We start from the raw sequence: 288,358 nt of genomic DNA on the forward strand, positions 1-288,358 counted from the left end.
CAACAAACCCCCAAAATTGAAAACTCAATTTCAGATTGTAATATTTCCCTATGTACAGCAAACTATATCCTCAATGGACTAAGGCCAAGGCAAACTGTTTTGAACAATTCCCCCACACCATTTTTGAAAAAAATCTATAAATACCTTTAATAAATGACATAATATATCATTTGTTGGTGCAGCTCAAACATAAGGGAAAAAAGCTTCTTTCCTTCAGTCATCACTCATCATCCACTCTGGCTAAGTTTAGTACCTTTGAAGAGCAAGCCGATTCGTTTAATAATGAAGATAAAAAGCAGAAATGTAGACAGGGCAAAGTTGAGCTGCCTTGATGTCTACAGCAAAATTTACTTTTGTGCCTTTGCTCACCTCCTCTGCCCCATCCTGTTCTATGCAGAGAGGTGTTTTGATTTTCCATGGTCTTCCAATTGCAGTCTCTCCACTCCCACCCAATTGTATTGGGACTTTCCCCCTCATTCCATAAAATGAGAAAGGGGGGGGGGCACTGCACTCAAGAAAACTAAGGGCACAGCTGTCTCCAAACCTTTGACCATATTGTTGCAGAAGCCCAATTACTATAGAGGATTTTCTCAATTAGCCTGAAGTAGCTACAGTTCCAGCTATACCTTATAGGTTTATCTGACCGTGCAGAGGCAAGGGTTAAGAGACCGCCTGTTCTGGCCAAGTACAGTAGAACCCTTCAGGGGGCAGGGCAGGGTTTATCTGCACCAGCACGAATGCACCTAACAGAAGAACCCCCATGACAAACTGCCAGCTCTCTCTCCAAAACAAAGCTCTCTGGGAATCAAAATAGCTAAAAGGCAGCTGGAAACAACCATGGAAGTATACAGACATGCTTGTAAACACATCAAGCTACTCAGTCAAGCACAAAAATTCTATTTGGGTGCAGAAAATATGCAAATACACTGTGCGAAAAGATGAGCGGAGGCACATATCTGCGCAAGCTGCAAGGCCAAAGTTTTACAGACCTCAAGTTGTTTGAACTTAGGAGGCAATTACGATCATACCACGCATGTACCAAGCTGATGGGGGCTCACATTTCTAGTCCTTATGGCAACAGGGTTGGAAGCATTTTGCAACTGTTTAGTTAAACTAAAGGGATTAAAAAGTGTTCCCAGCAATCACAGCACTCAATAGCCATTTGCTTCTTCCACAGCTAGAAGCAAAATTATGCAAAAAAGTGAACATGGACTATAGAATTTGCAAAATCCCAGTTCTTGAAGCAGAATGTTGCTGATTGAAACTCCCTAGTACATACAGCCATCTATAACAACCAACCACCTGTTCAGGACTCGCGTTTCTGGAGTCCAAAGGGCAGTGCTGTGCTGAAAGTATTATCATCAGATCCAGGCCATGAACTTGCAACATGGAGCTAAATTAAAATTCTCTGTGGAAATACACTTCTCTCCCCACTCCAGCTGACTAAACACCTACAGCAGCAAAGCTCGTAAAATGGGAGATCTGGCGGCATTTATTTCAATATAAGGTTCTGGGAGTCACACAGCTCAAGTTGTTCGAGTATGTGGCAGGAGATCAAGATGGCAATTCTACTTAGTACGATTACAAGAGGAGGGTAGGAGGTATCAAGGCAGAGAAGTTGGGTGTGAATTTCATCACGTGTCCTTCAAGCGTGAATTCCCCATGTAAGGAGGAAAGGAAGGGGATGAGGTAGAAAGTTCTGTGTCATCCATCATGAACTCCAAGGCTCACATCATCGTAAGACATCTTCAGCTGGTGGAATGGGGCCTGCAAACAGATGAATGAGTCGCAACCAGAGACCCACCACCACCCTTTTTTGTGGTTTAACCTCAAAAGGATTTCCTGCAGCCTTGACCCAAAAGAACGGCCAACAGAATAGTGCTAATTCCAGGGTCAGCCCTTCAGAGAATCAGAGTAAGTGCTGTGTAGTTATGCAGGAAGGGACAAGGCTCCGGAAAGCTAGTAGCGGGTTCTTCAGTTACTTATTGCTGCTATGCTCTCCTAAAGGGCCACTGAGACCACACATCCCACAGACCCCAACCAAATCACGTCTGCATCGACTGCCATAAACTCTTTGGACGATGCTGAGTTCTCAATAAAACCAAACCACCAGCTATTAAACTCAATTTAATAGATGATATACAAGGAAAAGGTTGAGCAGTTAGTTAACTATACAGAAGTTTGGAATATACAGTTTATATATATATATATATATGCATATGAATATGAAGCTTACCATTTACCAGCAATAGTGAAAATCTGAATTTCAGCATCACTTGAAAGCCAGATTGTACACACAATAAAATGTTTCTTTTATGCAGACAACCCAAGATACCATCGTCCCTGATCTGAAAGATTCACATTGCAAACTCGTGGAGTTCTGGAAGGAGGCACAGACTGGAAAGGCAGAATGCCTTCAAAAGAACAAAGAACCAAACACCCCAATGCTGCGACCAGCTCTTTCAAGTAGAGCCCAAAGGCACTCTGAATGGGCTGCTTTTCAACAGCTTGTACTGAAGAGCACAGGGTTTTCAAATGTGCAGATGACATATAAGCACCCAATCATCCAACACACTAACAATTATAAAGCACTATTAGTTATCAGTGAAAATATTCTAAAGAGCAATTCTGCGAGGATTTTAAAAGCATCTTGATTAATAGGATGCACAAAACCAGTTTGTAGAGATGGTTTATGGGCAAAGATTCAACTAAAGCCACAGGTGAAATGAAACCAAACATGTTTCACAAGTCGCTTTGTAAAACTCCGGTTCAGACAGCTCCTGAGTTTGTAATGTGAAGGCAAAATAGTAAGACCGTGTTTTTTTACTACTTACAATATAGAACCTCTAAAAGGTCATAACTACTGAGAGAAGAATGTGTATTATCATCTTTTCACTGCAATCTGAACAGCAGGAAAATTTATCTTGATAAGAAACTACCAATATAACCTTAATTTTAGAAAACTGTTATCCTCTGTGGAAAGCTATTGACACAAGAATATTCATTGTGTTGGACTGTACAACTTCCTTCTGCAAAACTGGAGCCTATGAATCCCTTCTGCTGCAGTCTTTGGATGGATAAACATTTTTACCAACAGAGAACAGCTTTCTGATGCAGAAAGACTTCTTGTGATGGGAAGACTCTCTCCGAGGAAGGAAGACTTGGCAGAAGGGAGCTGTAGGACTCAACCCACTGCTTTTGGGTAAGTGCTGCTTTTTTCATCTTTTTGGCATACATCTTCTCTGTAAAATTGTTATAATACATACCAAGCAATTCACTGGTTGCAAAAGATACTACACTCAGTGTAATTTAAAGAATAAACACATTCCAACAGGAATCAAAATCTCTTTATATCTCTGCCTACTTGCAGCCTTACTTACATGAAGTAGTGAATCGCTGTACGCCCTCTTATTTTGATGTCCTTCTATACAATTCACCGAACCTCTGGAATAATTTAGCCTATGGAGACAGTTGCATGTTGGACTTTAGCTGCTGAATGCAGAGGAGATTTCTTTTTATCTGATTCTTGGCCACCTGAAAGTTCAAGTTGGTATCCTATCTTGTTCCAGTAGAACAGATAGCTGCAGTAACAGGCTACCATTTGCCTGGGTAATAAGCAGCTAGTTAGTTAGCCACCGGTGCAGGCCCTTCTGGTAACAGGGACACAAAGAATGCCTTGAAGAACAGGCAGGCTGTGCTCATAAATGAAGGTGCTGCTGGTTCGTTCTCTGGTACAGCTTCAAGAGCGTCCACTTCATCTTGACCATCAACGTTTTCTTCCTGCTAATATAAAGAAAAAGATTTAAAATAATCCAGGAAGTTCTCCAACATCAATTATGAGTTTTCTCCACATTACCTAGTTGTACATTATAGTTTGCCCTGAATTTTGTCTTAAACTGTTTGCAGCTTTCTTCTCTTTTCCCATTAAAATGCAACAATACATAATAAAAACCAGTACTGAGAGCAAACAGCATGCCAGGGTCAAAAGTTAAAACCAAATGAAGGAAGAGAATGTACAGTTAAAGCTATTCCATTTTTTACCATTCATTTCTAACAGTATAACCATTTTTTTAAAATACAGCCAACTGTTGCCAATTCTGAGCCCTTGGGCTGGGCAGCATCTGTTTCGTGTCTGTCCACTGTCCTGTCTCGCCTCTTCTGAGGATACCCTGCGGCCTTGGAATTGAAGTGCGAGGCAGAGTTGCATCACCTGAGGCCCTTTACAGCCCCCAAGAGGACAACGCTTCCCTCGTGCTCTCTTTTGACTTGAACTGCTGCTCCTCTGTGTTTCTCCTGCCCAGCTGGTGTTTTATGCCCTCTCTTACCCCCAGCCCCACCTCCCTACCCCTGCCCCCAGGGCTGGAGCCAACTCTGCAGCCAGGGTCGCAGCACCCTCCGAGGGACTGGCTCCCCCCAGCTCTGCCTCTGCCAGCTCCCAGCTGGGGATACCTCCAGCAGAGCCTGATTGGAAGCTGAGGCTTGCAGAGTATGCTCTGAGGCTGTGCTGACAGGGAGGATAGCTGCTGCCCCAATGCAGTTGGTGTTTCCTGTGCCTGCCGTGAGAAGTTCAGGGCCTGAGCAGCTCTGTCCCCCGAACTCTGTGGGGGTCTCATACTATAGGTTGCCATCTGAGTTGCTTCGGGGCTGGTTCCCAAGACAGCCAGAGCACACATGACTGCCAGCTTCTCTGGAGGAAACCAGAGGTGACGGAGGCTCCTTTCTCCAGGACTTGGGGGTGAGTTGGGCTCTCCGGGAGCTGGCAGCGGACTCCGAGGAGGAGGGTCAAGTCTGGGGGCCACTCCAGAGCCAGCTGCAGACACCAATTTTTTTCATCCAAAATATATTATTATAATTTTGAATTCCTAATTTTGCCAGTTAATGTCAGGTGTTTCCAATAATGTGCAATGTATTTGCAACTTTTATTGACGTCAAATGACTTAAATGAGATTCTCCCACACGGTCATATATACTGCATAAGGAAATCATTTTGCACCAAGAGCAATCTGGCTGCTTTCATAAAACGGCTGAGAGTGTAAATCTTTAAAAATCTATAGTGCTACCAAGCCCACAGAATCCAATACTAGTACTGTGACAATGGCCAGAAAGTTTGGTTTTTGTCTATTCTTGGCAAGAGCTTTCTTTAGAGGTTTTGAAAAATCTCCATTTATGCAATATCAGATCTGTTGAAGAAATCTCTCCCGCTGTTTCCCATCCACAGCAAGCAGTTGATACAAGATGTGCATATGCCCTGAACTTGTCACACCAAGCAGCTTATATGATATTAATGTTAAACTACTCCAGGTAATTCTAAGAGCAGAATAGATATTTTTTAGAAAAAAGTGAGACAGCTCCTGATCAGACTCAAAAAGTAAGTTCAGCTAAACGCAGTGTGACTTAATTCTTGATGAAGCTTGCAATGATTGATCTGTGACGTTACTTTCAGCCCTGAACATCTGAAAGAGGAAGCTTTGAAGATGCAATGGCTGAACGAGTATCAGGTCAGGGTCTTACCTGTAAGTTATTGTTTTGGTCTTGGTTAACAGCTGCTTGGGGAGGGATATTGTTTTGAGCAGGCTGAGCTGGCCTCCGCCTAAAAGGGAACCATCCGATTTGGTGCCTGAGAAGAGCAGGAACTCATATTAGTTTCATGCTTTAAAAGAAATTCTTGTCAACTGCGTATTTTTTTAGTTATGGAGAAATTCAAACAAGTAATCGATTGAAATAGCATGAAAAAGCCTCCTCAAATCCCCCAGCAGTATCTTCCACTTGGGATCTGTCAGGAACATATAGCCAGCATTCAAAAACTGCTGAGGAAACTGCCTTATGTTGAATGTGACCACGGATTCATCCTGCTCAGTGCTGTCTATTCTGACTGGAAAGCAAAGCTCTCCAAAACAGAGCAATGTCTTTGAGATCCCTAAGATACATTAACTGGAATTCCTGGGACTGAACCTAGTCTTCTATCTGCATGCACAGCTCTACCACTGAGATACAGCCCCCTCCCCTCCAACTGGTCCATCCAGACTCAGCGGTGTCCAATCAGAGTGGCAGCAGATTTTCAAGGGCTCAGGGGAAACCTCTCTGCGCTAACTGAAATACCTGGGATAGTCCACATGCAAAGCAAATGCCTTACCTCTCCGCAATGGACCCTTCCTCCCACCATGATGTGCCTAACCGTGTGCTTTGCAAGCCCTTTAAATTGTTCCATACAAGGTAACTGAGATTGCTGGATATTGCATGGTATCTGTCAAGTGGCTTTTTTTTTTTAGAGGAATGCCCAAATGGGACTGTAACAAAGCTTAATAATTTGCTCTGTGTTCATCTGTTTTTCTATACTCTTGAAGGGTACTAGTGAAACTGACAATGTGCAAAAGTTAACAGAGAAATTAATTAATTAATAATTCATTTACCTATATAACAGTGAAATGGTTGTTTTGGACAGCAAGCTTCAAGACAGACACTTTTGATCTTTGAAGTCTATTACAGCCAGTTCTCTCATTCGGTACCAGTAAACCTTTCCAACAACTCAATTAGAAGGTGATATCATTCAGGTCTGCCATTAAATTCAATTACTAGTCTGTTCTCTCATTGTTAAATGACACGATCCGGTGTGGCAGGCAGTGTCAGATTATGAACTGAGAGCCCCCAGTTCAAATCCCGGCTCTGCCATGAAAGCTTGCTGAGTATCCCTGGGCCAATCACACACACTCAGACTGACTTGCTTTGCACAGTAGTTATAAGGATAAAATGGGGGAGAGGAGAACAACGTAAGCCACTTTGAGTCCCTGCTAGGGAGAAAGGTGGGGTACAAATGAAATAAAAATAAGTAGTATGAAGAAAAATGAGATTTGGATACCACTTATCAAAACAAATCCACCGCCCTACACCCCTCAAACACAGCGAGACTGCTCTGCCTGTACTTACAAGTACATCAGAAGGGTGCCCACCATCACCATAAGGAGCCGGCTCATGCTGGAGTAGAAGTAAACGATGTTGACAAAGACGTAAAAGAGAGTTGCTGAATACAGCCAGTCCAGCCAGTCGCGGTTGCCTTCTTCATCCTCTTCCATCAAAGGACCTCCCTGGGCATTCATGCGGAGATTCTGATTGACGCCAGGGTTCACCTGAGGTGGAGCGTTCTGATTTCCAGGTTGGTTTTCGGCAGGAAATGCACCAGGGAGAGGAGCTGGGGCAGCAACTGGGGCCACAGGGATTTCTTGTGTACTTCGCGGAGGGGATAATTCACTCGAAGCGGCACTGGCAGCCATGCTGAATGGAAGACAGGAGGTCATGAATGCGCTTCTTTTAAAAGCAAGGAATTTGCTGACTCTCAGTTCACTTAAAAAAATATCCTGCCATATGGCAGTTCAGGTGGTTAGCAAAGCAAGGGCAGTCAAAATGTGCTTCAGTAAGCTTTGTTAGCTCTAAGGTACATTATGCAATCATTCAGGACTGAACTCAGTTCATTGGGCCACCAAACAATGTGGCTTTTAGCTAACAAACAGAAATGTTAGGGCCAGTTTGGTGTAGTGGTTAGGAGCAGCAGGACACTAATCTGGAGACCTGGGTTTGATTCCTCACTCCTCCGCTTGAAGCCAGCTGGGTGACCTTGGGTCAGTCACAGCACTTCCAAAGCTCTCTCAGCCCCACCCACCTCACAGGGTGATTATTGTGAGGATAACAACAACACACTTTATAAACTGCTCTGAGTGGGTGTTAAGTTGTCCTGAATGTCAGTATATAAATCAATTATCATCATCATTATTTTGGAGCCACATGATGCTAGCAATTTCATCAAAAGAGACTTGGAGTCACCTTGATTCAATTCCTAGGAAGGATAAACCAAAAAAGAGAAGAGAAAGACTTACTACTGCATGTAGTACTGCCGTGCATAAATCTGCTGGAACCAGAACTGCAACATGCGGTACGTGGTATACGAATGGTAGCCAGGATTCATGCCATGAAAGGGATGCTGAGCCAGATGAGGCCTTATACAGAAGAGACAAGGTATGTGATTAAGAGAGGTACTATTTCTCTGGCATCACCCCCCTCCCCCCCATCCCCAAAGAGATACAAGCAAAGATTTTTGAAAGGCTGCAAATTAATCACTACATATCTCATTGTTACTTCCTATGCTGTAAGAAGTAGAAGAATTTAACTGTGCTTCAGTCAGGATTTCTTGGGAGAAAGCTGCCTGAACTTTCATAACAAAGTGCATGCACGGCCAGGTGTAAATATTTAAGGACCAAAATAACTGCAGCATCCTCACAAGGCCGCCTGTCTCTGTACTAGACATACCTATTAGCACCTTCCTCTGTTGCTGAAGGCTGGTTGCCGGAATTCTCCCTTTGACTCCCAACGTGAGCTGATGGAAGTACAGATGGACCTTGGCTACATGTTGCTGGCTCTTTCTTGGCCTCAGTAACCTAAACAAGCAGATACTTTTAGTGTGCGGTGCCCCATTCTTAAACAGAAAGGATGGAAAACAGAACTGTAACTGCGGAGTGGTGGTTTGCCATACCAACATGAATTTATCACCTAATGTGGACAATGCCTCCAGCACTCAGGCTGTGCTTCGCAGGGCCAGTCGCACAATAAGAGCTGGCTGACGTAGGATGCAATTTAATACTGAAGCACTATTAAGGAATCAACTACCTGTGCAGGCCTCTGACTAAATAACTGTAGAACCAATATGGTCCAGTTTCCAAAATTATCATCCCCTACCCTCTAGCTACAAAGGCACTTCAGCATTTTATTTGGAAAACCTTACAGACTGGTCAACACAGATGCTAAAATGTGATTGCTCCAATGCTGCACGCAAATGTTTTGCTATTTACCATAATTGCCCCAAACAGAACATACAGTTTCTAAACAAATAAATAAAACAAACAGGACCGGTCTATCAATGGCTATTTAGCCATGGTTGTTAGTTCAAAGGTGACATATAATGGGAACTACATGGAACTGTAGCTTTCCAGGGCACTAGTACAGATGTATGTTTGACTGGATAAACCTTTGGTTTATCTAGCAAGATCATTCTCTTGTTTTTGAGAGTCTATACCCAACACTCTGCAAGGTCAGTAGATACGCTGCAGATGCCCTATTTCCTTCAACATTCAAAGTATTAATTTCAAACAGTAAAGGGCAGGCTAGAAATATAAAGGAGACAACCTTACTTACCTTTTCATCCATTCCTGGTACATGTGGCATGTTCTTTGAGTTGCACACCAGGTGGACAGCATGCACCATCTCATGCTGAAACACAAGACCAGCAAACGTGATGAAAAATTTGCTAACGAAAGCCGTATCCACAGATCATGGCACATCAGCAATCATTCACAACTAGATTTTCATGTGCAGACAAACCAACCCAGTACAACATCCCTTGATATGTGAACACAGCCTACATTTATTTGACATGATGTGTATGTTAGCACACCTATCAGATGCAGCATTACCGTGTCATAATAAGTACCTTGGCAAGCACCTCTTGCAAGCAGAGATCATCAGGCAGCAGCTTCCCAGAATAAATCAACCGCTGAGAGTCCTCCGGCTTTAAAAAAAGAGAGAGGGAGAGATCACAGTGGTCAAGTCCCATTCTAAACATGCACATTTGAATATTTCCTCTTAAAGATTACGTTACCTTTATCCCCCCAAAGTAATTGTGTTTGGGGAGCACTTATTTATTGGATGCTTTTGTGCTCCATTCTTCCTCCCTCCACTCTGAGGTGTTTAAGGGCAGCTATACATAAGATTTTAAGAAGAAGGCCAGATAGGTGCTGATGTGGTCACCAAGATATTGTCTTTAGTCCACTTCTAAGATGTGAAATGGCTCCCACTCAAAGGAAGGTGCAGTTTCAGATGTTTCCTTTCTAGGGAACCTGAGGTTGTGAAAGTGTCATGGGAGAAAGAGTTAACTCCTTCCCCTCATCCAAACATGAGTACTCATTCGGCTATTAAAAATCCACTGATGATTCAATTTCCGGATCAGAAAACTTCTAATCTAGCTTGACTTAGAGGAATAGCTGAAAATGAAACTTTCATTAAGGAAGACCAGATGAAAACCTAAAAGATGGCTCAAGCCCAGGACAACAGTGTAAATGGACAACACAACTGACAACAACTTAACAACAAGACATGCAATTCTTTTTTTGGACACAGGCTGTTGTGTACTACAGAGGTAATTTGTGAAGCAGTCCCACACCCAGACATGAAAAACAATTCCTGCTTATTCTTGGCCATTATGGATCTCCAAAAACAGAAAACCATTCGACAAACCCTAGACGTCAACTTTGTCTCCACATATACTGAGGCAACATAACTAACAACATCAACCCCATCATCTTGGGCTCATCCACTTCCTCATCCTCCAATTGGACAAACAGGGCAATTCCCACAGAAAAGAATAAATGGACAAAAATCTGACACTGAAAACCACCATGTTCACAAATGCATAAGGAATGTTTTAATCTTCCAAGGCACATTGTTATTGGTCTAAATGTTACTGCTGCCCTTCTAAAAACCTTCACATCATAAAAGTTCTGGATTCAAATTCTTTAACAGATTCACGACAATGTACCCCACCTCCAGCTCAACAGGGACCCTACATTCCTAATTCATTATAGATGTTCTTAAGTGTTTTTACCGTTGTAGATGTTAATTTGATCCACTAGCTCATTTCACTCTGCATTAGATATGATGTTTATTCTAAAGGAAAAGTGTGCCATCAAGTTGAAACTGCCTCCTGGCGACTCCAAGAAGTTACACCTCAAGAGGTTCCAAGGCAAAGAGATGAGCAGAGGTGGCTTGCCACTGCCTTCTTCTGCACAGCTGCTCCAGTCTCCCTTCCCATCCAAGTGCTCTCTCAGCTTAGCTTCCAAGCTCTGATGAGATCAGGCTAGTCTGGGCTATTAGGGCTGCTATCTAACTTTGCTGTTATTGGTTGGGAGTCTCACACACCCACTCTGGGTGGATCTTGTTTTACACGAGCCTTTTTTTGTAACAATCCCCAACACAAAAATTCAATTGGGTATTTAGCAAGGCCTAATAGACATACTCTGCATCTGAGAAAGTAAGCTTGCATCTGAGAAAGTAAGCTTGGACTCACAAAAGCTCATGCTGAAATAAACATTAGTCTTTAAGATATTACAGGTCCCCTGTGTAATTCTGATGCAACGCGGGCTACCCTTTTGGCATAAATATCTACAATGGAATCTTTACTATTTCAAGTATTCACTTTAAAACCTTCATCAATCACAGGATTTCCAGCTATTCACAGCATAATATAATGCAACCATTTTACACCAATCACATTACATTTACTCTGCTACCACCCAAGTTAGCATTCTGTGCTCCATTTGGACACCATAGGATTATTCACAAACTGTACATAGAAAAAAATGAAGAATTAAAGTTGTTCTCAGAGCAGAAATGAGAAAAATAATAGAATACCTAACTGCTGATGGAAATACACCAAGATCTATAAAACAAGCATGACAGAACACTATTACATCACTCCATTTGGCAAGCCCTGCCCAAAACAGCTTAAATTCTTAGAACAGGATGGCCAGCTAGTGGGAGGGTGCCTATGTTCTGACGGATTACGTAACATTGCTTACTGATACAGAGAGTGCTTCTTCCTCACATCTCTTGCAAGAGATAAAGTGCTGAAGAATCACTAAATACAAGCAGCAATCCATTACATCAGCTCGCTTGCAAATAATTAATGAGGAAGAGACAGGCATGAACTGAGCTCAGAAGAAGGACTTTATTCCAAATTCATCCACAGTTCCAAATATGCAATTTTACATATGTACACGCATGGGAGAGCTCCAAGTACTACTGATGGTGAAAAGTGCCACCAAATCGCAGCCAACTAATGGAAACTCTTCAAGGGGTTTTCAAGGTCAGAAACTTCCTCTGTGCAGCAACTCTGGCCTTCCTTGGTTGACTGCCATCTAAGTACTAACCAGGGCCAATCGTGCTTAGCTTCTGAGATGTGCCAGGATCCAGTTAGCATTCAGGTCAGGGCGCAAACTCTATTACCAGCAGCCTAACCCTTCAAAAAGAAACAGCAGATTTACAGCCACCTCTTAGCAAACTTGTATTTAGAGATAAACTTTTTAGAGAATGAAGGGCAAGGGAAAAGGAAGAGGAGCCTAAAACATGCAGGAATGAACCGATGGCTCATCAGATTCCTGCTTATTTGGATGCTCATGTGAAGATCCTACAATCCCTGCTTGAGAGATTCTCCATTTACCCTCCCTTGGATATCACTAAGAAGTTTTTATCTGACCCAATTCCTCAGCTCTCACTGGCTCGTGCCAGATTTTTTGCTGTAGTTTATAGAATTTGCAAGGAACCATTACAAAAGGAATTAGATACACGAAATAGGAGTTCTATATTGTATTGCTTATTTCTGAGTCTTGTTTTTAAATCTGTAATGTTTGAATATAAATTTTTGTAAAGTTCACTATTTGTTTAATCCACAGGTGCTGGTTATGAACCATAATAATAATAAATGAAATGAGAAATAATTTCTGCTCGTTTTAAATCTTTGCAAATCTGCATTCAAGTGCCCTACTACATTGTTTATTGAAATGTCCCTGAAGTGGATTGCGCTAACTCACACTGTGTTATCCCTCTTGAGTCTCAGTGAGAAAGACAGACTATAAACAACCTAAATAAGCAAATAAATAAATGTAATAGATATCGAGCGACCTCCAGGCAGCCACCCCCCCTCACCTAGCTCACAGGTAGGAGAAGCTGCCATGCCCCCACCTGTGCCACCCTGGGACCACCCCAGCCCCAAGCCCCGCCCCTGAAGCCACAGCAGCAGCCAGCGCCGTGGCCAATCACCAAGCCCCATCCCCATTAGGCCCCGCCCCTCACTTGCCACGATTTCTTCCTGGAAAAGGGAGGGAGGGGAGAAGTCGGGGCCCCGGCAACGCTCAACCTGAGCACCCCGGAGCCCATGCAAAGCACCGAGGCGGCAGCGAAAGCCGCAGCGACCTCCCCTCCCCTCAAACCGCAGTGGCCTCAAAGGGGGACCCAAGATAGACTGCTCCCGGAAAGGGATGCTCTCTTATTTCCTAATGTGGGAAACATTCAGGGCGAGAAGGGGAAGGGGTCTCGGCTCACCGGCCCGTCCGGGTGGAGGCGCCGAAGCTCCGCCTTGAGGCGCCGGACGCTCCAGAAGCGCTGAGCGGGCAGGAGCAGATCCGGGTGCCGCTGCGCGGGGCTCTTGACGACGAGGGTGACGCCGGCGGCCTCCGCCGCCTCGCCCGGGTCCCGAGCAGGGCCTTCCTCCGCCACAACCATCTCGCCCCCCTCCCGGACAGACTGTTGCGAGCGCCGCGCCTCAGGCGACGCCTCCTTTTATAGATTCGCCGGCGCCTCTTCCTCCGCGAGACGTCGCTGTGGCTTCCGCTGATTGGCTGCCGGGAGGAGCCCGTGTCCCGACGTGGGCTTATCGCGGTGAGCCTGCTGGAAGAGGGGCGGCGCTCCGCTGGGGCGGGGCCGAGGGAGCTGTCAGTCTGGTGGAGGAAACAGCTGGGCGCGGCGGAGTTGCAAAAGGCAGCGGGAGTTCGGAGCGCTGCTGGGAAGCTGCGAGGGAGAGGAATGGCCCGAAGCCGGGAAGCCCGGCGTCATGCACGTCCCCGTCTATGGGGCTGACTTGCAAAGAGTCGCCCAGCCAGATAGCTAAGCCCCTACATTTCTACCTGCTTACTCCAGAAATCCCTCAAAAATCAGATAAAATACCCCCATTAGGTTCCAGTTCTGTGGGCCACACCGATTAGTGAGCTGTGACTCACCAAATCTCATACCCTACCACAAATTTTTGTAAGTCTTATAGGAGCTACTGGACCCTTGCTCTTTTCCACTGCTGCAGACAGACTAACTTGGCTACCCATATTGAGCTATCACCATTCACTGAGCTTGCATCTCAGTTTTATTTATTTATTTTCAATGTGTATGCTGCCCACCCCACATTTCCAGCAGGCTCAGGGTGGATTACAGGCACAGTTAAAATATATAAAACAATTATTACAAATTAGCAACCATAAAACATCAAAAAATATTACACGATTTAAAATACGTATAAAAACCTGAACATAGCAGCACAACTGACCAGCCTAAGTCATCTTCAGAGCATCTTCGTAGTAAAAAGATGATTTAAATGGGGAGTATTTGTGTGGTGAGGAGAGCCCAATCCACCATCCACCGCCTAGCACTGCCCATATGCCTGGTGGAACAGCTCCATCTTACAGGCCCAGCAAAAGGATAACAAGTCTTGCCGGGCCTTGGTCTCATCAGACAGAGTGTTCCACCAGGCTGGGGCCAGGACCGAAAAGGCCCTGGCTCAGGTCGATGCCAGGCGGGCCTCCCTGGGGCCAGGGACCTTTAGCAGATGTTTGTCACTGGAATGAAGAGTCCTCTGGGGTTCGTATGGGGAGAGGCAGTCCGCAGTTTGTTCTGTCAGAGGACGAATGGCCTTTTGCTTTGAAAAGGGTTATGAAACTCACGCATGTTTAAAACAGAACTAAGAGTTCCATCAACAAAGCCTCCCCATCAGGCCCATAGGTGGGAGCAGATTAGGTTAAACCACCCGGCTCCACCTCATCTTGTTTTTCTGAACTGAAACAGCTCTATAAAGCTGTTTTTTTGCCACATTGGAATACTGCTGGGAATCAATGCAACAGTTCAGTCATTCAGTAAGATAATTACAAAATATAACATCAATCAACCAGTGAGTGGATTATAAAATGTGATTAAAATGTCTGAATGTATCAGCGAATATTTCAAGTAAGAAATACACAGAATTTTTCCAGGGAGAGACTGCTGGATGGAAGGAAAGGTGCAGATAGAGAGATAAATGCAAGTTGGTTGATATGTGGGAAAGAGAGAAGGAATCAGGAAAAAAGGAGAAGCTGTAGGGGATTTCAGGAAATGGCAAGAGGAAACTGGGAGAAGAAAACAACATGCCCGTTGCATAGATCTGAAATGGGGAAATTCCAAAAAAGAGGCCTGACATGAGAGGCCTCAAAAGTAATTTGGAAAAAAGTGCAAATGCAGAGTTAATTAAAGGCAAAATCAGACTGCAGAAGCCAAATAAGAATTTCAGCCTCTGTTACTGTCTTTGGTGACATCTGGGACTCTTTTGTCATCTGCCTGACTGAACAAACAGGATGTGGCCACAAGTGGCTTCAGTGGGGCTTACCCCCAACCTCTCTGGGGCACAGAAAGCTGTTCCAATTCTGGAAGAGAGAAGATGAAAGTAGGGGGACAAGTGCTTTGAAAATGCTCATGTGGAAGAAGTGACTCAACAGTTCAGAAAGAGTACAATAAAACAACCTTTTCTGTCCAGAAGTGTATCACGCAGTATGCAAGTTCTTATTAATAGAGTTGAATTTTTAATCTTATGGCAATACAGATTTTGTTGAGATAGAGGGAAAGGCAAGAAGCTCTTGCAGTCCAGAAGAATGCTACCTGTTGGGATATAATAAATGCCATATTAACATTGATGGAATCCACAGTGGGGAGTGATGGTCCCGGAGACCATTACCAGGCCCACCATCAGTCTGTGCCACTGTCTTCCTGCTTGCTTGAGTGCACATAAAAATTCTTATCTTCCTTCCATTCCAGTAGTAGGAAATTTACCTAACAACAGCAATAGCCAGACCACATTTTATCAAATTGTCAACAAGAATATCATGTGGAACCTTAATCAAAAAGCCTTGCTGAAATCAAGATAAACTGTGTCCGCAACATTCCCCTGATTCAACAAAGCAATAGCTCTATCAAAATGGGAGATAAAGTTAATCTGATTTGACTTGTTCTTGAGGAATCCATGCTGGCTCTTAGTCTTTATATGTCTCCTGTCATGGCAGGAGAGACGCTGTAATCACTAACCTGATATGGAGCTAACAAGTGATACAAGATATGTTACAGAGAGCGACAATGTAACTGAGGTGCCTCAGTGATCTCCATCAAAGAGAGTTAAATTTAGTTGAAATAGATCAGTGGGCAGCAATATCCATACACAACTTGTGAAGTATGCTTAAAATTAGGGGATCAACAGTTTTAGTGCCTTTGCTTCCCCCCTCCTTAAATTTACACAATTCAAGGGAAGTCTAGGCTATATTGCCTGTTTTTTTTTACAAATATTATTCCAATACAAAACATTTCCACATGAAGCTTTAAATATAACATTTAAACCACACTTAATTAATATTTTTCCTGATCAAATATTTCTGTTAAAGTACTTGTTATTGGAACATAACATTAACTTTTAAATTTTTATTTACTAAATATATGTCAAAATTAAAGAAATCAATTCAGATTACACTGAATTGTTTAGGGCAGGGGTTCCCAACATGGTGCCAGTGGGTGCCATCGCACCTACCAATTGTTTTTAAAAGTGGGCAGAGCCACTGTGGCTTTTGTCCAGCACAGCTGTGCAGATTCTTTTAAATTGCTTTTTGGCAGAAACTTCCACTTCAGCACAAGGATCTTTACTGTGTGTGGTTGAAAGTAAGTTGTGTGTACGTGAGAAAATATTTTTAAACAGTATGTTCATTTTAAAAGGCATCCTGTTCAACAAGAGTTTCTGCCTGAAATGTTGAAATGTTACTATTAGATTTATACAGGATCTTACTCTGTGCCATTTTGTGGTTGACTCCGCCTCCTGCAGCAGCCATTTTGTGGTTGACTCCGCCTCCAACAGCAGCCATTTTGTGGTTGACTCCGCCTCCTGCAGCAGCCATTTTGTGGCTACCCCCACCAATCTGTGTCAGAATTCCAAAGCTGCTCACAGGCTTGAGAAAGTTGGGGTCCCCTATTGAATAGTCTATATGTTTCTGAAAATGAATGGTGAACAATGTCTGCATGCCATAACATATATCTCCTGATAATCTACATCACTAATCCTTTCTGGTACCAATCTGTTTATTTTTGTTTTATTTCATTTATACCTCACCTTTCTCCCCAATGGGTACCCAAAGCTGCTTACATCATTCCCCTCTCCTCCATTTTTTCCTCACAACAACCCTGTCAGGTAGGTAAGGCTGAGCGTATGTGACTGGCCCAAGATCACCCATGCAAGCTCCCATGGCAGAGTGGGGAATCAAACTTGAGTCGCCCGTCACTCTAGCTCTCTAATGCCTGGGCCTTCTCCAAATTGTAACCTCTTACAGAGCCTGTGGTGTTTTCTAGACAGGGACAGGATTTTGTGGCTTCCCCATAGCTGGTATGGCTGCAGATTAAGTGCAACAGCAATGGGGCTTCCACCTGGCAGGTTTCCACACAGTTTCCATATCCCAAGTCCCTAGAAATCGTCATCCCCACCTGGGCCAACAGGGCTTTTGCAATTTAAAAAAATCAGCAGATTATTGTTATATTGATATACTGTTTTAAAAATAGACGCAGCAGATTCTCTGAATTCCCAGCTTTCATGTTTTAAAACAGTATGTCTTTAGTCCCTTCCCATGCAAAGCTGTGCCTTTTTCTTTTATCTCTGTGGGATAGAGGCCTTCTTCAAAGATTGGCTGTCCGGGATAGGTGAAGGACAAAACTAATACTGGCAAATGGGAATTGTAGTAGGATATAACACAGAGGGAGAGGACGGAGGACCTTAAGCCCTGAGGAAACAAACAGTGAGGCTTTTATTTTCAGCTAGCATTCTAAGGTGGTTACATATGATCTGTTCCTAAATCTAAATCTATAACTATGTTACACTGCATTAAAGAACTGTATGTGTTTTACAGGGTAGTGAAAGGAGGAAAGGTCATTTCGGCATACCTTACAGGTTTGTAAATAACTTTCAGGATTGCATCAGCCATTTAACCTGAAAAAAGCACTTCCTTTCTTGAGCAATGTGAAACAAACACCTGTTTCAAAATTCATGAATAGCTGTACGTATTTCAGAGGGCATATTGATTTGGTGATTGCTAGTAACAGGCTATGATTTCATATACATAAAAGCATATCTAACCTTATCACCCAACTGTACCTTTTTAATAGGCAGAATAAGGGCTTTTTTCTGGGAAAAGAGGTGGTGGAACTCAGTGGGTTGCCAGCACAGGGGGCAACTCTTGGCGGGAGGTGGTGCCCCTGGTACCACATGAGTGCGTGCAAAGTGCACGCATGGTCCCAGGGCCAATGATGTCACTTTGAATCAGCTGGAACAGGAGGGAGTTTTTAAAATTTTAAATCCCCCTCGGTGAAAATAGTCACTTGGCTGGGGGCCCCGCCCCCTGATCTCCAGACAGAGGGGAGTTTAGATTGAGCAGCGCGGAGGGCAATCTAAACTCCCCTCTGTCTGGAGATCAGGGGGCGGGGCCACCAGCCATGTGACCATTTTCAAGCGGTTCCAGAACGCCATTCCACCGCATTTCAGCTGAAAAAAAGCCCTGGGCGTAGTAGCTATTCTCCTTACTGGGAGAAAATGCAGTCATGATCCCACAACCAGACTACATAATCTCACAAAATGCTAGCATTGGTGGCCAGTCCTTGGTTTTCAGCACTTTTCCATGGCTGGCTGAGAATTTGAGGCCAGCAGTTTAGACTATCCCCCCATTTTTACTATGGGCATGTTGGCAGAGCAAAGACCTTATTAGACAGTGCCGGAGCAAATATTCCCATGCTTGGCTGTCACCATTCTGAACAGCCAAAAGCTCTTCACAATGTATTTTTTTTTTACTACCTCTCACCTTCCTGTAAACTACGTGCCTAGGACAGGATACAAACAGAGAAGCAGATATAAGGGGACATCCTCTTTCACTCTGAGGAGTACCTGACATGCAAATGGTCTCTCATATGCATCTGCTGAAATCTGACTCAGAAAACTTATGTTGGAATAAACTTTGTTATTCTTAAAAGTGTCAGATGGGGCCTAGAGATCTCCTGGAATTACCAGGCGATGGAGATCAGTTCCCCTGGAGGAAATAGCTGCTTTGGAGGGTGGACCCTATGGCACTATATCCTGATGTCCCTCCCCTCTGCAAATCCCACCTCTCACCCCCCCCATCTCCTGTAATTTCCCACTCCGGAGGGGAACTGTGGTTGATATCTGTTTTACTTTTCTCCTAGGCTATTCAGCAACATTTGATTGAAGATGAAAAGGGTGGTCTCAATGTCTTAGTGGTGAAAGGCACTTAGTGGTGAAAGGCATTAGAGTTTATTGCCTGTCTTGTAATCCAGAGATCCGTAACCTTGTTGAGCCTGTGGGCATTACTGGAATGTCGAGAACAGTTCATAGGCCCTACCACAAAAATGGCTGTCATGGAGGCAAGTTACCATGGAGAAGGTTCCAGTGATGCCTTGTTGAAATCTCAGCAGCCAGCGATTGAACGAACAATGATTGAACAACATCTCAAGGTGAACAAAATGTGGAACACCAACTGAAAATCACAAAAGCTCACACAACTGCCCACTTGAAGGAGCATCAAATGTGAGGTCTGATTTCTGCATCTGGCTTATTAATGGTGGAGAAGGAGACGCACAGCAAGTATTCCATTATGTGTTGAGAGGTCCTCTCTCACTCTAGATTGTCTTCCAGATTGAGCATGCTGGCCAAGGACAGCATTTGAAGGACAGTGGTAGGTGAAGTGAGCTGTCCACTGAGGGGAAGAGGACTTTGTTTTCCATGATGCTAACTCTCAGGGCTGCAGGGAAGCCGAGACGAAGGAGCATGAGGAGAGAAAATCTGAAAATCTTTTACAATGAAAAAAGTGTCCTTGAATGGAGCTGCTGTCTAGCTGCAGGGGGAAATAAGCCAAACCTGATCCATTAAACATCACGTACATTGCCTGGGCCCTAGCTTGAGAGCCAGTTTGGTGTAGTGGTTAAGAGCGGGGGACTCTAATCTGGAGAGCCGGGTTTGATTCCCCACTCCTCCACTTGAAGCCAGCAGGGGGGCCTTGGGCTAGTCACAGCTCTCTGGAGCTCTCTCAGCCCCACCCACCTCACAGGGTGTTTTGTTGTGGGGATAATAGTAGCATACTTTGTAAACCGCTTGTTGTTGTTGTTATTACAGCTAGTTTGCTTGGGTAGCTAAGTGTTAGGTGAAATAGTAGTTGTACCTCTGAGCTGCTGCACTTTGAAATGGCTGTCAGGAGGCTAATCAGGATAGGTGAAAACTAGAACTGTTTGTGAAGAGTTCCCAGTGGATCTTCCCAAACTAGCAAGTGGGCAACAACTTGGCAAATCAAGGTAAAGGTCCCCTGTGCAAGCACCGAGTCATTAATACTGACCCATGAGGGGACGTCACATTGCGACGTTTTCTTGGCAGAAAGTAAAGTGATATGCAATGAGGCAAAAAAATTCTTAATTTTACATATGAATTGAATTGAAGGGGTCTGGTGGTGACTGACCAGGAAGTAGATTTTGAGGTTACGGTAGATAGCGTAATGAAACAGTCAATGCAGAACATGGCAGCAGTGAAAAAAAGACATTCTGAATTAGGGAATATTAAGGGACTGAAAACAAAACAGAGCATCAGAATTTATTGCAAAGCGACCTCCTTTTCAGTGGATGGAGAGAGTCCAGAGTAGGTTAATATTTTCACTTTGCCACAGGCAGTATTATGCTAATTAGTCAACCAAGCCTTTAATTAATCCAGCAGGGTAACATCCCAGTTTTGTGAGGTAATACACCAAGCCGTATGTGACATTTCTCCTAAAGGTGATCAAAAACAACAGCAGGAGGTCTGGGTGATGGGTGGCCCATTCCAGGGCTTTTTAGATGACTGCTTTATGTAAAATGTCCGCTATTGGGAATATAAGGACTACTGGATTTTATCCTAACAGTTTTCCTGCTTCATCTCTTCTGCCCATGCAGTATTTGTCTACAGTGGGTCACACCATCCTCAGCAAAGGTCATGCAGTGACCCCTTTTTACTAGTGGCAAAGGTGTTGGGCATTTTTCTTTTCTTTGTGGCCTTTAAGGCTTTAAGGAACCTAGGTGTTCCATTTGCTGTCAGAGTGACTTGTGATTAGCTACTAGTTTTTATCATTTTGATTGCATGGCTTTCATGTTTTGCTCCTGCGCCCCAGAATGCCATGCCTCCACTGAAGTCAGCGGAGCATTCTACCTAAGATGCAGACAAATGGACCTTAACATCGTGGCATGGACTATCCCCCTCCAGGGATGCCAGCCTCTCCCAGCGGGGGCAGGGGATCCTCCGCCTCACCTTTCGCTCCCCAGCTCCACTCACCTGGGCAGTAAGGGGGAAAGGAAGGAGGAAGCAGACTGCGAGTCCCTGAGCCTGTGGCGAAATGGCATGTGGTGCTCTGGAGGTCCTCTGGTGATGTCACTTCTGTTGGAATATATGTGTGTAATGTGTTTACCTACCATGCTATTGTTTAGATTGACCTGGAAAGGGAACCTGGCACAGAGCCAATAATCTGCAAGCCTGGGAAACTGAAGTGTGTTTGTAAACTGTTATTGGTTAACAGGTCAGGTGACTTTTTTTCTAGGGTCAAGAAGACGGAGGAAGAAGAAGATTCTCCATTCAGTTATCCCAGCTCTTTGTTTGTAACAAGTAGTAAGAATGTAGCTCTAGGAGTTTATTTTGTAGCAATCCTGTGACCCTTTTCCCTTTAGAAGTAAATGATTTTAAAAGCTAAACTCGTGTGCTGACTCTCTATTGATTCAAGATCCATTGCACTTCTGATTTTAAGCTATTTTTAACCCTTTTTCCCAACAACTTCTGCTTAAAACTGGAAACAATGGGTTCTCTTTGGGGCCAAATTGGTCCGAAATATAGTGAAAACGCTGTGTTTGGGGCCAGTTTTGCCCAGAAGAGACACCATCATTTCCCGTTTCAACCAGAAGTGATGTCATTGGTGGGCCTCCAGAGTGTGCGTGCATGATGAGATGCATAGATTGGGGTCTCCTACCCATTGCCCCTCACACCCAAGATTCCAGGTAAGGGGAGCTGGCAACTTTAATCCACCCTCCCCAGTTTTGCTTGTTTTTTGAACATCCAGCCTGATGAAGGGTTCTAGAGAACTTGAACGCGAGCATGCTACATGGTGTTATTTTAGTTGGTCTTAATAAAAACTATTAAATGGATTTTATTTTTGGATTTTGCCATGGGTTTTGTCTACTTTGGAAATAACATGATATTCTGGTAGATCTTCTTTTGTAAAGGTTCTCCCCTCCATTTAAAACTCTGTTGGTTAGGCCAAGTCTCAAATAATGCTGCAGGCTGCTCTTCTGTGACCTGTATCCCCTTAGAGAAGGGTATTGTCCAGTACTAGTCTTTTATTGGATGCTTCCAGGAGCTGAAACACAACCCCTGTATGAAGATCAGTCCAATGACAGGATCCGACTCAGTCCAAACATGTTTTCATCTTGATCCAACGCTCGATTCTTGCTTCTCCAAGAATTATTGGCAGTAAAATGTCAAGACGTTTTCCTGATTGCCTCGGGCCAAGATGACAGGAGGTCTCAGATCTTGCGACAGGGTTTCCAGCCAGGCCATATAGAGGCTACTGGGACATTTCCCCTTTCTGCCTATCGGCAGGGTTCTGTAAAGGAGAAAAAGGGTGGAATAAGGAGTATGATTTGTATTTATCAATTAAGATTCTGGGGAAAGAGAGAGTTGTTGCAGTGGTAAATGCTTTGCTTTGTATCTTTCCTTCATAAATGAAAAGCTGCAGTTTTCTTGTTGGGCCACTAGGCTTCGTAAGACTACACACTATAGGTATAACCCAACTGTTAACAAATTTAGCATGGAATGATAGCTGCAAGTGTGGCAATGAACAATAGTTATTTCATTGCTCCCTCCTGTGGCTGGATCAGCTTTCAGGGTGGCATGTTTTTTTAAAAATCTTATTCCACAATGAACATCAGCCTGACCATGTTCAGTTCATTGTGTTACTAAATGCATAGAATTAAGCTATGAACTTTTCAGCAAGGACCGTCATTCTATTTAATAATAATGTGGCTTGGTTTACTAACCTTCAAGTGATGCCTGGAGAATTCCTGGAATTATAATTGATCTCCACATTACCAAGATAAGTTCCCACAGGAGTCCTTTTCCTTCTCAAACTCCACTTTCCCAAGGCTCTAACCCTACATCTCCAGGAATTTCCAACCTGGAGTTGGCAAACCTAAAAGGTGGTTGGCCCACAATGCTGGTCAATAAGTGGCACAACTAGGCCATCTATGGACAAGTTAAGGATTCCCAGGGATGCATAAAGACTGAGCTTTGCAAATTTACCAAAGAAAAAGACCCCTACCCTAAGAAAAGGGAGCCGAAGACAACCGAATAAGCTCCAGGATAGAATGTCAAGAGCAGTAAGGTGCGGGGTGTGACCTATTGAAGCCTCTGAGAAAGAATCCTGGAGTGCCAGATTTTTTGGCAGGGTTTTCTGGGAAGTGATGTCATTACGCAGGTGCGGGGGTGGGGGTACGGGCCGATTTTGGCCTCAAAAGGGCCAAAATGAGTATGGTTGGGGCAAAAATCAGCCCACAGTGAAGTGCAGGAGTGCTGTTGGGGCATTGTGATGATGTCACTCCTGGGAGTGACGTCATCGTGCCGGCTCTGGAGCATGCCCAGAAGGCCCGTTCCCACACCTGGCCGTTCCTGCTGGCCAGGTGAGTGGTAGTGGGGGGTGGAGGATGAAAACGGGGGATCCCCTGCCCCCACCAGGGGAATGAGATCCCTGCCTGCCACACTGGCAGCCCCCCCCCCGCCACCTGTGGTAACCCCCATCCCCAGGAGATTGGTAAACACGCTGTTTCTATTGCCCAACTGGGGCTGCAGAAGCAGGAGAAATCCTGCAAAGCTCCTAACGTGGCTGGTTCCTTTTGGCACGGTGGGTCACAAGTTATACAGAGGTGAGCCAAGCAATACATTTCCAACACAGGCGTCTCCTTGAAGGCTGACAAAATCACCCTGAAAGATAGTGTGAAGCTTGGGTTGATTAAAATAAATAGGAGATTGCACCTGAAGGTGTGGGCTCTAGTCTGAAAAAACTGGGGCTGGAGTCCTGTTCTCTTTGGTGCTGCTAGGCCCCTGCTTATTTTTGCTGTAACAGATTCACATGGCTACCAACCTGGTATTATTGACACGGAAGGCGCTGTAGTTAGTTGTAAATTCTTGTACTCACATGAATACGAGGGCTGCATCCCGTGAGTAATCCAGCAAGATTTCATTCATTCGCACTTGCCGAAGTGACTGAGGGAAGGAAAGAGAGCAGAAACTACTGGAAAAATGTCAGATCCATATGTGCAGATGTCTGGAAAGACTATAAAGGTTTCGAGGTTAGGCTAGGGCTTTGCCTGGACACCTGTATTTTTAGTTGGGCTAGGTTGGCTCCTCATTTTTTGGCTGCTAAGGCCCAGCACAACGGCAAGGTGGGGTACAGCAAGGCAACATACTGTACACAGTAGGGCTGCCAGGTCCCATGGTGGGGGCTTCACTGTTCACGTGAGCTCCCCACCTGTGCGATGATGTCATTTCCAGGAAGTGAAGTCATCGCACAGCCCATGGGCCACCCTGGGAGTGCTCCCACGCTCCACTGGTGCCCAAATCAGACACAATCTGGGCCAAATTGGCCCTGAATCAAGCCACCGTGGAGCACGGGAGTGCTGCTGCGCTCCACAGAGGCCCAATCCGGGTCAAAACCGGCCCAATTCATGCTGATTCAGCCTGGATCGGGCCTCTGCATAGCGCAGCAGCACTCCCATGCTCTGCAGTGACCTTCTTCAGGCTGATTTGGCCCAGGATCAGGCTTCTGCGGCATGCAGTAGTATGCCACGCAGCCCAGGAGCACACCGGGAGGCACCTCCTCCCCCCACCATCCAGGTAAGCGGGGGCGGGGGGTGGAGGGTGGGAGTGGGGGATCCCCTGTTCCCAGCAGGGGATTGGCAACCCTAATGACATGACAACATCACTTGCAGGAGTGACATCATCACACAGGCCCCAGAAGCACTCCCATGATTCACAATGGGCTAATTTTGGCCCAGTTTGGGCCTCGATTTAGGTCCCAAATTGGCCTGGTACGAAGCATGGGAGCACTCTTGGGGCCTGTGCAATGACGACATCACCACGCCAGGAGATTGTGCATGCTTTGAGCAAGGAGAGAAAAAAGGAGGGCAAGGGGTCTTGGCAACCCTACCACAGAGGTTAGAAGGACAAAGACTTTGGGGCGGGCCTGAATAGGCACACAAGGGCCCATGATCCAGGCTGTGGCCTGGAATCAAACCTACAATCTGCCTCCCTCGCCTGTTCTTTGCTGTTGTCTGCTCTTGGCCCAGGAGAGTCAAGGCCAAGCCACCTCAAGGCCAGGGGTCCCCAGAATGGTGCCCTTGGGAGCAATGGCACCCGTCGTCACCTTTCTTGGCACGCACCAAGTGTTTTTAGAAAGTGGGTGGGGCCAGGTTGAGCTCTTGCCCAGCAGAGCTTCTGATTTGCCACTGTGGATCTTATTGGCTATGCAATTAAAAATAAGATTGTTTCAGTGACAGCTGTCACATAGGGTTGCCAACTTCCAGGTGGAGGCTGGAAATCTTTTGAAATTGCAACTTATCTCTAGGTCATGGCTTTCTGTTTCCCTTGAGAAATTGGCAGCTTTGGAGACCTCTGCTCTCTACCCTCACCAAACTACACCCTCTCCAGGCTCCACTCCCCAAATCTCCAGGAATTTCCCAACCTGGAGCTGACAACCCTAGCTACCATCATTTGCTTTTATTCTCAATCCTCTTTCCCAGTGTATTTTTAATTATCCCTCTTCTTCCCTGAAACTTGGGTTTCCTCTGCGTGGGTCCGCCTCCTTCAGCAGTCATTTTGTGGTTGGCTCCACCTCCTGTGGCAGCCATTTTAGGGTTGTGCCCACCACCTCATGTCAGAATTCCAAAGGTGGCCACAGCCACAAAAAGGTCGGGGACCCCTGAACTAAACAGCCTAAACTGCGCACTGTTTCATGTGCTTTGCCTACCACCGGTTTAGCATATTGGCTGTTCAGGATGTCAGAATTTCTTTTAGAAACATGGGGGCCCTGGGACCATTTGAAAGGTGGCAACCCTCATCTTCTGAGTTCCTGTGGCAGCAATAATCTGAAATCCATGACAGCACTGTTCCCAAACCTTAGCTTTGTTTTTGGTGACCTCTTCATCCGAAATCTTCCATGGACAGTCGTGCTTCATCTCATTCACTGCTGCTTCATCTTTGAAGCCATCATGAAGTCTGAATGGGGCGATTAAGTCATCAAATCTCTTCACGCTGTGAACAAAGCCATTGAGTCCTTGGGAGCGACCGTATCTACTTGGTAATAAAGAGCCTCCCAGAGTTATTCCTTCCCCAAGCAATTCCTATATTTACTATAAAGTTGGACTCTAATCCCCTTTGGATCTCAGTCAGCTATAAGAACCAACTCCCTGGGCCTTAAATCGTTAACCGAGGCCCTGAATTTCAATTCTGCCTTTTGCTCTTGTTAAGATGCTTTCAGCCAGGATCACTCCAGTTGTCATGTCAACATGTTACAACAGTTCCTGAGCAAATTTATGATGACCCCGTATGGTCTGATTTCCGTTGGGAATTAATCGGGAATTAATTAATTGCATTTGTTTCAGCCATCAATTCATTGGGTGATTTTGATCTAATCACAAAAAGCATCCTAACTTATGAGATTTTTGTAAGGACAGAACAGGATTAGAATAACCCCACCTTGCATACCATCCCGAGCAACTTGGAGCAAGAGCAGAACAGAAATCAAATATATTTGTCTGCTCAAGAACCGAAGATGGCTCTTGTCTGGTTAAGACTTGCAAGCTTCCTTGGCACAATCTGCTTGCCCACATGACACCCACACTCCTAGAAAAGCCCTAGAAAAAACTCCTCTGCTTTAGGCCACAATTGTACTTCACCATACAATGCACATACAGGAGCCTAGAGACTGAAATGAGTGAGCAAAAAAGCAATCGTAGTCATATTTACTGTTCAGGTCGAGGCTTCTGGTTGATATCTGGAAGGATGTGCACCTCATGGAATCCGAGTCGGAACTTGTTTAGCAAGGAAATTATCCTGTAAATGAGGGGGAGGGTGTGGGTAAAGAAGAATTTCCCATGTTTAATAACATAATTATATATATATATATATATATATATATATATATATATATATATATATATATATATATATATATATATATATATATATATAATAAAAAACACCAGGCTAACAAAATACTCTACACCCTATAATAGCCCTGCAGAGAAGGTTAGCATATCAAGCACCAATCCATATGCAAAAGAAACTCCTCAGGATACAGTGAAGCCTCCCTCCATTAGCATTCCACACCCGGGGAAACTCTTACAGGATGACTCAGCCCAAACCCACCTTCCTGAGTAGATATAAATTACCTGCCAATCTCCACACTGTGGCACTGAGAGATCTCTGTCTTTTGGTGCTACACCTCTGAAGATGCCAGCCACAGCTGCTGGCAAAACATCAGGAACTACAATGCCAAGACCACGGCTATACGGCCCGGAAAATCCACAACAACCATCGTTCTCCGGCTGTGAAAGCCTTCGACAATACATTTAATAATATAATTTTTCTGTCTGAATGTCCACTCTCCACATGAGGAAGGTGAAAAATCTTTCTTCACGTAAGAGGTTGGCTGAGAATTGTGACTCTGGGAGGTTACTCAAAGGCCACCTAGTCTCTTACCCCCTAATGGCTGGGTCACTTATGCTATGCATTTTCACGCTGTCTCCTGGGAATCCCGGTATTCCTTTGAAACTTTTGAGCAGTTCCCACCTTAGATGCCTAGAGCTATTAGTGAAGAACCCTAACATCTCAGATCTTGCAGAGAACTCCCTCCCTAAACACTTTCCAAATTATATTTTCATCTATATCTATATTGCTATAAGATGTCATCTTTGGTTGAGAAACGGGTAGCCAATGAGAAAATATGGAAGACGTTGAGGACGCCTACCAATGGGCTACAGTAACAATTCTCAAACTGGGGACTTGTGGATAACTTCTTTTTTAAAAAGAAAACATTCCAAACAGCCACAAGACCGAATGTTGGGGAAACAAATCCAACTGCATGAGCACATTTTGAATTTTTGCACGCAAATCCAAATTGGGTTAAGATGTTTTTTTTCCAAAATGTATTACAGCCAGGGCTTTTTTTCAGCGGAATACAGTGGAACAGAGTTCCGGCACCTCTTGAAAATGGTAACATGGCCGGTGGCCCCGCCCCCTGATCTCCAGACAGAGGGGAGTTGAGATTGCCCTCCATGCCGCTGAGCTGAGAGACATGGAGGGCAATCTAAACTCCCCTCTGTCTGGAGATCGGGGGCCGGGCCACTGGCCATGTGACCATTTTGCAGAGGGCAATTTAAACTTTAAAAAACTCCCTCCTTGTTCCAGCTGACCCAAAGTGATGTCATTGTGTGGTCTTGAGTTCCACCACTGAGTTCCACCACCTCTTTTCCCAGAAAAAAGCCCTGATTACAGCAGTGAGCTTTCCCCCATGATCTAGTGACCCTTTCTTTTATGTAGATGGAGTGAGCTATTTAAAACACTTGAGAGGTTGTGAGTTGTCCCCAGAAGCGTCTACCGGCTCAAGTCTATATTGGATCTTGAACTGCTAAACTGAGCCCAATCAGGCAACAATTTCAGCTGGTATGTCACTGCACATCTCTGGCAAACAGAAGAAAATGCAGGGGGAGTAACAAAATCAAAGAAATCTCTATACACTATAAAAGCTTCTGGACTGAGCTTGTTTGCCGGACTGAACAACTAAAAGAAACACTTTTGCCGAATATAGATTATCTTCATCTCATTCCACCTTCAGTTTGCCATGAGCTTGGTGTCCTAGTTCCTCAGCAAATGCCATGTGCTTTCTTAGGTATCTTGCACATACTGATCTGGGACCTTGGATATTTTTTATCTGTCCCAAAGCTCTCTGAAAATCTTTGAATCATCCTAAAATTCTAGCTGTGTCATTTAGAAGATCTGACAAAAAAACCTTACGCCTTCCTCTCATCGTCCATCCTGTTGATTTGCCCACCGACGAACACCCGGATCTTGCATTTCCCCCACCTCTTCTTGCGGCCAATGAGGTATGGGATCAAGAGCGTCAAACCTGCCAAACGGGAGAGCATGGGGTGGTTCTTATAATTTTAAAAAATCTGAATAACTAGGAAAAGTCTGAAAAGGACTCAATCGTCTGCAAGACTCTCCCTAGAAACAAGGGCAAGAACGATCGAAAGCAAATGATTAAAAGCAGCATTCCTTTGCTGATGGACCACTTGATAGGAGCAGCAGAATTAAGGACAAAAGCGTGAAAATACCAAACTTCAATTCCTCCCTGTCAGCAATACACTCTATTTCTATTCTTCTGTAAGTTCTACACAGTAGAATACATTAATCTATATATTAACAGGGAAAATACTGGGTTTGCATGGACTTGGGGTGCTTGAATGAAGCCCTAGAAGTGAAAAGGTTCCCGGTATTTATCAGTACCCAGTTTCCTGCAGGTAAAGTGTAGATGACTGGGGAAGGCAATGGCAAACCACCCCGTAACAAAAAAAAATCTGCCAAGAGAACGTCGTGATGCGACGTCCCCCCATGGGTCAGTAATGCTTGCACAGGGGACTACCTTTACCTTTATTTATCAGGAACCAAAATTACCTCCGTCATCAAATAGCCAGTAGATGTCGATGGTTTTCTTGCCCTGCTCCACCTGGAAAATAGTGCTTGCCTGTTGTTCTGCTACCAGAGCATCAGGATCCACTAGAAAGATGAAGAAGAACTTGCTGCATGATAAAGGGACTGTGCTCAAGATTTTAAATGCAACCCACACAGTGAAATTACAAGCCGTTTCACCAAGGAAATCGGTCTATTGGCTATGCTCTGGTCTGTTGCTCCATACATTTCAAAATACCGACACAACTGGTATATAATAAAGCCATTTGTAATAGAGATATGTCTTTAGAAGGAAGTTGGCAGTTTTACCAATAAGAGAATGAACCAGATCTCTCATGTTAATTCCAAAGAAAGCCCAGTTTCAAAGACTGTGCACCTTGGGACAAAATATTGCAACGCCGAGAGGTCAAGTGACACATCAATATAATAAATCGACAATGGGCTTTTTCAATGGTAGAAGCAATGCTGAGGGGCCCTGATTCAGACTGGATTGTGGGAAATTAACCCTTCTTCCCATGCCATTTTCCCAATTTAAATTCCCCTACCCCAGAGAACTACTATTTGCTCCATGGGGGCATATAAAAATATAAAGTTGTCTTACCTACACATGCACCTACACATGAAGCTATCTTATACTGAATCTGACCTTTGGTCCATCAAGGTCACTATTATCTACTCCGATTGGTAGCATCTCTCCAGAGTCTTTGGTAGAGGCCTTTGACATCACCTACCATCTGACTCTTTCAACTGGAGATGCCGGGGATTGAACCTGGGACCTTTTGCATGCCAAGCAGATACTCTGTCACTGAGCCACACCCCTATCAGTCCATCTGGTGACTCTATACCTGATGTCATCATTACCAAGTGCCAGCACTGCAGAGATAATTCATCTCTGCTTTCTCTAGGTCCATTTTAACATCCCAATCTGTCCCTGTACAGCAGCTCTCTGGGGTCTCAGGCAGAGGTTGGTCTTCCCAAGGACCTGCCTCCTGAGATCCTTTAACTGCAGATATGAATGGACTAAATATAGCAGACATAACATGTATTCTGTGGCCAAGCCATGGACCTTGCCCTACTATACAAGCACCTGTATGTTTCCTGCCACAGAGCAAATAGTAGAGTGTATGTAGTGGAGGTGGTGGGTACAGTTTAAATCACAAAGTGGTGCAGGGGAAAGGTTAACTCCACCCGTGACCTCCATCTGGTTTCACCAGCCACCACAGCTCTCTCATGCCACCCTCAATCGGCTGCTCCACTGAGGAGACTCTGCTAATTGCACAGTTAATTGGAAGATGAACATTTGCGCTCTACAAAGAAGAACCTGCTTAGAACTGACATGTGCTTATCGCTGCAGGGCCATCACCATTCTTCTGGGGATCTTCTGGGTCAAAAACTGGGTTAACTGGAGAAGGGGAAAAGATAAATACATGTGAAAGAGAAATACAGCCCTTTGCAATTAATAAGCAAACTGATTTCCCCATCCCACAAGGGACCTATTTATACTTAGCTACCTTGAGAGGGGGGGGGGGGGGAATGACAGCTTATTGAATCTGTGTTTTTGTTTGTGCCTCCATGCTAAGCAATATTAAATACAAGGGTTTTATACAGCCATGTTACATCCTGTCAGACCAGCGGTCCATCTGTCCCAGTACCCTCTCATTGGCAGAAGCCTTTCCCATTCCAGCTATTCTAGCTTTGTAGCAAACATTTGTACCACTGAGCTACCAGATAAACAGAATCACCTTCTCAAAATTCTTCGGATGGGCCTCTGGCAGCCCTCTCCAGGAATGGATGCAAACTGTATACAAATAAAAGTGCCTCTTTCTATTGCTCCATGAGCTGCTTGTCCCCACAGCATTGTTTCTTTGTTGTGAAACCATGGCTGCTTGTGAAAATTGACCATTTCTTAATCTGGATGCAATCAGAGCCCTGCCCCAGGAGAAACAGGTCACAAAAAGAACGTACTGTGAGCTTGCATCAAAGTGGAAATATTTAGCCCTTCTTTCATCCTCACTATGCACACGCCGTACTTGAAGTCTAAGGCATCACTGGAAAGAGAACGGGGAGACAACAAAGTGTAATCAGATAGATCCTTGGATCTTGAGAATGTTCCAGAATAAAGGTGGGCTTGGACCAGAAAATGGACCAAAATTTTGCACAAACCGGGCTGGTTAGGCATTCGTGGACCGGTGGGTCGTGGGACGCCCATCTTCCATAGACCAACAGACTTTTTCACCGGTCTGTTGGTCCGTGGTCCGTTAAAGCCTCCCAGTGCCACTGGCAAGTGGCGCCGGGAGCACTTTAACATTTAAATCCCCTCCCTTGCTCCAGCTGACTAGAGGCCTGCCAGTCAGCTGGAGCAGGGTGGGGGTTAGAGTGCTCCCGGTGGCCCAGACCGATGAACCAGTCATTTCGTGAACTGGGGCTGGATGGTGAAATGCTACGGACCCATGGCCTGTTGGTTTTTCCCAGTCCATGCCCACCTCTAGTCCAGAAGCAAGACAGCATACTAGTTTTAGACAAGAAGAAAGGTGAAATTTGGTGTCTGCCAAATCCTGAGCCCCTAAACCCACTCAACTACCCCCATGTATGGTTGACCATAGCACCCAACATTTTCTCTCCTTCACAGTAGATGCTAAAAGCTTTGTTTCCAACTGATTCACTTTGTTTAAAGAAAAGAAACATAGCCAAGTTATTACATAAGAGGGAATTTGGTTATTAGGATGTTACTTATTAGGATGTCACATAAGAAATTTGTAAACTTTTATTGCATGTGCCTATTTTTGTATTTGTTATATTGTATGTGATAAATTTTAATAATAATAAAAAAGAATGATCATTCCTCCCGTTTTTTTGTCTCTTCCTGTTTACTACCATTAGAGGAGATACTAATGTCACAGAATGTTTATGAACATTCCAGTTGCTCAGAATGTTGGAAATTAGTGTTGTGTTAATGTAAGGGAAGAACAAGGTGAAAAGGGCTGGGGAATTTTTTTTGCCACCAGTAATCCAGGGACAGGTTAACCCCGTCTGCCATGAAGCTCATGAGATGATCTTGGGCCAGTCAAACCTTTTCAGGTTAACCTACCTCAGAAGAATAGTGTAAGGATAAAAGGGAGAAGAGAAAACAATCTGTGCTGCCCTGAGCAACCCAGAGGAGCAATGTGATAAAAATGCACTGGATAGATGGATGGATGGATAGTGTCCAGCAATGCCGTCCTTCTGCCTACCCTGCCCTTACCAAAACCATCTCCAGGCCCTGCAATGCAGTCTCTGGCAGTACCTCAGCTGCAGGAGCCTCTACGGTCCCCCAAGCCTCCCTCACCCTTAGGCCAGCAGCAGCCGATGCCCAGGCAAAACCTAAGGGAACATCCTACAGCCACTCTGCAGACTCACCCTTCTCCAACAGTTGCCCAGACAGCTCCACCTCATCCAGGCCCACAGGAGATTGCCAGGCAGGCACAGGCCCCAAGCTGCCAAGGGAGCCTCTTGGAAGGGACCAGAAGCCGCAGGGGCAAGCCAGGCAGAGACCCTCGCCCTGAGCAGGGATGGAGTGGCTGGGGCCAGGAAACTGCTAAGTCTACCCAGCCCTCCTATCAGATAGGCTGGGAGCAGGGAGTCTAGGTGAAGACTGGGAGCAGAGCCAGGGAGGTGGGGCAAGGAGAGGCCTTTAAATTCTGGTTCCTATGAAGGATGAGGAGGAATTGCAGGGAGAGGCAGCTGGAGCAAGCTGTCCTTCCCAGGGCAGGAGAAGGAAAAAGGTGGTGCAACCCCTTTCCCTGCCCACCTGAGGCTGGAGGACACCTGCCTAGAAAGCTGGCCAGATGGCAAGCTGTCAGGTGGGGCGCCAGTGAGGGAGGAGCCTCACAGACAGACAGACGTCCCTACTAGAAAAATACACGAGCTGGTATAATGGGGCAGAAGGACTAAGAAAGATGGAGTGAGGCTAGGAAAGCAACTTGCAAGTAAATGAATGAACTTACCATGTAATAACAAGATTAATGAATGGCCTGGGACTTAGAATGCAGCAAAGGAACACGTGATGCATGCCATGTAACAGCAGCCTTCACAATAATCTCTTCCTAGTTCTCATCCCATATCTAGACTGTATCACTTTGGACCATAGATAGGAACTCACATGACTGAAAACTCCTCTTTACAAAAGCACCCTCTGCTTAGACAACTAGCATGTCAAGGAGCGACATTCTAACTGAGCCTCCTTCCTGACATCTGTTTTCTAAGTGCAGGGATTTTAAAAAATTCTATATGTCGTGGCGCACCAACAGCCTGACATGATACAGCTGAGAACCTGACTCAAGACATGCAAAACTGCAGGTTCACTCAAACAGATTCTATATAAGAATCGCTTAGCTAACTTACTGCAGAATCCCAATGTAGTCCTCCAAGGTCCGCGGATGAGCCACCTGCCAATTTTTCTTGTATCCCATCACTAAGACATTGGGTTTCATTCTCCCAAGACCGCTGGCCTTTATCAAGAAAACAAAAACATCTTTACACCCATTATCTGGATTATTTTTGTTACTTCTGAGCAAGGGATTGTATAAAGCCACCACTCATGTGAGGAGGATAAAGGGCTTTATATGAGCACTTGAGGAAGATATCCTTTGAATATCAATTAGTTCACTGGAGCGGTACGATGAAGACCAAGTATCCTACTGACTACTAGTTGGTGTAGCGTAGGGCTTTAGGACAGGAGCTGTGAGTTAGGCTGCCCCTAGTTCATCTGAGCAATGAATTCACCTGGGCCACAGCTCAGTGGCAGAGCCCTTGACTGGCCCAGGTTGGGTTCAGTCTCTACCATCTCCAGTTTATAAGCAAGCACTGGCAAAGATTACTCCTGAGCCTGAAACCCTGGAATTCCTGCTATTAGACAAAGCAGAAAATACTGAGCTAAACAAACCAGCAACCTGACTGTATATATCTTCTGTCTCGTCCTTATAATGGGGGAACATCCCTTTTGCTGTAAAAATATTGATTTTATGTGAGCTGGATATAATGTCATTTTTGGAACTAAGCCTAGGCCAGTCACTTGATATACGTAAGTGTCCCTGGCCCTAGGGAGGCCCGCCTGGTGTCGACTAGGGCCAGGGCCTTTTCAGTCCTGGCCCCGGCCTGGTGGAATGCTCTGTCTTGCGAGACAAGGGCCCGGCAAGATTTGCTTGCATTTCGCCGGGCCTGTAAGACAGAGCTATTCCGCCAGGCATATGGCTGATGCCGGGCGGTGCCCCCCCCATGGAGGGGGGGGGGGTTAAACCATCGCCCCTATGCAAACACAGAGGCATGTATGAACTACTATGCAGTATGAACTGTAATATTTAATGCTTTTAAATGTTTTTAATGTATTATTTAATGCTTTTAAATGTTTTTAATGGTTGGGTGATGTTTGTATTTGTTATCCGCCCTGAGCCTGCGAAAGTGAGGAGGGCGGAATATAAATATAATAAATTAAATTAAATTAAATTAAATCCAAGATCTGACTCCTATATAGCTGTCTAACAGTGATATCCTAAGTAGAGTTACTCCAGTCTAAGCCCATTGAAATCATTGGGCTTAGAGTGGCATAACTCTGTTTAGGATTTCACTGTAAATAGACCAGTGACTCCCCAGTGCAGTGTCTATGGTCACCATGATGCTCACCAGTGGGTGACTTTCCCCCACCTCACTGGGCAAGGAAAACCCAGAAACTCTTAGCTTTGTACAAAACTCCAGAAGAGCTGGGCCCATAAAAATCCTTCTGGACTATTTATTTATTAGCAAGATTTTTACCCCGCATTTCTGCCTTAACAGGGACACCAAGGGGACTAACAAATTAAAATATACAGATTAAAATCATCTTAAAAATCATTAAAACCAGTACATAAATGCATCATTAAAGCGATTAGAAAACCAGAGCTTAAAATAATTACAAAAGATAAAAACAACAATTTAAACATTGCAAAGGGAGGAAGGATCACTGAAAAAATGCCAAGCGGAACAATTTCATATCCCTCCCTTTCTGATTGGTTAAAGGCAGGGCTTTTTTTCAGTGGGAACGCAGTGGAACGGAGTTCCGGCCCCTCATAAAAATGGTCACATGGCCGGTGGCCCCGCCCTCTCATCTCTAGACAGAGGGGCATTTAGATTGCTCTCCACACTGCCAAGTGGCACGGAGGGCAATCTAAACTCTCCTCTGTCTGGAGATCAGGGGGCGGGGCCACCAGCCATGTGACCATTTTCGCTAAGGGCGATTTAAACTTTAAAAAACTCCCCCCTTGTTCCAGCTGACCCAAAGTGATGTCATTGTGCGGTCTTGAGTTCCACCACTGAGTTCCACCACCTCTTTTCCCAGAAAAAAAGCCCTGGTTAAAGGTAAACCCCTTCCTTCCCATGGAACCTTTGAAATATGGTCTAGCAAGTAGTGGACCTTTGGGTCAGTTTCTGCCTGCCTTGTCAGCTTTCTTCCTTACAATGTCTGGCTAGTCTCACAACAAGACAGACGTAATCCCCCCCCCCCGAAAATCCATGTAATTTTAAAATTAGCTAGAAATTAGATTTTTACTTTGTCTCTGTGCTCTAGATTGCAACTAGATTGGCTTGTCCATACAGGAAAATCCACTTGCAAACTATTGCTATTTCACAATGATAATGTGATATCTAATATGAATGCAGTCCAGAACGACTACTGTGAACTTCCACTCAAAATCACAGTTACCCCCCCCCCCTTCACCAGCATCCAGATATAATCGTCTCCAGTGAGAATGCTGAACATTTGCAAGAAGCATTTCAGGATCCCTCAAAGCAGTAGTTGCAGATGTAGGCCTCCTGCATGCGTTTGGCATTACAGTGTCCCCTTTTGTTATTTTACCTGCATGAGCGTCTGTGCCCCCGTTCTCAAATCCTCAGCTAAGACATCAGTATAGAAAGCCTTGATCTTTCTCTTGGTGAGCCATTTTGTATGGCCCCTTGATGTCAGTCTGAGCTCAGACAACTTCTGTTTCCACGGTCCCTGGGATAAAGCAGGAAGAAGGTGCAAGAGCATGGCTGTGACACTGAGCTTTTTAAAATTCACATCTCTCTCAAATTATCCAGCTTGTTCCTGCTCACATAAAGTGGAATTAAGAATGCGGATCACATTGAGGATTCCATATTTTGTGTGTCCCACCACCATCACCCCAAAAAATTCCAGCCACTTTTACACAGGGGCACAGGCTGTAGTTTATGACACTGTTGATTGCCTTTTTTAAAAAAATTACTGCATTGTTTCCTAATTTCTGCAATTTTTATGTCATGTCTGATACTGATTTTATTGCATTGTTTTCTGACTTTGTAATCCAAACATACCAACAGAACACAACGGAAGCTATCAGACTGTAACTTGTTTAATTCACTGCTATCGAAGTTAGTTCTTTGTTGTTTTTCTCCTCCCTGTTCCAACCTGCTTTTCTTTCTTTTCCCTTCCCTCTGTCAACTCCTGCAGAGCTCTAATCTTAGATTCCATCCCCGCAGGTAAATTGCCCATTTAGGAAACTATCCACAAGCACTCCAAAACATGCAATGTTCTTACATCAGGTCCCTGACCACTCATTCACACTGATCGACCAGACTCACCACATCATGCTCCACAACTGCTGGGAGAAGGAAAGTACTTGGAGGCAATTGGCAAACATCCCCCCTATCAAGCTCAAGTTCAATGGAATTGGTGGCCAGGGAGCACATCAAAAGCTACTAGGCCAGCCAAAGCTTCAGTTCAGCAAATGCAGAAGCATGCTTCCAAGGGCTGTCCTCCTTTATTGTCAAATAACACATTTTTAAAAAGTTTTGGTTTTAGCAAAGGTCTAAGAATATCTCCCCCTGACCTGGATAGCCCAGGTGAGCCTGATCTCATCAGATCTTAGAAGCTAAGCAAAATCAGCCTTAGTTAGTAATTGGATGGGAGACCTCCAACAAAGACCAGGGTTGCAGAGGCAGGCAATGGCAAACCACCTCTGTTAGTCTCCTGCCATGAAAACCCCACCAGGGGTCGCCATAAGTCAGCTATGACATCAGGGCACTCTCCACCTTTCCAAGAGTATCACCAGGATGAAAACGGATGCATCATATGAACCAAGATTCTCTGATTTTGTCCTGTGAGGGCTCTGAGGATGTGATCCGGATGCTTGGACTGATGCAGAGCCAAACATCAACATGACTTTTCCATTCTCTGAGCTAGTCTTACAGCTAAGTTGATGACAAGGTTTGGCAAGACCGTTTCAGTCATATGGCTAAACCCTAGGAGACATAAATACTGCATAGATGGAAACATCCTTCCTGCATGCTAGAGTAATCTCAAACAGTCTACTGCTCACATCTGCAAAGAGGCCTTCCACTTCATCATCACATCCAGGTGAAAACCCATACAAGATGTCAGGGTTTCAGCTAGGGTTGCCAGCCTCCAGGTAGTGGCTGGGGATCTCCTGGAATTACAACTGGTTTCCAGGCCACAGAAATCAGTTCACCTGGAGAAAATGGCTACTTTGGGGGGTGGACTCTATGGAATTATGCCATGCCAAGGTCCTTTCCCTCCCCAAACCCCACTTTCTCCAGGTTTCTCCAGGTTTCACCCTCCAGATCTCCAGGAATTTCCCAACTTGGAGCTGGCAACCCTAGTTTCAGCCAACACTGGAAACTCTATGGTAATACCATGGAACAGCCAGCTTGCTCCTAAATTAGCATTCGATATCATGAATAGGCATTGCTGCATTGTTAGATGGGCAACAAATACTCACAACTAACACATTCCCACAAATCATCAGGCTCAGGTTTTTGGTGAAGGTGCCCACGAAATCCACAAGTGCAGGCCGGAAACTGGGAGGGCCAGTGAGGACCAAGCATTGAGGCCTGTGAAGAAACAATGAGCAACCATCGAGCCGGCCCTACCATGGGGCAAGCCAAAGCAGCCACAAGAGGTGGCACATTCGGGGCAACTGAAGATAGGGGTTGCCTTGCCCACGCTCCTCCTTGCAGGGTAAAGTTGGGCTTAGGCTGGCATGTCAAAGTCAGTCAGGTGCCATCTTGCTCCTCCTTATGCTGACCCCACCAGTGTGGGAGGAGCCTAGGGCAGTGGCCCACTAGGATTATTTTTCCCAATCTGCCCCAATTTGCAGTTATGGTTGCCAACCTCCAGGTGGGGCCTCAAACTCTCCTAGAACGACACCTGATCTTCCGATGACAACGATCAGTTCCTCTGAAGAAAATGGCAGGCCTGAAGGATGGATTCTATGGAATTAGACCCTGCTTGGGCCTATCCCCTTCCACAAACCCTGCCCTCCCCAGGATCCACCTACAAAATCTTCAGAGATTTCCTAGCCCAGATTTGGCAACCCAGTTTGCACTGGTGTTGCTGACATGCCTCCTTGATCAAGTCAGCAGTTTCTTCGGTCTGGCAGGTGCCATGGCAGCGTAGGCACTGGACCCGACACCGCCCCCCCCCCAGCAGAGTTCCTGGTTCAGAGACTGTCAGCGCCTTACATTACCTGTAATTTTTAATGTGTTCATCCACCTCGTTGAGTCCCACAGAATAGTTGAGGGCCATGTTGTAGGAACCTGCTTGGACTGAGGACCCCCAGTTCACTTCTGCAGAAAGACACATCATTGGGATCCTTTCCACTGTTTTGTCTTAACAGGAGTCGAAGTAGCGCTAACTGTAAACGTGAATCGATTTGGTGGGGTATGATGCTCTACCGCTGCGCTACAGCCCTTCCCCTCGGTTATGTGGATGAAATTCCTCCAGAACACTTTCCAAGTAATGGAATCCTAACTAATCAATGGAGCCATCTCTTTGCTCAGAACGTTTATTTTAGCCTCAACCTTTCACTTTAAAACCAGTCCCTTAACAACAACAACATTCGATTTCTATACCGCCCTTCAGGACAACTTAATGCCCACTCAGAGCAGTTTACAAAGTATCTTATTATTATCCCCACCACAATCACCCTGCGAGGTGGCTCCAAGAAGCTGTGACTGACCCAAGGTCACCCAGCTGGCTTCAAGCAGAGGAATGGGGAATCAAACCCAGTTCTCCATATTAGAGTCTTGCCATTCTTAACCACTACACCAAACCGGCTCCCATTTCTGCCATATTGGAACAGTGTTCTCCCCCATCAGCTCTTGTGACATTGGAAGGAATCCACCCACCACTCTTGGGCAGCGTTTTCCATCCCAAATCAAATATGTGAGCTGCTGGTGCCAGTTACATACCAGGCTTCTTGTAGAGAACATATCCTAGCAAGAAGACCACAATTCCAATGGCAATGAGGGCTGCCCACCAGGTCAGCAGAAACATGATGACTACAGACACAACGGCACCAAAAAGAGCCGCCCACTTGCTGTAATACCTAAATGAGGGCCTCCATCCTGTATGGACAAAGCAGGAGAGAAGAAGAGAAGGAGGAGGAGAAAGAGAAGGAGGAATATGAGAAAGAGGAAGAGACATTTTAGAGTTCTCTAAAGAGTTGTCATAGAGTTCTGAAAGCTTTTTTACATAAATTAGCTTGTAAAACACTGCTGTAGGGTACGTCAATATTAATAACTGTAAAACAGCAATGTTTTACAAGATAAAGTCTCTCTGATCTATCTATAGATCAGTGAGACTTTGATACTTACACTGTTTTGGAGAAAACAAGGGAACTGTTTATTTGCCAGTGGGTAATGATGTAAAAGATTATGAGGGTCATTAAACAGTTGTTCTCTTAACCTAAAACATCTGCCTATAATGGTTTAGATCCAACCAGTTTTTTCGCTGTGAAAACAAGTGATCTCCTTTGACCACACACACACAAAAAGGCTATGCTGGAGGGATCTGGGACCAGCACAGGCAAAAGCCATATGGGATGGGAGCTGCAGTAAAGAGAATTTGGTGAGCTGGAGCAAAACACACTGGCTGGATCCAGTACAATGCAACCTTTGATTACAATATTCATTTACACTTATGACAAATTTGGGTCAGCATTTGCAAGCCATTTTTATTTTACACACATAAATGATCCCTACATCATGGAAAGGTGGCTGGAGCAAGGGGAAAGCTGACAAGATAGTTGAGGAAAATAGTGTGAAGAAAATTCCATGTATGCAGGAAACATTCCATTTGGAGTTGGGCGATAGTGTCATTATCAAGGGACGCCAAGAAGATAACTAGGTCTTGTACCAGCTGGAAGCCTCTTTCTCAGGGGGCTTGATACATGGCATTGGATCCAAAACAAAATTTCAATTTGCACTAGAGCGCTTGCGCAAGTGGAAATGCAAAAAAAGATTATAGTAGCGGCTATGTCACTATGTCAAACTTTTTATATCCCTACTTGTGTTTCTGCTTGCACAGAATCTTGTGCTACTGGGCACTGCAATATATAGGTAGGAAAGCACTACATGTTGCACAAAATCTTATGCGAGCAGAACTATGCTAAGTCTTTGTTTCTGACTGTACATCCCTGAATCCATGCCATGGCCCACAAGCCACGTTAGCTAGGTATTTTCTGGCTTTGTGAAACCAAGACCCTTGAAACTGCTCTGTGACTAACCTGATGAGTTAAACATGGCTGCTAAGCACAGAGATGCAAGACCTCACCTGGTGAGTTTGTAATGGAGGCGTGGAAACAGCTGAAGTTAATGAGAGCATAGGAACACAAGAAGAAATTGGAGATGATGGGGGCAATGGCATTCAGTTCCGCTGCAGGGATTAGGAAGAGAGAGAAGACTAGTTAATCTGCTTGAGTTATTCAAAGCACAGAATAAAAATGAATTTCAGGATCACAGGACTGGGGATCTTTTTTTGATTGCAGAATTTAAAACTCTCCCCCAATCAAATGCCAATCAAACACAGTACTCTTTATCCCTAAGAACTTACCAATGAGAATAAAGCCAATTGCAATAATGTAAGTCAGCATGTAGCCCCTGATAGGCTCATTGTTTTTCCCATACCCTTTCCCGAAAAAGCCAATGACAGGATAGAGCTGATCCTTGCATAGGCACTGTTGGAGAGAAGAACATTTTGTTACCAGAGCTGTCTGAACTCTGCTCAAGGATTCCAAGGGAAGGCAAACATGGTAGTAGGAGCTTATATCTTTTAAAGAATGCGTGGCTCTGCTAAGATCTGAAGAACAGTCCCCAAGGTACAAATTCAGTCTCTTGTGCACTGGAGTGCTAAGACTGCCTGACATTTGCTGAGAGAGACAAATTGGAGAGACCAAAACAATTGTGTAACAATCTCACCTGGAAGACTTTGGGTGCTGAAACAAGGCAGGCCAAAGCTGATGAGAGGGTGGCCCCGAAGATTCCAGCAGTGATCAGAGGTGCAAAGCCAGACACCATGCTCATGGTCTATGGGGGGAAAAGCAACCAACAGGTCACATCTGCAGCATGCACAATGTGCATAGAGATGCATTAGAACACATATGCCATGTGCATTGTTATTGATGGAGGCCAGGACACCCGGTCTCAGAAGACAGGAAAGTTTTGCTTCCATCACAATAGGCTCTCTCATTGCAGGACTATTTTCTTCTCCATAGGAATAGATGACAGGCATGTGCTTATAGGGAAATGTTTGGTTATGGCTACTGAAGAAGATCCCAGGCTCAGCCCTTGGCATCTCCAATCAAAAGGATCTCTGGAAGAAGGACTGGAAAGATCTTGGAGAGCTGCTGCTTGTTTGAGTCGACAATACTAGATCATTAGTCTGAGTCAATTTAAGGCAATTTCCTGTATATATATCAGAGAAAAAAATTAACCAGATACTCAGTTGGGTAGAAAGACTATACTAGTCCTCTTTTTTTGGCCTTACAGGGGTCTGGTTTTGCCCTCCCGATTCCTTTCTGAATATTGTCATTCTCTGAGATGACAGAGGATCAACTGGCAGCCGTGAATCCAAAAAGTGTGTATGATTCTGCATGGATTCCCAGCCAAATCTGGTAGGTGCGGATCTTTGGCTACAGTTATTTTAACTAGGAAGGACACTAACGTTGTCCCTCGACTCCCCAAGTCCACAGCTTCCAACAGACAACGGCAAATACGAGCTGCTGTTCTTCTCCAATCCCATCAGGTTGATACCTGGTAATAATTAATGAGGCCATAGCGACAGCTGTGGCTTTGGGCACACTCTGTGAAGTTCCAACCGTAGTCACAAGCAAGTCCTTCGCAGCCCACAGAGCCAACGGTAAAGGTATCGTTCACATTTCCAGATGCATCCCGGACCACACAAGCACCTAGGAAAGAACAGTCTGAGATTATTTCCTTCTTCTTTCTAGCTCATCCGATGCTCTGTGTTTTCAAACAAGCCCTTGGGAATACCAAAACATAACAAAACAAAATAGCACGCAATACCTTTTACTGGGACAAACAACCAAAAAAATCTCAGAACATTCTGTAAGCTGTTGAATTTTCTAGAACTCTTCATCAGTTTGGATGAGCATTATTTTAAAAAACCTGAAAACCATGTGCTTGTGTAGAAGAGAAGGTGTTGTCTTAGAGCATGGTGGCAAAGCTCCAAGTCTGAGGGCCAAGCTACAAGTGACAAATGACACTTGAACAGCAAGTGGATTGAGTGGAGGGCAAGTGAACAGGGAGAAATACACTTGCTGTTCAAGTGTCATTTGTCACTTGTAGCTTCGCCCTGAGTGGCGGTCTTACAATGGCATGCAGGATATGCTGCAGGTGAAATGGGATTGGAAATTGGATTGCAAAGCGAGTTTTCGGTTGGGGCAAAAGTGCCTTATCTCTGTGTGAATTAGTGGTAGCAGATAGTCTAATCAGCACCGGAAAAGGCACCCAAATAAATCCGGTGCTTTCATTAACAAAGTTGTAGATTAATCTGAATGGACCGAACGGAAGTCAAATAGAGTAATGTTACCTAGTAGATGGAGGGAAAGCAACACCCCCCCCCCATAAGCAAAGTCCCATTTGTGTCAATTTTCTTCCACTTGAAGTATCCTTCTCTTTTGATTTTTCAAAAATTGCAAGTATCTGGGTTTCCTACAGACAGATTCCAAAACAAAAACTGTGTGCAATACCTTTTATTTGAACCAACAGAAATTTCCCCAAAATAGAACTTTAAAAAACTCAAAAACTTGCACCATCATTTTGTGATATTTTGGGGTGGTTCTAATAAAAGGTACAGCACACAGCTTTTGTGCTTGGGATTTGTCTGTGAGGCAGTGTGGCCACTTGCAATTTTAAATACTTTTGAATAACTCCCCAATACAGCTGTAAATACTTTCTAGCCTTTTAAGTTATTGGCTGTGCACAGCATGCATTATCTCCTGCTGAATGAATGTGTGTGCAAAATGGAAGCAGGATTCTGCCTGCAACCCTCATCCCCCAAATGCCACAAATTCATCCAAAGGCTGGAACAGAACCTGTGTAAGTACAACTTCTATGTGCATAGATGACATACATGCAGCCAGATACTCTCCAATGCAAAGTCTCCAATAGTATGGTTGCCCGTGTGGTGCAGTGGTTAAGACATTGAACACCTGGGTTTAAATGCCCACTCAGGCAGACCTGGATAGCCGAGGCAATTCTGGTCTCACCAGATCTCAGAAGCTAAGTAGAGTCGGCCTTGGTTAGTAATTGAATGGGAGACCTCCAGCAAAGACCAGGGTTGCAGAGGCAGGCAATGGCAAACCACCTCTGTTAGTCTCTTGCCATGAAAACCCTACCAGGGGTCGCCACGAGTCAGCTATGACTTGAGAGCACTCTCCACCACCAGGCAAAAAAATTTAATGTGTGCCCTGAGACCAGTCCATGTTTCTCTGTTTAACCTACCTCACAAGGATGTTGTGAGGAGAAAACGAAGAGGGAACAATTCGTGCTGTGTGTGTTCTTTCAAGGAATGACAGAATTAAAATTAAATACGTTAAAAATATACACAGCATACATAAACGTCCTTAGAGAAACGTAAGTGTTCAGCACCAAAGACAGCACCCTACAGAACACACCGTGATATACGGTTATCTATACCAAGCAAAGCAGCGCAGGGGTTGTTTTTTCCAGCAAGAAAATGGTGGGGTAGGAAAGGGTTAAAGTATCCTCCACACCACTCTTCTCCTTAAAAAGCAACCTCAACAAGTGCATTTTCAAAAGAAAACAAATTTCATTACCAAAACCAAAAAAATGTAACGCTCACTTTGATCCTCGGTACCAAACTAACCTGCCTAGGAAATGATCCACATTTCTTTCTCTGTGTGTCCATCCATTCATGTCTAAATTGGGGGTCTATTTTTGTTAAATAATCTTTTGGGGAGGGAAAAGAAGCAGCTACCTCTGTAACCTAACACACACACCCCAAATAAATCCATCCAGCCCTTAGCCTCTGCCACAGTCTCTGTAAAGAAGCTGTTTGCTGTGGTGCTACCATTCTCAAAGCAGCTATTCCTAGAACCAACAAGAAATGGCTGCTGTGAAAACATGGATCCAAAACACACGAGAAGAAACACCTAGGTTCAGCACGTGTTCTCTTACCTCAAGGTTTGCCGGGATCTGTAGGCGTCCTGGAAGCTTAAAGTTTAGCATTTACAGAGCAGCAGGAAGGGAAATACAGGCACCTGAATTTCCCTTCCCCTTCCTGCTGCTCTGTAAATGCTAAACTTTAAGCTGCCAAGACACCTACACTTCCCAACAAACCTTGAGGTAAGAGAACAAGTTTAGCATTTACAGAGCAGCAGGAAGGGGAAGGGAAATTCAGGCGCCTGTATTTCCCTTCCTGCTGCTCTGTAAATGTTAAACTTTAAGCTGCCAAGACACCTACACTTCCCAACAAACCTTGAGGTAAGAGAACAAGTTTAGCATTTACAGAGCAGCAGGAAGGGGAAGGGAAATTCAGGCACCTGTATTTCCCTTCCTGCTGCTCTGTAAATGCTAAACTTTAAGCTTCCAGGATGCCTACAGATCCCGGCAAACCTTGAGGTAAGAGAACACGTGCTGAACCTAGGTATTTCTTCTCGTGTGTTTTGGCTCATGGAGTGAGCTGTGGGCTGGATTAAAATCTCACCTCTGCCACAAACTCCTCTCCCTGAGTTTTAACCCACATGAACATGTGAAGCCTTATTGATCCATCAAGGTCAGTACTGTGTCTACTCAGGGCATTTAGCCAATCAAAACACTGGCTCCTTTACTCTACGGACATGCATTAACCCAAATGTGCATCCGTTACTTACCAATTGTGGCAGAAATAACCAGATATGATATTGTCGTCCAGAAAATTGCCGTGAGGGTACCTTTAGGAATAGCAATAGCAGGATCCTACCCAAGGGAATAAGTAAGGTTTAGAAAGATGCAGTATTCAGACATCAGAGTATATAGTCCTCATTAACTGGCCACTTGAGATGAGGAGGAATCAGATGCATTTAGGTACTCCCCAATTAGCCCCCAGATTTGGTACACACGAAGTCTAAGGTGCTTCAGTACTGAAAAATCTGAAAATGGAACAGATTCCATTCAAATTAGGGGACTCAAAATGTAACTCCAAATGGGCTGATTCCGCACTAGTTGGATAATACACTTTATCAATCGTTTGAGGTGGATTTTTTGTTCCGCACACAAAAAAAAACCCATTCCAAATGATCTATAAAGAGGATTTGAAGTGCATTATCCAATGTGTGCGGAATCACTCCATGTGTAGGGACTTCCAGGGCACCTAGAAAGCCAAAAACATTAAGCTACAGCCAATTTCCTCCATGCACTTTAGGCAGGCTATGGGCTGGCAAGGCTGTACAGGCCTCAGCCCCTGTGGAGTTGGAAGTATGAGGCATTTTTTTTCTTTAGAAAGAAATGAAGCATGGTTTGCATACTCATCTCAGACCTTCGGCCTCTGTAGTGTGCTGGGCGCTTCAAGCAAAAAGGCTTTCGTAGCAAGGGTCCGTACAGCTGCATTCCGATTGGCCGTGTTGTTGAGCCAGCCAATCAGGGGTCCCCTACAGACTAATGAACTAGCGAATAGGGTTTCTGGATACCAGGTGTTTGCTATTGGTTGAGTTTAATTGTGGGCATGTTCTGGAGGGGGAGTTGAGTGTTCTATAAACTGCTGTTTTGATGTTTGTGCTTAGAGTGGTGATGTTCCTGTTAATAAAAGTTATTGGAAATCCCTTGAACTGTTGTACCCACTACATAAGACTCTCCGTGAACATTAGGGTTGCCAGGTCCCCCTACCCTCCAGGCGGGAGGTGGGAGGCCCGTCATTTACCTGCTTTTCACTGGTCACGTGAGTACTCCTGGCATGCACGATGACATCACTTCTGGGAGTGCTCCCGTGCTCAGCAGGGGCCCAAATCGGGCCAATTTGGTCCCAGTATGGGCTGATTCGGCCCCAATTTGGTCCAATTTGGCTTGGAGTGGGCTGCTGCAGAGCCTGGGAGTGCTGCTGTGCTCTGCAGTGGCCCAATCTGGGCTGATTCAGGCTGATATGGCCCTGATTCAGGTCCGGATCAGGCTGCTGCAGCACGCAGGAAAGCGCCACATGGCCCAGGAGTGCACTTCAAGAGGTACATTCTCCCCCACTGGCCAGGTAAGTGGGGGCAGGGAGTGGAGGGTGGGAGCGAGGATTCCCCCACCCCCAGTGGGGGACTGGCAACCGTACTGAGCATACACATACATAGATCTACTTTGAAAATTCAGAGGAACTCACATACACATGCCCAACACAAATACAGCGTTGTTGCACACATTTTATTTACATTAGTTTTATATTATTATACAAAAGTCAGTGGAGTTTAGTAGTTAGTTTCAGACAAGGATCTGGGATACCCAGGTTCAAATCACTACTCTGCCATGGACATCTGTTGGGTAACCTTGGGTCATTTACACGTCCTCAGAGCAACTTACCTTATTGGGTTGTTGTGAGGATAAAATGCAGGCGAGAAGAATGATGTGAGTAGCTTTGGGTCCCCATTGTGGAGAAAGGTGGGATATAAATGAAGTGAATAAAATAATAAATATAGCTGAAGATGGGAGGGTAAAAAGTAGATTGTGGGTGGGTGGGGATAAGCAGTGGCGTAGTGTGGGAGTGGCAAGAAGGGCAGTTTCCCTGGGCGCATAATTTTGGGGAGGTGTCATGGGGCACCGTGTTGAGGATGGCATGTGCTCTGCGGGAGGCCATCCATGGCGTCCTGGCCACTTGCCGCGCCAACAGGGCAGCTGTCCTGCAGCTGAGGAATGTGCTGAGCTGGCGACAGCAGCGCAGGTGGCTCCCATGGAGGTCTACCTGTTGGGGGTGGGGAGGCAAGCGACCCAAATTGCAGGAGTGCTCCCACACCTTGTGCAATGACGTCACTTCCAGTGATGTCTTCTCGCAGCCCCGGGAGCGCATGTGGGCTTTGTGCGCGCATGTGTGGAACACAGGAATTGCCCCAGGCACTCCAAACCCATGCTACGCTGCTGGGGAGAAGGAAGCAGGGAAAGGTGAGGATAAGGGGGCTGCCAGGAGGAAGGAAAGAGGGAATAGTGTGGGGAAGGGGATACGGGGGAAATTAGGTGATCCCTGTAAGTCCTTATAGGTTCCCCACTGTGCAAGTGGGCCTGGCCCAACAGTGGAACTGCACAACTGGGCCATAGTTTTCCCAGGGAGAGGCTACAGTGGGGGTGGGGCGGGAGCTGAAACGGGCACAAATAAATGTAGGTTGATGACTAATAGGTGGGAACAAGAGAAGAAGAGTTTAATCAGGAGCCTCTTAGTGGGATCGAAAACAGCAATTGCTCTAAAACGGAAGTCACAATCTGCTCTGACTATACCCACAGGTATTTGAAAGTATGTGATCATCTGATAATGGAAAAGAAGTCCAGTTCATTGAGAAATGGTTCGCTTTTCTTGAGCACCTTACCAAAGAAGATATCCAACCCCAAAACCCAGTCTGCCTGAAACTCTTATATCCAGGGGCGGCGGGCCTATTGAGGCCAGGTAGGCGGTGGCCGCAGGCGTGGGGTGCCGGAGGGAGCCCTGGAGGAGGTGCGGTGCATGGGAGCGCGCGCCACAAAGCACCAGCCTCCTATCCCTCCCACTCTGCGCCGCTGCCGCCGCCAGCACAAGCCCCCGGCCAGGCGCAGCCACCGCGGGCAGGCATCTGCGGCGGCGCAGGCAACCGAGCGGGAGAGCTCGGCGGCCGCCCGCTGCAGCAATCGGGCCAGCGGCGGCGCGTGCGCTCCCGTGATGACATCACGCATGACATCATCACGCAGGCTGGTGCGCGCGCGCAGGGGCGCCTGGCCAGCCGGCCGGCAGCGAGCGTGGTAAACCCTTGCACCGCCCCTGCTTATATCTATAAAATTTAGCCACCTTAATGGTATATCCAAGTTTACTCTCTGTTGTGTGCAATGTTAAGCTGTGAAGTACATACTGATATCATTAATAGAATGTTATTGCTCATATGTCTCTCATTTGCAACTTGTTGTCCTAGCTTAAACTCGGTGTGCTTAATTGGCTCTGATAATATGACCTATTATATGTAATTTGTTCTCAGATATGTTGTAATTCAAATGAAATGTCAATATGTTATGTTGTAAATGTTAGAATCAACCGTAAAATTTGAGGGGAGGGGGAAGAGAAGAAGAGTTGTCCTGAAGGGCAGTATATAAATAGATTACTATTACTATTACTATTACTGTTACTATTACTATTACTATTATAGAAGGAAGCAGGAAAAGGGGAGAGGCTATAGGGTCTTCCAGGGAAGGGAACGATGAAATAGTGGGAGAAGAGAAATGAATGTCCCTGCAGGTCTCCCACTTGTAAATAGATATATTTAACAAACAATGAGTGGAATCCATGTCCATGAAGGTCCAGCTATGCACGCCAGAAATAGCTGACACACAGCACATTTGAACCTTCTTTGCTTCCCTGGTTCGCCACGTGCATGACTATAGTGAGTGCTTTCAGTGGGAGGCCCAGATCTTTGTACACCACCCCACTTTCCCTTTGGGGCCCCAGGCAGCAACTCCTACCTTCAAATCACCTGAAATGTTGGCTCCTGCCAAGATGCCAGTAGCAGATGGGAAAAAGATGGAAAACAAACCAAAAAAGCTTCCATCAGGCCCACGCCAGTGCGGCACAAAGTTCTGAGCAAATATTTCCGCTGCAGCAGAAGAAAGAGGGTTTTTTTTGTAGCAAATTCAAGCGAACGAATGTATTTTTCATGGGATCTTCCTCAATGTATCAGAAAGGCTAAAATAGCACTGAAATCTACCTTCTTTCCAAGATACTTCACCACCACCACCCTTTCTCTTTAAACTCAGCAAACAGGTTTGGGATTGGCTCTGTCCCAGAACCCTCTAGGACTTTCAGGAGAGGACCACCACCCCAGGTTGAAGGGAAGGAGAAAACAAGTGTCTTTATGTGAACAGCAGTAGTTTAGATTTTGGTAAACAGAGAAGAAGAGACAGTTGGTATTTTAGGGCACAGTCTCTCTTTCTCTCAGGGTTGCCAACTGTGCATTGGGAAATTCCTGGAGATTTGTGGGGAAGATTCTGGATAGAGTTAGGGTTTGGGTAGGGAAGGGAAGGGACCTCAGAGGAGTATAATGTAGGGTTGCCAGCTCCAAGTTGGGAAATTCCTGGAGATCTGGGGGGTGAAACCTGGAGAAATCTGGAGAAAGTGGGGTTTGGGGAGGGAAAGGACCTTGGCATGGCATAATTCCATAGAGCCCACCCCCCAAAGTAGCCATTTTCTCCAGGTGAACTGATCTCTGTGGCCTGGAGACCAGTTATAATTCCGGGAGATCTCCAGCCACTACGTGGAGGCTGGCAAGCCTAGTATAATGCCAAAGAGGCCACCCTGCAAAGCAGCCATTTTCACCAGGAGACAATACCTCCATTGGAGATCAGTTGTAATTCTGGGATATCTCCGGGACCCACCTGCACTCTAGGGTGAAATATAAAACCGCCATTCTGTGAGAAGAACATGCCTTTGCCATGAAGGACAATTTGGATCCAACTTTTTAGAAAAATATTAGTAGGGGGAGCATAATGGAGACTTACAGCATTGAATTCTGGTGTGTAAAAAAAGGACAAGGGGACATTTTTTTCTCCCTTTTCATAATATTAGAAATTGGGGTCAGCCAATGAGAGCAATTAGCCATAAATTCAGGATAGCCAAAAAAAGATGGTACTTCATACAACACATAATTAACTAGTGCAACTCATTGCCAGAGGATATAGAAATGGCTTCTGTGCTTAGATGACTTTAACAGGAAATAGGCAAATGCGTGGAAGAGGACAGCTATTGTGAAGACAATAAGGCTAGCAATTAAATGAGCTCTGAGGGCCAAATGGAACCTCCAAGATTAAAGAAAGTAGATTTCAGAACACCGATTGCTTGGGAAGAAATTGCAAGGGACTATTGTGTCATGTCCTTTTGTGGGCTTCCCAGAAACATCAATTGCAAAGAGAATGCCGGCCAAGAACTCTTAGCAGAACTCTTGTTTTGTTCTTAGAATTTGGTGAATAGAGTTGTGGTGGAGAATTTAAATTATTTGTTGTTACTGTTGCTTAAAGAGGTAAAGGTAGTCCCCCTGTGCAAGCACCAAGTCATTACTAACCCATGGGGGGATGTCGCATTACGACGTTTTCTTGGTAGACTTGTTACGGGGTGGTTTTCCATTGCTTTCCCCAATCATCTATTCTTTACCTCCGGGAAATTGGTTACTCATTTTACCGACCTCGGAAGGATGAAAGGCTGAGTCAACCTTGAGCCGGCTTCTGCCAGGATCGAACTCAGGTTGTGAGCAGAGCTTGAGCTGCAGTACTGCAGCTTACCACTCTGCTCCACGGGGCACTGTTGCTTAAAGAGAAATATTTCCTTTAACTTGTTGACTTGATAATCTCATCAACTACCTCAGCCTTTTGGGGCCTTTGAGTTTCTCTTGCTTATTTGTCATGTCCTTTTTTGGCCTGCAATTCACAGAAATTCCTTTCTGTACCAGGCATTCATGCTAGCAGCTGCTTACCTCTGTAACTGAAGAATCCTTTTGCTTGTTTCTCCACACTTGCTGGGATAATTGTCCCCACAACATAATTTATGAAGGAGATCATGATGACTATGAAGAAGAGAACCTGGGCCTGCAAAACCAAGCAAATACTGTGTGACAACTGGATTGGTCCAGGGGAAGGCCTACAGCTCCCTAGAGTGTCTGCTTTGCAATCATATGGTCCCAGGTTCAGTCCCTGGCATCTCGAAGGAAAAGGGTGTAGGTGATGTGAAAGACCTGAAATTCAGACCTGGACAGCTGCCAGTTGGTACAGACCTTGATAGTCCAATGCCATAGGTGTGGACTAGAGGTGGGCACAAACCAGGAAAATGACAGTTCGTTGCTGTTCACGGTTCATCGCATTTCATGAACCACGAACCAGCATGAAATTTCCCGGTTCGCGAACCGGTTCATTTGGTTTGTGAATACGTCACTTCCGGGGCAGCAGAAGGTCTGCAGAAAGCCCATCCCCTCCATTTCCTAGGAAACCGATTGATTGGCACCAGGCTGTCTGCAGTGACAAACTGAAAAATGAACCAAACGAAACAACCTAAAAATCATAGAGGTTCAGTGCGGTTTGTCAGAAATGCCCTCCGATGAACCACCGGTTCACGAACCAAAAAACGGCCCAGTTCCTGACAAACTTTGGTTCGTATTTTGGTTCATGTCCATCTCTAGTGTGGACAATATGAAAAGCAGTGCATGATGGACTCATGAGCACATGAGGGATAGTGTGCTTACATGGTGTTGGATGCACAATAGAGGCAACACAATAACATTAACCTACTTTTATTTTGAGGAGTATAATAAAAAGGATGATGATGGTGATGATGATGATTTAGCACCCCTCAACATTAGTGTGCACTCTAAGTAGGCCACTCCACACCAATGACATCTACCTCCAAAACACCAAAACTTTCTTTTGAAATTCTGGTCCAGCAGGCATTGCAGTAATCCAGCACAAATTTGAAGAAAGAGAAGGGCCAGCACCAATAAATCCACCCTAATCTGATTCAGGAAGGTTAACCAGAACTGGACCTAAAGCAAGTCAAGTCTGTATCACTCAGGTAAAAAGCATGGAGCTAATGAAAAGGATCAAAGAAAGGGGAAGAAGGGTCTCTTGGACCTTAAAAACCCCAGGATTTGGGGATGGCGCTTCAGAAGGTCAGGGGCAGAATGCTGGAGCCCTTTTTGTCTGCCTGGAATGCTCATCCAATTCAGCTTTGGATGCTTCCTTATTGTATATATAAAACAGAACCTCTCACCTTAGCTTCCCATTCCATTCCAGCCAAGGAAATGCCAAGCAGCACAGTTACGGTGATAACCCCGATTATGCGGATGTCATTTGTGGGGTCTATGATAGGAGAATTGTATTCCTAAGGAAAGAAACTCAGACATCAGGTGGTTGCCAGCCTGCTACCAGAACAAATGCAATTAACAATGACTTAGACCAGCTCCAGGTATGGGAGAACTGGAGAGCAAGAACTAACTTAGCTGAGCTCTGAGCAAAGAGCCCCCCCACCCCACCCCAAGCAAAGCAGTATATCATTTAGGAAGAACATTTTTTACCTATGCCTTTCTTGACCAGATATCCTGAGTCCCTATAACAGTTATCCATTTAACTCTTTTTTTGCAAAGTGTTTGAAAAGATCCCACTCTCTCCTTGTGAAACTTGCTTCGTTGCTGAATCCTTCTCATAGATGAGAATTTCTTCTTTATATTTATGGTTTATTATATTTTATATATTTCATTCCCAGGTGTCGGGAAGGACCATTGTGTCTAAGAAGGTTAATGGATTTTGTGGCCTCTCAGTTTCAGTTGAGAAGCTCAGTTTTTTCAAATGGTTTTTCTGTTCTCAGAACAAAACTGTGGCCATTCTTTTCCCCAACCATATCAAGGGAATACAGTAGAAATACTAATGCTGATGCCCGTTTTTATATTAAACGGTGGTATATCCATCAAATCATATAAAATGGCATTTAAATGGCATTAAAAACAAAACTGAAAGAAACAAACAAACAAACTGGGAACTATACCTCCTCCACATAGGCAGAACAAAAATGGACTTCGCTGCTATGCACAAAAATTAACAAAAGAATAAAAACAATGTATTCATACATCTAATATTGCATCATATCTTTTCCTCACCATCTTTCTAATTACTTAAAAATGCTGTAATATCTTCTCATTTCAGCTTTTTCATTAGGCAAAAAGTAGCCATTTCCTTTCCATGTATCTGTATATATTACAGATATGTATTAGAGATATTATATATACACATCAGAGGTACAGGCACCAATCCAATTAACTGATATACTAATCTGACAAAGTTACTGGTTGCAGTCCAAAGGACACCCTTCTGGGACTAAGGGCCACTGAATAAAATGGGACTTACTTCTGAGTTTACCTCCTTAAGATAGTCTTCTTATTTGGTCAATTAGTGGAAGCAAATTTTAATGGGCATCTGTGTTAGAATTAGAAGAAATGACTTGTTCGTTTTTGGAAGCTATTTTGACTCTGGTGTGTTAATGTGGCAGTTTTATTTTTTTAGACTGTTAGGTTTCCTCATCCTTCCTTCATTCTCAAAAAGGCTCCTATAGGGAGGTTTTGGTAACATGTATGTTTATTTAAATTGAAGCCGCAAGTGATAATATGTAAAACCTTTAAGAAAGGTGGAGAGGGTTTTTTGTGGAGTCTCTGATGTTTTATCTAGGAACATGGAAGAGAGAGAAGTGGCTGGCTGATTCCCTCATGGAATCAGAGTGAAAGGACTGGAAAGCACAGGAGATAGCTATAGAGGTGAGAGAGAATTTTCCAAGGAACTACCATTTGCCCTAAGCTGAACTGTGGTTGCCTGAAATGAAGCTGAGGGATTGAAACCACACCTGTTGAGGACTGATTTATATTCTTGGTGGGTTTCCTTTTTCTCAGCCCCTTGCTCAAAACTGGTGGGGAAAGAAGGATGGCCCTCAGAACCCTAAAGGGTAAAATCCACCATGTGGATACCAGATCAACAGGGGCACCATTTTACACTTGATCTCACAAGAGGGCAATGCATCCTGACTAGAGATGGAAAAGAACCAGGAAAATAGCAAACCGTGTGGTTCGTGGTTTATTGCGTTTCACGAACCACGAACTTTCACGAATTCGCCTCAGTTCATGAACTGGTTCGTTTGGTTCGTGAAAATGTCATTTCTGGGGCAACAGAAAGTCTGCAGAAAGCTCATCCCCCTGTTGCCTGGGAAACTGATTGATCAGAGCCAGGCTGTCTGCAGCGATGAACTGAACAATGAATCAAATGAAGTGGCCTAAAGTTCATGACAGTTTGTCAGAAATGGGCTCTGATGTACCACCGGTTCACAAACCACGAACCGGCTCAGTTCGTGATGAGCTTTGGTTTGTATTTCAGTTCGTGCCCATCGCTAATCTTGACCCAACACATGCAGTTCTTAAGAGGTTCCAGAGAGCAAAGGGACACATTTCTCTCACATGCTTTGACTTTGGGGAAGGTCTTTCCCCTCACATGCTGACTTTGAGCAATGATTATTGGTTAACTTTTAATTCTAATGAAGTCAGCCTTGACTCATAGAAGCTTATGCTCTGACTCGGAGTCAGTGTGGTATAGTGGGTTGAGTGTTAGACTAGCAACTGGGAAACCCAGATTTGAATCCCCACTCTGCCACGGAACCTTGCTGGGTGACCTTGGGCCAGATATCCATACTTTTAGCCTAACCTACCTCATGAGGATAAAATGGAGGATAGGAGAATGATGTGAGATGCTTCGGGTCCTTGCTGGGGAGAAAGTCAGGGAATAAATGAAGTAAATAATTAAATAGTCCTTAAGGTACCACTGGACTCCTGTTTTATTTTCTACCACCGACTCGCATGTAACTTCTGAGATCTGACAAGATCAGGCCATACCAGACCATTACCCATCCCCCTAAGATAGCTACCTCCCCTGGAATATTTAACTCATTGTGTATAAAGTCTTGAAATGGCTGACTCTAAAAAACCCTAAAGTCTTGCTAGCATTCGATAGAATGAAACTGTTAAGTCTTCAAAATAATACTTCCATTAATCCCACCTAGTGAAGTACTGGTTGGTATTTGGTATACCAGCATCACATCACTTCATGATAAATATGAAATAAAATCTTATTTTGAAGAGGGAATGTGTAGCTGCTGAGCCCCACCACTCAACCGGTGATACTTCTGTAATAATCGTTCATTGTTTACCTGAAGAAGATCCCGCACAGTTTCTGCAAAGCCCACAGTGTGCATGGCCACAGCTACGGCATTAGCAAAAGCAAAGATGAGGCCAATAGAGCCTCCCAGCTCTGGCCCAAGGCTTCTGGAAATGAGGAAATAGGTCCCACCTAACAGATGAGAATGTAAAACCCATTACTTCCGTTTCAACAGTCCATTGACCCCCACATCTTGTTTCTAGGGATGGTACTGGCAACTTAGTTGTCAGGTTATTGATATGCGGGAGCAGCATGGAAGGCTACTTCCAACATCCTGGAGTTTCTATGGATGGTCTTTCTCTCTTTTCCTTCCCCAACCCACATGGTGCAGTGGTCAGAGTATAGCAACAACAACCAACATTCGATTTATATAAAGCACCTCATTGTAGTTAAAAATAATAATAATAATAACATTCAATTTATATACCGCCCTTCAGGACAACGTAATGCCCACTCAGAGCGGTTTACAAAGTATGCCATTATTATCCTCACCACAAAACACCCTGTGAGGTGGGTGGGGCTGAGAGAGCTCCAGAGAGCTGTGACCAGCCCAAGGTCACCCAGCTGGCTTCAAGCGGAGGAGTGAGGAATCAAACCCGGCTCTCTAGATTAGAGTCCCATGCTCTTAACCACTACACCAAACTGGCTCTCAGCCTAGGCTGTAGCCAGCAGCAGGGAGCTGAGTTATAAACAAGAAATAGTAGGGAGAGTTGATAAACAGGCTTATCAAGGCTAAATAAAACAAAAATAAAACACAAATCATGGAGCTCAGCGGTTAAGCATCTGCCTCAGCCGCCATCTTGGATAACTCTCTTTGATTTATGTATCGCCCTTCAGAACAACTTAACACTCACTCAGAGTGGTTTACAAAGTATCTTATTATTATTCCCACAATAATCCCTGTGAGGTGGGTGGGCTGAGAGAGCTCCGGAGAGCTGTGACTGACCTGAGGTCAGACAGCTGGCTCTAAGCGGAGGAGTGGGGAATCAAACCCAGATCTCCAGATGAGAGTCCGCCTGCTCTTAACCACTACACCAAACTGGATTTCAGAGGTGCAGGTTCAAATCCCCACACTGTCATGGAAGCTTGCTGAGCAACTTCTAGCCAGTCACTCTCTCCCATCTTAACTTACCGTAGAGGATTCTTGTGAGAATAATAATGGAAGTAGGAGAGAATGATGTTATAAGACACTTTAGGTCTCTTTTGCAAAGAAAAGTGGGATATAAATAAACTAAATAAATCACCAACCTATTTCTGAAGCAAGGCCATGGAACTAGCAAAAGGATAGGAACGGGACAAACCACAAGTGGATTAAAGGCCGAATAAAAATGAAATTAATTAAAACACTATGTTTGTCAGTATAAAATAAGGCATGCTGGGAGAGAGGGAGAGAGAGTCAGTCCACAGAACTTAGCCAAGTTCTTCAGCTAGGGATAAAATACTACCTGATTTGACCTTGCCATTGGTTGAAATTGCTGAGATGGATAGGCCTGTGATAGTGGTCACTGTCACAGACAATAGTATGATCACCCATGTCAGTGCTGTGAAGAAAAGTAATTATTTTAATGATACTGCAGTATATCATATAAAATCAATTATACTCAATTTTCTCTAATGTGGCGCCCGTGGGCACTATGGCACCCACTGGTGTGTTTCCTGATGCTTTCTTCTTCCTCAAAGCTTCTCTTCTTCAAAACAACCCTTGCTTTCTTCTACCACTTCAGAGCTGAAGATTCTTCAGAAGTGCCCAGTATTTCCCACATATCGGATCCCTGAGGCATACCTTTTCTTAAAATTGGAAAGAGCTTTCGTGAGTCACAGCTTACTTCTTCAGACTCATGAAAACTCATACCCTACCACAAATTTTGTTAATTTTATAGGTGCTACTGGACTCTTGCTATTTTTTACTGATACAGACAGACTAACACAGCTACCCTTCTCAGAATTGGAGACATTCTTAAATCTTGCTCCTGAAAAGATTTTGTTTCTCAGCATGTCAGAATACAAAGAACCCATCCCCTTTGTTTCTACTTGAGTCACAGTTCTGGACTTGTGTCCTTTGAGTGCATCTCTGCATCAGATGCTGATTGAGAGGAGGCAATGCCAGAGCCGTGGATCATGCAGAGATACAATGGGCAACCTCCTTGAGGGTGGTAATTCTACTAATGTGTCTGTAGTGCTTAATGACTGAACTGTTCAATGTAGTAGACTTACCCACATGTTAAAAAAGACTGATTGGGAGGATGCAAGTCCAGAACACTAACTCAAGCAGAGATGCAGCGGACAGTCTTCTCTATGTGTGTGCAATTCGGGCTAAAGTTGTAATTGATTTGTTTTATCATGGCAAACTAATAGTTCTCCCATGCCTCATAGTTTGTAAATGCTGGGGTTTTTATCTTTTACAATTTTGTGTGTAAGGCATATTGAGAGTACGTTTGTCTGGGGACCATTTACTGCCCTAGTTTCCCCTGTCATACTGAAACTAGCAGTGTTTGTTAGGGATTAAATTTATAACCCTAGAATTATTGACACTGGAGTCAGTGCCCTCCAGATTTCACTGCTCCATAAAATGAGCATACAAATAAATAAGTTATTTAAAAGTACACTACCTATTCCTGCTTGTGCAGTGATCCAAGGCAGCCGCAGGTAGAGAATGACGCCCCAAATATTGAGCATGCACCGGATCTAGAATGAAAGGCAACAAGAATAACTGGAAGGAATCTCTGAGAAACATAGCCAGAACAAAACCTCAGGAACAGGGAAATAGATCAGGTATTCGGATAAATTCAGTCAGCATCGGAATGAAGATTTCAAAGCCTGACCCTATGAGCCCCTGCCCTGATTGGGTGATAGAGGCCGGACTTTGCACAAGACAGGGGAACAACCAGGAGATTTGTTTATACACAGGGCTTTTTTTTCAGCTGGAATGCGGTGGAACGGAGTTCCGGAACCTCTTGAAAATGGTCACATGGCCGGTGGCCCCTGCCCCCTGATCTCCAGACAGAGGAGAATTTAGGTTGCCCTCCGTGCCACTGGCAGATACAATGGCAGAATCAAATTGGCATGATGCGTCACTAATTCTGCCCCCGGTGGGGGGGGGGAATGATTCCTGGAGAGAAAAAAATAGCATGACTAAGAAACGGCACCAGACTTTGTGCATTCTCGGCCCCTCCAAGAGAGTTCTTGATTGTCCCACTAAATCCTTTAATCCACCTGGATGGTGCCCAGCAATTTTGTTTGGGTTTAATAGCAGACTCTGCAAAACAAACAAACATCATAGGCCATTTTCACACGATGTTAACCTCTGGAAAATCGCACAAATCTCACAGCACGAAGCGTCTTCCTCGCATGATTTCCCATTATGATCCCGTTTAATGGAGTGATTTCTGACGTCATCGCGCTAGGAAGATGCTTTATGCTATGGGTTTTGCATGATTTTCCAGACAGCTTTCATTCATATGGGTCCCACAATCCTTCAGATAGTCTTTTGGGTGGGGGGTCAACAGGGACCCTGCCTCCCTCTATTGCCAATAGAAAAACTGGTATGACCCAACTCACACAGTTGAGGACAACTGGGTTTGAACCCTACAGAACAGTTTACCCCTTGTATTGTCGAAGGCTTTCACGGCCGGAGAACGATGGTTGTTGTGGGTTTTCCGGGCTGTATTGCAGCGGTCTTGGCATTGTAGTTCCTGACGTTTCGCCAGCAGCTGTGACTGGCATCTTCAGAGGTGTAGCACCAAAAGACAGAGATCTCTCAGTGTCACTACAATGGCAAGACCATGGCAATACAGCCCAGAAGACCCACAACAACCATAGTTTACCCCTTTATTGTAATGTCAATATATGGAATCTAAAGTGACCACAGGTTAGGGGGGAAAGTTATTTTCCATTTATTTAATTCTATAAAGGGTGAGTTAAATTCCTCTGACATAATACATCCAGTTTGCGCAATCTGCATTTCCTTGACACAAAAGATTGCAAGCATGCCTGCATCACCGTGCCATACTGCAAGTGGCAACTTACCATCACCCCTTTAACCCACCCAAAACGAACAGGCTCGTCTTGGGGTTGCTCATCCCCTTTGCTGGCCCCTTCTTCAGTCTCTCCTTCAGAAATTCCATCGTTACTGTGAAGTTCATACGCTGGTAGATGGAGATGGCAACTTTCTTGCTGGGGAGAAAAAGCCAGTGGGGAGAAAGATAACATAGGAAGATGGAAGTGAGGACAAGATACTGACTGAGGGCCAAGCTACACATGACGAATGACACTTGAACGGCAAGTGGATTGAGTGGAGGGCAAGTGAACAGGGAGAAATACACTTGCTGTTCAAGTGTCATTCGTCATGTGTAGCTTGGCCCTTAGAAGGCAACTCAGCACAAGAGCACCTAAAACAAGGGAATTGGAAGGCAACCTGGAGCTTTAAACGTAACTGTGCTTTGAGTGCACATGGAGAGAAATGAAGCAGGTTCATTAAGAGGCACATGTGCACCATTTATAGCTGATGCAATAGGTACATGTTGTGTGGATCTGGCCCCAGTGTGTCAACTTTAAAAGAGGAGCTCTCTTTTGTACCCAAAATCTCCAAGCAGAGAGGCATACTGCTAAATTCAAAAGGAACGTTGTGTAAGGAGGGTGGCATTGGCACTCTGCCTTTCAGCTCTCCTGTATGAGCTTTGCTTCAAAGGACTGGCAACTCTTTAGTATAATAAGATCTAAGTGTCCTAGTGATTCTTCAAGATGGCAATTTGGTGCATCCTCTGAACTCACAGTAGATGGGACCTTAGAGGGTTGACTATGATTTATTCATGGGGAAGAAATGCTCTTTGCATATGCTCGCTGTCGTTCTCTTCTTTATCATAACATCTCATGTCCAATGGATAGGAAACCTCGCATTGAAAACTAAGGAACCGTTCCCTTATAATGCCTATAACAGATTAACGCACGTTCAGACTCAAATATGAGGACAACTCACAAAGCTCCAAAGACCCTCAATTGCAATTCATGCATCTCCTGCACAGACTGAGCATGATATTACCAGGCTATGCATCTGGGGACATTTTGGATGCACTTCCCTACCTGCCTTCTCAAAACATAAGGGAGGAAGCATAAGAAGAGGAACAGCTCTTTGATTCAAAAGATGCAGTGCCATGTTGTTCTTTTCATTAGAGTTGCATGAAGAAAGGAAAGGAGTGGAGCTAAAAGCTCCAAGGGCAAGGGAGATAATGATTGCCTTCAGACTTTTAACAAATGATACAAAGGCCAAAACAACTTTGATTTCCACTTGCTGGGATAGCAAATGGAGAACAGACAATGCCGCCTGCTGGCTCAAGATACAACACGATTTTGGGAAAAGATTAAAGGAAAGCCACACAATTTCAGCACCATGGCATCAGAGAAAACCCTGGTTTGCCTTTACCTTGAGGAACGAGTGCAGATCGGCAAGGGTGGGTCTGGCATTCTTGGCTTCACTGGTGATCTTTGTATTGGCATAGTGTTCATAAGCTGGCACAACGTCAATGGTATTGTAGCCAAAGGTCCGCATATAACAAGTGCTGTTGGCGGTGAGGTGGTTGGCTTGAGCAGTGTCATACGGGGCCATATTGGTCTGCCCGTAATGCATCCTGCTGCTCTCCTCAGCGTTGATCAAGGTGCTGATGGTGAACCTCCCGTTGGAGCGTGTTGGGTCAGTTGTTCGTTCCGACCCTGGCAAGTCGGCCATTTCATTTCCTTGGATGTTGTTTGTGACTCTCTCACAGTCTTACTCTCTTCAGTCAGGCAGAGGTTGGATGGGGTAGGTTTGGAGCATATAGCACAACATACAAGAGCCATGGGAACTTTATACCCCGTGAAACCAGAAAGAACTGACCGACCCTCTGCTCAATTAACTCCCAGCAGAGGAAACTAATTGGTTTGAACCATCTTGAGCTGGTTGTAGGAAAGAATAGCCTAGGGGAATATCTAAATACTTGCTCACCAACTCCAGTTCCAGATCGAGCCTATGATAACAGATTTGGCATTAAGTCCTCAGGACAGACCAACTAAAGAACATGAAGTTGATTGGAGGCTGGGATGGGAGAACTTCTTTGATTCATTTTGTTTGGGTACATTCCGTTTCTTTTACTGATTTGTTAGGTATGCCAAAAACAAGCCATGTCCTTGGCTGGGAAGGAGATGAATCATGGCCTAGGCAGGCCCTTTAAAAACACTTCCGTCATTAGCGTGGCTGTTTGCCTTTTGACTACCTGAACTTGAGAATTTTTTTATGCAGAGCTGATCTAGAGTGTTTTTCAAAGTATCTTCTGAACATCTCCGGCTGTGGAGTCCTCAGTGAGGGATTCTTCATTCAGATCAATTTCAGGTGCTCTGCAGTAGAACAGCAAGGTTCGAGTCCAGTAGCACCTTAAAGACCAACAAGATTTCCAGGGTGTAAGTTTTGAGAGGCAAATTTTCCTTCATCAGATACAAGTAGAAATGGAGAGCCTTTATATCCCAGCCAGAGGTATGGGGGGGGGGGGTCGTTGCACAGAAGGGCACCAGGATACAAAGGTACAATGCAGCTTGATTAGATAGGAGAGGTGTTAGATGTTAGAGGTGGTGTGCCTTTGAAACACTCCTTCCACCGAATTAAGTTGTAATTGTACCTTTGCATCCTGACAGCCTTCTGTGCAACACCCCTCCCACCTTTTGGCTGGAATATAAGGGCTCAGGGATCTCCATTCCTACTTGTATCTGTCAAAGGAAGCTTTGACTCTTGAATCTTATACTAGAAAAATCTTGTTGGTCTTTAAAGTGCTACTGGACTTGAATCTTGAATGAGGTCAGTAATGGTAGAGAGGCTTCCCCCAGTATTTATCTTCCCTTGCAAAGTGAACCTACAGGACTGATTTTCCAGAATCTTTCTACAGCAACAAGCAGATGATCTACACCATCAAAACTGATCCCCCCACCTGTCTATCTGGCCTGTGAACTTACAGAGCCACCTTAAACAAACTCTGACCATTGGTTTGACTAGCCCCGTACTTAGTGTCTCCTGCGATGGCAGGAGCTCTCCAAGGTCTCACGTATCTTTTTCTTGCCCTACTACCTAAGATGATTTAAAACACAGTTGGGTAAGGACTGGACACAGGGCACCCTGTGGGCAAGTATGCGTTCTGCTGTTGAGTTATAGTTTGTCTCTGTGCATGTGCATGGGAAACTGACACCAGACACGAGTCCTGCTACCTCTGACTTGAGAAATTAAATCTCTGGTGTAGTAGAGATCTTTTTGCCGGATGGTCCTTTCTGTGGATCTAAATAGAACCAAAAAGGCATAGAGGCAAAGCTAATTTATTCTCTCTCTTTTGTTCACATTCACACACACTCTTGCTCACTACCTTCAGCCAAGTGGGAGGAAGAGACAGGGATTGTAGACTATGCTACTGAGTACTATCATTTGCTGTATATATGCTCCTACTGGGTAGTTTTCACATCATTAAAGATTTCATGTTTAATTACTTACGCTTGTTTCCAACAAAGTTTCATCACTGTTTTCAGGTTTATGCTTATTTTCACATTTCTTCAACTCATTCCCCTACATATTTGTTCATTGAATGTTCTAGCTATTGGTCATATTGACTTGCAATATAGAATGCACCTTGGGTCTCAGTGAGAAAGGCAGACTATAAATAAATGAATCGCTGATGGCTGATTCACCAGAGCCATTAATGTCCATAGAGGGGATATTCACAATACATTACCATTCCTTTTGCATATAGCCATAACCATAATGACCAGAACCCAAGCTTGTTGCAACATGCAAGCTAATATATCTTCATCCCACAAAGCCTTTAAAAAGCACAGAGAATTTTAAAAAGTTGTATGAGAAAAGGAAGAGGATCCATGTCACAGACTTTCACAGGTTTAATCACCTTTCCCTTTCCCCAGGGAGTGCCAGGAACTGTAGCAATCTGAAAGTATTTAAGGTTGGTTTGAGCAAAGAATGAATTTATTATTATTTTATTTAATCTCAATACCAAACTACAGTTTCCATGATTGGGGGCAGTGCATGAGTGTTTTAAAACCAGTACAATTTGGATTATAGATATACCACCAAGTTTTTAACTTGTAATTAAATTGACATGTTTTAATTTATGTTATATAATTGTGTATATTTACACCAGGGGTGCCCAACCTTTTTGACCAGTAGGCATCTTTGGAACTGTGACACAGAGTGATGGGCACAACCACAAAATAGCAACTACAGGGGGCAGTGCCAACCACAACATGCCTGCCACAGGAGGTGCCACCCACCACAAAACATCAGGGAGTAAAGTTATCAACATTTAATGCAGAAACTCTGTTTAAAAGGATGCCTTATATTGTTTAAAAATGTTTTGTCTTCTAAGCAGTTGCAGTAACATAGTGAAAATCCTTGGGCTGTGGTGGCAGCTGTTGCCAAAGCAACTTATAAAAATCTGCACAGCCAATCGCATTTCTAATGGACAATCAGAAGCCCTGCTAACTCCACCCACTTTATAAAAACACGTGGTAGATGCCAGGAAAGGGGTTGGCAGGTGCTATGGTTTGGCAGGATCCTTAGTTTACTTTCAAAGCCACTTTGGGCATTGCAGAAAGGCATGATATAAATATTTGAAATAAATAAAATTAAGAGGCCCTGAGAAATGTCTGCCAGTGGTTTTCCATTGAAAACCTCTTCCTTCCTTCAACTCAGCCTAAATAATTCAAATGTATGCACAACCTAAACAAGGGATCATACTGGAACTTCTGGGTATGCATGCGCCACAAACCCATGTCCAACTCAGGTTTAGGATGACCTTCCCCTACCCAGAGGTAAAACTTCTCCTCTTTAAGCCTATGAAGCTGTATGCTGGGCTGGGAAGCCTCTGGTAGCGTGGTTGATGTTAAGCTTCAACTTTCCTTCTTGTCCCACCCTTAAGAAATATTAAAAATGGTTACCCAGCTAAGTCTTAGTAGGGGACAGATCAGGGGTTTGTGCTTCCCTTTAGCAGAAACTGGCACACAAGGCTTGGGGAGGTTCAAAATGTAGCTGAAGGTTTATTTACAGAAGGTTAAAACCAAAAGGCAGGTAGGCAGATATTTGAACTGACGTGACAGAAAGGTTTTTATACAGCAACTTCACTGGCGTGAGGCACAAAACACTTGGTTTAACACTAAGTTGCTGGCTTCTTTCAGAGGTTGACACTGCTTCACAAATGTTTCCCTTTCATAGCACAGACACTGCACGACTTTCCCCCCTCTCTAGACTCCACTGAGACAAACCCTTACTAGATACTGGGCAGGCGTTATAGTTATGAGCTATAACCCTGTTCCTGGCACTGAAGGGGAGACTCTTTTCTACCCACTTCCTTGGCCCACTATACCTCCCAGATCTCTCAAGTCTAAGCAGGAGTTAGTGCTGGTTTTTCCCACTTTAGTCCGAGGACTAACAGTGCTTCACAAACATTATTTCCTCTCACAGAGGATTCTCTGGCTGACCCTCTCTGGTCTAAAGCCAGGCTCCAACTCCCTTTCACCCTCTTGTTTTTTCTCCCACTCCAACTGCCAGCTTCCCCAACATCCCATCCTCAACTGCCATTTTAGAGGGAGGAAACACGTCAATCATAACTCACTGACTGGAAATCTCAGCATCTGAAGTTGAGTCCGTCAGAGCATGCCTTTAAATTCATGTAGTACTGAATGAATATTTTTTGAAATCCATTTTCCATTAATTTTGTCAGATTTGGAAATGCGAGATTTTGAATGTAGGCTTATATTTTTATTGTGACTTGCTTTGGGGGGTGAAATTCAAATGGTTTAAACTTTTAGCAGGCGTCAGATGGGACACCTCAAACTGTCAGCTGTCCAGATCTGTCGCTAAACACAACATATCCTCTTTCAGTATCATTGGATACTAAATACCATTACATATCAGATACAGTAAAATAATATTATTGCATGCCAAAAATCAAACCCAAAATATGTTGCGGGTGAGTGGGGGGCAACAGAGAGGGACACTTTGGATTCTGTACAGTATTTGTGAGCTTTACTGGTTATTAGCCATTTTTGGTAGAAAAGGCTGGGCTACATCTTGGGTCTAATCCTGTGGGGCTCTTTATGTTCTTACTAGTAACAACCCTGTTGTGTGAAAAAATACAACAGGCTCTAGAAAATTGATTCAGCAAGCCCCCTCCCAGCAGCAAGTGGGTGCGTCACAGTGGCCTGCTCTTCTTTCCCTCAGCATCCTCGCGCTCTGGCCTGGGAGCTGCTACGAAGCACATGCTTGCCAATGCGAAGGGGCCCGGTGAATCAATGGCCTGAGCACTCCTCCTGGTGGCAAGTGGGCACTTCACAGTAGCCCCCAGGCCAGAGTGCTAGGGTGCTGAGGGAGGTGTGTGGAGCAGTGCACCTGTACCAGGATAAAAAGTGAGTCTCCAGGATAAAAAGGGGCGCCTCTTTTGTCTGTGCTTGTAGAATAGTTGTCAAATACTTTCAGAGACATGCTGTCTATGACCACACCTTCGGCATGTGGTGACTAGAGACAGGGCATTTTTTGTGGTGGCACCTTTCCTCTGAAACACCCTCTCCTTGAGGTTTGTCTGGCACTACGTTACTTTCTTTTACACATCAGGCCAAAACACATCTTTCCAGGATTTTAATTAGAGGATGTGTCTTATTGGCTTTTTAAATGGCCTGTTCCTGTTTTAGGGATAGTTTTTATGCCGCTTACGTCCAATTTCTTGTGTTCATATTTTTATGTAGTTTTGTAATCCATCTTGGGCAGAACTATGAAGAAACAGCATGAAAATGTCCTGAATGAATGAATGCCTGTCAACTTGTCAACTTTTGAATATTCAGAATTTCAAACCCAGATATAAAATGTTCAGCGGACAATCAAGAGTTTGAAGCATATTTGATACTGAGATCCATAACAGAGAAATTTGTTGAAGATCTCTGGAAGGAAATTTGTTTCAGCCCTGAGCCTACCTCTCAGCCAATCTATTACACATATCAATTTTTAATCAATTTTGAAATCATTTTAAATAAGGTATAAATTATTTATTTAAGTTACTTCACTTATACCTCATTTTACTCCCCAATAGGAACTCAAAGCCCAAATTTCTGCACCCAACACAAGGAGTTGTGTTCTGACCCCATTATGGAAAAGTATTCACTGTTGGGAAAGCAAACCACAAAAATGTGTAAGGGCTTGCACACTGGGAGACCTGCACTCCGAAAGTCACATGCCAGTTTAAAAGCAGTGACAGATAGCGATCTTGAGCGACAGAAGTAGGAGCCCAGCCATAAAGCTCAAGTACAACCTAGAAAAGCCATTTGAAATTCAGTACAGCCCAGTTAATGGGGAAATTGGTGTGTTTTTTGCAATGCCTCTGGGGTGTTTGTGAATAGTAGTAGGTTTTAACCTCAGCTGCTTTTTTTCTCTTCAGACTTTGATCCATTACAACTTCTGTTTTAAGATGTTCATGGGGGGCTCTAACAGCTCTATTTGCCAGAATTTAACTTCACACAACCTTAATAGGGTAACTACTGAAATCCTTTCTTGGTTTTTCTGCCTTCTGTATTTTAAAATCAGTTTAGTTCCTCATCCAAGACACCCATTCATCCCCTGCTCTTCTCTTTTCTTGCCTGCCTTGAAAGCCCTTAATCTCTTCCTGTTTTGATGTGCTCAAGTTTATCTGCTGTGGTGTCCCCCCCCCCCCACAAACACTGTTTCTTTCCCTCCATGCTGCACCCCAGAGTCCTGGCACAGCCTTTCTTTAATGAGAAAAGAACCAAAGGGATCTATAAGCGGATATATGGCATATAACCAGCATTTGGCCTGTAAAACTGAAATTGTTGATCAAAGGCCAGATTATTTTATTTATTTATGTCATTTATAGTCCGCCTTTCTCACTGAGACACAAGGCGGATTACACAGTGTGAGATTAGTAGAGTCAATATCAAGGATATTTCCATAAACAATGCCATAGGGTAAATAAATACGAGTTAACAAAGGTATAGAGTTAGCAAGAATCCAATACAGAGTTGAAGAAATGCTAAAACAGAACGTAAGCAGTTCTGGGACTGACATTAAACAACATGAAGCACAGGTAGCACATGGGGGCACCTATTTTGAAGTAAATGGGTTGTACGTAAGGTAACAGTGGTGAAGTCTACGTATGGTCCCTAACTCATTTGAGAATCATCTGAGACCCCCCCTCCCTACAATACAACCCACCTATCTGAGTAAAAAGCCTTTTTGAATAATTAAGTTTTGTATCATTGCCAGAAACAATTTTTTAAATTATCATTGACAAATTAATTTTTAAAAATTTGCACAGGGGCTATTTTTCTAATTGGCACTATTTTCTCCCACACTGCAGGCATTGTGTGGGGTACTGGCCCATTTCCGAAGTGTGCTTGGGAGCAGGAGTGATTGCGCCTCCCTAGAGGCAAGGGTATATTTAGGAGCAGCTGGCAGTTTTTCCCTTCAAATAGCAGGGCCTGGTTGAAATTGGCCCACCCCTCGCTTTATGTAGCTGTCATGTTCCCTCCTCAGCTTATATGCTCACAGCTGCATGTGAAAATGTCGGCACAGACCAAACAAAGTAAATGCATGGCAACAACATTATTTTAAGCCCCCGTGATTGTGGGAAGAGTTGTGCTTATATTTTGGGACTGTCTGTTTCACATTCTAGGTTCCCTTATAATCCTTGTGAACACACAAATGGTGAGTGAGATTCTGGGGCTGTTTACATGTAAATAAAATCTGCCTATGTGAACCAAGGTCAGCTTTAGAGGATGGACACAGTCAAAAGTTGGACAGTTGAAGCTCAGAGATAGGATGGACACAGTCAATGTGTCAGGAGAGAGAATTCCAGAGTCACCAGAAAAGACAGTACCAAGAGACCAAGGTTGAAAAGGTTGGCCACCATATATCAGAAAGTTACTATCTCAACCAGCGATCTTGTGATCATTGATTTTTAAATACATTATTAACAAACTTACCTTGCTTATGATACCCAGTTGAGTTGAGCTGAGCATTCCACATGCTTAACATGGAAGGTTTATTTACCATTCAAAATGTATTTTGAAAATATTTGCATCGGCTCATCCAATAACATTTATTTATATGTGGACAATTGGCCAGTTGGTACAAGAGGCATATGCTTAGACCTTACTGGACTACCGCGGTTAACAGAAATCATAGTTCTCATTTCCAGAGAACTGAGTGTTGGAAATGCCAATGCATTGGATGCAACATTTTATCACATGTGGTGGACATGCAAGAAGGCACCGAGATATTGGATAAAAATACATGAAGAGATGCAGAAGATTTTCAAGCTAAGATTTGAGTTGAATCCAAAAAATATGCTATTAAATATTCTACCAAGTAATATTACAAAAGAACATGGAGAACTTTTCAAGTATATGATGACAGCTGTGAGAATACTATATGCCGCAAAATGGAAGACAGAATCTTGCCCTAATATGTCTGAGTGGATAGATAAGTGTATGAATATGCATCGATGGCTAAATTAACTTCTTATGTGCATAATAGACCAATATTGGAATTCCAAAAAAAGTGGAAAGATTTCTTTGATTACCTAGCTCAAAGCTAAGAAAAATTAAAAGTAGTTAATATGGAAATAGAGTAATCATAACACAGAGACCTTAAAAATGTTGAGTATAAAATGTGGAACAGATGACTAATTAAAAACTATTGATATTAAATTTTAGGTATAAGCAATTAGAAAGAGGAGAAGAGATACCCTCAAGAGACTATGCTACATGCTGGAGCTATTCTATAAAGAACCATCCCCTTTCAGTGAGTTGTTTAATAATAATAATAATAATACGTTCGATTTATATACCGTCCTTCAGGACAATTTAATGCCCACTCAGAGCGGTTTACAAAGTATGTCATTATTATCCCCACAACAATAACCCTGTGAGGTGGGTGGGGCTGAGAGAGCTCTGAGAGAGCTGTGACTGATCCCAGGTCACCCAATTGGCTTCAAGCGGAGGAGTGGGGAATCAAATCCGGTTCTCCAGATTGGAGTTCCATGCTCTTAATCGCTACACCAAACTGGTTTCTTTCCCTATCTCCGTCAAGAAAGATAAAGTGTGTGAGCTTAGGGCGGGGGAACTGGCATGAAGGGGAGTGGGCCCGTTTGTTTGTGTTCATGCATAAAAGCACACTCTGTAAGCATCTTACATGATTTCAAAATTTTGGCTGGATGTTTTTTGAGTGTTTGATATTGTGCATGCAAAAAAAATGCCAGAAAATTTCTGCTGAAAATGGCATAGTTCACCCTTCCCTTATTCAACTTGTTTTTAGCAAAGGCTCTTCTTCAGGGAAACATTCATTCACAACTGACTCCAGATCTAGGCATATAATCCTAGTTAGAGAATTCTGCAGGCAACCGTTTAGCTAAACACCCTTCCACAGCACATGCTGCCAAGTTAAAGGTACTTTCAGCAACAGCAGAGGCAGACAGAGAATGGGAATATCAGAGATCGTTTTCTAACGATCATTTTCTGTGTGTCTTGATGTGAACTGGACATTGTATTGAAATATTCCCAAGACGTATTTTGCATTCTAATGCAAATCTCGGGGAGCAAAAAGACCACACGGCCTAGATCCTCAATAGAATTCTGATCGCAAGTACAGACGCGTTCTTTATATGGGGTTGCATTATAGCGGCCTCTTACTATCGCCAATTATAAAGTATCCAACCATGCTTTGGTAAATGCTTTTCTGTTTAGGATTAAGTAAGTCGATAAAATATGATGGAAGAATTAAAGGAGAAGGTGCAAGTTGCTTGTAAAGGGGAGCTTGCTGACAAAATTAAATGGATGATGCAAACAGCAAAATGTGTTGCAAGGGTGATAAAGGCCTTACCACAGCCATCTACTGTTACTGTAGCTGATGGATAAATCTGTGTGTTTTGTTTGTCGACTATCTGACTGAATTGCTTGAATTGATGTAGGTTTTAACTCAAATTTTTGTGAGATTTTAACAACTGTTTATAAAATTGTAATGTATATTAGAGTTTTTACTGTTATTGTGATTGCTGTATTATAACTCTGATGTTGCTGGTATTTTGGTGTTAATTGCTAAGGCTGTGAACCAGTGCAATAAAGCTGATGATGATGATGATGATGTGAACTAGACCACGGCCCTTACATTCACAGCAGAAATACTGGATGTCCCATCCTGTTAACTGCATTGACGTACACTGTGTAATTCACCTTGAGTCTCGGTGAGAAAGGCAGACTATAAATAACGTAATTTTTGTTTTTTAAAAAATGTAGAAACACACATCCCAAGTAATCTCTGTTTTATTGTCAGAACTGAAATCCCAACTGTCTTAAGGAACAGAGCCAACAGCAAAAGAGAAAAAAAGAACACAATAAAACAAATTTCGTGGAAATGATGAATCTGCAGCCTCTCCAGTGCTGGTTGTGGAGCGCAGGTGAGTGGTATGATGCAACCCTGGTGTAGTGAAATAGCCGGATAGTAAGAAGCGCTTTTTGTCGGCCTGATTCACAACACCAGCTGCAGCAACAATACCGTGACTTCAGCCGGGGGGCTGCAGGGCCACTTTCCGCTTCGGAGCTCAGCTTCTCAGATGTGTGGTTTCCAAAGCGTGCCTATTACAGAGCTGCATTTTTTCCTATGGAAAGACTCCTCCAGGATGATTTCAACAGCCTAAAGACTGGGTCGCCCAGTGCTGCATCTCAGGCCAACGCTGGTAATCCTCAAGAATCAACAGGCAAAGTCTGCATATAATTGACATACAGAAGCAGTCTCTGATAGAACAACATTATATTTAGTGCTATCCGCATGAAATAATGTTTAGACTGTTGATCAACTGCCTTTGAACCCACAGCTGTAAATAAAATTGCACATTATCAAAACTGCAACATAGGAATTTTTTTGAAATAGTAAAGGGGAGGGGGGCAATGTACTCTTAAGTTACAAATCTAGCAATAAAAACGGAGCTTACTTATATATCAACATGCAGCTGGATCCAGTGATGCTAATTCAGAAGACGTGAAGGGTGAAATGGACATTTCCAAAGAAAGGCTCAAGCCACTTGCACGTTCTACTGGTTTCTACAGGAGACACACTTTGAACTTCCCCCCATCAAAATCAATGGGACTTAAAAGATTGTATCTGAATTCTGAAGTATGCCTAGGATTGCAGCGTAAAGCTTGTAGTAATAAAAGCAGCTACAACATGCCCAAACAACATCTGGCACATAGTACAGTCTCTTGAGGGTATCTGGTTCCTCTCTTCCCTCAACTGTTCAAGCAGGCAGGTGGCCTGAAAGCAGAAAGAAGGAGCTTTACTACTATTTTGTTTGTGTATATTCTTTTTCTTCCCCATTCCTTGCACACTGCTAAGCAGTATGGTGGGAAAAGGGAGAGAAAAAATTGGCTGGCAGGCCATTTGGGGAGATTTGGCCCAGTAGCTCACCTCACTGACACAAATTCTCAAGCTACCAAGAATTGCAAGTGTATGTTCGCTTAAGAACCAGGTATGTGCAAGTACTGGTGTTTATTAGCTTCTTAAGAGTGTTATCAAATGGTAACTTGGTGTAAGACATGGCAAAAAATCCCTGTCTTCTGTTGCTGTCCAACAAGTGCGTGAAGATGGTATGCCTCAAGAGAATTTGAAAGCCATGTGGTAAGCCAGCCACAAACATCAAGTATCTGCCAAATAAGGCATGAGCTATGACGGCAGGAAGGGCCGACTCCCACCCCTGGATCTTCCAGGCCTCTTTTACCTCTAGATGTTATATCTTTGGCAGGTATTTACTTATTTCGTTATCTCATTTCCAGGGCTTTTTTTCTGGGAAAAGAGGTGGCGGAACTCAGTGGGTTGCCCTCGGAGAAAATGGTCACATGGCTGGTGGCCCTGCCCCCTGACTTCCAGACAGAGGGGAGTTGAGATTGCCCTCCGCGCCGCTGAGGGGGGCGGGGCCACCAGCCATGTGACCATTTTCAAGAGGTTCTGGAACTCCGTTCCCCCGCGTTCCCCCTGAAAAAAAGCCCTGCTCATTTCTATGTTGCCTTTCTCCCTAATGGGGACGCAAAATTCCTGCAATTCTTACCCTATTGTGTTACATATTCAATGTCCCTGCAGTTGATCGTATTAGCTTATACTATGTAATCCAATTTGAGTCTCAGTAAGAAATGCAGATTACAAATAACGTAAGTAAAATAAAAACTATGCACATTTTAAAACAAAACACTATGTGCATAATTTTGAAAAATGTGCCTCCTGGGCTGATACAATGCAGGACTTCCTTTCTGAGTGCACATGCATAGGACCAGGATGCTAATTTTAAGGCAGACTAATTTTTAACAGAGGTGGTAATAAAAGATTATATATGGATTCATAAAGAAAATGCTAACATGAACACATTCATTTAAACATTCCTCTAAAGTTTAAAACTCTAAACATGTTCTACTACATTTCATTCCTCCCCAGTGCGCTCCTGGGAGGTTTTTTGGGAAGAAGTATCAGGGCATCTCCCGCTCTTCTGTCTCCTGCAGCCGCACAATAAATAGGAGCATTGCTGCAGATGCCAGCTCTGATTGGGGGCGGGGAGTCTCTGGCCAGCCAATTGGTGTATTCCTAACACTATACGCTGGGGGTCCAGCCAGCCATTTTATTTATTTACTTACTTTATTCATATCCCCCTCCCCCACTGAGAATCAAGGCAGATTTTATGGGGTATATGGAAGGAAGGTGGTTTGCAACTGTTCCTTGGCAGCCACAAAGCACATCTTGAGGCCTGGAAGAAATACAGAATCTTAGAAACAGAAACATGGCATGGGACAGAAGTATAATACACAAACTGGGCATGGCCACACACCTGCCCAAGCAAAAGATTGTTTTGTCTGCTTCCACCTTGATCCATTTCAACAAGCCAGTTTACAGAAAACCTCACCATTGGTCCCAAGCCCAACTCTTGCAGAAGCACTTCCTTTTGCTCACTCATCTGCGAGGGTCAGGTTGCAGTCAGGAGGGCAAACAGACTGGACGGTGATTGTCCCATCAAAGTTAAAAGGCATGTTCTAGGATAGGGCGATGCCTAAGGTTGCCAGGTCCAGGTTGGGAAATTCCTGGAGATTTTGGAAGTGGGGCTTGGAGTGGGTGGGGTTTGGGAGGGAAGGGGCCTCAGTGGGATATAAGGCCATAGAGTTCACCCTTCAGAGCAGCCATTTGCCCCAGGGGAAGTGGTCTCTGTTGGCTGGAGATAAGTTGTGATTCCAGGAGATTTCCCGCTACCCCCTGGAGGCTGGCAACCCTAGATATGCCACAGGAGCTTCTCTGTAGCCACCTCATAATCCCCCTCCTCATCGACACCTCTTTGGACCTCAGGACAGTATCCATAGTTCTTCCTCATTTTGGCTTCACAGTAGCCCTGTGAGGTAGGTTGCAATTGTCCCAAAATCATCCAGTGAGCTTTACGGCTGAGCTAGGGTTCGAACCCAAGTCTACCCCATCCTACTTTGACACATTTTAAAACCATCCATTTGCATCTTGAACACAAGGAACACGCCTTTGTCCTGAGGAGCTTACAATCTAAAATGTGACATAGGGAATGGAACAGAGGGAAAGGAAGGCAAAGGGGAAAATGTACATCCAAGTTTAGCTATACATACACCTAGATTTGGTGTGAGGTGAATATTAGTTACTTTCTTAAAATATTTCAGTTCCATGCTTCCTTCTTACAAGGAGTACACTGTGTGTGTGTTTGCGTGTGTGAGTGAGAGACCGACCCTACTAGGCCCCAGACCCTACTTGGAAGTAGTTCTCCTCAGACCAAACCTATCCAAAATGGTGCCCCTAGTAGGCTATTGAGAGTCACATGCAAATCAAAAGCTTGACAAAGGACATTTCAGTTCCCCTCTGTCCCAGTTGAATATTTTGCCAGAACCTCTCCTCTCCCCTTTTCAATGCATACTCAGGAAATTCCCAACGTATGCAGAAAATAACAGATATTTTAAAAAGTTCCCCCTCCCTCCCAAACCTGTCAAAGCAAGCTCACTGCATTCAAAATGTTTAGAGCAGTTGCTAATGAGTTGGGGAGGGAAACAAAGGGAAGGGTGTGAGGGGAGAATTAGTCAGTTCAAGATCAGAAGACTTTCCCGCCTGAGGAAATTTGGGATTGGACAGGAGGGAATTTGACAATTAATTGTGTGCCCCCCACCTCCACTTTCCATGGGACTGCAGTTTGTATTTCTTCTAGTAAAAACTTAATTAGATTAAATTAGACCCCTCTTCAAGAGCATCAATGACTTGCGAAGGCAATAATTCACCAGAATGTGCCGGGGGAGAATTCTCATAGAGCCTCTAATGTTATTCACACCTGGGGAAAAGGATGATTAAAGGACACACTTACACAAGAGTAAATCACTGGGTGAAGCCGATGTTGCTGGACCTCCCATCTTTGCTGAATTCAGAGATGATGATGACAAAACAGTTTTTTAAATATGAAATTTACAATATTGTGGTGTCTACTGAAGAGTTCCATTGGAGATTGCTGCCTGGAAATAAATGGGCAGGAAATCCAAAGACACTGAAAACTGGGAGCCTTTTGAGAACAAAAAGAACCTTAATTCTCCACAGCTTTTTAATACATTCATTGCTTTTTTGTCTTTAAAAAAAAGGCCCTATTACTTGTGGTTGTGCCAATTTCCACCAATTCCCACCCAACAGGTGCCGGTACTCAGTACTGGTGGAGTATCATCACACAAAAAAGCTCTGAGTCCATCTTTTCCCCTTCTATCACATAACGTTTATGGGTTTAGGATTTCAGGCTTCAAAATGCGGTATAATGTTCTTGATACTGCCTACAAGTTCCTTAAATTGTTTCATATTAAGAATGCTGTTCTATCCCTTTTGCATATAATCTGGAAATATTAGTAAAATAGAGATTGGATTTCTTTCAGTTTACTATTGATTATTTTTTGTATATTGACACATTTATGTGTTTCACCTATGCTTTTAATTGTATATGTTTATTTTTTTGTGAGCCACGTTGGCATTGTGGAAAGGAGGCATATAAATATTTTAATTAAAAAATAAACAATACTATATGAATGACACTTTCCTCACATTTCTTGCATTCCACAAAATGTGTAAAACAGAATTGTTCTGGAGACCATTTCAATAAAATATGGCTGTAGTATGATGGAATGCAGAGAACATCTATACAGTTAATAGGATTTTAGTCTATTCCACTCTTTATTGTATGCATTATTTCACTCCTACTGTTTTCTATGTTTGTAATTCTACTTTTTGCATTGTTTATGATGTCTGATTTTTTTTGTCATTGTTTCTGATTTTTGTAATCCTAGCCCCATTGCACTGTTTGTTGGATATCTCAGGCCATTGATTGCATTCTCTTAAACTGTGTAATTTGCCTCAAGACTCAGTGATAGTCTCTACCCCACCCCCTCTTGATCTCCAATATCTTCTGCCTTTGGACCTATCAAAGTGGGCTTCATGCCACAGAACATTATTTTTAATCTTTAAGGTTCCAAACCACTCTTTAATGTTCCAAAAGATGCTGTTACTAGCAGGGTTGACACAAGATGTACCCCTCCGCCACCCCCATTACCTAATTACCATATTCTGGATTGCAGAATTTAGTGTTTCTAACTACAAGTATCATAACGTCTCCAAATGCAAAACTTTGTGGTATAAAAATCAGGGCTCCTGCCGAAAAAGGTAGCCCCACATCAAAGTCTTCCTCTGCCATAATGCATAGTGCAACGTTACTCATGAATTTTTCTACCCTTAAGCATTTTTTCTACCCTTAAGCCCTTAAAGCTTACATCAGCGGCTGTCACTGGAAATGAAATGTTTGGCCTGATGTAAATTGTTCTATATATTATGAAATGGAAAATGTGACACACCGCTGCTATTTTAAGTGGCAGCCCATGCTTCTTATAACATGCTGTTACCACTCCCCTCCAAGTTAGCACTCCATGTTCCCAACCAGACAAGACCCAAAACCTTCGCTAAGAACCGTCAGGAAAAAGACTGGATCTCACATTGAAACATTCTTGCTCCCCTTCACAGAGTCTGACTTCATTGTTTGAAAAAAAAAGACACCTTCCAGAGAGCATAAAAAGTTGAACAGAATGGAAAGGTGTAAAACAGCAAAAAAATATGTTTCCTTATTCTGTCTGGGGAAAGGCTGATTATACTACAGGAAATCAGATTATAGAACTGGCTTAATAAGTGGCTTAATAAAATGTTTAGCAAAAAAATTAAATAAAGATACAGTACCTGTCTCCAAAGCTCCAGGTTGCCAGTTAATGGTGTCCCACTCCCCAAAAGTGAAATAAATTTTTTGGAGGAAAGGGAAATTAATGGGTAAGAAAACATAAAAATTGTTGAACATAAAATAAAATGTCAAAACCAAATATAAATCAAAGAAATTTATTGTGGTTGACAAAAATACATAATAAAAAAAAGTTCAAATTGGACCCGTCCACTGAGCACATGAAACAACAGGTAGCAGAATTCTTCAGCCATTTAATTCATTAGGACCTCCATCTGAACCAGTCTTGCGTTGGTATCCCCTGATGTTCTGTACGGGATCATCCCGGCAAAAGTGATCAGTGCCCGAGCTTGAGATCGGAGTTGCTGAAAAGCACAGGAACAGAACAAAGGGCCGTTACGTTTACTTATTGGGGCAGGGCACAATCTTTATCAGGTGGGAGGAAAGACAGCAAAATCTGGTAGGCAAGAATAAATATAAATACTCGTAAATATAAAAGTGAAGAATGCGCTTGTGCAATCAGGAACAGACACACAGAAACTAGATGTCAAGGTGAAAGATTTTAGCCTAGCCTGGCCTTACCGTGCCACTTTTCTTCATGTGCAAGAAAAGTGTTTGTATTGAAGACAGAGACAGATGGGCAATTATGGACACCAGGATTACTCCCAGTGGGAAGGGCTGTGCCTGGCCTGGCTGAGTTCAACACAAGGCAGGAGGAGGCCCTTGACCCACCCAGGGCAGGGGAGAGGTGGCACCCAGCCAGTTAGATAATCAGGCTGCCATTTCCTCCCCCCTTGGGAAGGTGGGGCTGGAACACAGGCCTCTCCTCTCCCTCCTTTGTAGGGATGGGCCCAGGATAGGCCAGGAGATATGGCCCTTTTCCAGGGCCAATTTTTTCCTCCCAGTCTGCCCCAACGGAAAAACATTCAATCATGCGACGTCTGAAGCGGTTCAACCCAGAAGGTGGCCACCACAGTAAAAAGTCATCCCATTTCTGGCAAGCTTGCAGCCAACCCCAAAACAGCCCACCAGCCATGCATTCCAGACTGCTAGGAACTCAACAACTCCATCTCCCTTATTTTTGCAGTTTGCAGCTCCATCTCCCTTATTTTTGCAGCAATAACAACAGGTGTACTGAACAACTAGGGGATCATCAAACATGCTTTGGGTTTGACAGGTCACGAGTTCGGCAGGTCACAGGCCTGGACTGTAGCTCCTCTTTGGAGCACAGGATTTAGAGAGGCAAGATTTTGTTTTATTGATATCATTTTATTTATACGTTTATTTAGATGGTCATGCTCAATTTTTCTCTCCAATGGGGACCCAAAGTGTCTCCCTGGTATCTTATCCTCACAACCACCACCCTAGGAAGAAGATTAGGCTAAGAGCACGTGTAATTGGTCCAAGGTCACCCAGTGAAGTTCCATGACAGCTCTGGGATACAAACCTGGGTTTCCCAGATCCTGGTTCAACTACTAAACCATGCTTTGCTTTTAGGCTGCTGGGTTTTGTTTTATGCTTTGTTTATGGCTTGCTTTACTACTGATCTTTCTTACCTTGTTGTTTTTATGATGTTTATTGTTTTTACTTTGTGAGCGCCTCCAAACAGAAGTGGCAAAGAAACTGCCTAAATAAACAAGGCTGCTGCTGCAGTGCTATTTCAGCACAATGATGGAGGCGAGGTGGTCACAGCATGCATGCTCTGCCTCTTGTCCAGGGCAGGCTAATGGCAATTGAAAAAACCATTCATCGCCTTGAAATACCTGCCTATACATGAGCACTGCCGCCATCATCATCATCATCATCTAGGATGTGGAGAGGCAGCCTGGTGCAGATGAGTTGGCCTCAAGCCAGGAGGGTTGAACTTGTAAGTCCTGCAGAGAAGTTTGCTAGGCAGGGCCTAAACCTGGTTTGTTTTCTGTCAGCCTACAATAACTTCACACAGTTGTTGGGAAACGTGATAACCCTGAGCATAAAAAAAGGGCTGGATACAATTTAACACATGGAACACATGTACATACTTAGGTCTCTTGGAAGTACTTTCAAAAATCTGACTATAAACTGACTTTGTTATCAAAGCCAATAAAAATGATCCAAAATGACAGGGGCTGTAACCTGACAATTTTAGAGTAGTAGCTGAGTTAGTCTATCGCAGCAAAATAAGACAGAAGTCCACAGCATAAAGGCTAACATATTAAGCCTTTACGCTGTGGACTTCTGTTTTATTTTGCTGCATGGCGTTTCATGAGCCAGAGCTCAATCTGATATCCAGCCTACATTAGCTGCCTATGGTTCCAGAATCAATTTAACCTTCATCACCTGGGACTTGCATCTCTTAGGATCACCCCAATTACATTAAAGTCAGGACCTACTTTGCCTTCCAACTTTATGCAAAGGTCCATCATGGTGAGATGCGGGGCCTTTCTGGCAGCTGCCCCAAGGCCATGAAACAATTTAGCCCACAACTTTGTGGGTCCTCTTCCTCAGTCACATTTAAAAAGAGGTGTCAAACACTCCTATTCTCGCTAGCTTTTGGTTTGGCTGGCTAAGGGCTTTGTTTTCAAGTTTATTAAACAAAACACTGTAACAACCATAAAATACAGTGTACTTTATGGCTGCATTGCTGGGTTTTGTTCATGGTATATTTTTATTTTTTATTTGCTGTCAAGTCACAGCTGACTAGGCGGAGGCAGGCAATGGCAAACCCCCTGTAGAAATATTCAGAGGAGGGTTTGCCATTGCCTGCCTCTGCCTAGCAACTCTACACCTCCTTGGTGGTCTCCCATCCAAGTATTAGCCAGGGCCAGCCTTGCCCAGCTTCTGAGATCTAATGAGATCAGGAAATATTTTTAGTTACTGCCAATATTTTTAAAAGCTACCTTGAGCTTAACCACAGAGGCCAGGAATGTCCAGAATCAAATCAAACAAAACACAACCTTATTCTTTTGTGCCTTTTTAAAAAAGGGCCTTAAACAGAATAGGATGGAGACTGGCAAGGCTAATGTCCTCCCCCCACCCCCCCGCCACTGCAACTTTGAAAACAATCACCGTTGGTCTCTCCACAAAGGTTAAAGGAAGCCTGGAGGTGCGGGTGTTCCATTTGTGATAATTATTTAGCCAAGACCCAAAACACAGGAACACCACACCAGCTCTTTCAATGACAATTGTTTTCTGCTTCCTCTTCTAGCCGGTACAAGAATGCCCTTCAGCTCCAATAAAAATCTCAAATAAATCAACAAGTTATGTGGGCCAGTGGCAGTGCTGAAGCCACCACACTAGACATTGGGCGGGAGGGGGGGGAGTTCGTTTGATCTTAACTGTGTCCAGTAAAGGTAATGGGGCGGGGGGGAGAGATATATAAATATATGTGGATGAGAAGGTTTTCTAAATTTCCAAAATAATATTGGAGACCAAAAACAGGATTTAAGGAAATGGATAAGACAACGTCTTTTCTGGGTCTAGAGGATGAAACGGAAAAAAGAATGATGTAGTTCCCCATTGAGAAGATAGGATATAAATGAAGAGAATTTAAAAAATCTCCAAATAGGTGGAACTGAAGATTCCAAAAGAGAAAGAAAGGACTTGAAGGGCACCTGGTACGTCTCTAGCAGAATACCTTCCACGTGTCCATACAAAGATATGAATCTAAGCTTGATAGTAGAAAGGGTTGGATCCCACGGACTTGTTCCACTACCACAAGCACTTTTCTCCAGCAGGAGGAGGACAGAGGGTCTCTTGCATCAGGGCAAAGCTCCATCTGATGGAGGGAAATGCCTCTGCTAGCAGGAAAGATATGAGGGATCCAACTCGGAGGACTGATGAGGCCCAATAGTGAGTGCTGGCCTTCAAAATTCTCCTCAGCCACTTTTCTAGCCACAGTTCCCTCCAAAATGACACTGCCACCTTGAGGGCAAGAAAGATTACACAATAATAGGATTTCAAATGCCAGAAGCAGCCTTCATGTCCTGGGACAGCAGAGTTGCCAGGTTACCCTTGACTACGGGGATGGGTGGGACTCAATAGCTGCTGCGCTTGCTCACCAGTGAAGCACTGATGTCACTTCCAGAAGTGACATCATTATGTTGCCAGCCACTGAAACCCCTCTGGTATTTGGGTGACAACTATGGTTTTTGCCCAAACACCTGGGCTTCACCTGGCGACATGCTGACATCACTTCCAGGTACAAGGGAAGTGATTATCAGCACACTGCTGGCAAACGTGCCTGGCAGCCAGTAAGTAGTCTGTTTCTTCCCATCTTTCTTCCCTTGCCAGTTTGGTGAGCGAAGGCAGGAAGTGGCAGCTGGGGGCAGAGGCTATGGGGGATGGCAGTGAGGCCTCTCAGCCAGAATTAGATTTGGGACCAGGGATCTGAGTTCAAATGTCAGCTCTGCCCTGAACTCAATGGGTGGCCCTTTGGCATCTATTCTCAGAACTCAGTTTCCCTTCTAAAGGGTTTTCCTTACAGCAGCACTGCTGCCTGAATAAAAAACTCTCTTAATATTAAAATAATAATAATTAAGCGCTAGCACTCTAAACCTCTCATGTTACTGTCAGCAAGATTCTGTTACAATAAAAAAGAGTTAAAAAGAAGAAAGAAAATCTTACCGAATCTCGGTCCTCAATGACCCGCTGAGGCCTGGCGGGGGTTGTTGGGCTGGTACCTTTCAGCCTCTTGTATTGAGTAAACAAAATGTTCATTGTTGCGAGGAGAACCTCTGACAAATTGTGCCTGATCTACAAGAAGGAAAGAGAAATACAAAGCTTTGAAAGGCAGGTGGCGAGCCTAAGGCCTATTTCAGTTCCCTACCCACAGACAGGTGAGACAGGTTCCTAATCCTCTACCAGCATGCCAAATTATCTTACCAGAGAACAGTCAAAGACTGAGCTATATTGTACACACAGTAACACATTGACTTCATGGGTCAGTAGCTTTTTGAATGTTTTATCACTAAGGAAGCTCTTTCCCAATCAAGTCTGGCCAGAGTCTTTGCAGATGACTGTAGAGAGCAATAACCAGACCTATTGAGCTTCACCAGAGTCGTGCATGAGCTGAGCATGTAACCTACTATCCCACCTCACACTCCCCTGAGGCTGCGCATGGCAAGGGGAGACTGGTAGAGGTGCACAAGGTGTCTTTCAGTGGGCAGTGAATGAAGAGATGAAAGAGGGCAAAGGTTAACATGAAGCACACGGACAGCTGTTGAAGGTAAAACGCCAGAGGCCCTTCTTCTACATTGGAAGCCCTGCACGGACTCTTTCTTGTGCTCTAAGCATTCTGCATTGAGCCTATAAATTGAGCATTGAGCCTATAAATATTTCAATACTTTTAGGAAATCTAAAAACTTGATGTGCAGTTCAGATGACCACAAGAGTTTATTTTCAATTCCATGACCTCCTGGTGTACAGATTCGGTTCCACTAGAACGTACATAGAGGCGCTAAATGAGACACTCACTTGTTTCGGGGGTTTCCTGAGAGCCACCCACAGGTACTGATACATTCCTGAGGAAGCCCTAGGTCTGCACGAGCCACCAGAGGGAGGCTTAGCATTCATGCTTCCCAGCACACAGTCGGAAGGGCAAGTTTCAAGATGTTCGCTTCATGGAGAACGTTCAAATTAATCACAAGCTCCAGCAACTTCTCTTGTATTCCTGACTATTCAGCACTTGGCTGCACAGAACTCCTCTTTTAAGAGAGAACATCCAAACAGTGGCTGCAGTGTGAATGAGCCTTAGCTACAACTGAGGCGTTACTGAGGGCCTCCAAAGACTTAAAGAAGTCATCCTACTTATATGCCCACCCAATGTGGCCATAGAACTGCTAGCTCCCAAGGGGATGGGTGTCAGCTACAGCTTTCCCTTTCTTTCAGCTGACTGATTTACTACCACCACCACCCCTCCATGGTGTTGGCTTCTTCTCAGGTTACCCCTTTCCCCCCAAAACCATTTGTGCAAATGCATTCCTCATCTCTATACCTTAGAAATGCAGCACTTGGCATTCTAATCTTTGATCAACAAGACACTGTGTTGTCCTTTGTTAAGGACAGGCTACAGTGCAGTTTTAACCCAATCATGCGCAGCATGGTGTTCATGGGCTCTACAGTGCCCGCTGATGTGTTTCCTGGTGCCCACTCCTCCCACAAAGCATCTCAGCTCCAAAGCAAATGAGAGCACCCATTTGATAACAGATGATTCCATCACAGTAGGGATACTTGCTTGGAATTTCCCAACGTTTTGTAGAATCTCGTGATTAGATAGCCGCCCCTCCGCCCATCTTTCAATGCCCACCATAGCAACCATTTCGGCATGGCTCCCACTACCTGTTCTGAAAATTCCATAAGTACCAGCAGGTTCAACAAAGCTGGGGACCTTCCTTCCTGACAAAAGAAGCTCGGACTCTCAAAAAGTTACACCCTGGAAATCTTGTTGGTCTTAAACGTGCTACTGGATTAGAATCTTGCACTTCTACTGCAGACCAATATGGCTACCCACCTGAAAATGCTGCCTTTAGACTCTGTGGAGAGTTCAGAGCCAGGATTAACATGCTGAGAAGGAGCCGGGGCCCACAAAGTCAAACCGCAAGGGCTGCTTTTGTAACTGATCAGACCAGAGATTGACAAGCAGTTTCTGGCCAAACACCTACAAAAACGGATGACTCAAGAAATCAATATGTTCCGAGACTTGAGGCGAATCCATCCATTTTCAGGCCTTTCATCTCCGAGCTTACTTTGCAGCAGCGAAATAATTACCTTATTGAAAGGCCTGCTTAAAGATATGTTGGCAAGACTACAAGCCAGTCTTTATTCTGCTTTCTTAAAGAAGAGGAAGAGATGTGGCAGATAGACGCCCTCCTCCCCAAGCAGATCGCTTCCCAATAGGAATGCCACAGGATGATTAACATGGGTCCCTGTTGCCTGCAAGGGTCGGCATGGTCTCGAACAAAATCATCATTGCTTTAATATATTTCCATGAAAGGGAACATTTTTTTAAAAAGGCACAAGAGCAAAGAAACTAAATAAATTTGTTTTTTTCCAGCTCAGCATCACAGCTCCACAATAGTGACCAGACCCACCCTGCCTTTCATAAGAAATTGAAGCACTCGATCTTGTATACCCCTTTGGTCTGGAGTGAGAGGGGTGTGGCTGAGCATGCAGGGGGCTCCACTGGGCACAAAATGCTAAAAAAGGAGGGAGCCCCAGTCTCTAAAGTGGTGGGCAATGCTTTACATACACAAGGGGGATGAGCACGAACATTCTACATCACCACAAACAACAGTGTGTGTGTGCGCGCACACGTGCATATCAAAAGCCTCATGGAGCTCTAAAGAATAATGGTATTTTAGAGGCAGCTGCTTTGGGACAATAGGTTTTAAAGAGAAACAGAAAACATAGCCACGTTTCCCCAAGATGCTCCCCAAAGTACAATACCGTGAACTGGATCCAGACTAAATGGAAAGTTTCCATTGATACCGTCCTGTCCTCCTGCTGCAGATCACCCACCCATGTTGTTCCCCAGGGTCCCCTAACCCCCACAAGCAGCATTTGGTGGAGATCATTCAGCTGTAGTGGGAGAGGAAAGGCAGGAAAGTTCCAGTATGCTGATGGAAAAATTTAGTCTGGATCCAACCCAGTTTCTGTAATAGAGCTTGATGGCCTGCCTGAGGAGGTCAGGAAGGCTCCCAACATTTCTGTCATTCTGCAGAATGTGCCAAACAACAATGTTCAAGGGGCAATAAAGCTGGAGATTAGAACTGTAGTACAAGGGAACAGCCCAGGAAGGCACCTTTACAATGGAATAGGATTATAGTCCACTGCCATGATTACCCTCGCTATCATTCTGCTTTTACTGCATTGTTTTCTACCTTTGTGATCCCACTGACTACCTCGTCTATAGTATACCTTACTTATAGTCTTAGGCAATTTGTTGCTAACATTGTCTTTTAATTCTGCACTAATGCACCAAACGTCTTTGCCATCTGAGCACGCTGCTTGATTCTGTAGCCTGCCTTGAGTCTCAGTGAATCTGACAAGCTGTAAATAAAATAAATACCCATAATGAAATACCACTAGCCGCTGTTCACAGGAAGCTGCAAAGCAGTGTTACGATTTTGTCCTAGCAGAACCTTCCATGATCCCAGTCAGGCAGGACAGCACTCCAAGGGGAGCACGGCCACCGACTCAGGAACAGTAAGAGCTTTTCCCTACAACTACAGCTGGATCCTACCAACTTTCCCACTGGCAATAGAGGAGAGACAGGCTTCCTTTGACTCCTATTTATTTTCATTTATCCTATCGGAAAATGTTCGATAAAAGAAAGGATTTCTTTTATTTAAAAGATCTAAATATCGGCGCTCTTTCACGTTACTTAGATGCAATGCATTACCTTCCACCGAGATGACGGACTGTTTTAGTAGAATTCCCCCTGTGGAATGTTATTGTACTCACTGTACGGATCAAGTCGATTCGACTGCCCGTATCCTTTTTAGCTGCCCTGTTACAATTCACTTCGCAATTAATATATTACTCCCTGGACTGGTGAACAGAACATTTCTGAACAGAAGCTCAAGGTTTTGCTATCAGGCAACATAAAAAAGTGTACATGTTATCTAGTCGTATTTATCTATGGAGCTGTAAATTACTTATAAAATACTTTGACATACGGCTTGTAGGCTGTTAAGTTACAGGAAAAGGAAAGGAAGGGACTCCTGGAAGAAATTTTATGCTAGCAAATCATGGAACCTACATAAACAAAAGTCATGCGGGATGGGGGTGACTGAGGACAGGAGTCGGGTAAGATTAAGCAGGAAAACTGATAGGATACACCCCTGCCTGTGAAGATTACATGCCTCAAGCCAGTCCTACACTAGTCTCTGTCAATAGCGTTAGCTAGAAGGTAACCAATGCAAGCAGAAACACACTCATGCAGGTGAGCGTGTAACCCTTCGTCTATCAAGGTCGGTGTTGTCCGTTCTGAGTGGCAGCACCTCTCCAGAGTCTAAGGGAAAGGCTTTCCCCATCACTTGCTCCATTGTAACTGGTGATGCTGGGACCTTCTGCTTGCAAAGCAGACGCTCTGCTGCTGAGCTACAGCCCCTCCCCTGAGCATGGGAAATGGGCGTCCCTCCCGACCATCAGCATTCCTGTCCTGCAGCATCAGCACAGCCTGCCTGCACGCCGGGTGGAGGAGGAAGGATGACAGACAGCATGGCAGCGGCTTACCTCGTCACTGAAATTCCTGAAGGCAGCTACTCTTTCTTCCACGTAGTCTTGACTCAGGGGAACCAGCTTTAGCCGTTCAATGATCTATAACAAAAGACACGCAAATAAGAGCGGATGGAAGTAAACCAAGAAAGAACAGAGTTCTGCTGATTTGGGTGTCCCCATATTCATGGACAGAGTTTTTGGAATACACCACCTGTAAATTATCAGTAACTATAACCATCCCTCACTCTAACCAAACTGGTTACATTTGGTATTGGACTTCCGCATCCTGACTCCAAGTGGTCCTTCTTGGTAACTCCTCTCCCACCTTCTGACCTGGGTTATAAGGGCTGATGGATCTTCATTCCTATTTGTATCTGACAGTGACCTTTGACTCTTAAAAGATTATGCCCTAAAAAGGTTTCTCTAAGGCAGGGGTGGGCAATTGTTTTGGCTCGGGGGGCACTTTGTGGGAGCGGAGGTTAGCGGAGGGCTGCACCTTTTAAAATTTGCATTCATTAGTTAACTTTGCATTTCAGAAAAGGTATAAATTGTATCATAAAAGTCAATAAATATAAATTAAATAAAATAGTGGTAGTTTCGTGCGTATTGTGAGGGAGAAAAGCTGCAAAGCATTGCTCTTTCGGTGCCAGGCACCCGGTAGGTGACTGTCTTGGCGGGCTGCATGTGGCTCTGTAGCGGGCCGCATGTGGCCCCCGGGCCGCAATTTGCCCACCCTTGCTCTGTGTTCTCTAAGGTGGTGCTGGACTCCAATTTTGCCCATTGACTCTCTCTCTCTCTCATACACACATTGATAAGCCCTGAACCAAACTTGCATAACCCAAATAAGAGATTTAGGCCCTCGTATGTGCATGTAAAATACAGCCAAGTCACAGCTGATGTTATTTTATTTTTATTAATGTTATTTATAGTCTACCTTTCTCACAGAGACTTAAGGCAGATTACATAGCATAGGTCAATATGAATATTGGCTGAGACATTCAATAAACAATACAATATAGTAGGATAGCAAAACTTTGAAAACAAGCAGAAATCCAATACATAACTGAAGAAAAACAAAAATAACCCTGAAACAAAACAGCACATAACTATCTACTAGAAGCATATTTATAGCAACAGGCAGTACTCAAAACTAGTCTACAGTCATCAATGCAAAATAGTAAAGAGTCCAGTAGCACCTTTAAGACTAACCAACTTTATTGTAGCATAAGCTTTCGAGAACCACAGCTCCGTGCATCAGATGCATGTTGCTACTCTACAATAAAGTTGGTTAGTCTTAAAGATGCTACTGGACTCCTTACTATTTTGCAACTACAGATGAACATGGCTAACCCCTCTGGATCTACAGTCATCAACGCATGCCTCTAAGCCATTCCTTCATGGCACAGCCCTAAGAAAGACCTCCTGAATAATTTGGCTTTTCAGTTTGTGAAAAATAGAGTGAGAGCTGTCGTGACCTCTTCAGGCAGGCCGTTTCGTAAGGTAGGGTCACCACAGGCAATGTCTATATAAGGGCAGCTACTGATTTTGTCTGTTTGCATTATGGTGACTCTTCATGAGGTTTTCAAGTCAAGAGACTAACAGAGGTAGTTTGCCATTGCCGGCCTCTGCCTAGCAACCCTGGACTTCCTTGGTGGTCTCCCAGTACTAACCAGGGACAACCCTGCTTAGCTTCTGAGATCTGACCAGATCCAGCTAGCCTGGACCATCCAAATTCAATGTTAATATAAGCGATGTGAATCTAACCTATCAAAAATACTCAGGCATTTCTCAAATCTTGGCCCTGGGGATTCACGCCACTTTCCTGCCTTCTAAGGCAGCCCGAGACTGAGAGGCTGCAATTGAGACATGAGGCTGCTATCTTTTCTGTATCTTGCTTGTGAGAATCCCAAGAAAATCTGTCTGTTCCTTGCAGGGAGCACTAAACCAGACAGGACCTCCAGATCTGACAAAGCAAGGCAACTGGCAAGGGCAAATTTGAGACTTACGTCAAAGGCCTTGTCGATGTGACCAGCGTGATATTCATCAAAAAAAGTGATCAGGTCTAACAGGAGGTAGAATGTAGAGCTGACGGGCTTCTTGGCACTTATCCCCTGAGCTTTATATCTGGAAGAAGCAGAAGAGACCAGACAGATGGCAGCTGTGGTTAAGAAGCACACACGACATGGTATTCTTGGGCAGCTCAGAGGCCAGAAAAGAAACAGGCCAGAGAATAAACAAGAATGCCTTTATATAGCACTTGAAAGGATGATTGACTGATTTTAGTGAGGTGTTAGAATCCATTTTAAATATCAGTCTTTTAATGTGGCGATTATTGCATATTCTGTTTTAATTATGGCTGAAAGCAGCTTCATGCAGGAAAGTGGACTATAAATGTACTCAGCAAGGTGTCCAAAGTGCTTCACATGTGTTCCTCCACTAACAGAGCAATCCTAAGCAGAGTTACTCCAGTCTAAGCCCACTGATTTCAACTGGCTTAGACTGGGGTATCTCTATTTAGTATCGCACTGTAAATTGATTAACTTTGGTGCTGCAGATTACCTTTATTCCCCAAGCTTTTTGTTAATGGGCTGCCTTCCCCACCATTTGCAGGCTGATATGTTGGTTTGAAGGGCCGATCTGCTGCAACTAGTTTTTCGGATTATTTTAGTGCTGCTGCTTCTTGTATTGTTATTGGCATTCTAACTGATGTATACTTGATTGCTTCCATCGTAAGAGACTGTAAACAGCCTCGTGGGCTGAGACGGATGAACACCTCCGAGAGGCAAATGTTTTCTTCCAATCCTTACAACATTTTTGCAAGGTAAACTAGTTTAATTATTTCCAGATTGTAAGGGGAGAGAAGTTGAGGTTTTGAGTTGGTGTTTGCCTGAGACCTCTAGTATGTCCAAGACCTACATAAACTTCGAAGGACGGAGCCTTTTCTTTCACAACTTAATCTCTTAATAAGTATGCTATGCTAGCTCTCAGACAATTTGGGTTTTCATTGGGGGGAGGGGGGAGGCAATGTTATAGAGAAATAAGGATTGTCAGATTTGGAAGAGAGAATTTAATTCAGTGGCCTGTGTTCAGAGCTCAGTATGAAGGGACAGGTTTCAAGGTAATTTTCACGGCAGTTCCTCTTCATTCGAACCATGTCAGAAAACCGACAGATTTGGTACCAGCCCCAGTACTTCCAGGTTCACTCTCAGAGCAAGTTAAGGCTGGCTGACCACAGAGACTCTCATGAGGGTCACAGGCAGCATGCCTGTCTACTAAGCTAGTTTAGTGTTTCCAAAACTGTTAAGGCACGCTTTTCTTAAAAAAATGGACACAAACTTGACTTTTACACCTGAACAGGTTTCTTCACAGAGATATAGGAGAAAGAACTGCCAGACATTAGAGGCACCATCCCTCTGTGTTTCTGCATGACAAGAATACCTCGAATGGAAGGCCTCAAGCCCAGAGCAGCAACTCATACAGGGTTGCAATAAGCAACCTCCTCAAAACGGGGGTCATTCTGTTGCATCTTCAGAGTGACTGAATGATCCAGAAATTGCCAGAGTAGAAATGAGGAACAGTCTCTCTTGTCCCCACCGCTCCACCTGACTACATAGAGGTAAGGCCAGAGCAGTGAATCATACAAGCATGGACAAACTGGCTAGTCCCTTTGACAAAGAATTAATGGCCATAAGTCTGACATCAGAAACCACAACATTCAAAAACCAGTGAGGGAACATTTTAACCGTCCAAGACATTCAGTTGCTGACCAGTGGCACTTATCCTGCAAAGGAATTTCAAAGGAAGATTAGAAAGAGAGACTGCTGAATTGCAACCCATAACGAAGCTCAAGACAATGCGCTGAATCAGATCAACTTCTCATTACCAATGTTGTTCTCCACACCTACTACCCCTCTGCATATCCCACCTAATCCAATCAGCATCTGTAATCACCCCATTCTCCTAGATATAAGGATGTATGGACTCACATTCTAGGTGTATCTGCAGAAGTTAGCTGTGACTTATGAAAGCTCATATCCTATCATAAATAAATTTTATTAGTCTTATAGGTGCTACTTGACTCTTGCTCTTTTCTAATACAGTGAGTCACATATGCTGAGGGAACATTCATTTCCTGCAGAGCAATTTCAGAATCACTTAGCTGGTTAAATGTAAGCTAGCTAGATTAGATCTTGCCTATTTGCCCCTTTCCGCCTTTGCCAACTGTAACATTTCTTGCCTCCAGCATGGTCAAGGGACTGAAGGGCTTCTAAAAATGTACAACCAAGATGAGACACTTGCTAACCTCACGTCTTTTTGCTAAACACACCCCTAACAATCTTTTTCTAGACAGCATGAAAAAGGCCAGGGCACCCCCATCCTATGGATGTCAGGCTCTGGACGACAGAATACAGCAGACAGATCCCTGGTTCATTATAGCAAGACACAGGTCCTTGGCTAAATGACTTTTATTCAGAAATCAGATCTTTTCCATATTCAGATCCAATGGTCTACTTGGGAGTAAGGTAAGCAACTAAGTAGCTTTAGTAGAAGTTTGACAAGAATGGCAACATGGGAAAAACACATCCTTTTTCTACCCGACTTTCCTTCCCCCTCCCAGTGCCCAAACAATTCACTGTTATTTCTTCTGTGTTAGAACATTTTGCATATTGTATTGTCGAAGGCTTTCACGGCCGGAGAACGATGGTTGTTGGGGGTTTTCCGGGCTGTATTGCCGTGGTCTTGGCATTGTAGTTCCTGACGTTTCGCCAGCAGCTGTGCTTTGAAATTCACAAGCATAAGCAAAACTTCGACAGGAAAGAAGAAACCTTAAGAATGAACAGAGCATGGGCTCCAGTTCTGAAAAACACAAGGCCAACAAAACACTCCACACCCGACAATAGCCCTGCAGAGAAGATTAGCACATCAAGCACCAATCCATATGCAAAAGGACCTCCTCAGGATACAGTGAAGCCTCCCGCCATTAGCATTCCACACCCTGGGAAACTCTTACAGAATGACTCAGCTCAACCCCACCCCTCCTGAGTAGATACAAATGACCTACATCTTTTCCACACTGTGACACTGAGAGATCTCTGTCTTTTGGTGCTACACCTCTGAAGATGCCAGCCACAGCTGCTGGCGAAACGTCAGGAACTACAATGCCAAGACCACGGCAATACAGCCCGGAAAACCCCCAACAACCATTTTGCATATTTGTGCTATCATGCCACGGCGCGAGAGAAGACATATTATAGTCTGGAAGAAAGGTTCAAAGTTGTAAACGGGCAGCCACCTGGGAACGTTTGAGAATCCACTAGCATACAAGCAATAGGAAATTGAGTTACACCAGGCTTCCGATTACAATAACTGGCAACTAAGCATAGACACATCAAAATTAATATTGGCATGGATGAATGGGTACAGTCAAACATGACAATGGAGCTGGAAACCCAAGACCTTTTGCTCACCTCTCTGCAATGGAAAGCGCCATGTTCTTCAGCCTCTCCTTGTTAGACTGGGGGGCAGTGATCTGGGGGACCACAGGGCTGAGCAGCTTGTTCATCAGCTCGAGTACTTTGTCTGGGTTCTGCAGAACACACAAAACAGATTCATTACGCAACAGAGGCCTGTCTTTGTGGGGGTGGGGAGGGGAAGGAGAGGGAGCTTATTCCCCCAGTTATAAAACTCTTTGAAAAACTGTGATCTGCCACCGTGAACAAAGCACATGAGCATTTGGCAGTGGTCAGGTGTGCAACAGGATCTATAAGCAGGGACATGTGTGTGTGCTTTGAGGGCACAGTATGGCACTGGGGTGTGGATCTCAGCTTTTATTAACAAACAAATAAAAGCACAAGTTCCTAGTCAGACCTTGAAAGTCAGAGAAAAGGCTAAATATGATCTTCGGGATCATTTCTTCCACTATGACAGATATTATATAAAAAAGACACCCCCAAAGCAGAATTATGCAAAACAAGAGCAACTGTACAAGCGTGCTTAATTTGCAAATTTTATGCAAATTACAGACTCCAGCACAAAACACGGATTGCCTGGGAAGTAAAAATTTATTTATTTTTTTTGAAGGCTCAGCCTAGTCTATAGAGCAAACAGAATAATTCCCTGTGGATCTTTAAAAGGCATCCAACTCCATACAAGATTCCACATACAAGATTCCAGCAGTAACTGCTGAGAAAATGTGCATGTTGAAGAGAGATTTACACATATATGTCCAAAGAGTTTTTTAAAAAATCAGAAGAATTGTTATTTTGATGATTCACTTTTGGTGAAGCCAGTTCAGACATCTCATCACAAGTTAACATAAAAAGGAGGCTCCAACAGCTGGTTGACAACCAACTGTGTAGTAAGTAGAACAAACCATGGTAAAATATTAAGGTCTGAAAACAAAAGCAAATACTGGGTATATGTTTAAAGAACTGGAAAATATTTTTCAAATGCATCTTAAGTACAGACCTGTGGATAGCATTTTCTGATTTTAGACTAAACGACTCAGATGGCTGGCAATTCAGTGTAACTGTTAAGCCTCGTACATACATGGAAGGAAATGCATCATTTCTCTACCTCTGTGGAATCTATGCTGTTCAGGCTCCTGCAGGGGGCATGTGCCAGCTTAAAACTTCAGCATAGCTGGCTCCACTGCCACATCACAAGCTCCTACCAGTTTCAAAGCAGTTTGCTATGACAAATTAGGAAGGGCACTGCTGGTGGTGGAAAGCAATTCTAAAGCTCCTTGGGTTTCATGGAATAAAGACCTGTGTCTTTGGATCATGGCGTACGTGCAAGCATTGTCACAAACCTAATCCACAGCAGAGAAAGAACACTAAAGCTGCATTCCTAAGAACACTTTCCTAAGAGTAAGGCCCATTGAATAAAATACAGCTTACATCCAAGTGGGAATGCTTAGGACTGCTTCCTACATAACCAAGTTCAGGTTCAGGTTCAAGGTCTTGGTATTGACCCATAAGGCCCTGTGCGGACTGGGGCCAGTGTACCTGAGGGACCGTCTCTCCCTGTATATTCCCCAGGGGATCCTCTGATCGGGAGGAAAGAAATTGCTATCAGTCCCTGGCTCCAAGGAGGCCCGCCTGGCCTCGACTAGAGCCAGAGCTTTCTCAGTCCTGGCTCCTACCTGGTGGAACGCTCTGTCTACCGAGACCAGGGCCCGGCAGGATCTACTATCTTTCTGCCGGGTCTGTAAAACAGAGTTGTTCTGCCAGGCTTATGGCTAAGGCTGGGCCTCTGCTGGCTGGAGGATACAACATCTACCCCCCTCCCTATGAGAGCTGCCCACCACTGTTCTTAAGTTGCTGCTATGTTCAATTGTACTGTTGCATTATTTGTTATTAACTGTATTGCCGCCATCAGGAAAAAGAGTGCTATTTTTTATATTTTTGTATGATGCTTTTAAATGTTTTAGATGGAATGTTTTAAATGTTCTTAATGCTTTTATCTGCCCTGAGCCTGCTCGCAGGGAGAGCGGAATACAAATACGATAAAATAAAAATAAAAAAATAAAATAAAAATAAATGCTAGCATAACGACTACTAAATATAACTGAAGCAGAGCTTGAGAAGGTCTTGACTGCAGAGTTGCAAATTCAAATTCCAAAAGATCAAAACACCTTTGAACCAATGTGGACTGATCTAAAAATTAAACCTGACTTCTCGGATGGCAGTGATTAAAACCTGCTTACCTTGGCAAGGTCATAAAGTTTGGCAGCTTCTTCAAACAGCCCTTTGCTTTCTGCCACTGAAGCAACTTTATTAATAATAGGCTTGGTGTCTCTAGTAAACTTGTCAATCACTCCAGGCTAAGAAAGAAGATAAAACAGAGCAGGTGGGGTGGAACGTTTGGGTGATGGAATTGGATTTGAATTCCTAGAACACTGTGTCAACTACAAATAAAAGTTTGCAAGCATAACTGTGACCAGTTCTGCATACAAGGTCCTATGGGGTTGTTCAGATGTAATAACGGCTCTGATTTTGTAAGACTCTTAATGATGGGTTTTTTAAAAAATCTGAACACTTCACTCCACAATTAAGTTGGTACCAGTCCTGAAGAACAAAACCATTTATGACATGTCAAAAACATTACAATTCACATTAAAATATGACTGGAATCTCCAACTGACAGCCTCCAGCTGAAGAATAAGCCAGTAACTCTTTGATACAACTCTTTGATAGTTTTGCAGTACAAAACTATTAACCATTTCCATTTAATCTACGTATATATCAGTCTCAGCCACTGTACAATCATGCTCTTTTCTATACAAAAACCAGCAAGTTTAACAGGGAATCCTTTCCTATGTTGCCTTCTGATGTTTATAAAAGGAATTAAATATCTACAATCTCCATGCTTCCTTAATGTGTCAAAAGTCAAGATTTTTATGTTAAGTGTAATTAATGTTTATTGCTGGCCTCTGCCAAATAGGCCTCTATGTTGCACCCATTATTGTGGAATTTAACTACAATGGGTTTTTCTATCAGATTTCTGGAATACAGGCTGGTTCCACATCAGTTGTTTAGTTTGGAATAAGCACAGGTTGTTTTGAAAAAAAATTGACAGAGAATCCCAATGTGTTAACCTGTTGCATTTGCTGAAGAAGTAGGTATTGTCAGGTTTTTAAAGCTAATATAGTGCTATATGAAATGCAGTACAAAACCCTCACTTCTGCTTGCACCTTAGTACAGAAAAGAGACCCTCGAGTAGTGCAGAAAGGTTGTATGCAACCTTGATTTCAATCTAAACGCTCACTGAATCCTATCCTGGTCCTCTGGCAATTCCAGTAAAGCGGTCCACTGTGTTTCAGTAAACATAACCAATGTCTTTCCCTCTCAAAATGTAAATGGAGTTATTCATGCCATGGCTAAGTACTTGGGAGCCTGCCGTGGGAGGCACACACACCATACCACAGTTTGGGAGTACACTGGCACACGTCAGGATTCCCAGGAGATGAAGTCGCCATTCAAAATGAGTTTCAGAAAATGGGTTAGGAAGAATCGTGGTTGGATTTAACTGTTATCAAGGATGATGCTAACATACTCTTTAAATTCTCCTTAAAGAGAAAGGAGTGAATTTATTTCCCTAGAGGACAGTATGTTCCAGCAGCTGACTTCTGATGTCTTAACAGCAGTTAAGCTATAAGTAAGGAACCGCTCTGTTGGCAGTGGCTTCTCCCACTGCCCCACGTTTTTAGTAAATATGCATAATTTACAAAAAAATCCACAATGTAACATAAACCATTACCATGTTAACAATACCACCACAGATATTCTCATACAGTGCAGAATTCCGCCCCCCTCCACTCTAAATATGGCAATCAAGTAAAATTATTAAAGTCAATATTATTTATGAAAATGGGCTTACTTGGCAACATGCCTGCTTTCTATGCTTTATTTCTGAAACTGGCAATTTATTTCTTAATTATTTTGAAGCTGATGCTTTTGGGGGGGGGGCGCGTTTCTGGCAAAGAGCAGCAAAGCAGAAGTAGAAGGATGAGGATCATTGGGTGATTATGGATGCAGGAACATAGTTAAGAGGCCATAAGGGAGCGACAAAGACCAAGCGACGGAACAGATGGGCTGCTGTCGATATTTATTTTATTATTTGTTTATTTTATTTAAACTTTTATTAGCCACCTTTCTACCTTGCATGAACTCAAGGCGGCTTACAATGCAAATAAAATAGCCATCATAAAAGAAATAAAAACAAATATTTCAAAACACAGCTGAAGACTGCCAATAAACATAGACCTAAAGACAACTAAAAGCAGTCCTAAATAAAAACACCTTCAGTTGCCTCCTGAAGGAGGCCAGGAGCGCCTCCATAGTGATGCTGCCCCATAATTGTGGGGCTGCCACTGAAAAGGCTCTCTCTCGTGCACCCACCAGGTGAGTTTCTTTAGCTGATGGGACGGTCAGGAGGGCCTCTCCCCGTGATGTTAATTCCCAGGCAGGCACATATGGGAGGTGATTCTTTGATATCCCGGTCCCAAGCCACGTAGGGCTTTAAAGGCCAAATTGTGCTTGGGAGAGCATTGGCAGCCAGTGTAATCGCTGTAATATTGGGGTCACGTGTTCCTGATAGCTGGCCTCATCCGGCATTCTAGCCACAGCATTCTGCACTAGCTGCAACGTCAGAACACTCCTCAAGGGTAACAACAGTCCAGTCTAGATGTATCTAAGGCATGGACATGCTTTACTGATCCCACAGGCACATTCCTAAACATCTCCAACTATGGCATATTTACAATGTTTATTTCAGAACTGAAACCTGAGAGTTTCAAGAATTCCTTATACCGGCATAGTTTATGGCAAGCAACACTAGATGTCCTATCCCTTTAGACAGAGGAACTGTGCCCTACACTGGGAAATTCACTCCCTTTGATCAGCATGTGCAAGCAAGACGCTGAATCCAAACGAGAAGCGGCAACGACAACGTGCCGAGTATGAACTTTTATACTGAAAAGCACAGGAAAAAATGCTCCAAAGCACAAGAATTAGAGAATTCTCTGGCTAGAACTCAAATATATATATGTATCAGTATATACAAACTTACTTTTCTACTGCCATCATTCTCCAGTTTCCCAAGAATCATATCAAACTATCCATGTAAATAAAAAGAAATGGAAGTTAGAAAGGGTGTGCATGACACACTCCAATGCTCTGCGAGACAGTTTGGCTGTTACTTCTGAATTAAGTGTCATCTTAAGAATCGCTGCAACATCAGGTATGTAGACATTCATCTTCAAAATGGTGAGACAGTTACTCAACGGGTAAAATCACATTGCCTGCTCAGGAAACCCTGTGCATCCACTACAGAATCCCCGTAGCATTGCACAGAACTCCGGGGCACACTTTAGATGCCTGCCTGCTTCACAAGGCATTTACAAGGTAAACATGCGTCTTTAATGCTTATTTTATTTACTTCATTTATACCGAGCCTTTCTCCTTAACAGGGACCCAAAGCACCTTACATCATTCCCCTCTCCTCCATTTTATCTTCACAACAACATCCCTGTAAGGCAGCTTACGTCGAAAGTCTGTGAGTGGCCCGTGGCTAGCCAGCAAGCTTCCATGGCCGAGTGAGTATTTGAACCCAGGGTCTCCCAGATCCTAGTCTGACATTTTAGCCACTGCACCACACCGGCTCTCTTTACAGCAGATGATGTGTGTGAAGCATGGTCTTTCTTGTTCAGTTTAACCTCTCACGAAGAAATACACAAAGGCTGCTTTAAAGCACTTCCCTTGTATCAGCTTGTAAAGTTAAAATCCTCTTAGAATTTTTCAGAACTGGTAATTAACATTAGGTCCAATAATCTTTACAATAATCCTGTAGAAGCGGCCAACATTATTACCTCAAAACGCTAGTACTGGAGGCAGTCCCAGTGGGCTTCAGTAATCTACCACAGCTGGTGAGCTTTACTGTTTCCCCCTATGGATCTTTTAAACTCTTTCTCAACTGGGATACCAAACATTACAATTATTCTTCAGGGATGAAATGAGGGATGAGTCAACATTGCTCAATTTCAAAGTATTCCTTTTCTGAATGAGCAAGATTTGAGTCCAGTAACACCTTAAAGACCAACAAGGAGCTTGACTCTCAAAAGCGTATGCCCTGGAAATCTGGCTGGCCATTAAGGTGCTACTGGACTTCTAATGCAGACCAACACGGCTATCCACCTCAAACTATTTTCTGAATGGGTAAGCATCTCAGAGAAGGCCTCTGGTGTACTCGAAATCAGAAAATTGTAGTTTATTTTTCATGAATTCATTTTGTGCTGTTTAGAAACTAATGAGGGTGGCAGTGAGGGGAGCAAAATTATACCTTGCTTGGCATGATGGTACCATGCCAAACAACAGGTACCGAAAGGGCCCTGTTGGGCTTTTGCGCTCACAATCACATGCAAATCCTCAAGGACAGCCAAGTACACCCACCTACAGCTACGCACTGGATCAGAACTGATGTCCTTCATGTAAATTTGTTGACTGTTACTGAATGTTTCGACTGGCAAGCTTTTCAGGAAATATTGGGGTTTCCCTATACACAGCTGAGAGGGAAAACATCTGTGCATTGGCATGCTCTTTCAAAGAAGACTGAACTGCATCCTAAGTAAGTAAGTAAGTAAGTAAGTAAGTAAGTAAGTAAGTAAGTAAGTAAGTAAGGAAGGAAGGAAGGAAGGAAGGAAGGAAGGAAGGAAGGAAGGAAGGAAGGAAGGAAGGAAGGAAGGAAGGAAGGAAGGAAGGAGGCACAAGGGCATTTTCTGTGTACCTCTCGGCTTTCGATCACTAGCTCGCTGACACAGCGCAAGAACATGTTCTCCCCTTGGCTGTCCTTCTCGTTCCTGGAAAAAGGGAAAAAGTGCTGCAGGTTTCACGCTCGCACTTAGCGGCCATTCGAATGAAAGCGAAAGTGCATGGCTCAGCCGTGGCTGCAGGAACCTACCTGAGAAAATAGAAGTACTGCAGGGCTTCTCGAGGGTCAGTGGACTCAAACTTGCGGGTGTAAAGCATCAGGAGGCGAACAAAATTCAGGCGCCTGATGCCAGGAGGGTCACTAGCCTCATGGCTCACTAAAATGGGACAGACAAAACCAATCCACAGGATTTAAAGATTTCAAAAGCACTCAGGCCTCTTTCATACAAGCAAGACAGCCTTAATATCAACAGAGCCAAGTACTCGGGACGGGATTTTTCAGCTACTAGAGACTTTATGCACAAGACATTATGTACAAAAGTTGCATAAAGTCTATTAGTGGTAAGAAGCTTTCTGCCATATTCAGGAAGCGTGCCCTTCCAGACCTCTAGGTTTTATAACTGAAGTGCGGGGTGGAGAAAGACACCATGGCCCGCTTATGAAATACCCTGAATAATAACAACATTCGATTTATATACCACCCTTCGGGACAACTTAACACCCACTCAAAGCGGTTTACAGAGTCAGTTATTATCCCCACAACAATAATCATCCTGTGAGGTGGGTGAGCTGAGAGAGCTCTGAGAGGCTCTGACTGACCCAAGGTCACCAAGCTGGCTTCAAGCGGAGGAGTGGGGAATCAAACTTGGTTCTCCAGAATAGAGTCCCGTGGTCTTATCCACTACACCAAACTGGCTCTGTACCAGCTGGTCTGGCCATTACAGAAAAGCACAAACACAGAGCAAGAAAAACCATTGCTTTGGTTCAGAACAATTCCACCTTTCAGATTTCCCAAAGCGCAGTTTGACAGGTAAGCTTTAAATATGACAATTCCTCTATCCCTACAGCCAACCCAGATACGGCCCTCACAGTGTGACTGTGTGGCTTGACATTGGCAACTCCCCAGCCCTCATCCCATTGCTTGCAGTTTCCAAGGAAATAATTATTTGGCCAAAAACATGGATTTTATGCCTTCCTAGTCTCCTTAAGATCCAAATTGAATACAGCCCTCAACAGCTGGGAAACAAAAGGTGGTTGTTAGATCGAGAGAACTGCAAAAAGTATTTTTTTCCCAGAGCTCAAGAGAGTCTCGTAGAATTTGATAATTTTTTATGCCCTAGGGACCTCGCTCTTGTCTGGCATATCATGAAAGTAAATCAAATGGACAGAAAAATCATTGTGTGAATACCCCTATTTCATTTCTCACTTGCTGACCTACTTGTCAGCTGACCTACTTGTCAGAATCCCCTCCGCCTGCCAGCTGAAGTTTAAAGGGCCCTTGCGAGCGGCGCTTGCAAGTGCAGAAAGGGCCCTTTACATTTCAGCTGGCAGGTGGGGGAGTCCTCCTCCGCTGGTCAGCTGGAGCCAGCTACGGGGTTTGAAAGCACCCCAAAGCTTCCTGAAGCAACCCGAATAGCTTCAGTAACTTTTGTTTCGGCATTTCCGAATTGGAGCCAGCATGCTGGGCCCAATTTGGAAATCCTGAATCTTTAGAAATCGGGTCCAATTCGGGTATTTATCCCTAATCGGAAACCCAAATCGCACACCCATAGTAAGATAGTCATAGCAATTATTAATCATTAATTGCATATTTATACCACATATAACATGACACATTTGCAAAACTATGTGATGTGATGAGTGACTAGCTGCTGCACATTGATGTATGCATGTCTACCCTTCTTGCAAACTCTCCAACATGCACCACTGACCGCCTTTCAGGAAGAAAATCCAAAACAAGGGGTCGAGCCAGTAGGAGGGTGCTGCAGTGATCCTGATGTGCTTGCACACTCACATCAAACCATCCACGAGGCCTCTTCAAATCAATCAAGCAAATTCCCCCACATGCATCAGAAGTAGTGAGCAGAACTTGCTGTGAGGGTTTGTAACTGCAGTGCCTCAGCCACAAGGAAGAAGTCACAAAGATGAAAAAGTGAAGGAGAGTGACTGAGTCTCTCTTTCTTTCAAACCATTTGTCAACATTATTAACGAATGCTTTCAAAGTCCTGAGTTGCATGTGCATGCTGCTTGGTTTTGATGCAAGAAGAAAATCATGTAACTGTCAGGAAAGCTGGAGAAGGACAACTAAGTGGGGACTCACAGAGCTGTGCGCTTTGCCCGGAAGATTTCAGGAGCAGCTTTAGCTCAAAGAGGACCAAGGCAACGTGAATGGCATGGCAACGCAAACGCTCGGTGCGGAAGAGGAAAGCAACGGCAGCTTCAAACTGGGCCGTCAGGAACAATACTTGGAAGTAGAGGAACGGCTGCTGGTTCACTGCGAAATGCGACTCGCCTGAGGAAACACACAAGAGCCAAGGGAAAAAAATCTTCTGTCAGGCCGTTTCTTGTGACTGTAGGTGCTGCTTGGCATAAGACATCAATATTGTCAAAATGTGAGCAAAACAAGCACTATGTGTGTCCTGACAGTTTCTGAGTCTCTCCCAAGGAAGATTATCGGTACTGCCTCCAGCGAGGCCACCACAGGGTCCCACTACTGTAGCTACCAGTAGATGGAAAGTGTGGGAGAGAATATGAAGAAGAAGATCTAGGAGAGTGTGCCAGGCACCCATTACTTCTACCAACTGACGGCCCCAGGGTTCTGCCAGGTACAAGCCAATTCTACAATATCTGATGATGCTTTTTCCATTTTGGTAGGGGGAATATTTAAAAAGCTCTGCATTTTAGCAACTGTCTTCAAATCAGGAATGTGACAACAGATTTTAATTGCAGTTGACTCTGGGAGCCAATCTGGCTGAAAAATGGGAAAGAAATAAATCCAATAAATAAAGAATTAAAACAGGTACACTACGACTACCCTGACTTGGATGGGCCAGACTAGCCTGATGTTGTAAGATCTCAAAAGCTATGCAGGATCAGCTCTGATTAGTACCTGGACTGGAGACCAACAAGGAAGTCAAGGGTTGCTTTGCACAGGCAGGTAATAGCAACCCACCTTTGTTCACCTCTAGCCTTAAAAACTCCAGCAGAGTCAGCTGCGACTTGACAGCACTTCCCCCCTCCCACTACTATTACTGCTGCTGCTACTAAATCAAAACAGGTATTGTCTGTATCCCAGTAAACCTCACTGCACACATCGTAAAAATACAACAGTAAAAATGTGCAAGTCAGAATATTGGACACAGTACTCCTCACTACTGGAAAAGCATCACCATGCTGATCTGGCTAAGTAAATGTTTATTTTGATCTCATTTATCAACTCTGATTGGGGGACTCCTTTTAAACACTGGCCTCTTCAAAGTTCTGTGACAAGTGGCATTGTCGTATTTTGTAAAAGCCACCAGGTGCATACATATCTATGAAATTCAGAATAATCCTCATGCGTGTGTGCGCGCGCTCACACACCCATACCAGTTTACTTACCGTAGTCTTCAAGCAGTTGCTTCTGGAACTGAGACAAAGTCAGCCTATCCTGCGGTGAATTGGTGCCGTCGGCATCAAAGCACACCTGGTTCAGCTATATAACAGGCACACACAAAACAGAGAAAACAACATTTAGGGGGGAAAAAAGAGTCCAGTAGCACCTTTAAGACTAACCAACTTTACTGTAGCATAAGCTTTCAAGAATCACAGCTCTCTTCTTCAGGTGCATTTAGAAATAACCCTTTCCCGTTCCAATTAAGGCTTGCAATGCCGTGCTCGTTGACAGATGCCACATTTATTTATTTACTTCATTTATACCCCGCCTATCTCCCTAATGGGGACCCAAAGACCTTACAGCATTCTCCCCTCTTCCATGTTATTCTCACAACAACACTGTGAGTTAAGTTGGGCTGAGAGTATTTGACTGGCCCAAAGTTACCCGGAGAGCTTCTATGGCAGAAGGGGGATTCAAACGTGGGTCTCCTAGATCCTAAACTGACACTCTAACCACCATACCACACGAGGTCCCATAGCTGACAAGCAACCCAACTCTGCCGTAGGATATGATAAAATCCAGAACAATCCAAGCATGAAGGCAACCAAAAATGTAAGGAGTTGTGCTCCACGCAAAGGGATAACAGGACCTGAAACTGAGACGCGTCCCATCTCAGCCGTGAATTCATAGAACAGTCGCGTCTCGTTTAACCTCAGTTCCTCATCTGAGAAATGAGAATAACTGTGACCAGCATCTTGCAGGAATGTCATGGGGGAGCCATGTTCCTTGGTTTCTCAATTTATCCATAGGCAGATACTCAACCAACGAAAATTAGAACAAATCTGACAAAAGTCTACATAGCAATTTTATTCAAGCAATGATGTAAACCCACTGCAAGATGCTCCCAATGGAAAGTCTGGGTTTACACAGCAGTAAAAACTGTTAGCTGCATCCACCATCACTCTCCATAAGTCTCTACAGAGGCACCTGTTAGTTTGAATTATATCCCTCGCAGGTCAGCAACCTTGGCTGGAGGGTAATAAAAGATGCTGATGCCAATACAGAGACTGGAATGGCTCCACCACCCTGTGCTTGCAAGTTTATCGCAAGAACACCAAGGCCCGATTGCTCTTGGCTGATTACATCTAGTGGAACTGTTAGCAGGGGGATCTAAATGCTCAGCGAGTGTGCCTACAGAAGTTCAAATCTGCAAGTTAAGGGAGGAGGAAGAAACGAGACGCACTAGAAATGTGACATTATGAACGACAAGCAGCATTACCTTTAGCCACAGATAATCCTCTGTTTTATCAGCAACTTCGCTGTGATTATCAGCAATATCGCACCGGCCTATGATACAGTAAACAGCCCTTTTGTAGGGGTCGGTGTTGTTTCTCAGGGCTCGTCTGTAATGGAGGCGAACCTTGTTCTCAGTGGCAGGAGACAACCTGCAATCAAAGGAAGCCATGCGATCGAACAGAAGACTTGGGAAAGGTCACACTTGTAATGGGAGAAGTTCCTCGTGAGCCTGGGAGATAGGGACGACTCTGCAGAATAAATGCAAAGTGGACAAGCCCTTCGCACAATCTGAAACAGGCAGAAGCCATGGGTTCATAAGGCGCCATCCATACAATATGACGCACATGGCTGGGCTGGGGAGAGGGAAGCAAAGGCATGACAAGCCGAGGAAGCAGGAGAATGCATGTCGACCTCTGAAACAGCATCAACAAGATCAGGGGTTCTTCCTGGTGCCCACAGAGCACAGTGCTTTGCTCCCCCACCCCTGCTTCTTCCTCTTCACCCATCATCCCGCACTTGCCTTTGTCTTCCACTTGTTATACTTCATCTCCCCTCTCTACTGTCTCTGTCTCCTTCGGGTAATAAAGCCCAAGCCCTTTGGCCAAACTATTCCCCCAGTCAACACTGCAGGCACTGCCACCGACATAATCCAGCAGAGCAACCTCAGTACGTAGCTTCGGAAGAACAAGTCTGTGGATTCAGTCATCAAATGCTGCAGACAGGCACTAAAAAATGGGTTGCGGATATGTGGATTTTAAAAAAATGTTAATTGGTTCCGAAGGGGAAGTTTCTGTTTGCTTCCTCTGGGAGAGGGCCACAGCTTCATAGCCCTGAATTCAATAGACTGTATTCAATGTAACAGACATGCAAGGCCAACGTCGGTCTGTTTGCTTTCACAGGAGCATACAACAGGACGTCAGAGTTACACATTCCCAGCAAAACCATCATCACTCCTCTTGCCAGTCACTCCCCCCTCCCCCCCCAGTCCTCTCCCCTCTTTCAGAGACTGCCCAGTACCTTCTATCTTTGCTGTGCATGTACTCCTGAAACCAGGTTTTGAACTCTCCCAGCTGATGCTGTGCCCGATTCACCACCTGTAAGGCTGCCATCAGATCCCCGCATCGCATACAGTAGTAAATGATTGCCCAGACCGGGTGGCCTTCCACCTCTCCATCCTGAAAAGCAGGCAGAAGTGAAAAACTGGAGGTGCGTGGGAGTGGGAGAGCTTTTCCAGCACTGCAGCCAAGGCACAGCTTTTACTGCAGTGGTAAACCAGCTGTGCTGCAGCAGGCTGCAGGTGACTGTTTGTCCATACAAAAGATACATTCCATATGGAAAACTAGCAGCCAGGGAAAAGGGACATGAGCCTAGTCTTTTCCTGGCGTGCCACTTTTCTACATGGCTGGAACTTTTTTTGTATCATCTTGGCATGCAAGACTGAAGTGACATAGATCAAACACAGGATGACTATAGAGTTTCAGGTGGGTAGCTGCGCTGATCTGCAACAAAAGAGCAAGATTCAAGTCCAGTAGTACGTTAAAGACCAACAAGATTTCTAGGGTATAAGCTTTCGAGAGTCAAAGCTCTCTGATGAAGGAAATCTTGCTGTTTTTAAGGTGCTATAGGTCTCGAAGGATGACCATATGAGTGAGCGCTAGATCTTAGTCTGATAATGTCATATAGGCATCTTTTAAATTCATTTAGTTAGTATCTTGCCATGAAAACCCCATTGTGGGTTGCCGTAAGTCATCTATAACCTGATGGCGCTCTCAGACAACTCTTGAGCGCTTTGTTTCCTTTCACCGCCACCTCCGACCTCCACCTGCATCTTCCTTTAGATATGGAAAGTAAAAGCCTTTCTATACATTACATTATGGCAAACCTGGGTTTTCCATGCAGCCAAGGCACGGAGCTGCAGAAGTTCCTTTCTTTTAATTATTTTTTTTATAACAATAAACTATTAAACTATATCCAATCATGAATCTGCAGTCATACAAGAAGTTAATACTAAAATCCGTTAATAAATACACACATCAAAATTAATAAACACATAACATGTCAGAATAAGTAACAACTGAACACATATTAAAGCAGTTTAGAGGGTTATATCTGAGCATATATCTGAACAAATATAAGGAGAAAGTACGTGTAAATTCTAACATATTAAATTGACAGATTGCTTATATATTTGCATATGTATGAAAGAGTTTAAGACCAGGTAAGGAACTATTATTTCCGAGGTATTCAAAGAAAGGAAACCATTTCTCAACGAAGTTGGTTATTCTTGGAAAATTTTCTACATGGTAAATTTTATCATATAACTTTTCTGATATATAAAGTTCCTGAAAGGTGGTTGGTGGCAGTCAGATTTCCTGTGCATCAGAACTCCAATGTCCTGCCACTGCTCTTTGTCCCACCCCATAATTAGCAAAATATTGTGTGAATACATCATGCAAGTAAGTTTAGCACTCTATGCAAACAGAAATTACCCCCAAAGTACCTAATTTATACAAATTGTATAATTCAAGTTATTAAGTTCAGAATTTCTCTTTTAAGCTCAAGACACTGCGTAGTGCTGCTTAGAAGGAGCACTTGACGTAAGTCATCCGCCCCAAGCTCTGGTTTTTCACATACATGCCCTGCTCCCAATTTCAGCACAGGTTAAGCGAACCAAATCACCGGAATGGTCAATACATACAAGGACTGATAGCTGTGGCATTCTGGCTGCACATACCTGGAGTCCCGGGACAGAAACTGGGAGTCTGATGTTCAAAAAACTGCGGACTAACTGGTAGGTTCCAGGTACCCCTCCCAGCTGAGCCTGGTGCAGATTTCCAAAGACAGTCACCAAAGCATAGTTCTTGTAACTGCAAGACACCATCCGTCACCGATCAGTAATGAGCTTTGCACATTCTGTCACAAGAGCAGTCACTCACTCATTGCTTAGTCAGAGAACAGCTTTACCCTGGGGAATGCCAAAACCCAGCCACCAGTCAAGATGGTGGGGACTAGACTGTTGTCTAGGAAGATCAGCACTGCTGTGGAGAGGAAGAGGGCCTGTTGAGCAGTAGGGCTCTACTGCTTTGAAATCAGTGGCGAGAGGTGGCTCCTCCATGTGCTGCTGGGGCTTAGTGGAAGAGCTTTGCATGGAGAAGGTCCCAGGTTAAATCCCCAGCATATCTAGTTGAAAGGATTAAATAGATGGTGATGGTGAAAGACCTCTGCCCAAGACCCTGGAGTGCCACTACCAGTCTGAGCAGCCAATACTGACCCTGATGGACCAATGGTCTGATTCAGTGTGTGTGTTCATGCAATGCCCACTTATTTAGGTAAGAACTTGGAACCTGAATAGTATTATAGTAGCTGTTTTAACAGAACTGTTGGTCGGATTATTTCATCTGTTTGGTTTTTTCAAATTCTATTGCTATTGTTATGTTTGTAAGTCTCAGAATGGAGTAATGAAGATTAAAGAAATATTTTACATAAATAAATAAATTACTTTTGAGTACCAGATTATTCTCGTTTCAGGACAAGAGTATATCAGGTCTTTAAATCAGAGGCACCTAACTATGGCCTTCAAGCCCTGAAGAAGAAGGGGGGATATCACTCCGTCAGAATACTGCAGCAGACTATAGTACCACTGCACGTTATTGTGCTCAAAATCTGATTTCTGCTGCACAAAAAAAGGAAAATCTATTCTGACTTCTTGCATGTCAGATTTTCAAGACAGGCAGCCAACTAGAAATCTTTGACAGCAAACACAACGCAACACATGGATCAAATTCTACAAAGCTTACATTGAAACAGGGTGAGATTCCAACCCACACCCTGAGAGGTAAAGGAGAAAACCTAATTTTCTGTCTCTAACTCCTGCAGATATGCTATATTTGAGCACACTAAGCTGCTTTCAAATGAGTCAAACTATTGCCCATCTAGTCCTCAAGGTTACAGGCAGAAATAATCTCCTTCCCCAGCCCTGAAAACCAAGATCCTTAAATGGGAGATGTCAGAGACGGATCCTTCTGCTTGCAAAGCACACTTTCCATTTTCACTGAGCTGTGGCCCCTTTTCCCCTTGCACAGGTATGTGAAGCTTCAAAGAACATCTTAGTGCTCCACTTGGCCCTTATTGTTCCCCTGAAGTTTCACTTATGAATGAGAACCTTCCACAAACTGTGTTTTACAAACGGCAAGTTAGGGACTGTTTCCATGCAAAAGGTCTCATACCTGGAAGGGATCAAAAAAATGTCTAGAACAAGATGCGCCCTTTATTAGCACTTCTGAGTATTCTCAGGTCTCTAAATTTAAGTCTGGGAGGTGTCTGGAATAACAAATTAGTTGAGAAAGGGGAGGATGAGGTTTCCCTTCTGTACCCCAAACAGGCCAGAGAAACTGCCCCCTTCTCAGGAGGAAATCCTGTCCAGAAGCCTCCGAAAGGAAATGGCTAGGGAGATCAGTAGCCTTCAGCATCTCTTCGGCCTATGTTACCACAGAAAAGGGGAAGAAACAGGAGACACTATCAAGCCCTCCACTCTGGCTTATCTTTCCTCTATCCCATTTCTGCTTTAAGGAGCTATTCTGGGTAATACTTTCCAATCAGCTCTATGACAACCTAAAAAACAAATTGTAGGGTGGGAGGTATAGGGGCTGAAAGGTGGTTCTAGATTCCAAGTAGTTTCCCGGTAAACTAAAGGATTCCCACCCACCTCTCTCCCTGCGTGCCCATGCAGATATTTTCACATTGTTACAACTACTGCAAAGTCTGCTTTTCCACAGTAAGGCACTAACAAGCCAGCAGTGGCTCATACTAAAGCCATGGCACAAAACACACACAACAGATCCAAAGTGATTAGGGGAACATGTCTTTCCTGTGCTGTGTTTTCAAAGGCTCAAGGGAGTTCCTCAGATTACTTTTGGTGTGGAAAGCAGGTCTGTGCCTAAGAGCCACTACAGAATAGTGGTTAAGTGGTTGTGTGGAGCTCAGTTTGCGATATGCATGCCAGAGAAATAGCCAGCCATAGTTCCTGAGTGCTGGTTCCTCAGCAGGCATTTTGTTTATTTATTTTATTAAATTTATATACTGCCTCTACCACAATTTACAGCACATATATAAAAACACTATTAAAATAATCTATATATATAAAGACAAGTGTCCTCACTGACTCATCAACGCCCAGCCCAAACCCCTGGACCCAGAAATGTGAAATTTGGGCAGGACGTTCCTTTTGTGGTGTAGAGGTTCACTAAGAAGGGATTTTAAGAAATTCGCCCCCTAAGGGGGTAAAAAGGGGTCAAATGTGTTTTCCCGTAGGGATCCAGCTTCCCTGTGTGGCTGGCAGGCTTCTCCCCCCCCCCGCCCCCGCCAACTGCCAACTCAGCCACTCTGCCCTGAGGTCATTTGCATATGCGGCCTTGATTGGCCATCAGCCCAGCATTCTAAACAGCAGGCAGGACACTTGCAGTACTCAGGACACATTCAATGACGTCCCAGTCATTGCACGTGTCCTGAGGTAAAAAAATACACCTCCCAGTCTAGGGTTGCCAATCTCCCTGTGGGGCTTGGCTTTCCTGTGTGGCTGGAAGGCTGATGGGTCAGCTGTGGAACTGTGTTCTGAGGTAAAAATTACGTCAAGGAAACTGCAGACAGTTGAAGAAAGACAGTACAAGACTCCTGAAAAGGGATTTTATATAAAAGTCTGTATGGCAGCTGAGTTTTTAAATGTTCATGGGGAGACGGTACACAACCTTTCTAGGGGTCATTTCAACGCAAACCTCTCACATGAACCTGCTGAAGGGCCCACCACACCACCTCTCCCTCAGTCCAACTCCACCTCACACATCTTGCAGCCATCACCTCTTACTGCCACCAAGAAGCCTCCTGGCAGATGTCATGCAAGATACACCAACGCTAAAAGGAGGAAGCAACTTAGAGATGCAGCAAAGAAATATGCACATCATACACCTGTGGTGCACTGAGCAGCAGAGGCCAAGTACCAGCAAGTCTCGCGTCCAAGGGAAAGGTGACCATCCCTGCAGGCTTGGGCACAGTAGTGATGACCCTAGCAGACTTAACAGCCACGATATACCCTGATATCATCGCTATCACAGAGAAGTCCATGGACGGGCTGTGCAAGCATGCCATTCTGACCCCCAAGAATGACAAGGCTGCCATCATTAATGAAACACAACTTAACTCCCTTGAAGGGACAGAAATGGAGTACAGATCTGTGGACTCAGTGGTGCAAATGAATGATGCTGTCCACTACTCTGTGGAGTTCCTTAACATGCTCAACCCTCCTGGCTTCTCAACCCACAAGCTTCTCCGCAAAGTGAGGGCTCCAAAGTGGGGGGAAACCACCAATGAAGTCTACAAAGTGGTCCTTCAGTAGAAAAAACGGTTGTACTTATTTTTCACTTTATTTTCACTACACTCTCTTCCTTTTAAACTTCAATAAATGTTACATTTCGAAATTCACTTCATCAGCTTTAGGCATCAACATGCTCCATTTTATTCAAACACTCTTGGGAAGCACGGGTACTATGCTATTATACTACAAAACCAACTCAAAAAACCTCCACAAACCAAAAAATGTTACATACCCATAAGTATTATAACTGGATTTAAAGTAGTTAAATACCGTTGCGAAGCACAGGCATCAAGCTAGTACATTATATGGAGAAGTCACCACCATACCTTTGCTCGAGGTAGCGCAAAGCCTGCCTGACAAACTCCATCTGCACTTCCATGCTCGTCCGGACTTTCAGAGCATCACTTGCAGGAACCAGCAGGACATCGGTCATTTGTTTCACCATAACCCACAAGTCAGAAATATTCTAGAAAATAAACCCAGGTTATAATAAAATAGTTACCATTCCATTCCGTCCTGAAAACATACATGTACAGGTTTTTTTAGGGTTTTAAAATGAAGATGGTCTGTCATAACTGTTCACACTCATTAGTAGAGATGGGCACGAACTGGAAAAAAAACAAACCGTGCAGTTTGTGGTCTGTCGCATTTCACAAGCCACAAACTTTCATGAGCCTGCCCCAGTTCACGAACCAGTTCATTTGGTTTGTGAAAACGGCACATCCAGGTCAGCAAATCGTCACTTCCGGACCAGCAGAAGGTATGCAGGAGGTCCATCCCCTGTTGCCTAGGAAACTGATCGATCGGCACAAGGCTGTCTGCAGTGACAAACCAAAAAACGAACCAAACGAACCAGCCTAAAGTTCGTGGCGGTTTGTCAGAAATGGGCTCTGATGAACTGCTGGTTTGCGAGCCGTGAACCACCCAGGTTCGTCACGAACTTTGGTTCATATTTTGGTTTGTGCCCATCTCTACTCATTAGTGATCACTGCATTAGGTGCTAGCCCATTGTTATTATTTTAAGGCCACAACTGTATCATGAACTCAAAGTCGATTTTACTGCCCTCCCCCATGGTCGCCACACATTGAGAATTCTAAGGTGTGTAGACTTGCCAAAGTGCTGAGAATCCTATTAGAACTCCTTTCACCATTCCATAACACTACAGTTGTTAGGTTTCTTTGGAGGAAAGCTTGACAGTATGATAACATTACACAACACTAGGCTGAAAAGCTTGACAGTATGATAACGTTACACAACACCAGGTTGAAATCTGTCTAGGCAACTTCTCATGGCTGTGAGCACACAAAGGGAGATGGGCACGGAACCACAGCAGCTGTACAAAACCTTTATATATTGTTTGGGATTCACTGCTTCCCGATTTGGGACTTAAAAGATGGCTAGCTAGGACTGCACGAAGCTCTAAAATCTACAGTGTCCCCGATTTACACAGAACACCAGTTAATAAATTGGAGCATGGCTGGCTACAATTAAAAGCAGCCGCTCTTCATTAGGATCTTTTGGCTTTTGTTTTGTAATTCAGAAAAAAGCCTTTCACACCCAACCTAACGCCAACTAAGGAGTGCTTAGCTTACTTAGCCTTCAGCTAGCTGGTCTATTTGTCTTTTCATATTCAGAGTCTGAAAAAAAAACCTGCTTCTGACTGTAGGAAAGAGAAGATGAGCAGCAGACATGGGGCCTCCCTACACATTTCCTCCCAGCTTCTGGGTTATTGACAAACAGCATGATGGCTGCTTACTTTTCTCCTTCCCTTTTTGTCATAAACAAACCACAGATTGTGGTCAGTTTTCAGTAAAAAGCGGAAAGAACAATGTTGGTGGGCAAAGGAGGGCAACAGAGAACCTCTAAATTATGGACAAACCACAAGGGACTGCACATCTCCATCATGTGTGAGGAGAGCTCCATGGGAAGCCCTTCATGCTTTGCAGGCATAAAGCAGCCCTGCGTTCGTCAAAGTGTCTAAAACAGCAGAACGGGGAAGACTGTGGACAGCAGCAAAGAGAGCAGACGATTTTGGGCTGGATGCAGCAACAGACTGATTCCATGTAAGGCAGGCTCAGGACAGGCAAAAAGAATACATGATTAAAATGAGAAATTGGGTGCCAAGGGGCAGAGTGATGGCTACAGGTATAGGCAACTTTAAAAGGGAATAAGAGAGTCACCGAGGATAGGTCTGTGAGTGACTACTAGTTATAATGACTAAAGGGAACTTCCACATCCAGAAGAAAAGAGCAAGAGTCCAGTAGCTCCTATAGGACTAATAAAATTTGTGGTAGGGTAGGAGCTTTCGTGAGCCACAGCTCACTTCTTCAGATAACATTATATGGGTTGAAAATCAGTCCAAGCAACTTCTCAAGGCTGTGAGCACACAAAGTGAGATGGACACAGAACCACAGTAGCTGTCCAAAACCTTTATATATTGTTTGGGATACACTGCCTTCCTGATTTGGGACTTAAGAGACGGCCAGCTAGGATTGCACAATGCTCTAGAATCCACAGTGCCCCCAATTTACACACATGGAATACCAGTTAATACATTCTGAAGAAGTGAGCTGTGGGCCACAAAAGCTCATACCTACTACAAATTTTGTTAGCCTTATAGGTGCTACTGGACTCTTGCTCTTTTCTATGCTACAGTCAGACTAACATGGCTACCCATCTTGATCTATCCACATCCAGAGGCAGTCAACCTCTGAATCCCAGTGCTAGCAGGCAACTTCAGGGGAAGGCCTCAGCTTCTCTTCCCTGTCTGTTAGCACTCCAGAGTAACTGGCTGGCCACTGTGTGAGATGGAAAGCTAGACTAGACAGACCAGCTGGTCTGATCCAGCAGCACCTTTAAGACTAACCAACTTTACTGTAGCATAAGCTTTTGAGAATCACAGTCCTCTTCGTTACATGCATCTGACGAAGAGAACTGTGATTCTCGAAAGCTTATGCTACAATAAAGTTGGTTAGTCTTAAAGGTGCTACTGGACTCTTTTTGATTTTGCTACTACAGACTAAAACGGCTAACTCCTCTGGATCTATGATCCGGCAGGGCTCTTCTTATGTTCTTATTACGGTCAAAGTAGGGGGAAGACAATGGAGGGAGAGAACAAAAGCTTCTCCAGCCTCCTCCAACCTCTTCCTCACTTGGGCCAGTGGCAAAAAAACAGCTAACTGCTGCCGTGAAGCAAATCGGGGTGTGTGTATGTGCATGTATAGAAAAAAAGGCTCATTTTAGCCTACACCAGCAACCTGCCTGATCTCAGCAGAATGACAAAGCAGTGCTGTCTTCTGATGCTAACCGGTGGGCTGTACCTTATCATCCAGTTCTGCCACAGCAGCACAAAGGTCCACCAAGTTGGGCTGCAGATATCCATTCACAATCTTCTCATTATAAACATAAATCTGAAAATATATTCAGAGTAAGCAGCTTTCCACCACCAAATGCAGACCCCCCTGCCCCTCCTCTTTCATATCAACCCTCTCCCTTAGCTGCTAACCACAGCAAAATCTGAACGAGCCTCCAGATCAGATGGCCTTGGGGGAGTTCTCCGGCCGGCACAAGCTTCTCAGCTCCACTGCCTTGCAGCCAACGATGCATCAGGGGACAGAGAGTAATATAAAATTGCTCCTTCACATTTATTCCGTAGCTCCAGGCAGGCCCCAGCGTCAGGAGCAACGCAGTATATTTCCTGCCACTCGGTACAGCAAATCCTAAATTGATCTAATGGCAATGCAGAGGTAACCAAGCACTGGCAGATACTCAAGCCCTGCACAGACATTCGAGTGACTGAGCTTCAATGGCAAACGGTCTGCTTTGCACGTGCAAGGACTGAGGCTCTATCCTTGGCCTCTCTAGTTAAAAGGGGAAATCAGGTAAGCAGGTATTGGTCAAGGCCTTTATCTTCCTGAGAGCCTGGAGAGTCAGAGTACACAATATTTCTCTAGATAGATCAATTATTTGACTCCACTGTCTGGCACCCTCATACTTGGGGAATGGCTATTAATGGCACTGTCCAAATAGTAACACAACTTGAAATAGAGAACACCAGGGCTTTTTTTCAGGGGGAACGGAGTTCCAGAACCTCTCGAAAATGGTCACATGGCCGGTGGCCCCGCCCCCTGATCTCCAGACAGAGGGGAGTTTAGACTGCTGAGCGGTGCGGAGGGCAATCTCAACTCCCCTCTGTCTGGAGATCAGGGGGCGGGGCCACCGGCCATGTGACCATTTTCTCCAAGGGCAACCCACTGAGTTCCACCACCTCTTTTCCCACAAAAAAAGCCCTGGAGAACACCCCTGATATATTTGAAAAATACCCTTCACATCAGGAGTAACAAGAAAACATTCCTGAAGTTTAAAATTGCCTTGGAATATAGAAACTGGGATCACTCTGATGAAAAGTATCTAAAAATATATTTAAACATTTCATTACCAATTACTTACTGGGACCTCAAGATCTTTTCCTGGTAAAGAGAAACATCTAGAACTGCCTGTAGTCTAACAAGGGAGTTTAGGATAATCCAGCTGGGATAGTTGAGACTCCAGTTTACTCACTTGTCGGGCGTACCCCATTTCAATGTTGTCCAAGGAACTGCGGCCAGGTGGCCCCACTTCACCGACATAACTGGGCTGTTGGGAGATTATGCAATGCTGGTCAGAACATCTAACAGAAACCCATCAGGGTCGCTTTCATCCACATGTCCGCTTTTGTGGCCAGCTGTAACAAATGCAATGCTAACACATTTTTCTCATTGTTTGGAATCCCGGCATACAGTAAGTATGTAACTGAACCAAGAGCGTTTGCTGGTAAGAACCTTCCTACAGTTATGTTATCATCTCTGCAGATACTGATTGCTGTTTTTCATTCTTAATCTTTAGAATCAGCCTGGAGGAGCTTTTTAGAGGAACCACTTCAGGTTCTCTTAATGCATCTTTTCCTCTTCTCCATTATTCCCCCCCCCGCCACTGCCCAAATGTGATTTTAAATGGATTTTAACAGTGTATTTTGTTGTAGCAGCATCCTAAACACTGATTGACAAACGGAGTTGTCAATGTGAACAGTGATAAATGTTTTATGATTCTAACAAAAGTGATGACCTTCATACATGAAAAGAGCCCTTGGAAAAAGTCTTGACATAAGGCCTTGGATATTGAGATTGCAAAAACAAAAGAAAACAAAACACAACACACACAAAGAGGTTGTGGCTCAGTGGAAGAGCCTCTGCCTTGCATTGCAGAAGGTCCCAGGTTCAATCCCTGGCTGACATCTCCAGTAAAAAGGACCAGGCAATAGGTGATGTAGACAATACTGAACTAGATGTCCGAGTCAGTATAAGGCAGCTTCATGCATGTGTTCACCCAGAAAATATAACTTTTAAAAACTTTCCTCTTTATATCTTAGGCTGACAGATTTTTCAAACACAATTAATATTTACTGTTTCTAACAAATCTGAAATGCACAGAGACATGGAATGACAATAAATGAAATCAAACTTAGAGCTAGACTTGTGTTGCTTTTTTGGTTTTGAGGGGATTGTAGATGCTGGAAAATGACGGAATAAATGCTGACTCCACCTAGCAAAGATCTCTAGAAATGGACAAAGGGAGATTCCTGCTAAATCACTAGGAGAAAATTTTTGTCAACATGGCTTCCCTAGTTTAATTCTCTAGTTTGCCAGTATCAAGATCTCTGAACTAATCAGCAGAGTAGTTTATCTGACTGAATAGTTCCATTCTCTAGCATCAATTTCAGTGCTCTAAGATCTGTAACTTCAGCCATGAGCAGGCTACTTCAGCCAACGTTAAGGCTTTCTAGAGCCTTCCTGTAAGTATCTGATATTGTCAGAGAGGGCAGTGAAACAGGAGGGGTCTCTTGACATGTTATGCTGGGGGACTTCTTGGTTCACCATTTTTATATCACAGGATGAGGGAGGGACTTGTTCAAAATCTAGCACCTTCCTTTCCAAATATCTATTCTGGAATCTGTTTGGGGCATTTTAAAGTCTCCCAAAAGTGACACTGCCCATCATGTGATAATTATTTCATTTACTGGTAGCCTCCCCTAAAGCAGAGATACCATTTGAAGAGACACCACCAAAAGAGCCATCTCCCCTTGGCTATTAAAGGTCTGTTTTCACACCAACATGGAGTGCATTCAAAATGGAATATTCTTCACCGCAAACTGAAGATGACTTCACGATGATCTGACTTCACTAAGAGAACACAAGAGATAATGCAGGCCTTGTAAAAGCTCCATCACACTGAGGCTATAGAATAGGAAAGGGTTACTACAACAGTAAGTTGTAGTTGTAGCAAGGAGTTCTGGAGGCCTTCCACTTATGAAGAAAGGCCATTTTGGGTCTGAGAAGTAATCTTTGACATGAAATCACTGTCTTGATGATATAATAAATGACTTCACTCCAAAAAGTGAGAAGGGTATTTTCAAAGTAACAAAAGAATGATACAATAAATAAAAATTTAAATTACTTTTAATTGAATTGCTAAATAAAATATTATGTGATTTCAGTGAATATACTTCTGAATAGAAAGTCAGCATGGTATAAACTGTTAGACTAGAGAGGCCAGGATCTAAATCTCTGCTCAGTTATGAAACTCACTGAGTGACCGGGGACCAGTTGCTCCCTTTTAGCCTAACCTACCTCCCTGAGTTGTCGGAGTAGGATCTGGGAAACCCAGGTTAGAATCCCTGCTCTGCCATGGAAGCTTGCTGGGGGATCTTGAGCCACTCACATGCTCTCAACCTAACCTACTTCACAGGGCTGTTGTGAGGATAAAACAAAGGAGAGAAGAACAACATAAATCACGTTAGATCCCCCAAGAAAAAGACAGGGCAGAAATGAAATAAAATAAATACAGAGTTGTAGTATCAGCTCCTTTTTGCTGTGTGCCTCCCACAAGATCCCATCTTCCCACTCTTTTTTTTTTAAGGAAAGGGGGGCATATACTGACAAAACATAATGCAGTTTTTGTTTGCAGCAAGAATTAAATCAGCACGCTTCTCCTGCCCTCCCCTAACTGCAAAAGGTTGCAGTCCAGTTAATGAGGAAGGAAGAAAAGTTGGCACTTTTAATAAACGTGTAATCTTGATTCAATTACACTGAATGTAATTAAGCTCCAACGTTCCCCCACAAATCATACTGTATTAAATTAGTATCAACCACTGAGATTCTTCAGCACCACTAAGGCTATAAGACAGAACAAAGGAAGAAAATGGAACCTAAGAACTGTATGACAAAACTGTGGCTTTCTAAACTTCCTAGCTCTGCAACCATCACCAGGAGCCCTGCACCAGGCTTGATGGCAAACGTCCCACGGGACAGACAGCCAAAATGGCCAATGAATTTGAACCTTCATTTCTCCATGTTTATTTGTTTTGTCTTTTGCCTTCTCCTTTTCTCTCTCATCCAACTTTGCTCAGTTTTCCACTGATAAAAGTGACTATATGTTCTTCCTTTACTATCTCCCTGTATCAATGACCTCTGATATAGAACCCATGGGTTCTGCAGCATCCACAGAGAGGTTGCTTAGAGCGCTCCCAAAGAACCCAGGAGGCATCATTTTCATGTCTTCAGAGATCACTCATCCAGAAACAGCTGGTTCAAGTGTAGGAGAATGCTTGCTTTCAAATCCCACCCTTCGTGTTTTCTGATGGGCCACAACACTCTATCGCTGTCATTTCATGATTATCCCCAGGGCAGCCATTTTGAGGTGGCCCACACTCCCTGTTCTCATAAGTTCAGAAGTGCCCATAGACTCAACAAGATGGAGGATCCCTACCCTATACACTAATACTTTCCTTTTTTCACTTCTTATTTAAATTCCCTATCAAAGCCTTCAGCTGACTCCCCTCCCTCATGTTGTTTCTCTTCTCCTTCATGCTTTCAAGCCCTTTCTCTGCCCCTGTCCTTTTTCAGTTCCTGGTTTACAAAGCTCCTGTGGTAACCATATCACTTTTTCATATATTCAACCTTCCCACCACGCACCCTGTCCTCCCTGAAAGCTTTAAGAAACCTGTAGAGTATCCATTACTTCAGTCAACTTTTGATCCTTTTTTTCTTGCCTATTACTAACTTGTTTCCTTTTTCCATTTGTCACCAAAATCTCTGGAGCCTTATATATTCTCATGCCTGCATTTCGCTTCTTCCTGAATGTTTTTATCATCATGCATTTATCCTTATTTTTCTACTAAATCTACTCCAGCCAAGATTTCCAACTCTCTCTTTGTTGGCAAGACTAAAGAATTTTTTAAAATTTGGCTTCTGGATCTTTTGCATCAGGCCAGAACCGTTCGATTCTTCTCTCTTTCTGGACTGAGTTGCCCAGTAGAGTTTTAGACTTACTTCTCTCATCTTTCCAATTACTCCTTCAAAAATGTTCAGAATTGTTCTTCGTCTTCCCTTCCCTCTTTCCCAACTGAATCTGCATCAGCACCATTTTTATATTTATTCTCTTGGTTTTCTTCTTTGGTCTTTCCTTTTATTTCTGTTTCAGTCATTTTCTGCTTTTCCTGTCTGTTCCTACACTATCCCCTTCTGTTCTGGTATTTCTGCCTGTCCAATTCATCCTTGATGACTTGGCATCATTTCAAACTTCATCTTGGCAAGCCTGAATTCTTGGAATTCCCATCATCGCCTCTTCTCTTAACCTTTACTCATCTCCTCTCCTCTCAAGCTTATCTGGTTATTTTTTGACTTTACTTAATTTTTCTCTTCTCCTAATTCACACTCACTAAATTTCATCTATGTATTTTGAAAATGCGCTCTTTTCCTCGACATTTTTCCATCCCTTTATCATTTCTCATCTTGACTTCCATAATATTCTTCTCAACGGCTTTCCTCTGCCTGCTCTTTTCTGTCGGAAATGCTGCTGCCCGTCTTATCGTCTGCCCTTGTCATCTTGACCATGTTACTCCTCCCTTCTGTGAATTTTGTTGGCTTCCATTCTCCTTCATTACATTTAAAGCCCTGCCTTGTTTAAGTTATTTCATTCACCAGTCCCTGTAATTAAGTAAAACGGAAGATATCATTCCATTTGGCTTCACAGAATGCAGATAATGCTGTAGTTTTTCTTTGGGCGGGGGGGCCTCTGAATCTTGAGGCCTGATGTATAATTGAAAACTGAGAGCCTTTGTGACCAATCAGGTACAATGAAAGCGCAACTTCCTTTTACACTATACATACAACCTCAAGGAAATTTATAAAGAATTCAGACGCATCAGCCAGTTTGCAATGTGTGCTGCCTGCATGGTTCCCTATGTGACTTCAAAGCCAGAAGGAAAAGCATCTTTAGTTTCCTCATGTAGTGCAGCTTTAGTGTCAAAGTGACAGCGCGGAAAGTTACTATGCAGATGCGCCAGTGTCCCCCTTTCATGGATATGCACAGCCTCACGACCTGCAAACAGCAGGCACCCTGAAAATCCATTATTCCTCAAGCACAAAATTCCTTCAAACGTTCCTAAACAACAAAACAACCCGCAGCAGACGTTCTGGCAACTCTCCAAATGGCTTGGCCAGCAGCAATTTGCGAGGGGTGGGAAAGGTGGAAAGCTGCCAGCACGCTTGCCATTTTGGCTCAGCTTTGTGGCTTGAGCGCATCCAGAAGTCCTGGAGATACATGGGAGATTCGGAGTGTCCCGGGGAGAACGGGATTATGAAGGAGCAGGCATGCTTCTTCGCTGTTATGGATCAAGCTGTGCGGTCACAGAACTTTACAACGAAAAGGAGAAACGAAGCAAACCACGCAGGCAGAAGGCCAAGGGGAAAAACAGACCTGAAGCAGCTGATCTATTCTGAACTGGCCTCCTGACCTGAACACCCTTGAAGCACACAGCTATGCTGAGCATATTTCCGCATCTTTTCCCAGACAGTATATTTTTTTTCAGTACTGGGAGCTGTAGAAACGTCCAAAAAGAGGGAATCTGTGTGCTGGCTTCTTTGAACCATAAAGCATTGCCTGTTAATTGGCCTGTGAGTAAAGTGCCGGTATTTTCACCAGCCCAGCACTAGAAATTGGCTCTTTGGCTGACCTGCTTCCTGCTGGGGCTGGAACTGAGCCTTTCAGCTGATTCTGTATTTCGAGAAGTATCAATTAAACCGCTTATTTTATCGTAAAGGACGAGCGACTGTCTGTGAGAGTACGTCTCTCTCTCACACACACATACGCACAGTTTCACTCTAATAAGCTTAAGAGCAACCTGGGATGAGAACGTAAAGCGAGCGGCTTTGAACACAGCAGACGCACGTCAAACTTCCCAGGCCTTTGACTTCCGAAGCTGAGAACAGAACACATCAAGGATTTTTAAATGCTCTCTCAGTGTCACACCAGCATTATGCAAGCTCTGAAGAAGAGAACAGAGATTGCAAGATGACAGGTCACATTCTGTCTTTTAACCCGTTCTTGGAACCTGAGCAAACCTTCTTGACTTCTTTCTCTCCCCTTCCCTTTGATACTTCCACTGCCCGTGATCAGGCCAGTGCGCTAATTAATGGTGGGTATGCAGGATGGCAAGCCTTGACTTATCAGTTCAGAAGAGACAGTGGGATCTGATGTTTCAAAGAAAGGTTAAATTGCAATCCATATAAACCCCAGTAGTCCAAAGGTTCCAGAACTGGCTGCCAAGTCTATAAAGCTCTGCTGATTGTTGCTAGATTCAAGGGCATTTAATCCACATCCTCCGTTACTGCTAGGACTTCAACAGTACGTTGCCAGGAAAGCATCTTCCAAAAGGGGAGCTATACAAAGGAAGTATTTCTGCAGTTCTCAGAGACTTCAGTATTCCCTGCCTCTCGCTGAAGGTTTTTTGTTATTTCCAAATGTCAACACAGATCCTAGCCAATTAACACAACTGATTTAAAAAGAATTTCAGGGTTCTATGAATTTCTACAACAACAACAAAAAATACATTTTTGTTTGAGGAAATCAGAAAAGGGGTACAACTCAAAGCTCAAACAGGAATTGTGTATTGCTGAGATTCTATAGGAGTATAGAAAAAAGCAGAATATGGTAATAGGCACAGAATTCAGCTTCCCGACAATCTCGGCAAGTTTCTACCTCTTATAAATGTAAAGACACAGCTAAAAAAGAGCACTGAATAGTGTCTGCTGGGAAGACAAGAGGTATAGCTCAAAGAAATTGCCAGTCGCTAGATGCAGAGCTGGCCATAGTCCATTGCATGCAAAATAAAAAAGAGCTCATATAAATGTGTTCAATTGGCATAAACTGTTACATGTTGCAAAACTCAGCTGTCCTTGGTGTAGGATTTGGGCAGAATTAATATTTTTTTTTAAGTGCGAAGGACGCACAGCCCTGTTTGTAGCTTGCTAATCTGAGAAGCCTGCAGCCAAAGAATTTGGCTGTTTAGTTCAAACCAATACTTCTGGAGACGTAATTGCCAAAGACCCCAAAGTACCTCATTTTCCTGCGTAAAATCCAAGGCATCTTCTCCTGAAGCCAGCAGTGTATGAAGGATCCGTTGCTTCACCTGTTCCCACTCAACTAGCATCGATTCCCGATGATACTCCTCCGCCATGGCAAAGGTCTAAGAAAACAAGAAATACAGGCAGCAAACATAGAGCCCCAAGACACACCCAGAGTTCAAGGGCAAATTTCACTCAACACCACTAACTGCCTCCGCTGTTAACCGAGCACAAAGAGTTTTCAGAATAATAATGGCAATACTGAATAGTGACCACAGTAAGAAGGGAGCAGTAAGTTCGAATTCCCACTCTACCATAGAAGCTTGGGCCAGTCACACACACACTCAGCCTAACCTACCTCACAGAGTTGTTGTGAGAATAAAATAGAACGAAAATGATGTAAGCTGCTCTGAACCTCCACTGGGGAGAAAGCTGGGGTATAAATGTAGTAAAATAATAATGGGGTTGAAAAAAAATGACCTGGAGACAAAAACAAACACCTATCGGGATTCTGGCAACAATAAAAGCAAGGGATTGGCAACTGTATCCCTGCTGTCTTAATGTGACCTTCTATGCAGCTCCTCATTCCAAGACAGGTTTTCCCGTTCCCATTCTTCAGACCTGAGATACAGCTGAGAGTACTCTTGAGCGCAGGCTCCCTTAACCCCTCACGCACTCAGGCTCGCGAGCAAGTCAACATCCAGGCAACTGAAAGTGAACTGCAGAAGTGCTCTCTGTCGTAACCATACCTGGTCTGGGGTAAAAGTGGCTGAAAGGAGACCTTTCTCCACATTTTGGGTCACGACGTAGTGACCTAGTGGGTAGAGCAGATGTCACGGGCCCTCGCTCGATTTAAAAAAGGGCCCTGTTAGAGACTTTTGGGGTAGCCCCCTTTTTACAATTTGAACTCATTCATTTGGGCTGCTCAAAGTCTGTGGGAAAATTCTTCTTTATACCCTATGCTTTGTATTTCTTTTCTTGCAGTAATTATCGTAACATTTCTATTATGGTTGCCACAAAAAGGGCACAGCAAGTTACTTCCACTATACACTCAAAGTTAAAACTTGTTTATAGTAGGATATATTCAGTCCCGTCCTTGAGGATTCTTCCACCGTTATGTTTTGAAATTAATGGTGCCATCCAGAAAATGTTATTCTTACTATGTTCTTTTCATTGCTGGCTATGATCTGTCAATCTCCACTGTCCAGAGGATCATGTACTTTGATTTTTTTGTTTACAGAACTGTATGAGACCTTATGAACTGTATACAATCTTTTCTATGTTGATTGAAAGGTATAAAATGCAGGTGACGTTGCCTTTCTGTATGCATTCAGTTACCAAACTTGACTGCATCAAGGCTTTTTTTAAACAAAACCTTTTTCATGAACACCAAGTTTATGCCTTGAGTTGTTCCTCAGACTGCAAAGTAGGAAATCTAAAATTCACTAAGGGTGTTAGCTTGATTTTCCCTTAGAGGCCCTTGTTGAGCTGTCAACCAAACCAAGTTTTGCTTTGGCCACGGCAATGGGATACACGGCAATGGGATAGATATAAACACAACAACTTGCAACAGAGCAAAATGACGGAGTGGTGGCAAATGAGGAGATTTGCCTGTCGCCTTCTGCTGCCACTTTTTGTTTCGTTTGGCACTGCCTCAGTGAACCCCTCCTCTCTCCCCAATGTTTTTAACAGTTTTTATCTTTTGTAACTATTTTATGTTCTGCTTTTAAAATTGTTTTAATGATGCATTTATGTGTTCGTTTTAAGGACTTAACTTTTTTGAAATTTTTTAAAATTAATTTTCCAAGCCAAAAAAACCACACACACACAGAAAAAATACAACCATCAACTAAATTACAAACATGGAGAACAAGATTACAAAAAAGCATGTAAAAAAACCCAAATCAAAATTATTGACAGAGGGCATTTATGTGTTAGTTTTAAGGGCTTTTAAGATGAGAATTTAATTTATGTTTTAATTTGTTAGCTGCCTTGGTGATGCTGTGAGGGCAGGCGGGCAGGGTAGAAATCTTGTTCTCTCTCTCTCTCTCTCTCTCTCTCTCTCTCTCTCTCTCTCACACACACACACACACACACACACACACACACAGGGGGGGGAGGGGGGGCTTAAAAATAAATGATGTCTTTGTAAGGATGCATGTGCCTGAAGGGACACTGGGGCACCACAGAGCCTCAGACAGCCAATTTTAGAATTCTAAAGATGGCTATAACCAACATTTTTGAGAGTTGACCTCCCTATCAAATACATTCACCCATCAAGACGCTAAGTCCTTCCACACCCCGATACCCAACTTACCCGTTTCCTCGACTCCTCAATGGCAGACAGCAAAGCATTATCTTTTTCATTTTTGAGGAATCCCTACAGAGACAAGGAACACAACTTCAGTCGACAGTCAATTTGACATTTAAAATTCAGGTCCTACAAGGCCAGTTCAAACTCTGCTGAAGTACAACCCATTTTTATCACCAATCCACGCCAAGTGAAAGGTTGTTTCAAGTGAATGGGGAGGAGGGGAATTAGATGCCCATAAAGTTTTCTGTGAAAATGAAATATGTTAAATGCTTTTTTAAAGCACACGAACTCTTAGTGAAGTGTCCTGCTTCTGTACTCCCTTATCTCGGGCATGCAGCACAGGCTTCCACTCCCACTCTGCTTGAGTCGAATTGGATAAAAGCTTGTCAGATAAATGAGAAGCGATTGAGCTTGCTTGTCCATTTTTAAAAATGGGAAGGGATGAGTCAGCGAAAGCACAACATGAAGCTTCCAATCACAGACAGCCGCAGCACTTAAAACATGCAGATATTCACAAAGGGGCAAGGAGACCGAATGGCTGATGCACTCGGGAAGTGACTGCCTAGAGTCCCTTATTCTTCCAAAATGCGAGAAAAGCCTCAATTCCAAAGCTATGTTATTTCTGTTTGCTCTGTATTTTTAGATATCTCATTATTGGGGGGGGGGGAGATTTTAATGCCGCCTGAACAGCCAGCCAATTGTCTGGGCAAAGCCTAAGGACCTCTCGTTTATTTTATACAGCCCAATCTCCCAGCCTATTTATTCACAAAAGATCCTTACTCAGGGAAGGAGAGAAGCAGCCATCCACCTTGGGGGATGTACAAAAAAACATTCTTTCTTTTGAGTTTGCACTGTACATTCATTTTAAAATTTCTTTATTTTTGGATTTTATAATAAGCTCCATTCCCAAATCAGCAAACAGCCACTATAAACAGGAGGCAAGATAACTCGGCTGCCTCGACGTCTTGGTTTTAGATGTGAGAAGCTCAGACTCAAAACTCAAGACATCCTCTGAAAACCCTTTTCAGAATTTAGATACAATCTGGATTCAGAAGGTAAGCATAAGAACAGTCCTAGCTTCATAGTAACCAGCAGGACTGGATCGAGGGGGGGGGCGGGGGGTAGTCTGTCCCCCAGTGCCACCAAGGAGGGGGCGCTGGACACAGCTGCCAGCCGCAGAGAGCTCGAGGGCGGCCTCCCAGCCCCCCACGCCGCCTTTCACCTGCCCTGCAGGTCAGGGGACGGCCGGCCCCACAGGACAGGGGGCAAGCCAGCTGCCCCCATCCTGCGGGGCAGGCGAAAGGCAGCGCAGGGGGCTGGGAGCCCACCCGCGCCATTCGCCGAATGGCACAGGTGGCTTCCCAGCGCTCTGCACTGCCTCCACCAACTCCGTGGTGAGCTGGGACACCCAGCTTGCCGCATGGGTGGCACGCTCCGCCCTGCGTGATGATGTCACGGAAGAGGGTGGCAGCGCTGGGACAGCACACGCGTGGACTTGGGTTGCCCTGGGTGTCAGCAACCCTAGATCCGGCCCTGGTAACCAGGGTTAGTATGAATGAATAAATTTATTTGCGGTCAGAGACGATAACAGTGACAATACATCCTTATCAATTAATAAAATAATTAAATCCAGAGTAAAAATGTAAAGGACATAAAAAATACATCTAGCATTTAAAATCTTATCTTAAAATGTATATAGTTCTCTGGGAACCACAGGAATTCTAATATTTAAAACATTGACATTAAAATAGTTAAAATCATAAAAAGAGCAGGAGATTATGTATGGCTATTTTACCAGGGTTAATAATGATTGATTGATTGATTGATTAGATTTTTAGCCTGCCCTCCCCGCAAGCAGGCTCATGGCGGGTTACAATCATAAATAAATTACAATAGATAAAACCAATAAAATACATCTCAGCGCAAACATCGATTTCGGCATTCCACATGGGGCAGCCTTCTCCTTCCCCTGGTCAGATGTAGTAACAAATCCAGCTATGGGGAATAGGAGGCAGCATGCAAACCCCTTGACCCAAGCCCTTAACCCTGGATATGGTTACATCTGCACTGGGCCTTCATTCTCTCTCAGTCGTAATTCACTTAATGGACTGTTGGGAGGATAAAAAGAGAGGATCTCATATACAATCTCTTTCGGATCCCATCAAAAGAAAGGAAAATGAGGCAAACATCACAGTAATACCAACTTTTTAAAAGGCAAGTAAAAACATTTGTTCTATAGACTACTATTATTAGCTAAGAGACGGGCAAACAACGTTCTGAAGTACTTCTGGAAAAACTCTTAACTTGCATGCTGATTCACCTATAAAGTTTGTCCCATCATTTGTTTAAAGAATTTAAACCCTGCTTTTCATAAAAGCCCTTTTCAAAGCGGCTAACAAAAAAAATTGGTTAAAATTACAATAAAACACTCAATAGCTGATTAAACAACTTGATTCTCTAACAGGGGAGAGGCAGGTCAACATGGAAGCGGGGCTGAACGGGCTATCAAGAACATTGGGGTGGATCCAGAGTAAAGTACCAGTTTCCCCTTCCTACTACAGCCGGACACACCACCACCAAGCCATTCTTCAGGATTTCCTATGGTCTGGAGGGGGAAGCATAAAAATTCCCTTCTGCCATTGGAAAATTTAGTCGGGAGTCATCCATCATCTTGTCCTGTTCCTTAGATTCAGCCCAGAGTGTGGAAACAAGAGGGCGTGTCTAATAAGACACAGAACCACAGCACAAAAAAAAAAAAAAAGAGCATGAGATGGTCTCTCAGGCACAGCTTTTACATTACCACTGACTTTGCCCTGAACAGCAGAAGCACAAGATTGGGGGCACTGCTGGTTTCAACTCTTCATCGTGCCCATGAACTTCAATGCTACCTTGCAAAGTCTTTTGCTCCAATAATAAGTGACCATTTTGCCTGTTTGGTTCCTTTGGTAAGAGAGGAACCAGACAAATAAGGTCTCATCGCCGACAACGAGAAACGATTCAAAGGTCATTTTGTCCAGCATTAAAAAAAACTTGTATCTTCATACTTAAAGGGAAACAGAAACGGTTCTTCAACTGCGGCTAGTGTAACAACTTAGTGCCATTTTAATTAGCTCATTCGCGTTAAATCCAAAAGAGATTGGATGTTCTTTCTTGCAAGAAGAAAGGGAATGGATGTGGAGAACTATTGAAAGTTAATTAATGCCTCTATGAAAGAGTTTTATTACAAATTCCAATGGTATCTGACACCTTTAAGACTGAAATGTACTTATGATGTAGATACACCAAACTGCGAATGCTGACATGCAAAACATGCAGATGTTATATATCAAGGGTGGCCATACTTACTTAATGTAACAGCCACATAGAATAAACATCAGATTTTTGAGAGCCGCAAGACATGATGCATTGAAGTGACTTCAGATGAGGAGGTGGGTTTGGGGGAGTGTCCTGAAAGTGACATCACAGAAAGGGGTGGAGTTTTGGTGCAGTATGCTAGAAGTGATATCATCAGAAGGGGTAGAGCTTGGGAAGAGCCATCACCTGACCTTTGACTTGGAAGTGATATCACATCCTTGCTAGGCTTCACCCCCAAAGTCCCCAGATATTTTCTGAGTCATACCTGGCAACCCCAACATTTTTATTGAAAATATGAAAGACATGGAAAGAAGGAAGGAAAAAAGGAAAAGGGAGGAAAGACATGGAAAGAAAGAAGGAAACGGAGCTGAAGCTACCTTATACTGAATCAGACCACTGGGCCTTCAAGATAGGTACTGTAGACTCGACTAGCAGCAGCTCTCAGGTAAGGTCACCTACTACCTGATCTTTTTAACTGGAGATGCTGGGGATTGAATCTGGGGCCTTCTGCATGCTCTACCATTGAGCCATGGCCCCTCCCCACGTGTAAATTTTCCCCTTTTGGGAACAGACATAGATATTAATTAAAAATATCACAAACTACGAGAAAACAGTGGCACTTGAAGTACCGTAATTAGGGTTTTTAAAGAATTACATAGGATCTCATGGTATAGAATTGGTGACTGCAGTCAGAATGAGCCCAGGCAGTAATCAAAGAAAGCACCGTCTCTCATGGACTGGTATAAACAGATTTGGAATGTAGCAGTATTAACTGAACTGTCTTATAGTAAAAGAGAAGGAAAGGAAAATCAGGTAGATTTGTGAGAAAATGGCTATTTTTTACTGATATGATGTTTCTAGACTGTGTACAACTTAATGTATTATTCTCTTTAACTTTATAAGAATTACAGGAAAATGTTTTTATAGTCATCTATTGTATACTTCAGGAAAAGGGGTGGTGGTTAACACAGAGAAAAAAACCCCATCCACCTAGAGTTCTGCTTTGGTTTGATTCCAAATAAGCTTGTTCATACCACATATCAGTAAATTTACAAAAACTACCTGAATACTAAGACAGGAGCATGCATGCTAGTTTAGGGGGAAAGTTCAAGCATTGTGCAATTTTGCCCAAATGAAAGATATGGCAGAACAATGTCAGTCAGGAGTAAAGTGGTGGCAAGTCCAGTAGCAAAATCAAGTAGTTATTTTCTCTTTCTCATCCAGACTAAAGCTCATATTCAGATTCCTGAGTTTAGAAGGGAAAGGTGGAAGGTGAATTATCACCAGATCACACAGCACTATGGAAGTAAGCTGAAGTTGTCCTATAAAGACTCATTCCAGTCCACACTGGAGTCTATTCAAGTTCAGCTCTCTGAGGTCCAAGTCCAAACATGAGTGTTCTTACTTACAGTGAAAATGGGGTGAGGGGTCATTACTTTTACAAAACCACTATTCAACCACAGTTCAGAGAGCAAGATTGACTCAGCTTCACACACTTCCCTCTCCTTCTTTTTAACCTGTAAACATCAGCCATGGAAGAGCAGGACACCTAAACGAAAGTTAACAAGCCAGCTTCAGAACCCTGGTTTCACACACTGAATTAAAAACTAACCATAGTGAGTAGGCTTTGAAAGAAGAGCATCATATGGTAAGAATAGTGAGAAGGCAGAGCCTGAGAGCAGATAGCAGGAATGGTCAAGATGTAATGATGGATGACGGGAGAAGAACGTGGGAGAAGAACGTGGGAGAAGTCTGGGAGAGGAGTCCAGAATGAGACTGATTCAATGGCTATGAAGAGAGTAAATGAAGAAGACTGGGAGCGAGGGATCACAATCTTATTAAAAATACATGCGCTACAAAGTAAGAATGAAGATGAAAACCACAGAATTTATCGTTTTCAATGAGCTCAGGACTCAAGCTTTGTAATGTTTTAAAAAATTAACATGCAGTGATATTAGGACTGGATAGGTTTCACTGTGTAACAACACTGCTATTATAAAAAATAAGGAAGAGATGCAATTCATTGCTTTTAAAATGCGTCACTTTTCTCATTTCTATTCATCCTACGCTGACCAGACTACTTCTTTTCCATACCAGATGGCATGTCAACATTTGCGCTTTACCCTATTTGCCTGATACGAAAAGCCCAAGACAAACATCCCAAATACAGCCCTCCACCTTGCCCATTCTCTGCCCATCCAACTGAGTATGGGATGATCAGGAAGTTAGCAGTCCTCTTTTAAACTGGGGTTTTCTCTTTTAAATTGAGATGAGGGGGAACAGGGCTGCAGGAAAAAGAGTGTGAAGAGAGAGAAAAGGGCGGAGACCTTGAGAAAAAGGGCGGAGAAGGGCGGAGACCTTGAGAAGCCTCCAGAGGAACTGGCAAAAAAAACCAAAAACAGCAAACTCCAGTAATGAAAAGGACAGAGACTAGAGAGACTAACAGTGCAGTCCTAAGAAGAATTACTCCAGTCTAAGCCCACTGGTTTCCGTGGGCTTAGACTGGTGTGCTCTGCTTAGGACTGCACTGTAAATTTGTTTTTTAATCACACTGCAAGCCATTCTCTGAGCCTGTGGCTAGGGTAAGCCCATACAATAAACATAGTGACTTTCAAAGGGTATTCCAGGAAATCTTCTGTAGGAGCCTTGGTAACTTCTCAGGGGTTCTTCAAGGAAAAGATTATTAATGACGGCCATGAAAAGCATCTGGCCCTCTACTATGGGTCTTTTCCAGTAATTTGTAGAGAGTCTGGGGTGCGTTCTAGGACCTGTACACAATTCATCTGGGTCAAAGCTCTCTGAGAGTCTGACAAAAGTGGTCTGAAGACCAAGTATCAAGGAAAAGCTGAGACAATAAATGGAAAATTGGCTTGGTTGCAAAACGATTGCGTGAGCAAGAGGCATGAGACCATTAGGAAGAAAATAAGATGGGTTAGGAATGAATAACTCTCATTCCTTCACAGAATTTACATCAAATCTCTTACTGTTGTTTCACAAAGCAAATGAGCAGGATAACCATATATCAAGGCTGGGATGACAATTAAAGAAGACCTTTGGGAATGGCACAAACAATTTAGGATTACCTGGCTGCAGTTTTTAATCACACCTGGACAGGATTTGTTACTTTCCTTCCAGTAGGTCATGATTCTGTCCCCTAACACTCTGCCTTTTGTAATACTGCACTTGTGTCATTCTATCTATGCCACTGTGTGAAGAGCTTAACACTAACTTTGCTGCGCAAAGATTGCAGATGGAACGAGGGTTGCTTCCGATATTTTTTGAAGACCTCGATCTATTCGTTCCTCGTAAGATGCAAGCAAATATTATGATGGATGGGCAAAAATAACTCATTATGTGGATTAGTAGATGTCATTGCTTACAAAAAGCTCAATGTTTAGAAACACAGACAAATAACCATGGCCGTCAACCAACAAAAGAATTTTAATTGATTAGCTGGTAAAAGGGCAGATGATTAATCAACTAAATGTTAATAAATGTGCTCATTAGCACATCACTGTAGGTGCTTTTCTTTTCCAAGTTGGGAAGGAAGTGTAAGATAATTTAATAAAAAAGAGGTATTATTCAGAAGGAAAAAGACTGTAGCTTAGCTCAGACTAATGGGAAACTGGCTTGCTTCTAAAGAATGAGCCTGTAGGAGTCTGGCACACATGAATGTGCATAGATAGATATACACATATTCCACTGTATATTTATTATGGACTACATTTTTATCCCAGCCTTTCTCCAAGAATCTCAGAGCATCATACATTGGTTCCCCCCTCGCCTCGTTTACCCCTCGTAACAACTCTGTGAGGTAGTTTAGGCTGAGAGTGTGACTGGCCTGAGGTCACCCAGCAATCTTTCATGGCAGAGTGAAGATTTGACCTTGGAGTTTCCCAGGTCTTTGGCCAACATTTTAACCACTATACCAAGCTGATAAAAGTATGAGTAACTTCTGCTTTTGCAGCAACTCACAGCCTGCTGGTGTCTTTGAACCATCAAACCCGGCACAACCCTGCTCTAAAGAGAACAGAGGAGGAAAAAACCTTCGCAATTGACACAACAGCTGGCCAATCACTGCTTTAAAAATATGGCATTGGTGGTTACTCTTGAGCTCGACGGCGAGTAAAAGACTGAATTTGCATCACAAGTGTAGTGAGTGTACCTCTACAGTAGGTTCGTCACCAAAATTATATGTGCTTAGACTCCGCTGATTAAGCCCTTTCTGTTTATCTACTTTCCAGAAATAACCGCTCGCAAAATCAGTATCTTTTCTGGAAGATACCAAGGCTTCTGATCAGTCCCCCCTTGGCTAGGGACATCCTTTTACTCAGAAGGCTGATGTACAGTGGCTTGACATTCATACTGGGCACATGGAAGGTACCCATCATAGGTTTGCTTTCAAATGGTTGCATATTATAACCCTTTCCTAGTATTCTACTGCAGTTGTGAAGGAACCCATCTCTCTCACGTAAAACATAGATGTTTGTGGGATAAGTTTGGAACTCTCTGGAAAATGGGTGCAATGCAGGTTATCCTTCCAACATTGTGAATGGGTTTTCAAAAAAGTGGTTCTCAGAAAGAACACATCACAAGCCATATTCTAGCATTATTCCAGTAGAATCAAAGGCAGCACAGCTCCTTTCCCAAGGACATGCTTGTAGACTAGCTTTCTGATATGCTATATCTAAACACTTAAGAACTGAACACTTAAGGCTTCAGTCCCAGGTGGGGAAAGTCAGGATTAAAATGTTTTAAATAAATTAGTAGGCCAGGCTCAGAAATTATCTATCCTAGATGGGGCCGTTCCTGCCTAGAAGTCTACTGGCTGACAGAGTCTCTGGTAGCATAAAGAAATGAATCATAAATCAAATGGGGCTCCATTCAGAACCATTTTGCTTTGCTCGCCTTCTTTTGCCACTCCATCAGAACTACACATCATTAATTCTGGACAGAAACATTACAAATCATTAGTGAGATAACAGGATATGGTATTCCATTGTCATCTAAAATAATCTTTTTAGGATTGTGGGAGCAATTGACAATTCCAAATATTAGAAGGGACCTTATTAACTCGCTATTAGTAGCAGCCAAAAGCACTATAGCGACTAAATAGAAAGACAGAACACCACCAAATATAGAACTATGGATGACAAAAGTTTGGAACCATTTGATTATGGAGAAAATCACCGACAAACTATACCATATGGAATACTGCCTTTCGGAAACGGACTTTTGGGGAAAATGGTTCCCTTTCTATGAATACATAGAATCAAAGTCATTACATCCTACTTCTTCTCACTATTACTCTTTGATGTATTAATTTTTTAAAAAAATAGTTGAATTATACTGTTGAAAATTAATATGCTTTGTTATTCATGTTATAATTGATTTAGTTTTTGTTTTTCGTTGTTGTTCATGTTATAAAATTAAATGAAAAGAAAAATGAAAAAAAGAACTACACATCATTTAAAATATTATAAACTTGTTTCATCTTCTGTAGGGCACAGAAACAGGCCAAAGATCTCTTTAGTCAAGGCATCCTTAGTCACTGCAGTTGAAATGCAAGCAACGCATACAAGATAAACCATATTCCAACTTCAACATCACAACCATTTGTTACAACCTACACATTCAAGGACAGACGCTTTGGGAGGGGGGCTCAAATAACTTGGGGGTAATCATCTTAAGCGTTACGAACATGAACTACTGCAACATTCTTCTACAACGACCATGTTCAGGTTCTTGCAGAATTCTGAACAGTTTGGAAATGGTGGAGTCATTTATAATGATTATTCTGTAAAGGAAGGGAGAGAGGGAGAGAACATCAATAAGGAGCAAAGCGTAATGACCAGGGAGCTAAGACAAGCAAGAGACCTGACATACCCCCACTTCCACAAACTCAACTGTCCAAGCAACAGATGTAGACACTTGGCACAATAATATTATCAGGGATACAAATGAAGCAGAAGGTAAACTAAGAAGTGGGCTCCAGAATTTATTGAACATTGCAAGGTATTCTGGGATGCATCTAGTCAATTATACAGATACAGCTGTTTGGGATGGCAAAATGTCCAGGACCAGTCCCATTCTCTCTGTATCACTGAAGACTGCTCCAGGGCTCCCTTGAATTAGATTACAACAGAACTGTGGAAGATTAGACATGTGGTTCCACATAAGTATATGCTTGCAATAGGGTTGCCAGCCTCCAGGTAGTGGCTGGAGATCTCCCGGAATTATAACTAGTCTCCAGGCCACAGAGATCAGTTCACCTGGAGAAAATGGTTACTTTGGGGGGTGGACTCTGTGGAATTATGCCAATAACTGTTCATTCTTGCTGCACTATTTTGCTCAAAAACTGTTGAATCTACTGGTTTGGAAGATGATAATGCAAAAATCAAATACTGCACTTTAAGAATAATTTACAGATTAAAGAGAATATTTGGTTTTCACCCTTCCTCTGGAGCTCAGGGGTACCTACAACAGTCAATATTCATCATAAAACCTGTGGTCTATGCAGGGACAAATACGCAACAAAGCCGTATCTGTAATTTCTTTTCTTCATTTCTTCACTTTATTTATACTTCACCTTTCGCCTCTCCTCCATTTCCGTTGTGCACGTTGTTCTCCTCTCCTCCATTTTATCCTCCCAGCAACACGGTAAGGTCGGTTAGGCTAAAAGCTTGCGACTGGCCCAAGGTCACCCAGCGAGCTTCCATTGCAGAGTAGGTCTCCTAGATCTTAGTCTCACACGCTAAACACTACACCGTGGTGGTTCTCTATAAGTGTGTACCTAGACCCATAACGCCACATTCTATGTGCAGAGAGCGTAAAAAGTAGTGAAATGCCTCAATCAAGGAGAGCATCGTGAGAAATGTCACACAATTATACTGTCAATTCAATATACACTACAATGCACGGGAGAGCACAAGCGGGTGCCTCACACACAGTATTTTTTTTTGTTGTCTTCAGTTTTCTTCTCCCTTGTAAAATTAACTAGTGGGAAACAAAGCCAAGCTTCCTGAGATTCAAGGACTGATGCTTGAAAGAAAGCTAACGTTTCTTCTGAGGCTAATGGGAATAAAGAAATTTTAATGAGAGCATGTTCTTAAAATTGGGAAATGCCACCATAAGGAAGATAGTTCAAGAGATTATATTGCCAGTGCTCTCAGTTCCACTTCTCCAAACTAAATACATAGATTTTAAAAAAGAATTAAAAATGGTTTCTGGTTCTAAGATGGACAATATATTGACAGTCATAACTAGCAATACCCATGACTGAGGAGAAGCCTCTTCCTTAAAAAAGAGCAGAGGGAACGCCCTAAACCAGGCTATTTAACTAATTTCCCCTCATGACGCCATTTTATTGCTTCTTCTGCCATTTTAGTACTGTAGTTACACATATGCATTTTTCCCTCAAAGAACAAAAATAAATGCTGTCCTTTTCTAGCATCCTAAAAATACTCTAGATTATTTTAAAATTGTTATGTATATTTGGACCGCTTTAGCAGCGACTCGGTGATTTGGGGTCCAAAGGGCAAAAAGGCACAGTTGTTACCCGGAGGACCCCACCTTAATTCACTGCACCCAAGTGTGGGTGAGGAATTTTTGAAAAATCGCTGGAAATATTTCAGCATTGCAGAAATAGAAGATGACAAGCTCCCCACCAACCCCCACAAAAGACAGGTGAAGGACCCCCTATCAAATGCCTAAAAAACTCAGGAAAAAAAGGGAACTGCATTTGTCAAGTAATTTTAAAACACACACTCAAATAGTTTAGCGTACAATGTTTTTACACCTATTCTCCAGTGACAAATCTTGTCTTTTGCAACTGCAGGGAAACATAATTTTTTACAGTCATCATATTGTAAACGCTAAATATCCTCAGAAATTAACTGATAAAAACCCTTCTTTGCATGATTGATCAGACCACTGGTGTAGATCCATTGGTTTCAATGCGACTCTGTCAATGAACTGCCCCTCCCCCCTTATCAGTGTACAGATCTCCCAGAATACTGTCAACACCCCCCCCCAATATATTGCTTACCAAGGAAACCAAGCAGCAATTAGCACCACAGCAAATCCCCTACCCGCCTACTCAATTTCTTACACTGGGAACGCAATTCCTCTCTCAACAATGTCACTCCCATTCATATATCTCCCTCTTTTAACATCTGGACCCTCTGTCTCCCAATAAGAACGGCTTATTGGCAGCTTTGCAGAAGCATTTCTCATCGCTGGGGTTTTACCAACATACACAGTCTTGTATCATTTTAAGTGATGCCACCGGTTTTCCCATCCTCTAAATTAAAGTGTGCTGCATGCACCTGAAAATGGAGGAAAATTTTAAAAGGCTTCTTTACCACCCACATTTCGCATCCCTTTTATTCAGAATGCTTCTTGAAGCCTCCCTGGAGCTAAAGCAAATTGAATTATTTTAAATACTCTGTTTCTCCTGCCCTGAGACAATCCCGTGTACCTGCTTGTGGTTCTCTCCTCGGACACACTAAAGACTGTGCAGTTTCTGTGTAAAGGGAGGAGTTGTAACCCCGTCCCCACCCTGCCCACATTTCAAGTACTCTGCATCTGCACACACCAACGCCCAGTGACCGGGCAATGCCTGATTCCAAAACTCCTCCTCGATACATAGCTAGTGCTTCAATATGATAACCGAGTTAAACGAAGATGCAAAATGCAGAAACCAGGAAACGGATGGGCTCACTCACTGCGGCACTTTTGACAATGCCATTTGCTGAATCTCCTTCATGACTCTTTGAAGGGTTGGGAGGGATTTTTGCTGTTGCTATGGTCAAACTTTCAAAGCTAAGATCTGTTTCATTAGGCTAGTATGATCAATGCACGCTAGAATGCAACAAAGGAAAAAAGCAAAGGTAGAAAATGCTGCACTCATGCAGACACTAGAAAAATAAGGTCTTTTGAAAGAATCAACAGATACAGAATTCCAAGGGTCTCTTAAATCACAATGTCATCCTTGGCATCAACAAAACAATCCACAAAAATTAAAACTGCACAATGCAGTTCATTATAGCAACAACAGTGTTGGAAAAGAAAGGTGAGTTTTGTTAACAGATGGTTCTGTAAAACAAATACTATTTCTACTGCAGGGAGAGAAAAATCACTTTTAACCAAAGAAGTTAATAAAGAGGTCACTGGGATGTTGAAATTCATTTTTAAGTACCTAGATTTATAAAAATTTTATATATATCTATATATATCTATATATATCTATATATATATATATATATATATATATATATCCTATAAGCTGTTATATTAATGCAGAAATTTAACGCACTACAGCATAACTTTAAACTGTTCTATATGATTGCTTAGTAATAAATGCACATTTTATCAATTTCTGCAATAACAGAAGGTAAATGTCTATCAAAATGTATGAAGCAATAAAATCTCTGGTTTAAACTTCTTACACTTCAACCGCAAGATTGATATGATAAAGACACATTGAAGACAAAAGGTTTCCATTTTTCCCTTTTAACAGTATGCCTCTCCACACCCTTCTTTTTTTAAAAAAAGCCTTCCCCATACTATGTACATGATACAGGAAAAAGATATATGAATCTAAACAATTTACACACACACACAAATATGAAATCTGCAGCTCAGAGATAACCAGGATTTGGTTTTATATGAGCTAGAACTAGTGGTTAGAAAGGGAGATTGACCAATTTTTCCATACATTCATTTTCAAAGCTCTGTTTGAACTCTGGCTTCCATCCTCTCCAGACAAAGGAAAATAATTTTCAGTAATGCTGAGCCAAACTGAAAGAATAATTTAGGCATATCCTAGATGGAGTCAGTGGCAATGAGTCCCTCCATCTTTACACATACATTTCATTGTCTATTCTCTTAAGGAATTCAGGGGGGTTCCTTACCATGCTGTCTGTGGCAATGGCCTTTCTCTCTCTCTCTCACATGCACACTCAAGCAATCTCACCACTCAAAAGCACTTGTTTGCTAAACTAGTTCTTGCATTTCCCTTGAAACAAGCGCTATAGGAGATGTTCAAGTATAGTCCTCCATACTTTTGGAGTAGAACCTCCAAACTGGACTAATAGTTATCATCTACCTTTAACATATATGGAGAGGTCGAAAACTGAAATACTTTATTAACCCGATTCCCCCCGCTGGAATGCTATATTACAGAGAGTGAAAACACAGCTGTATAGAGGATCCAAAAGCAACTAAAAGGCAGATTCTACACCCCCCAAAACCAGACTGTAGCATCTACAATATACTTCCCTTACAGCAGCTAAGAAATTGTATGTTCAGATTAATTACTTGAATCCAGTACAAAAGAAAAATGACTCAAAGTTATTTATTTCAATGCATTTTCAGTGAATAGAAATGACAAAATTTACTTCTAAATAACGATTTCAGAAGATGGCAGACATTCTCTTACAGCTGAAGTCCTTAGTTGAAATTAAAAGCTTCTCCTATCACAACCCATACACTAGCTTCTCTAAAACAGTCATATATATATACACACACACACACACAAATATTACTAACACAACATCAGCCACAGATTCATTTTATCATTATTTATCTTTTAAATACATACCAACCAAGGAAAAGGAGTATGTTTAGTAAGGTCAGCAGACTGCAATTCTGAAACCTGACTTGCCTGACTTTTGCTTAAATTCTAAGAAAATAAGCAGGCAACAGGACTCTTTTAAAAAGCAAGTAAACAGATCCTTTAAAGCGGACACCAGATGCCCCACCCTTCAGCTTTTTAGAAGGGGAAAAAATTAGCAAAAGCAAAAAAAAAAAAAAATTGAAGGGTTAAAAAAAACCCAGATAACTATTCTTAATTCATTCCCAATTTCCTTCTACAAATGCATACGTTAGTCTTACATATTTAGCACAAACAAAAAGAGCCAAGCTACTTAAGATCAATATGCATATTTATTATATATAAATTCAAACAAGCATAACTTGTGGATCACACAACTGAAAAGTTACAAACCTTTTAGGGTTAGCTGTCGCTGTAACACTTTGCAAACGCCTACTTTGGGCTCACAGGCAGCTGTACTCTTCTGCATTAGCGCTCACAGTATTTCCTCTCAAGGAAAAAAAATTGCAAGCGGAGGCAGAGAAGAGTCCGGCAAGACAATGAGAAAGCTGCTGTCTCCACAGCTGAGCATGACTGCCAGCAAAGCATCAATGGCATTTTGTTCAGGCCTGTTCCTATACCAAGGACATCACTGGTGTGAGACCAGTTACTGAAGGGAGTGTTTATAGGTTACAGAAGGATATTTTATTGTTAACGGAACGTACCATCTAAGATTTGAGGGTGGGGAAGGGGGGGAGAAGGAAAGGAATAGAGGAGACGCAAGCAAAGAGAAAAGATTCTACTTATCCCCCCCCTCAGGACACCATCAACCCTCCCCGCCCCCCAGCCACTGCAATTACTCTGATGTGAATTTTTGATGACTTCCGACATCTTGCATGGTTAATAATCATTTCGGCTGTCATGTTTGGTTAATGTGGAAAATGCATTTGCTGCACTGGAGATGCAGGGCTACGGCCACAGACTGGAACACCAGTTTGTAAAGCCATTCTCTTAATCGAGAGACATGAATCTGCACATCGCTTGAGATGGAAGTCAGGGAGGGGGGGGGTTGTTAAACTGGGATTATTATATATCAGAACAACTCTGCCGTTTTTAGACTCATGGAAAACCCTTTAAAAAACCTAACTTTACATTCATGTTTATGTAGTGAGGAGTGAGGTTACCAACAGGCATCTTTGTTCATTTCAGTCAGCCTCTTGTATTTTCTACAAGGTTCGAAAAATTTTGTGGTTGTTTAGCAATTTGATTCATACTGAAATCGCCATCCAGTGGAACAACACACACACACACACACAAACTCCTGAATTTCAAACACAAACATTACAAAATCCATATATAACCCTTTTAAAATTATTATGATGCAGCATTTATTTAAGTGTAACAGCTGCTTGAAATTTAGAGGAGTATACTAATATAATCACGTGAGGTCTTACATACCGATGGACAAAAAATATACATATGCCGTGTCGGAGAAGAGTTCCTAATGCTGCCTGCTAAAATGATGTGTACAATATAATATACCAACATATGCCGGTCATTGTCGTTAACCGGAATTCAATCCTGCAGCAGCTACATAATTAAAATGGGTGGGTGGGGAATAGAGATGAAAGCATGCTAAGGTAGCCAGTCACCCAATGATTCAACTCAGGCCCGTCTCTTCCAGAAATCAGGCGATGGTGCCATCATTACAGTGCAGAAAACCTGAGAAGGATCGAGAATTGGGTGTTCCCAACCACCGCCCTCTTTCTCCCCACCTCCAAACATAAAAGAAAAATAAGGAACACCAAAGTCTTAGCAGACGGAACAGCGAATCTTCAGGCTGAAGGGCCACAAAGAAGCATTTCATGGAAACACAGAAAATGGATTCATGCCCACCTTTAAGAGCACAACAGAGATTCAGATCTTTCCCCCGCTTTAAGAATCAGACGGTGAACTTCATAAACAGGACTAAAGAGATTATTTTTTTAAAAAAATTAAACCATATTAAAAAGCACACTGTAGTGCTGAAATTGGCTTTTCCAATCAACAAGGTTTGATTTTCATTTACTGGATATACAAACACACCCCTACCTATCTGACCTTTGTGCAAATACTGCACAAAAACCCAATCTCATAAATATTGTAAAAAACAAATAAGCATTTTAAAGATGTGCTGATACAGTAACCATTCCATATCCACTGTTAAAGGAAACAGCTCCTCTCGACCTTGTGTTTGGAGTTTGCCCCAGCTGAAAAAGATCTCCACACTGGATGCCGACAGGAAGCATTCTATAGGGACCGAGGCCTTGGAAGGCTTAATGGGTCAAAAGTAGCCTTTTTAGAGCAAGTTAGTACAGCAGATTGGCGGTGTATCAGGCTACCTCAATCCCCATTGGGATGCAGGCTGAAGCTTCAGTGCAAGGTGAACAGAATATTCCTCAACAGTGAGCAGCAGCAACGTTATGGAGAACACATTACAGAAACCAGAATGACTTCTAAACAGCTGGCATGTCCAAGTAGAACTAAAAAACTGGCCCTGCCTGGTATGCAGAAATTCATCCACATTCTAAAGAATTACATGCCGAAGTGTCCTATTATAACATATATCTCACATACTGTATTAAAATAAACTGAAAGGTGCGGAGGGTAACAGAAGTAAGATGGCTACCAGATACTTGCCTCTATTTTTTCTCTATGAGATAGAAGCCACTTTTCTTTCCTGTGCTTTCCAGCTATCTATGGGATTAAGGATATTCTTCCAGCTATCCCTGGGATGAAGCTGCTTTTATACCCCAATTCCCTGAGCCATGGAAACCAAGAGGGACACTGGGAATGTTTACCAATACACTCTTTTCCAGAAAGACGTGGATAAAGGCCACATGGAATTATGAGGAACCTGCAAGTGGAGGAAGCAGGAGATCAACTCTAGAGACACAAAGAACTGGAACAATCAATTGGGATGACCAATTACTAGAAGAAGGTGGAAGTCTGGCAAGGGGAGTACAGAGTCAAAGTGATACTTAGCCTACCACTATGCACGTAAGGGGCAGGAGAGAATGGAAGGGATGCAAACAAACAAGAGGGGGAATGAATGTCAATCTGCCTTGGAAAGCAGAATGTCCAAAGCCAACCTAATCCTATATTCTTTATATGAATATCCTAACTACGAGTTTTCTGGGAATAATTTAAATGTTTAAATAATATTTATAATTAAAAATTTATAAATAATGTTTATAAAATTAAATGATGTTAGGAAAAGAAAACAAATATATCAGGCACAAGCCTGGACCATGTACAAGCACTAGGGTTTGTCCCTGCTTCCTATCTCACATTTAGTCTGTCTTAATAGGATGAATTTGTATCACAACAGCCCCAACTACTATAGATAAACAGACCATATTTACATATGTCGGGCAGAAAATTTTCCACAGAAAAATATAGCGTTAGAAATTCCCCCCCCACATCACTGATGACAGGTGAGGGGTTACTGAGCCTTTGGTTAATTCATTACTTTCAGTAGGCGTTCATACAAATAATATTAATGTGCTTTATACTTTGATGCTCTGAAGATACAGGTCAACCCAATTTAATCAAATATGCTGAGAAGCTATCCAAGGATTTATTTTCTGTCCAACACAGCAGTAACATCCCACAACAAACACACAATGTAAGTAGATTATCATTTATACAAGTGCCTCTTGTTCCTCCCACAATTATAGTCCTTAAATCATTTTAACATGGCACATGATGATAACCTTGATTGGGGGGGGGGGGTGGACTCTATGTAGTAAGAGCCCTGGACAATTTGTCTTCATGTAATATTTTGGAGTAATAGAAAAGAATAAACTGCCAGAATGTTCAGTAGGCAGAACGCTAAATAAAGGATATTTCACATTGCAGTTGCGTTCTGTATTGTATGTTTGGCGTGAATTTCAACTGTGGGTATGTGTCCATGAGTGAAACAAACATGGTAAAAGCACAGCATAAAGTTAAAGCACAGTATAAAGTGTTAAATACCTGGACCTCATTTCAATGATGTCACAGGGAGTGCTTTGTTACTCTGACATTATCAGTCTCAAAGGCCAAGGGAAGTACAGCTACTCTGATATCAGCTCTCAGGGCTTCACAAGCACTGGAGTGGCCGTCCTTTGAAATCAGCAAAACCTGAGCATTAGCTCACTTTATTGCAATAGGAAACAATCCTAGGGGAGAAACTCCTTTATCGCCACGAGGAGCCAAACCCTTCTTGTTTCAGATCAAACGGAAGCCACGTTCAGTAGATGAAGGCTTGTAACCAGCAGTCTCAGGGGTGATAGCTAGGTTTCTACTGCACAGATGTTCTTAAAAGGGAAATCCAGCTAATTGCCATTTCAGGAAAAACTGTCCAGAGGAGACAGGTAAAGGAAGAAAGGGAAGAGGAATTTCTCCTTTAGAATACCTTACTCGAGCGATCAACTGGGGGTTAAAACATGTTCTTTTCTGTGGACTATAAATGCTTGTGGTCCTATTTGCAAGACAGTCCCAGCCCTAAATAAGGAGCAAGCAGAAGGATTTTGGTTAACGCTGGTATCAACGAATGATATCAATTGCTAGAGCCAGCCTTTGGCAAAGATTGCTCACTACTGCGTAAACAGAATAGAGCTCTCTCTCTCTCTTCGGATCTGGCAGAAGTCACAGGAGATAATGATCAAGTCTAAAGCTGGTGACAGTTCTGCAGATCGAGGCTTTGCAAAGTTTGTGGCGCAATGGACTGCAGTGGGGGGGAAGACCGACAAAGAAGAAAGTGACACCCTGCCCCGCAGCAGTGCGATGGCAGCAGGGGTGGAATTTCCTTCTTTAAGGAGCTGTGAAGATTGGCACCCGCATGGGCTGTCGTGAATGTGCCATGAAAACCCCACTCGCCAATTAACGGTGTCATTTGCCAAGCTGAATGGAGAACATACTCACAGTTCAGCAATCTGACAGAATGCCTGCTTTTTATACACACGAGGCAATAGCAGGGACCGGTTTTAATTAGGAGTCTTTTTAACAAACAACCTAGGGTATTAATTGCACTCTCGCCATCAAGCAATAATTGAGATATAATCCAACAAAGAGTAACAAGTTCCATTATCGGAAAGGCATTATTGTTACAGGTTTGGTCTACTAGTAAATTGAGGGGGGGGGGGTAGTGGGGGCGGGATCCTTCCACAAACAAAAAAATTAAGAGGAATTGTGAATATTCAAAATAAACACAGAACAGGAAAATAAGAATTGCTTGTAAATACCAGCCCCCAACTAAAAATCTGTCTTAAGAATGAATTCTGAGTGCTTGAAAATAACTATGCTTATTTTGAACAGAGAAATGCCTTGATCCTGTGCTCTGTTGCGCAGTGCTCAGAATCAGGCGCCGGACCCCTCTCCCTAGTGCATGGAGCCTTATTGCTTAGCTGAAATGCTAAGAGGTGAGCCCCCTGCCAGCAAAAAAAGGCCGGCTTCTATTTCAAAGGCAGAGGGATTCTTTATGCCCCAGAATCTCCCACCTCTCTACACTTGCTAGGAATAAAACAAAGAACATTTTCTCCTGCTTTTAGAAAGGTGGATCTCTCCTGTTCTGCCCACCCTCCTTTCACTGCCGGATGCTGCAGGAACTGTTGTGGCATTAACAGCCTCCATTTGTGCTGCAACAGCTACAGGAGGGGGCAGGATCAGGCGGAAAGCCTAACATTGTGCACCACTCATTAAATCCTTCCGCAATGCACACTGCAAATCTATAATTATGCAGTTGCACCTTTGGTGATTTTTTTTTCTTAATTCAGATGTTAACCCGGTGAAACATCTTTTTGCAGACAACTGCAAGGACAGATGAAGCCAAACTGGAATCTCTCTTGTAAAAAGTGCAGCATCACTGCAAGTTTACAGTGCTTCGATACCGAAATGAGATGAAAAGGTACATTAAAATGGCTCTCAGCAAGACTACTCAAATATACTAGACAGGCTTTTTGCACGCCACCAGAATGAGCCAACGGTTTGTTCGCACACTCACACCCCTCCTCAGTTAACAGCCTTTTTGTTATGAGCACCTAATTTAAGAACAGAATCCCAAGATGAGTGAACCCCTAAGAGACTCATCATCACCCGTGCATGCAAAGACTAGCAAAGACTAGTTATATCCTAATAAAGGCAAATGTCCCAGATCAGAACACAGCAAACGGTTTATGATATTTGTTAAAGAAAAATTTTCTTAAAGGTTCTCTGCGATCAGAATACATTTTCCAACAGCCGTCACTCACAAGTAATCAAGACACAAAAATAGTGATCCATAAAGATTAATGAGTTTTATTTACAATAAAACCCAGATGCAGTGTCATGTTCCAACACATGCATAAAAATCAGTCATAGCAGAGAATCTTATATTCTTTCCAAAGTTAATTGTGTACAGAAAAGAGATAAAATTGTTATACAAAACTAGATACAAACGATTCTTCAGAATCAAATTCTTCAGGAGACATGACACAAAACAAGTCTGACTGATTTGTATATTATATTAATCACTCTGTAATATAAACACGCTTCATGTCTGGTGCCACAAAGGAATTTTGGGTGTCTTCCTGAGAGGTACTGCTTATCCAAGCTAAATTTTCGGGTACAAAGTCAAAACAAGAAAGATACTGTCCTTGCAACAGGGCTTTCTAACCCTACTTAACCACAGTGTCAGAAGGAATCTTCTGACAAGAAAATACTTTTGCCTTCTGTGCGACAGGTCAACTCCAATAAATGATCATACACAGGTCTTTTAGAATAGGGGTCATAGAAATTCCCTAACAATATTCACTGCTAAAGTAGACATTGGGTGAACACCCCCCCCAGCAAAAAATTTCAAAATCTCCAACATTCTTGGCTTCCTTTTCCATTAAGACAGTGAAATCACCATTTTAGATGTATCTTAAGGAGCTCTGTTCCCTTGAAAGGGAGGGAATGGAACTACTGACCACACCCCACGGCAAGGACAAGTCTGTACAAAATGCAGATGACACCATTTTAATAAGAGTCTTATTTTTAATGAGAGAAGGCACTGTCCATTAGACAGCTATCTTGATCTCATCCATTTTAGAAAAGGTCTCTCACAGGGTTGCTTTTGCCCGGCTAAAACCTGTACCAGCTTTCCCCAGTATCTTTTCCCTCATGCTTTTAAAATGTCTACAATCCAACTTCACAATGAAACTAATATGACAGTCAAAAACCTCGTGCTGATTAACACAGAGAAGCAGAGAGATGAACTGACAAGTGGGGTTAGAAAGAATTGCCTTAGTATTGACCATAAATTACTTGCAAGGTACAATCCGCACAAAGGAGCCAGCAATGTAATGAGCCTCTAAGTGCAATTCTTCTGACTCACAGCAGCAACTTGCTAATGTTCTTAATCCGCTCCTAGAGGGGATTGAGTGGAATCTCTCTGACATGGGCCAACAATGCAATGACTAGAACGGAAATAAGGCTTCAAGCTACCAGTAATTGCAGTCTTCCTCAATGACTGTGCAGAAAGCAATTAAATCCTGCCATTCCTCATCCCTCACTTAGGGCAGATTCACAAGAACCTAAGAAGAGCCCTATTGGATAAGACCAGAGGTCTGTCAAAGCAGCATCTTCTCTCAGACAGTGGTCAACCAGTTACTGCGGAAGACCAACAACAGGGTTTAGAGGTCAAGGCCTTTGCCTCACATTGCCTGCTAGCACTGGCGTTCAGAGTATGGAGGTTCCATTTAGTCCGAATATGGAGGTTCCATTTAGTCAACATGGTTAGGAGCCATCAATGGGCCTCTTCTCCATGAATATATCTAGTAATCTATTAAAACCATCTACACCTGTGGCCATCACTACATCCTCTGGCAGTGAATTCTACATTTTGATTAACTAGTTAAGTAAAGAAATACTTCCTTTTGTCCATCCCGTATCTACTGGCCATCAGCTTAATTGCCGCCACCCCCCCCCCCCTCAAGTTCACCTTTGAAACAGTTCAAAGAAAGGGCTACCACATGACGTTTTCTCTTTGATAACCAAGTGATGGGACGCTGTTGCAAAAGCACATCTACATAATAAATTTGCAAGTTACAGGGAAAGAACACGATCTTACTGTTTGTGGCCATATACATACACACGTGCACTTTCTATAAATCCATATTATGTGTATATTTAGGGAGACCACCACATCTTGTGGGACTGCCACCCAAAAAACCCATTGTGCGAACTTTTTAATATCCATGAGTTTTCTACAACTGGTTAAGTATGTAAATGGTAGGCTATTAAAAATGGGGGAGAAGGATTTTTCCATGACAGTTCCTTGCTTGTGAAATTCTGTTTCATGCTAAGTTTGCTAGAGTGCTCGGCCCTTTCAGGAGAAATAGCAGACCCATCACCTTCACTTTGGAGATGCATGACCGGTACATTGCACACTGGTAAAGTGCAGAGGCTAGCAACAAGAACTGGAGTCGCCAGCAGAACCAGACCAGAGGTCCATTCAGTATAGCTAGATGCTGCTGGAAAAGCTACGTGCAGGACTCCAACTCCATAACCTTCCTTGGTTGTGTGGTCTTCCCAACAACTGCTACTCAAGCATGCTTCCTCTCAACAGGAAAGGTCTATTTAGATATTATAGCTAACAGTCACTGATGGAAATGTCCTTTGCGGATTTGTGTAGGTTTCTTTTAAAGCCGTTTAAACCAGCAGACATCACCAGCTCTTGTGGTAATGATCCCAATGAACGATGTGTGGCTGCAAATAGTGTGAGCTGAAGAGTCTCCAGTTCAAATTTTTTCTTGGTCACAAATTCACATGGTAGCCCAAAGAGACGCCACTTTTTTCTCTGGGGTAGCCACTCAACTGTAGTATGAGATAACTGTTTCTTCTCAGGGAGGCATCAGTAGCATCTCAACATAAGGGAGATATACATGTGTGGGAAATGGATTTAATGAAAGAGATGTTATGTACCTTTATGTGCCTTCTATGACTGTTATGCACTTTGACTATTCTCAGGAGCTAATGTAGTATTTGTAACGCAACTTGCAAGAAAATGAGACTTGAAACAAAAGACCAAAGCAGAATGTATGTTATACATGAAAATCGCTGTGAGAAGTAAGATCAAAGTACTGTGAAGCTTGCCACCAGGTAGGTTGCACTTAATAAGCACCGGCTTGTTTATCGACACCTGTTCCTTACTTGATACAGAAACCCCTTTGTGAAACTGCCTATGCAAAATGTTGCAATGAAAGCTAGCTAGATTAGCAAAACCTCTCAAGGCTGAGAGAAAACCACAAAGCAGAGGAGAGGTACTGAATGTTACTTTAAGCACATTCCTAGGGAAGGGAGAGCGCTACTCTCCCACGGAACCCAGAGAAATATTCTCCGCTTGAAGCCCACAGGGTTGCCAGAAGCGACAACGGGGCTCCTCTACTAATATTTTCACTGAATTACTCTTCCACTACTTCCTTGTTAGTTACTACTGCCCCTTCAGACCCCACTGGTACCATGAAACCCCAGAACCAATAGGTATTAAATGAAATTCATTTCAGTACTCACAACTTCAGACTCCTTCCTTCCTTTTTCAGAGCTCCTACGATCAAATGATCTTGAGCAATGACTATTAAAATAAACTAATTTCTAAAGGAAAATATGCTAGCCTGAAATTTAGTAACCAACAAGGTTATATTTGGATCACTATCTAGCATCAGATAGCGAAGAATCTCTCCCTGAGAATTATTCATCGGAGCACAAAAGGTAAAATCCAGCGGTTCCTAAAAATAGTAAAAAGAGGACATTCCGATATTTTACGAGACAAAGTGTCACTTTTACCCTGACCACAAGAACAAATGCAATCTGAGTATGGAATATGATAAAATTTGCCATTCAGTACTTCACAGGGATTAGCAGACTCAAGACCATTTCTCTCACAACACTGCACATATATGAACACAACACACGTGAATGTGTGAATTATGAAGTGCTTGTAAGTCCCTTATTTGCCACTTACCCCTTTAAAACACTGAGGAAGCAACCAGGAAAAGATATTTCAAATGGACAAATGGTAAATAAAGCCTAAGTGCATCTTTCAAAATGGACCCAGTGTATATATATTTTAGGTATCTGTACCCATGCATCAGGGATTCTGAACCTAGCCAAGCAGGCAACTTGCCTCTCCAAACACAGAATGGAATGGAGATTGGCAACATCAGACCCGCTACTGTCAAGAAATAGGAGACATCTGGATTGGCTAGCCCTGCCATAAGTAACAGGAGCCTGGCTCTTGTCTAGTTTTTGTTCGCAGTACTTCCAGATCAAGCCATTGACCTTCAAGATCCTGAGCTGCAGAACGCAGACTTCAAGTCTAAAAATGGGTCAAACTTTCCATGACCCAAGTCTAGTCGTAATGGTACCTGACTCGAGGCTGTTCATTGGATTTTTTAACCCTAACCACCACATCTGTGATGAGAATACAAAACTAGCTGCTTAAAGGCCAGAATATATGATTCACACCAAATATTGCTTGTCCCAATTCAATACAGGGGGTTTCACGCACAAGAGTTAGGACAGAATGCCCACTTCCCTAACAGAAAATCTTTTTAATTAGAAAAAAAAGGTTTTGAGAAATGCAATCAAATCCTTGCCCTTTCAGGTCTATCGAGACACCTATTAATTCACCCTCCTGCAGATAGTTTATTATCTCTTGCAACAGCAAGTATCTAAAGAAGTAGAGCAGGGTGACCCAAATTGGCATTGTAATTATTTAAGCCTATAAATAGCCCTTGTCACTGTATAAATTAAAATGCTATATGGTAATGCCCTCTTTTTTCTTACGTCTCTAAAAACCAAGCAGGGCTGAAATATGTTGGTGCATAACACCCTACAGTAAAATCAATAGTGCTTCAAATTTATATGCCTTATTAAACCAAATAGTCTGCTTAATACCTGAACAATTTGTTTACACACAATTCAGTAAATACTGAGTGCAAAAGAAAGACAGAACAGCCAATGTAAGACGTATATACTTACTGCTCCTGAGCAGTGGAAAGCTTGGTGAGACTCCAAAAAGTTGCTGCGTGCTATTCTGTCCACACTGTCTTGTTACATTTTCTTATCAAATGGTACAGATGGGGCTCAAAAGGGGAAAGTTGTACCCACCAAATGTGGCCCGAACAATTCTTGCCCATGGGGCCCCCACCCACCTTGAGTTCTAGGATGGTGTTGCTAAATATCAGAACTCTTCTCCTTGAAACAAGCCAGTGAAGGGATGCAAGTATTTTTTTAAAACATTAGTTAGTTGCATGCTTAATTCCGGAAAGAGTTCAGAATATTGATTCTAATCAGGTTCTCATCATTCATCCACAACCATCCGTCCATTTAAAAAGCTGAAGCATTCAGGCCTCTTAAAATATTTACTCTTAAAAATACATGCTATAAAAATAGTATTTAAAAAGTTTAATCTTCGATGTAATTGCTTCACACACGTCTGGTTTTAAAAAACGTTGTTTTTTTTTAATTAAGCATATAACTTGTTTAATAGCAAATATTGTTAGAATTCAGAATATTTGTATAATTTGCTCAGGCAACTGGCCGTGTATTTTTTTTATCATCTTCAAAGCCCCCACACTAAAAACCAAGAAACTGCAACATGCACTTTGTAAACTTTAGAAAATCTATTTTTAAATGGCAAGACGCAGATTACAATAGGTCTTGGATATAAACAATAGTAAAAAGATGTCAGAAACACTGAGTGTTCAAATGGAAAGTTAAAATGGGGCAGTACAGGTACAGCACTCCCATGATGCAATCCTACGCCAAGTCACTCCAGTTGGAGTCTAGTGAAATCAATGGGCTTAAAGTGGACTAACTCTGTATAGGCTGCGTTGCATACCCTTTAATCTGGATTTACGACTCCAGAAGAGTTGGGATCAGATACTCCTTCCTCTCTTATGCAAGTAGAGCCAGTGCGGTGTGGCAGTTAGAGTGTCAGACTAGGACCTGGAAGGCCCAAGTACGAGTCCCCCCAATGGAAGTTTGCTGGGTGACCTTGGAGCCAGTCATGTGCTCTTAGCTGACCTACCTTCACAGGCTTGTTGCGAGGATAAAACGGAGAACATCGTAAGTTGCTTTGGGTCGCCTTTGGGGTGAAAGACGGGTTATAAATGAAGGAAACAAACAACCCCACCAGCAGCAGCTTCAGCTATAATTAAGAGCCACAGCAACATCAACATTAACCCTCGTTCATGCCAACCACAGCGTGCTCTGGGCCAGGATTTGAAATGCCAATTTTATATCTGTGTGTCCCTTCAAAAGTGTACGGGCCTTAGAAGAAGTCATCAGTGGGTGCTTTCCTTCTGCATTTTGCATTCCCCCCCCGCCCCTAAATGGCCTACACTATGTTTGCTTTTTCATCCGATGCTCACATAGAGGGGCAGCTTCTTGCATGATGGATGATACTTGGATGACGGTGCCCAAGTGGCAAAAAAGTGCACACACCCCATTAGACGCCAAGGGTGCACATGTGTAAAAGAGTCACTTAGAAAGGGAGGCACCAGAAGCCCTGTCATTTTCCACTCACCGATCCCATGTATTTTAAAGAAGAAAGCAGTGACTTACTTAATACATATGACTTTGTACTTTGGTATTAGCAGGGCTTTTTTTCAGCAGGAACGCGGTGGAACTGAGTTCCAGCACCTCTTGAAAATGGTCACATGGCTGGTGGCCCTGCCCCCTGATCTCCAGACAGAGGGGAGTTTAGATTGCCCTCCGCGCCACAGCGGCGCGGAGGGTATTCTAAACTCCCCTCTGACTGGAGATCAGGGGGCAGGATCACCGGCCATGTGACCATTTTCGCCGAGGGTGATTTAAACTTTTAAAAAATCCTCCCTTGTTCCAGATGACCCAAAGTGATGTCATTGTGCAGTCCTGAGTTCCACCACCTCTTTTCCCAGAAAAAAAGCCCTGGGTATTAGTATATAAATGTTTTTCCCCCACTGCCCTGGTCAATACCAGTAGGTATCGTCACATTGTCCAAAACTACATTTTCCTGAGAAGTTGCCACTCCAGTGTTTCATAACAACAACCCCCAAATGAACAGCATGAGACAGTCCGGACTGAGGCAGACAGTGACTTCTTGGCCTTCCTGAATAATCTTAAATGCAACTGAAGTTCTTTTGACTATTTTTAAAAATAATTTTAAGTGTGTAATTTGTTAAATGGCAAATATTTGCTGAATTTTGCAAAGCATCTGGCCATGTTGTTCTTGTCTTTAAAGCCCCCAAGGCCCCACCTCACACTAATGGCTAAGAAATTGGAATACAAATAAAACCAGAGAATATTATTCTCCAGCACAAGTCGATGTAATAGGTTTTCATCTCTCAGGTATGAAGAGACTTTTAATAACAATGTTCATGAAATACCAGAAATTTGGGACCTCCACCACACCCCAGAAGGGCATTGGATTAAAACCCAAACTATATAACTCCAATGAGCAGTCTGACCAAGTTTGTAGTCTACTGTCTCTGTCGTCTGACGAAGAGAGCTGTGGTTCTCAAAAGCTTATGCTACAGTAAAGTTGGTTAGTCTTAAAGGTGCTACTGGACTCTACTATTTTGCTATTGCAGACTAACTCGGCTAAGTCCTCTGGATCTCCGTCATCACTGTGTTTGTGGAAACCTCAGACACTGGGGGACATTTAACAGCCATGAATGTCCACTTCCTAGATTCCTTAAATCCAAAATAACTGGAAAAAGCACACATCCAGATGTTAACTGAGGTTCTCAAGTGTATGTCCAGCACCAATTCTGAGGAATGTTTTGAGGTCCCCACGTGCGCACTTCAATGTTACCAACATCATTAGAAAAACATGCCCAGGGCTTTCTTTAGGTTCTTGATTGTGATGTAGGAAGATTCCATAACATACCATTTTAGAGTCCATATACTGGGGGCAGAGGTTGGATGGGGGGGGGGGGGAAGAGAAGGACAACCTTCTGACAGATAGCCTGAGCAAATTCACAGGAGAGAAATAAAATCCCAAACAGGATGGGAAGGGGGGATATGTTTATCCCTGGGTTTAGTGGAATATAAATCTTCAAAAGGGAAGAAACAGCAAAAAAAAATAATAACTGGAGCTGGCACGCAAATCTTTAATTGTCCCATTCATCAAAATAATTCAAGAGCCTTGTCCAACCAGAAAAATAATGGTGATGTAGTGAAAAGGCAAGATTTTCAGTGAGCAACACAGTTTCTGCTTAGAAATGCTGAAGGGGCAAGATGAGGTTTGGACTGATCAAAAGGGCTTCATGCAGCCACACACACATCATAAAATGATGTTCATATCTTCTGCTTGCCACCCCCTTTTCAAAAGCTAACCTGAGTAATGTACATTAAATAAACTTCCCTCCCAGTATAGGCAGAATAATAAATATTAAAGACAAAAGAAACTGCAGGCTTCATCTGCTTTTAAAATTAAACCCACATTAGTGCTCTTGGACAGATAGACAACTTGTGTTATCAACTGCAGGACTGCAAACCTATACTGGCCCAAAGCCAAAGCCTTAATGGACATTCAAGGCACCGAGTAAGGAAATGCTCGGCTATTAAAGTCTACAAATAAGTCAACAATCAATGCTTTCAGCATTACGGTAAGTTGCAAGGCACCCTTTGAAAACCACCCCCTGATAAAGGACTAACTGAAACTTCAAACAAAGCAACCAAAGTTTTAAGGCAAAACTGAAATTTAACTTCTATTCAGGACTGAAATGCAACTTATTTTCACAGTTCCTATTCTTTGCCCACATGGTGCTTTACTGTGGCACTGAATCCTAGGCCCTGTGGTCAACCATAAGCCATAGCAATGAAAATACTTTAAAATGTAAATATAAAGCGGAGAGTGCTGTGGCTCAGTGGTAGAACACGTCATGCAGAAGATCTCGAGTAATCCAACCCCTGGCACCAATCGAATCTCCAGGTAGCAGACGCTGGAAAAATTAAAATTAGCACAAAATATAGAGCAACACGGTAAGTATAGCAGCAACAAAACACAATTTCCCGTGCAATAACAATGTCTCCCTATTTTATTTACAGTAGTTGCATAATTTAACAGAAAACTATACCACATGTAACCAGTCCTAGGAAAAATTATTTTGCAGGCGTCATATATGCTCCAAAGTCAATACATAAAGTGTCCAGTGCTTCAAGTGCTCTATTAATATTGCAACAGGTATTAAAGTGCAAATGCTTCCTAGCACCATGTACACACTAATTCTTTCATTCAAGCTCGCCTTATGTTCCAACTGGAATTGGGTATAGTCCAAGATTTAGTTCCAATAAACTGTGTAGTTCACAGATTACAAGTAGACCTTTGCGTGTATTCTTTAGGTGTACATTGATAATTCTGTGACATCAGTATTCTAATGGAAGGTCCAGATCACCATTGTATCCGTTTCCAAGCTCAAATGGTGAAAATTGGAAAATTGATGACTAGTATGGAGTGGTAGCTGCATGAACCTTTGACAACTGTGTTCTTTGAGAAAGAGCTTGGAAACGGATACAATGGTGATCTGGAAATTGTGTTTTGTTGCTGGAAAAATTAAAATGGCATCTCAACAGGTAGACCAGGGAGATGGGAGTCATAGCTGATTGCTTAGTTCAAGTGCTTCTCCTGACTTAGTGGTTTAGTGCATCAACATTTTAATGTTAATTCCAAATTTGAATTTAGTATTTTTAAAAGAGATCTATCCCCACTCAACCAAGAATGCGTGTGTCTCAATTCTGACACTCGGCTTTTGGAATACCTTTCCCTGCAAGGTCTACATCATATCTTCACTACTAGTACTTTTGCCAGACAGACATTTGCTGCTTGGTTTCTATGTGTGATCTTGGTACACTGGGCTAAACTTGCTGCTAGTTGCTGACATGTTTCTACTGGCATTGTGGCTTTTGTTGTTGGCTGGTTTGTTAATAGGTTTTTAATTGTGAGCCGTTTTCAGCACAGCAGTTTTTGGAAAAGCAGGATAAATATAATTTCAACAAAAATACACCAAAAGCCCCACATCGTGAGAGCAGGTGGTACTTGCACATATCAGAGAGTTACTGTTAGTCCCTACACAGAATACTAAGAAAAGGTAGAAATCTGTAAGTAATTGCAGAACTATATATTTCACAGATGCACGTAAATATAAAAACACTTATGGCAGGGTCTGGCAAACTACTAGCATAGAAAGAATTGTATTTACATCAGGCAAGCAGTTAATGGCTGCAACCAACTGATCAGCTCAGTGTGACGTCAAAATAGCTTAAAAATGTTTTTAAAGGTATAGAAGGGTCTACAGGAGAAAAGGCAGCATGGTACTGTCTGATCTGGGAAGTTAAACAGGATCATTATTTGGATGGGGGACCACCAAAGAAGAACGGACAATCCCCCTCCGTTTTTAACTTGCCTTCATAGCCCATTGCTTCAGGTTGCCATAAGTTAGTTATGACTTGATGGCACATACAGATGGATTGAAGGTCTGTAAAGAGGACACTGGAGCTCCACTCCAGCTATCACCAAAACTGGTGGAGGAGAGTGCCCTCATGTCATAGCTATCTTATGGCAACCTTTGGTGGAGTTTTCATGGAAAGAGACTAACAGAGATGGTTAGCCATTGCCTGCTTCTGCAGCCCTGGTCTTCATTGGAGGTCTCCTATCCATTACTAACCAAGGCTGACCCTGCTTAGCTTCTGAGATCTGACAAAATCAGGCTCACCTGGGCTATCCAGGTCAGGGCATCACCAAAAACTAAGCTAAGCTCTAGCTATTCGATGTGTGTTCAATTATGCAACATGCCCGTCCCTATTGTGTGTTGTGCAAAAGGGCAACACCCATGGCCACACATATAGGATTCTCAAACACAGAACTATCCACTTACACTGGGCAATGGGCTGCCACAGTACAGCTGGGGCTGCCAATCAGGCCATCAGTATGTGAATGAAAGCCACTAAGAGCAAGGTGTTTGTTTAGACCTTATGCTACTTCTCAACCAAAAAGTTGTTCCCCAAAATGGCCCATAGGATTTTTTAATAAACACAAAGTTGATTTAAATTTTAATAAAATATTTTCTTTGGGGAGTGGATCAAGTGACTCTCATCTCTTTCTAATACCCTCATCAACAGCAGCTGGAAGCCAAGAGGAGGAGGCTCTCGGCAACAGCAGGATCCAGGCGTAATGGAAAAGTGATACTCAAATGTGAGCGGAGCTATTTTAGACCACTGCAGCAACTCACCCATCCCCCAAAAAACAAAACACAGGTCAACTAAGTTATACTTTTAAGACTATTTTGTTAGTCTTCTACTTTGGCCCTGGTTTACTCGACAGCGTTTTACCTGGGAAATTTACAAGGGAAAAAAACCCCTATTTTAGAAACTGCCATGAGATCCCTTTACATGGCAGGAAGGCTTTTGGGGGCAAACGTTCACTTCACTTGGGACCCCAGTTGGGATTCATCTTCAAGCCATGGGAATCAAGACCACTGCCTGGAATGTGTCCAACATCTCCCTGCAGCTACACTTTGCAAAAAGGGGACTGACATTGTGGAGCAAGCTGCCCAGTAGAAGTCCTGCTGCCATGAATGATCGTTACTTTGAAGAATCGCCTCATAAGTTTCCAGTAAAATGCAGGTTTGGCCAGAACACTACTGGAAAAAACCACTAGCCTATATTTGAGGGCGGGGGGGGGACAAATTAGCAGCTTTCTCAGAACATTAAAAACGTAACATCATATGTAGCTGGCTAGGCAGGAACTGAGCCAAGGAGTGACACAGCCTTATTTACAAGCAGATCGGGAACTGGTATGCTGCAGCGACCAAGAGAATGAGCTACAAATAAGCAAGTCACTAGTTCAAATGGGGAAGGGGAGTTCATGCAAAGGAGAATTTCAACAAGCAACGCTCTCTCAGCTCTCCACCTCCAATATACAATATGGGAACAATAATACTACTGACCTTATCAAGTTGTTGTAAGGTTTACAAGGCAATAATCTATGTGAAGTAGTTTAGAAAAGGGTTGCTCTCTCCAAAAAATCTGGAAAATTTGGATCTGGGACTCAGGGATCAGAGAAAAAAAACTCTGGATTCCCCAAATCTGAATTCTCTGATCTGGCTTGGTTAATTTGTCCATTATTCCCTATGGGGAAAACTATTCGAGGGCTGTCCGGGTGTGCAAATTTGCACAGAACATACTCCTGACCATCCTCTAAAGACCCTCTCCAAGTTTAATGCAGATTGGACCCCGGGGTCCAATTCTATGGGACCCTGAACAACATGCCCCCAGCCACTCCATTGTTTCCTATGGGGGGAAAGTCAAAGTTGAATCCCACTTGCAGAAACACATGTTTTTACAAAACTAGGGACAGTCAAAGAATGATGGAGACAGAAGAGACCAAAATGCCACCAAATCCCATCTGCTCCTCCCTTTCCCATCAATCGCAAAGAAGCAGTCAGTTCTGACTCGTGGTGCAATCAATGGTGTTAGTCCAGGTACCATTGGACTATGTTTTTATTTTGCTACAGCAAACTTAGACAGGTGCCCCTTATGGCATGCCATCTGCAGAACAGAAGAACAAACAAGGGGCACCAGACTAAGGTTAAAGTGGGAAAGCACTAGCTGATGGAAGTAAGCCAGCTGCAAGTTGTTGAACAAAAGCCAATCTCATGGCCTTTAGAAAGAGGTACAAGATGGCAGCACAGGCCAGTAAAAATTGCACTGAGATTAGTTTTTGTTCTGGCCTTCTTTACATTATTGTTTTAGTACCTTGTTATGTCAATTGTTGCTTAAAATTTTTGTCATCTGCTTTGGGTCTGGGGAAACAAAAGCAGGATAAAAGTGTTTTAAATGAATAAACAGGGAAAGTGGTAACTCTTAAGGAATATGATGGTGGCAATATACTTAAAGAAGGAGAGAAAACCTCTCCAAGGGTCAGGAGAGGGTCGAGAGAGCTGGGAGACTGGCACGTTGCCTGGGTGGGGGAATAGTTATTAAAACAGAACACGCAGAATGTTGAATATGTTCAACTTAGAAATTAGAAAGAAAAAACAAGCTGTGTTTGCACAGAATGCTCCCTAGGTTGACAGTATGGAAAAGACCCGTCCCAAGATACGGAGGATGTTGGTTTCAGCCTTATCTGTATATGGCATGACCATAACTCTCAGGATTGAGCAAGTAAACTGTCACGTGTATTCTAGCCCAGGAGGAAATGGACAGCTCTTATTTTCTGCAGAAGTTCCAACAGGATGAAACTTGAGATGCGCTGGTGAGATCCTTTTGGGGGAGGGGACCAAAAACCAGGCTGTGTTCTGAACCAAGAATGGCAAATGAAATATTCATTGAGTGCATTAGTGTAGCAAAATCTACATTTTGGAAAGGCAATGAGCGCAGGGCCTTGGCTGCCTCTCCCAAGGTCTCTAAAAGCTGGCTGAGTTTTCAGTCTTGGAGGGTGGGTGTGGGGAATGTCTTCACAAAGAGGAGACACTCTCTTCTTTTCCTTCACCTTGTTCAGTCAACCAGGGTTCCACAAACATTGAGTGGGCGGGGGGGGGGGGGCATATCAACATCATCAACTCCTTCCAATTGGCTATTTCAGTTGTGTATCTAATGCAGCAAACCAAGAAGAGAGACCATTTGGCATCTCCAAAGATGTCCGTACCTTTTTTTCTGTATCTTTCCATCTCACCCCTTCAAATGGGAATCAGAGACAGCCTTTCTAATAGCGGCTACAGTTTCTGCATGGGTAGGACTGGCAGTGGAGAAGAACAGGAGGTTATCTGGCCATTAAAGACTGATCCACAAAGAGAGATGGTGTGGTGGGAACAGCAGATGAAAGAGCCTTTGGTCCTTTGCCCATCTCTATTACTAGGCATCTAAGGATTATGTGCAATCTCTTTTCTTGTGCTATTGGGAGTAGACATGGGCAAGTAGACATGGGCACGAATCGAAATACGAAGCAAATTTAGTCATGAAACGGGCTGTTTCATGTATCACAAAACAGCATTTTGTGGGGCCGCGGTTATCACGAAATAATCACGAAACTCACGACTTTTTGGCCTGTTTCGTTAACTTTGTGAACGATTCATAATTACAGACAGGCTGGCGCCAATCCATTGATTCCCTAGGCAACAATGGGCCCAGACCTTTTGTTGCTATTGGAAACCCCAATCATAGCCCACTTACCCTTGATTGGCAGCTCTCCTAGCCATCTGGAGAGCTTCCATTCCGCCCTATACAGATAGGAGCTGGGGGTCAATCCCCTAGGCAACCAAGGAGGTGAGCCTTCTGTAGCTACGGGCACACCAATTTCAACCCTCCAAACCCTGATAGGCAGGTCTGTCAGCCAACCACAGACTTCCTGTTCTGCTCTATGTCAGTGTTTTTAATAAAAAACACCTCTTTCTGCCTCATGTTTCAGTCCCAATAGACAGAGGGAGAGGGAGGAGGACCTGTTGCTGGGACTGGAGTGGGAGAGTGCATGGAAGGATTTGGGATTGTGCTTTTGGCTGTTACTGCTTTAACGAGACTGAAAGAAGCCTCTTATTTCCAGCTCTTGGCCTTGCTGTGGGAAGGTCTTTGGGTAAGGATGCCTTTTTCCCTCCACCCCACCCCACCCTAGTCTCAGGCCTTAGCCTGGCTCTGGGGCCTAGGCCTCCCCTTTTTATTTGCTTGCCTTTGTTTCTTCTCAGTTCTTTCTCTGCTCTTTTGAGGGCTCACTCTCTTGCTGCTTCCTTTGGTTTTGTTTTAGGGCCTCTCCCTGCTGAAGTCTCACTGCAAGTTTGGTATCTCTGGATATGAAGGGGGCCACTGAAATGCCCCGGGTTCTGATGACTCATGAAACTAATCATTTCAGCAAACGTGTCAATTTTGTGATGTTTCGTGATTCGTGGATCGCGACGAAACACGAAACTCGTTTGGGGCTTTTTCCGTTTTGTGCCCATGTCTATTGCCAAGCTTGGCCTAACAAGCAGCAGGGGTGAGACATTGGAGGGTTGCTATTCGAGTAACATCATTTCCCGATATCCCCCCCACCCCCAGCAGACATATGGCAACCCCTAATTATGATAGATATTTACATCCTTGATACAGGGTATAGGAAGGACACACTTTCCCTCCTCTCAAAACTAGAGCATCCCTGTATGCTATGCTGTGAGAAACATCAGTTATAGTGGAAATCACAATCTGATATTATTCCCTTACACTGATGAATGTGGGAATTTCAAGAATGCCCAGAGTGGATGGATTTACCATCATCTAGTTTCACTACCAGAAATGTTGCCTTTTACCAACATGAAATGTTGCCTTTTAGCTTAGTCATGCTAAGGAGTTTCCTCTAGAATGGTGCACATCCCCATGGTACATGAAATCTTCTTGCTACCCTTAAACATGCTTGGAATGTCCGTACAGATACTAAACACAATTCTCAGCTAAACGAGGATTTGTAACCAGCTACAAACTTTGCTTACAAATCCAGCTTAGTTTCATTTCATCACTGGTTACTGCGAAGGCAGGCATAACAACTAATCATCGTAAAGATCAGAGAGAAGAATACAAGCGTGCGGAGTGGGGGGCGGGGGAGTAGGTAGGAGTCTGTGGATTGTGATTTCCAGAATTTATTCTAACACAAAGGTGGACGATAACTGTACAGTGGGAAAATATTATGGAGCAGGAATTAAGTTTTTGTGTAGCTGGGCATGTGAGGTTTAATAAAAAGCTAGTTTGTTTCGTATAAACAAACATAAGAAAAAAGTTTAAGAAATAGAAAGTAAATACAATTATGGTCTTTCTTGGTCATTTTTGCTTCCTTCTAGTGTGCATGTTCATAGACTGGAGTGGACACAGCACTGGTTGCCTGATCAGTGAAAAAGTAGCATAGAACAAATTCTGATGTTTCAAAAAATCTCCACTAGCTCTGGGTGCCTGTAGAATTGTTCCACTAGACTGGCCATGCCCCTTAATGAAACTCTGAATATTAGAGAATAAAAAGGATACTCCATTTCCACTTACAAACAATAGGAATTGCACAAGAACAAAAACAAAGTTTATGGAAACATGAACAATATTTATATGGGCATGAACCAATTAGGTGGTCATATATGCCAACACTTTCCCCAGAGTGCCAACCAAGGGGCAGGAGAGAGGTAATTTAAAAATAGTACGCTAACAACAAGATGTACATCCTAACACTGACCTGTGAAGATGAAGAAACCCTTGATAACCACCCAAACACATGAGAGAAATGAAGAGCAAGACAGATAGTATTATCTACTGGACTCAGCAGTTTTTGATGTGTGTATTATTTTTAGTTAGTTTTTAATATTAATTTAGGGAGTTTTTGCTTTACAAGACACTATTTCACACAGAGCATTGAGAAGGGAAAAAAATCTTTGTTTCCTACACTCAGGCTGATGTTATCTCAAAAGATATGCCCCTTAAATGTTACACTAGTATCATAGTGGTACTCTAACAAAGTAAAAAAAATACTGTCTGGTCCTAGGTCATGGCCACTGCACACCAAGGTCCAATTGGGTTGAAGTGCCATTCCCTTGGCCTCAGATGGAGAACTAATTTATGAAATTCATATAAACATTCATATAAGCAAGCAAGGAAACAAAAGTCCGGGAGAGTCACAAAAGGAGACCACACCGTATCTTCTCTGGGTGTAATTGGTCCCGTTATCCAAAATAAAGTCTCTGCCAAAGGCAATTATTATGTCCAGTTGCTTCTTTCAAAATAAAAACTGTGCCAAAAGCAACAGTGTGTCCTATTTCTTCTTTAGTTGTTTGTACAATAGCTGCCGCGGAGCTTAGCAAATCACAGCCCTACGCCCGGTCTGGGGCCAGCTGAAAAGCTCAGATTTCGCAGAATTTCTTCCTCAGAAGCGTGGTGTAGGAGGACACTTATCATTGCTGTTACAAATCACTGCAATAATGTTCCCAGATAGTGGCGGCTGTATCTTCTTAGGCACCACCCTATTTGGCCTCCTCTCCCCTAGTTCTACTCTCTTCTGAGGTGGGAGCTGGAGCTGGTCTGTCCTCAATGGCCTCCTCCCTCAAGTCTTTTAAAGGCCCTAGCCAGACCTGGGGTATGTCCAGTGGCCTCTTTCTACTATGTGTCAGGCTATGGATGACAGGATACAGCAGACAGATCTCTGGCCCATTTGCAGTAAGACACACGTACTTAGTCAAATGGCTTTTATTCAGAAATCAGATCAGTTCCATATACAGGTCCATAGGACTACTTAGAAGCAAGACAGGCATCTAAGCAGCATGAGTAGAAGTTGACAGGAATGGCATCATGTGAGAGACACTTCTCTTTTAACATTCTTGTTTACACCTTTCTCCCCCCTCCCAACTGTAAACAATACTTTGGCGTTCTCTTTGTGTGAGAACATTTCACATATTTGTGATATCACGATGAATTACTAGGAAGCAAGACACAGCACTGTCTGGGAATGAGCACAAGGTCATATACACTGGAAGCTGTTATAGTTCAACAGACAAACACCTGTGAAAGCTTGAGGAAAGAATAGTTATGACACTAGCAAAGTGATATTGAGCCATAGCTAGATACACTGTATTCAGCAGAACAGAATCAAAATTGGCATGGATGGGGTTCAGACATGACACCATGAAGCCCTGTTGAGGCATGGTCAAGCCCTTGAAGAACCAATGGCACCTTCTGAACAACCGCTCCCTTGCCACTTCCCTTCCCTGCCCCTTGGTGGAGATTCCAGACCGCTGGCTGTCAACTGGTGACTCTTAAAGGTTCAGCCACTATGAATCTGTTGGCTGTTGTGTGGAGCCAGGCACATCCTTTCCTTTCCTTTTTCCCCCCTTAGAAGCTGATTGATTCATAAACCTTGAGCAGCGTAAAATATTTATTCCTTATTTTTTGGATGCAAGGGCTAAAAGGACTGAGACATATTTTGCAATTGCTGAAGTAAATTTAGGATCTTTTATCAGTAAGCAAAAGAGCCAGGGTTTGTGAAGTATAAAGGGGAGGTTGATTAATTAAAGGCTTAATATAGTAATCTTTTATATTTTAAAAAAAACTATGTTCGAATAGGACATGAAAGGACGTATTGATCCTATTAAGGCCACAAGGGCAACTTCTGTCAGAATAGGGCCTATTCAAAAATCTCCCCTGTAAAAACATTGCGGGTATAATATTCAGTCTTGCAAACAAAAAAGCTCTGCACTATCGTGGGATGGTAAGATAATACGTGTGCATCTGTGGCCCTTCTACACCCAGTAATGGGGCCACCTAGTAGATTCGGGGCTTAACAAAATGGAGTGCCAAGAAGAAGGTGTGTCTGATGTTGTCTGTGCTGCCCCGACACAATAAAATCATAAAAATCAAAAATAATAATTATAAATGCTGAAAAAAGCCATTAAATAGAATAAAACAACATTCAGCACTGACTGAATGACTCATAGTAAGTTGAACTTACAAGAAAAACGAAAGTTTTAAGACGCTAAAAATGGGAACACTGTTTTCAAAAGTTCCAATTAATACCAGAGGACATCAGAAAGTTCACTGTTTTTATTTAAATATGCAACTATTTTTAACTCCTTCATGTCAGAATGATGGGGAAATTCTCTAAACAGACTCCACAGAATTCATCATCAGAAAAACTGCTCAGTTGATCACAGAATTGGAAGATGCCTCACAGGCCATGTTTAGTTTGACCAGTTCTAGTTTGGCTTGACTAAAAGATATATTTAGCTAATGTAGGACATAGAAGAACAGGGCTCATTACCAGCCTCGTCATATCTGATCTCTAACTTTCAGTGTCGTAGTCCCAAATGGAACTTGGTTTAAGTCCTCTAGAAAACAGAGCTCTAGATTGAATCTTACCTGTAAAAATAATAATAGTCCAATTATTTGAGATATTAAGAGGCTGGGTTCAGAGAAATCAGAGAAACAGTTATACCCAGGGCTTTTTTTCTGGGAAAAGAGGTGGTGGAACTCAGTGGTGGAACTCCAGACTGCACAATGACATCATTTTGGGTCAGCTGGAACAAGGAGGGAGTTTTTTTAAAGTTTAAATCGCCCTGGGAGAAAATAGTCACATGGCCGGTGGCCCCGCCCCCTGATCTCCAGACAGAGGGGAGTTTAGATTGCCCTCCGCACCACTCAGCGGCGCAGACGGCAATCTACACTCCCCTCATCTGGAGATCAGGGGGCGGGGCCACCAGCCATGTGACCAATTTCAAGAAGATCCGGAACTCCGTTCCACCGCGTTCCTGCTGAAAGAAAGCCCTGGTTATACCTACTTATAGCTACAATCAACCCAAACTGCAAAGGGCTGAATGTTGAGCAGATGGCAGAGATGAGGCTTTATTGATCTGTGGAAAATTTTCCATTTCTACCTGAAACTATTTCCATATCTAAAGAGTCATTGCTACTTCATAAAACTAATAATAATAAACGGATGGAAGTCAGCGCCAATACAAGATTGGACAAGCCACAAGCTTGGCAGTTTCAAAGTTGTAATTAATGTGTTTCAGATGATTCTCACACAATTCGAAGGGACGGAGTGCATGTATGTATTATTGATTCGTGAAGTGGGGGGGCAGGAATAAAACCACTCTTTCTTACAATAATCCAAATTTTAAAAAATCAAGTTATGACTTGAACAGAAAGGTTTCGATTTGACCGGCTCAACCAAAGCTAAAATTCTTCTCACATGGTAGAAGAGAGATTGTAATCACCAATCTGAGATGGAACTAACAAGTAATGTAAGTGATGTTACAGAGAGTGACAGTGAAACAGATGTCCCAGTGACCTCCACCGAAGAGAGTTCAATTCTATAGAAACAGATAAACAGACAACCACATCCATGGTGTATTGCTCACAGTTTGAGGGTGTGCTAGAATAAGAGTAGTTTGCAGTGCCTTTTTTTGGTAAATTTAAAAGACGGGAAATACATGCCATATTGTTTATTTTTGCAAGTATCATTCCAATAAAATTAAAGTCCATCTAAAACTTTGAATGTGCTTGAACAGAACATTTAAAATACACTATTTCCCCCCTAATCAAATATTTAAGTTCAAGAATTTGTTACTATTGTAACATACAATTAACAGAGCGGTATTTTTAAAAGCCAAATTAAACATTCTAACGCCGATTCTACTGTATTGAGATCCAGAGGAGTTAGCTGTGTTGGTCTGTAGTTGCAAAATAGTAAAGAATTCATTATCACCTTTAAGACTAACCAACTTTATTGTAGCATAAGCTTTCAAGAAACACAGCTCTCTTTGTCAGAATCATGCATTTGACAAAGAGAGCTGTGGTTCTCGAAAGCTTATGCTACAATAAAGTTGGTTAGTCTTAAAGGTGCTACTGGACTCTTTACTATATTGTATTTAAGACATCAGAAACTTTTCAGATATGAATTTTTCTGGAAACCCCACATTCCAGCATGACAGACTCTATGCTGACATGGAAAATGGACTGCAGTTATAAGTCAGAAGCACTTCTCTTTTTAAAGCGTTAGTAAGCATCAGATTAAGGGGTCATCAGATTAAGACTGTTGGCATTTACCCTGGATACAGCTGCATTACTAGATGCCGCAACTTGATCAACTAGCATTTCTATTAACAGGAGCTTTGTAAATGAGGGACCAACAAGAGTGGAAAATAAATCAGATTCTGTTGTCTTTGTGAAAGCACAAGCTTGGGCCAAAATGGAATTCATCTTTCTCAGAACGCTAGGAGTAAAATTTAATTTGTCACTTGGATAAATCAAAATCAATAAGGAGTACTTATTTGAATCACCAATACTGGAAAACTGCAATGCTGGCCAAACAACACAATCAGAAAACTTCTGCTAAGTACCACCTACCATGAGACTGAATCATATTTTTAAGTTGTACCATTGATTACGACATCTCCTTAATTTCATTTAAGTATTTATTTATATCCAGTTAGCCTGGGATGCTGACCATGGGAACCTTAATAAAACAAGGTCTTCCCAGTAACCAGACTCTTACCCAGAATTAAACCCCGGAAAAAAATGGCAGGTAGTAAGACAGAAATAAAACCCCAGTTACCACTGGAGTCCAAGATCAAGATAACCATACCAGCTGTGGCTGGTTGGTTGAGACAAAGTCAGCTGAAATTGAATCCTACGAAGATGGAGATCCTATACTTGAGTCGTGGGGAGATGGCTTCGGGACCCCGGCTTCCTACACTTGATGAGGCAGTTCTTACACCAGCCCCAAGAGTTAGGAGCCTGGGGGTGATTCTGGATTCCTCCTTGAAGATGGAGGACCAGATCACTGCAGTTACCAGGTCTTCCCTTTACTATCTCCGGCAGGCCAGGCAGCTTGTTCCCTATCTATCCCCCCGCGACTTGACTACAGTGGTCCAAGCTATGGTCACCTCTAGGCTGGACTACTGTAACACGCTCTACGCTGGGCTTCCCATGGCCCTGATCCGGCGGTTACAGCTGGTACAGAATGCAGTGGCGCGGGTCATCACTGGAGCACCGGTGTGGGAGCATATTACGCCGGTGCTACACCAGCTGCATTGGTTTCCAGTGGAGTACCGAATCAGGTTCAAGGTTTTCGTGTTAACCTACAAAGCCCTATAAGGACTGGGACCGACGTATCTACGGGACCGTCTCTCCCCATATGAGCCCTGGAGGACTCTCCGTTCAGGTGGGAAACATCTTTTAAGGGTCCCTGGCTCTAGAGAGGCCTGCTTGGCATCAACCAGGGCCAGGGCCTTTTCGGTCCTGACCCCGGCCTAGTGGAATGCTCTGTCTTACGAGACTAGGGCCTGGCAAGATTTGCTTGCATTTCACTGGGCCTGTAAGACAGAGCTATTCCGCCAGGCATATGGCTAACGCCAGGCGGTGCTCCCCCCCCCCGTGGAGGGGGGGGTTAAACCATTGCCCCTATGTGAACTCAGATGCTGCTGTCCACACCCAACAGTGTATATACTTGCTCTGGAAGAACTGCTGTGTGAAACATCAAATCTAAACTATGTGCTGCTTTTAATTATTTTAATTAATTATATGTAAATATATGACACTTATATGCTTGCATATTTAAATGATTGATGTAGTGTTTTTAAAGTTTTAATGGTTATTTGATGTTAGTGTTTGTTATCTGCCCTGAGCCTGCGAAAGCGGGGAGGGCGGAATATAAATGTAATAAATTAAATTAAATACTGTGGTGTTGATTGTTGTGGATTTTCCGGGCTGTACAGCCGTGGTCTTGGCATTGTAGTTCCTGTTGTTTTGCCAGCAGCTGTGGCTGGCATCTTCAGAGGTGTAGCACCAAAAGACAGATCTCTCAGTGTCACAGTGTGGAGAAGATGTTGGCAGGTAATTTATATCTACTCAGGAAGGTGGGTTTGGGCTGAGTCATCCTGTAAGAGTTTCCCAGGGTGTGGAATGCTAATGGAGGGAGGCTTCACTGTATCCTGAGGAGGTTCTTTTGCATATGGATTGGTGCTTGATATGCTAATCTTCTCTGCAGGGCTATTGTAGGATGTAGAGTATTGTGTTAGCCTGGTGTTTTTCAGGACTGGAAACCATGCTCTATTCATTCTTAAAGTCTCTTCTTTCCTGTTGAAATTGTGCTTATGCTTATGAATTTCAATGGCTTCCCTGTGCAATCTGACGTGGTAGCTGGAAGTGTTGTCCAGTATTTTAGAGTCCTGGAATAGGATACTGTGTCCTGTTTGAGTTAGGCTATGTTCAGCCACTGCTGATTTTTCCGGATGGCCAAGTCTGCAGTGTCTTTCATGTTCTTTTATTCTTGTATGGATGCTACGCTGTGTGGTCCCAATGTAAACTTGTCCACAGCTACAGGGTATGCGGTATACTCCTGCAGAGGTGAGGGGGTCTCTACTGTCTTTTGCTGACCGTAGCATCTGTTGTACTTTTCTGGTGGGTCTGAATACTGTTTGTAAGTTGTGCTTTTTCATAAGCTTTCCCATCTGATCAGTGGTTCCTTGATATATGGCAAAAACACTTTTCCTGTGGGAGACTGTTTTTCCTTAGTTGTTTGATTTATCCTTGGTTTATCCTCTGATTTCATTTCTGGAGTAGCCATTTGCTTGAAGTGCGTGGTTTAGATGATTAGTTTCCTCGTTGAGAAAGTGTGGTTCACATATCCGTCTTGCACGGTCTACTAATGTTTTTATTATGCCTCTTTTCTGTCAAGGGTGGTGATTGGAGTTTTTCTCTAAGTTGGAGTTTTTGTGTAACTTACACAAAAACTCCAATCACCACCCTCGACAGAAAAGAGGCATAATAAAAACATTATTAGACCGTGCAAGACGGATATGTGAACCACACTTTCTCAACGAGGAAAGAAGAGACTGTGACCTCTGAAGATGCCAGTCACAGCTACTGGCGAAACATCAGGAACTACAATGCTAAAACCACGGCTATACAGCCCGGAAAATCCACAACAACCATTGTTCTCCGGCCGTGAAAGCCTTCGACAATATACTGTGGTGTATCCATTACTATGTATGAATGTGAAAGTTGGACAATGAAGAAAGCTGAAAGGAAGAGAACTGATTCATTTGAAATCTGGTGTTGGAGGAGTTTTAGGAAAACCATGGACTACCAAAAAGACAAAAAAAGCATGTTCTAGATCAAACCAAGCATGAATTCTCCCTAGAAGATAAAATGACAAAACTGAGGCTATCATACTTTGGTCACATCATGAGAAAACAAGACTCACTGGAAAAGACAATAATGTAGCAACAATTGAAATCAGTAGGAAGACTTGACTCAATAAAGGATGCCACAGCCTTACATAAGTCGGAAGCAGCTTGATAGCACATCACATGGCACAGTTCTGAAGCCTGCATTTGGACATCAAAATAAATTGCAAGTTAGCTGAAGCATTTCTTTCTTCAACCTCAGCATATTGCATGAGGGAGCATACAACACTGGCGACTGAGAGTTTTGTGTCATCACCAATTCACTCCAAATTCCCAGTGTCTCAACTGAGCAAAAGAGTCTTTAAAGTACGTTCCTCAACCATTAAAGAGTGCTCATCAGCATGAGGGAAATCTAAGAGTTTAACAGTATCTTGGCAGCAGCAGAAGAACTGAACCTCCCTGGAGAGATATCCTTTGAATCCATGAGGTGCTCTGCTTTGAATGACCAGCTGGCAGCATACATAGGCAACTTAGCCAAGGGATCCATTTCCTACAGAAGATGCACCACTCAGACTTTAGGGATATGTGAACATATGAATAAGACATCCTTATAGAAGACCGATGCCATTACACACAGCTCTCAGTCTGACTCTGCTTGGTCTGAACAGGGTCTGAAATGCGTTATGTATTAAATGTGACAAGCATTTTCAAACTAATACTTAACATGTTTTGGAACATCAGCCGTTAAAAACAGTTCAAAAATTACTGCAGGGTAAGCTGGAGTACCATTTGAATAGTACCATTGTTGTCTATCACTTGTTTTCCAAAGTATAACCAGGGTGTCAATAAATACATTGCTACGTCAACTGGAAACTCTCCAGGGCTCTCTAAATATATCAGTCTGCAAGGATGAACCAACCAATTTAGTCTTGTACCCCTCTGCAGAGGTTCAGGGCATCCTACAGTCTAATCCTCACCAAATATTGCCCCTGATCATGGCAAAGTCATTGTTGACACTTGCCCTACTGCTAGATCACAACCCAACTGTTCATCCTAGAGCACAAAAGTCAAGGATGACCAAATGCCATGAAGCCATTATTATATGGGCAGCCTCAGTAAAGGCAACATTGAAGTTGCCCGGGATTAAACCTCCCAGGGTCCTCAGCATCAAGTCCAAGACCAACTGCACATGGTCAGACAAATCAGGTGAGCAAAAATAAGACCTTACAGTCTATTCGAATCACCCAGCATCAGATGAAAACACTCAGTATTTGGTCTTTGTGGCATGGGAAATCTGGCATTACTGAAGAGCACAATGATTCCATCTCCCTGGCCAATGTGCCTATGCTGGTGCTACAATAAACAAGGCACAAATGAGATAGGCTTGGACCACCTACCCCATCCTATCAGGTCTTGGGTGATGCAAACCAGAGTGGCTCCTTCATCCAAGGTTAGATCCTGGATCAAGCAACAGCATCTTAAGGGTCAATGGCATCTAGAGCTCTGATACCTGGAAGAAGGAGGAGAGAGGGGACGAGCTCTCTCACCCAGCATGTCCTACTCCCACTGCCCTATCTCCCCCGTTTGGAACAGTGAAAATCCTCTGTCCCCTGTCCATTGTTGATTTCAAACTAGGATTTATTGTTGGGAAAAACGCATATAAGAAGGTGAGCAAAAAGAAATGCATGCTGACCATGCAATTTTCAAATATGATCTTAAAAAGATTTTTTTTGAACAACTGAAGAGCAGAATGGCTTTTCATATGGATTTAACACAGAGAAATAACCAAAAATATATGGCTCGATATAACAGAGTTTACATAATGCCATTAAGCCTGTTGTCCTACAGGCAACTCTGAAGCCCATGAGTCTAAAGCAGAAGAGATTGCTGATCTGCTGTATCACTAAAATGGCCCCAGTAAACATCTCTGTCCTCATTATTACAAATGCATTTCACATTTATGGGATGTGTCACCCTTAATTCCAGGCAGATTAACTGGGAACTGCACTGAACAGAAAACACACAAAACATAACAAGGCTTACAATATGGAATGAAGTGAAACATTACAAGAGAAAAAGGCTCTCATCATTACAGATTTTCGGCGTGCGCTCAGGAGGTTTTAAATGTCAGGTGTGGAGGCAACACACTCTTTCCAAGCTTGCGTGCCAATTTCATTATGTTCATCTGAGAGCCAGAACTGGGTTTCCTGTTGACTGTATGTAGTTGGTGGTAAGGCCACGTTCAGCATGTGAAACAACCCTTAGACACATCACAAATGAATGGAGCAGCCTTATCATACGACCAACATTCAACCTATTGAGTGCTACACCCATCAGACCCTATCAAGTGTCTGTAATCATTTTACAAGACAGCACAAAAAGGTTCAAATTTGCCATTTTCACTAATGCACTTCAGGGCCAAGAAGAGAGAAATAATGAGCATGGTCTCTTAATTATGGTAAACCGACTGCAGGGGAGAAAAAACTGTCACTACAGAGAGGATAACATGAAGCAGAAGTATGACTGCAATATTCCTTTTTTACTGCCCTTCCCCCAATTCAGCAGCACATTCATGCATTGATACAACAGAATACAGATCAGACGCTGCATGACGCTGCATTACACTGAGTGAGACTGCTGGTTTATCAAGGTCAGTACTGTCTACACCTTGACTAGCAGTGGCTCTCCAAGATTTCATTTTTCATACGGCCTACTACCTGATCCTTTTAATTGAAGATGCTGGGAATTGAAACAGGGACCTTCTGGACACAAAGCAGAGCCCCACTCAAACAAACGGAACAGAGAGACAATTTTTCCAAGAAGCACTGCAAATTCCCATGGGATCAGACGAGCATTTGGCACTCTATCAACTTCCTCCAGAAATTGAGGAGAGAAGAATGATATAAGGACTTGGAGTCCTCATTTTGGAGAAAGGTGGGATATAAATGAAGTTCTTTTAAAAAAATGACTACCAAGTCATTTCTTTTTGGTTCTTTCTCTATAAGTTTAAAAGATCTGAAAAATCACTGGAAAATGCACATCATCACAAGAGTAACAGTTTGTAAAGATAAATTAAACAGGCATGCCGGGAATCTCCCCCCAAAAATCCTCACAAATTCAGGTAACATTTTGTCGTAGTTTTCGGGATAGATATTTGTTGGCATGTCAGTTCCACAGTGCAATAAAACCACAAGAAGAAAGGAAGGGAGTCTCTCTCGTACTGGATCGATTTCCATTGAAGCACACAAGCCACTTAGTTCAGCAGAACTCTCGTGAAGAATGCTTCATTGGTGCACTTGACAACTCAAAAGCCTTTTTTTTTTTTGCACACCAGGCTTGAAAACAGTTTGACATTCCTATGCACTACACAGAAGAAAAGCCCACGACTCGTTTTCAGATACTGACAGGCATCCTAGATGACACGTTCTCAGACCTTTCTTTCTTTTTTTAACCACCTGACATTTAGGTGCTTCAGAGGGCCCAAGAGCTGTCCATTTTGCGTACAGGATGGCAACCTACATCAAACCCTGCAATGCCCTCTGCCTATGCATCCAGGATAAGCTCCCGTTCCCATTTGTTTGCCTTCAAGGGAGATTCGGCAAACTGGAAATCGTTACTTATTTCCATCCTGCCCCTAGCACTAATATTCCCCCCACCCCGCCTCCCTTTCCAAGTGATGCTTCCCCAGTTCTTATTAAGTGGGGAGGGACTCAGAACTGCAGGCTTCCTTCCGTCCTCCCTGACTGGTAACAGTCAACCTTTCTGACTGGCGGTGGAGGGAAAGGAGGTAATTTCTCCATCTCTACCACAAGCTCACTGGGGCTGGCAAACACTTCCACCCAGAAAACAGCATGCGCAGGGACAAGCAAGGAGCCTTCCATGGTGCTTGCAGGTCTCTAGATGGAGGCCAGAGATCCCCAAGTAAAAAAGAGTGTTGACCTGCCATATCTTTCAAGCCAGCAGCCTCAGCAAACATCTAGCTGCTCAGTGTCGGAAATGCATTGTGTGCCCATGAGACGTGTCATCTCTCGTGGGACGTGAAAGGGGAATTATGGCAATTTGAAAATTATTAGAATGGCGGTTTTTTTTTTTAATTGGAAGAGACAGAATCTTTACCATATGAAGTATTCGCTAATTGTTAGCCTAAATTTAAGTGGATTTGGAGTTAATAGATATTGGTAAAATTAATAAAGTAGATATTTTATTTAATTGTTAGCTTAAATTTAAATATATTTGAAGTTAACAGATAGTAATAGATAATAGATTTTAAGTTAATAATAATAGATTTGAAGCTAACAGATAGGGCTTAGTTTAACAAAAGAGAATGTAAACATGATATAATGAATTATAGAAAAAGGGGATAGATTAGGAATAGATTAAGATATAGGACTGGAAAGCTGTTGGAAGTCCTGAAAAAGGGGGGGGGGGAAATGGTGGGGGGAAATGATATTGAGATGTTATTTGAACGTTGTATGTATTAATATTCTCACCTAATAAAAAAAATTTTTTTTTAAAAAAAGAGACATGTCATCTGAGCTCCTAACTGATTTGAATGAGAATTGCTCTGAATGCAAGTGAAACCTTACCTGACAACCCCAATAGGAAAAGAAATGCTTATAAAAAACCAGTGGGTTGGGTTTCAGAATTAAATCTTCTCTGTTTTAAATTTCTCCTTTCACTACCAAAAGCAACAACAGCATCAGCAGAACCTTGTAACTTCTTGTCCCCATTCTGGGAATCAGAGTAGGGATGGCTTCTCTCCAACACTACTTTTAAACACAATCACACGACAACTGATCTGGGAAGGTGTTAGAGAAGAAAACCTGGCCGTTTCAGAAACACCCTGATCCTCCATAGGTATGTCTGCTTCACAGTCTGAGAACCACCTTTGAGTAAAGTGTCCAGTAGCACCTTTAAGACTAACCAACTTTACTGTAGCATAAGTTTTCGAGAACCACAGTTCTCTTCGTCAGATCTGATGAAGAGAACTGTGGTTCTCGAAAGCTTATGCTACAGTAAAGTTGGTTAGTCTTTTTTTAATAAGTATTTTATTGGTTTTCTCATAGGGGAAAAAGGGGGGTAGAAAGGAAAAGACATCATAGTAACATCATAAAATTTGCTTGAGTCAGCATTCTACTTATCTACACATTTCACCTTACCAATCATTTAACTGTATTAGTAGCAAATTACAATACTGCCTTTATATGGTTACTACGTTCAAGTCTTTATATTTGTTTTTTATCCGGTTGTAAAAAGGGGTCCATGGAGCAGCAAAATCTTCTTCCATTTGTCCTTTCATTAGTGAGGTTAATTTGTCCATTTCTGCATTTTCCATTATCTTTGCTATTACTTCCTCCTGTTGCCGTATTGTTGATCGTTTCCAATAAGATGCTAGTAGATTCTTGCTGCTGTTACTCCATGTATTATGAAATATTTCTGATCTTTATCCAACTCTTCTGGTGTACAGTTTAACAAAAATATCTCAGGTTTAAAGGGAATTGTAATCTGTAGGATTGTTTGCAATAGTTCATGCACCATTATCCAGAATTTATGTACTTCTTTACAAGTTCCACCACATATGATGAAATGTTCCTGTACGTTTCACGCATTTCCAACAGTTATCTGACATATTTTTATACATTTGAGCAAGTCTATCTGGAGTTAAGTACCATCTATAAAACATCTTATATAAATTCTCTTTAAATGCAACTGATTTCGTTATTTTAACATTCACTTTCCATATCTTATTCCATTGCATCGTGTCAATACTACATCCTAAATTTGGTGTCCATTTAGTCTTATATTCTTCTACCCCCTCATTTTTCTTCCTCCTTTGCATTAAAAATACATACATCTTTTTTAATCAATTTCTCATCGGAATCACAAAGCGATTTTTCAAAAGCATTTTGTTCTATATAAAAGCCTCCCAATTTTTTTATCCTTATTATATCTGGACTCAATCTGGGTCCTTGACCACCAATCTAAACTGATTCCTTGCCTCTGTAGTTCCTCTTTTGTTTTTAATATTCCTTTATTGTCTAGAAGGTCTTTATATCTAATACTCTTATCCAAAGAAAATACATTTGGTTGTGAGAACGCTTCTAACAGTGATACCCATTGTAGAACTTTAGAGTAGATTGACAATATAGTTTTTTCCCACATTGTTATAAGGGATTTTCTAATCAAATCGTTCTTAAAGTATTTATGCCCCTTAGTTTTCCCATACCATAAAAATGCATCCCATCCTAGGAGCAAGTCATATCCTTCTAGTGCCAAGAGTCTTTGATTTTCTAAGAGAATCCGTTCTCTCATTCACACTAAGCAGCACGCTTTATAATACATTTTCCAGTCCGGTAAGGCAAAACCAGCATTCTCTTTCAGATCTCGGAGCATTTTCAATTTGATTCTTGGTTTTTTTCCCTTGCCAGATAAATTTAGACACTGACTTGTTTATCTCTTCAAAGAAGGACTTATTAATACAAATCGGGATGGTTTGGTATAAAATATAATCCATGGTAGTATGTTCATTTTGATGGTTGCAATCCTTCCCAGCAGCGAAAAGTATAATCCTTTCCATCTCTCTAGATCACTCTTAATCTCTTGAAGCAGTTTCACATAGTTGTCTTTCATTAACTAATTACACTTGGATGTTAAATAAATCCCTAGATATTTTACCTTCTTTTCTAATTGAAATCCTGTCATTCTTATTAGTTCCATTTTGGGGGTTATTGTCATATTTTTAGTTATCACTTTTGTTTTCTGATAATTAATCTTCATTCCAGCCATCAACCCATATTCTTTGGGGTAGTGCATTAGTTGCTCTATTGATTCCAAGGGCTCTTCTAGTATAAATAATAAGTCATCCGCAAACACTTGTACTTTGTACTTACGGCCTTTAAAAGATGCTCCTTTGATTGCCGCGTCACTCCTTACATTTCTCATCAGTATTTCCAACATCAAAATAAGTATTAGTGGTGAAAGAGGACAGCCCTGTCTTGTTCATTTTTCAATACATATCGCTGGTTAGTATTAAAGGTGCTACTGGACTCTTTTCTATTTTGCTACTACAGACTAACACGGCTAACTCCTCTGGATCTTTGAGTAAGTGCTTCTCCACTGCAGAAGTAGATAACTGCAGTTTCTTAACAGTCTGATTCTACTGTAAGAGCCACTGGACAGTATTCATATACTGTATCTGATTTAAGGGAGGGGGGGCAGGTAACTGTCATTTGTAGATGAGCAGACGATACACAAGCAGTGTGAAGATCCAAATGGATCTCTCCATAAAACGATGGGGGGGAAATGTAAGGTGAACACTTGGAACAAAAAAACCTCTCACAATCCTAATTTCATATATATATTGATGAGATCCTAACTATGACTACCCATGAATGAGAACATGGGATTTTCATGGAAAGCTCGTGCCACTGAAAACACCAACTCAGTGCACACAACTGAAAGACAAAACTCAAGCTTGAGAATTATTAGAGAAAAGTATTGTAAATAGAAAGTACTGTAAATAGTGAGAATACCGTGCACATTTCTAGTCAACCGCACTTTGAAATGGGAAAACAGATCCCAAACAGAGCAATCTGAAGTGTCAAAGTGTAGAGCACCTCTCCTGCAAAGAAAGGCTAAATCATTTAGAGCTCTCTATATCTTCAAAAAAAGAAAAACGAAGACAAATGTAAAAGAGATTATATAAAATTATGAGCCTTTTCAAGAAAGCAAACCCTCCCTATCTCCCGTTATATCAGAATGGGGGAGGTCATCCCACGAACGATTGGCAGCCTGTTCAGGACTGATAAAGGAAGAGCTTCCTTATGTCACACATATTTAGATGATTGAATCTACAACAGTTATGTAGTTTATAGCTGCAAGCTTATCAGCTTCAAAAAGATTAAGCAAATTTATCCAGTATGGAATCTCTTAACAGGCATTTATTACACCTTAACACAACTTCCGTATTCACAGGTAGTACACCTCTGGGGACCAAATATTGGTACAAACACAGGAAGGCCCATGACCTTGCCATGCTTGTGAACAAACCACAGGCATCAGGCTATGCACAGCTGGTCACAAAACGCTGCACTACATGGGCAATGTTTTCTATTCTCAAAACTGATGCGCTCCTAACACATGCAACGCAAGAAAACAAACCCATCCCAGTCAAGTGACAGGAATCTACTACAAGGTTCCTGGACAATTACCCTAATGGGAGCCATTTCTGAAACAACCCTCTTTTTATACCAGTCATCTAGATTTTATTACTGCTAAATAATTCACGTAATTAACAGAGATGCAATTTGGCACACCTCTCTCTAGTCAGTATTAAAAAGTATAGTTGAATCCCCCCCCTCCAGAACACTACAGATTCAGACCAGAAATTACTGGTTAACAGAATAGGATATGGAGATTTTGGGCTCCCTAATATCACGGAGAGTGGGAAGGCGGCATGGTACAGTTTGATCTTATCAGATCTTGGAAGCTAAGCAGCATTGGTACTTGGATGGGTGACCACCAAGAAAGACTCTGCAGAGGAAGGCACTGGCGAACTACCTCTGCTTTTAACTTGCCTCAAAAGCCCCTTGTTGGGCCTTGACAGCACATATATACACAATGCTGCTGAGCAACTGAAGGGATCTTTTTTACGGACCTGGCCTTCCTGCTAGAGCACTGTCTATTTGTATTTGTTTACTGTTGCATTTGATCTACAAGAAAGCAGTTTACAGGGGTGTTCTCATGGCAAACCTCCCCCCCCCATACACACACCCATGGCTCATGGATGAAATTCCAACAAATTTCTCTGCAACACCCACCATAAACGCAGCACGAGAAGAAAAGAGACAGCAGATGCAGGAATGTAATAGGACAGATTGTACTTTGTACTACAACCACAATCAAAATTAATTCCAGGGGAAGTCTGTGCTGAAAACAAGTTATGAACGCCAGCTCAAAGTACCCCTCACCATCCCTACGAAGCAGATTTGCATGCTCCTATTCTCAACCTGGTATTTGATAATTTTGCGACATTTAGGTTTTCCAAAGAAGTATAGATGGGTGAGAAGCCATGTCAAGCTAATGACATTATGCAGGGAGAAGTACCAGAAGTTTAAGTAAGAAGCAACTGGACTGGTATGAGTAGCACAGATCATGATCCAATGAGGCAAGGGAAGGAAGCATAGAAGCAGTCCCTTCTGGAAACTGGGAGATTTGGCAATAAGCTTTAGCCCCATTGAAATCCCACTGACTTCCATGGGATTTCAACAGACAGTATGCCGAATTATGTTTCCAAATCACTCCTCCACAAGGATGGTCTCTCACACACCCCTTTTTGACCCCAGAATTTGAAGCATCAAACAATTAAATATTAAAGGTAGAGGATCCGCTACACTTGAATTTATTACATGTCCTCTCCAACTTAAAATTCAGATTTTATTCAATCAGGACAACATGGTTTTTTCCCCTCCCTTCTCATATTTTATCTCTCACAACAATCCCATGAGATAACTTAGGCTAATCCAAGATCCTCTAACGAAATCAATGGGGGGGGATTTGGACCCAGTCTACTCAGTGCTAGACACACTGACTGACACATCACACTTTGCCACTACCTTCTAAAAATGTTTAAAACTTTAAAAAAGAAATCAGGACCATTCCCACATAAGCTCAATGAATGCAACTCTCCCAGTGGAAAAATGCAAGATATGTGTCCCAGTGCGTGAAGAGTTGTGAGCTGTAGAGAAGGAAGGAAGGAAACTGGGTCTTGAAAGAATGCGACAGAGGCTACTGCTGTTTGTCTCTGACTGTATGAACATACGGCACCTACCTTAGCTGTATCCCTGGGTTACACGGAGGCACCTACCTGTATGTCTGTGTCTTTCACAGGCTCCAGTGGCTCAAAAGTTGTGACCGCACTGAGACTCTCTAGCCTCTGAGAGATGTGGGATATGTCAAGCCCTCTGGACCCGAGGAGAACCGATCTATGAGGGGAAGGAAGAAGATTACGGGGTACTTTCGCACAAGGCGCAGAAGTCTCCGTTTTCGATCAGTGATAATGATTATTATACACAGCATTTCCATTTGAGGTATCTTAAAGTTACAGTTATCAATCTGATCAACACATCATTTGCCGCTGGACTGCCTTAGAACCTACAAGTATTGAAATTAATCCGGGTTGATCTTTTTTATGCATGGAAAACCTAAGTGGTCCACCAAGTGTCCAGATTGCTAGCCATGGAGAGACAAGCCGGGGGATTTTCAAATTCTACTTTATGGTTCTCTTGTGGGCAAACTAGACATGTGGTAAAGAACTGGAAAAGCTTAAGGCGTGTGGAAGTCTTCCTGGGATGATTTCGGTTCAGATGCCTCCAAGCCAAAACAGGAAAACAGCAGCACTCATCCCTTGTTTTGCCTAAAGACTGTTGAAACATTTCTACATTGATTCGGCACCTCTAACTACGCGACAGAGAACTTTAAGCAGCCCGGCTACTTACGCCTTGACATCGGCAGTCTCCTGCGAGGTCCGAGTGAGAGTCCGGGAGCGCAGACGCTCCCCAGCCTGCTGGATCTCCTGGAGGTTACGTTCGACATGAGGGAGCTCAGCGATGCCCTCTGTCTCTGCTGCAAGTTGTTCCGCCTGTTGCAGAAGCTCGCCGAATCCTTCAGCGTCCATTTGTGGGGCAGGTTACAATTGGGCAAACCTAAGGGAAGGTGAGCAGAAGGAAAAGAAAGATGGAAGCTGTAATAAAGGCCACCAAGGGCAAAAACAGGATGGTTGCATCAGTTCGGTTTCTGCTTAACACTCATGAACGAATCAGAGGCAGAAACGGATGTAGCTGTGGAGATACAAGCCAAATACTTGCTGGTGCATAAGCCGCCATATGTCTGCCTTCATACAAGAAATTTTTTTCCATTTGTGAGAGAATTAAAGGGTTGGCGTCACAGGGCAAGTGAATCACATAGGTAAGGGATAGCATAGGTATCTAGCCCTAGGGATAGCCCCTAGGGTTAGAGATATGAAAGGCCAGAAGAACATTTTTCCTCCCCACCCACCGAGGACTTTTTTCAGTTTTTCCTAAGAAAGAATTGGGAAATACTAGGGTACACCAGAGGGGGTGGATTCCTAAGAAATTGGATGTAGAGAATAACTCTGGCCTGCTATTTATATGACCTATTTTAAAAATAGGTAGGTCTGCAATAAAACAGCAAGATTCAAGTCCAGTAACATCTTGGAAGACCAACAAGATTTTCAGGGTATAAGTTTTTGAGAGTCAAAGCTCCCTTCCATCAGATATGGAAGGGGTGTCATTGAACAACAGCACAGCTCTGAGTGCACTGCCATAGATGAAAAAACACTCGTCAATAATGCTACTGACATTGGGGCCGCGCAACCAGCTCATACAAGTAAGTACATAGGTACTGGTGAACATCAGAAATTCTTGACGGAGAAAGGAGCCGTGTGCCATACTACCAGAACCACCACAGTCTCGCTTGTGCGTAAATACGCAGGATGAACTCAGCACTCTAGAGGAAGAATGCTGAGTAGTAATCAGGAGCATGAGCTGTGAGCCAAAGAGCCCTTGGTGTCAACTTCACTTCATCCATGGACTCACTGGGAAGGCGGCCTTAAGCAAGTCAACGCGTCTCAGCCTTGGCCACCCACTTATACTATGGGAATAATACTAGCTCACCTTAAAGGGTCTCATAAGGATGAGTGAGATTTAAACATTCGAGAAAAGGACTACATAAAATACTAAGATTATTATAACCCAAGCAGTAGAGGCCTTATTGAAGAACTTGTAAAACACTGGGAGATTCTCCAATGCAAAAGGCTTTGGGGGAAATACTATACAACCTCTTATATAGGGTGGGTTTTGATGGCCAGGGCTAAACCAGTTCTAGGAATGGGATTTGATCATTGGTTAAGCATTTTAAACTTTTTTCCATTCCACCTAAATATTTCACATTCACTTAATATCTGCAAAAGCAAGAGTTTATAAAATTTATTTTTGCAGTCCTAGCCCACTTTACAATCTTCCTTAATCCTCATTTAAGAATTGGTCTGTGGCAGTTTATTTCTCTTATTAACGCCTGACTCCTGGAGCCATTGAGGGATTCCTAAAGCCAAGGCAGCCAACCCTGTACACCACTGTGCTGAAGTCGATGATGTAGCAATACAGGGCAATTCAGACTAACAGAGAGGAGGGATGGATGTAAAGACATACAACCTGCTCCCAGCAGTCTGTCATACTCTAACATGATCAAGACACAGAACCCAGGTAAGAATGAGCTTCGTATGACCAGAGTCACCAGGATGCTTAGCTCACAACCCAACCGTATGCCCTTTATATTATCCCATTGAAGTGAATGATACAGTAATCTTACATGGGGAAAAGTAAGAACATTACGCTCAGGGAATTTGGGTTGGATCCAAATTAAATTCTCCACTAATGGAAGCGCTTTCTGGCAGCAGATGTTTATGCTCCTGTCACCCTCCCTCATGCTATGGCAGCCCACTGACCTCCCTGAAATGCTGCTCATGGGGGACAGGGGACCCTCAGGAATGGCCTGAGGAGCAAATTGGGGGTTTGCAGCAGGAAATGGGAACTGTGGGAAACTGCCCCTCCCCTTCCATTTGTGAAAAATTTAGTCTGGGTCCCACCCGCTGTGTACAATCAATGAAAAAGCTTCCTTGTTGCTCCTTAACAATCGGTGGCCTCGCCCTCAGTGACAAAGATCTTGCAGGCGACTAGGGAGGAGGGGGGTTGCTGCAGTGTACCTGCTGAGCTCCTCTCCTCCCCCTTGGGGATCATTTGAATATACATGCCCTCTCTCAATGCCCATCCCACCCACCAGGAAGACAGAGCATTGCTAGGTAAAAATATACCCTAACACCTAAGCCTGAATTCATGCAAGATGCCAAGCTGCAAACTACCAGTCTGGCTCCAGACAATGGACCTCATGCGAATATCCACCACCAATACACACACCATCATAAGCCAGCATGCTCAGTTAGCATTAAGGGCAATCAGATTTCAATAAGCCAATAAACAGTGCTGAGAGTGGATGCAGAAGAGAGAGAGAGAGAGAGACTGTGCAAGGGCCATGGAGAAAAGACAATTTCATGCCCTGCAATGCAGTATAGGATGTCGCCTCAATATCTACTTGCAAGCCACTTCCCCCCCCCCCTTGGCAGAGAATGACTGTGCAATGCTTGCCAGAACAGCTTCTGCTGGCAGACAGTGACCGGAGCAGTCGCCCTCCCACCCAGTTGAAGCTGCTACTGCCGGTTCCCAGAAGGAGCAGCAGTGCGTCTGGCGCTGGCTGCCAGAACAGCACAGGCTCTGCTTTGATCCGGTTCACTTCTCTTTTTCATTAACTACCTTGTTGGGAAGACAGCAGCACAAGCACCGGAAAACTTCTCAGACAGCAATGAAGCCAATAAGCATGTCAAAAGGAAAGCACGCTCCATGGGCTGCTCCCGACAAATGTGCGTCCCTGTTTGTAGTTTTTTAAAAATGCATTACAGGGAAGTGGCTGTAAATCAGCCAAAACACACAAATCTTTGTTAATGCTGGAATGATCGGATATGCAGGCTTCGGAGCAAGTCTTGAGAGCATTACCAGAGCTAGGCCGCTACGGACAAAAACGACAAGTACAGAAAAATTTAACACCACAGTGATCTTCAAGTTATCTCGTAAATCTCTGTGGTTCCTCTTTTCTTTTTTAGAAGCAGACTCGATGCTGAAAGGAGAAAGAGCATGCCCCAAAATATTCAGATAAAAATTTTTTTAAACCCAAACCCTACATTTTTAGGAGTTTCCCCCTCCCCTTTAATTAAGGTTTAATTAAAACATGAAAACCAGAAAAAACAATACAACAGGATGATGCTAGAGTCTATCACAGCTTCATACTCATGATCTACTTTAGAGTTCCCGAAGGCATCTTATCCTTTCATTTCAGAATTCAATATTGTATGCAGCGCCCAGAATGCGTAAGATTGTAAGATGTATGTATTTTTTTTAAAAAATAGGCCAAATAAAAAGATGTTTTAAATGTTTATTCACTTAACAGAATTTATATCATGCCTTTCTGTCTTCATAAGGATAACAAGGCAGCTAGCAAATTAAAATATACACAATATAGCACATTTTAAAATGATTGAAACCAACCAAAACAATAACACATTACTAAAACAAAACTCATTAAAACCATTAAAAACAGAGCTAAAAACATAAAAAACAACAATTAATACATTTTTAAGGCCACAACACCAAATACTGAGGCATTTTGGAGTTTACAGTCCCAATGCAATAGGCACCAACTCCAGTTTGGTGTAGTAGTTAAGAGCAGCAGGACTCTAATCTGGAAAGCCAGGTTTGATTCCCCACTCCTCCGCTTGAAGCCAGCTGGGTGACCATGGGTCAGCCCCACCCACCTAACAGGGTGTTTGTTGTGGGGATAATAACATATGTTGTAAACCACTCTGAGTGGGTGTTAAGTTGCCCTGAAGGGTGGTACAAAAATCAAATGTTACTATTATTAATATTATTTGAAGGTGTACGATGCAACTTCCTTGCTGAAGCTAACCAGGTACATGACTGATCACTGCTTGGCAGAAACTTGGGTTCTGTGGTATAAGAACAGTGGGACAGAAGCGTAATAGTAAGCCAACGTTAAGCAACAGCACATCTTGAATAAAAGGGGTGCAGGGGAAGAATTGCTAGCCCTTTTTGCTGATCAACTGTCATTTAGACCTGAACTGATGAAGCATTTGGGATTTTCTTTCCAAAGGGTTATAAACATTTTAGAAGTCACAGAAGCTGTTGTCTACAGGGAGAAAATTTACTGCATTCAAGGCACTGCGGTCAGACTTTAAAGTGAGGGAAGCTCAGTTTGGGAAGTGCTAGCACAGTCAAAAATGGACCAAGCAGAGCCAGGATCTTCATATCTGGCTGGAGAAACAGCAACACAGAGAGAAGATGCAGACAGAAGAAATTAAACTAACTGCTCTAAATCCTGATTGAACACTGGGCTGAAAGCCAGGCAAAGCAAGACTCTTAACAACACAATTGATGATATGTCGGAAGCTGCTGCCATATTATGCCACTATCTGTATTTTTTTTAAAAAAGTTCTCCATTAGAATACAAAGTAGGAGGCCCCGATCTTTTTGAGCCTGTGGACACCTTTAGAATTCCGATACAGGGTGGTGGGTAGGCAATCATAAAATGGCCATGCAGGAGGTGGAGCCACACACATACACTCAGAGAAAGTTCAAGTGCAAGGAAGAAGAGGCGCAGCTTTAAAAATACACGGGGAAAGATGAGAGAGACAGAAGATAACCAACAGTGTGTGGTGGCAGTTGCCACCAAAGCAAAATTCGTTAAATCTGCACAGCCAACCACATCTTCAAGGGTCAATCAGAAGCCATGCTGGGCAAGCACCCCACCTGGCCCCACCCATTTTCTGAAAACACTTGGCAGGCACCAGATAGAGTGCTGGCAGGCACCATGGCACTCATGGGTACGATGTTGTGGGCCCTTCTTGACCAAAAAAAAACCATTAAAAGTGTCCTCTATTTACTACCTAGCATATTAGTTCATAGAATTTAAGCCAAAAACATCATTAAAAAATGTTGAGAGTCTGGCAGAGTGGTTATCTTGTAAGATTAGCAATAAATTTAGAAGTGCAACCATAGAGTGATGGTGCAACCCTTCCCTCTTTCATCTGGTAAAATTGACAGCCTTTTGTCCATTTCACAGCTTTCTTCTAGAAACCTGCAAGGAGGAAAAGCAGGAAGCGGGGAGGGGGGGGGACCAGGTGCCCACATACAACCCCCCCCAAACAGAAATAAATAGGTCAATTGTCCCCTGACATCGCTTGGGAAATTAACAGTGGTAGAAACCAGAGCTAGACAGGTGGGGAAGATACAGACACGCAAAAAAGCTACGTGCAGGAGAGGCACTCCTCCAGAAACCTCACTTGCTGAAGCCACAATGTGATTAACAGGAATCGAAACAAGACTTACCCTGAAGCCATTCGGAACAGACCGTGGCTAGAATTTTCACCCTTTGTGTAGCCTCTGCCTCACTAGTGCCACCTCTCTCCAAGTATGAGACAGGTGCCGATAAAAAGCCGGGGAGAAAGGGAGACCCCCTTTCTAACCTCTCCCAATGGAGGCAAAGCATTTTCTTTGAACACAGGTTCCCCAGTACACCTCCTGGCTCTAAACCCAAAGTGGGGACAGCCAGTTGTCCCAGAGTACAAGAGAAGAAAACGTTTTGAAGGCCTCTCTTTCCTGCAGCCATTTCTTCAGATACTTGAAAGCACGGAAGGCTGTGTCATATGTAACAGGGGTTGATGACATGGCTGCACAGAAGTAGGTGAGCCCACAGGTCTGATGTTTATAGCACAGGGTCCTCTAGCCTGTATTCTTGCTTCCCTCACCCAAATTGTACTGTTTACCAGTCTAGCAGAGGAGACAAAAGCCATACCAGAGAAGGGGAGATTCCACATGCTTTATAGAGTACTAAGAGTCACAGCTTCTCATAGTTGGGACTTGCACAGTTGACAAAAGGAATGACCACCCCTGGCAAAAAGCCTAGTAGGAGCCCTGTCCCTTCTCTTCTCTGACCTTCTTACAACTACTGCAAATCAAAATTTGTTTCCTTTGATTGTCTATCTTTAGCCATCCTGAAAGAGGTTCAAGCAGGATTTTTCTTCCTGGTTTAAAAGTAGCCTGCTATGACCAAATAGAGGAACCGCTGCCCAAGAGTGTGCCGTGGTAATCCATGGTTGTTAGACAAGAAGAAAAGTATGACTTTCCCTTGCACCAAGCGCCAGCTGAAGGCAACACCTGCAACATTAATCTTAATGTCAGGCTCCCTGAAAACCCAGTGAAAGGAAGCACATACTATATTTACTCAAAAGAAAGATGACCCTGAATTTACGCAAAAGAAAGATGACCCTGAATTTACTCAAAAGGAAGATGATTATTCTCCCCCTAAAAAATTATACTTTCGTAAAACACAATCACAGGATGTAACTGTAATGTGTAAGCAAATTTAAGGTGGCCCCCTCACTTTTTTGATGGCACATCTGAAAAAAAACCCTAGTCTTCTGAGTCAATATAGTATATAGAACAGTAGGTCTGACATAGTATTGAAATGATACAAAGGCTTAAAGTTGAACAGGTTTAGGTGCCTCTTGTTTGTCTTGTGAAAACTTAAATCTGCAGATACATGTCAGAGAATCTCCTAAGATTTCGTCCATATGGGCAGAGCTTAAAATGGGAGGTGGAAAATCATGCGGAAATGCTATAAATTCACTTTGTGACACCACAAAATGCTACAGGAACAAACGAGAGATACAAGAGACAAACGTGTCTTGCTCACGAGCAATTAATTTAAGCAAGGAGAAGCAGTGATGGGTCATGTAAGGATTGATATACTGGATTAAATATGTTCTGACATTTAAACAATCAAAGTGTGTGCCGTTTAAACCCAGTATCATGTCTCCAACAGCAGCCAATGTCAAATGATTGAGAAGGATATGAATCTACAGCAAAAAAAATGTTGGAGTTATTTTAACACATGCACTCTGTGTCCAGACTGTTTAGGATTCAGACAGACTCTGTTCATTTATCATAGCTCTAGCCCTGCAATGCAGGTCCACCTGAGGAAACGCTGTACTGCCAATGGCCAATGCCCATTTGCAATGCAAACAATTGTGAGTAGTAAAGGAAATGACCCTGTGTAGTCTCAATGCACAGTCCTATCCACAGTCAAAAAGTAACAGCCCACATTGCTTTGCCTGAGAGGACAGCTCCTTGGAGCCCTACTAATACTCTAAAGCAATCCTCCTCAGTGCAAAAACTTTGCATACCATGATGGCCGCATTCACACCAAATCCAGGGTGCACTTTTAGAACCTTATTTAAAAACAGAATTACTCTGAGACCAAGAGAATCCAAGCATGCCCAGATCTAAAAAGCGTGCTAAAAGCATTCCAATTAGTAGTGCAATTCCCAGCACTTGGTATCCACCCCTCCATCCCTGGAGTGCTAAAGCACCACGCAAAAAGGATCATTTCTTTCAGCCAACAAAGGCAGAAATTCATGGGACTAATATCTCTTTCACGCAAAATGTCTTTACAAGATTCAGTATACAGAAAAAGCAAAGGGGGGGGAGACGGAATAATCGCTTCAGCAAAGCAACAGAGCACACGAGCAGCACAGAAGTGAATGAGTTAATTACAGGGGTTAAAACAGCTTTAGATAATCCCACATGAAAGCAATATGCGCCCGTTTCGGTGAGGAAAAAGAGATCATGGCAACAAAAGCCAAAATCTGAAGCATAAGCTAAGAACAAAACATAGATTTCCCCTTTGGCCATTGCACTGGAGTGTTTGAAGGAGTCCACCCCTATTGGTTCTTGAGAAATCTTCTCTCCTGCTGCAAAAATGACTGCAGCCAGATTCTGTCAGGGAAAAGATATGCTGCCATTTTGCTCAGTTACAGAAACCCTGGGACAGTTACAAATTGGAGCAGGATCTTATGCTGAGACTCTTTAAGATTAATCAAGATTAGGCCCTGTTTATAATCAGAGACCACTGGACCATTCTCAGGAGAAAAAAAACACCGTTAATTGCGCCAGATGCGCAAGCAAACCGCTACGAAGGAAAATGCCAATAGTGCCTAGCGGGGACACCCTGAGATGCATCCCATTTTGACTGGCTTATTCATGAATGGAAATAGGAAATGGCCGCAAATCTTTACCATATTAGAAGAATTAACAGTGCCTGATAAAAGCAACAGGCAGCCCCAGGAGATATGAAGTAATGAATGCATTTTTATGAGTACCTCTGGATAACAAAAACAGCCCAGTCCATGCTTCTGCCAGTTATTGACTGTGAGAATCTATCTCAGCAACATGTTTCCCTCCATGCAGATGTGTACAGGGGTGGCCCAAGGACTTGCAGAAGCCTAGACATGCCTGTCCTACTCTCCCCCTCCCTCTAGCCAGCCCAGGCAATGACACTGGGGATGGGGCAGTACCAGGTTGTCCACTGAGAGCCAGTTGGGTGTAGTGGTTAAGAGCGTGGGACTCTAATCTGGAGAATGGGGTTCGATTCCCTTCTCCTCCACTTGAAGCCAGCTGGGTGACCTTGGTTCAGTCACAGCTCTCTCCGCCCCACCCACCTCACCGGGTGATTGTTGTGGGGATAATAATGACATACTTTGTAAACCGCTCTGAGTAGGTGTTAAGTCATCCTGAAGGGCAGTATATAAATTAAATGTTATTATTGTTGTTATTATTTTGATGTCCCCACCTTCTGGCACCCTAAGCAACTGCCTAGGACCTTCTAGTGGGCAAGCAACTCCTGGGGGTGTATGACCAAGTCACAGTAGTCTCCAGTAGAATGATTTAGAAGTATTCAGGTTATTTTATAATACAGGTATAGTAACTGAATTACTTTAGACTGTAACACTCATCAACTAACAGGGAGTTACAGTTAGCTGTATCAATGCAGCTTCCCAAACTGTAATCCATCAGAGCTAGCAAAGTAGAGTGACATACACTGTAATCCTAAACTGAGTTACTCTAGTCTAGGCCCATTAATTTCAAAGGGCTTAGACTGGAGTAACTCTGTTTAGGATGTAAGTGATGGAAGCGCGAACTGCAAACCCCGTGGATTCAAATATCAGCTCTACTATGAAGGTACCTAAGTGGTCCTACCAAACCAAAGAGGAGAGGCATTAAGTGGTGGTCCCCATCAAGCCCCAGAGACTGCAACATATTTTCTGATGGGTTTCATTGACAGTTAAGAACATAAGCAGAACATGTTGGATGAGACCAGTGATCCATCTTAGGCTAGCATCCTGTCTCACACAGCAACAACCAGTTATTCTGGAGGGCCAAACAAATAGGGCACAGAAGCTAATACCCTCCTCTGATGTTGCCTTCAAGCACTGGTATTCAGAGGTTTGCAGCCAATGAGCGTGGATGTTCCCTTTAGCCACCATGGCTAAAGCCATTGATGGACCTCTTCTCCATGAAGCTAATTCCTTTTAAAAGCTATTACTGACAGGAGGGGAATTTCAAGATTTGGGTATAAAGATACCTTTCACTTCTCGGGCAGAACTCTAGGGACACCCACACTTCAGACTAAGCTAAGGCCCCAAGGCTTATATAATTATATGATCGCAAATTATTTCCACGATGTGCTCTTTGGGGACAGAAAGCTATTTGGAATAACTGCTATAAGCTGCTCTGAGCCCAGGAGGTAAAGTGAAATACAAATGAAATACATAAATCCTCTGCTTCAGCCTTCCCACCATTTGCAATTTTGCTAATACCCACCTACTTCAAAGGGATGTTGTTATTAGAAGAATGTATGCCATATGTGTATGTGTGTTATGTGGTGTCTAGTCATCTCCAACCTATGAACGAAAGACCTCCAAAACGTCCTATCATTAACAGAATTGCTCAGATCATGCAAATTGGACGACGTGGCTTCTTTTATTGAGTCAAGCCATCTGATTTTAGGTCTTCCTCTTTTCCTATTGCTTTCCACTTATATGCCATATGCAGGGAGGCAAATATGAGCTTAGAGTACTGGCAGAAAACAAAGTAGCAAGCAACTGGGAGAAGAGGAGAGCAGGACCTTTAAGAGAAAAAATTAGCATGGGGGAGTATTTAAAAGACTGTCAAGTATCAGGAGTTTTAAACCACCCATTGGCTCAGGATCAGGAAGTTTGTTGAATAAGCAAGGTATTTTGCACCAGGAATTATAAACATTTTTCTATTGATTCTATACTCCAATATGACAAGACCTACCTATAAGTACAGCAAAAACTTCGAACTATCCCACCACTACCCAGTTCTGACCTCTGTCATGACAAAAAATTCCACAGGCTTTGCTCCCTGATCCAACAAAAAAGCCAAAGAAGGGTAAGGGGTAAACCACAACAGACCAGAAAATGTTATTCAGACTAAAACAGAGGGTTTGAACACACAAAATAACAAAAAAACAGTCTTTAATAATCAATTATTACAATAGCACAGGCTCCAAACACTAATAGGAACAAGGAGACCAAAAGAACCAATATATCTGGATGCTGGAAATATGAGAGGTACAGACTTGGTTGGAGTCTCAAAGCTTTGGAATATGGTTAAATGAATTAACTTTATACTGAATTAAAGAAACATCAAAAATAAATTTAGTAAGTATAATCAAACACCACGACATGCATTTAATATAATATGTGCACTGCAAAAATTTCAATTTGAGATTATTATTTAAATATAAAGTATTTGTGTTCTGCTCTTTTTAACACTGTTGTAGCTGTATTTTTTCCTTTTAAATAAAATTGTCTAGTTGTGCAATAATAACAAAGCCATTGCGGGTCTTCCGGCCAAATATTTCTCTTTTAGACTAACCTACCTCATGAGTTTCAAGGAATGAATGGGAACAAGGAGGGTATTTTATCTATTTAAAATATTTCTATGCTGCCTTTCCACCAAAACAGTCTCTTCAAGATGACAAACATCAAAGCAATAAAAAATTCAACATTAAAACAACATTCAAAATAAGGTATACATAAAATAACTTTTTAAAAAAACATGTAAATTCACATAACACCAACACACTGTTATTGGCCATCCTTCCTTAATAACAGTTTCTAGGGTGCAAGCCAAACAAAACAAGTCTTCTTCCACTGGTGGAAGACAACAATAGAGGGAGATAGATGAATTTCCTTGGGGAGGTAATTCCAAAGTTTCAGTGCCACAACCAAGAAGACCTTTACTCGAATTGCCCCCCAAGAATCACATGTGCTACTCTAGACATCAAGAAAGGAAGTTAGGATAAAAAGGTAAAATAATATTAAACATACTTTAGTACACAATATCCACTCATCATATTATTATCCTATCCTTCTTTCAAGGAGTTCAGGGAAGCATAGATGATTTCCTGCCCATTTTTATCTTCACAGCTCTCCTGAAAGGTAGGTTGGACTCAAAGAGTATGCCTGGCCGAAGTTCACCCAACTAGCTTCACAGGACAGATAGGGATTGGCCTCTGGGTCTTCCAGAGTCACAATCCAGTGCGATGCAGTAGCAAAGAGCATCAGACAACCATCTGGGACCCCCACTGTACCATGAAGCTCACCATAGGCTAGTTACCCTCTCTCTGTCTAATCTACCACAGTCATTATAAAAATAAAAATGGAAAAGGAGAGAAGCCCACTCTGCCCTTTTGGCTGGCCAAAGGTTGCACACACTGTGCAACCTTTGGCCAGCCACTCTCTCAGCCTTACCTATGTCACAGGATAGCCATTTTAAGAATAAAATGGAAGATCAATATATGCTGTTCAGGGTTCCTTGGAGGAAAGGATAAAGATATACATCATCATCAAATTATTGTCTGTCACCCCCTCCATTGTAGCTGAACGCAGTAAGAATCCCCCTGACAGAGCATGCTTAAGAAGGTTCTACTCAGAACCCTACTCAGGCCAATTCAGTGGTGCTTACTCCCAGGAAAGTATTCTTAGGATGTCATGGTTACCAACTCTGGTTTGCAAAATTCCTGGAAACTTGGGAGTTTATCATTTATGCCCTGCCTTTCTCCTGAATGGGGACCCAAGGCAGCTGAGTGTTCTCCTCTTCCATTTTATCCTCACAATAACCCTCTGAGGTAGACTAGGTAGGCTGAGAGCATGTGGCTGGCCCAAGGTCACCCAGAAAGCTTGCATGGCAAAGTGGGACCCGGACATCCCAGATCCTAGTCCAACACTTGAACTACCACATCACACTGGCCCAGCATGAGTTTCAGAAAGGCAGCTCAGGGACATGTAATTGGCTCATACTCCAAAACTGACATCTCCTCCAGGGGAGGCAATAGCTGGAGATTTAATTCTGGGAGAACTCCAGGCCCCATCTGGCGGTTGGCAACCCAGCACTCCCAAGCTTTCTTTTTTAAAAAAATCCTATTTTAGGTCTCTATAACGGTTTTTAAAATCCTATCAGTCGCTTCTAACCGGTACTAATTAATTACTTGGAGCTATTTGCCCGCTGAGTGGAGAAATCAGAAAAAACTAATAACCATCGAGCTCCAGGCGGGCACCTCAGCCCACAGGGGCTGCTCGCTCTCCTCCTCCCCATGCTAAGAGGAGGAAGGAACCACGAGAAGAGAGCCGGCAAGGAAGGGAAAGGGCGAGGGACGAAACGCCGCCTCAGCTCGAGCGCCTCTTACCCTCTTCAGTCCGCCTCGTTCCCGGTCGCGCCGATACGTCAACGGCGCGCCGAGGTCCCGCCGCGCGCTCTGATTGGAGGAAAGGCCGGCTTTTCCCAGGAGCCCCTGCGGCCGCGCGACAAGGTTTTAGCCCCGCCCCCTCGCCGCTTGATTGAGAAGCTAAACAAAGGCAGGGGGAAGTGGAAGCGGGAGGGAGGATCATAGAGCAGGCTCTTGCTAAAGCCCAGAAATGGCAAAAAGAGAATCTATTGTTTTCTGTTTAGGTATTTATATCAAAGTAATTTTAAGTGGATTTAGTTGTGCAAATGTTTTATTTGCGGTTAAAATTGTCCATATTTTATCTTACCAAGTATTTATGGCAAGGTATTAGCTGATGAGATATCTCACCAGCTTTTTTAAAATATATATATAATTTATATATATTTATATATATATAATTTATGGCAAGGTATTAGCTGGTTATATATATATATAATCACCAGGTAATACCTTGCCATAAATATATATATATATATTTTATAGATAGATTAGATATAATGTGTGTGTGTATATATATATATATATATATATATATATATGTATATATATAATTTATTTTTGATTTTTATTCCACCCTCCCTACATTTCCAGCGGGCTCAGGGCGGATTACAAAATACATAAAGGTTAAAAGTTATTATAGTTAACAAGTCTAAAAACATCCAATTTACACAGTTAAAATACAATTATAAATATCAACATAGCGGCACAGAATTCCACTGATCAAATTTAAAACAACTTCAGAGCACCTCTGCATTAAAGAGTTTTTAAAAATGGGGGTATTGGAGATATATGTGGGTATATTGAGTGGGGAGTGCCTTCAAGTCATAGTTGATTTATAGCAACCCTTGGTGGGGTTTTCACAGCAAGAGACTAACAGGTAGTTTGCCACTGCCTGCCTTTGCAACCCTGGTATTTGTTGGAGGTTTCCCCTCCAATTACTAATCAAGGCTGACCCTGCTTAACTTCTGGGATCTGGTGAGATCAGGCTCACCTGGGCTATCCAGGTTAGGGCATATGTGTCCATTAACAAATTGCTTCTGGTGAGCATTGAGCTAGATAATTATATTTGTCTCATTACAAACTTTAGACTTGCCATCTGTTGCATTTTATTTACTAAATTGTTGAAAACCATGCAGTGAACAAATGTACATTTGTGTAATTATAACTGCATCCTGACATCACTGTATGCAAAGAAGTGGGTTCTAGAGCCAGTGTGGCATCGTAGTTAGAATGTCAGTGTAGGATCTAGAAAGCCCGGTTCAAATCCCACTCTGGCTATAGAAGTTTGCCAGGTGACCTTAGGCCAGTCACATGTGCTTGGCCTAACCTGCCTCACAGGATTGCTGTGAGGATAAAATGGAGGAGATAGCTGCTTTGGGGAGAAAGGTGGGGGATAAATTTATGCTGGAACTTCTAGTTTTCTTATTCATAAAAATACTATACCTTATTGCTATTACTATGCAGCTACAATGACATATACTTACAACTACATAACAATCTTTCATACCAAAGTTTTCCAACAGTGCCATCTTAAGCAGAGTTAAATCCTTCTAAACCCATTGGCTGCAGTGGTCTTTGAAGGGTATAATTCTACCTAGGAGGGCACTGCAAATGTTACCTGGATGAATAACATTAGATGTCAATTGATGGTGGAATAAAATTTCTGGTCCCCCTCCCCCAGGCCTCTATAGAGCCAGACTAATCTTTTACTCTCTTGATTAATTTTGAATATATAATCATAGTTCACTGTGCTTCCTGCATTTCATGGGTTCTCGACTTGCTTGTTTATTTTCATATCTCTAGATAAAATGAGTGTATAGGGAAAATAATTTCATTGCATCAGAAGAAGCGGGTTCTAGAGCCAGTGATGTAGTGGTTAGAGTATCAGAGACGCATGTTTGACCCTCCCCCCCCCCACACTCTATTAGAGACACGTTTGACCTCCCCTCACACTCTGTTAGGGTTGCCAACTCCTGAGAGGGGAAATTCCTGGAGATTTGGGGGTGGAGACTGGGGAGTGGCCATAAAAACCACCTTCCAAACCAGCCATTTTCTCCAGGGAAACTGATCTCTGAGATCAGTTGTAATTCTGGGAGATCTCCAGGCTCCACCTGGAGGCTTGTAACCCTACATGATGGAAACTTGTGGGTGACCTTGGTCCAGTCACATACCCTCTTCACCTCCTTCACAGGGTCACTGTGAGGCTAAATGGAGGAAAGGGGAAAAGGCTGGGGAATAAATGAAGTAAATAAATAATAACAATAACATAGCATCTTCCTTCTGGACCCCAAAGTGTGGTGTAGCATTCAAAGATGGGAAATAGTGTGGGGTAGTTACTGTGTCAAACTATGATCTCAGGTTGCCAATCTCCAGGTGGTGGCTGAAGAACTCCCACACTTACAACAGATCTCCAAGCAACAGAGATCAAGTCCCCTGTAGAAAATGGCTGCTTTGGAGAATGGACTCTATAGCATTATAACCTGCTGAGGTCCCTCCCCTCCTCAAACCCTGCCCTTCCCAGGCTCCACCACCAAATCTCCAGGACTTTCCTCAATTGGAGCTTGCAACCCTACAGTCAGATCTGGAAGAACCAGGTTCGAATCCCCACTCTGTCATGGAGGCTCACTACTGCATAAAAGACCTAGATTACTTCAGCTCAGTGATATGTGCTCAGAGAGCACGCTCCACCCAGTTCTTTGGCATTCTTCCATCTCCAGCCATCCCAGCTTACATCAAATACCTAACAGTTCCTCGCTATTGTAGAGCATTCATGCTTGCACGCCTGAACACTGCCCCCTCCGCAGTTCTATATGGGAGATACTGTAAATTGCCTTATTTGGACAGACTTTGCCATGGTAACTTGAAAAAGGTTGATTCCCTGTATTATAGCTTTTATTGCAACTTGTGGATTGCCCCTATTTTAACTAAACTGCCTTCCACTATATCGAAAGATAACATAATCCCCTCTCTGTTGGTGGATAGAGATCCAAGGACTATGCTGGTTTTCATCAAGTACCTCTCCACCATATTTTCCTTAAAGAAATAAAGACTCCTGATCCTCTGCTCAAGATGGCTGGATCAAAAGAGCTTGAAAGGAAAAGAAAGCTCACTAGGTGACCTTAGGCCACTCTCAGCTTCACGTACCTCATAGGGGTGTTGTGAAGATAAAACAGAGCAGAGAACAATGTAAGCCTCTTTGGGAAGAAAGGTAGGTTATATAAATGAAGTAAAATAAAAAATAAAATATAGAGCAAGTCCACTCATTCAAGATGGGTAGTCATGTTGTAGCCCAGCCTGTCTGCAGCAGCAGAAAAGAGCAAGAGTCCAGTAGCACCTATGAGGCTAACAAAATTTGTGGTAGGGTAGGAGCTTTCGGGAGCCACAGCTCACTTCTTCAGACTCGGTTACACAAAGTAATTTTCCACACAGGTCTTCACTAAAAGAATAAACTCTTCTTACGTCCACATATAGATTCAGTCAGGCTTTTTCCACATATTGTCGAAGGCTTTCACGGCCGGAGAACGATGGTTGTTGTGGGTTTTCCGGGCTGTATTGCCGTGGTCTTGGCATTGTAGTTCCTGACGTTTCGCCAGCAGCTGTGGCTGGCATCTTCAGAGGTGTAGCACCAAAAGACAGAGATCTCTCACTGAAGCTGCCAGCCACAGCTGCTGGCGAAACGTCAGGAACTACAATGCCAAGACCACGGCAATACAGCCCGGAAAACCCACAACAACCATTTTTCCACATAGCTTGCCTGACCTAAATACAATAATCAGTATACACAGAGATAGATCAAGATGGGTAGCCATGCTAGTCTGTCTGCAACAGTAGAAAAGAGCAAGAGTCCAGCAGCACCTAACATTTGTGGTAGGGTATGCGCTTTCCTGACTCACAGCTCACTTCATACCCTACCACAAATTTTATTCATCTTCTAGGCCCACTCATTGCCATCTGCAGAGAGGGGGGCTCCAGTCCATAAAAGCTCATGCTGGGAAGGGTCACATTTGTTTTCTCCTTGCACTAAAGTCTGGGGATGTTTTGTGGTGGTGGTTTTTAAGCATGCCGTGCAGGTGAAGAAGCAAGCCGGGTTGGCCCGAAAGAGGACGGGAGGCAGAGGCAGCAGAGCTTCGCGGGCTGCAGGTCCTCCCGCGTCGCTGGGGGGCGAGGGAGAAGGAGAGGCGGCGAGGCCCGCCTTCGCTTGGCCTTCCCGGGAAGGCGGTGCTTGGGCGGCCCGGCCTGCTGCGGCTCCTCCCTTCTGCGTCCGGCCCGGCCGCGGCCATGCCTTACGCCAACCAGCCCACGGTGCGCATCACCGAGCTCAGCGACGAGAACGTCAAGTTCATCATCGAAAACACCGACCTCGCGTGAGTCTCTCCGGCTTGGGCTGCCGGCCAGATTCTCAGTCGGGGAGGCTCGTTAGGCCTGGAGTCGCGGTTAGGATGGGGAAGCCCTGGGTTCATATCCCTGCTCTGTCGTGGAACCTCGTTGGGCGCCCTGGCGTGTGTGTGTCTGTCAGACTCTCTCCTAACCCCACTTCACAGTAAGGTTGCCAGCCTCCAGGTAGTGCCTGGAGATCTCCCGGAATTACAACGGGTCTCCAGGCCACAGAGATCAGTTCACCTGGAGAAAATGGCTACTTTTGGGGGTGGACTGTATGGAATTATGCCATGCCAAGGTCCTTTCCCTCCCCAAACCCCACTTTCTCCAGGTTTCACTCCCCAGATCTCCAGGAATTTCCCATCTTGGAGCTGGTAACCCTACTTCACAGGGTTGTTGTGAGGAAAAAACTGGAAGTGGGGAGAACAATATAAACAGCCTTGAGCTCCCTAGAAATGGGAGAGGTGGAAATGGGCAAAATAAATTCTGTAGATAGGCTAAGGAAGGAATCTACACATGTGACACAAACCTTGCTTGAAGTTTTGAATATGAGTAGTTTTTTTAAAATAAGTTTTATTCCAGTGTATAAACTCAAAAATACAGGCATGTTATCACTTAAATGATACATCTACTATCATCTGCTTCTACATTTATCTACCTAAAACATAGAGATACACATTTTAAGATAAACCTAAACTGAAATCATTTAAATCACATTAATATTTTTTGCAATAATGCAGTAGCTGTTATTTTGAGACTGTTTGTTTGTTCTTTTCCAGGGTTGCCAATTCTATCCGGAGGGTGTTCATAGCTGAAGTTCCTACTATAGGTATTTTCCCATTCGTTCGATGTTCTCTGTTTTTCTCAGTGGCTTGGGAAGATTAATTTTATTTCATTTATTAGGCTTCTAGTTTGCCTTTCCCACAAGTGGGCTCAGGTTACAACAATTACAAACACATTTTAAAATCACAATAAAAACAACATCAATAGAGAACTGCTATGCATAAATATCAGTATATATTTACTATAGTATACACACAGAGTCATTGAATTTCTTCTCATTCCATCACGAAAAGCAGAATGAGTGATGGTTGTTGTGGGTTTTCCGGGCTGTATTGCCGTGGTCTTGGCATTGTAGTTCCTGACGTTTCGCCAGCAGCTGTGGCTGGCATCTTCAGAGGTGTAGCACCAAAAGACCAAAACTCTGAAGATGCCAGCCACAGCTGCTGGCGAAACGTCAGGAACTACAATGCCAAGACCACGGCAATACAGCCCGGAAAACCCACAACAACCATCGTTCTCCGGCCGTGAAAGCCTTCGACAATACATAGAATGAGTGATCATTATATTTTTCCTTCTATGCATCAAGAAGTACTGGCCCAAATAACTGGTTCTTCTATGCCTGTGTATGCACGTAGTTCTATGTCTGGTTGCAGCGCATGCTTTCAGACCCCTTTAAGTTCTCTCCCTTCAGAGCTGATGTGGTCCTTCTTCCTTTTACTCTTGTAAAAGGCACTTCGAAGGTCAGTCAGAGGTCTTGCTTCTTTCATCTCCCACACCTCGAGATATCTTCTTTCTTCATGTTCTTCTTTAGAGAAAAATATACTTTTTAAAAAAGAGTTTCAGGTGGGACATTGTGTTTTTCTGCATTAGCAGGAGGAAATTGGAGCTCTCTAACACTTTAGAGACCAACAGAATTTTGGTTTGTGAAAAAACGTCTGTGTAAACTATACATAAATGCCAGTTTATGTTACTATGACCCTGAGTAGGATGGCCCGGGGTAGCCTGATCTTGTCAAATCTCAGAAGCAGGGTTGGCTATGGTTAGTATTTGGATAGGAGACCACCAAGGAAGTCCAGGGTTGCTATGCAGAGGCAGATAATGGCACACCACCTCTGAATGTCTCTTGCCTTCAAAACCTCTTGAGGGGTTGTCATAAGTCAGCAGCAACTTGATGCTAGTTTGTACACATACTTTACTATGGCACATGCCCACACAGTCTGCAAAAACATTGAAAACTGGAATTTTGTGGGTCTCTAAGGCGCTTCTGTACCCAAACTTCTGCTACCACAGACTTAAACCAAGTAGAATGACACAGCCTCGGTTTCTGGTAGAAAACTGAAAGCCGCTCTGGCTCTGCATCTCTATGGTGCAAGTTCTGTGTGCTGGCTGTTGTTGGCCACTGAGTTAAGTGTTGTACAAGGCATATAAATTGGGGTTATATTCTGTTAGTTGAGACCAAGGGGCTCTATGCTTGTTGACCCTGTGGGCATTATTGGAATTTTAAGAACAGGCAGTGGGCACCACCACAATATGGTTGCTATGGGAGCTGGGGCCAATCAGAAAATGTTGGTCAGTTCCAAGCCAAGCATCCTCCTATGCTGGAGACAGCTGTTTTTGAATGGGAGTTCCCTGCAGACAGAAAGCTGATGCCTCCCTGGCTTTTCTGAAGCACCTCCTGTTCCAGTGAGGTGGTAGAAAGGCAGGGCTGGGTGTTTGCTTTGGGTAGGAAGAGTGGGGCTTCAGGAAACACATTTGTGGGCAGCACAACACCCATGTTTTCCACCGTGGGGATTCACTGGCTTAAACACAGTGGTTTGGGATTGTCAAAATTCACTACCTGCAGAGGGCAGGGACTGCAACCTCATCAAGAGGTGACGTTTCATATTGGAAACAAGGTGTTTGTACTGTGCATTTTGCAGGCCTCGCAGAAATTGCCTGGTTTTCCTTTCTTAATAACCTAGACCTCCTTAATTAGAAAACAAAATAGGTATATATGTGTTGCTGTTCGTTAGGCAGCAGGTGCATGATATAGTTGTTAGGCGCATTTGCTATTTGGCAAGAGAGCATGTTCTATCCTAAAACTCAGCTTTATTTACATTTCATATTGGAAACAAGAAGGTGTTTGTATTGTGCCTTTTGCAGGCCTCGCAGAAATTGCCTGGTTTTCCTTTCTTAGTAGCCTAGACCTCCTTAATTAGAAAACAAAATACGGCTTCTCAAAGGGCTGACTACGATGGACCAGTGGTCTTAGTATAAGCTAGCTTCAGGTGTTCGTGTATACGCCCTTGTAAGTTCCATTGAACCAGCTTCATTGTCAGGGCTTCTTAACAGAATATTGTCAGAGCTATGGTTGACGCTGCCTTATACTGAATCAAACCCCTGGTCCATCCAGATCAGTTTTGTCAACTCAGACTGGCGGTGGCTCTCCAAGGTCTCAGGCGGAGGGCTTTCACATCACCTGCTGTCTGGTCCTTTTAAGTGGAAATGCTGGGGATTAAATTTAGGACCTTCTGCATGCAAAGCAGATACCCCGACACTGAGCCGCCTCCCCTACTTCTCAACATTCTTTAGGAAAAGCCATGACAAGTGAACTGATGTAAACATGGCCTCGGGGATCCATGTTCTCTTGACACCTTACAGGAAATGTGGGTTATGTTTCTCCTTGACATCTTTTTACAATCTTTTCATTCACAGCCATTGACTGGGTCCAGATAGATGCCAACTCCTCTGTGCTCCATGATGAGTTCATTGCACACCGATTGGGTGAGTCCCTTAGCAGTGTGATCAGAGGAAGGTTCTGCGGAGCTTTCCTAGATTTTATTGGGTTCTTTTAAAATCCCACTTCGATCCGTGTTGCGGAGCTTTTGAGCAAACCTGGTGCTATCTAGCCTGACATTTTTAATGTGAAGCTCTTTAATTGGAATCCTTTCACCCCAACCCTTTGCTCAAACTATGTTGTATTTTCACTATTTTCTCTCTCGCTTTAGGTCTGATCCCCCTCACCAGTGATGATGTTGTTGATAAACTGCAGTATTCCAGGGTGAGTGGACAGCAATGCGATTTCTCAGAAGGGATGGCTTTGGGAAATGAGAATAGAAAGACCAAGGCCCCCTATTACAATCCCTCTAAAGAGGCTTCCTAGCAAATTCTGTTGCCGGAGATGCTTCCTTTGTATCTCTTTTGCTCCTCAGTTGGCTATGGGGGTAGCCATGTTCCGTGGCAGTGTTCTGTGGGAAGTGGAGTTGAGCTCAAGGATCTGTATATTCTAACACCTAGTACTGAGATTCTTCTGGTTCTCAGGGAATAAAGGATACCAGTCTGGTGTAGTGGTTAAGAGTATTGGACTAGAATCTGAAAGACCCAGTTTTGACTTCCCACTTTGCCATGAAAGCTTGTTGGGCGACCTTGGGCCAGTCATACTCTCTCAATCTAATCTACCTCAAGGGGTTGTTGTAAGGATAAAATGGAGGAGAGGAGAATGATGAAAGTCACTTTAGGGTCCCCCTTTTGAGAGAAAGTCAGGATATAAATGAAGTAAAAATCAAATAAAATACCAGCAGTGACCCTGATTAGGTGTGAAATCCTTCAAGTTCCAGTTGACCCACCCCATCTTTCTTCTTTTCCTTTCTCTCCAGGACTGCGCCTGCGATGAGTTCTGCCCTGAGTGCTCAGTAGAATTCACCCTTGATGTTCGGTGCAATGAAGACCAGACCCGCCATGTTACGTCCCGGGACCTTATCTCCAATAATCCTCGGGTTATACCTGTCAGTACGATGTTTTCTGCTCTCTCTTTGGATGTGATCTGTCGCTGCTTTTCTCCAAATAGAAATGACTGAGCGACAGTCTTCTTGTTCACTTTCGAAAATGTCACAAGACTCAAAATGCTCTTTCTGATTGGAATGTGGCTGCCTCTCCTGAGGCATCTGGGTATCAGAAGGGCTTGCTTGGCATTAAAAGGGGAAGTCGGGTCCATCCATCCTTCAGGCAAAAAAATCCAAGAGGCATGGAGTCCGAAGGCCTCAGTGGACCGAATATTAGAAACCTGATGAGATGAGGGATGCCCAGGCACAACTAGCTCACCAGCCTCAGCAACTTTCAAGGCAACAGACTGACTGTTGAATGGAACAGGTGCTGAGAGTCCCCTTTCACACGCAAGTGAAGTCTTTGGGGGAATGGTTTCGTTTGGAGCGTTGGGCTAGGTTGTCCTCAAGTTCAGTTTTAAGTTTCTAGAAGACAGGGGTTCCACCTTGAATTTGGAGCTGCACAACAGGCAAAAAGGTTGTTAGGATCAAGCTGTATCTTCACACCATAAAAGAGGGTCTTAAAAACATGAAATTGTAGAGAATTACCTTTGCATCACTTTACTTAGCCAGAATCAGAAACTCAGTGGAGATGGTATTGGCAGGGACAAGCAGGGACCTATGAGAAACAGGGAAGGGAAATCCCGCTGACCTCTACTGGTCCCCACTGCTTCTTCCTGTTTATTTCTGCTCCCCCAACCCTTCCTTTCCACTGCCACTTTCATTATCACCTTCTCTCTCCTCTTAGTTTGCTCACATCCTCCTCTACTTCTGCCTTTGCTTGCTTGAAAGCCAGTTTGGTGTAGTGGTTAAGAGCGGCAGGACTCTAATCTGGAGAGCCGGGTTTGATTCCCCCCTCCTCCACTTGAAGCCAGCTGGGTGACCTTGGGTCAGTCACAGCTTCTAGGAGCTCTCTCAGCCCCACCCACCTCACAGGGTGATTGTCGTGAGGATAATAAGAACACACTTTGTAAACTGCTCTGAGTGGGCATTAAGTTGTCCTGAAGGGCGGTATATAAGTCAAATATTATTATTATTGCTTCGGTTGCCAGTTCTCCCTTTCTCATCTGTTTCATTCACTCGCCTGCTGCCACCATCCCTTTCCCACTCGCTCGCTGCCTTTTCTGCTACCTCACTTTCTGTCACTTGCATGCCTAGCCTTTGCTGAACCCTTTTCTTGTCTTTCTTGCTGCCCCCTTCTTGTTCCTCTTCTGATGGCAGGTAAGGCAACCATGGTTGCGAGGTTGCTCGGCAACCCTCAAAATGGTGGTGGAGAAGCGCCCCCCCCCCTCCCGGGTATGCTGAAGTTGGCTTGTTTGTGCATTATGGGACTGTGTTCAATATTATATGTAATTGGTTGTATGCTTTTAGATTATTTTCATTGTTTATTTTTTTGAAGACTTCATTCTGAGCCAATGCCGTTTGTGATCATTGTGTGAAAATAAGGAACTTTGTGTTCAAAAAACATTTCATCTTGACTTGCTTTACTTACACAGGTGACATCCCGGAGCAGAGATAATGACCCCAATGACTATGTTGAGCAGGATGGTATGTACCAAGTCGAATGAGATATGCAAGGATGGCATTTTTTCTTCTCTTTGGCAGGTGTGAAGAATTCAGTCCAGTTTAAAAGATTATTTGTTCGAAGTAGACATTGTTTGGATATTGCCTAATCCACGCTAATGATTGAAAAGCAAAATATAACTATAATAATTAATACCCTCCCCCCTCCACACACACAAATGAGTATAGGAGCTGAGCTGAGAATTCACACTTGAAATGTAAAATAGCATCGTGAATACGCACACCAGCTTTCATCCCAGTCTCTCCATGGGAAAGATCCCATTATTATACGTCTTGCATTTTCCTCCTCTCAAATTTAAGTGGTGGCAAGGGTTGAGCCAATATTCAAATCTGACAATGTGTGTGTTCTTGTTTGTAACATTCTGAGTCCATTGGAAGATCGGTGAAATTTGGCAATCATAATGCCCCCTGTCCTAGCTCAGGGATCCCTCAGTGTGCTGGCTGTGGATGCCATGGCACCTGCTGACACCTTTTCAGTACTCACCAAATGTATTTAGGAGGTGGGCAGGGCTAGGTGGGTCTTTTGCAAGGCAGATTTTTAAAAATATTGGTACAGCAGCAGCAGCTGCCACTAGAGCGCAAAGATCTTCAGTGTGTGACTGAAAGTGGCTGTGGCGGCCATTTCGTGACGGGCTCTGCCTCCTGCAGCAGCCATTTTGTGACTGCATTCGGCAAACTGGGAACGTGCCCCCACACTCAAAAAGATTTGGGACCCCTGCCCTAGCTGAAGCATCAGGCTTACTTTGCTTGCCCAGTTCTGCAGAATAAGCAATCCTCATTTACTTGATGCATAAGTTGGTGGGATTTGGGTGTCTTTGGTACAAAATGCACGAGAAGGGGCAGAGCACATATTTTTCCATGCAGAAGTACTCAGGTTTCATCTCTGATATCACCATTAAAAGTATCTTTGATAGCTGAGCTTGGAAAAGACCTGTTTCTGTCTGTCTGAGAGCTGAGACAAGCCAATTACTCGACATGATATAAGGCACTTGCATATACCCGTAGTGATGCAGGGGTACTCAAGGTCTCCTATTCCAGTGGGTTATCATCTAAGGTGTGAGGAGTTCCTTCCAAGTAGGTGGGATTGAACTCTTGGATCCAGAGAGTCACTAACATGTTTTCTTTAGACATCCTCATTGTCAAGCTACGCAAAGGCCAGGAACTGAGGTTGCGGGCCTATGCCAAGAAGGGGTTTGGCAAAGAGCACGCCAAGTGGAACCCCACGGCAGGCGTGGCCTTTGAATATGACCCAGACAACGCCCTGCGGCATACCGTCTACCCGAAGCCAGAGGAATGGTAGGTTTCCTGAAATGTGTCTTTATACTTGGCTATCTAACAGGAGCCATTTGGGGTGCCTGGCGGACCTTACGTGCGCGTGAATGTAGGTCGTCAGTTGTTTGTCAGCTGTATCGTACCCTGTAGGTTCACACCCAGCAGCCATTGTCCCTTCTCCCACTCTCACCTCTGTGCTTCTTAAAAGAGCTCTGAAGGAAGGGGAGACAGAGAGAGAGACTGGTGCACATGAGCAACAGAAGGCAACCTCTTGGAGGTGGTGCATCCCTATCTGTCACCCCTCCCATCTTCCCTCTAGAAAGCCCTTTCTTCCCACCATAATAAATGCACAACAATCGGCTTTTGAAGCAGAAACAATACACTCAAGAATGAAGTGTTTTGTTGTGACCTGTTTGTTCATTTGTAAATATTGGCATGGATCTAGCCTAAGGACTAATGTTGCCAGCCTCCAGGTGGTAGGTGAAGATCTCCCGGAATTACAACTGATCTCTAGGCCAGTTCCCCTGGAGACCAGTTCCCCTGGAGACCAGTTCCCCTGGAGAAAATGCTGCTCTGTAAGGTGAACTCTATGGCATTATACCCCACTAAAGCCCCTCCCCCAACCCCACCCTCTCCAGGCTCCATCCCCCAAAATCTCCAGGAATTTCCCAACCTGGGCCTGGCAACCCTAAGGACTGTTCTTGCAACTTAAGTGGCTCTTCCTTTGGTGGAGGGCACCTTAGGGCAGAGGAAGTCTTCAAAGTTTGTTCAGTGGAGCAATAGGGTAGTGGTAGGAGTTTCACCATTACTAAATATATTTGGCAGGGCTTTTTTTCAGGGGGAACGCGGGGGAACGGAGTTCTGGCACCTCTTGAAAATACTCGGCAATAGTGCTTGAAAATAATATGATTTCAAAGAATCCTGTGTGTTTCTTCCTTATTTCCCTCTTAAGAATTCTGCCACCTCTTTTCCCAGGGTTTTTTTTACCCCTGATATTTGGCATATTGAGATGTTAGCTTACCACCTCCAGAATCCACCTCAAGGATTCTGTGATGATTTGACACGATCTCCCCCGTGGAATTCTGAACATTTGCATTGTGCTCATGTAGAACAAGGCTTTTAGCTTCTGCCAGCCACTGAGTTTTAATTCCAAACCCACTGAAAGAATAAAGACTATCTAGCCATGCATGTCTCTATGGTTCTCCTTCATAGTACTGTCTTTGGTTGTAGCTTCTACAAATTTCCTTAGCACATTAACAGTAACTCAAAAGACAAATTATGGTGTGTGTCGAAACAGGAAGGGGAGGAAAGTAGAGTGGTGTGAAAAGGAAGGAGGAACGGGAGGAGCCATAGCTCAGTGGTAGAGCATCTGCTTGGCATGCAGAAGGTCCCAGGTTCAATCCCCAACATCTCCAATTAAGGATCTCTACACGAGATCCTAGAGAGCCAGCGCCAGGCTGAGTAGACAAGACTGGCTTTGATGGACAAACAGTCTGCTTCAGTGTAAGGCAGCGTCAAGTACATGTGGAGTTCCCAAGCTTGAGGCATATTCATATATGTCACCAGAGCATGGTTTTGACATTAGGGCTGAATGGGCCTGTCAAATGCTGACCCGTAGCTCTGACTTATTTAGAAGTCTAAACATTCCATCTTTTGTGTGAGTGCGGAGCTGTTGCCTGAAGCCTCACTTACCTGTTTGATCCTAGGCCGAAGAGCGAATACTCTGAAATTGATGAAGATGAGGCTCAAGCACCTTATGATCCCAACGGGAAGCCCGAGAGGTGAGGAGAGTTGGGTACCTACAGTGATGGAAGGGGAGCAACTTGAATGTTTCACCCACTTCAGGCCTCGACCTGTCGTTGGAGCCGTTGTCAGAGTGGGGTTCTTTACACTCCTATACAAAAAAAGAACGGACAGAATGGTTTATTGCGGAGATTTTTTATAATTTTGAATGATGGATTCATTCTCAGACTGTCTCTGGAGCCGAGCTTCAGTGAACAGCTTTGTGCAAAGGATAACCCCCACTTCACATCTGTATAGAATATTCTTGAATGTTCAAAGTGCTCCATGCGCACTGTGTAGCCCTTACAACGACCTTATGAGGTAGGCCAACTCTAGGGTTGGACCCTGTAACACTAGCAGAGGCACATCCCTCCAGTAAAAGGCATGTACCCCTGAACCTGAAGCAGAGAGTGGCTCCTTCTCCCAGTGTGGTTATAGTGGTTACAGCGTTGAGCTAGGATCTGGGAGGCCAGATCAGGTTTGAATCTCCACTCTGCCTTGGAGGCTTGTTTGGTGATCTTGGACCAGTCACAACCTCTCACCCTAGCCTGCCTCATGGGGTTGTTGTGAGGACAGAATGGAGGAGGAGAGCCAACAGGGTATAAATATCCAGATAAAAGCACTTCCTGCTAACAGGCCTGATTAGCAGGGTTCAGCACCTAACTAGCAATACAGGGATGGCTGAGCTCTGTCTCCCTTTTTTAAATTAACTAGTGCTGAGGAGAGAATGAAAGATCTTGGGCTTGATTTCACATGGAACTTCAGCAAGAGACAGTTACTCATTTCTCTCTGAATCTCTTCTGTCTCGTTTATCCTGGCGCAGGTTTTATTACAATGTAGAATCCTGCGGCTCTCTCCGTCCCGAGACCATCGTCCTCTCGGCCTTGTCTGGCTTGAAGAAAAAACTGAGCGACCTCCAAACACAGCTGAGCCACGAGATCCAGAGCGACGTGCTAACTATAAACTGATTCTGAAGTCTCTCTTTCCGGGCAGCTGCTGCATATGAAGAGGGAGGCTGTCGACACGGTGGGGAGAGCGCTGATCTTTGCGTGGTGGAGCTGCTTGCTTTCAGTCCTCTAGAGGAAGACAACGTCTTTTGCTCCCTTGAGCGAAACGTTTTTCAGCACTCCCTTAAGGAAGTTGCTGCTCACACAAAGTGGGCTGCATTCCCTCTGGGGGACTTGCTCTTCTGTTTCTAGGGAACGTGGGGGCTGAGGGCAAAACGGATTCTTCCCCCACCTCTCTCTCTCTCTCACACACACACACACACACATCCTTGTCCTCTATCCCTCCCCTTTTGGGGTAAATGGCCCCCCACCTGGCAGCTGTCCAAGTTACGTAACTGAAGTTTGCTAGTTATTTGTGTTCGTTTACTGTACTGAATAAAAGCCTTTTCCCTGACTAGCCATGTGTGAACACTCATCTGGTGCCTTGGAAAGGAGATCGTGGAGAACTGATCGCTTTCCAGCTAACATTTAAGTTAATGAAGGTTGATAATTGTGGCTCTGAGAATTTCCTTTTCGGCAGCTTTTCTGATGGCGAGGGGTGTCTCTCCAAGTCTCTGCTGGGGCCCAGAGCATATATTTATATCCTCTAATGCAGAATGAGCAAATCACAATACTTAAAATCATCTAGCTCTTGTTGTAGAGAGGGGGGAAATTATGAAAAACGATGTCATCCTAAAAGCCTAAGAGTTACAACACACGCATGAATACACATCAAGCTGCCTTATCCTGAATCACAGCAAGTCCATCAAGGTCAATATTGTCTACTCAGACTGGCAGCAGCTCTCCAGGGTCTCAGGCAGAGGTCTTTCACATCACCTACAGCCTGATCCTTTCAACTGGAGATGTCGGGGATTGAACCTGGGACCTTCTGCATGTAAAGCAGCGGCTCTTCTATTGAGACACAGCACATCAGTTCTGTTTAAGCCGCTACTGGTCCTTCACTCTCTGGTACAGGCTTTTTCTCCTTGCCAATAATGCAGAGGGTCCCAAGACCACATTCTTCCCTTCTTGTTTGGCTGAAGGAGTCCGGGTTAGTTGTGCTGCACAGGCCACAGGAGTTTTATGGAATATGTTCTATCTTTTGTGAACCTTGCTTAAATTGAAGAGGTTTGGCGTGAACCGAAATCCTTTCCCACAAGTAAAAATAAGATGGCATGTACTCTGGGTGGCCGCAGTGCTGCTATGGATTTTGGGAACTGAATCAGAATGTCTGCTTCTTGAAACTTTTTTCCTGTGACTTGTCATTTCTCTGTTTAGGCAATGGAATGATCCCTCCATTCATTAAGATGCAAGTTCTTTTAAAATAATCATTAAGAAAATAATTACAAAATTATGTTTAACATAAAACCGTGGAGAATTCAGTGGATGCTGCAAACCCAACAGGGAAAAAGACTGAGGTCTATTAAATTATACAGTCTTTAGACACCCCCCCCCAAAAGGGGGGGTTGCATGTTAATATCCAAATCCACAAATTCAAGGCAAATGTTCTCATTTGCTTCTTGTGTATTGAAGGCAGTTCTTTCTTTAATCACAAGGCCTAACATTGCTTCAGGTCCGTATCTTGATACATGGAGTGGCTATTGCCTTCTCTTTGAAGAATTACTCATTTAGCTGTTGCCATGGTCTATAGAATTTAGAGCCTTTGTCTTTTTGAGAGGTTCCAGGAAGAAAGAATGTACCCCAATATTGTAGTAAATGGATTAAGATCCAGTGAACATTCTAGTGTAAAATAAATGGGTCTATTTGACCCCAAAATGGCATAATCTTTTATTTTGGAAGAAAGATTTAACTAGGGCTAGACCAGCACACACTTGGTCAGAGTGTTTTGGATTTCCTTGGCTTTAAGATCGGGAATAGCTGTTAGATAGATGCTTTCCTGCTGTTGCGTGGCTGAAAGAGGATGTGCACATCAGGTGAGCCCGAGAAAGATCCTGGAATCCTTTGCAACACACAGGTTATGTAGCAGATGTGTTAGCGTACAAAAGGTTTCCTGAAGCTGGAAAGCTTGAAAAATGTGTCAAGCAAGCCACATTTTACTTGATGTTTCTCTACCCTCGGTGGAGTGGGTATGGGGTGCGTGTGTACTTTCTCCTGGAAGATGCACAGGAAGAAAAACCCACTCCCTCTTGAGGCAGAGTCCTACACCTTGAAGCACAGGTCTTTTAAGAATCAAAGTGAGAGCAGAACCACAAGTGACAAAAGGCACAAATTGGACACTTGTCAGCTTCCCTCAAGTTTTGATGGGAAATGTAGGCAGCTTGGCGGAATGTTGGACAAGTGACAGTTGAAAAGTCCATTGGACAGCAGTCAGAGAGCCAAGCTGCAAGACCAGGATGCCTACATTTCCCATCAAAACTTGAGGGAAGCTGACAAGTGTCCAATCTGTGCCTTTTGTCACTTGTGGCTCTGCTCTGAGTTTCTGCAGCCTCTCGGGCTGTACTCCCTCATGCTTTTGAGACCGGATTGCTGTAGCTCTCGTCTCCAGATTTTTGTCAGAAGGGAAAGATCAATTTCCTTCCTTTTTTTCCACCCCAAGAGTCATTTTTCACTGTAGAGGTTTAAGTAATTTAACTTTTTTGAAGGCCAGACAGTGTGTTAGAAGGTCTAGACGGACTGGCTGTGTCTGTTTTCTGCAAACACACGCAGCCAGCCAGCCAGGCTCGTAGAGGAGACAGGCTGGTGCTTGGTGAAGCCTATTTGATTTCTTCTGTTCCTTCCTATGGGTTGCTGGAGAGGAGACAGCAGGGCTGGACATCTATATTACCCATCTGGCAGCAAACATCTACAGGAAGAGCTCTATGGATGAAACCCCTTCCCATTAATAAGAAACGGGGAATATTTGTTAGGTTTTATCTGATCCCTGTTAATGTCCTATCTTTTAAAAAAAGCCAGGCTCAAGACTAGAAAGGAACAAATGTTCCCTGTTTTGTTTCTTCGTAGATCTATTTAAATTTATCAATGCTTTTGGTGCAGTTTTTATAGTGATGTTTTTGTTGTGCGTGCACCCTGAATGTGGTTTTTAAATGCCGTTTAGCATTTTTACGGACAATGTATATAAAAATGTATGTCGACTAGAGGGATTATTTATGGGTGCACATTAATATTAAACAGTCTATTTTACAGTGAAAATGTGGCGAGAGCAAACAAAAGCATACCGGAAGTAAAGAATCACAGGTTTGATTTACAGCAGGGAGAAGCAAAACGAAAATGGAAGTTTTTTAGGTTACAAAAACCGGGATGAAAAATTTGCAGTTTCCAGCTTGTCTTCCACCCTGAAGCCCAAATGCAGGATTATGGAAGACGCTCGTTTTGTTTTGTTTGCTTCATTTATACCCTGGCCTTTTCTCCACAATGGGAAACCGAAACTGCTCACATCATTCTCCTCTCCTCCATTTTATCTTCACAGTGACTCTGTGAGTTAGGTTAGTCTGCGCATGTGTGGCTGGCCCAAAGTCACCCAGAAAGCTGCTTTGGCAGAGTGCGGATTTGAACCGGGGTCTCTCAGATCCGAATCTGACACTCTTAACTACTAACAATAGTAGTAACAATTACTAACAATAATTGGCAGCATTTTCTCCTCAACATTTTTTCCTCACAACAACCCTGTGAGGGAGGTTAGGCCGGGAATAGTTGATTGGCCCAAGGTCACCCAGAAAGCTGCTTTGGCAGAGTGTGGATTTGAACCGGGGTCTCCCAGATCCGAGTCTGACACTCTTAACTACTAACAATAGTAGTAACAATTACTAACAATAATTGGCAGCATTTTCTCCTCAACATTTTTTCCTCACAACAACCCTGTGAGGGAGGTTAGGCCGGGAATAGTTGATTGGCCCAAGGTCACCCAGAAAGCTGCTTTGGCAGAGTGCGGATTTGAACCGGGGTCTCCCAGATCCGAGTCTGACACTCTTAACTACTAACAATAGTAGTAACAATTACTAACAATAATTGGCAGCATTTTCTCCTCAACATTTTTTCCTCAAAACAACCCTGTGAGGGAGGTTAGGCCGGGAATAGTTGATTGGCCCAAGGTCACCAAGCGTGCTTCCATAGCGGAGGGGCTATTTGAACCTGGTTCTCCAGATCCCAGTCCCACACTGGCAGGATACAAAGGCTTCACACAGGCTGTCTAGTGAATTTATGGCAGAGACAAAATTTGAACTAGATGCCTCCAGAATCACCGCTTTTCCTCTAAGCAGCCTCATGAGAAATGGGACTTCCAAGTATAAATTCATCCTTTTTAAAAAAAATAAAAGTTGCCGGAAGCTACAGAAGAGAAGAGGGGGTGGAGCCCGCAGGAGACTTATCAAAGGCTGGGGAGTATATTTATTTTCTTAAAATATACTCTGAGCTTACACAACAATGAGTTTTGTATGCAAGTGCAAAAATCTGCTTGTAGAGAATTCCACTGAGATCAGAGTTCATACAAAGAGGAAACCAGGTGGTAAAAACTTGCAGGACTGTCCTATTTCAGGAAACAGATGGGGAGACTGAATGCCTAACTGTATAGATAATCCCCTCAAGGAGACATTTAAGCCTGAGCTCTTCCAATAGACATCCAGTAGAGAGCTGCTGTAAAGTGGTTCAGCTGCAAATCAGCACTCTACTGGTTCGAATCCCACTCCTGCCATGAGCTCAGCAGGTGGCCTTGGGTCAGCCACTCCTCTCAGCCCCAGCTCTCCAGCTGTATTGTGGGGATAATAATAACACAAACTTGTTCACTGCTCTGGGTGAGGCATTAATCTGTCTAGAAGAGTGGTATATAAGCACAGTTATTGTTATTATTAATCTTTTATATAGAGAGCAAACAGTCATGTAACAGTATCTGCAACCATCACCGTTCCACGGACAATCTGAAATGGTACGTTCTTAGAATGATTTTTTGGCCATCTCATCTGCTCTTTATGTAAACAAAATCTAAGTCTCCCTGAATAAAAGCAAATGCCGTTCCGGGCAAGAACAAAAAGCTGCAACCTCATATGAAATTCCAGAAGGCCTTGTGAAAAAGAAGCCCTGAGCTGAAATACTGCACTGCAGAATGACAATCAGCCAAGGTACAAAGGCGCAACTATTTCTGGTAAGTAGGTTTTAGTTTCCAAAGAAATTTTCACTCTAGCAAATGATTGGTTGTTGGTAGGAGAGTGGTTGCTGTAGTGGATGCCAAGGCCGAAGCGTGGGTGGAGATGCGTATGAAACCACACTATGTTGCCTTACTTTCAAGCAAGCCTTTATTGGCATATATAAAAATATAAGATTTTAAATACAGAAATGAGTCTATACAGAATGAGGTTAAAATTACAGATAGGAACAGGGCAGCAGTGCAGCAAAACCAGTACAGAATATTCCTTGTCCGGGCGTATAGCCATGGCACTGTAGAGAAAGTTTGCTACTATTTCAGTTATTTCCCCATCTGGGTTGTCAAGCAGAAACTGAACCTTAGAATCATCAGAAAACTCTGAAAGTTGGGCTAATATAGGATGTAGAAGTTCCTCTGGCGTGGCACCAGATAAAAAGGGTACTGGAGAAGAACGTGGGAAACAGTTTCAACACAGTCCATCAGACAAGGACAACACCTGCTATGATAAGGAATCCCATGAAATCTACCAGATAAAATAGCTGAAGGAAGAACATTAAATCTGGCCAGAGAAAAGGCTCTATGTAAATCGGGAGCCAGGAGTTGGCAAAGGTATACTGCTGGGAGACTTACATTAGGGACAATCCCCAAGTTTAGGGGAGAACTAGTTCTATTAGCAGAGCCAGGCTTTTTTTCAGCTGGAACGCAGTGAAACGGAGTTCTGGAACCTCTTGAAAATGGTCACATGGCTGGTGGCACCACCCCCTGATCTCCAGACAGAGGGGAGTTGAGATTGCCCTCCGTGCCACCGAGCGGCATGGAGGGCAATCTAAACTCCCCTCTTATCTGGAGATCAGGGGGCGGGGCCACCAGCCATGTGACCATTTTCTCCAAGGGAAACCCACTGAGTTCCACCACCTCTTTTCCCAGAAAAAAAGCCCTGAGCAGAGCTATAGAGAGTTTATAACTCTAATCCCAAAAGACTGGATTTTATTTTTGAGAAGGCCTCAGACTCAGATAGCAGGGATAAAGATTCTATAGATAGCTATGTTGCCTTCATATCAGCCATTTGGATCAGCCATTTCACTTACAGGGAAAATTCCTGGAGACCCACTTCTTTGGAGAGCTGTTGGCAGCCAAGAGCAAATGGAACCAGGCCGCAACAACCTCACAAGAATCACTGGGCCCAGACCCAGCCTGTGGTGCTCACAATGTAAGTCTACACATTGTCTGCTCCAGGGACCTCCAACAGTGTTGAGCCTCTGGGCACTTTTAGAACTTTGGATTCAGGGAATGAGTGTTACTAGGTTGGCAACCCCCAGGAGTTTGGGAGGTGGTGCTAGCATCATGCAATGTCATGACAATACCGCCATGTTACTTATTTTTTTTTATTTACGTCATTTATAGTCCGCCTTTCTCACTGAGACTCAAGGCGGATTACACAGTATGAGGTTAATACAATCAGTATCAAGTACATACATTTCAATACAATACCATACGGTAAACATATACAAGCTTAAAGACATAGCATTAGCAAGGATCCAAGACAGAGTAGAAAAAATACTGGAGCAAAACAATCAATTTTATGACTAACATTAGACAGCATGGAGCGCTGGTCGTACATAGGAGTACATATTTAAAGCAGCAGATAATATATAAGGCAAAAATAGTGATGTAGTCTATGATCCCCAACTTGTTAGTGTAGCACCTGAAACCCCATCCCTACAATGCAGCCCTCCCATTTGAGTAAAAAGCCTTTTTGAATAGTTCGGTTTTGCATTGTTTGTGTAAAGCCGGGAGAGTGGGGGCTCTCCTGACGTCCTCAGGCAGACCGTTCCATAGGGTGGGGGCCACCACAGAGAAAGCCCGTGTATGGGCTGCTGCTGATTTCACCTGTGTGCAGCCTGGCACCTGCAGGAGACCCTGTTCAGTGAGCGAAGCTGCCGTGGAAGAACTTAGGGAGGAAGACACTCCTGTTGGTATCCCAGTCCAAAGCCATGAAGAACTTTGTATGTAATAACTAATACTTTGAACTGAGCACGGTAAATGATGGGTAGCCAGTGGAGCGACTGTAGGATGGGAATGATGTCTAACCAGAAGTGACATCATGGCATTGTAGTGATCCTCTATCAAGCCCCCCAAACTCTATGGTTTTACCAAAGAGAGTTGGTGAATTGTTGGAGCGTCACAGTGATTCTTGTTACACACATAGAAGTGATATTGCAGTGTTGTGTAGTGTTGGCTTCACCCTAAAAACTCCTGGGGTGGCACCCATTCATTGCAACAATGCTACAGGCAGCAAGTAGGAAAGTGGAGGTTAGGGGTGGGAGGTCTTCCTTTGTAACAGGAGACCTGGTCCCCTTAGGCATCACCACCCAATGGCTGCCATGGAGGTCTGAGGCCAATCACAAAATGTTGGGAAGTTGCAAGTCAAACATCCCTCTTACTATGAAGTCTGTCGCTTCTGGATTCTCCTGTTCCAGTGGGGTGGAGGAAAGCCAGGACTGGCTCATTGTTTGAGGGGAAGAGATGCTTGAGGAAGAAACAAACAGGCACCAGCAAACCCACTGCCAGGTGCCAGGGTGTTTGAAGGCATCATTTGTATATGTCGGGGTGTGTGACTGGTCTACTCCACTGGGTGTGGGAGCTGCTAACCAGATCTGAGTTGAGTGGCCCCTGAGTTGTGGCTTGTAGGCCACTCTGCCTGGTTTGCTCCTGGGCTATTTTGACTCCCCCCTTCCATCCTGACCCAAATTGTCTATTTCATCGGTGGCAGCTCTCCAAGGTCCTGGACAAGGACCAGTTCCCGCCCTGACTCCAAAGGATCTTTTAACAGGAGACCCTGGGCATTGAATTGGGATATTTCTGCATGTCAGGTTGGTTGAGCTGTAGAGTTTTCCTGCTTAAATCCACGCCAACTATTGCACAGGTTTTCAGAAGCAGAGGTTGTTGGCAAGTTGTGCAACCTACATGTTGGGAGAAGCAAAAAGAAGGTGGGAGACACCTTTCTGGATCTTTTCTCATAGGGCTATGAGGAAACAGAGAAAAAAATTTCTTCCCCAAAACACCCAAGCGAGGCCAACCAACCTGTGTGTAAGTGACCTCATTCACAGGTTTGGTCCTTTGCAAGACGATCCAGAAACAAGATATTGTGAGACCTACAAGGCACCTTGCAGCTTTTGCCCAGTGCAACCATTGAAGCTGAAAGAAATAACAAAAGCATTGTTGCTTTCTTGGAACCGATTTGCTGCTATTTTGTTACCATGCTATTGTATACATAAGTGTATGACTTTTTTGTGGGGAAGGGCTCACCCGGCACCAATAAATACAGAGACGGCAGCATGAGTCTTTCTGATCCCATAATTTTAAAGCCAAACTCCAGATTTAAAAAATAAAGACCAGGGGAAGTTATTGCTGGTTTATCTTGGTTTAAGATTTATGTTGCTTGGAGTTTCATACTGTTCCAATTTGCTTTGCTGTGCTAGGTTGGCATTTCCCCCCTGCTCTTGCGATTCACATTGCTGTCTGCTGTAGCAGCAGGGATCCTTTTATCTGTATGGTTATGTCCTCATTTCTCTGCTCCTGGTCTAAGGAATGTAAAAGAATCTAACATTAAATTCACTGCAGACAACTACATGGGGAGGCCAGGGCTCTGAGATCAAAAGCCAGTTTTAAAAGCCTAACAGCCTGTTAGAGCTCAGAGCTTCTCCAGTGGAAGTAATTCACAGTGCAAACCACCATGGCACTGACCTGGCGAAACTCTCTGTCTGAGGAAACCAGGGCCCAGCAGGATTTATCATCTTTCCGTTGGGCCTGTAAGACAGAGATGTTCTGCCAGGCATATGGTAGAGGCTAGGTTGGGCCCCCCACTGGCCACACTAAAGATCTGTGCACCACCCTACATATGAGCCAGGGCTTGAAAAGCAGTATTTTATCATCACCATCTGAAGAGAAGCTGTATTGTATAAAGTTGTTTTAATGTTATTTGTATACTGTTTTATCTGTTTTTAACTGTATTTATGTAATTTAAAATGTTGTACTCTACCCTGAGCCCGCCTGGCAGGGAGGGCGGACTAAAAATCTAATCTAATAAATAATAATATAATAATAAGTTACACCCTTCTATGCCCCATTGAAGTCAGTGGGGCTTAGAAGGGGTACCTCTGGAGCAAAAGCTTCATCCAAGGTGTAACAGGGGGAGGGTCTTTGTTACCAGAATGGGAATGTTACCTGCATTTTCTATTTTTGTCTATGAAACATTGGAAACGGTGTAGCGACAGATATCCTGCCTGGTAGTGTACAGAAAATTGCTGTTTCTGCCACTAGGTGGCGGCAACAACTTACAGCAGTGACTACTGCAGGCACGGCATAAAGCTAGTAAATCAAAAGGTAGGGCAAAATCATAGAGAAAATACACCCTTAAATAGACAAATCAAATAACTGAACAAAATGAAATCCAGTTGACCGTGCTCTCCCACCGAGACCAAGTCATGAAGGTACAGTTAATAAACAATAAAAAAGGACATGTCAGAGCTAGGTCAGAGCGATCATGATGGCTCCTCAACCAGTATCAAAGAATATTTGTAGTCTGAAAGAGACTGTGTTGGAAACTTCTGTATCCACCAATAAAGGGCAAACCTTCGGAATTCTCTGGATCAGGAGGTTCATCTGACTCGCTCCCTCCTTGCTTTTAGACACCAGGTCAAGGTGCTGCTAGCTTAGTGTGTGCGAAACATAATTGTCCAGGAGGGCTTTCTTGTAGAGGGACGCCATCTGTGGTGTGTGGAACAGCTCAGGGGGAGGCTTTTATTAGGGATATAGTTTTTCCTACACTGATGGTCTTGCAGGCTTAAACAGAGAGGGTTGTTCTTTCTTTTTTTTTCGCCTGTTCAGCAGTCCCAGCTCAAATGCATTAGTCCATTTTACTAGGAATCATTGCTTTTAGATTCAGATGTTATGCCAGAAATGTGAGCATGCACAAGCACACACACACACACACAAAGTCTTATAGAGAAAGCCTATGTTTTTCAAAGTCTGGCTATGTCTAGTTAGGTCAACATGAGTAGCACATGGTACTTTCATGCAATAAGCAGATTGAATTCAGGAGCTTAAAGTTATCTAAGGCCTCCGTAAGGGAAAATACATCAATGTATATCAGGCATGGTGATGGGTGACAGTAAGTTAAATTTTTGGCTAGTACCATTTGTCTTGGGAGGCCTGAAGCTGAAGGTCACAAATCCAGAGGAGTTAGCCCTGTTAGTACGTAGTTGCAAAATAGTAAGGAGTCCAGTAGCACCTTTAAGACTACCAACTTTATTGTAGCATAAGCTTTCGAGGACCACAGTTCTCTTTGCCAGATGCAACTTTATTGTAGCATAAGCTTTCGAGAACCACAGCTTTCTTTGTCAGATGCATCTGACGATGCATCTGATGAAGAGAACTGTGGTTCTCGAAAGCTTATGCTACAATAAAGTTGATTAGTCTTAAAGGTGCTACTGGACTCTTGACTATTCTGAAGCTGAAGGTGGGAGTTACTACTTTGGCCACTTTCTTACCAGTACTCAGTACCAGCCCACGCTGGCTTACTTTCACCCCAGGAACAGAATTAATGGAAAGCAGTGCTACTTGATGGTCTCAGGATTTCCAGTGCTTGCTTGGTGGAGAGAAGAAGCCACTCCTAAGCAACTGGAGGCCACCTGAGGCTACGGTACTTGTGATTAAGAGGAAACAGGAGTTGCCTGTCTGATGCTCCCAGCTGCCCAAAGCTGCAGAGCAAAACGATTGTCTAGTAGCTGCTCAGTGGGTAGCTGCAGTGCTCTGGGCAAGGCACACTGATGACCAGATAGAAGCATCTTTTCTTTCACATCACTGTCATCGTTATTCAGAAGAGGAAGATGCTGGCCTGCTATTCACTGCTCTTGGGCACCCCCGTGTAGCTGGCCAGAAAGAACTACTGCAGTTTGCTAATGCTGTCAGCGTTTGACAGGAAGCGTCAATTAAGATTCATCCTGTCTGATAGGACCTCCAGATTGTGGCCTGGCTCCTCAAAGCTAACCTACAGAAGTGATGCTAGATGTGTTTTTAACATGTCGGGGATGCAGTTTTACCTAGGAACTGTAGTTTTCAAAGACAGTTTTCAAAGACAGATCTGCGTGGGATTGCTTGGGGAGAGGAACTTTGTAATAATTTTTTCTTTAAGTCTCAATGGCTAGATGAACTACCAGCTCTTCTGCTCCCCGATGCTGCAAAGTTTGTCTCAACCAGCAATCCTATGCTGCTCTGTCTTTGAAAACTGTCTTTGAAACCTCGAGTTCCCAGGCTGGTAATTCCATTGAGATTGCAGGAAAACAATTGCAAAGTTCCTCTCCCCCAGCGATCCTACGTGGATCTGCCTTTGAAAATTACAGTTCTCAGGTAAAATTGAGTCCCCGACTCAATTAAAAAACACGTGTCTGGAGTCACTTGTAGCTTAGCCCTTAGTCAGAACAATGTCTCCTTTTAGAAAAGGTCTCCCTAACAGTTGAACTTTCTGATTAGCCAGTTCTACCCAGAATGTGATTCCAGATCACCATAGAAAATTGGCATGGAAAGGAAGTCAGTATGCAGAAAAACACAATTTTGTGGCATCAAAAACCACTGGCACATTTTTGACATAGAACTGTAGACAACTCATGAACATGCAGACTTGTGCTTGGGGGCCTGCTACCTCTTAAATCTTAGATGGGTTTTACCTCTTGAAAGATGCTGACTGTAGCTAAAGTTGTGTGCAAAGAATGGAGAACAACCCCTGCCCAAAGCAATATTATCCTTTGCCAACTGAGATCAGCAACTTCCATTTACTGAATAAACTGGTTCTTGTTGCTAAATCGAGGGCCTGATTTAATTTTGTGTGTGTGTGCTTTCCCATACTCCATCTTCCAATCCCAAGTTGGGGAGGGGGAACAAAAAGGAAGGGAAAAAATTAAGATTGCAATTGTCATCTTTGTGTTCTGTGTTTCTGAATTATCTTCCGTGCAAAAGAAATGCCTCACGGCCAACTGGGAATCTTCACCGTCCATACAAATGTAATCCTCCAGTTCTCAGCATTGCACAATTACACCAGAACATCAGCAATGCTCTGCATAAGAAATATAAGGATGGGGGGAATGAACAGATGCACAATTATACTTCTTGTAAAAATCCAGAGGAGAGGGATAGCACAAACACACTCTGCTAGAAGCTGGAGAGAAGAATTACTTCAATATATAGGAGGTTATTGGAAAGCCGATGGGTCAGTTCTTTGGATCAGCACTGAAGTGAATAGACTTAGACAAGTATAATTCTGTTTAGGATTGTATAGTGAATGCCAGCTGCTGAACTTGTGCAATACCATGTATGAACAGAAGACATGTGAAACAACTCGGGCCCATCAGGATTTATTATCATTCCACCGGGACTGTAAGACAGAGATGTTCCGCCAGGCTTTTGGCGGTTGAGGAAAACGGGCCTCCTCTTTAGTCTCCCATTGGGGAGAGGGAGTCTCTCTCCTTCTTGGTTCCTGCCAGTGGTTTGTTGTAATCCGCCACCCGGGACTCAGGATGATAAGGTGCGGGTTGCGCTATAGTGCCACTAGAGAAGGTTGCTGTACTGCTACCAGTCTTGGATACTGTTTTCTATTCTATATAAGGTTATTTTAACTGTATTTTAGCTGCTCTGAGCCTGCCTGGCAGGGAAAGCCGATTACAAATCTAATAAATAAATAAAATAAATAGTCACTGTGAAGATGGGATATTTATTGGGGCACCCTCTTTACCTGTGCCGGGTAAAGGACACTGAACACACGGAAGCCAAACTGCCTGCTTCCTCTTTGAAATCGGAGGCATCTGGAATCTGTGGGAAAAAACGCCAGCATTCAGTAAGTAGCCCGTCGCTTTAACAGCATGTGGAAATGACCAATGTCTATGTGTATTTGAGTGAGAGATTCATTTATCTGAAGCAAGCAAACTGTGTGCGCACGTGAGAGAGAAAGTGTGTGTAGAGCTGTGTGACTGAGCCTATGTAAAGAAACTTTAAGAACTGATAACTATCTTTGAAACCATCAAACTTAAGTAATAATGTGAAACGGATATGCTTCTTGTAAAAATAAAAGTTTATTTTGGTTTTATTTCCATCCCAGAATATATGTTATTCCTATATCCCATTCCTTTCCTCAGGGCCACATAGTCCCACGAAGGATCCTGAGGCTTGGGCACATTATTAAAGGGGAAATTTAAATTAACCATCTTGGAATATATCCTGGTGGCAGCAATCTACCCAGAGGGTGTAAAGAGGGTTAAAGGCAAAATCTAACTGAAAAATAAAGAGGGTCATAACACCTTCTTGCACGTTAGCAGTATGTACGGAGTCCTCAAAGGGGCAAACAGCACCACCGGGGCCATTTCAGGTTCAAAAAATGGCAAGGGGCTAGAATGGCCCCTTATTCCTGCCCACCACAGTCCCAACACAAATGGGGCCCCCCACGTGCCTGAGAACTGAATTCCCAGCGCGGAGCCCACAAGTACATGTCTTATTGTTCAAGATGGTTAGCCGTGGCCGTGGTAGTCTGTCTGTAGCACTGGAAAAGAGCAAGAAAATTTGTGGTAGGGTAGGAGCTTTCTCAGATGGCTACTATGCAACAGATTCCTTTTGTTGCTAAAGGAAGACCGGCTGTGAGCAGGGTGGATAAAAATCAATGATTTTTTAAAAAAAAATTAAAAATCAGATTTTTAAAATTTAAATTGGATTTCTTCAATAAAATGTTTTTGAGGAAAGTTTATCTAAAGATAGTTTTCTGTTTAAGATACATTATAGTCCAAAGGTTATCATCATGAAAAAAGGATTAGTTTTTATTTATGTAGCATAAGGCTGTATATTCATGCCATGTTTAAGTTTTTTGGTGAACAAATTCCATTAATCCATCCCAATGCCATGCTCTTCCAGAGGTTTCTGTAAGATTATTGGGCAGTTTTTCTATCTAGAAGATATTATCGCAGATGCTTGGTTCTACAGTTCTCAAATCTGTGAATTTGTGTCTGCAGAGATCACATCTCTTCTTCACAGCAAAAAGGTTATAAAATAAACACACACAGTTGAGAAAAAGACCTTAATCCCATTGTTCCTTTGCAAATCTTTGTACACAGAACCAACCCCTTGCCTCTTAAGTGCTAAGTTTTAAAAAATCCAATGAATAGAAGATTGTTGGGAGAGGAATAGATCTGCTCAAGAAGCTAAGCGTGAGGAGTCTTTATGTAGAAAACCATGATTTAAATCTAGTCTTACTGACTACTGATTTAAATCGTGATTTAAATCAAATCCACCCTGGCTGTGAGGCCTGGATTAATGGTCTGAGGGGCAGAAAGTGGGTGTAGCATGGCTTTGCCCACCCTAGTCTATTCCATTTGGCATAATACGGTAAGGCGCTGTTCTACATGTGTTCCTTTAGGAAATGACAGAAATCCTGTTTCTTGGCCTCATATGAGCCTCAAGATGGAGGGAGCCAGGACAGAGCAAAACCAGCCGAAACGGAAGCCAGTGACAAAATTAGTCACAAAATAATGCACTAGCTTTTTGATTTCACCAAACTATTCCTCAGGCTGGATGTTAATGAAAAAAAAGCCCGGGGGGGGGGGGACAAAGGAGCAGAAAGAAAGATGTTGCTGATAGCCCCCTGTTATTCCATTGCAGCAAAATAATTAGGATTCTTGGGGCACCTTAAGAGCTAAAAACTTGTTTTTATTTTAGCACAAGCTTTGTGAACGTGAGCCCACTTGGACAGTGGTCTCTATCTAACAAAACCTTATGCTAGAATTAAGTCATTTGTCTTTCTAATCTTCATTCAGCCCTCAGTTGCGTACCTGCTCCAAAGGGTTAATATCAGTCTACCTTGCGGGATTATTGTGAAGAGAAGTACATTCATTAATGGAAAACACTTTAACGGAGAATAGCAGTATGTCAACAATTATCAATTCACCTTCTTTATTGAAGAAACATCCTGTGAGTTGAGGCCTTTGTTTAAGACAAGAAACAATAGCCAGGTCCACCAGAAGCAAATCTTTGCGCCGGCACCTTTGTAAGCACCAACACAATCCAAGAACAATGTGCTGAGTCTTCCAGCATGATTTTTTTCTTTTGCATACTCAGGACTTCCAGTGTCTCCGTTCCCTTTCTTCTCCCACTCTGTGCCAAAGTTTATTTCACACATACTCTTCATGCATCCAAGGTTACCAGCCAATTTTAACTTGGGGGAGGATATGCAAAGAATTAATACAAATTGGGGGGCGCTTGAGAGAGATGATGTGCAAACAGGGCTTTTTTTCAGCTGGAACGCGGTGGAACAGAGTTCCAGAACCTCTTGAAAATGGTCACATGGCCGGTGGTTCCGCCCCCTGATCTCCAGACAGAGGGGAGTTGAGATTGCCCCGGAGGGCAATCTCAACTCCCCTCTCTCTGGAGATCAGGGGGCGGGGCCACCGGCCATGTGACCATTTTCACCAAGGGCAACCCACTGAGTTCCACCACCTCTTTCCCCAGAAAAAAAGCCCTGCGTGCAAATATCTGGAACGCTTTCTTATTAGTTCTGTTTGTGGCCAAATCCTTTATACAAATTGAATTTCTACTATAGGCTTTGCAGCGGAGCATGCATGCCATAGCGGGGTTTCCCTTTGGTTTGAACACGCAATGACGGCAGAGAATTTGACATTTATGTGCACTATACATCAAATTACGTTTCTGCGATTATTTGCTAGGCTAAGAAAATGAAACGACCTGTCTGCTTAAACCATGCCTCTGGTTGCCTCAAAGGGAGGGAGGGGTGGAAATGTCATGAATGAAATGTGTCTGGTGCATTCTCCCACTCCTTCGCGTGAGTTTCAGTTTTTATTCCACACCCTGTTTCGAAGTTTCTGTCCTCCTGGGTCTCAGACTTTTCAACAGGTCTTTTCATTCGCATAGAGCTGGTTCCCTCAGGACTATCCTTGCCCCTGAGGGGAGCCTCTCTTTCAGCAAAGCTGTCTCTACCAAAGAGCTGGCTGCCACTCTGCCAGTTATTGGCCAGTTCTGCAGCTAATTGTGCATTTAATCCCTTCTGAAGTAAATTCCTAAACTGCATAGGCCTTCGGTATATACCAGGACCTTCTTTTCTTTTTGAACTTCCTTTCCTCTTTCGGTCAAGTTCCAACTCTTCTCCTCAGAACAATTAACTTTCAAGAATTCCCCTGTTAGGGAGGGGTGAAACTAAGCTGGGGGCAACACATTCCCCGACCAGTTTGCATGAGGATGCTCTCCACAGCATTCCAGCTGTGGGTACTGTTAGATTCTACCTTAATTTTTTTGAACTACAAAACTAAAAATCTGTTCATGCTTGGAGCTGGATTCTAACAGTGAAATCCTAAGCAGAGTTGAAATCAATGGGCTTAGACTGGAGTAACTCTGCTTAGGATTTCACTGTGAGAGTACGTGATTTCCAAAGCCGCCTACTCTTAGGCAAGCTGAGTTCCCTTCACGAGAGTCATCTTTTAAGAATTCACAGCTTTTGAGCGGGTGTCACATTTCCCACACAAATGCCTAAGCCCAGACCGCCATCATTCTGTTTTCTTCTGCTTAAAGCCATGCCTGTTGCGCCACCAGCCTTGGTCTCCTTGCATGTTTCTAGTATACCCTGGAGTGGGGAGCCCTAAGGCTCATTGCTGTGCAAACCTGAAAGGCAGCCTGACGGAAGGGCTTTTTTCTGGGGGGAAAGAGATGCGGGAACTCTCACCTGGGGCAACTCCTGGCAGGAGGTGGCGGCCCTGTCACTACGCATGTGTGTGCTCCTGAGACCGCATGGCTCCCCCCCCCCGCCGCCACGGAGAAAGAAAGAGAAAGGAAGGGAAGGGAAGGAAAGAAAGACATGGAAATACATGGAAAGAGAAAAGGAAGGATGGAGGCAGAAAGGGAAATAAGAAAGAAAGAAAGAAAGGAAAGAAAGAAAGAAAGAAAGAAAGAAAGAAAGAAAGAAAGAAAGAAAGAAAGAAAGAAAGAAAGAAAGAAAGAAAGAAAGAAAGAAAGAAAGAGAAAAAGGGAGGGAGGGAGGCTTCAGCTGGGAGGAGGGGGAATTCCCCTCCTCTCAGTTGGAGTTTAAAGCCCTTTGGGGGCTTCCCCGGCTTCAGCTGGCTGGCCCGGAAGTCTTCCCTGTAGGGAGAGGTGCCAGAACACCGTTCAGCTGTGTTCCAGCTTAAAAAAAGCCCCTCAGGCACCTGTACATATGTTCTGTGCACTCTAACAGTGCAATCCTAAACATAATTACTCCAATCTAAGCCCACTGATGTCAAAGGGCTTTGACTGGAGTTACTCTGCTTAGGGTTGCATTCTAAGCGTGTAGCTATATGATATGCCTGATGTGTCGGCTCACATGTGCATACATCAAGGAATTTCTCCCTATGTATATCTGACTGCTAGTCCAATTGCTCGCTCATGTCCCAACATGTGCCAGTAGTATTGTATAGTTAATGTCTTAAGATCTCCCATTTCATGACGAAAAACAGAAGTTCATCAACATAGAGAGCAAGAGATCAGCAAAAGAAAGCTCATTTTGCTTGACTCAAAACATACAGCTCAACGTACCTGATCATTGACATGATGATTAATAATCCATAAAACTGTTGCTGCCCAAACACTGGTTGTTGCGAAAAGGAAAAGGGCTTGGAAGAGCTTGCAATAAATAACCAACATGGAGAGAAGCAGCCTGGCTGATTGTTTTAAGGCACTGGCATAAATTTGTGTATGGTTCATACTTGGATTGTTGGCAACTGTTCACCTCTATCGCTTTCATTTTCTGCAATGCATCTCTCAAAAGCCCTTTAGCCCTCTAATGTTTTTTGGCTGCCATTTTCTTCACATACTGGTCTTGAGCAGAACTCTGAACGGGCAGCATATAAATTTCCAAAATAAATTCTAGCATCCCACTTACCCATCCAATATACCTCAAAGCTTTCATTTGGTTTTGAAAAAGCCATGTTTGTTTGTCACTGTCAGGCTATGGATGGCAGATCCCTGGACCATTGCAGCAAGACACAGGTTCTTGGTCAAATGGCTTTTATTCAGAAATCAGATCATTTGCATATACAGGTCCATAGGACTACTTAGAAGCAAGGTAGACATCTAAGCAGCAAGTGGAGAAGTTGATAGGAATGACATCATGTGAGAGAGACTTCTCTTTTAACATTCAAGTCTGCTTCCCCGCCCCCCCCCCAATCATAAACAAGATTTTGGCACTCTCCTGGTATGAGAACATTTCACATATTTGTAATAGCAAAGTGAGTCACTAAGAAGCAAGACACAGCAAAAGCTGAGAGTACAAGGTCATAAACACTGGAAGCTGTTACAGTCCATCAGATAAACACCTGTGGGAGCTTGTAAGAGAAATAGTTATAACACTGGTAAAATGACATTGAGTTACAGCAAGATACAGTTGCAGAGGAGTTAGCCGTGTTAGTCTGTGGTAGCAAAATCAAAAAGAGTCCAGTAGCACCTTTGGTTCAGCACAGAAGGATCATTCCCACTGGCATGGATGGGGCTCAGACATGACGGTCACATTTGACTGCAGTGCCACTGGGTTGCTGACCCTGGACCCAGAGGATGCTCTACCCCCCTCAGCTCTGTGAGGTAGGTTCAAATTAGGGTTTCCAAACTCTGGCATTACAACTGATCTCCAGACAACAGAATGGAGAAAATGGCTACTTTGGAGGATAGGATCAATGGCATTATACCTTGCTGAGTTCGTTCCTTAGGCTCCACCCTCAAATCTCCAGGAATTTCCCAACCTGGAGCTGGCAATCCAACAAATGATAGAGAACTTAACTGGCCCAAGAAGACCCATTGGGTTCACAGCAGAATCGGGATTTGAACCTGGGTCCTCCCATTACTAGCTCAGCCCCCTAACCACCACACCTCATTAACATGCTTCACAAACACTGTTTGCAATGAATGCACGTGCATCCTGCATCCTGCATCTGTTTGCACAAAAGAGGCAACATGTGTTTGCCTTACAAATGAAACCAGGAACCAGTACTTGGAAGGTTTCAATCAAATGTTCAGCTGTACATGTGTTGAATGTAACATGAGAATTCCTCAGTGCATGCATAAAGAAAAATCAAGTCTCTGTGTACTAGGGTTGCCAGCTCCTAGTTGGGAAATTCTTGGAGATCGGTGGTGGGGGGGTTGAAACTTGGAGAAACTTGGAGAAAGTGGGGTTTGGGTGAGGGAAAGGGCCTTGGTATGGCATAATTCCATACAGTCCACCCCCCAAAGTAGCCATTTTCTTCAGATGAACTGATCTCTGTGGCCTGGAGACCAGTTGTACTTCCGGGAGATCTCCAGCCACTACCTGGAGGCTGGCAACCCTATGTAGATAGTCCACACGTTCATTGTAACTTGTGAACAGGTCTATGGTAAGATCGGGAGTGGGGAACGGTGTAAGGATGATGCATTGAACTCAAGACCCTTCCAGAAAAGCTTGCAAAGCTGACATCTGGACGTGTGTGACAGCCAGCATGGTATAATGGTTAGTGTGTTGGACTAGGATTTAAAAGACTCCAGCGATAGGGTGAGATACCTTTGAAACATAAACGTTGGCGATTCCTCATCTAGACATTAGAAGAGGGGTCCCCAATTCTGCGCCCCCAAACACACACAGCTTAACCCGTCTTGGCAAGAATAAATTGATGTAGTGCTCCACTCTGTGAGCTCCCCATAAAACATCTTGCAGTGCTTAACTGCTCTACCTGCTCTGAGGTCGACCACAAGCCATTCTAGCTGTGCCTTTAACCAGCTGCTTGCTGGGCAGATAACATTAGCAGGTGGTGCAACTCTCCAGAAGGTGAAGAGGAGGCATCCTCCGCTATTTCTAGCTTCAGTTGAGGGCCACAAGAACCAACCGAGCAATTCTTTTTTTTGCTAGTCAGCTGCTAATCCAAGCTGCTCCCATAAAAAGCATCTGGCCCAAAACACATTCCAAACTTGGAAGCCAGGGGGTTGGAGTAAGAGAGTTGCAAAGAAAAAAATGTTACCTTTCCCTCCCACCTAGTGACGATCATAACATTCATTCCAAGGGACACAGGATGGAATTGACCTAGGATCTTATTGAACTGATTGGCAGTTACGGAATTTTGGAATCAGAAGAAACTAGGTTGTTTTGTCAAAAGAAACAGGTACTGAAGTGACAAAAAGGATTAGAAAATGAAGATGGATAGTGTTTCTTCTCAGTCGTCAGATATCTGACGAAGGGAGCTTTACACCCTGGAAATCTTGCGGGTCTTTAAGGTGCGCCTGGATGTATCTTGCTCTTCTATTGCAAACCAACACGGCTACCCACCTGAAACTATTTCCTCGCTCTTCATTACGCTGGGGGACTAATTATGCTTTTCTTGACTGGAGCACGAGGGCGCTTGGAGTCTGCGTAGGAAGGTGTTTGGTGTTGCACCAACACTCTTGGATAAATGTTTGCTTCTTCCATGCTTGCACAAAGGGCTACAACAGCTTTGGCAAAAAGAACTTTTTGGTACGAAGGCTCTACAAAGGATTAGCTGCTGTATCAGATGTATGGATTGAAAGGAAGCAGGATAAGTACTTTTCTCCCTCCCTCCCACCCCTCCCTGTCTATCACAGACCTTATGGTTGTCCTAGCCAGCAACGAATTCTTGCTGGCTAGGGCAAAGCTCAAGTTTAGTTTTAGATGGGTAGCCCCGTTGGTCTGCAGTAGAACAGCAGGATTCGAGTCTAGTGGCACCTTAAGAGACCACCGTTTTCTGAGTGTAGCCTTTCGAGGGTCAGAGCTCCCTTCTTCAGACACGAGTGACCCTTTGTATCCCAGCCCAAGGTGAGTGGAGTGTTACGAAGGAGGGCACCAGGATGCAGCTTAATAAGATGGGAGGCGCCATTTTTGGCATCCAGTACTCCAGAAAATTGGCTTCAGCTTGAGCTGTTTTCCTCCTCACCCCCCGAATTTTTTTCTTCTGCCCAGGCATTGAAAAGAGTTTAGCCTGGCAGTACAGCTTGGTCTCCACCAGGCAACCTAGCAAATTACTGGCCAGGCTAGGCTCTCCGCTCTCCTTCTAGCTCAGTGACCTGCTACACGGCACCCACAAATGTGTTTCCTGGTGTCCATGCCCTTCTTCCTCAAAGCAAAGAGCCAATACTGGTTTTCTTCTGTCTGCTTGATACAGGAAATGCTTCAGAGGAACCCAGGAGATACATTTTGTGTGTCTGCAGGGAGCACTCATTTGGAAACCGTTGCCTCCCTCATAACGGTATTTCGGCTGGAAAAGAACCTACCAACATTTTGTGGTTGGGGCACCTTTCATGACAGCCATTTTGTGGTAATGCCCACTACCTCTGTTCAAAATTCCCGAAGAGCCTGCTGGCTTAACAGGGTTACAACAGGCCTCGAGAAAGATGCCCCATCCCTTTAATAGAGGCTTCATATGCAAAAATGGGCAGCTGAAGCGTCTCATGGCAGAAGTAAATTACATCCCCTTGGCATTATTCATTTATTTAATTTCATTTATAGTCCACTCTCCCTGCATGGATCCAACCATTTTTCCTGCTGATAAAAAAGGAGAAAGGCTTCCCTTTGACCATACAAAATACTTCCAAGTTGAGGATCACAGGAGTTGCATAGACAAAAGCCTCTGGGTGGTGGGCAAGATGGAGTGGGAAAACTAGGTGGATCCACCCCTCTTTATTAAAGAGATTTTTTTTTCCTCTAGGTCCGTTGGCAACCCTATCCCATCTATAGGTGCTCTTAGGAAGTGGTGGGTGGGGGGTCTTGCCCAGCAGGGCTTCTGACTAGTGGTTCAGATTACAATGTTGTTTCACCAGCAGTCTTAAGTCTCTTTCCCATTGTAATCTTTAAATCACCCTCTTCTCCACTGCACTTGGGCATATTCTGGCAGCAGGCATTTTATTGCTTGCACCCACCACCGGCTCAGAATTCCAAAGGTGTCCACTGGTTCAAAAAGGCTGGGGACTCATGTTAAGCAGTCTCATCCCCAAACAATAGGAGGAGGGGAGTATCCCCTTACTCCCTCATTTTTTTCAAAACACCTCTATTTTTATTGCTCCCTCTTTCTTTTTTCCATTTATTTCCTCCCTTCTTTAACTTGTCTCTTTCTGTGGTTCTTCTCGTTTTTCTTTCCCTCTTTCCTACATTTCTGTTACACGAACCTTGAGGACAGGGAAGCAGCTATATATTAACAAAGAGGGAAATCTGCGTTTCAACCCCGATAGGGGTTTCCTACAGACGCAAAGTCATTGCTTACTGACTTGGCTTTCAAAAGCACCTGATTTTAATGAAGAGGTACAGGCAAGTCAGGAGCAGCTCAATGCTGTGGGGAATTTTGTTGAGTTTCCTAACAAAGGGAAGACCTGTGCTCCCCGGGCAGCCACAGGGAAAGGTGAGCAAGCCCAGAAACACAAAGAATACAGCATCAATGCCTAAGCGGAGACATTTTATCCTCAAAGCAATAGAAAGTAACTGGCTAAGGCTTTCCTGAATAGAGATTGCTATACAGTAATAAGAGAAGCCATGCTGTGTCAACTTTCTACTGAGCGCCTTAAGTATCATAGAAACCCTGTTAAGGTGCAGATCTAATGCCCGGGGTATAATTTTTCTACATTTTCCCACCTTAACATTCTACTTTCTTTTGGCCATGGAGGTAGCAGAAGGTTTTATATTAACCAATACACCAGATGAGGATCTCGGAGCCCCAGGTTCAAATCCCCACTCTGTCAGGGAAGCTTGTTGGGTGACCAGGCCCGACATTATCAGCGTAGCCTACCTAACAGGGTTGTTGTGACAAAAAATACAGGAGCGGGGAATAATATAAACTGCTTTTGAACCTCACTGGGGAGAGGCAGAGTATAAATTGACTATGTTCCATTGACATACATAATAAGTTAATCTGATAGGGGCATTTGTCATTGCTGCCTATGTACACAGGGTATTGGAAAGGGTAAATAGCAGAGATTCATCTAAAAGTATCCATTGCCTCTAATCCGTCAACAATTTCAGACTCTTTGCATTTGTCTAGTTACCAAGATCTTTATGTTGAAACAGCTTCAAAATTAATACAAACAGGTTTGTCTGTTAAATCACAGCTTTTATTTTCCTTATTGTGTGCATGAAAAACAACTACAAAATATTCATTGTGGTCAAACAATCATTTTTTCACCGTACAGATTTATTTACAGAGAACAGAAAACTGCATTTTTTTTTTTAGGCACAACAGCTGCACTTATTTGACAGCGGCTCTTTGCAGACGCAGCCCTTTGCACACTTGCTGCAGCCAACCGGGCAACAGGAGCAGCAACCTGGAAGAGTCCAAACAGAAGAAGTTGAAGGCAGAGGTTAAGGAGGTTTCTAGTTAGTTAAAACAGTGAAAGAGAAAGCGCTGCAGTGATCGCCAATGTCGCCCCCAAGCACACAGTGGCATCCATTGATGGGGTTTCTCCAACACCTTTTTTGCACTTTCCCCGAAGTAAAGATCCGGTCCTGGTTTCCCTCTGCCTCAAAAGAGCAGGAGGTGCTTCGTAAGAACCCAGGAGGCATCACCTTTAGGTCTGAAGAAAGCACCCATTCAGAAACAGCTGCCTCCACTGTAGGAAGATGCTTGGCTTGCAACTTCCTAATATTTTGCAATGGACCTCAGCATCTTGTAATAGCCATTTTGTACACATACACCCAAAATTCCCAAAAGTATACTGGAAATGCCATAACAGTGACTAAAGCAAAGAAGCAGGCAACAGGTTTCTAAAAATGGTTACTTTTCTGAAAGAGATGCCCTGCCCTGGATAGCCCAACCTGATAGTCAGATCTCAGAAGCTAAGCAAGGTTGGCCTTGGTTAGTAATTGGATGGGGGACCTCCAGCAAAGACCAGGGTTGCAGAGGCAGGCGATGGCAACCACATCTGTTAGCCTCTTGCCATGAAAACCCCACCAAGGGTTTAGCTATAACTTGAGGGCACTTTCCACCTTTTAGATACAAGCCCTCCAGGTGACAAGTTCATTTCCTGATTCTTCTTTGGTGGTATAGTGGGGTTAGAGTGTCGGACAGGATCTGGGAGACCCAGGTTCAAATCCCTACTCTGCCACGGAAACTTTGGGCCAATCATGCACTCAGCCTAGCCTACCTCACAGGGGTGTTGTGAGGATACAAAGGAGCAAGGGAGGAAGGCAGGGCAATAAATGCAGAAACTCACTTTTTTGACAGGAAGTACACTTGCAATTCTTGCATTTGCAGGAACCAGCACAGGTACAAGAACCACCTGAAAGAAAAAGAGGGAAGGAAAATGTAAGACTCGTGGTATTATGCAAAACCCCCCAAAAGTCACACATAAGGGGAGTTGGCTGCCTGGAGAAAAATGTCCTATGCTTTAAGAGAGGTTTAATGCATGGAAATGGCAGCTGAAGCTTTTCAAAGCATTCAAGTAACCTGGGTTGCAATCCTAAATACTTAGTGAGGAGTAAGCTTCATTGTCCTCAATGGGACTTACCTATGGCATGGCATCAAGTTTGCTTTCCTTAACAAAAGTACGTGAACAGGGAATGAAGCTTAATGAGAGACAGGGGAACAGACTGAAAAGCTCTATTGCTCCTCCTGTAAAGGTATGATTCCTTATCTCCACATCTCAGGGGTTGAAAGAGAGAGGAATAACCAAACATTACCAGCAAAGTAACCTGCGCAGCTGAATACATGAAGCCACAGTTAAACTGGTCCCTCTAGCTGGAGATGCTGGGAACTGGACCTGGGGCCATCTCCATGAAAAGCAGGTGTTTCCCTGCTAAAAGATGCCCCAGGATCTAAAGGCTGGCACAAGAAATATTACCCCCAGTAAAGAACAACTGCAAGCCAAAGGATAATTACTCAGTAGTAAGCCAGCTATGTATTGGGGTGGCTCGAGTGTTAGGACTAGCACTATACAGATCAAGTTCAAATCCTAGCTTGTTAACATGGAGAAGGGGAACGCCCTACTACACTTTGAGGAGGGAAAAAAGGGAGTGGTGGAGAGTGCCGCCAAGTCATAGCTACCTTATGGCGACCTCTGATGGGGTTTTCATGGCAAGAGACCTAACAGAGGTGGCTTGCCATTGCCTGACTTGCCCCAGTCTTCACTGGAGGTCTCCCATCCAAGTACTAACCAAAGCCGACCCTGCTTAACTTCTGAAATCTGATGAGGTCAGGCTCACCCGGGCTATCCAGGTCAGGGTACCGAAAGAATAAGAGTAAAAACGGCAACTCAGCTATGCGGCTTTTTAATCAATTACGCGCCATTCCAAGGAAGGCACGTTCGGGTGGGAAGTCCTGTTCGCCTCTAGTAGAAGAGCGAGATTCGGGTCCAGGAGCACCTTGGAGCCCAACGAGCTTTCCAGGCGATGAGCTTTTTGGAGTCCGAGCTCCATTCTCCGGCTGCAGCTTTGACCCTCCAAAGCTCACGCCGTGCAAACCTCGTTGGTCCTTAAGATGCTCCTGGCCCCGCATCTGACCAGTCCTACGAGCCTGAACAGCCTCTCCGCGAACGTCTGGCTGGGAAAGCGACTCACCGCTTGCGCAGGGGCAGTCTTGGGGATCCATCGCGCTCAAAGGTTGCTGCAGTCACCGCCGGCTTGCAAGAAGAGTTCGGCTCGGAGCGATCGGCTGTGAGTGACTCCTCAGGCGCTTCGGCGCCGCCTTTATAGCCGCCGGGCAGCCGGCGCCCGAGTGCAAAGCGGCCGCGCCCCCGTCCGGCCTGCACACGAGCCGCGGGGCAGGGCGACGGGCGCAAAGCAGGCCCGCCCCCGCGAGCCCGCCCGGGCCGTGCGCGCGCCCTGGCCTTGGCTCTGGCCCGCCCGGGGCCGCGTGCAAAGGGACGCGCCTGCTGCACCCCGTGCGCGCTCGCACGTGCCCCCCGGGGGGCCTCGCGCCGCTACGGGCTGTCTCTCTCTCCGCCTCTTTCCCGGCCGGAGGACTGAGCGCAAAGTGTCCCCTCGCTGGGTCCGCGTGCAAATGCAAGGTCCGTTTACGGTGCAATCCAAAGCAGAGTTACTCCAGTCTAAGCCCATTGAAATCAGTGGAGTAACTCTGCTTAAGGCTTACACCCAACCTCAAATTTTGTTAGCCTTATAGGTGCAACAGGGCTCTTGCTCTTTTGCAGTACTACAGACAAACACGGCTACCCATCTTGATCTATCTGCTTGGGATTGCATCCTTAGGGACAGAGAGGCCAGAAGCTTTATCTGCTGAAGAAGAGAGCTGTGACTCTCCAAAGCTCAAGCAATGGAAATTTTGTTGTTTTCTAAGGTGCCCTGCTCCAGCCCTGGATCCTTCCAAGTTACCCTCCCTAATTGTCATAGAAAAGAAGGGTGGCAGCAGTAGAAGAAAAAAAAAGGGCAGATCCCATGCTGGGAATTGTCAGGCAAGAGATAGACAAATAAAAGAGCTGATATTGCAATGCATGCATGGTGAAGAATGCCCACAAGTCATAGCTGACTTATGACGACCCCTGGTGGGGTTTTCATGGCAAGAGAGTAATGGGCGGTTGGCCATTGCCTGCCTCTGCAACCCTGGTCTTCATTGGAGGTGTCCTATCTAATTATCAACCAAGGCTGAACCTGCTTATCTTCTGCAGTTTAATGAGATCAGGCTCACCTGGGCTATCCAGGTGAGGGCTATAATATATGTACACATCTGTAAGTGTTGCCCAGTTTAGAATACTGTGCCCAGTGGCTGCGCCTGAACATTTATTTATTTACACTTCATCTTTCTCCCCGAAGCGGCATACATAACTCTCCTCCACTTTATCCACGCAACAACCCTGAGAGGTAGGTTAGGCTGAGAGTGTGTGACTTGCCCAAGGTCATCCAGGACACTTCCATGGCAGAACAGGGATTCGAACCTGAGTCTCCTAGATCCTAGTCCGATAGTCGAGCCATTTACAAAGCTGGAAAAATTGCAGAAAAGGGCAACGAAGATGACAAAGGGGCTGGAGCACCTTTCCTACAAGGAAAGCCTAAAGAATATGGGGCTTGTCAGAAAACAAAATAAACATACACTATTTATATGCACTCACCTACATCCAGACATACCAAGACACCTTACTGGTCATCTGCCCATCCGTAAGTAGAGGTGCAATATCAAATTCAATATTGCACCCCTACTTACAGAAGTGGTGAATTCTATTGAATATTGAATAAATAGTCACCATTGTTCTACAAATTAATCGTGCCTGCATAATTTTTTCCTGCCTCTGTAATTATTTTCCAAGGCAAGAGTCTGGAGGTTTTGAGTTTAGGGAAGAAAAGCAAGATGGAGGGGAGATGATGGCGGTGGGGGTGGGGGGCGTAATGCATGGGGTGGAGAAAGTGGAGAGAAAAAACAGTCTATCCCATAATACCTAGAATGTGATGGGGCATTCAGTGAAAGTCTATGGGCACTAAATTCAAGTCAGAGGAAATTAAGTACTGTTGTCACTGCCCCTCGGTTTTAGTTATTGCCTGGTTTTAAAAAGGGGGTCGTCAGATCCATGGAAGAGATGTCCATCAACGGCTATGAGCCACAGTGATTAAATGGAACCTCCATGTTCAGATGCAATCAACCTCAATACCAACGCTAGGAGGCAACATGAGGGGAAGGCCTTGGCCTCTGCGCCATTTGTTGGCCTCCAGGGCAGCTTGTCAACCACTATGTGATCAGGATGCTGGACTAGATCGTTGGCATAGTGGTTAACCAGTTTGGTGTAGTGGTTAAGAGCTGTGGGACTCTAATCTGGGGAACTGGGTTTGATTCCTCACTCCTCCACTTGAACCCAGCTGGGTGACCTTGGGTCAGTCACAGCTTTCTCATAGCTCTCTCAGCCCCACCCACCTCACAGGCTGATTGTTGTGGGGATACTAACAGGGCTTTTTTTCAGCTGGAACGTGGTGGAACAGAGTTCCGGAACCTCTTGAAAATGGTCATGTGGACAGAGGGTAGTCTAGATTGCCCTCCGCACCACTGGAGCGGTGCGGAGGGCAATCTAAACTTCCCTGTCTGGAGATCAGGGGGCGGGGCCACCCGCCATGTGACCATTTTCACCGAGGGCGATTTAAACTTTTAAAAACTCCCCCCTTGTTCCAGTTTACCCAAAGTGATGTCATTAGCCCTGGGGGCATGCATGCATGCACTTTGCGCGCGCACATGTGGTACCAGGGGCACCACCTCCTGCCAAGAGTTGCCCCCTGTGCTGGCAACCCACTGAGTTCCATCACCTCTTTTCCCAGAAAAAAGCCCTGGATAATAACAACATACTTTGTAAACTGCTCTGAGTGGATATTAGTTGTCCTGAAGGGCAGTATATAAATCAAATGTTACTATTATTATTATTACATAGACTGCTGCTCTGATCCGACAGGGCATCTCTTACCTTCTTAATTTCTTGCCTCCTTACTGCATCTTGAACTGATTCGAAGGGTGCAACCAGAGGCCCTTCCTACTGGGATTTGCTCCAGAATAAGTACATATCAGCCTTAAGCGCATCTAAGCCAGCCCATTGCACTTCATTGGATTTAGGTACCCCAAACATTGCCTAGGAGCAGAGTGTCCAGTTACATCCCAAAAGGGGGCAAGTCATCTTTTCTTCACTTTGTGTAATAAATTGAGTTTGGGACCTGCTTATTGGAGCTTTCTTGCCCCCTTGGCAAATAACAACAATACCGGCGGTTATATACCGCTCTTCTAGACAGATTCGTGCCCCATTCAGAGCACTGAACAAAGTCAGTGTGGTTATTATCCCCTTGGTCCCATTTGCCTGTGCGGATTTGGCCATTTTGCCTAGTTTGTACTGAGTTTTTAAATTCGGAATGTTTCAGAATGCAGGACTGAGATGCGCGTGATGCTTTAAAAAAATGTAATAATTTATGACAACTCAGTGTGAAAGGAGCCCTGCGATCCTTATGGGATAAACACAGATTAAGAAGGTCTATCCTTTCCAGTGTATAAATGGAACCCTCAATATTCTATGAAAACCTTTTTCACTGACATTCTGTAAAAATGGCTGCTCTGAAGGGTGAACTCTATGGCATCATACCCTGCCGAGGCCCCTCCCCTCCCCAAGCCCCACCCTCTTCAGGCTGTACCCCCCAAATCTCCAGGAATTTCCCAACCTGGAACTGGCAACCCTAATGGGAACCATATATAACAATAACATTCAATTTATATACCACCATGACAAATTAACACCCACTCAGAGCAGTTTACAAAATGTTATTATGCCCCCCAACCCCCATAATTAACCACAGCCTAGGATGGGGGGAGGTGGCATGGAACAGCCCAATCTTGTCAGATCTTGGAAGCTAAGCAGGGGTCAGTACTTGGATGGGCAACCACCAGGCAAGACTCTGCAGAGGAAGGCAATGGCAAACCACCTCTGTGTCTCACTTGCCTTGAAAGCCTCTTGCTGAGGTCGCCATAAGTCAGTTGCGACTTGATAGGACTTTACACCCCCAGCGGGCATCATCATAAGCTTCCCAAACATGTCAATTCCTTTTTTTAAAAAAGCTAGCACATTCCTAGCCTTTATGGCTGGGAAGATGAAATTGGAAGGATGTAATGAATGCTGGGGAGGGACGGTGGCATGGTATGGCCTGATCTCATCAGCTCTCAGAAGCTAAGCAGGGTCCATACTTGGATGTGGGACCACCAAGAAAGACTCTGCAGAGGCAAACCACCTCTGCTTCTCACTTGCCTTGAAAGCCCCTGGCTGGGGTTACCGTAAGTCAATTGCAACTTGACAGCACACACACACACAGGAGGGAGGGGGCCCTGTAAACCAAAGCTAAAGCTCCCAATTAGCTTCAACTCCATCACTTCATTTACAAAAGAAATGACATAGCGTTCCTGCCCATCTGTAAATTCTGCGCTGGATGCCAATTGGTTGCCCAAGTTTGGGGATATAAGCTCAGTACAGCAGGTGGCATCTTGCAGTTGGTGGACTGAGCATTATTTGCTGTACCATTCGATGATCAAACTGAGCATACGATATCCATCTAGGAATATTAATTCTAGGGAAGACAGCTGCTTACTTCTAGCAGGATACTGAAATCCTCAGAATTACTTTAGTAAGATTTGAGTGTTCAGAAATGGACTATTTAAAAGCTGGATTAAAAAAAAATATTTCTAAATAATAGTTTACTGGGATACATTCTATGATGTACTGTTTACAATCAAGAAAAAATAATTCTATGGGGATGGAGTCTTCAACCTCAGTGGTTCATTTGTAGAATGGGATTCACAGGCAAGCTAAGTCCATCTAGGGAGCAAAAAAGGTTTTGCAGTACTCTCGAGAAGTATTGGACAGCAGAATCTGTGGCAGAGACTTATTAGGGTTGTCAACTTCCAGGTGGTGGCTGGAGATCTCTCGGAATTACAATTGATCTCCAGGCCACAGAGATCAGTTCCCCTGGAGAAAATGGCCGCTTTGAAGGGTGGACTCTAGGACATTATACCATGCTGAGGTCCAAACCCAGCCCTCCCCAAATCTCCAGGAATTTCCCAACCTGGAGCTGGCAACCGTAGTGGAGTGGATGAAAAACATTACTGTGCAATCTTGAACAGTTACTCCGTTCTGAATACATTTAAGTTAATGGACCTGACTCTGTTTGGGATTGCCCGTTTGCCTGGGAATGATTATGCAGCAGCAGTAAATCGATTTAAGCCGTTGTTGCGATGGTGACTTTTGGAGGTCCCGCAGCGAGAGGAACGACCACTTCGACGTTGCAACGAATCCTAAAACGGGCGGGTTTTTTGGAACAGACTGGTGACATTAAACAAGAGTACACGGAGTGAAGTACAGCAGCCGCCCAAACGCCCGTCGCGTCATCGGCTTGCAGCTCTGCCAAGAAGGGTCTGCTACCCTCGGGAGCCACCGAACACCGCAACCCAGGGGGCGGTGTGCAAAAGCCCCCTCTTGCAACAGGCGCCGCTCCCGTTGCGCAACCGCTTGTGCTGTGTGCAAAGTAAACACAAGCCCCTTCCCGAGCACGTGGCTAAACGAAGACTCATTGTCACCCCCGGACGGACACACACACACACACACACACCGAGTGCAGTGTGCAAGGTCTTTCGGGAGCTGTTGGCATTGCAGCCGGGGCTTCCGGGAAACCAGCGACGCTGATTCATCGGTGACTCAGCGATTATGTGAAAAAGGCGCGCGGCAGAGTAAATTCGGTGGGTCTTACTTCCGAGTAAACAGGACTCTGCTCATCCCGCGTCGCTATAGTGCTGCATGCTTAGGTTTAAGATATACTGAATTCCGTGGGACTTGCTTTCAATTAAACATACTCAATTCAACATTACTTTCAATTAAGCCTACGAAGGACTATGGATCAAGATGGGTAGTCCTGTTTGTCTGTAGCAGTAGAAAAGCACAAGAGTCCAGTAGCACCTGACCAAATTTGTGGTAGGGTATGAGCTTTCCTGACTCACAGCTGGTATCTGAACTTCTGAAGCTGTGTAGGGTTGCCAGCTCCAAGTTGGGAAATTCCTGGCGTTCCGGGGGCGTAAAAGCTGGAGAAAGTGGGATTTGGGGAGGGAAATGGGGATGTACTAAAACGAATGACAGGATTGCCCATTGGAAATAATGGGAGAGGCTTGAATGCCCATAGGAAATAATGGGAAACTGGAATGCCCATTGACTTACATGGGCTCCATTGAAACACATTAGAGCAAAAAAAGAGGTCCAAAGAAAACGTGGAATGGATTTTGAAGGAAGGTGTCTGGGCTCAGATAACCTGTTCTGGGACTGGATTGACAGGCCCCATGCTGGAATGACGGCCCCTGGGTGTGCCAGAAGGGCTCTGGGACTGGAATGACAGGCCCCTGACTGGAATAACGGCCCCTGGGTGTGCCAGAAGGGTTCTGGGACTGGAATGACAGGCCCCATGCTGGAATGACGGCCCCTGGGTGTGACAGAAGGGCTCAGGGACTGGAATGACAGGCCCCTGACAGGAATGAGGGGCCCTGGGTGTGCCAGAAGGGCTCGGGGACTGGAATGACAGGCCCCTGACTGGAATGACGGCCCCTGGGTGAGCCAGAAGGGCTCTGGAACTGGAATGACAGGCCCCTGACTGGAAAGACGATCCCTGGGTGTGACAGATGGGCTCTGGGACTGGAATGACAGGCTCTATGCTGGAACGACGGACCCTGGGTGTGACAGAAGGGCTCTGGGACTGGAATGACAGGCCCCTGACTGGAATGACGGGCCCTGGGTGTGACAGAAGGGCTCTGGGACTGGAATGACAGGCCGCATGCTGGAATGACGGCCTCTGGGGGTGCCGGAAGGGCTCTGGGACTGGAATGACAGGCCCCTGAATGGAATGACGGGCCCTGGGTGTGACAGAAGGGCTCGGGGACTGGAATGACAGGCCCCTGACTGGAATGACGGCCCCTGGGTGTGCCAGAAGGGCTCTGGGATTGGAATGACAGGCCCCTGACTGGAATGATGGTCCCTGGATGTGACAGAAGGGCTTGGGGACTGGATTGACAGGCCCCATGCTAGAATGATGGCCCCTGGGTGTGCCAGAAGGGCTCTGGGACTGGAATAACAGGCCCCTGACTGTAATAAAGGCCCCTGGGTGTGCGAGAAGGGCGCTGAGACTGGAATGACAGGTGCCTGATTGGAATGACAGGCCCTGGGTGTGCCAGAAGGGCTCGGGGACTGGAATGACAGGCCCATGACTGTAATAAAGGCCCCTGGGTGTGCGAGAAGGGCGCTGAGACTGGAATGACAGGTGCCTGATTGGAATGACAGGCCCTGGGTGTGCCAGAAGGGCTCGGGGACTGGAATGACAGGCCCATGACTGGAATAAAGGCACCTGGGTGTGCCAGAAGGGCTCTGGGACTGGAATGACAGGCCCGTGACTGGAATGACGGCCCCTGGGTGTGACAGAAGGGCTCGGGGACTGGAATGACAGGCCCCTGAATGGAATGACGGGCCCTGGGTGTGCCAGAAGGGCTCAGGGACTGGAATGACAGGCCCCTGACTGGAATGACGGGCCCTCGGTGTGCCAGAAGGCCTCTGGGACTAGAATGACAGGCCCCAGACTGGAATAACGACACCTGGGTGTGCCAGAAGGGCGCTGAGACTGGAATGACAGGCCCCTGACTGGAATGACGGCCCCTGGGTGTGACAGAAGGGCTCGGGGACTGGAATGACAGGCCCCTGAATGGAATGACGGGCCCTGGGTGTGCCAGAAGGGCTCAGGGACTGGAATGACAGGCCCCTGACTGGAATGTGGGGCCCTCGGTGTGCCAGAAGGGCTCTGGGACTGGAATGACAGGCCCCAGACTGGAATGACGACACCTGGGTGTGCCAGAAGGGCTTGGGGACTGGATTGACAGGCCCCATGCTGGAATGACAACCCCTGGGTGTGCCAGAAGGGCTCTGGGACTGGAATGACAGGCCCCTGACTGGAATGAAGGGCCCCGGGTGTTCCAGAAGGGCTCTGGGACTGGAATGACAGGCCCCTGGCTGGAATGAAGGGCCCTGGGTGTGAGAGAAGGGCTCGGGGACTGGAGTGACAGGCCCCTGACTGGAATGAAGGGCCCTGGGTGTGCCAGAAGGGCTCTAGGACTGGAATGACAGGCCACTGACTGGAATAAAGGCCCCTGGGTGTGCGAGAAGGGCGCTGAGACGGGAATGACAGGTGCCTGATTGGAGTGACAGGCCCTGGGTGTGCCAGAAGGGCTCGGGGACTGGAATGACAGGCCCCTGACTGGAATAAAGGCCCCTGGGTGTGCCAGAAGGGTGCTGAGACTGGAATGACAGGCCCCTTTCTGGAATGACGGCTCCTGGGTGTGACAGAAGGGCTCGGGGACTGGAATGACAGGCCCCTGAATGGAATGACGGGCCCTGGGTGTGCCAGAAGCGCTCAGGGACTGGAATGACAGGCCCCTGACTGGAATGACGGGCCCTGGGTGTGCCAGAAGGGCTCAGGGACTGGAATGACAGGCCCCTGACTGGAATGTGGGGCCCTCGGTGTGCCAGAAGGGCTCTGGGACTGGAATGACAGGCCCCAGACTGGAATGACGACACCTGGGTGTGCCAGAAGGGCTTGGGGACTGGATTGACAGGCCCCATGCTGGAATGACAACCCCTGGGTGTGCCAGAAGGGCTCTGGGACTGGAATGACAGGCCCCTGACTGGAATGAAGGGCCCTGGGTGTTCCAGAAGGGCTCTGGGACTGGAATGACAGGCCCCTGGCTGGAATGAAGGGCCCTGGGTGTGAGAGAAGGGCTCGGGGACTGGAGTGACAGGCCCCTGACTGGAATGAAGGGCCCTGGGTGTGCCAGAAGGGCTCTAGGACTGGAATGACAGGACACTGACTGGAATAAAGGCCCCTGGGTGTGCGAGAAGGGCGCTGAGACGGGAATGACAGGTGCCTGATTGGAATGACAGGCCCTGGGTGTGCCAGAAGGGCTCGGGGACTGGAATGACAGGCCCCTGACTGGAATAAAGGCCCCTGGGTGTGCCAGAAGGGTGCTGAGACTGGAATGACAGGCCCCTTTCTGGAATGACGGCTCCTGGGTGTGACAGAAGGGCTCGGGGACTGGAATGACAGGCCCCTGAATGGAATGACGGGCCCTGGGTGTGCCAGAAGGGCTCAGGGACTGGAATGACAGGCCCCTGACTGGAATGACGGGCCCTGGGTGTGCCAGAAGGGCTCAGGGACTGGAATGACAGGCCCCTGACTGGAATGTGGGGCCCTCGGTGTGCCAAAAGGGCTCAGGGACTGGAATGACAGGCCCCAGACTGGAATGACGACACCTGGGTGTGCCAGAAGGGCTTGGGGACTGGATTGACAGGCCCCATGCTGGAATGACAACCCCTGGGTGTGCCAGAAGGGCTCTGGGACTGGAATGACAGGCCCCTGACTGGAATGAAGGGCCCTGGGTGTTCCAGAAGGGCTCTGGGACTGGAATGACAGGCCCCTGGCTGGAATGAAGGGCCCTGGGTGTGAGAGAAGGGCTCGGGGACTGGAGTGACAGGCCCCTGACTGGAATGAAGGGCCCTGGGTGTGCCAGAAGGGCTCTAGGACTGGAATGACAAGCCCCTGACTGTAATAAAGGCCCCTGGGTGTGCGAGAAGGGCGCTGAGACGGGAATGACAGGTGCCTGATTGGAATGACAGGCCCTGGGTGTGCCAGAAGGGCTCGGGGACTGGAATGACAGGGCCCTGACTGGAATAAAGGCCCCTGGGTGTGCCAGAAGGGCGCTGAGACTGGAATGACAGGCCCCTGACTGGGATGACGGCCCCTGGGTGTGACAGACGGCCCCTGGGTGTGACAGGCGGGGCGGGGGGCGTCGGGGGGAGCGGCGCAGCCGCGACCCCCGGGGGCCCGGCTGTCTTTGTCTTGGTCTTGGTCTTGGTCTTGGTCTTGGTCTTGGTCTTGGCATGGGCATGGGCATGGGCATGGGCATGGGCATGGGCAATTTTATTTTTGGCAACCTCTTCTACATGCAAAACTTTTTTGGTACAAAGTTGTAATGTTATAAAATGGTAAAAATTTCATAAAATTGTAATTTTACTAACAATCCAACTCAAATAAGTTTATAGACAATTCAAACAGTAATGCTTTTATAATTATATTAGGCATAAATATTAAACATAAGTTGTAAACATTAAGTAAAATGTATTAAACACTCGGTAGAGATGGGTTGAAGGTTTTATCTTAAATCCTGAGCAGCTTGAAACCTTCAAGTGAGAACTGAAAACATGTTTCTCTGTTTTAGAGAAACTGCTTTTCAGTACAAAATATATGGGATGTATGTTTTTGTTGCACTCTCCCAACCAGGAGACAGACTCCTCCTAAGAGTTTAATGGCTTCTTTCATTAACAAACGCTAGTCATTTTCATTACGTGAGGTATCAAAATATAAATGTTTATTTAAATAAAACATAGAAAAATAGAACAGATGAACGCAACAAGAATTAAGTTTCCTAACATTCCTTAATGAAATCTAACTCAGTCAGATTAACGATGAAATGCATTCAAGTTACCGTAGCACATATTACAAGGGTAAGTTTCCTGCCTAGATATTCATGAGATTTCTTTTGGCCAAAACCCTGATCTGCTATTTGGATTACCATTTTTATATATTATCTTATGCAGAAATCTAAGATCTTTTCATATGATAACAAAGATAAATATCAAACCAATCATAATTTAATTCTTTTTTACTATTTCCAATCATGTGACATTTTACCTAGCCAAAAGTACCACTATGCCCAGCTGTAAGATAAGAGATATGGATAGTAAAAGTGACAAGAGAAGTTACATGACCAGATCATCCTTGGTCTCTGCTAACAATTACAGAACATGTATCTGATACTGTTCGCTATTTTTAATTGGCTGTCAAAGATAAAGAAGCACCAGTTATACACCATACTAGAAAAAGAACTACAGTGATGTTCATACAGTGTTATTTAGAATGCATGTTTCACTAAGTATGTGTTCTAAACCATAATCAGCAGTCTACTGGTTTGAATCCCACTACTGACATGAGTTCAGTAGGTGGCCTTGGGTCAGCCACTCCTCTCAGCCCCAGCTCCATTGTGGGGATAAGAATAACACTAACTTGTTCACTGCTCTGGGTGAGGCACTAATATGTGTAGAAGAGCGGTATATAAGCACGGTTATTATTATTATTTATATTTCCATGACACCATCCCTTGACCTGTGAAATTAAGTATTTTGATAAATATGAAAGTGATACCAAATATAAATGCATTGCATAATGTGTGAGTGTACATATACAAACTTTAAAAATTGTATTGGATAATACCGCAAAGCATGATTACTGAGAAAGCTGCTTTCACTGCTTTCAGTGTGGAGAGCTGCTTGTAGATCAAAACAACCTGATGAGCTGTCTTCATGCAGAGTGCGCTTGATTCTCTTGGCTTTCAATTCTGCTTTCGTTCAACATGGGTAAATCGATGTGTCAGCAGTAAACATTTGTATCACTCCTCTCTGAATGACCTTTTAAATTTTACTGCCTATCGTGTCAAAGCGATTAAAATTAACAATACAGTTACTAAGCTGCTAAGATCAATTAATGGCTCTTAGGCTTTATCTATTGATCTAGTGACATCTTCAAAACCCACTGGTAACAGACTATACATACTTCTCTTCTATCCACAATATATACACAAGGATTGATTACATATTCTTATCTTCTAAATTACATATTTAAATGACATATTCTTATCTCCTAAATTAATTAGTCAAACTCTTACATCAAGGATGGGTGACAAGTTGTGGACAGACTATGCTTCAACAGAATGTACACTGAGAATAAATGACATCAAACAAATTGGAAACTAAATACATCACTTTTATTTAACAAATAAATTTCTTCTGAAGTCTCTTTAGAAATTAAACAATAGAAACAAACTATGTGGCATTCCTCAAATCCACGTGTAGGATGCTATGGAAGTGGTACTTAGAGGGAAATTAATCTCCGTTGCCTCCTGTCATGAAGAGCAAAAAGAAAACATTAGAAATGAAATGATATCTAGAATAAGAAAACTAGAAGATGAACACAAAAAAGGCCACCCAATCTATAAACTTGCTTGCATGAAAATTAGAGGAAAAAAACTCCTCACATTCTATACAAGCTATTAAAGGCACCCAGGAAAAACTCAAACTAATTCTGTAAAATTAGCCGATGTATTTGCTGAATACTACCAAACCATTTGTACATCAGACAATCCTGACACTAATCATATTTTAAATTATTTATCATCACAGGAGATTTGGAAAAAAACATCACAAGAACATAAACAATATCTGGATCAACCAGTCACAACAGAAGATGTTACAGTCACTATCAAATCCTTGAAAAAAATAACAAAGCTTCAGACAGGGATGGATTCCCTGTCAAATTTTTACAAAAAAATACATTCACCTACTTTCAACTCCACTAACTGCCACGTGCAACTCTGTTATGTTAGGAGGTAGCATCACTCTATCTTGGTCAGAGGCTGAAATAGTAGTTACTCCAAAAAAGGACAACCATATTACAAATACTAAATCTTCTCAACCAATACCCTTCCTGAATGAAGACCAAAAGATCTTTACAAGCATATTTGCCAAAACATTGTCTAAATTTAAATAACCAACTACATTCACCTTGACCAGACAATACACGTAACACTTTAACTATAATTAATTTCTGTGAAGCATACAAAACCCCTGCATTACTTCTGGCCTTTGATATAGAGAAGGCGTTTGATTAAGTAGAAATACCATATCTAAAACTTTTACTTCAAAAAATGGGTTTTGGCGACCAATTCTAAAATGCCATTAATGCTCTTTATCTTTCTCCAAAAGCTACAGTTAGGACTAACAATGTACATTCAATAGATATCCATATAGCAAGGGGAACTAGACAAGGCTGTCCCCTTTCCCTATTTCTGTTTGCCATAACTATAGACAGGGCCGGTGCTACCATTAGACCAACTAGGCAGCCGCCTTGGGCACAGACCTCAAGAGGGGCATAGTTTTATACAGATTACTTTCTTGAAAAAAATGCAACTGAGAAAACCTATTGAGCACCCCCTAAATGGTCCTGTCCACAGACATCAAGCAGCTCAAAAGCTCACCGTAACTTTTTTATTTATTTATTTATTTGATGTATACCCTGCCCTCCCCACAGATGGGCTAAGGGTGGCTAACAACATTAAAAATACATTAAAATCACAGAAACATAAAATCAATATTTATTTAAAAATGATTAAAATGGTCCAGGAGCAGGCTATTTAAACAAATATTGGGAGTCCGTATACAGGCATGGCAGATGGCTGAGGGCAGCTCCGGAAGAAATGGTGGTCTTAGATGGAAGAAGAAGTACACTCGCTGGCACTCAGCCAAAGGCCCAGCAGTACATCTCCGTTTTACAAGCCCTGCAAAACTGTAACAGGTCCCACAGGGCCCAGATCTCCAGCGGGAGAGCATTCCACCAGGCCAGGGCCAGGGCAGAAAAAGCCCTCGCCCTGGTTGAGGCCAGATTGATGTCCTTTGGGCCAGGGACCACCAGGAGTTGCTTGTCTGCAGAGCGCAACACCCTGCAGGGGACGTAATGGAAGAGGCGGTCCGGCAGGTATGGAGGTCCCAGTCCATGAAGGGCTTTAAATACCAAGGTTAACACCTTGAACCGGATCTGGAACTCCACTGGAACCCAGTGCAGCTGGCACAGCACATGATGAATGTGCGCTTGGATGGGCGTTCCGGTAAGGACACATGCCGCTGCATTCTGGATCAGCTGTAACTTCCGGGTCAGACCCAAGGGCAGTCCAGGATAGAGTGAGTTGCAGTAGTCTAGCCTGGAGGTGACCGTTGCATGGATTACTGTGGCCAGGTCCTGTGGTGAAAGATAGGGCGCCAGTTGCCTGCCCTGTCGAAGATGAAAAAAGGCAGACCTAGCAACAGTCATGACCTGGGCCTCCATTGAAAGTGTAGCATCCAAGGTCACACCCAGACTCCTCACCATCAGGGAAGGTTTCAATTGTACCCCATCAACAGCTGGGAGCCGGTTCCCAGCTCGATTGCCCCATGATCCAGACACAGAACCTCTGTCTTCAGGGGATTCAATTTCAGGTGACTCTGATGTAACCATGCCGTCACAGCCTCAAGACCCTTGACCAAGGAATCCAAAGCAAGATCAGACTGGCCATCTGTAATGATTCCAAGTAAATGTGTGCATGTATCTTTAAATGCTTGATGAGATAGGTGAATAGTGGGGGGTGAAGGAGATGGATGAGTGAGTGATATGTGTCACGCTATGGCATTCCATACTTGATAGTCTGTTTCACTCCCTTCTGCAAGAAGACGAGGTCTTTTGATTTCAAAAGGTTTATTGTGAAAGACAGCATTCAAGCCCAGACGTGCATATTCCAGGATTAGAGATCCTGGCCGAGCAAATCGTTGCTAGGAATGAATCATAGAGCAAAGGTTGTTACATTTCACACTCCCGGAGTCCAGCCTCCCCCCCAAGTTCATACAGCAAAACTTCTCAGAGGTGCGCTGAGCTGGCCAAGGTCGAAACAGCAGATAAGACAGGATCCTTTCCCATGGAATCGGCTCCTTGCTGGTGTTGCCTGGAGGGAAAGAAGTCAAAACACTACACGATTAAATATGGCGTTACTTAGGTTAAAACAGTTTCTGACAATATGATTGGTTGAGGACTGAGAGGGTGGGTGGAGTGAATGCAGTTTGAGACGGAGAGTAGAGAGAACATTTTTAGTCAGAAGAAAGCAGGCTAGCTGTGTGTTGCCTGAATATGTTGAAGTGTTTATGAGAGAAATATAACCTGTGTGGAACCTGAACTGAGCATGTTTGTGAAAGGACACTCAGTCAGGGAAACAGAGGCCAGCTGTGTGAATGAGAGTAAATGAAGTAACTTTAAGAACCGAGAACTACGTTTATGAAACCAATACGCTTCTCGAATAAATAAAAGCTTATTTTTGTTTTGCTATATCCCAGTATAGCTGTCATTGCTATATCCCATTCTTATCTTCAGGGCCACATAGAACCACGAAGGAGCCTGACGCTTAGGAACGTTACCAAAGGGAAAATTTAAATAAAATATCTTGGAATAAAATATTCCGGGTGGCAGCAGACTACCCAGAGGGTTAAGGGATAGATTGAAAGAAAAATATACCCTAAAGAAAGTAAAGGTCATAACACCATCCATCAGCAGATAGAGCTGAGTGTCATCCGCATACCAGTGACAACCTAGCCCAAAGCTGCGGGCTAACAGGGCAAGGGGGCACATATAGATGTTAAATAGCATCGGGGAAAGAATCGCCCCCTGAGGGATGCCACATACCAAAGAATGGTAAGCAGACATCTGTTCCCTGAGTGCCACTCTCTGTCCTAGATTGTGAAGGAAGGAGTTCAGCCACTGCAGGGCTGTTCCACGAATCCCCACATTGGCAAGGGAATGGGTCAGAAGATTATGACTGACCATGTCAAATGCTGCTGTAAGATCTAAAAGTATCAGCAGTGCCGACCCACTCTGGTCCAGGTGTCGCCGCAGATCATCTGTGAGGGCAACCAGAGCCGTCTCTGTACCATGGCCAGGCCTGAAGCTGGACTGGAATGGATCCAGGATAGAGGCATCACCCAGGTATACCTGCAGCTGTTCCGCTACCCGCCCTCTCAATTACCTTACCCAGGAACAGAATATTCGAAACTGGGCGATAATTGGCTGGATCAGCAGGATCCAGTGATGGTTTCTTTAAGAAGGACCGCACCACTGCCTCTTTCAGTGAGTCTGTAAAAAACCCATAACTCAGAGAAAGATTAATGATGTCAGCTAATGGTGCCCAAATCCCATCACCACCACTTTTCACCAGCCATGATGGGCATGGGTCCAGTGAGCTCGTGGTAGGTTTCACAGCATGAAAGACCCTACCCACCTCCTCCTGGGAGAGTGGCCTGAACTGATCTAATATCAACCCTGAGGACGACCAAGGGGCCTCCAGTACACATACTGCATCAACTGTGGTGGACAGATCCCAGCGGAGTGACGATATTATTCGCAAAATAGTCTCCAAAAGCCTCACAGCTTATTACCGAATTTACATTTTTATTTGTCCCATGTGTGAGGGACGTTAAAGACCAAATCACTCTGGAAAGTTGTGCTGGGCAAGAACTAGTGGACGCAGTGGAAGCTGCATAGTAGTCTCTCTTTGCAGCTTTCAGTGCCATCTCATAGGCCTTCATAAACGTCCTATAAGATGTTCTTGTCATTTCATCATGGAGTCGCCGCCACACTCGCTCTAGCCATCTCAGCTCCCATTTGATTTGTCGTAGCTCATCAGTATACCAAGGAGCTACTCTAGTTCGGGGGCGGAGAGAGCGATGGGGAGCGATCTCATCAATAGCTTCAGAGAAACGGACATTCCAGTCCTCTATCAGCTCGTCCAATGAGCCACCAGGGGGCATCGGATCCTGCAGAGCGTTCTGCAATTCAATTGGATCCATTTGACTCCACGGGTGAGCATAAATCAGCTCATCGCCCAAGCAGGAGGGGGTCATGGTGCCCAGACAAGCCCTCAGGATGAGGTGGTCTGATCATGGCACTGCTATAGCTTCATCCAGATCCACCTGTATCCCGAACCCAAAGATCAAATCCTGTGTGTGTCTTGCTCGATGTGTGGGCATTGATACAAACTGGGAGAGTCCTAATGCTGCCGTGGAGGCTATCATGTCCATGGCCTGTGAGAAGGTAGCATCATCAGCATGGACACTGATGTCCCCTAAGACCAGAAGCCTGGGGTACTCCAAGGCCCAGCCAGCCACCGCCTCTAACAGGCCAGGCACAGCATCTGCTGGTGCGCTGGGCAATCGGTACACCAGACAGATGGCTATACTCTCCTCGGCATCCCACACCAGGCCCACACAATCAATGCCAGCAATCTTTGGCAAAGGGAGCAGCCTGATGGAGAAAGACTCGAATGAGCACCACTACCTCAACAAGACATTTCCCAATACGTAAAACAAATATGAGAAACCTGTACCATAAATGTGTTGGAATATATGTGTGTTGCAAGGTCTGAGATTCACTCATTATGGGGTTAATGTGTTTACCTACCATGCTATTGTTTAGATTGACCTGGAAGGGGAACCTGGCTCAAAGCCAATAATCTGCAAGCCCAGAAAACTTGAGTGTTTGTAAACTGTTATTGGTCAACAGGTCAGGTGATTTTCTTTCAGGGTCAAGAAGACAGAGGGAGAAGAAGATTCTCCATTCAGTTATCCCAGCTCTTTGTTTGTAACCAGTAGTGAGAATGTAGCTCCAGGCATTTGTTATTTTGTAGGCAATCCTGTTAACCTTTTTTCCTTTAGAAGTAAATGATTTTAAAAGCTAAACTCGTGTGCTGACTCTCTATTGATTCAAGATCCATTGCACCTCTGAAGAAAAGCTATTTTTTAACCTTTTCCCCCAACAAACTGGACCAGTTAAAGTAATTATTAAGGTGAAAAAGATGCTAGCGATTCGTGTATATTGTTCTTTGAATAACAGCAGTATAGTATGGCTTTGGATAGGCAATATGAGATCATTAACTCTCAAAAAAGGCAAACCTTATGAGTTATATCATCCTGCTTTCAGATAACACTGCCAGTCATTGCTGCATCTCAAAATAGTCTAGGAGACTCAAAATTATCTCAGAAGTCTCAGTCAACTTGAGAGGAACAATCCTTACTGAAACTACTCCTTTTTAGCTCTCCAGAGAGCTAGCTAAAAAGAAGAAAGCAAACAAACTAAGTAACTGCAGACAAAAGTATCTCCTTTTCAAGTACAACATAATTCTCTCTCTCATTGTCTCACAGCAAACATGAGAAGGGGGTGGGAGTGGAAGACAGTCTGTTGTGCCAGCCAGGAAAAAGGTGGGGAAATAGCTTCCAATGTAGCTGAAGGAAATACCAATTGTTTAATTACTAATAGATTGCAAATGCTGAGTGCCATTAATACTGAATGATTATAATGAAAAATAAACTTTGTTCTCACATTTTACAGTAGCCTGCATTCAAAGTGAAAGAGGAAGCTATGTAGACATGCTTATCTAAAATAGCCTGCATTCAAAGTAAAAGCGGAAGCAATGTAGACATGTTCATCTAAAATGTCAGTTGAAGTGCCTCGCTGTTAGAAAACAGATACATTCTAGCTAAAATGAGCTTAGCTTACCTGACACCAACACCATGTGATGTGTCTATATGCTGTATGTATAAAATGAGGAACTGTGAATGAATTGGGAGCTCAGTTCTTTGTGGCACTAGTCACGCTGAGCTCTGCCGGCAATAAACATCATTCCTTCCTTTTTTTTTATATATAATTTTTTATTTTCAATATCTAACATACAACTACTACATACATACATACCCTACAGAACAGTAACTACAAAAGACTACAATAACACAAGGGATAGGAAAGAGGAGAGAAAAAAGAGAGAGGGAGGGAGGGGTGGAAAAAAGGGGAAGGTACCCTACAAACACTAAACACTAAATTTCTGTTTTCCCTTCATACTGCCATTATTCAAAAGTTAAAGCTTTATATTATATTGATGGAGTGGTTGACCTTACTAAATGCAAATTACAATTTAATTTCAAGTTAAATTTTTCTTCCCCTCCTGGGTCCCGGGCGGAGTTCTCTCTGCGCAACTGCAGCCGCAGTGCTCGTTTCCTCCCCCTCCGCCTCAGACTTCTCCTTTTCGTCTTGCTTGGTGCACTGGAATTCTGGGTTCCTGTCCTCAAAATCCCTTAGTTGATCTTCTGATAATATCTTAAAGGCTTGATCTTTATGGGTGAACCAGATTCCTTCCGGAAATAACCATTTGTACTTTATTCCACGTTCTCTCAGAAGAGCTGCGAACTTTTTATACTTAAAACGTCTTTTCCGGACTAGAAATGGGACGTCTTTCAATATCTTAATTTTGTTGCCCAAGAAGTCCAAATCCGTATTGTATGAATTATATAGGATAGTGTCCCGGATCCTCTTAGATGAAAAATCGATGATGATCTCGCGCGGCAACTGACGCTTCATTGCATACTTTGAAGTAGCCCGACGGGCTTCCAAAATGGCGCTTTTAACTTCTTCTTTAGTTGCCCTCGCGGGTGTCGCCAATAGTTCCGAGACAAGACCCCGCAAGTCCTCGTTTTCCTCCTCTTTCACATTCTGGAGGCGCAAAATTGTCTGTGTTCGTTCCACTTGTAGCCCGATCAACTGATTCTCCACCAGTTTAAGCTCTTTATTCGTAGCCTTCACGAGTGACGCACTTTCCCGAGCAGACTTCTCTGCCCCCCCGCTGCTTCCTTGATGGTTTTCACTTCGCTCTCCATTAAGCCCACCCTTTGATCTGTTTCATTCAGCTTGTCAACAAAGGGTTTTATAGCTTCACCAACCGCCCTCCGTACAATTTCCTCCAGCGATTCTCCCTTTAAGGCAGCCGAAACTGACTTGCCAAGGGCAGGACTTTGTTTTTTTGTTGCCATTTGGGGGGGGGGGGGCGCCAACCAAATTTTGAGACTCAGCAAAGGGGAAGAGTGAGCCTTCTTAGCTTCAGATCTCACCTCTCCTTCACGTACGCTTGTAATAACAGAAGGAATTCGCTTACTTGTAGGCTCTCGCCTAGTTCTGCTCTTTGCCGTTTCTCATGGCCCGGCAGCACTCGAGGCGCCGCGCACGTCCGCCGGCCTCCGTAGGGACAAACGGGCAATTAACCCCCCGCATTGATTCCAGGGGGCTCTTCCCGCAGCGTCCCGGACCCAGCCTCCCTCACTGGGAGTTTTGGGGGCTAATCTTCGCAGATCAGCCGCCCGGACAGGGTGCCCGGCCGCTTCCTCTTGAGCCAGCGAAGAGGAGCGTCCGACATGGCGGAGAAAACGAAACCGAATCAACATCATTCCTTCCTGAAGATTCTGTCTAGTCTCAATTCTTGGGAACACTGAACCCTGCTACACCAATGCTACAAAAAGAAACTTTTCAGCAACTTGAGGAAGCCAAGCAAGAAGTGAGAAGGAAAACAAAAGGGAAAAGGTGGGAAACTGCCTCCAGAGCTAAGAAAAAACCCACTTCATAGAGCAAACTGTATCCCAGCAACACCAAGAGAAGAGGCAGAGTGGAAAACACTAAAATCTTCACAACTATTCTGCTGTGTCTGGAAAGAAATGGGCAGAAAGTCAGCTTCATGGCTGCAATAAAAGGGAGGAAAGTAGGGAAATTCTGCTGTAGCAACGCGCAGAGCATACTTGCTGCAGAGGAACAAGTGCAGGGAAAAATACCTCTGCACTAGAACCTACAACTATATAGCCAATCTTTTAAGGTTTCCTCAAAATCTGAAAATCCTTTAAAGAGTTATGATGACCTCATCCAATCCTTAAGGCCACTTTTGGTAGGTGCTCGAGAGGGAAAACTGGTCAAGACCAATTTGTCATCTAAACCTGGGTTTGATCAGAGCTGTATTTGTGCTAAAAATGCTTTAATCTATTCCTATAAGTTAGCACTGAGAGCTGATGAAAAGACCAGACAAGATGCATATCGTTCTCTTTCATTTTTTAAAAAGAAATATAAATCACTGGTTGCCCGCTGTAAGAAAGAACATACCAGAAAACTGTGGGCCAATATAATTGAAGCAGCTACGAGCAAAAACTCAGTGGTGTTCTGGAAACTAGTGTCAAACCGCGCCTCCACAGCCGCCTCCCCCTTGGCTTCCTCTATCCCCCCCAGATAAATGGACTTCTTTTTTCCAAAAAATGTATGATGATCCTATTCAACCCCCTCCTGCCCTAACAATAGAAAATCTGGCCAAATGCCCCCCAGTTCATGCCGAAGAGGTAAAAGCTTATATTAGCCAGTTAAAGAATGCAAAAGCCCCTGGGCTTGATGGAATTATCTCCAGAATTACTAAAAACAAATAAGGACTGGTGGGAAACTTTCCTAGCCTCCCCATTTACTTATATTGATGAAACCAGCTACATTCCCAATGATTGGGGAATGGCTATAGTAGTCCCCTTCCATAAGAAGGGAAAGAAGGAGGATCCATCCAATTATAGACCAATCAGCTTACTAAGCATTGTAAGCAAGTTGTCTACAAAACATCTGCTGAAGAAATCTTTAGACTGGCTAGAACAGGAGGCAATAATTGCTGATGAGCAAGCTGGGTTTAGAGCTGGCAGGTCAACAATAGATCACTGCCTAGTAATGCAACACCTTGTAGAGAAATACGCTACAGAAAACCAAGCATCACTTTACCGGGCATTTGTTGATTTAAAAGCAGCTTTTGACACAGTCTCTAGAAATAGACTTTGGAGGAAACTGCAGGCCTCCTCTATTGATAGGCAACTGATGTCCCTTTTGGGGGCACAAGCAAACTGCCGAATTGGGCATTTGACTGACCCCATTCAAACTTACAGGCAGGTGTGCCTTCTAGCCCCCTTTCTGTTTATCTTCTACATCAACAATTTGGTAAACCTTTTGAATGCCCCTGGATTGCATCCTCCCAAATTAGCAAATAGGCACATTCACGTACTGCTCTATGCAGATGATGCTGTATTACTTTCTAGGACCCCCATAGTGCTGAAACGAGCCCTAAAAAATTCTCTCAATTCTGTGATACTGAACACCTTCTAACTAATTACCAAAAAACTAAGATCCTGGCTTTTGGTAAAAATCCAAAGACCAGACGATGGGAGCTTCAGGGGCATCAGTTAGAACAACTTACCAGCTTCAAATATTTGGGTGTAGTTTTGCAAGCCTCAGGTACCAAAACAACACATAGCAGCTTCATTGCTGATGTGGGAGAAAAAACAGCACACGGTATACTGAAATTCTATCGATCACAAGGGGGGCAGTATGTACCGGCTGCGCTCAGATTGTTTAAAGCCAAACCATTGGCCCAATTAGTATACGGATCATTCTTGGGGCTGCCATACTCCTCTTTCTCTCAACTTGAGAGAGTGCACTCCAAATTCCTTAGAGCTCTATTACAAGTGCCCAAATGCATGCCTAACTCATGGGTTAGACTGGAAACAGGAATGTTAAGGGTAGAGGCCAGAATCACCATCCTTTCAATTTTCAAATGGCTGTCAGGGTGTCTAAACCCGCAACGTCTGCTCCCTCTGTTATTCCAAGACAAATTTCAATCTAATTGGCAAAAGACAACTCTGAAATCCCTGGGAAAATTGGGTCTTTCCCCTCAAAGTTTGCTAGTCATGGGGTTAGACCAAGCAAAATCACTCATTAAGCAGAGAGTGACAGACATTGAAAGACAAACATTTTCTTAGAGCACCAGGTTTTATTTCTTCAGATACTACTAAATATATTGCCGCTCCTGCAGCCTATTTTTACTTTCTTGAATCCATTAACTCCAGAAGGGCATTTGCTTTAGCTAGAAGTTCAACTCTACCCTCTGCCGTTCTGGAAGGAAAGTTTAAAGCTGTCCATTACTCTCTTAGGCTTTGCTCCTATCCCCTAAGAGAAACTGACTCAATGAAGCACATCTTCTTCAACTGCCCAAGTCATAGTAAAATTAGAGCAGAAACCATTAGTCTATTAGTAGAAAGATTCCCTGGAAGTTCAAATAAAATCAAACTTGATTATCTTTTGTCTGATCAGAATCACCAGACACCATGTCAAGTAGCAAGATTCTGTGCCCAGGTCTACAAGCAACATAAATCACATAAGGCAGCTTAAACAACCAATTGATGATGATCTTATTTTTTTACTCTTATATTTATTCATCGTTCTTCCCCGGTTTCCAGTCTCAACGGCTTTTAAACTGATTTGCAAATGGTTTTATATGTACTGGTCGCAGACTGTAATAATAAACTTGACTTGACTACCTCTGCACTAAGAACAGCAGAAATACCTGAACCTACTTCATGGGGTGAAATATCCTAGCTACCACCAGAAGAAGCTGAGAAATGGAGAAAAGCGGAGGGTGTGGTGTTGGTGTTGAAGAGAATGATAGCACATTGAAAGAGCTCCATCTCTCCCATGCCGGAAATTTAAAATTTATGTTGAAAGGGTAAAGTTAAAGTATTTACCCTTCCAATGTAAAAATACACTAAGAGATCCGAAAGGCAGATTCATATTTATTAAAGGCACTATAGAAAACCAAACTTACACATTTGGCTCAATTTATGCCCAAAAACAAGACAGCCTAATGAAATTCTAAAACAAAGTTCATTAGAATACACATGTATCACTTAGTATAATTTGCTCTAAACCATATTTTCATGACAAACCCAAAGAAACAGCAGCAACATAATCTAAGAGTATAATGGAGACCAACAAATAGAAACAGAAGGATTAAAAATATCGTGCTCACTAGGTTGGAGGCAAGTTCTGACGACAACAGGGCCAACAACAAAGATTCTCAGGTCAAACTCCATGGTCAAGTAACAGATTCCAAAATCAAAGACTGTGACCCACCAAGGCTCAGGCAGCCAGAGCCTAAGAGCTCACCAACAGCCAAGTCGAGAATGCCACAATTCTGACTAGCTAATCCCATGCTAGCTGCAGCCTTATAAAGGGAGTTTCTCCTACAGGTGAGGCTGGGTTCATTAAGCTTCTTTCTCCAAGCTGGCTCATCTCTGCTACTCAGGAGGAGTAGATCAGATCCTGTACTGGCTCTCCTGACATTTCCTCAGCAGGGGGAAGGCTGTGGGCTGCCAGGCATGCGCTCCTGTGCTTGGCCCATGACTCTGCCCTTACCCTCAGCCTTCGCTGCTCCTGGGGTTCTTTGGGAGACAGTGGCAGTTCTGGCAGCAGGCAGGTCCATGCTAAGGCTGCCTGGCTTGATGACTCTGTGGTTGTCAACCCTCCTGGAGATCCCCACAAATTACAACTGATCTCCAAATGCCACTATCTCCCAAAGAACCCCAGGAGCAATGTAGACCGTAAAACTCTCCTTCGTTTGGAAGCCAAATGGATTTTTAATCTTAGGACTGTGGCACCCAGTGGTCTCAATCAGGAGATAGATTTTTCTCCATTTTTGGCATGATGGGACCTTTCACTGGCTTTGTTGATTTTTGGTTCCTGTCCAACTTCTTCATTAAGTTTTGTGCATTGGTGCTATGTGCCCTTTAATTTGTTGGGGCTGTCTCTATTAGGTATGCTGGGCGTTCTATTTAGGTTACACCCACGTACTAGGGCTTGCAGATGGATGGGAGAAACTACAGCTGTTTTGAAACTGAGAAGAAACGTTTATTTCCTGTCTGCTGGCCAGCAACTTTTATTTGTTATGTAGAATCACATGCTGTAATGGTAAATATGTACACAAAATAATTTCAAGATGTTGTTATATTCTTACTGTTTAATTGAGGCTCACTATGTAAAGCATTGTGTTTTTTGTGTGTTTTCAGGAATTTATGATTTTGGCTGCTGAAGAAGCTTAATTTTGTGCGAAACGGGATAAAGTATAGCCTGGCAAGCCTGTTGCCATTTTCCCGTCGGGAGTAGCCGAGAAACCCCAGTGCTCTCCCTTTGTTTCTGTTCTCCTTACCTAATTCCTGTTGAAAGCAGCCGCCAAATCGGGGCACTTTATTTGGGAGTAGCTGAGAAATTTGAGTACTCTCCCTTTGTTGTTTTGTCCTCGCTTAATTGCTGTCGAGAGCAGCCGTGAACATCCGGGCGCTCTCCCTTTGTTTTCTTTGCCGAAGGCTGTTTGTGCCTCTATCACAAATACAATTGAAGCTGTTCTATACGATCTGTTGACTCGTTTTTCGACGTCTCTTTTTTTTGCTGTTTTGGACCGTTCCCCTCTTTTTTCTCCTCTCTTTCCCTGACTGAGTGTCCTTTCACAAACATGCTCAGTTCAGGTTCCACACAGGTTATATTTCTCTCATAAACACTTCAACATATTCAGGCAGCACACAGCTAGCCTGCTTTCTTCTGACTAAAAATTTTCTCTCTACTCTCCGTCTCAAACTGCATTCACTCCACCCACCCTCTCAGTCCTCAACCAATCATATTGTCAGAAACTGTTTTAACCAAAGTAACGCCATATTTAATCGTGTAGTGTTTAGACTTCTTTCCCTCCAGGCAACACCAGCAAGGAGCCGATTCCATGGGAAAGGATCCTGTGTTATCTGCTGTTTCGACCTTGGCCAGCTCAGCGCACCACTGAGAAGTTTTGCTGTATGAACTTGGGGGGGGGGGGAGGCTGGGCTCCGGGAGTGTGAAATGTAACAACCTTTGCTCTATGATTCATTCCTAGCAATGCTTTGCTCGGCCAGGATCTCTAATCCTGGAATATGCACATCTGGGCTTGAATGCTGTCTTTCACAATAAACCTTTTGAAATCAAAAGACCTCGTCTTCTTGCAGAAGGGAGTGAAACAGACTATCAAGTATGGAATGCCATAGCCTGACTCATATCACTCACTCATCCATCTCCTTCACCCCCCACTCTTCACCTATCTCACCAAGCATTAAAAGATACGTGCACACATTTACTTGGAATCATTACAGATGGCCAGTCCGATCTTGCTTTGGATTCCTTGGTCAAGGGTCTTAAGGCTGTGACGGTATGGTTACATCAGAGTCGCCTGAAATTGAATCCCCTGAAGACAGAGGTTCTGTGTCTGGATCATGGGGCAATCGAGCTGGGAACCGGCTCCCAGCTGTTGATGGGGTACAATTGAAACCTTCCCTGATGGTGAGGAGTCTGGGTGTGACCTTGGATGCTACACTTTCAATGGAGGCCCAGGTCATGACTGTTGCCAGGTCTGCCTTTTTTCATCTTCGACAGGGCAGGCAACTGGCGCCCTATCTTTCACCACAGGACCTGGCCACAGTAATCCATGCAACGGTCACCTCCAGGCTAGACTACTGCAACTCACTCTATCCTGGACTGCCCTTGGGTCTGACCCAGAAGTTACAGCTGATCCAGAATGCAGTGGCACGCATCCTTACTGGAACGCCCATCCAAGCACAAATTCATCATGTGCTGTGCCAGCTGCACTGGCTTCCAGTGGAGTTCCAGATCTGGTTCAAGGTGTTAACCTTGGTATTTAAAGCCCTTCATGGACTGGGACCTTCATACCTGCCGAACCACCTCTTCCATTACGTCCCCTGCAGGGTGTTGCGCTCTGCAGACAAGCAACTCCTGGTGGTCCCTGGCCCAAAGGACATCCATCTGGCCTCAACCAGGGCGAGGGCTTTTTCTTCCCTGGCCCTGGCCTGGTGGAATGCTCTCCCGCTGGAGATCTGGGCCCTGTGGGACCTGTTACAGTTTTGCAGGGCTTGTAAAACGGAGATGTTCTGCTGGGCCTTTGGCTGAGTGCCAGCGAGTGTCCTTCTTCCATCTAAGACCACCATTTCTTCCGGAGCTGCCCTCAGCCATCTGCCATGCCTGTATACGGACTCCCAATATTTGTTTAAATAGCCTGCTCCTGGACCATTTTAATTATTTTTTATAAAAAATTATTGATTTTATGGTTGTTCTGGGTTTTCCGGGTTGTATTGCTGTGGTCTTGGTATTGTAGTTCCTGACGTCTCACTGAGAGATCTCTGTCTTTTGGTGCTACACCTCTGAAGATGCCAGCCACAGCTGCTGGCGAAACGTCAGGAACTACAATACCAAGACCACGGCAATACAGCCCGGAAAACCCACAACAACCATCGTTCTCCGGCCGTGAAAGCCTTCGACAATATATTAATTTTATGTTTCTGTGATTTTAATGTATTTTTTAATGTTGTTAGCCACCCTTAGCCCATCTGTGGGGAGGGCAGGGTATACATCAAATAAATAAATAAATAAAAAAGTTACGGTGAGCTTTTGAGCTGCTTGATGTCTATGGACAGGACCATTTAGGGGGTGCTCAATAGGTTTTCTCAGTTGCATTTTTTTCAAGAAAGTAATCTGTTTAAAACTATGCCCCTCTTGAGGTCTGTGCCCAAGGCGGCTGCCTAGTTGGTCTAATGGTAGCATTGGCCCTGTCTATAGTTATGGCAAACAGAAATAGGGAAAGGGGACAGCCCTGTCTAGTTCCCCTTGCTATATGTATATCTATTGAATGTACATTGTTAGTCCTAACTGTAGCTTTTGGAGAAAGATAAAGAGCATTAATGGCATTTTAGAATTGGTCACCAAAACCCATTTTTTGAAGTAAAAGTTTTAGATATGGTATTTCCACTTAATCAAACGCCTTCTCTATATCAAAGGCCAGAAGTAATGCAGGGGTTTTGTATGCTTCACAGAAATTAATTATAGTTAAAGTGTTACGTGTATTGTCTGGTCAAGGTGAATGTAGTTGGTTATTTAAATTTAGACAATGTTTTGGCAAATATGCTTGTAAAGATCTTTTGGTCTTCATTCAGGAAGGGTATTGGTTGAGAAGATTTAGTATTTGTAATATGGTTGTCCTTTTTTGGAGTAACTACTATTTCAGCCTCTGACCAAGATAGAGGGATGCTACCTCCTAACATAACAGAGTTGCATGTGGCAGTTAGTGGAGTTGAAAGTAGGTGAATGTATTTTTTTGTAAAAATTTGGCAGGGAATCCATCCCTGTCTGAAGCTTTGTTATTTTTTTCAAGGATTTGATAGTGACTGTAACATCTTCTGTTGTGACTGGTTGGTCCAGATATTGTTTATGTTCTTGTGAGGTTTTTTTCCAAATTTCCTGTGATGATAAATAATTTAAAATATGATTAGTGTCAGGATTGTCTGATGTACAAATGGTTTGGTAGTATTCAGCAAATACATCGGCTAATTTTACAGAATTAGTTTGAGTTTTTCCTGGGTGCCTTTAATAGCTTGTATAGAATGTGAGGAGTTTTTTTCCTCTAATTTTCATGCAAGCAAGTTTATAGATTGGGTGGCCTTTTTTGTGTTCATCTTCTAGTTTTCTTATTCTAGATATCATTTCATTTCTAATGTTTTCTTTTTGCTCTTCATGACAGGAGGCAACGGAGATTAATTTCCCTCTAAGTACCACTTCCATAGCATCCTACACGTGGATTTGAGGAATGCCACATAGTTTGTTTCTATTGTTTAATTTCTAAAGAGACTTCAGAAGAAATTTATTTGTTAAATAAAAGTGATTTATTTAGTTTCCAATTTGTTTGATGTCATTTATTCTCAGTGTACATTCTGTCCAAGCGTAGCCTGTCCACAACTTGTCACCCATCCTTGATGTAAGAGTTTGACTAATTAATTTAGGAGATAAGAATATGTCATTTAAATATGTAATTTAGAAGATAAGAATATGTAATTAATCCTTGTGTATATATTGTGGATAGAAGAGAAGTATGTATAGTCTGTTACCAGTGGGTTTTGAAGATGTCACTAGATCAATAGATAAAGCCTAAGAGCCATTAATTGATCTTAGCAGCTTAGTAACTGTATTGTTAATTTTAATCGCTTTGACACGATAGGCAGTAAAATTTAAAAGGTCATTCAGAGAGGAGTGATACAAATGTTTACTGCTGACACATCGATTTACCCATGTTGAACGAAAGCAGAATTGAAAGCCAAGAGAATCAAGCGCACTCTGCATGAAGACAGCTCATCAGGTTGTTTTGATCTACAAGCAGCTCTCCACACTGAAAGCAGTGAAAGCAGCTTTCTCAGTAATCATGCTTTGCGGTATTATCCAATACAATTTTTAAAGTTTGTATATGTACACTCACACATTATGCAATGCATTTATATTTGGTATCACTTTCATATTTATCAAAATACTTAATTTCACAGGTCAAGGGATGGTGTCATGGAAATATAAATAATAATAATAACCGTGCTTATATACCGCTCTTCTACACATATTAGTGCCTCACCCAGAGCAGTGAACAAGTTAGTGTTATTCTTATCCCCACAATGGAGCTGGGGCTGAGAGGAGTGGCTGACCCAAGGCCACCTACTGAACTCATGTCAGTAGTGGGATTCAAACCAGTAGACTGCTGATTATGGTTTAGAACACATACTTAGTGAAACATATGCATTCTAAATAACACTGTATGAACATCACTGTAGTTCTTTTTCTAGTATGGTGTATAACTGGTGCTTCTTTATCTTTGACAGCCAATTAAAAATAGCGAACAGTATCAGATACATGTTCTGTAATTGTTAGCAGAGACCAAGGTTGATCTGGTCATGTAACTTTTCTTGTCACTTTTACTATCCATATCTCTTATCTTACAGCTGGGCATAGTGGTACTTTTGGCTAGGTAAAATGTCACATGATTGGAAATAGTAAAAAAGAATTAAATTATGATTGGTTTGATATTTATCTTTGTTATCATATGAAAAGATCTTAGATTTCTGCATAAGATAATATATAAAAATGGTAATCCAAATAGCAGATCAGGGTTTTGGCCAAAAGAAATCTCATGAATATCTAGGCAGGAAACTTACCCTTGTAATATGTGCTACGGTAACTTGAATGCATTTCATCGTTAATCTGACTGAGTTAGATTTCATTAAGAAATGTTAGGAAACTTAATTCTTGTTGCGTTCATCTGTTCTATTATTCTGTTTTATTTAAATAAACATTTATATTTTGATACCTCACGTAATGAAAACGACTAGCGTTTGTTAATGAAAGAAGCCATTAAACTCTTAGGAGGAGTCTGTCTCCTGGTTGGGAGAGTGCAACAAAAACATACATCCCGTTTATTTTGTACTGAAAAGCAGTTTCTCTAAAACAGAGAAACATGTTTTCAGTTCTCACTTGAAGGTTTCAAGCTGCTCAGGATTTAAGATAAAACCTTCAACCCATCTCTACCGAGTGTTTAATACTTTTTACTTAATGTTTAAAAGTTATGTTTAATATTTATGCCTAATATGATTATAAAAGCAATACTGTTTGAATTGTCTATAAACTTATTTGAGTTGGATTGTTAGTAAAATTATAGTTTTATGAATTTTTTACCATTTTATAACATTACAACTTTGTACCAAAAAAGTTTTGCATGTAGAAGAGGTTGCCAAAAATAAAATTGCCCATGCCCATGCCCATGCCCATGCCCATGCCCATGCCCATGCCCATGCCCAGGACGAGGATGAGGACGAGGACAGCCGGACCCCCGGGGGTCGCGGCTGCGCCGCTCCCCCCGACGCCCCCCGCCTCCGCCATCAGTTATCAAACTCAGTTCAAAGTCTTGACTGTGAGATGGCCTTGGCCTGGCATATTGGTAGGACAACCTCTTCCTCTATGTTCCACCACAGCAGCTTTGCTCACCTGATCAGGGCTGTCTTCAGATACCGTCGAGGAGGAAGGGAGAAAGCTGCCATTTGTCTACTGAATGTAAAGCCTTTGTCCTTCACATATGTGAGAAGCTGTTCTCTTCCACATATGTGACAGGGGGAGGTAAACCCCCCCCCCCACCAATCCTTGCCTTTTGAGTGCTGACATCTACAATGGATGCCCTGGCTCCATTTTTTGGGGTTCACCAACCCACACTTTACAAACCAGTGGGTGAAGAAGACATCATTTGTGCATGTTATCTACCTACCTCTTTGTGGCTGCATGGCAGACAGATGTTTGGGATATAAACTTCCCTGTGTCCCAAATACCTGGTTCCAGGTCACAGCGTTAGCAAATATGAATGCTGTGCTGTCACAGGATGGCATTGTCAACGATATCAAAAGGCACTAAGAAGTACAGGAAAACAAACAAGGATGCAGTTTCCAAATAAGAGGATCAGTGTAGGTCATTCATCAGGGCAACAAATGATCTTAGTCTGCCATGATGAGGGCAACAATCAGACTGAAATGGGTCATCTTTATCACGTGGCAACGGGGGTGGACAGGGTTGCCAAAGAAGCCATGGAAAATGGTTCTTCACCATTGGTCCCATCCCTCTTCCATCAACACTGCCTCATCTGGAGGAGATCCAACAGATAATGGGCTAATATGCAAGTACAAGCAGGAGGCAGCACCACAGTGAAGCCAAGGACTATTGCTGCCTGTCTCCCTCGGCTCGTCTTTGCCTCACTTGCCTCATCATTGGTCATCTGTGGCTGGTGTCTCTGATAAAGAGGGATCACTGATGGGGCAACTGAGGCAAAGGCAAGCCAAGTGAGGAGGATAGGCAGCATCTGCAGCACCAGGCTTTTCTCCACCACTAGACCACTGGCTGATTCTTGCCTAGCTAGCCTTATTGGCCCTCCTGGCTGCCTGGGCACTGACGTGTGTGTGTGTTGGGTGCAGACAAGTGGTACCCCAGACCACCATCCTATAGGAAATTTTCTCCTAGAGGCCATAATGGCAAACCTGATCTTGCTTAGAAGCCCTTTATCTGTTACATTCTAGAGTATGATATTTGCTGCTTCACCATCCTCAGCCTCCCCAGTCTTACAGTTGCTGACTCCTGCTTGTGCCAGCAGATTTAGGGGTAATATCAGAGGATGGTGTGATTTAGGAAGGAAAGGAACCTCGGTGGCATATAATGTCATAGAGTCCTCCCTCCAAAGCAGCTATTCCAGGGGAGTTGATCTCTCTTATCTGGAGATCAGCTGTAATTCCAGGAGAACTCCAGGCTCTATCTGGAGGTTGCAACCTTACCCAGTCTCCTTCTCTTCAAATCAGCTCTGCTGTTCCCTCCTGTATGCTTGAACTGTCTCTCCAAGCACCTGCTGAGGCTTTAGTCAAAACCCTCTTCAGATACCAATACTTCATGCAGCTTTCCAACCAAGCTGTCACGAATTTTTGCATCACTGATTTTGTTCACATTAATCCACTGTTCACTGTACAAACACACACACCCTTCGCATCATTTTTGCACTCACCTTCATTTTGACCCTCTAACTGAATTGGTCTATGGGAAGCAATCCTTAAAGTGGATTCCATTTTTTGGTTTATTATATATATTAATCGGACATCTCTTAATTTTTTTTCAAATAAATAAATAAATAACTGAAAAAATAGGACATATTTTTTGATTGTTACTTGGAGCATCCAGCCAGGTAACTCCTCTTCACCTGAGGCTAAGTCCCAGGCTACCAACAGATAATTGTTGGGGTGGAGGGAAGCGAAAAACATGTTCTGGGTGTGCTTTCAGTCCCGAGTCTGCAGAAAACTGCAGTCTGTTTTGTGTTGTTCCGTGAGCATACTGGCATAAAAAGGGTTAATTGAAGGGTGCCAGTCCAGAGTTTTCATTTCTAAAATATTGTTCTGGAGTGTCTCTAACACATCCCACTGTTTTTTGTGGCACTGGTGTTTCTTTAGTGCCCGTTCCGGGCTGTTTTGTGCTGTTCCGGGAGCTTTTTGGCATGTAACGGGTTAATAAAAGCGGGGCAGTCCAGAGTTTTCATTTCTAAAATATTGTTCTGGAGTGTCTCTAACACATCCCACTGTTTTTTTGTGGCACTGGCGTTTCTCTAGTGCCTGTTCCGGGCTGTTTTGTGCTGTTCCGGGAGCTTTTTGGCATGGAACGGGTTAATAAAAGCGGGGGAGTCCAGAGTTTTCATTTCTCATAGAATCATAGAATCATAGAGTTGGAAGGGGCCATACAGACCATCTAGTCCAACCCCCTGCCCAGTGCAGGATCAGCCTAAAGCATCTCTGACAAGTATTCATCCAGCCTCTTCTTGAAAACTGCCAGTGAGGGGGAGCTCACCACCTCCCTAGGCAGCTGATTCCACTTTTGAACTACTCTGACGGTGAAAAAGTTTTTCCTAATATCCAGTCGGTACCTTTGTAGTTTTAGCCCATTGCTTCGCGTCCTACCCTCTGCTGCCAACTGGAACAGCTCCCTGCCCTCCTCCAAATGACAGCCTTTCAAATATTTAAAGAGAGCAGTCATGTCCCCCCTCAACCTCCTTTTCTCCAAACTAAACATTCCCAAGGCCCTCAGCCTTTCCTCTTAGGGCTCAGTCTCCGGACCCCTGATCATCCTCATCGCTCTCCTCTGCACCCCCTCGATTTTGTTCACATCCTTTTTGAAGTGAGGCCTCCAGAACTGCACACAGTACTCCAGGTGCGGCCTGACCAAGGCAGTATAGAGAGGGGCTATGACCTCCTGCGATTTCGATGCTATGGCCCCTTTGATACAACCCAGGATTGAATTAGCCTTTTTTGCCACCACATCACACTGACTGCTCATATTCAGTTTACAGTCCACTCTTACCCCAAGATCCCTTTCACATATACTACTGCCCAGAAGTGTATCCCCCATCCAGTATTTGTGCTTCTCATTTTTGTGGCCCAGATGTAATACTGTGCACTTGTCTTTGTTGAATTGCATCCTATTCACAGCTGCCCACTTCTCCAGAGTATTCAGGTCTTGTTGAATTTTAATTCTATCTTCTTGGGTGTTTGCTACCCCTCCCACTTTGGTGTCATCAGCAAATTTAATGAGCAGCCCTTCCACTCCTTCATCCAGATCATTGATGAAAATATTGAAAAGTACCGGGCCCAAAACCGAGCCCTGCGGCACCCCACTCGACACCTCCCTCCAATCTGATGAAACGCCGTTGACCACCACTCTTTGAGTGCGGTCCTCCAACCAGTTCCCTATCCACCGAACTGTCCTATAGTCTACTCCACAGTCTTCCAGTTTGCCCATCAGAATGTCATGGGGGACCTTATCAAAAGCTTTACTGAAATCCAGATAAATCACATCAACAGAGTTCCCCCGATCCAGCAAGCTGGTCACTCAATCAAAGAAGGAAACCAGGTTGGTCTGGCAGGATCTGTTAGGAACAAAACCATGCTGACTTCCCCGGATCACTGAGCGGTCCTTCAGATGCTTACAGATTGATCCCTTTAAAATTTGTTCTAATATCTTCCCAGCAACAGAAGTCGGACTGACTGGCCTGTAGTTTCCCGGGTCATCCTTCCTCCCTTTCTTAAAGATTGGGATAACATTCGCTCTTCTCCAATCTTGTGGCACATCCCCATTCCTCCAGGAGGCCTTGAAGATAATGGACAGGCCTTGAAGATGATGTTCTGGAGTGTCTCTAACACATCCCCCTCTTTTTTGTGGCACTGGCATTTCTTTAGTGCCCATTCCAGGCTGTTTAGTGCCGTTCCGGGCTTTTTAGCATGGAATGGGTTAATTGAAGGGTGCCAGTCCAGAGTTTTCATTTCTAAAATATTGTTCTGGAGTGTCTCTAACACATCCCACTGTTTTTTTGTGGCACTGGCGTTTCTTTAGTGCCTGTTCCGGGCTGTTTTGTGCTGTTCCGGGAGCTTTTTGGCATGGAACGGGTGAATAAAAGCGGGGCAGTCCAGAGTTTTCATTTCTAAAATATTGCTCTGGAGTGTCTCTAACACATCCCACTGTTTTTTTGTGGCACTGGCCTTTCTTTAGTGCCCGTTCCGGGCTGTTTTGTGCTGTTCCGGGAGCTTTTTGTCATGGAAAGGGTTAATTGAAGGGTGCCAGTCCAGAGTTTTCATTTCTAAAATATTGCTCTGGAGTGTCTCTAACACATCCCACTGTTTTTTGTGGCACTGGCATTTCTTTAGTGCCCGTTCCGGGCTGTTTTGTGCTGTTCCGGGAGCTTTTTGGCATGGAATGGTTTAATTAAAGGGTGCCAGTCCAGAGTTTTCATTTCTAAAATATTGCTCTGGAGTGTCTCTAACACATCCCCCTCTTTTTTGTGGCACTGGCCTTTCTTTAGTGCCCGTTCCGGGCTGTCTTGTGCTGTTCCGGGAGTTTTTTGGCATGGAAAGGGTTAATAAAAGCGGGGCAGTCCAGAGTTTTCATTTCTAAAATATTGTTCTGGAGTGTCTCTAACACATCCCACTGTTTTTTGTGGCACTGGCATTTCGTTAGTGCCCGTTCCGGACTGTTTTGTGCTGTTCCGGGAGCTTTTTGGCATGGAACGGGTTAATAAAAGCGGGACAGTCCGGAGTTTTCATTTCTAAAATATTGTTCTGGAGTGTCTCTAACACATCCCCCTCTTTTTTGTGGCACTGGCATTTCTTTAGTGCCCGTTCCGGGCTGTTTTGTGCTGTTTCGGGAACTTTTTGGCATGGAACGGGTTAATAAAAGCGGGGCAGTCCGGAGTTTTCATTTCTAAAATATTGTTCTGGAGTGTCTCTAACACATCCCCCTCTTTTTTGTGGCACTGGCATTTCTTTAGTGCCCGTTTCGGGCTGTTTTGTGCTGTTCCGGGAGCTTTTTGGCATGGAATGGGTTAATTAAAGGGTGCCAGTCCAGAGTTTTCATTTCTAAAATATTGCTCTGGAGTGTCTCTAACACATCCCCCTCTTTTTTGTGGCACTGGCATTTCTTTTGTGCCCGTTCCGGCCTGTTCCGTCTCGTTCCGGCTGTTACCCTGTCCCGCCCACTTCGAAGCTCTTGCTGCCTGCGCTGCCCCAGGCCGAGAATGCGCGTCGCTCCAAATATACGCGCAGATTCTCCCCGTGTTGAACTCCGAGCGGGCACTGCGCGACTGCGAAGGGGGCGCAGCCCAGGGCGGAAGAGGAAATGCCTGCCCCGCCTGCCCTGCCCTTTCTATAGAGCCTGTTGTTTTTTTCCCCCCACAACGGGCTTTGTTGCTAGTCCTACTTTATAATTCCCTTAGCAGGTTTCCGATGCACCAGTAAGTGCACCAGGCAGGCCGCTTCTGGAGGGTGCCGCTGGATGCCGCAGGTTTCGCAGCCCGTTCGGAGGGCGGTGGCAATGGCACGGGAAGGGCGGCGCGTCGGCAAGCCCTGGGGGAGCAACGGCGGGAGAGAAGCCCGCCACCCTCTGATCCATGCTGGAGCCAAGCCGCACCGCTTTTGGAAGGGACGGGGTGACAGGGCGAGGGCGAAGTGCTCGCTGCCGCGTCAGCCCTGCCGGAGCCAGGTGTGCCACTCTGCAAAGATCCGGGGCTTTGCACGGCAGCAGCACTCCGCTCAGCCCTTGCACCACAGCGGTGCCCCTCTCAGCCCTTCCCACGGTGGCGCAAGAAGGGCAGCAAGGGCGGCGTGTCAGAAAGCCTCAGGGGAGCCGTGGCAGGAGAGAAGCCTGCTGCCCTCTGACCCCTGCCAGAACCGCGCTGCGCTGCTTTCGGCAGGGACAGGACGAGGGCAAAGCACCCGCTGCCATGTCAGCCCTGCCGGAGCCGGGCACACCACTCTGCAAAGACCCGGGGGCTTGCATGGCAGCGGTGCTCCTCTTGCGGCGTCTCGACCCGGGTTCGAGGAGAGCAGTGCACACGGTTCCTGGGGCCTCGCAGGGCAGCAGTTCTCCACTCTCCTTGGGCCCGGGGAAAGGCGGCGTGAGCGGAGTGCCACCGCCCTGCAAGGCCTCTGGAGCCACGGCACTCCGCTCTCCGATCCAAACCCCCATGGCCCCCCTCCCTGCCTTTCCTTTCCACACCCCACCTGCCTCTGACCCCTCCCGAAAACCCCATTGCCTCCCTAACTGCCATTACTCTCCCCACTCCCACCTGCCTCTGACCCCTTCCCAAACACCCGTTGCCTCCCTCCATGCATTTCCTTTCCACACCCCACCTGCCTCTCAGCCCTCCCCAAACCTCCATTGCCTCCGTACCTGCCTCTCCCCTCCACACCTCACCTGGCTCTCAGCCCTCCCCAAAACCCCATTGCCTCCCTAACTGCCATTACTCTCCCCACTCCCACCTGCCTCTGACCCCTTCCCAAACACCCATTGCCTCCCTACCTGTCATTCCTCTCCACACCCCTCCTGCCTCTCAGCCCTCCCCAAACCTCCATTGCCTCCGTACCTGCCATCCCTCCCCAGACCCCTCCTGCTTCTCACCTCTCCCCAGACCCACCTTGCCCCCCACCTGCCAGCCCTTTCTAACCACAACTTCCCACCAGCCCTCCGCAGCCCCAGCTTTCTAGAGCCCATTGTATTTATTTGCACAACAGGCTCTGTTTCTAGTATAAGATAACAAAACTTCACCGCCTACCCACCACCCATTGAAAAGGCAATATAATGTTGATAACAAAAACTATTGAACTCAAATTAATAAGAAAGCAATTTTCATACCAAATGCTAAATCAAAAAACATGATATATGTACAGCCTCTGAGAGACCCTGTGGAAAGTGAACTCATTTGGGCCTGTTGAACAAAAGTGCAAAATCAAGGGCCTGTCTTTATTGGGAGCAAGAGAAAATTCCCCCCCCCCGAACCTCAATACTGCTGGGTAGCACAAACTGCTAGTGACATATTAAATTGGGTTTTTTTTAAAGTTTGGATTGTTTCCCCCCTTCCCCACTTATACGGCTTGCAAGGAAATGGGGAAAAAACCAATTTCTTGACTCTGGAATGCTTTCCATTTTGTTGCTCAGTTGTTTCTTACTGGAAATAGTTCCTTTATGAGGAGTAGGGGCTGAATGAGTTAACTTTTTTGTGCAGATTTTGATAGGTCAGTGGAGGTAATGTTGAGTTTATACAGTAAAGCTTGTCCTGATACGAGTACCATACGGCAAATATTTTCAAATTTAAAGAAATAGCATTAGCAAGGAGCCAAGACATAATTTATCGCACCCACGGGCCGTCATTCCAGTCAGGGGCCTGTTATTCCAGTCCCAGAGCCCTTCTGGCACACCCAGGGTCTGTCATTCCAGCATAGAGCCTGTTATTCCAGTCCCAGAGCCCTTCTGTCACACCCAGGGCCCTTCATTCCAGTCAGGGACCTGTCATTCCAGTCCCAGAGCCCTTCTGGCCCACCCAGGGGCCGTCATTCCAGTCAGGGGCATGTCATTCCAGTCCCCGAGCCCTTCTGGCACACCCAGGGCCCGTCATTCCAGGAAGGGGCCTGTAATTCCAGTCCCCGCGCCCTTCTGGCCCACCCAGGGCCCGTCATTCCAGGAAGGGGCCTGTCATTCCAGTCCCAGAGCCCTTCTGTCACACCCAGGGCACTTCATTCCAGTCAGGGACCTGTCATTCCAGTCCCAGAGCCCTTCTGGCCCACCCAGGGGCCGTCATTCCAGTCAGGGGCCTGTCATTCCAGTCCCCGAGCCCTTCTGGCACACCCAGGGCCCGTCATTCCAGGAAGGGGCCTGTCATTCCAGTCCCCAAGCCCTTCTGGCACACCCAGGGCCCTTCATTCCAGTCAGGGGCCTGTCATTCCAGTCCCAGAGCCCTTCTGGCACACCCAGCGGCCGTCATTCCAGCATGGGGCCTATCAATCCAGTCCCCAAGCGCTTCTGGCACACCCAGGTGTCGTCATTCCAGTCAGGGGCCTGTCATTCCAGTCCCAGAGCCATTCTGGCACACCAAGGGCCCGTCATTCCAGTCAGGGGCCTGTCATTCTAGTCCCCGAGCCCTTCTGGCACACCCAGGGCCCGTCATTCCAGTCAGGGGCCTGTCATTCCAGTCCCCGAGCCCTTCTGGAACACCCAGGGGCCGTCATTCCAGCATGGGGCCTGTTATTCCAGTCCCAGAGCCCTTCTGTCACACCCAGGGCCCTTCATTCCAGTCAGGGACCTGTCATTCCAGTCCCAGAGCCCTTCTGGCCCACCCAGGGGCCGTCATTCCAGTCAGGGGCCTGTCATTCCAGTCCCCGAGCCCTTCTGGCACACCCAGGGGCCGTCATTCCAGGAAGGGGCCTGTAATTCCAGTCCCCGCGCCCTTCTGGCACACCCAGGGCCCGTCATTCCAGGAAGGGGCCTGTCATTCCAGTCCCAGAGCCCTTCTGGCCCACCCATGGGCCGTCATTCCAGTCAGGGGCCTGTCATTCCAGTCCCAGAGCCCTTCTGTCACACCCAGGGCACTTCATTCCAGTCAGTGACCTGTCATTCCAGTCCTAGAGCCCTTCTGGCCCACCCAGGGGCCGTCATTCCAGTCAGGGGCCTGTCATTCCAGTCCCCGAGCCCTTCTGGCACACCCTGGGCCCGTCATTCCAGGAAGGGGCCTGTCATTCCAGTCCCAGAGCCCTTCTGGCACACCCAGGGGCCGTCATTCCAGCATGGGGCCTGTCATTCCAGTCCCAGAGCCCTTCTGGCACACCCAGGGGCCGTCATTCCAGCATGGGGCCTATCAATCCAGTCCCCAAGCCCTTCTGGCACACCCATGTGTCGTCATTCCAGTCTGGGGCCTGTCATTCCAGTCCCAGAGCCATTCTGGCACACCGAGGGCCCGTCATTCCAGTCAGGGGCCTGTCATTCCAGTCCCCGAGCCCTTCTGGCACACCCAGGGGCCGTCATTCCAGCATGGGGCCTGTTATTCCAGTCCCAGAGCCCGTCTGTCACACCCAGGGCCCTTCATTCCAGTCAGGGACCTGTCATTCCAGTCCCAGAGCCCTTCTGGCCCACCCAGGGGCCGTCATTCCAGTCAGGGGCCTGTCATTCCAGTCCCCGAGCCCTTCTGGCACACCCAGGGCCCGTCATTCCAGGAAGGGGCCTGTAATTCCAGTCCCCGCGCCCTTCTAGCACACCCAGGGCCCGTCATTCCAGGAAAGGGCCTGTCATTCCAGTCCCAGAGCCCTTCTGGCCCACCCATGGGCCGTCATTCCAGTCAGGGGCCTGTCATTCCAGTCCCAGAGCCCTTCTGTCACACCCAGGGCACTTCATTCCAGTCAGGGACCTGTCATTCCAGTCCCAGAGCCCTTCTGGCCCACCCAGGGGCCGTCATTCCAGTCAGGGGCCTGTCATTCCAGTCCCCGAGCCCTTCTGGCACACCCAGGGCCCGTCATTCCAGGAAGGGGCCTGTAATTCCAGTCCCCGCGCCCTTCTGGCACACCCAGGGCCCGTCATTCCAGGAAGGGGCCTGTCATTCCAGTCCCAGAGCCCTTCTGGCCCACCCATGGGCCGTCATTCCAGTCAGGGGCCTGTCATTCCAGTCCCAGAGCCCTTCTGTCACACCCAGGGCACTTCATTCCAGTCAGGGACCTGTCATTCCAGTCCTAGAGCCCTTCTGGCCCACCCAGGGGCCGTCATTCCAGTCAGGGGCCTGTCATTCCAGTCCCCGAGCCCTTCTGGCACACCCAGGGCCCGTCATTCCAGGAAGGGGCCTGTCATTCCAGTCCCCAAGCCCTTCTCTCACACCCAGGGCCCTTCATTCCAGTCAGGGGCCTGTCATTCCAGTCCCAGAGCCCTTCTGGCACACCCAGGGGCCGTCATTCCAGCATGGGGCCTATCAATCCAGTCCCCAAGCCCTTCTTGCACACCCATGTGTCGTCATTCCAGTCTGGGGCCTGTCATTCCAGTCCCAGAGCCATTCTGGCACACCGAGGGCCCGTCATTCCAGTCAGGGGCCTGTCATTCCAGTCCCCGAGCCCTTCTGGCACACCCAGGGCCTGTCATTCCAGTCAGGGGCCTGTCATTCCAGTCCCCGAGCCCTTCTGGAACACCCAGGGGCTGTCATTCCAGCATGGGGCCTGTCAATCCAGAACCCGAGCCCTTCTGGCACACCCAGGGTCCATCATTCCAGTCAGGGGCCTGTCATTCCAGTCTCAGCGCCCTTCTGTCACACCCAGGGCCCGTCATTCCAGTCAGGGGCCTTTCATTCCAGTCTCAGAGCCCTTCTCACACACCCAGGGGCCTTTATTCCAGTCAGGGGCCTGTCATTCCAGTCCCAGAGCCCTTCTGGCACACCCAGGGGCCGTCATTCCAGCATGAGGCCTGTCAATCCAGTCCACGAGCCCTTCTGGCACACCCAGGCGCTGTCATTACAGTCAGGGGCCTGTCATTCCAGTCCCCAAGCCCTTCTGGCACACCGAGGGCCCGTCATTCCAGTCAGGGGCCTGTCATTCCAGTCCCAGAGCCCTTCTGGCACACCCAGGGGCCATCATTCCAGTCATGGGCCTGTCATTCCAGTCCCCAAGCCCTTCTCTCACGCCCAGGTCCCTTCATTCCAGTCAGGGGCCTGTCATTCCAGTCCCAGAGCCCTTCTGGCACACCCAGGGCCCTTCATTCCAGTCAGGGGCCTGTCATTCCAGTCCCAGAGGCCTTCTGGCACACCCAGGGGCCGTCATTCCAGCATGGGGCCTATCAATCCAGTCCCCAAGCCCTTCTGGCACACCCAGGTGTTGTCATTCCAGTCTGGGGCCTGTCATTCCAGTCCCAGAGCCATTCTGGCACACCGAGGGCCCGTCATTCTAGTCAGGGGCCTGTCATTCCAGTCCCCGAGCCCTTCTGGCACACCGAGGGCCCGTCATTCCAGTCAGGGGCCTGTCATTCCAGTCCCTGAGCCCTTCTGGAACACCCAGGGGCCGTCATTCCAGCACGGGGCCTGTCAATCCAGTCCCCGAGCCCTTCTGGCACACCCAGGGGCCATCATTCCAGTCAGGGGCCTGTCATTCCAGTCCCCGAGCCCTTCTGTCACACTCAGGGCCGTCATTCCAGTCAGGGGCCTGTCATTCCAGTCTCAGCGCCCTTCTGTCACACCCAGGGCCCGTCATTCCAGTCAGGGGCCTGTCATTCCAGTCCCAGAGCCCTTCTGGCCCACCCAGGGGCCGTCATTCCAGTCAGGGGCCTGTCATTCCAGTCCCCGAGCCCTTCTGGCACACCCAGGGGCCGTCATTCCAGGAAGGGGCCTGTAATTCCAGTCCCCGCGCCCTTCTGGCACACCCAGGGCCCGTCATTCCAGGAAGGGGCCTGTCATTCCAGTCCCAGAGCCCTTCTGGCCCACCCATGGGCCGTCATTCCAGTCAGGGGCCTGTCATTCCAGTCCCAGAGCCCTTCTGTCACACCCAGGGCACTTCATTCCAGTCAGTGACCTGTCATTCCAGTCCTAGAGCCCTTCTGGCCCACCCAGGGGCCGTCATTCCAGTCAGGGGCCTGTCATTCCAGTCCCCGAGCCCTTCTGGCACACCCTGGGCCCGTCATTCCAGGAAGGGGCCTGTCATTCCAGTCCCAGAGCCCTTCTGGCACACCCAGGGGCCGTCATTCCAGCATGGGGCCTGTCATTCCAGTCCCAGAGCCCTTCTGGCACACCCAGGGGCCGTCATTCCAGCATGGGGCCTATCAATCCAGTCCCCAAGCCCTTCTGGCACACCCATGTGTCGTCATTCCAGTCTGGGGCCTGTCATTCCAGTCCCAGAGCCATTCTGGCACACCGAGGGCCCGTCATTCCAGTCAGGGGCCTGTCATTCCAGTCCCCGAGCCCTTCTGGCACACCCAGGGGCCGTCATTCCAGCATGGGGCCTGTTATTCCAGTCCCAGAGCCCTTCTGTCACACCCAGGGCCCTTCATTCCAGTCAGGGACCTGTCATTCCAGTCCCAGAGCCCTTCTGGCCCACCCAGGGGCCGTCATTCCAGTCAGGGGCCTGTCATTCCAGTCCCCGAGCCCTTCTGGCACACCCAGGGCCCGTCATTCCAGGAAGGGGCCTGTAATTCCAGTCCCCGCGCCCTTCTAGCACACCCAGGGCCCGTCATTCCAGGAAAGGGCCTGTCATTCCAGTCCCAGAGCCCTTCTGGCCCACCCATGGGCCGTCATTCCAGTCAGGGGCCTGTCATTCCAGTCCCAGAGCCCTTCTGTCACACCCAGGGCACTTCATTCCAGTCAGGGACCTGTCATTCCAGTCCCAGAGCCCTTCTGGCCCACCCAGGGGCCGTCATTCCAGTCAGGGGCCTGTCATTCCAGTCCCCGAGCCCTTCTGGCACACCCAGGGCCCGTCATTCCAGGAAGGGGCCTGTAATTCCAGTCCCCGCGCCCTTCTGGCACACCCAGGGCCCGTCATTCCAGGAAGGGGCCTGTCATTCCAGTCCCAGAGCCCTTCTGGCCCACCCATGGGCCGTCATTCCAGTCAGGGGCCTGTCATTCCAGTCCCAGAGCCCTTCTGTCACACCCAGGGCACTTCATTCCAGTCAGGGACCTGTCATTCCAGTCCTAGAGCCCTTCTGGCCCACCCAGGGGCCGTCATTCCAGTCAGGGGCCTGTCATTCCAGTCCCCGAGCCCTTCTGGCACACCCAGGGCCCGTCATTCCAGGAAGGGGCCTGTCATTCCAGTCCCCAAGCCCTTCTCTCACACCCAGGGCCCTTCATTCCAGTCAGGGGCCTGTCATTCCAGTCCCAGAGCCCTTCTGGCACACCCAGGGGCCGTCATTCCAGCATGGGGCCTATCAATCCAGTCCCCAAGCCCTTCTTGCACACCCATGTGTCGTCATTCCAGTCTGGGGCCTGTCATTCCAGTCCCAGAGCCATTCTGGCACACCGAGGGCCCGTCATTCCAGTCAGGGGCCTGTCATTCCAGTCCCCGAGCCCTTCTGGCACACCCAGGGCCCGTCATTCCAGTCAGGGGCCTGTCATTCCAGTCCCCGAGCCCTTCTGGAACACCCAGGGGCTGTCATTCCAGCATGGGGCCTGTCAATCCAGAACCCGAGCCCTTCTGGCACACCCAGGGGCCATCATTCCAGTCAGGGGCCTGTCATTCCAGTCTCAGCGCCCTTCTGTCACACCCAGGGCCCGTCATTCCAGTCAGGGGCCTTTCATTCCAGTCTCAGAGCCCTTCTCACACACCCAGGGGCCTTTATTCCAGTCAGGGGCCTGTCATTCCAGTCCCAGAGCCCTTCTGGCACACCCAGGGGCCGTCATTCCAGCATGAGGCCTGTCAATCCAGTCCACGAGCCCTTCTGGCACACCCAGGCGCTGTCATTACAGTCAGGGGCCTGTCATTCCAGTCCCCAAGCCCTTCTGGCACACCGAGGGCCCGTCATTCCAGTCAGGGGCCTGTCATTCCAGTCCCAGAGCCCTTCTGGCACACCCAGGGGCCATCATTCCAGTCATGGGCCTGTCATTCCAGTCCCCAAGCCCTTCTCTCACGCCCAGGTCCCTTCATTCCAGTCAGGGGCCTGTCATTCCAGTCCCAGAGCCCTTCTGGCACACCCAGGGCCCTTCATTCCAGTCAGGGGCCTGTCATTCCAGTCCCAGAGGCCTTCTGGCACACCCAGGGGCCGTCATTCCAGCATGGGGCCTATCAATCCAGTCCCCAAGCCCTTCTGGCACACCCAGGTGTTGTCATTCCAGTCTGGGGCCTGTCATTCCAGTCCCAGAGCCATTCTGGCACACCGAGGGCCCGTCATTCTAGTCAGGGGCCTGTCATTCCAGTCCCCGAGCCCTTCTGGCACACCGAGGGCCCGTCATTCCAGTCAGGGGCCTGTCATTCCAGTCCCTGAGCCCTTCTGGAACACCCAGGGGCCGTCATTCCAGCACGGGGCCTGTCAATCCAGTCCCCGAGCCCTTCTGGCACACCCAGGGGCCATCATTCCAGTCAGGGGCCTGTCATTCCAGTCCCCGAGCCCTTCTGTCACACTCAGGGCCGTCATTCCAGTCAGGGGCCTGTCATTCCAGTCTCAGCGCCCTTCTGTCACACCCAGGGCCCGTCATTCCAGTCAGGGGCCTGTCATTCCAATCCCAGAGCCCTTCTGGCACACCCAGGGGCCGTCATTCCAGCATGGGGCCTGTCAATCCAGTCCCCAAGCCCTTCTGGCACACCCAGGTGTCGTCATTCCAGTCTGGGGCCTGTCATTCCAGTCCCAGAGCCCTTCTGGCACACCAAGGGCCTGTCATTCCAGTCAGGGGCCTGTCATTCCAGTCCACGAGCCCTTCTGGCACACCCAGGCGCCGTCATTACAGTCAGGGGCCTGTCATTCCAGTCCCAGAGCCCTTCTGGCACACCCAGGTGCCGTCATTACAGTCAGGGGCCTGTCATTCCAGTCCCAGAGCCCTTCTGGCACACCCAGGGGCCATCAATCCAGTCATGGGCCTGTCATTCCAGTCCCCAAGCACTTCTCTCACACCCAGGGACCTTCATTCCAGTCAAGGGCCTGTCATTCCAGTCCCAGAGCCCTTCTGGCACACCCAGGGCCCTTCATTCCAGTCAGGGGCCTGTCATTCCAGTCCCAGAGCCCTTCTGTCACACTCAGGGCCGTCATTCCAGTCCCCGAGCCCTTCTGTCACACTCAGGGCCGTCATTCCAGTCAGGGGCCTGTCATTCCAGTCTCAGCGCCCTTCTGTCACACCCAGGGCCCATCATTCCAGTCAGGGGCCTGTCATTCCAGTCCCAGAGCCCTTCTGGCACACCCAGGGGCCGTCATTCCAGCATGGGGCCTATCAATCCAGTTCCCAAGCCCTTCTGGCACACCCAGGTGTCGTCATTCCAGTCTGGGTCCAGTCATTCCAGTCCCAGAGCCATTCTGGCACACCGAGGGCCCGTCATTCCAGTCAGGGGCCTGTCATTCCAGTCCCCGAGCCCTTCTGGCACACCCAGGGCCCGTCATTCCATTCAGGGGCCTGTCATTCCAGTCCCCGAGCCCTTCTGGAACACCCAGGGGCCGTCGTTCCAGCATGGGGCCTGTCAATCCAGTCCCCGAGCCCTTCTGGCACACCCAGGGGCCATCATTCCAGTCAGGGGCCTGTCATTCCAGTCCCCGAGCCCTTCTGTCACACCCAGGGCCCGTCATTCCAGTCAGGGGCCTTTCATTCCAGTCTCAGCGCCCTTCTCACACACCCAGGGGCCTTTATTCCAGTCAGGGGCCTGTCATTCCAGTCCCAGAGCCCTTCTGGCACACCCAGGGGCCGTCATTCCAGCATGGGGCCTGTCAATCCAGTCCCCAAGCCCTTCTGGCACACCCAGGGGCCGTCATTCCAGTCAGGGGCCTGTCATTTCAGTCCCAGAGCCCTTCTGGCACACTCAGGGCCCTTCATTCCAGTCAGGGGCCTGTCATTCCAGTCCCAGAGCCCTTCTGGCACACCCAGTGACCGTTATTCAAGTCTGGGGCCTGTCATTCCAGTCCCACAGCCCTTCTGGCACACCCAGGGACCATCATTCCAGTCAAGGGCCTGTCATTCCAGTCCCAGAGCCCTTCTGGCACCCCCAGAGGCCGTCATTCCAGCATGGGGCCTGTCATTCCAGTCTCCGAACCTTTCTGTCACACCCAGGGCCCATCATTTCAGTCAGGGGGCTGTCATTCCAGTCCCAGAGCCCTTCCGGCAACCCCAGAGCCCGTCATTACAGCATGGGGCCTGTCATTCCAGTCCTCGAGCCCTTCTGTCACACCCAGGGCCCGTCATTCCAGTCAGGGGCCTGTGATTCCAGTCCCAGAGCCCTTCTGTCAAACCCAGGGTCCGTCATTCCAGCATAGAGCCTGTCATTCCAGAACCACAGCCCATCTGTCACACCCAGGGATCGTCATTCTAGTCAGCGGCCTGTCATTCCAGTCCCAGAGCCCTTCTGGCTCACCCAGGGCCCGTCATTCCAGTCAGGGGCCTGTCATTCCAGTCCCCAACCCCTTCTGGCACACCCAGGGGCCGTCATTCCAGTCTGGGGCCTGTCATTCCAGTCCCAGAGCCCTTCTGGCACACCCAGGGGCCGTCATTCCAGCATGGGGCCTGTCAATCCAGTCCCCAAGCCCTTCTGGCACACTCAGGGGCCGGCATTCCAGTCTGGGGCCTGTCATTCCAGTCCCAGAGCCCTTCTGGCACGCCCAGGGACCATCATTCCAATCAGGGGCCTGTCATTCCAGTCCCAGAGCCCTTCTGGCACCCCCAGAGGCCGTCATTCCAGCATGGGGCCTGTCATTCCTGTCCCTGAGACCTTCTGGCACACCCAGGGGCCGTCATTCCAGCATGGGGCCTGTCAATCCAGTCCCCTAGCCCTTCTGGCACACTCAGGGGCCGGCATTCCAGTCAGGGGCCTGTCATTCCAGTCCCAGAGCCCTTCTGGCACGCCCAGGGACCATCATTCCAGTCAGGGGCCTGTCATTCCAGTCCCCGAGCCCTTCTGGCACACCCAGGGGCCGTCATTCCAGTCAGGGGCCTGTCATTCCAGTCCCAGAGCCCTTCTGGCACACCCAGGGACCATCTTTCCAGTCAGGGGCCTGTCATTCCAGTCCCCGAGCCCTTCTGTCACACCCAGGGCCCGTCATTCCAGTCAGGGGCCTGTCATTCCAGTTCCCGAGCCCTTCTGGCACACCCAGGGCCCTTCATTCCAGTCAGGGGCCTGTCATTCCAGTCCCCGAGCCCTTCTGTCACACCCAGGTGCTGTCATTACAGTCAGGGGCCTGTCATTCCAGTCCTCGAGCCCTTCTGGCACACCGGAGGGCCCGTCATTCCAGTCAGGGGCCTGTCATTCCAGTCCCAGAGCCCGTCTGGCACACCCAGGGGCCATCATTCCAGTCATGGGCCTGTCATTCCAGTCCCCAAGCCCTTCTCTCACACCCAGGGCCCTTCATTCCAGTCAGGAACCTGTCATTCCAGTCCAGAGCCCTTCTGGCAACCCAGGGCCCTTCATTCCAGTCAGGGGCCTTTCATTCCAGTCCCAGAGCCCTTCTGGCACACCCAGGGGCCGTCATTCCAGTCAGGGGCCTGTCATTCCAGTCCCAGAGCCGTTCTGGCACACCCAGGGGCCATCATTCCAGTCATGGGCCTGTCATTCCAGTCCCCAAGCCCTTCTCTCACACCCAGGGCCCTTCATTCCACTCAGGGGCCTGTCATTCCAGTCCCAGAGCCCTTCTGGCAAAACCCAGGGCCCTTCATTCCAGTCAGGGGCCTGTCATTCCAGTCCCAGAGCCCTTCTGGCACACCCAGGGGCCGTCATTCCAGTCCCAGAGCCCTTCTGGCAAAACCCAGGGCCCTTCATTCCAGTCAGGGGCCTGTCAATCCAGTCCCCAAGCCCTTCTGGCACACCCAGGTGTCGTCATTCCAGTCTGGGGCCTGTCATTCCAGTCCCAGAGCCATTCTGGCACACCGAGGGCCCGTCATTCCAGTCAGGGGCCTGTCATTCCAGTCCCAGAGCCCTTCTGGCACACCCAGGGGCCGTCATTCCAGTCAGGGGCCTGTCATTCCAGTCCCAGAGCCCTTCTGGCACACCCAGGGGCCATCATTCCAGTCATGGGCCTGTCATTCCAGTCCCCAAGCCCTTCTCTCACACCCAGGGCCCTTCATTCCACTCAGGGGCCTGTCATTCCAGTCCCAGAGCCCTTCTGGCAAAACCCAGGGCCCTTCATTCCAGTCAGGGGCCTGTCATTCCAGTCCCAGAGCCCTTCTGGCACACCCAGGGGCCGTCATTCCAGTCCCAGAGCCCTTCTGGCAAAACCCAGGGCCCTTCATTCCAGTCAGGGGGCCTGTCAATCCAGTCCCCAAGCCCTTCTGGCACACCCAGGTGTCGTCATTCCAGTCTGGGGCCTGTCATTCCAGTCCCAGAGCCATTCTGGCACACCGAGGGCCCGTCATTCCAGTCAGGGGCCTGTCATTCCAGTCCCAGAGCCCTTTTGGCACACCCAGGGGCCGTCATTCCAGTCAGGGGGCCTGTCATTCAGTCCCAGAGCCCTTCTGGCACACCCAGGGGCCATCATTCCAGTCATGGGCCTGTCATTCCAGTCCCCAAGCCTTCTCTCACACCCAGGCCCTTCATTCCACTCAGGGGGCCTGTCATTCCAGTCCCAGAGCCCTTCTGGCAAAACCCAGGGCCCTTCATTCCAGTCAGGGGCCTGTCATTCCAGTCCCAGAGCCCTTCTGGCACACCCAGGGGCCGTCATTCCAGTCCCACAGCCCTTCTGGCAAAACCCAGGGCCCTTCATTCCAGTCAGGGGCCTGTCAATCCAGTCCCCAAGCCCTTCTGGCACACCCAGGTGTCGTCATTCCAGTTCTGGGTGCCTGTCATTCCAGTCCCAGAGCCATTCTGGCACACCGAGGGCCCGTCATTCCAGTCAGGGGCCTGTCATTCCAGGTCCCCGAGCCCTTCTGGCACACCCAGGGGCCCGTCATTCCAGTCAGGGGCCTGTCATTCCAGTCCCCGAGCCCTTCTGGAACACCCAGGGGCCGTCATTCCAGCATGGGGCCTGTCAATCCAGTCCCCGAGCCTTTCTGTCACACCCAGGGGCCGTCATTCCAGTCATGGGCCTGTCATTCCAGTCTCAGCGCCCTTCTGTCACACCCAGTGCCCGTCATTCCAGTCAGGGGCCTTTCATTCCAGTCTCAGCGCCCTTCTCACACACCCAGGGGCCTTTATTCCAGTCAGGGGCCTGTCATTCCAGTCCCAGAGCCCTTCTGGCACACCCAGGGCCCTTCATTCCAGTCAGCGGCCTGTCATTCCAGTCCCAGAGCCCTTCTGGCACACCCAGGGGCCGTCATTCCAGCATGGGGCCTGTCAAACCAGTCCCCAAGCCCTTCTGGCACACCCAGGTGTCGTCATTCCAGTCTGGGGCCTGTCATTCCAGTCCCAGAGCCCTTCTGGCACACCGAGGGCCCGTCATTCCAGTCTGGGGCCTGTCATTCCAGTCCCAGAGCCCTTCTGGCCCACCCAGGGGGCCGTCATTCCAGTCAGGGGCCTGTCATTCCAGTCCCCGAGCCCTTCTGGCACACCCAGGGCCCGTCATTCCAGGAAGGGGCCTGTAATTCCAGTCCCCGCGCCCTTCTGGCACACCCAGGGCCCGTCATTCTAGGAAGGGGCCTGTCATTCCAGTCCCAGAGCCCTTCTGGCCCACCCATAGGCCGTCATTCCAGTCAGGGGCCTGTCATTCCAGTCCCAGAGCCCTTCTGTCACACCCAGGACACTTCATTCCAGTCAGGGACCTGTCATTCCAGTCCCAGAGCCTTCTGGCCCACCAGGGGCCGTCATTCCAGCATCGGGCCTGTCATTCCAGTCCCCGAGCCCTTCTGGCACACCCAGGGCCCGTCATTCCAGTCAGGGGCCTGTCATTCCAGTCCCCGACGCCTTCTGTCACACACAGGGCCCGTCATTCCAGTCAGGGGCCTGTCATTCCAGTCCCAGAGCCCTTCTGTCACACCCAGGGTCGTCATTCCATCATAGAGTCTCTCATTCCAGTCCCAGAGCCCTTCTGGCACACCCAGGGGTCGTCATTCCAGCATGGGGGCCTGTCATTCCAGTCCCCGAGCCCTTCTGGCACACCATGGCCCGTCATTCCAGTCAGGGGCCTGTCATTCCAGTCCCCGAGCCCTTCTGGCACACCCAGGGGCCGTCATTCCAGTCTGGGACTGTCATTCCAGTCCCAGAGCCCTTCTGTCACACCCAGGGCCCGTCATTCCAGTCAGGGCCTTTCATTCCAGTCTCAGCGCCCCTTCTCACACACCCAGGGGCCTTTATTCCAGTCAGGGGCCTGTCATTCCAGTCCCAGAGCCCTTCTGGCACACCCAGGGCCCTTCATTCCAGTCAGCGGCCTGTCATTCCAGTCCCAGAGCCCTTCTGCACACCCAGGGCCGTCCTTCCAGCATGGGGGCCTCTCAAACCAGTCCCCAAGCCCTTCTGGCACACCCAGGTGTCGTCATTCCAGTCTGGGGCCTGTCATTCCAGTCCCAGAGCCCTTCTGGCACACCCGAGGGCCCGTCATTCAGTCAGGGGCCTGTCATTCCAGTCCCCGAGCCCTTCTGGCACACCCAGGGGCCATAATTCCAGCATGGGGCCTGTCAATCCAGTCCCCGAGCCCTTCTGTCACACCAGGGGCCGTCATTCCAGTCATGGGCCTGTCATTCCAGTCTCAGCGCCCTTCTGTCACACCCAGGCCCGTCATTCCAGTCAGGGGCCTTTCATTCCAGTCTCAGCGCTCTTCTCACACACCCAGGGGCCTTTATTCCAGTCAGGGGCCTGTCATTCCAGTCCCAGAGCCCTTCTGGCACACCCAGGGCCCTTCATTCCAGTCAGCGGCCTGTCATTCCAGTCCCAGAGCCCTTCTGGCACACCCAGGGGCCGTCATTCCAGCATGGGGCCTGTCAAACCAGTCCCCAAGCCCTTCTGGCACACCCAGGTGTTGTCATTCCAGTCTGGGGCCTGTCATTCCAGTTCCAGAGCCCTTCTGGCACACCGAGGGCCCGTCATTCCAGTCAGGGGCCTGTCATTCCAGTCCCCGAGCCCTTCTGGCACACCCAGGGGCCATAATTCCAGCATGGGGCCTGTCAATCCAGTCCCCGAGCCCTTCTGTCACACCCAGGGGCCGTCATTCCAGTCATGGGCCTGTCATTCCAGTCTCAGCGCCCTTCTGTCACACCCAGGGCGCGTCATTCCAGTCAGGGGCCTTTCATTCCAGTCTCAGCGCCCTTCTCACACACCCAGGGGCCTTTATTCCAGTCAGGGGCCTGTCATTCCAGTCCCAGAGCCCTTCTGGCACACCCAGGGCCCTTCATTCCAGTCAGCGGCCTGTCATTCCAGTCCCAGAGCCCTTCTGGCACACCCAGGGGGCCGTCATTCCAGCATGGGGCCTGTCAAACCAGTCCCCAAGCCCTTCTGGCACACCCAGGTGTTGTCATTCCAGTCTGGGGGCCTGTCATTCCAGTCCCAGAGCCCTTCTGGCACACCGAGGGCCCGTCATTCCAGTCTGGGGCCTGTCATTCCAGTCCCCGAGCCCTTCTGGCACACCCAGGGGCCATAATTCCAGCATGGGGCCTGTCAATCCAGTCCCCCAAGCCCTTCTGGCACACCCAGGGGCCGTCATTCCAGAATGGGGCTTGTCATTCCAGTCCCAGAGCCCTTCTGGCACCCCCAGAGGCCGTCATTCCAGCATCGGGCCTGTCATTCCAGTCCCCGAGCCCTTCTGTCACACCCAGGGCCCGTCATTCCAGTCAGGGGCCTGTCATTCCAGTCCCGAGCCCTTCTGTCACACCCAGGGTTTGTCATTCCAGTCCCAGAGCCCTTCTGTCACACCCAGGGTCCATCATTCCATCATAGAGTCTGTCATTCCAGTCCCCGAGCCCTTCTGGCACACCTAGGGGCCATAATTCCAGCATGGGGCCTGTCAATCCAGTCCCCAAGCCCTTCTGGCACACCCAGGGGCCGTCATTCCAGCATGGGGCTTTCCTTTCCAGTCCCAGAGCCCTTCTGGCATACCCAGTGGCCGTTATTCCAGCCTGGGGCCCTGTCATTCCAGTCCCAGAGCCCTTCTGGCAGCCCCAGAGGCCATCATTCCAGCATCGGGCCTGTCATTCCAGTCCCCAAGCCCTTCTGTCACACCCAGGGCCCGTCATTCCAGTCAGGGGCCTGTCGTTCCAGTCCCAGAGCCCTGCTGGCACCCCCAGAGGCCGTCATTCCAGCATCGGGCCTGTCATTCCAGTCCCCGAGCCCTTCTGTCACACCCAGGGCCCGTCATTCCAGCATGGGGCTTGTCATTCCAGTCCCAGAGCCCTTCTGGCACACCCAGTGGCCGTTATTCCAGCCTGGGGCCCTGTCATTCCAGTCCCAGAGCCCTTCTGGCACCCCCAGAGGCCATCATTCCAGCATCGGGCCTGTCATTCCAGTCCCCAAGCCCTTCTGTCACACCCAGGGCCCGTCATTCCAGTCAGGGGCCTGTCGTTCCAGTCCCAGAGCCCTGCTGGCACCCCCCAGAGGCCGTCATTCCAGCATCGGGCCTGTCATTCCAGTCCCCGAGCCCTTCTGTCACACCCAGGGCCCGTCATTCCAGTCAGGGGCCTGTCATTCCAGTCCCCGAGCCCTTCTGTCACACACAGGGCCCGTCATTCCAGTCAGGGGCCTGTCATTCCAGTCCCAGAGCCCTTCTGTCACACCCAGGTCCGTCATTCCATCATAGAGTACTGTCATTCCAGTCCCAGAGCCCTTCTGGCACACCCAGGGGTCGTCATTCCAGCATGGGGCCTGTCATTCCAGTCCCCGAGCCCTTCTGGCACACCCATGGCCCGTCATTCCAGTCAGGGGCCTGTCATTCCAGTCCCCGAGCCCTTCTGGCACACCCAGGGGCCGTCATTCCAGTCTGGGGACTGTCATTCCAGTCCCAGAGCCCTTCTGTCACACCCAGGGCCCGTCATTCCAGTCAGGGGCCTTTCATTCCAGTCTCAGCGCCCTTCTCACACACCCAGGGGCCTTTATTCCAGTCAGGGGCCTGTCATTCCAGTCCCAGAGCCCTTCTGGCACACCCAGGGCCCTTCATTCCAGTCAGCGGCCTGTCATTCCAGTCCCAGAGCCCTTCTGGCACACCCAGGGGCCATAATTCCAGCATGGGGCCTGTCAATCCAGTCCCCAAGCCCTTCTGGCACACCCAGGGGCCGTCATTCCAGAATGGGGCTTGTCATTCCAGTCCAGAGCCCTTCTGGCACCCCAGAGGCCGTCATTCCAGCATCGGGCCTGTCATTCCAGTCCCTGAGCCCTTCTGTCACACCCAGGGCCCCGTCATTCCAGTCAGGGGCCTGTCATTCCAGTCCCCGAGCCCTTCTGTCACACCCAGGGTTTGTCATTCCAGTCCCAGAGCCCTTCTGTCACACCCAGGGTCCATCATTCCATCATAGAGTCTGTCATTCCAGTCCCCGAGCCCTTCTGGCACACCCAGGGGCCATAATTCCAGCATGGGGCCTGTCAATCCAGTCCCCAAGCCCTTCTGGCACACCCAGGGGCCGTCATTCCAGCATGGGGCTTTCCTTTCCAGTCCCAGAGCCCTTCTGGCACACCCAGTGGCCGTTATTCCAGCCTGGGGCCTGTCATTCCAGTCCCAGAGCCCTTCTGGCAGCCCCAGAGGCCATCATTCCAGCATCGGGCCTGTCATTCCAGTCCCCAAGCCCTTCTGTCACACCCAGGGCCCGTCATTCCAGTCAGGGGCCTGTCGTTCCAGTCCCAGAGCCCTGCTGGCACCCCCAGAGGCCGTCATTCCAGCATCGGGCCTGTCATTCCAGTCCCCGAGCCCTTCTGTCACACCCAGGGCCCGTCATTCCAGCATGGGGCTTGTCATTCCAGTCCCAGAGCCCTTCTGGCACACCCAGTGGCCGTTATTCCAGCCTGGGGCCTGTCATTCCAGTCCCAGAGCCCTTCTGGCACCCCCAGAGGCCATCATTCCAGCATCGGGCCTGTCATTCCAGTCCCCAAGCCCTTCTGTCACACCCAGGGCCCGTCATTCCAGTCAGGGGCCTGTCGTTCCAGTCCCAGAGCCCTGCTGGCACCCCCAGAGGCCGTCATTCCAGCATCGGGCCTGTCATTCCAGTCCCCGAGCCCTTCTGTCACACCCAGGGCCCGTCATTCCAGTCAGGGGCCTGTCATTCCAGTCCCCGAGCCCTTCTGTCACACACAGGGCCCGTCATTCCAGTCAGGGGCCTGTCATTCCAGTCCCAGAGCCCTTCTGTCACACCCAGGGTCCGTCATTCCATCATAGAGTCTGTCATTCCAGTCCCAGAGCCCTTCTGGCACACCCAGGGGTCGTCATTCCAGCATGGGGCCTGTCATTCCAGTCCCCGAGCCCTTCTGGCACACCCATGGCCCGTCATTCCAGTCAGGGGCCTGTCATTCCAGTCCCCGAGCCCTTCTGGCACACCCAGGGGCCGTCATTCCAGTCTGGGGACTGTCATTCCAGTCCCAGAGCCCTTCTGTCACACCCAGGGCCCGTCATTCCAGTCAGGGGCCTTTCATTCCAGTCTCAGCGCCCTTCTCACACACCCAGGGGCCTTTATTCCAGTCAGGGGCCTGTCATTCCAGTCCCAGAGCCCTTCTGGCACACCCAGGGCCCTTCATTCCAGTCAGCGGCCTGTCATTCCAGTCCCAGAGCCCTTCTGGCACACCCAGGGGCCGTCATTCCAGCATGGGGCCTGTCAAACCAGTCACCAAGCCCTTCTGGCACACCCAGGTGTCGTCATTCCAGTCTGGGGCCTGTCATTCCAGTCCCAGAGCCCTTCTGGCACACCGAGGGCCCGTCATTCCAGTCAGGGGCCTGTCATTCCAGTCCCCGAGCCCTTCTGGCACACCCAGGGGCCATAATTCCAGCATGGGGCCTGTCAATCCAGTCCCCGAGCCCTTCTGTCACACCCAGGGGCCGTCATTCCAGTCATGGGCCTGTCATTCCAGTCTCAGCGCCCTTCTGTCACACCCAGGGCCCGTCATTCCAGTCAGGGGCCTTTCATTCCAGTCTCAGCGCTCTTCTCACACACCCAGGGGCCTTTATTCCAGTCAGGGGCCTGTCATTCCAGTCCCAGAGCCCTTCTGGCACACCCAGGGCCCTTCATTCCAGTCAGCGGCCTGTCATTCCAGTCCCAGAGCCCTTCTGGCACACCCAGGGGCCGTCATTCCAGCATGGGGCCTGTCAAACCAGTCCCCAAGCCCTTCTGGCACACCCAGGTGTTGTCATTCCAGCATGGGGCCTGTCATTCCAGTCCCCGAGCCCTTCTGGCACACCCATGGCCCGTCATTCCAGTCAGGGGCCTGTCATTCCAGTCCCCGAGCCCTTCTGGCACACCCAGGGGCCGTCATTCCAGTCTGGGGACTGTCATTCCAGTCCCAGAGCCCTTCTGTCACACCCAGGGCCCGTCATTCCAGTCAGGGGCCTTTCATTCCAGTCTCAGCGCCCTTCTCACACACCCAGGGGCCTTTATTCCAGTCAGGGGCCTGTCATTCCAGTCCCAGAGCCCTTCTGGCACACCCAGGGCCCTTCATTCCAGTCAGCGGCCTGTCATTCCAGTCCCAGAGCCCTTCTGGCACACCCAGGGGCCGTCATTCCAGCATGGGGCCTGTCAAACCAGTCACCAAGCCCTTCTGGCACACCCAGGTGTCGTCATTCCAGTCTGGGGCCTGTCATTCCAGTCCCAGAGCCCTTCTGGCACACCGAGGGCCCGTCATTCCAGTCAGGGGCCTGTCATTCCAGTCCCCGAGCCCTTCTGGCACACCCAGGGGCCATAATTCCAGCATGGGGCCTGTCAATCCAGTCCCCGAGCCCTTCTGTCACACCCAGGGGCCGTCATTCCAGTCATGGGCCTGTCATTCCAGTCTCAGCGCCCTTCTGTCACACCCAGGGCCCGTCATTCCAGTCAGGGGCCTTTCATTCCAGTCTCAGCGCTCTTCTCACACACCCAGGGGCCTTTATTCCAGTCAGGGGCCTGTCATTCCAGTCCCAGAGCCCTTCTGGCACACCCAGGGCCCTTCATTCCAGTCAGCGGCCTGTCATTCCAGTCCCAGAGCCCTTCTGGCACACCCAGGGGCCGTCATTCCAGCATGGGGCCTGTCAAACCAGTCCCCAAGCCCTTCTGGCACACCCAGGTGTTGTCATTCCAGTCTGGGGCCTGTCATTCCAGTTCCAGAGCCCTTCTGGCACACCGAGGGCCCGTCATTCCAGTCAGGGGCCTGTCATTCCAGTCCCCGAGCCCTTCTGGCACACCCAGGGGCCATAATTCCAGCATGGGGCCTGTCAATCCAGTCCCCGAGCCCTTCTGTCACACCCAGGGGCCGTCATTCCAGTCATGGGCCTGTCATTCCAGTCTCAGCGCCCTTCTGTCACACCCAGGGCGCGTCATTCCAGTCAGGGGCCTTTCATTCCAGTCTCAGCGCTCTTCTCACACACCCAGGGGCCTTTATTCCAGTCAGGGGCCTGTCATTCCAGTCCCAGAGCCCTTCTGGCACACCCAGGGCCCTTCATTCCAGTCAGCGGCCTGTCATTCCAGTCCCAGAGCCCTTCTGGCACACCCAGGGGCCGTCATTCCAGCATGGGGCCTGTCAAACCAGTCCCCAAGCCCTTCTGGCACACCCAGGTGTTGTCATTCCAGTCTGGGGCCTGTCATTCCAGTCCCAGAGCCCTTCTGGCACACCGAGGGCCCGTCATTCCAGTCTGGGGCCTGTCATTCCAGTCCCCGAGCCCTTCTGGCACACCCAGGGGCCATAATTCCAGCATGGGGCCTGTCAATCCAGTCCCCAAGCCCTTCTGGCACACCCAGGGGCCGTCATTCCAGAATGGGGCTTGTCATTTCAGTCCCAGAGCCCTTCTGGCACCCCCAGAGGCCGTCATTCCAGCATCGGGCCTGTCATTCCAGTCCCCGAGCCCTTCTGTCACACCCAGGGCCTGTCATTCCAGTCAGGGGCCTGTCATTCCAGTCCCCGAGCCCTTCTGTCACACCCAGGGTTTGTCATTCCAGTCCCAGAGCCCTTCTGTCACACCCAGGGTCCATCATTCCATCATAGAGTCTGTCATTCCAGTCCCCGAGCCCTTCTGGCACACCCAGGGGCCATAATTCCAGCATGGGGCCTGTCAATCCAGTCCCCAAGCCCTTCTGGCACACCCAGGGGCCGTCATTCCAGCATGGGCCTTTCCTTTCCAGTCCCAGAGCCCTTCTGGCACACCCAGTGGCCGTTATTCCAGCCTGGGGCCTGTCATTCCAGTCCCAGAGCCCTTCTGGCACCCCCAGAGGCCATCATTCCAGCATCGGGCCTGTCATTCCAGTCCCCAAGCCCTTCTGTCACACCCAGGGCCCGTCATTCCAGTCAGGGGCCTGTCGTTCCAGTCCCAGAGCCCTGCTGGCACCCCCAGAGGCCGTCATTCCAGTCAGGGGCCTGTCATTCCAGTCCCCGAGCCCTTCTGTCACACCCAGGGCCCGTCATTCCAGTCAGGGGCCTGTCATTCCAGTCCCAGAGCCCTTCTGTCACACCCAGGGGTCGACATTCCAGCATGGGGCCTGTCATTCCAGTCCCCGAGCCCTTCTGGCACACCCATGGCCCGTCATTCCAGTCAGGGGCCTGTCATTCCAGTCCCAGAGCCCTTCTGTCACACCCAGGGCCCGTCATTCCAGTCAGGGGCCTTTCATTCCAGTCTCAGCGCCCTTCTCACACACCCAGGGGCCTTTATTCCAGTCAGGGGCCTGTCATTCCAGTCCCAGAGCCCTTCTGGCACACCCAGGGCCCTTCATTCCAGTCAGCGGCCTGTCATTCCAGTCCCAGAGCCCTTCTGGCACACCCAGGGGCCGTCATTCCAGCATGGGGCCTGTCAAACCAGTCCCCAAGCCCTTCTGGCACACCCAGGTGTCGTCATTCCAGTCTGGGGCCTGTCATTACAGTCCCAGAGCCCTTCTGGCACACCGAGGGCCCGTCATTCCA

At 45.1% G+C, this 288,358-nt stretch overlaps 4 protein-coding genes across 5 annotated transcripts; 1 reads left to right on the forward strand and 3 right to left on the reverse strand.

Annotated features, from left to right (window-relative positions):
* Nucleotides 1-2,111: 2,111 nt before the first annotated feature.
* Nucleotides 2,112-13,342, reverse strand: HERPUD1 (homocysteine inducible ER protein with ubiquitin like domain 1). 2 transcript variants are annotated; one of them, XM_055000473.1, is made up of 8 exons: nucleotides 13,141-13,342; nucleotides 9,476-9,553; nucleotides 9,181-9,255; nucleotides 8,299-8,426; nucleotides 7,869-7,988; nucleotides 6,925-7,269; nucleotides 5,512-5,617; nucleotides 2,112-3,780 (listed from the first exon to the last, which is right to left on the reverse strand). In XM_055000473.1, the coding sequence occupies exons 1-8, from the start codon at nucleotides 13,318-13,320 to the stop codon at nucleotides 3,625-3,627; spliced, it is 1,188 nt and encodes a 395-aa protein (XP_054856448.1). In that variant the 5' UTR covers nucleotides 13,321-13,342; the 3' UTR covers nucleotides 2,112-3,624. The 2 variants fall into 2 exon arrangements, with proteins under 2 accessions (XP_054856448.1, XP_054856447.1); XM_055000472.1 differs by having other exon boundaries at nucleotides 2,112-3,783.
* Nucleotides 13,343-22,058: 8,716 nt separating this feature from the next.
* Nucleotides 22,059-61,674, reverse strand: SLC12A3 (solute carrier family 12 member 3). The gene is made up of 26 exons (XM_055000388.1): nucleotides 61,311-61,674; nucleotides 59,918-60,064; nucleotides 58,501-58,576; nucleotides 57,337-57,432; nucleotides 55,884-56,023; nucleotides 52,914-53,024; nucleotides 51,628-51,739; nucleotides 49,628-49,758; nucleotides 45,853-45,937; nucleotides 42,749-42,903; nucleotides 41,915-42,022; nucleotides 41,550-41,673; nucleotides 41,271-41,372; nucleotides 39,908-40,063; nucleotides 39,184-39,283; nucleotides 38,437-38,548; nucleotides 36,537-36,677; nucleotides 34,052-34,158; nucleotides 31,637-31,719; nucleotides 31,008-31,073; nucleotides 29,657-29,758; nucleotides 28,997-29,108; nucleotides 26,948-27,034; nucleotides 26,098-26,233; nucleotides 24,120-24,187; nucleotides 22,059-22,532 (listed from the first exon to the last, which is right to left on the reverse strand). The coding sequence occupies exons 1-26, from the start codon at nucleotides 61,611-61,613 to the stop codon at nucleotides 22,391-22,393; spliced, it is 3,102 nt and encodes a 1,033-aa protein (XP_054856363.1). The 5' UTR covers nucleotides 61,614-61,674; the 3' UTR covers nucleotides 22,059-22,390.
* Nucleotides 61,675-77,349: 15,675 nt separating this feature from the next.
* NUP93 (nucleoporin 93) lies at nucleotides 77,350-190,519 on the reverse strand. Its single transcript, XM_055000838.1, has 22 exons — nucleotides 190,485-190,519; nucleotides 177,725-177,931; nucleotides 177,094-177,211; nucleotides 123,633-123,695; nucleotides 121,309-121,437; nucleotides 114,435-114,509; nucleotides 113,195-113,284; nucleotides 110,200-110,339; nucleotides 106,241-106,373; nucleotides 104,524-104,681; nucleotides 103,490-103,655; nucleotides 102,216-102,309; nucleotides 100,936-101,127; nucleotides 98,866-98,992; nucleotides 98,692-98,764; nucleotides 96,979-97,023; nucleotides 94,115-94,231; nucleotides 91,875-91,993; nucleotides 88,413-88,530; nucleotides 86,422-86,505; nucleotides 81,811-81,939; nucleotides 77,350-77,570 (listed from the first exon to the last, which is right to left on the reverse strand). The coding sequence occupies exons 2-22, from the start codon at nucleotides 177,901-177,903 to the stop codon at nucleotides 77,460-77,462; spliced, it is 2,460 nt and encodes an 819-aa protein (XP_054856813.1). The 5' UTR covers nucleotides 177,904-177,931; nucleotides 190,485-190,519; the 3' UTR covers nucleotides 77,350-77,459.
* Nucleotides 190,520-194,784: 4,265 nt separating this feature from the next.
* POLR2C (RNA polymerase II subunit C) lies at nucleotides 194,785-205,522 on the forward strand. Its single transcript, XM_055000135.1, has 9 exons — nucleotides 194,785-194,887; nucleotides 195,680-195,729; nucleotides 198,378-198,446; nucleotides 198,671-198,723; nucleotides 199,319-199,447; nucleotides 200,980-201,031; nucleotides 202,195-202,363; nucleotides 204,046-204,120; nucleotides 204,945-205,522. The coding sequence occupies exons 1-9, from the start codon at nucleotides 194,802-194,804 to the stop codon at nucleotides 205,087-205,089; spliced, it is 828 nt and encodes a 275-aa protein (XP_054856110.1). The 5' UTR covers nucleotides 194,785-194,801; the 3' UTR covers nucleotides 205,090-205,522.
* Nucleotides 205,523-288,358: the final 82,836 nt, after the last annotated feature.

Source organism: Eublepharis macularius, chromosome 16 (assembly GCF_028583425.1).
Source record: "Eublepharis macularius isolate TG4126 chromosome 16, MPM_Emac_v1.0, whole genome shotgun sequence".
In the NCBI taxonomy this organism is placed as follows: Eukaryota; Metazoa; Chordata; class Lepidosauria; order Squamata; family Eublepharidae; genus Eublepharis; species Eublepharis macularius.

Coding starts and splice junctions, on each gene's coding strand:
- SLC12A3 (XM_055000388.1), bottom strand. CDS start 61,613: ATGGCCGACTTGCCAGGGTCGGAACGAACAACTGACCCAACACGCTCC. Junction 42,904..45,852: donor GGTTATTTCTGCCACAATTG/GTAAGTAACGGA, acceptor GTTCTTTCCTAG/GTGCTTGTGTGGTCCGGGAT. Junction 38,549..39,183: donor GAACACATTAAAAATTACAG/GTAATGTAAGGC, acceptor GTTTCTTCACAG/GCCTCAATGCTTGGTCCTCA.
- POLR2C (XM_055000135.1), top strand. CDS start 194,802: ATGCCTTACGCCAACCAGCCCACGGTGCGCATCACCGAGCTCAGCGAC. Junction 198,724..199,318: donor ATAAACTGCAGTATTCCAGG/GTGAGTGGACAG, acceptor CTTTCTCTCCAG/GACTGCGCCTGCGATGAGTT. Junction 201,032..202,194: donor TGACTATGTTGAGCAGGATG/GTATGTACCAAG, acceptor TGTTTTCTTTAG/ACATCCTCATTGTCAAGCTA.
- NUP93 (XM_055000838.1), bottom strand. CDS start 177,903: ATGGACGCTGAAGGATTCGGCGAGCTTCTGCAACAGGCGGAACAACTT. Junction 121,438..123,632: donor TTGAGGAGTCGAGGAAACGG/GTAAGTTGGGTA, acceptor TTGTTTTCTTAG/ACCTTTGCCATGGCGGAGGA. Junction 98,993..100,935: donor CGGGCAAAGCGCACAGCTCT/GTGAGTCCCCAC, acceptor GTCCCATTTTAG/TGAGCCATGAGGCTAGTGAC.
- HERPUD1 (XM_055000472.1), bottom strand. CDS start 13,320: ATGGTTGTGGCGGAGGAAGGCCCTGCTCGGGACCCGGGCGAGGCGGCG. Junction 8,427..9,180: donor TACCAGGAATGGATGAAAAG/GTAAGTAAGGTT, acceptor CTGCTTGTTTAG/GTTACTGAGGCCAAGAAAGA. Junction 5,618..6,924: donor GGCACCCTTCTGATGTACTT/GTAAGTACAGGC, acceptor TGCTCTTCTCAG/GCACCAAATCGGATGGTTCC.